At 41.0% G+C, this 236,588-nt stretch overlaps 5 protein-coding genes across 7 annotated transcripts; 3 read left to right on the top strand and 2 right to left on the bottom strand.

Moving 5' to 3' along the window:
- Positions 1–3,041: 3,041 nt before the first annotated feature.
- On the top strand, positions 3,042–45,218 carry ZFYVE16 (zinc finger FYVE-type containing 16). The gene is made up of 18 exons (XM_054987051.1): positions 3,042–3,162; positions 7,519–7,627; positions 8,069–10,293; positions 13,495–13,591; positions 15,981–16,085; positions 16,833–16,954; positions 18,096–18,477; positions 22,457–22,573; positions 23,459–23,614; positions 24,757–24,981; positions 25,130–25,212; positions 27,699–27,803; positions 28,590–28,740; positions 29,229–29,309; positions 30,938–31,100; positions 37,654–37,759; positions 40,604–40,765; positions 43,352–45,218. Exons 2-18 carry the CDS (start codon positions 7,558–7,560, stop codon positions 43,514–43,516), a joined length of 4,515 nt encoding a protein of 1,504 aa, XP_054843026.1. The 5' UTR covers positions 3,042–3,162; positions 7,519–7,557; the 3' UTR covers positions 43,517–45,218.
- A 3,482-nt stretch (positions 45,219–48,700) lies between these two features.
- On the top strand, positions 48,701–65,638 carry FAM151B (family with sequence similarity 151 member B). 2 transcript variants are annotated; one of them, XM_054986910.1, is made up of 6 exons: positions 48,701–48,830; positions 54,725–54,850; positions 57,260–57,422; positions 60,310–60,521; positions 61,519–61,654; positions 63,895–65,638. In XM_054986910.1, exons 1-6 carry the CDS (start codon positions 48,812–48,814, stop codon positions 64,052–64,054), a joined length of 816 nt encoding a protein of 271 aa, XP_054842885.1. In that variant the 5' UTR covers positions 48,701–48,811; the 3' UTR covers positions 64,055–65,638. The 2 variants fall into 2 exon arrangements, with proteins under 2 accessions (XP_054842885.1, XP_054842886.1); XM_054986911.1 differs by having other exon boundaries at positions 64,831–65,638.
- A 7,698-nt stretch (positions 65,639–73,336) lies between these two features.
- On the bottom strand, positions 73,337–84,574 carry ANKRD34B (ankyrin repeat domain 34B). The gene is made up of 2 exons (XM_054987297.1): positions 84,467–84,574; positions 73,337–74,978 (listed from the first exon to the last, which is right to left on the bottom strand). Exon 2 carries the CDS (start codon positions 74,929–74,931, stop codon positions 73,420–73,422), a length of 1,512 nt encoding a protein of 503 aa, XP_054843272.1. The 5' UTR covers positions 74,932–74,978; positions 84,467–84,574; the 3' UTR covers positions 73,337–73,419.
- Positions 84,575–105,673: 21,099 nt separating this feature from the next.
- Positions 105,674–127,525, bottom strand: DHFR (dihydrofolate reductase). 2 transcript variants are annotated; one of them, XM_054986923.1, is made up of 6 exons: positions 127,364–127,521; positions 126,220–126,269; positions 125,088–125,193; positions 121,700–121,826; positions 106,312–106,427; positions 105,674–106,086 (listed from the first exon to the last, which is right to left on the bottom strand). In XM_054986923.1, exons 1-6 carry the CDS (start codon positions 127,447–127,449, stop codon positions 105,996–105,998), a joined length of 576 nt encoding a protein of 191 aa, XP_054842898.1. In that variant the 5' UTR covers positions 127,450–127,521; the 3' UTR covers positions 105,674–105,995. The 2 variants fall into 2 exon arrangements, 1 of the variants encoding a protein (XP_054842898.1); XR_008597531.1 differs by having other exon boundaries at positions 105,973–106,086; positions 106,312–106,423; positions 127,364–127,525.
- Positions 127,526–127,665: 140 nt separating this feature from the next.
- Positions 127,666–215,515, top strand: MSH3 (mutS homolog 3). Its single transcript, XM_054986657.1, has 24 exons — positions 127,666–127,914; positions 132,727–132,820; positions 134,330–134,523; positions 135,539–135,745; positions 136,354–136,470; positions 138,105–138,222; positions 139,171–139,313; positions 142,062–142,228; positions 153,817–153,929; positions 156,626–156,740; positions 164,025–164,109; positions 166,438–166,547; positions 175,084–175,216; positions 190,927–191,114; positions 192,808–192,976; positions 194,114–194,178; positions 198,468–198,584; positions 199,123–199,230; positions 199,499–199,613; positions 201,862–202,019; positions 211,784–211,970; positions 213,254–213,383; positions 213,631–213,805; positions 214,028–215,515. The coding sequence occupies exons 1-24, from the start codon at positions 127,720–127,722 to the stop codon at positions 214,119–214,121; spliced, it is 3,297 nt and encodes a 1,098-aa protein (XP_054842632.1). The 5' UTR covers positions 127,666–127,719; the 3' UTR covers positions 214,122–215,515.
- Positions 215,516–236,588: the final 21,073 nt, after the last annotated feature.

Below are 236,588 nucleotides of genomic sequence, written 5' to 3' on the forward strand. Positions count from 1 at the left end.
TTAGAGTTCTATAGCAATTTGCACATTTCTTGCATCCACTACAAACAGGAATCTGTGATTACCCAGTTGCCATATTATTTCTTAATCCTGAATGGCTATCACTGCTTGTGTGTACAGAAAAAAGTATTATGTAAATTAGTTCAAACAAACATTTGGCACAGTAGTTTCCTAAAGCATGCTCCGTATTTGGCTAGTGCCATACTGCAGGGACTCAAGATAGCTGAGGATGTAGCAGTCTTGCAGAACCTGTGTAATGATGGGACTTTCCCAGTTCAGCAGTGGTATACATGTGGTATTCAGGAAGAGCAGCAGGCTAAGAAAAGATGGGAGATAAAAGCACCTAGTGGCAGGGAGTCGGATACTGGGTGGGATAAGCCAAGTTCCTGCAGAGACATTAAAAACCAGTGACTCTAGTTGCTGCCATAGTGGCTGATGCTATTACAGTAACTAGAACTAAGCAGCTGTTGAACTGTCCACACCCATGCATTTTCTGTAGTGGCCCCTCTTTATGAAGTGATCTACCTGATGAATACAATAAAAACAGGAATTCCCCACCACATTCTTAGCATGATCTTTGATGTGAGAATACCAATCACCTGCAACGTAGTTGTGTGGAAACACCCTGAGAGAAGCTGTTAGACTTGACCAGTTGTAGAATATTGCAAAAAATACAAAGTCCCCCAAAAAAATTAAGTTGAGAAACCTGCAGCTGTAGCCAGTCTAATCCTATTCAAGATTAGAACTGTTGCAATGCAAACAAAGGCGAGTACCATTACCTAAGACAAACCACTCAATTGTTTATTTTCAAATTATCTCCCCACGTGCACACACAGAGTTTTGCCTGGCAATTTTTCTTCTATAGCTGCCATATTTGTGTTGTCCTTAATGTTGCTCAAATATGAAAGATCCCTCTCATTCTCATCCTTATATTTTTGAAGAAATCAGGTGCCCTACAGTTACTGGAAAAAAACCTATTATTGTCACAACTCAATTTGTTAAAAAGGAAAAGTTGATCCACTAAGAAATCACTCATAATTCCTTCTCCCTAAAACAGACATGGGGGGGGGAGTGGTGTGGAAGTGTGCAACTGACAATTAGCACATGATCATAGGCACTCTTCCTTTCTACTACTCCGTATGTCCATAAGTGATCCTAGAACTAAAAACCGGTCTCGGCCTCTGCGATTATCTCAAACCAAGCTGTGATTTATCTGTAGGTAGGACTTGTCATAAATTAAACTACAGATGTCATGCTCTATGTCAAATGATAATGTTAACTTACATGTTAGCAATAAAAAATTGAGCACTGACCTTCAAGTATTACAATTATTGCCTCCATTGCAAAAGACCGTAGGATGAAAACAGATGGTTTCCTCTTTGTGTGCTGATTTCTACCAAAGGTTATTAAAAGCAAGCAAATATGTTCACAGCCTTTGAAAAATATTAAGCCTAATCACTAGCTACTGTAAAAGAAAATAAGCTTCTCAATGTTTTTTTTAGTTTCACGTACATGCTGTTGCTGAAAATTACACCCTTTTCATGAATTTAGCCTAAATAAAATGAAATATTTTGATCTGTTTAGTTATTAACATGTTCTTTCAATGGAACTTCCTTCCTACGAATGTTGCTTGGTATTGGTTTGGCACTTGGCAGCACTGATTGTACACTGAGTACAGCTGGTACTTTGGCAAATGGTTGGATGTGCATTGGCACAGAGAAAATTCAGAGATGGCCTGGTTGTTGGTTTAAGGAACTGTTTCTGTAGCAAAGCCTTGCATAGGTGCAAATTGTAATCTCAGTTCACCCTGTGTTGATAATATTCAGAAGCCCCTGTACTTTCCCACTTTCACTAGTACAAAGCTATGTGTAGCCCAATACAACTAATTGCACTTACTGAGAAATTGAAAAGCTTATGCTGATAACAAGAGTACAAGTGTGAATTCTGTAATTATGCCAGTATCTGTCAGAGTGTTTCCTATATTTTTTTAAAAAAATCTTTTTTCCTTTTTGTATCTTAGTTTTTCCTTTCCCTCCTTTTAAATCTGTATGTTTTTAAATTCTTTAATAAAAATAAAATAGATACTAGTGATTTAAACGAAGCTTACTCCCAAGTTCATGTATATTGCAGCTTTAGTTGGCTTTCTACCCAGGCGAGCAATTCCTTAAATAAAACAAAGACCCCTCTGCCCCAATTAAAATCGCACAAATCAAGAGGTGTGATTATGTTTTGACTTCAATACTTATCTTAATGCTAAGGAAAATATAATTTACTGAAAGTCATGCGCCTCTTACAATAACTGGGGGCGTTCAAGAAGTTCCCGAGGCTTCAATCCCTTTTCCTCTTCCCTTCTCCCCGTCCCTCCCACTCCACTTTTGCACAGGGGCGGCTGTCCAATGAAGAGCGATTCCGCACATGTGGGATAATGCACCTCCAATCCTCTTTATAGATCATTTGGAACGGAGTTTTTCAAGCGCTGAACAAAAAATCCACCTCAAACGATTGATAAAGTGCATTGAAAGTGCACTATCCAACATGTGCGGAATCAGCCCAAAAAGCAGCAAATTTCCTCCTGCGTAAAAGCATGAACCCACTTTCCTCAAAGATGAGGTGGAAGCAAAATGCATTGCCTCTTTTCTATTCTATATATGTAAAACAATGCACTGTGCAACACAGTTCTCTCCCTCTGAGGCAAAGCCATTCGAAGCTAGGTGGTGGACGACACTGCAGCCAATTCATAGCTGACTTATGGCGACCCCCGCTGGGGCTTTCAAGACAAGAGACTAACAGCGGTTGTTTGCCGTAGCCTGGATCGGCATAACAACCCTGGTCTACCTTGGAAGTCTCCCATCCAATTATTAACCACGGCTGACCTAGCTTAGCTTCCAAAAAACTAACGAGAGCTCTGCTTCCCTTGGCTTCACGTATCAGAGCGGAGGAAGAAAACAGCCTAGCACTGCGCAGGCGCACAGGAGACAGTGACGGAGATTGGTAGTCGGAGTTTCCTCCGGGTCTGAGGGCAGGCGGAGAGAGGAGTGCTTTTGCGCATGCGTAGGAGGCGGAGGTGCAGGAGAATCTCCTCTGAGAAGTGGGGGGGAAAGTCCTGTGGCGGACTCCGCGTTCCAAGGTGGGGTTGGCTGTGCGATTGGGAGCGGCGCCCATGAGGTGAGTGGAGGTGGTCGGGCCTGCGGGATCTGGGTAGGGCTTGCCTGCTGGTCGGCAGCGGGGGGCGTGGCCGCTCTGATTGCGGGCCTTCGTAGAGGGTCCGGCGCCCTCCCTGCCCCAGTATTGGGGGTGCGGGAACGAGGGTAGCCTTGAGTTGTCTCCATTTTGCTTCTCGGGCTGCTTCTGATATCCTGACAAAGGCGAGAAAGGAGAGGCGCTTCCTTGACCTCCTCGATCGGTAGCTGTCTGGTTCTTTGTTCGTGCCGCTGCCCCCCGCTCAGGCTCCAGGCGCCAATGAAGGGTGGTCACGGTCAACTTGGAAGTACCCGGGAGTTGTCTGTCCGTGTATCCCCGAGTTGCATTTCTCCTTCTGTCGCTTTGTTCTGCCCCAGAGGTTGGGCTCCAGTTACCTGTTCATACGGACTCTTTTTGCCGGCGTCCGATGGGATTGAAGGTCTAAACATTTCCCTCTCGCGCTGTTTCCCGTAGCCTCGTCTGAATAATCCAGCACAAATTCTTTAGAAGTTTTGCCTGTACTTCTTTATAGTAGAGTGGAGCGCTGAGCCATTAGCTTGGTAGGAAAACAATTAGAAATAAAAGAGAGATGGTGTTGTCTAAAATATAACGTTCTTCATAACATGCTGGTGTACTCGGCTTCCTCTTACACATTGGAAGAGCGGAAAAGAGCAAGAGTCCAGTAGCACCTACAAGACTAACAAAATTTGTGGTAGGATATGAGCTTTTGTGAGCCACAGCTCACTTCTTCAGATTGAAGAGAAATAATTATATGAGAACTGGAGTGGATTTATCATGCCAAACGTTAAGTATATTCTTTCCTGCACCTCGTTTGAAACTAAGAACATATTGCTAGTATCATAACACTGAATAGCAGTCCTGATGTCTTCTTTATAGTGTTTAAATCAGACATGTTTTGACTGTGACAGCTCTTGTGCTAGGGCTAGAAAAGGGGACTCCTGGGAATTGGAAATGTTCTTCTGTCCTCAAAGCCAGCACAGTGTCAAAACCAGGACATTATGTCTATCCAACTTATAAATCAACACAACACCTTGTTTATGAATTGACCTGCCCATATAGGTCTGTATCACAAAAAGTACTCATGGATGGTGGGAAAATTAATCTAATCACTGTCCTGCTTGGTCACTTAAAAATAATTTACTTACCAACTAACCAGCCAACCAACCTATTTAGAATCTTGTGTTGCATCCTGGGTGGTGGATAGCCATGTTGATCTGAAGTAGAATAGCAGGATTTTAGTTTAGTGGCACCTTCTGAAGAAGAGAGCTATGACTCTTGAAAGCTTATATCCCGAGAATCTTATTGGTCTCTAAGGTGCCACTGGCCTTAAATCTGGCAGTGTGTTTTTAGTTGGCTGGCCATGTCTGAAAAGTATCCTTGATCAGTTTCTTAAAGTTGACATTCATGTTATTACATAGTGATTTGACAAAAGTTGAGATTGTCAGTACACATTGAGCTTCGTGTTTCCAGTCAACTAAACAATCAAGGCTGCTGTTCTATGTGCACTTACCTGTGAATAGATGTCATTGAACTCTGAAGAAAGGAGCTCTGATTCTTGAAACTTTATATCCTGAAAATCTCGTTGGTCTCTAAGGTGCCACTGGACTCTAATCCTGCTGTCATTAAATTCAGTTGTACTTGCTTCTGAGTAAATATGCACAGGTTTAGGCTGTAAGTATATTGCAACCCTTTGTACCACATTGTCATTAAACAGGAGCTAAATATATCTCTGGCTAAAATTATGAATAATCTTAGCATTAACTGTGGATGCTGTCAGGGTGGTTTTATGTTGAAGGCAAAGATGGCTGTAACACTTTAAGCAATGTTAAGTCCCCTGATTTGTAAGTCCCTTGATTATGTTTACTTAAACATATTTTTCTTCTCTGGGGTCAAACTTGGAAAAACTGGCTCTGCAAGTTTTCAGCAGAAACTGCAAATTTCAGCAGAAGCTGTGGATGACATTTGATGGAGTAGTGCCTACAATAGCATTGAGAAATGTTGCAGTCCATTATTACCAAAGCATTTCCCCCTTTTGTTTTGTTAATAAGACAAAGATTTGTACAGAAACAGATGAGTGTGCATGTAGTGTGTTAATTTTTTTTTAAGTAGGTAACTTGCTTGGAGGGAGAAGAGCAGCAAGGCCAATGACCTGAACCAATATTTGATTCTCTAGAAAGTACACCTTTCATTCAGATTGTGAAGCTGGGAAGAAACCTGCTCACACCACAGCTGAGGGACTTGCTGCAGGTTCTCTTTTTATAATACCTGTCTTTACCCCAAAGTTAATCCTACCTTCAAAAATGACATTCATTTAGTGCAGAGACAATTAATCTATGAGCTTTAAAACTGCTTGAAAGGCTGTTTAAAGGGACAATAATTGCTGATAATCTTAAATCTCAGGATTCTTCTTTTCTCTGTTGTCTTCCCAATTAAGTGAGAAATGTTTTTCTCTTACCAGAGAAACAATTGTCTCTTGAAGGTGCAGCAGACCTTCTTTTGTGATTGAACTGTAGCCAGGTTCTTTTAGCAACCCAATGAACAATAGACTTAATATAAGGCTATCCCAAGAAAGAAACTCTAACTTAGAATTTATTGTCCGAATTTATCATTGTGGTATCTACCTAGCTTTGGCAGGCTTGGCAGTCTGCTTAGTTCCAACTAGGGTTGCTAGGTCCCCAACCTCCTGAGTGGGAGGTTGGAGGCTCAGCACCTACCTTTAGTAGTCCCTCTCCTGTGTGCGCAGTGTGCGCACTCCTGGTCTGTGTGATGATGTCACTTCTGGGAAGTGATGTCATTGCGCAGGGTACGTGCTACCCTGGGAATGCTCCCACTCTCCACAGGGGGGCCCGATTCAGCCCAATTCAAGGAGCTGATCTATTATGAATGAGCTTGAATTCCTCTTAAAGGAGCAGGTTCACAACTTGAAAGTGCTGTTAGATTTGTATTTGCAGTTACTGGGTTCACATTAGCATGTTATCATCTTCAGCTAGCTTAGCTACGTTACCAGTTGTGGCCTTCCTTGTAAAGCATGGTCTAGTTTCAGTTGTCTATGCTCTGATCTTTATTACTGCAGACCTTATTACTGCAAGTGCTCTATGTGAACTGCTTTTGAAGACTGACTAGAAGCATCAAATAATCCAAAAAGCTGCAGTGAGACTGGTAGCTGGCATGATTTGTATGTGATACAAATTTTGAAAGACCTTCACTGGCTCTTAAAAATTCAAAGTGCTGGTTCTTACCTGAAATGGCCTTGGATCAGAGTATTTAAAGGACTGACTATTCCCATGCAAACCTGTCTCCCACAGAGGCCCTGCTCTGCATCCCCCCCACTCTCGGGAATATGGTGGGTGGTTTCCAAAGACGCAAGGCCTTATTATTGAGCTTTAGGTGCTAGGTGGAGGTTAATTTTTCAGGTTTTTGTTAAGTTTGTTGCTAAGGTTCCTGATTATTTTTATTCCTAATAGTTAATTTTACTTCTCTGTACCTTTAAAAAAATTGTTAGTAGCTATTGATTGATTGCTATAACATCTTTGCTGAGTTTGATAAATTTGTGTTCTGAGATTATTTAAATAGTAAATGATGCTGTTGTGTCAGTGTGTGTGGGTGATGTGCCGTCAAGTCGCCTCCAAGCTATGGTGATCCTGTAAATGAAAACGTCCTGTCATTCACAGACTGGCTCAGATCCTGCAAACTGGAGGACGTCGCTTCTTTTATTGAGCCAAGCCATCTCGTTTTAGGTCTTCCTCTTTTCCTACTGCCTTCTCCTTTTCCTAGCATTATTGACTTTTCCAGGGAATCTTGCCTTCACATAATGTGACCAAAGTACGATAGCCTCAGTTTTGTCATTTAAGCTTCTAGGGAGAATTTCAGGCTTGATTTGATCGAGTACCCACTTATTTCTCTTTTTGGCTGTCCATGGTATCTGCCACGGACAGCACCACATTTCAAATGAATTAATTTTCTTCCTGACAGCTTGCTTCACTGTCTACTGTTCACAGTATATTTGTATTATTGTTTTAGCTATTAAGTTGCCTCAGAATCCTGAATGCAGGCAATGTGGTTAAAATGTTTTATTTTCTTCTTATTGTAAAAAAAATTGCATTGAGTCTTCACTATTCATAATGGCAAGTAGGTGTTGATTGTACAACTTTCATCAGTGGTTGCATTTCAATTAGACTGTGAGTATTTGTCTTTCGACGATTTATGTATAATTCTTTTTTTTAAAAAAGTAGTGTGACACCTGTTCAATGAAAATATTGATCCATGTAATTAATTTTGAATTTTTTTCTTTATACTCAAATAAATGTTTGTGTTTTACAGGCACAAGAGGAGAAGTTTCTCACCAGACCAAGCCTTAAAATGGACAGTTACTTTAAAGCAGCAGTTTCTGACTTAGACAAACTACTTGATGAATTTGAGCAGAATACAGGTTAGTTTATTCTTAGTGTCTCCATTTTGGGTGGTTGGATAGAATCTTTAAAGGGTTTACGTAAATGAATCTTTCCAAGATTGGGGGACTTACCTGAACCACATGCTCTGTGGCATGTGGGGACTGTGGGAAGAAGAGGGAAATCAGCAAAAAAATGATGCCTGTTCTTCCAGGAACAAAGAAATCCCTACTCTAAGGGTTGCTCTGCTGGGGGAGGGGAGGCAGCGTATACCTCCTTCGTCTACAGCTTTTTCTCCTTACTTCTGCAGTACCTCTTGCCATTTTGTCCAGGAGTGTCCCCTGAACCTCATCAGTCTTTTTGGAAGCTGTGTTGGGAAGGGAAGGCAGAGATGATTTGATTCTGTGAACTTATGTTTGCCAAAGTTATGCTTCAGTCTAGTGAAGTTCTAGCTCTTTTAACCTTGGTCTCTTTTTTTTTAGATGAACCTGAAGACAACAGAGTTGTAAATCCATGTGATTCTAAGCAGTGTTTACTTCCTTCAGAGTTAAATTCTCAGCAGCAGAGGTTCTTGGAACCAAATGTGGAAGAATATAGTTGTACTGCTACTACATCAGATGAACTCTCATTAGCTGTTCAGACTACAAATCTTGCAAGTTTTGAACAACTGAATTTTGAACAAAATGAAAAAAATGTTACTGGGCTAGATCTTCTGTCTATGGTGGATGGTGGTTCTTCAGAAAAAAGCCAGTCTTCTTGCCTGGGGCTATGCAGTATACCAGTCTGTGACCTTATCAGTGATACAGGTAGCTTGAGCCATGTAAAAAGTAATTCAGAATGCATTCAAAGGTTGCAGCCAGGTGACTTTCAAAATAGTAGGAATTCTCTTATAGGTTTTGATTTAGCATTAGTGCCAGCCACTGCTTGTAATTTGTCAGTTGATTCTAGTGCTTATTCCTATACACAGCAGCAGACTGATTCAGATCCAGTGGTGTGCAGTAAAGACTATAATGCAACAAAAAACCTGAATCAACTGGTACAAAAGACAGACAGTAAGGCTGAGGAAAATGTTGTGGACTCTGTTACTCTAGAAAGGACAGAAACTTCAAATGACAATGAAGTGTTTGATCAGTTAGAACCAATTACAACACTTGATAGGACATCAGCTTTAATGACACAACCTGTTTCAAATGCACACAGTTCCAAAGATGACACACTGTGTGAAAAGTTGCCTTGTGAACTGTTGGTGGACAAAAATACATACTGTGCAAAAAGTCAAATGATACTTAGGGCAAGTGGCAAACAAGCCATTTTGGATGATGATAAAATTGAATCAGTAGCCTCTAACCTGCCAAAGATCTGTGATTTGAATAAAAACAGCTTAGTGTTATCTGATGCCTCACTTCCAACTGAGCATATATTAGTTTTAGATAAAACACCTAGTACTGAGGAAAAACTGTGTAGTCCAGGACAAGATACTCATCAAGTTTTAAATATTGTTTCAACACCAGAAGTCTCTGAAGATTTACAGACTTCACTTTCTTGTCTTCCACTTGCTGTATCTATATGTGGGTCACTTGTTACAAGTGAAGACAGCAATGGACAGATGGCTCAGGATGACACAGCAGATGTCATTAGTGACATAACTATGCACATAGAAAAACATAAGACTGGTCTTCCCAAATGGGAATTGTATGAAAGAAGAGATGCTTCTAAACAGGAAGAAAATCTAAACACAGCCAACCAGTTGGGTCCAGAAAAACCTTTTATAGAGAAGGAAAAGCTGGAAAACACTGGCAGTAAATTTGATCTTCCCCATCAAGAAGATTTTGCTGCTACTTTTAGTTGCTCTTTAGATGCAATTATGGAAACAAGCAGCAGTGTCCTCCCTGCTGACGCTGATGAAAGAGCTTCAGTTGATTTAGGCATAGAGGAAGACATTACTGGAAGTGACATGCTAGTTAGTGATGCTGAACTTGATGCCTTCTTGTCTGAGCATTGTCTTCAGTCTAGTAATTTAAAGCTGCTGAAAGATGATACTGCTGATGAAGTACTGGATGTGGTTCAAAACAACTTAATAGAAGCTAACAAACCTTACAGTAAGAGTGATTGTTTACAAACAGAAACAGAATTTAAGAAGGTGGAAGCTGCTGCTTCTGCTAATTGTACAGTATCTAATCCTGAATCTAAAATGGGAATTCTAGCTGAAAAAAGCGCATTGCAGGTTCACAAACAGATGTCAGATCATGTAAATGAAACTGGGATGGGAGTTTCAGATCTTTTAAACAACCAACAGACTGTGCACAGTGGAGGTGCAAGGCCAAAACAGTTGTTAAACCTTCCACCAAAAGCCAAAAGCTGTTCTGAGCTTAGTAGTCCGAATGTGCTTGGGAGTGAACCCCAGGTAATAAATGCCGCAGTTCCAAATACCTCTCTCTCAGATGCAGGAATTTGTACTGATTCAAGTTTCAGTTGTGTTAACACACAGAACTGCTTGGAAGGCCAAGGGGAGAATGTTTCCTTAGACTCTGCTCAAGGCCAAGGGGAGAATGTTTCCTTAGACTCTGCTCAGGTAGTGGAACAACCTATAGTTCTGGGACAGAAGCAGCCCTCCTGGGTTCCTGATTCAGAAGCACCAAACTGCATGAATTGCCAAGTCAAGTTCACGTTTACACGGAGACGGCATCATTGTCGTGCATGTGGGAAGGTAAGTCATCGAATATGGTTTATCTATGCTGATTTGCCGATGTAGAATTTAAGGAGAAAAGGATTGTTCTTGAACTTAACCTTTCCTTTAAGTAACACCTCTTTACCGTCCAGATTACAGTTTGGCTTTAGTCTGTGTGTAAACAAGCCAAAATATGAGTTGCCAATAGACTTAAGGATTGAAAATATAGTGGAAGGGACAAAAGACATATTTAATGGATGCAGACTTAAATATGGAAATTGCAAAGAAGAGGGAGGAAGGGCTCAGAAATGGAGTTTAAAAACCTAGATACCAGCAAACCATTGGTATTTAAAATCATACATGTAGACTGGATGATGCTGGACAATAAAAATCAAGTGCTTTGATTCTTTCCTCCCTGTCTTGCTTCTGGGGATGTCAAGTCTGGTGGTTTTTGTCTTTGACATAGACTGATATTTTCCTTTCTTACTTAACTTGTTCCTGGGAGAGCCTTAGCATAAAGATGACAGTTCCTTGTTTTTCCAAAAGCAAGCTGGTTGACCAGCATTTCTTACTGTGAAAGGTGTCTTCCCAGAAATCTCTTCCTTCCTTCCTTCCTTCCTTCCTTCCTTCCTTCCTTCCTTCCTTCCTTCCTTCTTTCCTTCCTTTCTTTGAACTTGGAAATCCTGTCTCAGATGTATGAATGATTGTGTGACACTTGGTATTTGGTTACATTGCACATGTTCAAGGCATCTCTGCTTGAAAAACTGTGTTGAGCCCATTGAGCCATGCAACCTGATGTAGATTTTCTCCAATGATTTAGTGGGTTTAGGCTAGAATAACTCAGCATAGGATTGCTTTTTTTTTAAAGTAGCTTTTATTAATGCATCTATAACATAACAAGAATGATAACAACAATAACCATAACAATAACAATTAAAGTGAAGTAGAACATCCATTATCAACTGTTAACTGTTTTCATAAGTAGCTATAAACTGAGGTAAAATAAAGTATTTATACAGAGTAATTTCAATGGATTATATAGGTAAAGACTGTTTCAAGAGCATTAAATGTCTAAATTAACAATTGTTTGATAAGGAAGCTTTGTTAATAACAATTCATTATTTGACAGATAATCTAAAAATGCTTTCCACGTGGTGTAGAAATTTGTTGTACTAAGTGGCTTTTCACTATGAAGCAATCTATCAGTTATTTTTTCCATAATTAGTTGCTCCCAGATTTTGTTATACCATGTGTTCAAACTGAGGGATTTATGAGATTTCCAACTGAGAGCTATGGAGGTTTTTGCCACTACCAGTAACAATGAGATTAACTGTTGCCTAATGGTTGGAATTTCTCTCTTTCCAAATATCTAAGCATAGGATTGCTTTGTAAGTGTTGGAATTTCCTGAACTTTCTAGTCTTGATCTAGTTTAGTCTAGTTTGATCTAGTTTAGTCTAACTTCCCAGTAAAGAAGGTGATAAGCAAGTGATACTCTGTTTTTGTTTTAAAATTCTACCTTTACCCCAAGGCAGGGTTGTGGAGAACCACCCTGGCCCCCTGGACAAAGATTCCATCGGTATCTCTCCCCATATGATCCTGATTCAGACCAAATACTGTAACAGAACAAATCCCCTGGCTTCTTGATGCCATGAATAGAATAACAACTGTTCATTAGGTAAAAAATAGTAAAGGAAAGGGGACAGGTTTATTAAATAATAGATTTTACTTAATGTATGATTTACACCGTACTGATTGCAACAGGATACGGTGCAAAAAATAGACAAGCAGAATCATAAAGGCTCCCCAGCCATGGGACTCAGCCAGAATAGTGAAGTGCACTACAAATTAAATATACGTGAGACATAAATTACCTGGGAAATAAGCCACATTAAATGGAGACATCAGTCTCTCTTTAAAAATACTCAACTAAAAATACTTAATCTCTACTCACCCAAATACAAGGAAAAATACCCGAATACTAGGGAGAAAATATTTCTACTCACCAAAAATAGCACAAAAAACAAGCTCACAGCAATGTAAAGATGCTTAATGGGAAAGGTCATAGATGCAGAGGAGTTAGCCGTGTTAGTCTGTGGTAGCAAAATCAAAAAGAGTCCCGTAGCACCTTTAAGACTAACCAATTTTATTGTAGCATAAGCTTTCGAGAATCAAGTTCTCTTCGTCAGATGCCTGATACAGATACTGGCCAAATACAGAAGAGCAGGAGAGAGAAGAGAGGCGGCAATTAGGGGGGGAGGGGGAGGGAGCAATCAAAACATTCCTTTGCTAGTATATGTAAACATCTCCTTTTGGTGTGTGTATCAGTTGGCTTCAAAGGAGTTTGCCCTGTTAGTTTGTAGCAGCCAAACAGCTAGACCATCCAATTCCAATGTAGTATGGGAAAGGAAAATCGAATCCTTCATGGAGAGGAGGCACCTTAGTCAGGTCCCCCAGATTGTCCCTGTGATTGTCCCAGCAGTGGCTATTCCCTTTCCCCCAACCACAAGAGGCTTTAATTTTTTTAAAATTAGTGTTAGAATATCATCATATAAATATAAAGTAAGTCTCTAGCCCATTCTGTTGCAGAGATACAAGGATAAAGCCAGATCTCAACCACAGAAAAGACTAGAGACTTGTTTCTTTAAAAATGGAAGCTGGAAATCCAGAGAATCTGATTCACATAGGCCCCTGGAATTTTGTCATCTTCTCTTTCTATGGCCTTGCCCCAAGAGCATCAGGGTGCCATGCATGGCATTATCTCACTTTATCCTCAGAACATCTATGATATTAGGCTGAGAAACAGAATGACCTCAAGCCAATTAGTGAACTTCAAGGCTGAATAGGAATTTGAACACCAGTCAGTCTATCTGTGGTAACATGGTAGTTCGTAATAGACCAGATGAGAATATAGCATGTGCTCAGTTTACTATATCTTCTTTCTAAACCTTGCAAAATAATCATTAACATAATTAAGAGAAACTCAGTTAAGCATAAACATGTTGAAAACCAATGTAAGGTTTGCTGGTTTTTCTCAAGATCACTGTAGGTGTCAGTATTATGTCATGGGATTAACAGTGTCATAAACTATGTTGTATATTTTACATAGTCAGGTACTAAGCGATTAAGCTGTTCAATGTCACTTCAATTCCTCCAACAACTACTTTGGAATTCTCTGACTAGCACCAAACAATGTTACCATTTTTCTGGAATGATAAATTAATTTAGTTGTTCTAATCTAGGTTTTTTGTGGTCCTTGCTGCAATCGAAAATGCAAGCTCCAGTATATGGATAAAGAAGCAAGAGTCTGTATAAGCTGCTATGAGTCTATTAACAAAGGTAAAAACCATTTTCAGGTGAGAAGAAATTGAAAAAGTAACTAAAAAATTTCAGGATGTATTTGATTATTAATCGTGGTCCAAAACATTAATATACTTTGTAGTAGCTCTCAAAACTCTCAGATTGTTTAGGCTAACTTAAAGTTGCATCCTTACGTTGAATGTGGAGTTTTTTGCCTCTGTGTGTTTTAGGTTGCATATAACTATCCATCTAATTTAGCAAGTTTGCCTCTGGCAGTAGCCAATCAAACGCCCCAGAGAATTTTCATGAGTAGCATCAGATGATGATATTCAGTCCCTGTCTCTTTTTCCTTTTTCTTATAATCACAGACGTGTCTGGTCTCTGCCACTGCTGTTGTTTCTCAACCCCTCCTCTTGTCTAACCCCATAGTTGTGTAGAAAATGATCAAGGCTTGCGGCTTCTTTCTCTTGCCTGACACTAGCACCTTGATCTTGCATTTGTGTGGAAGCTGCACTTACTTATTGATTTCATTTATACCCTCTCTTTTTCTCGAGTGGGGACCTTAAGCAGCGTACATTATTCTCCTCTCCTCCATTGTATCCTCACCGCAACAATCCTGTGAGGTAGATTAGGCTGAATGTGTGTGACTGGCCCAAGGTCACCCAACAAGCTTCCATGGCAGAGTTGAAATTAGAACCTGGATCTCAACACTAGTGTGTAGCCACACAATTAATATACAATAAAATCAAGTTGTATGGACCATATGACCACTTCTTGAGCATTGGGCAGAACATGTACCTGTATCAGGCAGGTCAGATTGCAATCAAATACTTTTATGTGGTGAGTAATGTTTACATAGGACTATTATTTTGAAAAATGGAAGTGTAGATTGGACTAATACCTACAAATAGAACTATCTTTGAATTAAAAATCTTGTTAATAATGACCACCCGCAGCCTGTGGCGATATGTTCAATGAATGCTGTATGAGAAATTTGACATTCCTCCTAACTTCACAAGGCTGAATGTGAGACTACTCTCGTGTGCCCAGTCTAGGCACAAGAAAGAGGAAAGTTTCTGCCTAGTTCTAAGCTTGCAGAAACAAACGCACTTCTTCCTTCAACTGCCCTGCCATGGGAACAAAATCTCCCGAAAACCAAGAGAGGAGCATGCACGTATGCAACAAGTACAAGCCCTCACTCTCCTAGACAGCCATTAAGCTAAAAACTGTTTGACTGCTCTGTATGTGTATGGTTGTTGTCATCTTGTTACCTGCAAGAAAGCTCTTCCACCTATTTTGTAGTGATAAATGGCTCAGGTGCAGGACTGAGAATTGGCCAAGAACTTTTCTGAACAGCAGCGGTGGGTGCCTGAAATTAGGGTTATGCAATATGGATCTGGGATTCAGGGAAAAAGGCAGATTTTTGCTGATCCAGCTAAATCCAGCTTTCCTAAATCCAGCCAAAGGATCTGGGATCTGATTAGGGGACCCAGGTCCAGACCCCCAGATAAATCCAGATAAATCTGGGAAATATGGCTTCAGTCTTTGGCTGCCTCCTTCCTGGGCTTCTCCAGCTTTTTTTCCAAAAGGGGAGCGGGGTGGGTGGGTGAGGGGGGAGGGAGTGGCTAATGCTTGCAGCACCTCTCCTTGTCTGCCTGGCTTCTGTGAGTGACACTGGTTCAGTTGGGCTGAGTTGCTACAGGGTCCCTTACTTCAGTTTTGTTTGGGTGGAATTCTCTGTTCTGACATGCTTCTCTGGTTTGATGTTGGTTCCTGGAAAAAAAGTGCCTGAAAAAGAGTGTTACATAGTTCCAGTAACAATCCTGTTCCAGACCTCTTTCAGACCAATGAGAACACTCAGAAAAAGCATTTCTGTTAGGGACTGGGTGAATGCTGCAACTTTTTGTCACAGATCTCCACTTGTTTTCTTTATCATAGCATTCCTAAGGGAAGCATCCTCTGGGGTGTGCTTTACATCAAAGTACAAAAGAGTCAGTTTTTAAAATAACTTCTTAAGAAAAGGAAATAGAGCATGTTACTAGACTCAGGTCTCCGGAAGTCAGGTCCTGAAACATAATCACTGATATTTTTCCTGACTTTATCTCCACCAACACTGGGTAATAATCTTTTATGCATTGACTAAAGCCTGAAAGTAATGCAATGGAAATGTGTGTAAAATGAAATGAAGCCCTTGTACATCCAAATCAGGCTTCTTGGTAGATGTTTTATTTTTTTAGTCAAAGTGTGGTCCACAGAATTTATAATCCAACAATTGCCTTTTCTCATATGAATTTCCCTTTATTCAAGTTTGGCACATTGTGTGACCAACTTGGGTTAAAATGAAACTGAGTACAGTCCTAAATTCCTTTTAACAACTGTTGGGAATAAGAATACTGCCTGAGACACAACCACCGTCTTTTTTTTTTAGCACAGGCATTTGAAAGGATGATGAGTCCAACTGCACCTAACTCTAACTCTGGTATATCTGAAAATTGTTCGACTGTTCAGCCTCCGCAAGAATCTCAGGCATCTGGTATACTTCATTCTTCTTCTGTATCATTAACCATTTTTGTATTTAAACAGCCAAATGGCAATGATAGAGGAAGAGGTTAACAGAATCAAACTGAGCTATGTTTTCTTTCCAAGGGTTTTAGAATCTTCTCCACACAAATGAAGTTGTGATGCAACAGGTTCTTTACAAAATATGGAGGGTATTTATTTGTTATGAGAGATTTGGATTATTAGTCAAGGTAGTGCCTTGATACTGCAGAAGCTACCTATAATACAATGTAGCCAACCAGCATTGACACTCAGTAAATTGGGAACTTCCATTGGCATAAAAACAGCTTGGTATCAAGTTCAAGTGTGGAAAAGCCACTTGCTAAATTCTTACACACTGTCAAGCAAAATGTCTTCAGACTTTGCTTTGAGAGTTCGGCTGGAAAAGGAAAAAGGAGTCTTCTCTAGATTTGTCTTGGGACTACTGATTGCTGTTTAAGTCCCTCTATATAAATACATGTTTAGTATATACTGTTTGGTTTTACTTTGTTGCCTAAATCCCAGATTTGGTGATATATTTGTACAGAAATATATCAAAATATCAAATTGCTGCCTTCTAAAGATCTGTGAACTATCAAATAGATGTGAAAATACATTATTTACAAACAAACCTGTTTGATTTTCTGATCTCTGAGACATTTTAAGCCATTCTTTGTGCTAGAAGAATTAATGAATACTCATTGGCAGTTGTGACTTTTGTTTCTATCTTATCCTACTCTAGGTGTGTGCCCTAAGGAACAGAGAAGAGTTTGGTTTGCAGATGGCATTTTGCCCAATGGGGAAGTTGCTGACACAACGAAACTGTCATCTGGAGTCAGGAGATGCCCACAGGATCTCCATCCAGTAAGTACATATCTAGTAAGCACAGGCACTACCTGGAATGCTTTGAAAATATACACTGGTTGGTACTTCTGCACACAACTTTGTCCTCTTTAATATGTTAATTACATCTCAGCATTTGTCTAAATCCATTACATTGCTGTGATGGATATCCTGACAGAGCTAACTACCACCCCACACAGGATTCTACTACACTGGAGTTCCCAGCAAGAAATTCAAAAGAATAATATAAACTGGGTTTGAGGAGATAGGATCTGGGCCTGAGTCACAGGTCTACTGAAACCTTGAATGATCACTGAGGTAAAAGTGACAGGCAGTTTCTTTTTTTAAAGTGAACAAGAAAAAGCATACAACTTGAGATAAGTATTAATTCTTTAAAACTAACTCTTAAAACCCAACAGTCTCTCAGCCTTAAAGACTTTTCTCTCTAACTTCTTCCTAACTTACAGCCCCAGTACAGTCCCAGCTTACCTAATACAACCCTGTTGAAGTATTCAGAGCACTGCTGTCATTGATCCTTCATCTCTGAGGCTCCTTTCTTAGCTCTGCCTGTCACAATCCCCTATTAAGGGGACTGGAAAACCACACCAAGTTCTTTGGCAGCCATTTTTGTGATATGGACAACTCAAGGTGCTTGCCCAAAGATACTGTCCTTTGTACCAGTTTGAGAGGAGCTAGAGAAGCTATTGCAGATTTGATTTCTTCTTTAAAAATACTGAGATTGAAAGCTAATTGTAATGCTTGGTTTCCTGTCCTACAGGGTGTTCAAATCTGCGTACGTGGTTTCTTCCTTTTCCCATTTTATCTTCACAACAAATACGTGAGAGAAAGCTTAGTGATTCACTGAGGGTCACCTAATTAATTTTGTCGCTAAGTAATGATTTTCAATCAACGAGCAGTATATCCATATACCATACTTGTAGGGTGAAGGAGGGTAAACAAGGTGATTTGAAGACTGCAGCCAATCAAGATGGGAGACAAGTTAAGATTTGTTGAAATTGGAAAAAGATAGCACCCAGAGGATGAATTTTGTAACAATTGTGAAAGCTGCCTGTTTAATTTGAAATCCTTATGCTTTTTGAAATCCTTTTGCAGTTTTAAACTAGAATGAAAGTCAGATCTACTCTATGAATTCTTGTCATAGGTCGAAAGCCCAGCCAATTATGTTGCCTGTACAAGTGAACTAAGACCAAAGGATGAAATGCATGTTATCACAAGAACTGAATCTGCGTGTCATCCCTCTTCTGAAGACATCGCATATTCCACTGAAGGACAAGCTGAGCAGTTGTGTAATTCTGACTCTTTGATTCCTCCTGCTGCAGAATTCCCTTCAAAGGGAATTGTTGTTGAACCTTCAAAGTCTTCAGTTCCTCTTGCAGCTAATGAACCTAATGATGTACCAGTTAATCCTTTAGATTATAGGATGCTTTGTGGTATTGAAAATTGTGTTAGTAAAGAGATCAGCCTTATTCCTGAGGATAATGGATTGCCACCTCTTCTACTCGCAAGTGGGGGGAAAGGACAACGTAAGTTTCCTCTACCAAGGTGATGGGGTTTTAATTTATTTTTTGCAATGCGTATATTTCTAAAAATAGAACGCTCTTTTCTGCTGCGAATGATATGTTATTCTACATTGCAGAATCAATTTAGAAACACTGTGTCATATTAAGAATTTTTTAAAAAGCACATGACATTAAATATTACCACATCTACTACTGGACAGCTTCTAGATTATTATGCTGAGCGAGCCCTTATTTTTGGAAATCTGGTTTAAATTTCTAAGTGCCTGCATTTTACATCCATACCCATCCACATGCACCTAGCATGCTGTGTATGTATGTGCTGTCGAGTCGCCTCCGACCTATGGCGACCCTATGAATGAAAGACCTCCAAAATGGCCTATCAGATCTTACTCAGATCCTGCAAACTGGAGGATGTGGCTTCCTTTATTGAGTCAAGCTATCTCGTTTTAGGTCTTCCTCTTTTCCTACTGCCTTCCACTTTTCCTGGCATTATTGACTTTTCCAGAAAGTCTTGTCTTCTCATGATGTGACCAAAATACGATAGCTTCTAGTGAGAATTCAGGCTTGATTTGATCTAGAACCCACTTATTTCTCTTTTTTGCCTTATATGGTATCCGCGTAACTCTCCTCCAGCACCATATTTCAAATGAATCAATTTTCTTCTTGTCTGCTTTCTTCCTTGCCCAACTTTCACATCCATACAATGGGAAATACCATAGTTTGGATTATCTTGATCTTGGTCCCCAGAAAGACATCCTTATCTTTAAAGATCTTTTCTAGCTCCCTCATGGCTGCTCTTCTACGTCTCAATCTTCTGATTTCTGGTTGCAGTCTCCCTTTCGGTTGATTTGGTTTTGGGCCAAGGAATAGAAAATCTCGAACAATTTCAATTTCTTCATTGTCAACTTTAAGATTGTGTAATTCCTCAGTAGTCATTACTTTTGTCTTCTTGATGTTCAGCTGTAACCTACATCAGTAGTTGTTTCAAGTCTTCATTATTTTCTACCAGTAATATATATCAAATTGTTCATACTCCTTCCATCAGTTTTTACTCCACCTTCTTCTGAATTTAATCCAGCTTTCCTTATGAAGGTCTCTGCATAGAGGTTGAACAGATAGGAAGATACTATGCATCCTTGTCTGACACCTTTGCCGATTGGAAACCATTCTGTTTCCCCATATTCTGTCCTCACAATAGCCTCTTGTCCAGAGTACAGGTTGCGCAGCAAAACAATCAGATGTTGTGGCACCCCCAGTTTCTTGTAACATGCTCCATAGCTTTTCATGATCCACACAGTCAAAAGCTTTGTTGTCATCTATAAAACATAGGCTGATTTTCTTCTGAAATGCTCTGGTACGTTCAATTAGCCATCGTAAATTTGCAGCGTGATCTCTAGTGCCTTTTCCTTTTCTGAATCCAGCTTGAACATCCGGCATTTCTTGTTCCATATATGATAAGGGTCTTTGCTGTAGAATTTTGAGCATCCCTTTGTATTGTTTCCATCTTTCCTTTATTTTTCCTGATCAGATATTGTATTTCCATATTGATCTTTCAGCATCCCAAGTCATGGCTTGAATTTCCCTTTGATTTCCCTTATCTTGTGGAACAGATCTCTTGTTCTTCCTTGTTTGTTCTCTGTTTCTTTGCAATTTACTGTCCTCATTGTTCTACTCCCAGCATGTGACCAGGACACCTTGATTAGTCGTCTTGTGAATTTGATAAATAATCTGAAAGCCATTAGATGTAATACCATGGACAGTAACCCGGGGGTTGTGGACAGTAACTCGGGACTTAGACCTGACTCTAGCCCTGCTAAGTCCAGGCTGGATCCTTCATGTGGTGTGAATACTATACCCTCATATCCTATGGAACCTTCTGTTAACATAGTAAAGAGGAGTGATGTTACTAATTTGGTTGTGCCATCAGCTACTCCTGAACTAAATAAGATAACCGCAGATCTGTCTGTCGCCCTCGAGAGTAATATATCACCAGTTTTATTAGAGGGGCCTGTCCGTTTAGATACTTATCTTCATCAGATGTCTTTTCTTCCCCCACCGTCTACAGCTACAGAGAATAAAGAGCGCACAAATGATATGCCTGCACCAGCTCGTACCTTTTCTAAATTTTGACTATCTGATGTTCCTGGAACCATTTGAGTGACGTTGTAGAACATAGCGAGTTGTACTCTAAGCTGGTGGACAATAATTTTGAACATTACCTAAAGGATTCTGATGGCATCTTTCATCAGGAGACCTGGTGTTTGGAATCCTTTTCACCTGTCCTCCAAGGCTTTCATTCCCTTATAACTCCAGCTATTAAATCTGGCCCATATGGAAGGGTTAGTGGTGGTTTAATCACTTTTATTTCCACAGCTGTAAGGGCAGACTTTCAGCTCCTGCCCTGTTATGATTGTAATTATTTTCAGGTCATCTTAATTTCTAGCATATATTTAGGCCACTTTCTTTGTATCAATGTATATATGCTTTCATGTAAACACTCTATGTCTTGGAAACATACCTGGAATTCTTTACAGAGTGTTTTGGAGAAAGTTGAGGAATTTTATCAAAATACTGACATCCTCCTCACAGGAGATTTTAATGCTAGGGTGGGCCATGATGGTAATAGCTACAGTAGGAACAAATTCACTTAGAGAACCACTTGTTCCTCCCATGGTCCTCTCAGGATGCAATCTTGGATAAGAGTGGTGTCCTACTTTTAAACTTGACACTTGGATTTGGTTTATATAGCCTCCTTCTTGGCTCAGAATTTGACATGCTGTCTTTTCAAATGACTTTTCCCTTGCAACCCTTTTTGTCAGGAATTACCTCCCGGAACATACCTGTAATGCCATCTCTCTCTCTGTAATGATTTTAAATGTGTGTGTTTCTTTAAATGCTTGGTGTGATATAGATGAAGAGTGGGGGTGAAAGAGAGGGGTGAGTGAGGGAGATGATTGGTTGATGACTGAGAGTGTGGGTGGAGTTGAGAAGTGTGACTGGAGTGAAATGTGATTGGACAGTAGTAGTGCTCTAGGGGAAGAGTGAACTGCAGTTTTTGGTTATTGAGCAGAGAGAAAAGAGGCATTCTGGTTTAGACAGGCAAGCTGTGTGGAAGCCTGAGGGGATTCTAATTCTAGTTCAGTTAGTCAACCTGTGTGGAAGCCTAAACTGTGTGTGTCTGTGAGAGTAAACATTCATTCTGTCTAAAGCGGGCAAACTGTGCGTGCCTGAGAGAGAAAGTTTATGTATATCTGTGTGGCTGAGCCTATATAAAGAAACTTTAAGAACCGATAACTATCTTTGAAACCATCAAACTTAAGTAATAGTGTGAAACCGATACACTTCTTGTAAAAATCTAAGTTTGTTTATTTTTTGTTCATCCCAGAGTATGTTATTCCTATATCACATTCCTAGCTTCAGGGCTACATAGTCCCATGAAGGAGCCTGATGCTTGGGCACATTGTCCGGGGGGAAATCTAAATTAACTAGTTTGGAATATAATTCTTGGTGGCAGCATTATCAAACTACACAAAAGAAAGGGGGGTCATAACTCTCTCTCTACTCCCTTGAAATCCTTCCTCAAAACCCAGAAGTTCCATGGTGGATTTCACCTTTGAATCCGGGAGAAACAGGGGAAGAATGTGCTGTTCAGTTTACATTTAATTACAGTCTCCTTTGCTTCTCTGTCTCACCAATGGTAGATTTCAGATTGTAAGTTCCTTGGGTGGGGGTCCTGTCTTCTTGTACCGTGTACATTGATGTTGCTGTATAAATAACAAATTCTCAATGTTTGCTGTCTGTTGGGAAATGTCAGCGAGTACATGGAATCCTTGCTTTTCCCATATCCACCATTAGGAAAGTTCCAGAGCATGCATACATTTGATCAGCTGTGCTGTGTTCAACAGTTAATAGTTTGGTTTAGGCAGAGAAGAAACTGGTAAATTCTACTGCATTAAACATTCTCTGTGTTTATATTTCTTAGAATCCTTAGTGGAAGAACATACTTCTTATAAGCAAATTGCCTTACTACTTGAAGAATCTAATCTACTGACATTTATCTTAAATGCAAATCTTCTTGTGAATGTCAAAATAGTATCTTGTAAGTATTAATATACAAAAAGAAATCTTCTGAATGTTTTGTTCTGTCTGGAAGCTACTGTGAAATCAGAATATAATAAGGTGTAGGTTTAATTTTTTGTATTCCACAAGAAGCTTTTTCCTTTTTTTGCCCTCTGCCTCTAAGCTGCTCTGCGTAACCTTTGCTCTTTTCTATGAGGGAATGCACTTTGGCGGGGAGGTGGTGGACTTGTGTGTAGTTCTGAAATATGCTGGTTATTTTCTTTAGAGATACAGAGATAGGTAAGGTGATACTTTGAATTAAACAAATTGCTGTTGGTGTGGTCACTCCGTTCTAAACTAATTTGTCAGTTATACTACCTTTCAAACTCTTCACTAGACAGAATGAAAAAAGTAAAATCATTGTGTACAGAGAGAATAGCTGTGTAATGGCTTCATCATTGAAGAGCCCTGTAATTTGAAGACATGCATATTTCTGCATCAGTAAGGATACCACCTTCTGGTTTTATATCTTTGTGGCCATTATAGCAACAACCTATATACTCTCTTATTAGGCTTTCTAAGGCTGCAACCTAGTTACAGCAACTAAGTTTTAAATTTAATTTTTAATTTTTTAATCTTCATGATGTTATGTGTATTAGAGTTTTTTATCTTGTATATTTTGTTCTGGTTAATTAATACAGTTTTAATTAAATTTAAAAAAAGAAAGAGCAAGTCCCATTGAACACTGGCATTTAATTTTGGGTATTTATGCTTAGGTTTGCACTGTAAAGCTTGTTAAAGCTTGCTGATATAGTGTCATGATTTCTAAAAATGATGTAAAACAAAATCTAATTGCTTTGTTACCTGTACAGAAGATATCAGCATTCTTAAACTTTTGCTATTGTATGTTTTTTTAATCATTAAGATGGTTCCGAAAGATGCTGGTACTTCTCAACCAATGGGCTGCATGGCTTGGGGCAAGCAGAGATTATTATATTATTACTCTGCTTGCCAGAGGAAAAGGATCTTCCTAAAGAGATCTTCAGATTACTTATCAGCATATATAAGGATGCTATGAAAGGTATGAAACTTCACTGTAACTTTTAAAATTGTATGTCTAAAATTGTATGAAATAGTATTACATTGTCTCAGGTCATGTAAAGATCTTTAGATTATATACATGCATACTTAGAAGCCTGAACTCTTTATTCCATATATCTGTCTGTTCATTTTCTAGGTCCCATGAGCAGATTATTTACTCGTTTTTAATAGTTGTAGAAGTGTATAGTTGATATTGTTCCTATTTCTTAAAAGCAACAGCTGCCTTGTAATTTTTGTAGATAGAGAATATTGACTTAGGAGAGAACTGTGTCGTCCAGTTGAGTTTTTTCTAGTGAGGTAGAATCTTCCATACCAAGCATGCCTGAAACTTAGACATATCCAAGATTGTGTTTCAATACAGGTAGAAATAGGAGAATGGTTAAGAGTCATAGTTCTCTAACTTCTATGCTGAGGAAATTCTTTCTCGTATTGACTTGCTTGTCATGGAGAATGGCAGCGGATTCAGAGCCAGTGGGATTCGCAGTGCACACATGGGGCCTGTGTGTTGTGTGTTTTTCAAAATGTACGTGCTACCTTTCAGTCTCTTAGGCAGGCAGAGTGATCTATAATAATGCCAAAAACAGAGTTATAATAATTAACATACTCAGCACAGTATACAATGTAAAATTCCTAAGGGTATAAAATAAAACCACAACAATCTTTGGATCCAGCCCTGTACATTGGATACAGTCCATAGTATTTATCTATGTTGCACAAAATAAGTTTTGGAAAATCTTAAAAATATTATTACTAAACACAGTTGATTAGGTTACTTAAAAAGGCCAGGTTATTTGGGCTTAGATATTTAGATATTATAATGTATTATTGAAAATGGTGGTTCCTGTAATAGCAAGCAGAGATGGAAGAAAATATTATTTACTCCTTTTCTCTGCTCTTCTGAGAGGCTCACAGTAGCTAATAATAAAAAGGAAAATGATAAATAGCTTGTATAAACTTATACATTCACCCATATCAAAAATGTTACTGATCCATCAACAATTAAACAAAAAATTCCAAGTTCATCAGTGGAATGGAACAGAAGGGTCATTTCCTATTAGAAGCTAGATTTATCTCTCAGTATGTGTTATGATGACTTTTGACTAGATGTTTGTTTTTGACCAGGTAAATTCATAGGAAACATGGAAAATATTACCTTTACTGAAGGCTTTCTTGAAAGCAAGGAGCATGGTGGATTTCTGTTTGTTACACCAACTTTTCAGAAGCTGGATGATCTTGCCTTGCCAAAAAATCCTTTCTTATGTGGCATTCTTATTCACAAGCAGGAAGTACCATGGGCAAAAGTTTTTCCAATTCGCTTGATGCTGAGATTGGGAGCAGAATACAGTGGTGAGTTTTAAGTGAAACAATACTTAATCTCTGTTATTCCACATACTCTTATCTTCTGAAAATGAATTGTGTTTATCTGAGGAGTGATTTCCTATATAGTTAGAAGTTTATGGTATGCATTCTGTTTCTTTCTTTTTCTTTTGGCTAGCATATCCTACTCCTTTAACAAGTATCCGACACAGAAAGCCTCTGTTTGGAGAAATAGGACACACAGTCATGAACTTGCTTGTTGTGAGTAAATTATTTTACTTGTATTTCATTGTTTCACTGTTCTTGAAATTAAGTTGCTGTGTAATTTTGACAAGACCACGAAATGTTGCTCACTAATGCTAAATAATAAAAATCAAATAAAAATTTGTTCAATGTCAGTGGATTTGAGATTAGTGCATTTCCAGTGCAATCCTAAGGAGAGTTACTCCAGTCTAAGCCCATTGACTTCAATGAACTTAGACTGGAGTAACTCTCCTTAAGATTGCACTGTTCATATTGTGGATGAGGAATGTATTCTGCTTTCACTTGGTAAGTGGGTTCTGAAAAGGTAGTGTAAGTTCAGAAGTGGGTACCATGATCTTCAGGAAATAACAATTCCATCAAAAATACTTTAAATATCTAGTTATAACTTTAATATATTTAAATACAGTTCTAAATCATGTCAATCAAGTGAGATGTACAAAGATGATACAAAATAAAGCTGTCTTGACTGGACAGGTGTTCTTCTGGTGTGTTGTCATAAACAATGTTAAATACATTCAGTTATACTTGCTATCTTATGGGGCATCAGAAGCAAAATTTATAACTAAAGATTTATAGAGACGTTGTTCTTTCAATTCGTATATGATCATGCTGCTGAACTGACTGGATTTCTTAATGATTAAAGAAGATAAAAATGTGGATAACATCACAGTTTTTTCCTTAATCTTGGCACAGTATTCTTAGGACGAATTGTCACCTTATTCCTTTGTGAGTGCTGTTGTTGATCAGTACTGATCTTGGCTACAGCATCCTGGATGCTCTGAGGAGAGGGTTTGCATCGTCACTTTGACACATTTTTTCTCTTGTTAACTTCCTTACTAAGGCTTCAAGCCATTTTGGGCTTCTTCTGAATTCTACTTTTTTCCTCCATGCTCACAATTTCTTTTCCCTTTGCAATAGGGCAGTGTGCACTGTGTAGATCTTGTCCAAGTGATACCATGCAGTTTCCAGCATGAGAACTTGGTCAGATTTTATGATATTAGTTTTCCAGTGTGAATATTTTGTGCCAATACTTTTTCCTCCATCTCTTACCAAAGCTCTTTTCTTGGCTGCTGTATTCACCCTACAATTCACATGCTCTCAGTCTTTTCTACCATCTGGGATTCCAGGCATACACTTAAATAATTCCAACACCATTTTAAGTTGAGAATTGGCAGCTGGGTATTCTAACATGAGTTACAGGCCAATGTAATTATGCCCTGTGAAAAATGCTCAGATTATAAATTGCATATGAGAAATGTGTGTGTAAGAAGGCAGGATTCATTTACATTTGGTGATAATGTATTTACAGTTCTATAAGCTTTTCTAAAATATTAACCTTTTATTATACAGTGATATAATTGCATTAGTGAGAATAATACTTTTATAAATTAATGCCAGTTTGGTGTAGTGGTTAACAGTATGGGACTCTAATCTGGAGAACTGGGTTTGATTCCCCACTCCTCCTCTTGAAGCCAGCTGGGTGACTTTGGGTGAGTCACAGCTTCTAGGAGCTCTCTCAGCCCCACCCCCCCTTAGGGTGTTTGTTGTGGGGATAATAATAACATTTACTATTTTATTTGACTTATATCTCACCCTCCCCACGAATGGGCTCAGGGTGGCTCACATCATCATTAAAACACAATAAATTAATAGTCAACTTTAAAAACAGATTTAAAAACTTATATTAAAATACTCTAGCGCCATTATACATAGGCTACTTTGGATACTAATAAAAGCCCTGCATAGGTCATAGCTGTGGGTAAAATGCATAGCCGAGGGCAGTCATAGAAGAGGTAGCAATCTTAGATAGGATAAAGGGGGGACACCCACTGGTCCTCAACCAAAGTCCTGGTGGAACATCTCCGTTTTACAGGCTCTGCGGAACAAACATACTTTGTAAACTGCTCTGAGTGAACATTAAGTTGTCCTGAAAGGTGGTATATAAATCGAATGATGTTGTTATTGTACTAAGGAAATCAAGGTGTCCAAGACATTAAATATTTTTTCCAAATTCTCATCTTAAAAATGCACTCCATAGAATAATCTGAAGATTTAAAATATATCTACTCTTGCTGTTTCATTAGAAGGCAGACAATTCCTTTTTGAACTTGATTTGCTCTAAAAGGTTAACTCAAGTGCTGTGGACACAGTGCATTTTATGAATCTGTTTAGCTAACAGCATAGCCTTGTTCCAATACAAGGTGCCTTCCTGTGGCAAGACATGTCTCTTCCCATGCCCATAAGCTGCTTTCATAAGACAAAGATCCATCTGCTAGTGCAATATAATCCTAGGTTCAAGCCCTAAGTATTTTGTCCACAAAACAAAAGTACAGCTTTTCTAGTCAGCAGATAATAGTTCTTTTCTTAAGGTTGTTGTAAATAGCTTGCTGGCAGAATTTGAGTATTTCTTTGTATAAAATGAACAGTATCTGTTCAGCTCAACATTAAGCATCTAGATTAACCAACTTCATGTTTCATTGCAGGATCTTAGGAATTATCAATATACCTTACATACAATAGATAACTTATTTATTCATATGGAAATGGGTAGAAGCTGCATTAAAATACCTTTGAACAGATACAATGAGGTAAGTGTAATTTCTAATTAGGGCTCATATAGATGTTAGGCTTAATCATGATTAAAATGCCCTGTTTTATCATTGTGCCTGCATCAAAGTTAACCGTGTTTAATACAGAGTAGTTGCAGACATAATCTGGGGGCTGAACATTCATGTCTTGGATTAGAATAATGATTAAAATTAGTACAGACATCAACAAATCGTGCAAGAATGAATGCTAGTGGGGAGGGAGTAGCTTATCTCACGCCCTATCTATTTAAGCTTGGTTAATGGTTATGCTTTAAAGCAGCTTTCAGCTGTTCAGAATATCAGTAGGTAGTATTTTAATGTCTTTGCATTGAACTTCCTGTGATGCTGATTCACTGCTTTTGCACTAACTGGTGGACTGGGTAAGGGAGACAGTAAATCCCTCCCTGAGAGACAGGGGGTGGTCACTCCTTTCTGGAAGTCGACAGTGGTGTGCCCCTTCCTAAAGAAACCTACTCTGGACCCAGGAGAGTTGAATAACTATCACCCCGCCTCATGTATATCATTCTTGAGCAAGATGATTGAACAAGAAGTGGCTGGGCAACTGCAGGGATTCCTTAATGACCTACATTGTACCGAATAGAAATGGCAGTATGGATCTTTTTTGAAAAGGATGTGAGGTATTAAGAAATTGACATAGACATACGACGTTTGGAGGGGTTAAGTGCAGATAAATTAGGCTGCTACTAATAAATTATTTTAAGACTTGATTAATGAAATAAAGGAATGCTTTAATACAGATTTTTAGTGGCATTTCTATAATTGCAGGTGATGAAAGTTATGAATACTTCTAATGAACATGTCATTAGCATTGGAGCAAGTTTTAGTTCTGATGCAGATTCTCACTTAGTTTGCATGCAGAACAGTGATGGAGTCTATCAAACTCAAGCAAACAGTGCAACTGGACAACCTAGAAAAGGTAAGTGTCTCACAGTGTACTGTGTTCATTTGCTTATTTTTTATTTATTAAAATATTTATATCCTGACGTTTCTTGTGATTCAAGGCAGTTTCTAAATCATAATTGAAAGAATGGCAATTTAAAAATCAACAAAATAAAACCACAAATGACTCCCCCCCCCGCCCCACTTTCCTAGCACTGAAGTAATCAAGTTCCTTATTTTATAACAGAAAATGTACAGATAATCAGTAAGCAGGAATTTCCTACACAGTGTTTTAAATGTGCATACAATTATGAATTACATACATACATACATACATACATACATACATACATACATACATACATACATATATGTGGTTCATGTGTGTGTGTGGTTCATATATATGTGTATATATGTATGTATGTATGTATATATGAACCACAGGTTTTGGGAACACTGCATATAGCACAGAATGTTATACTTTAAATGTAGTATGGGTGACTGAAATATTTGGTATCTTCTTAGTTACAGGGGCAAGCTTTGTTGTGTTCAATGGAGCCCTAAAAACATCTTCTGGATTCCTTGCTAAATCCAGTATTGTTGAAGGTACGAATTGTCATTATTCTTAAGCTAAAGTAATAGTTCAAATTCTGACAATTATTGATATACGAACCTTGGGGAGGGGGTGGAATAAGCTTTTACTTAGTTATTTATTTATTACTGTACTTGTAGTCAACCTGTCTAAGATTCAATGATCAGAACTCAGAAGCCATTTGTCAGTAATCAATATATGTGCATAGACGTCAAAAATAGAAAGTGTTCAAGTGCTGTAAACCTACTAAGAATGATAGTGTATACTTCATCATAACCTAAACCACACTAGTATGAATAAAGTATAAAAGTAAATAGGTAATAAATAGATAGACATCAAATAAAATAATCATTCACTCTTATCTTGCAAATGCCATGAGTCTATAAATCCACAAGGTGTCTGTTGCCAACCAAGGTAAGTCTTATTCCTGAAATGTTCCCCACCAGATTAATGGTCCATTATTCTTATCATTGCAGGAATTTGCACGAAGGAGAATGCAAGAAGTTTGTTGAAAAGTCTTTAGGGCAGCCCCACCTGACGAGCTGGCAAGCTACAAAAAGCTCATTTCAAGCATCTTCTTCAACCATTTTTGAAGACCTGCCACTGGTTGTGCCCTTGAAGAAGAGGCTCGAAATGAGCTTTTTGTAGCTAGCCAGCTCATCAGGTGGGGCTGCCCTAAAGACTTTTCAACAAACTTCTTGCATTCTCCTTCGTGCAAATTCCTGCAATGATAAGAATAATGAACCATTAATCCAGTGGGGAACATTCCAGGAGTGAGACTTACCTTGATTGGCAACAGACACCTTGTGGATTTATGGATTTGTGGCATTTGCAAGATAATACTGAATGATTATTATATTTGATGTCTATTTATTTATTATATTTATTACATATTTATACTGTATTCATACTAGTGTCGTTCGGGTTATACACTATCATAGTTTACAGCACTTGAACACTTTACAGCACTTGAACACTATATTTTTAACTTCTATGCACATATAGAGGATTACTGACAAATGGCTTGTGATCATTGAATTTATTACACTTCTTCCTCGGTGGGGTTTTTCCTCTGTTTGTAGCTGAGCTTGTTACTGAGGTTGCCTCTTTTTTGTTATCTGTCTAAGCAGATTACAAAACTAGGAAAACAGTCCAATAAAGAAAACAGTGTAAAATATATATAAAGTATGCAGCATCTGGATTACAAAAAATTAAAAAACATGCAGCACAAACAATATATACAATAAACTACAACCCTAATTCCTTTTATGAAAGTATCCACCTGTACAATTCCATTTACGTAGCCTGTGGAACAATATAAGTAATACATAGAAAAAAGTTAATTCAAAGTATTTTTCTTTTGTTTACCCCCATCACTTTTATTGAAACAATTTATATAATTTTTAATATAAACCTTAGTTTCTTACAGATTTAGCTCTTTTTGAATAATGTTTTATCCTTACCATATTTGTGAAATTGGAGTTATGATAGTAAGAATACTAAATATCATTGAAATTAATCCAAATTATACAGACGGGTTTTGCTTGGTAACGTATACAAAACATATCTTTATGTGCTGGAATTGTTGTATTTAGCAATTATTTAGTATTTTATGTTCAGTAAAATAGTTTTATCTCTACAGATGGACTAATGGTACAAATCACTCCAGAGACAATGGAGGGGTTACGTCAAGCTTTAAGGGAAAAAAGGGACTTTAAAATTACATGTGGCAAAGTAGATTCAGGTGATCTGAGAGAATATGTGGACATTTGTTGGGTGCAAAAAGAAGAAAAAACAAACATGAGGTATGATGGCTATTTGAGTTTAAACACGTTCAGAGAGACTTTTTTGGGCTAAAATGTCTAATTAGTAACTGAGTAAAATTGAATTGACATACTACTTTGTATTTCTATGATAATTTTTACCAACTTCTGTTTTCTTAGTTTAGTGTTGAGTTTGAAATTATATAAATTTAAAGGGACCAAAATTTAACTTTCCATTGTACACAAGTTTAGACACCTTATTTTGCTTTTTATGAACACTATAAATGCTGAGTTAATCTACTGAATAACATCGAAGGTGACGATCTTCAGCCAAGTGAGGATTTTTGCTCTGGAGGAAGAAGTTTTACTCCAGAGGAAAAAAATTAACTCCTCCTGACTAAGACTCCTTGCTTAGTGAAGGGAATCATAGTATTCTACCCATATCGATTAGCAAAACTGCCACACAGGAAAGCTAGACTCTTAAAACAGTAGTAATGTAACCAACCCACTTAATGTATACCTAATTAGAATATGTAGAATAGGGAAAGCTGCTATTGTGGGCTCAGATTTAGTAGCTTAGTGCACTATAGGGATGTGTGTGCATGCATTTTATTTGTGCCTCAGTGTTAGAAAATGTGTCCCATTATGGGAGCTAGATTGGTGTAGTGGTTAAGAGCAACAGGACTATAATCTGGAGAACTGGGTTTGATTCCCCACTCCTCCACTTGAAGCCAGCAGAATGACCTTGGGTCAGTCACAACTCTTCCAGAGCTCTCTCAGCCCTACCTACCTCGCAGGGTGATAGTTGTTGTGGGAATAATAGTAATACTTTGTAAACCGCTCTGAGTGGGTGTTAAGTTGTCCTGAAGGACAGTATATAAATTAAATGTTATTATGTTGTTATGGTCCTTACTCATCCCATAAGACCTGGGTTGTCATGACAGTTTATCATCGGGTCTAAAGGTGCTGCTGCTGACAGTCTCTCTGCCTGAACTTGTGGTGTTGTTGGATTTTGTATTAACGACCCTGAGGTTTTTGGTGCTTAGGTACATCAGCATGCCAAGGTTGCTTTGGCTGGTGCCACTTAGGACTTTGTTACTTCCGTGATGGTCATGGTGTTGTCCCAGAATATCCTAAATATCTTAAAGGCAGGTGTTTTCAAGATGACCCCCTCCCAAAGAGTCCTTGGACACTAGCAATGTAAACAATTATTAACTAGTAGTAAATTTCTCTTTTTGGGGCAAAGTGTAGTACCTGTGCAGCTCCACATTAGATTAATTATCTAAATTGTTTTAGCCTAGCTTCAGACTTGGTTTTGACCAGCTTTGGTTCCCCAAAAGAGGGGCAGGGTGAGTGAGACTTAGTTGATACTTCTGGACGTCTTTGTGACTTTCAGAACTGTCAGTTGTATCCTTCTATTCGTCTTCGGTCTTCAGTGCACTCCCACTGCTGGAAAGATTCACAAGCTCTCAAATGCAAGAGGGCGCTCCCAGCTGGCGACACGCATGCATGTGTTGCCAGGTGGAGCAACCCCTTTTCCCCTCAGTTCCTTTCTTGCCACTGCTGAGAGAGGTTCTTTTCTCTCTCCTTCTCTTACTCTTGTTCTCTCTCCTTATCTCTTGGATCGTTGAATTGTTGGAAGAAGACATGTCTCAGAAAGCACTTTTCAAGAAGTACTCTCATTGTTACACCAAGATGCCACACTCAGACGAGCACAGCCTGTGTCTGCTTTGCCTGGGTGAGGGACACGATGTTGGAGCCTGCTAGCATTGCAAGTGCTTCACATTTAAGGCGAGAAATGACCATGCTGCATACTTAAAGGCTGCACTCTGGGAAATGTCCCTCATGGGTTCTGAAAGGCCGGCTGCAGCATCTTCCGACGAGCAGGAACCGAAGGCACGGTCTGATGAGACACTGTCCAGAAAGGGCACCCTGGATCCACAATGGAACCGACCGCCGGTTCTGAAGACTACTATGTCCAAAGGAATCTCATTACTGACCAAACACTTGAAGCTGAAGTTGGATTCAAGAAAACGCTGTTCCCCAGAACAGTTGGAGCATGCAGCATTGGAACCCTCGGCAAAGAAGGCGAAAATGAAGTCCAAGCTTCCGAAGTGCCCAGCTTCCACCCATTTGCACTGACAACATCACTCTTCTACATCTACCTTCTCCCTCATCATAGAGGAGGAGATCCTTGAGGCAGCACTGACTCCTTCACCACCTCGCACTCCACTACTGCGACGTGAGGAGGAAGACCTTAGCCCAACAGAACCATTCCAGCCCAGTTTCTCGCCAGATCCGGGCTCAGCACCACTTCATGTGCCTCCAGTTCCAACAACTAGTTCCTCAGAACCCACCCAATTGCAAGGATCTGCATGGAGCTCAACACTGCCGAACGCACTACCTGTTGCTCCACCATGGCCAGTCAGCGCACACTATATGCAAACTCTCAGCTGGCAGGACTTTCTATCCTAGTTGCAAGCAGCACCTATCTTGCCCCCCATTTCAGCCTTGTTGGTTCTGAGCCAGCCAGCCCCACCTACATCGGTTCCGATCCCGGCAGCTTCTCTTGCCTCATCACAAGGCCTCCGAGCCCAATCCTCAGTTCCATCTGACTCTGATGACGGTGAGGATTTAGGCTCACGATCCTATGCCGTCTTGGATATATACTTGGATCCATCACCTGAAGAAACAGTGGGGGACACTACTTCCCCCTCCCCTATGGAGGATTCTCGTTTGTTCTCAGAACATATGATCTGAATGGCTCGTGCCCTCAACCTGGACATTGCCTCAGAGACTCCAAAACCTAAAAGTAAAGTCCTCCAGGCTCTGTATAGCAACACCCCTCTGCGCACGGCCAGAGCACACCATGTGCCAAATGCTTACACACGAGACTCCATGTGTGTCAGTGATTTGTATTCCAGATGCAGGGTGGACTTTATGAATATCCCCTGATGAAGTTGGTCCAATGAAACAAGACATATTAGCTGGCCCTTGTTGGGATTGTGGAACTTGTTTCCTGTGACTCTGGTTCCACCTGCAGCAAAAAGAAAAAGAAAAAATAATTAATAGGAATATGTAAGATTGATGACCATCTTACAGGACACTTACCTGTAGAATATTTTTTGTTCCTTTTGGGATCCGTTTTTGCTGTTGCAGCTAGAGAGAAAGAGAGAAATAATCAACTGCAAACTCTCTGTTGGATGCCAATTTCATATTACAGTCTATTGACTTAGTTGGCCGTAATATTGTATTTATTGGATTGTGGATATTTTGTATGTCTTTTAGATATTTATTGTAAATGTATTTATACTGTATTTATATGTACTTAACATGTAGCACTTTGTATTTATTTAATTATAAAAAACAATTTTGAGAATTGTGTTATAGTATCCACTCCAAGCTGTGGGTTTCCACTATTTGTTTTTTTAAAAACAACAGATGTCAGCAGGGAATCACTCTGCAGACTATGGCCTCCTCTATTGTCCTCTATTCCTCCTATGGGAATCACTCTGCAGACTATGGCATCCTCTTTTGTCCTCAGGTGACACTCCTGGCTTTGCTCCACTGCGCTGCCCCAAAAGAAATGGAACAGAATTGAAGATTTCCCTTCAAAGGGACCTCTGTCTTCTTGGAACGTGCCAATGAATCGTTACAGCAGATGAAAAAGAACCAGCAAACTGCTCACTCTCTTGAGATGATCGCTCCTCAACCCTCTGCTGGTAGGGTTGGTTTTACAATACATAGAACCAGGAAGCTGGTTCACTGTGGTTGATCTAAAAGACGCTTACTTTGCCATACACCTAGAGCGCAGGAAATTCCTTAGATTCTCCTTCCAGGGGGAAGTGTTTCAGTACACAGTCCTCCCCTTCAGTTTCTCCTCAGCACCCCATGCTTTTACACAATGTATGGCAGTAGTCATAGCCTACCTCAGGTCTAAAGGGTGCTCCATCTACCCCTATTTAGATGACTGGCTCCTGGTAGCATGATTCAAAGCTCTCCTTCAGGAGCACAGTAACATGACCGTCCAGAATATCTCACGTTTGGGCCTTGTCCTCCCTTCTGAGCCAGAACATCCAATTTATAGGTGTTAGACTGCACTCATAGACAGGAAGAGCCTTCTTACCTTTAGTCACGGCAAGGTCACTACAGTCCCTAGTCTCCAGGTTCAGGAAGAACCAGTTCCAATCAGCATTACTAATACAAAAACTTCTAGGTCTCATGGCTTACACAACTGGTGTTACACCTTTTTCCAGCCTCTGCATGAGGCCCCTACAAAACTGGTTTATCAGACACTTTGACCCACTCAGGGACTCCCAGCAGAGGAAACTTTCCATAACTAGGTCTATCCTCAAATCCTTGTGTTGGTGAACATCTGATGATAACCTCCTCAGGGACACACAATTTGGACTATGCTTCCCATGAGACTATGGTCTCATTTTTCGACCTGGGTGAACCATAGGTCATTCTACATCGCCGTATAGAATTCTTCCCTAAGGAAGTTTCCAGATCTCACTTAACAACTAAAGGTTGTCCTACCAGTTCTGTTCCCAAATCCTACATCAGAATCAGAACACACACTACACAAGTTAGACGTGAAAAGGGCTTTATTATATTACATTGACAGAACCAAGTCCTTCAGAAAATCCAAGGTCCTATTTGTATGTTACTCGGGCCCACATAAGGGCCTCCAGGTAGCTAAGCAATCACTCTCCAGGTGGATTGCTGCAGCCATCAGACAATGCTACTCCTTGGCAAAAGTTGCTTGTCCAGTGACCGTCAGAGCATACTCCACTAGGGCGCAGTCCTCATCGACAGCTTTCCTAAGAGGCATGCCACTACAGGATATCTGTCAAACGGCTACCTGGTCATCTGCGGACACATTCATAAGACATTACTTAGTGGATGTAAATGCAAGAAGAGGTGCAGCAGTGGGAACAGCAGTACTCCACTTTCTCTTAGCCTGATCATCTCACACCCTCCTCCAATGGTGAGTAGCTTGCTATTCTTCCAGTGTGAGACTGCACTGGAGACCGAAGACGAAAACAGTGTTGCACTTACCTGTAACTGTTTTTTGTCTAGGTCTTCATGCAGGCACACATTCCCTCCCTCCTACCCCACTGTGAGAAATTCAGATTCTTGCGGAGGCATAGGGGGAACAGGGAAAAGGGGTTGCTCTGCCTGGCAACACCGCATTTTGGCGGGAACGCTCCATGCGTGTCACTGGCTGGGAGCGCCCCCTAGCATTTGAGAGCTTGTGAATCTTTCCGGCAGCTGGCCTGCGCCTGCACAGTTCCAGTGTATTCCTGCACAAAGACCTAGACGAACAACAGTTACAGGTAAGTGCAACACTGTTATTCGGTTGGCTGGGGTGGGTATTGAGGGCACTGCGCTCAGATGGCTCTGATCTGATTTGCTGTTACAAGAAGGTGGCTCTGGGGAAGGCTGTTCAGACCCCCAATGCACGTCCTTTAGTGTCCTGTAAGATTCTATTCTGTCTCCTGTGGATTTTAATAACTGGGAGAGTTGTCTAGAGATTTGAAATGTGGCATCATCAGTTTGATAATAATTAACAATATCTCTTTGCAGGTGAGTCAAGCGGGTTGGATATTCTGACCTTGGCTGTTTTCACACATCTTTAATAGCACAATACTCATGGAAGGCTGCCAGCTTCCTCGCACGATTTTTGATGGCACTTTCATGGCTGTCTGCCTCCAATTTGTAAATGGATGGCATCAAAAATCATGTGAGGAAGCCGGCAGCCTTCCATGAGTATTGTGCTATTTTAAAGATGTGTGAAAAACGGCTCTTGTATCTGGAGGTGGTACTAGTGGGTGAGGTTAAACAACTGCAACTTAATACATACAAGACTGAGGCTTTGTTGATCTATAACCTGGAAAGGCATTCCTCGTGAATTAACAACTCTGTAGCTTAAGGAATCTATAATTTGATTCATGCTTACAAACAAAGGGCAAATATCCTGTGTGCATGTAGTGCCTTTGTCCAACTTCAGTTAGGCCTCTTGATTTAGCTGCTGTTACCTATGACATGTAATTTTAAGTTAAATTGTAATTTTAACTGTATTTTTGCTAAGTGGCAAGCATAGAACAAAATAATATGAAGTCACTAACTAAAGCATCTCCTTGTCTTGGAAAGACAAGCTGTTGAGTCACAAAATTGTACGTTGAGAGTGTACTGTGTCTTGGAGATTTTCAGCAAAATTCAAAGAAAAGTAGAAGCAGTTGAGGAACTTGCAGGGGCTTGCTTTTTCAGAAGCAGCCCACTCTCCATGTTGCATGGTGAACTACTGTTTCTAAAGCAGGCCAAAAACATTTAGTGATATTGCATCAGCAGTCCAAAAATTCACTGGGCTGACACAATAAAAGGTTAAATGGTATTTTTGGATTCTGGACTTCAGACCTTCAGCCTACTTGATTTCAAAAAATAAAAATGACAAATCAAGGAACCCTATAAAACATAACTGCTTAATCTGTCATATGAACTCATGCTCCAAAACATTTTTTCAGTGTAGGTGAGGAGTTAATACGTTGGTGCCTGATTGTGCAATTAATGCAGTGTTAAACTTACTTCATAGAATTACAAGTCCAATAGATGGAAAGTCAATGGAAGGAGCTCAAAGTGAAAAAATAGTTCAAGAAGGAGATTTTGAAATGGATGGAAAACTAGTAAAGTGTACCGAAGTAAGTAAATGTTGCTATTTTGAAAGAAAACAAATATTCACTTAAGGAATGCTATTGAACATGTTACATCATCTGTTGTGCATGTGGTGTATATGCTCTGTGCCTTCATTCACCATCCCCACTCCCATCAGTGTGTCCTGTGATATTTCTTTTGTATAACCATAAATGTATGAAATGTAAACAGCAACTTCTTTATCTTTAGTCCAACTAAATTCCAGTTTTTCTGTGCAATCCTAAGGGAAGGTGTGGAAAGTGCACAGGGAGAGAACTAAGGCTTGCATGGGCATAAATGGCACTTACGTGGATGTAACCCCTTCTCCGCTGGCACCTGCCCGAGGTGCACTGCCATGGCTGGGCCGCCACTGGCAAGGACTCTTGGCAGCTGGACAGAGGCGGAAGTGCGGTGCAAGGTCCCGCGCCAGCACTGGAGGGGGCGGGGCAGGGGGTGGCCCATAAATTAGTCGGCTTCCTAAGCTGCCTCAGGCCCGGGAACGCCCCCTGCAGCAGTGGCAAGTTACGCCACAAAAAAGGAGGCGTAGCCCATAGGCGCCATTGAACAGGAAAACTTGGGCCCATGTCCCCACGCCCAGACCCACTGCCCGTGGCCCGAATGGGGCATAGGATGGCAACTACCATGGGGACCAATCTGCAGCACTTCCAAGGTGGGCGAGCCCCCTCCCCATGCCCAATCAGCTGTCTATGTACTTTACATAATCTCTGGCTGTGCCACTCATGAACTCAGTGAGCGGCAGCTGGAGGCTCTGCCCAGAAGCCTCCTGCTGCGGGGACTTTGTGCACGAGGCAGGAGAGTGGGTACTCATGGTGACGGGTCATGAGTACACTGGGGGACTTAGTGGAAAATTGGGAGCACTTTGCACTCCACGAATTCCATTCAGGTCCAGCCCAGGGAGCAGTTTCGCAAGGCAGACCCCGTCTTAACCTCGCCCCTGCAAGGGCAGGACTGGAGATAGATTTTGTAGCTATGACTGCTGCGTGAACTGTCTTAACTCCCTTCCCAGTCAAGGGACATTAGCAAGACACATGTCCAGAGAACCTCTTGACCTTTCCAGTTTAATAAAATGTGTTGAAATACAACTAACTGTCTGTCTGTTTGCTTGTTTCCATGACATTGACAGTACCCCCCCCCCAACTCTCCATTGGGGTATCTTTTCACACATCCCACACAAATGTTTCCTGGCTCAGGGCTGGGATGGATGGGATGGTCTGTGTGGCCAGAAGAGCAGGTTTCAAGTGGCACCCCAACCAGCTTCCCAGACCTCTTGCCCCCAGTGTAACTTTAGGCAGTGGAGTGGGAATTGAAGTGTGGCCCATGAATGTCTGGCAGGGCAGGATGGACCATTCTCCTTTTTGCTGTTTGTGGAGGCAGGGATGGACTTGGGAAATCTGGCGTGGGGAGGGGGTGGACGATGGCCCCTGGAGCACTTTCTCTGCTCCCATAGGCCATCAATCCACTCTGGGGGACGTCACCCCAGAACCGGAGCATGGCTCTCGAGGTCCATCCCGCATTCTCCTTGGATCTTTGTGATGCAGTGATGTGTTCAAATGGTACCACCATAAGTCTGTGGGTGCTTTTCACTCCCATCACCTCCAATGGGCTTTCTGGCCTCTTGCATAGTTTCCAGTGGGCATTCCTGTCACTCATTGAAGTACCCCCCCCCCCCACCTGTCTCTCCAAACCCTGGGGACTGGTCCCAAGTGCTGCAGGCTGCGAATGCAACCCTCGCTGGGTCCTGCTGCCTTTCGGGTCCCACTTTTCAGGGAGGGAGAACCTGTTTCCTGTGGTGACGGGTGGGGGTGGGGGGGAGGCACACAGAACTGCAGCCACCAGCCTGGCCCTCATCGGAAATGGGGGCTGGATGGGCAAGAGGGTGGGTGCCCTATCCGCACTCTCAGTGTTTCCTTTGCCTCCCCCTGGCAGGGATGCCTATTCTCTGACGGGGTGTGTGTGTTGGTGGGCAGTGGGGATCATGGCCTCCCCATTGGCTGCACTGCCACTTGCCCCTCACCTGCCTGTCAGAGGAACGGTGTGGCCATTAGTGGTGTGAGCGGGGTTGTCGGGAATGGCAGGTGGGTACTCTTGGCAGCAGCCACACCTCGCCTTGCCGAGCTCTTGCGCCTACATTTTGTTCTCCACCTTTGCTTCAGAAACCATAAACACTACTTGGCAATGAGACCTAAGCAGGAAAAACATTTATCCAGTGTTATTATTACTAATTGATAGTCAATATTCAGATGTTTTTTTTAACCTAGTAAATAATTATTGGCACATAGTCATAACACCATAGCACAGCCATAAGAGTTTGTGTGGGGGGGATTCAGATTAACAACACTGTAACGAAGGCCTGTATAATTTGCAGGTCAGCTGTACCTATTCATGACACCTTACTTACTCAAATTTGCTTTAAATATTCTGTAGGACCTTTACACAGATTTCATCTTACAATAGATTCTTTTATCCTTTATTTCAATTAAATACCCTTTTCTTGCTTTTTTAAAAGAACAGGTAATGGGATAGTCCGTAGATGGGCATCAGGTATAGGGTGCTCATTGAATGTATGGCTGAGATGTGTGTATCATAAGCTTACATCATAAATATACCTATATAAATAAAGTTGTTTGATCCAGAGTTCTGCTTTTATGTTCTAAGTTTTTTTACTTGGAGGCATTCAATGATGATTTTGCTTATCTGAAGGGCAGTAGTCGGTTAAAGAACACTGATACCTCTCTCGCTCACTGGGCATTGCTTAAGAGATTTTACAATACTGCAGTAATGGTTTAGGAGGCAAGCCTAACACTGCTGACTTTTCTTTAATTACATTTCAGGTATTCTATCTTGTAAAGACCGGTGAACTGAACAGCCATCCTCACCAGTTTGCTAAAGAAATTGCATTGGCTTGCTGTGCTGCTCTTTGCCATCATCTCAAAACACTGAAAAGTAATGGAATGAACAAGATAGGTCTTCGAGTCTCCATGGATACTGACATGGTAACTTCTAAAATGATATGGTTATACTTCAACACTGCTGGTTACAATATAAAGCTGTTTTGGGTTGCTAGTTGCCATTTAGAGGCCAAAGGACCAGCAGATTCAGAGATTCAAGAGGGATCAGCCACCTCCCAGGGGTTAGTTATGCATGTTTAGCTTGAGTAAAGCAAGAGAAGAGACAGCCAGACCATATACCATCAGCGCCTAACTACTATGCTTAAGTCTTGATTTTTTAAAAAATGTAAATTGGTTTTCACTTAGAGCAGCAGACTTGTCTTTGAGAGCAGACTTGTCTTTGAAGTCAAATTCAGTTCTCATATATAAAATGAATTGGCTACATAATCAGGAAAAGATTAAAAACATTACTCTCAGTTTTTTGCAAATTATATATTGTCTGTCCATTATTGTTCTTCAGCATACTAGAGACATCTATGCAACCTAACCATTTACATACTATAACAGTATCTGCCCTTTCCTGTTGTCAGTCGACACAAATGGCTGCATGAGCGATTGGGCGACGGCCTAGCATAGCCCACTAGCTAGAGACACAACAGCTGCTGGGACATAGTGATACTTCTGAACAAGATCTTGATTATTGAGGGGAAGATTCTGGCTCAAGCTGGCCATAAGTCAGAGTGCTAGGAATTTGGTTCTCATTGTAGCTGCTATCTGCTGTGTGGCTGGCTATCTGCCTCCAAAGGGTATTCTGGGGCACTCAGTAGAATAATTGGTAAAACGTCCCTTCTTCAGTGGAGGAAAGTATAGTGATGAAATGGGTTTCATCACCCATTCAGGCAGGGCTCCGCAGATGATCTTTGCAGTTCTTCCACTTCTGGCTAGGGGACAAGCCTCAGTGTATGCCCTGTCTTGCTCCACATCAGATGAACGTCCACAGCACTTAAAAAAACAAAACTGACCAGTCCTTGGCTCAGCAGTTGAAAAAAACTGATGTGATCTCAGTCAATCAGCTACTAAAACTGATGTGCCCTTTAAGTCCACAGCAGCAACAGAGGATTTTTCTAGTGCAGAAATAAACACACACCACTTCGATTTGACTCCCTCAAAGTGTAGAATTAAAGAATCAAAGCAGTATGGGGCCAGAATCGACGAATAAAGAAGATCTGATCCTCATGGGCTGAATATGCAGAAAGCCTAATGTACATGCAGAAGAGGCTGTGGTTAGACTAAGGCAAATTCTGTTAAAAATCAAGAATGTTAGCCTTCAGAACTGATACCAGCTTGGATGCAGTTCTCCAGAAGTATCTGTTGTAGCCAGCATCATGATTCAACTCAGCCTGTGGCTGAAATACTGGAAAGCAGATCACCTGTCCAAACCCCACCTTTCCTCTGTGCCCTTCCAAGGAAAGAAACTTTTGGGGGATGCAGCCCTGGATAAGGCCATATCCTCATCTTCCAAAATAGGAAAATAAGTCAAATTGACCTACACAGAGCTACTCCTGCTTTTTTTTATGGTTCCTACAGACTCCAGAAGCTCCAGATACTCTAAGCGTTCCTGGAACAAAGAGTTCCTCCCCCAAACCAGCAGAGTGTACTCAATTCAGCAGGGGATGAAAGAGACACCATCATAGTGAGTAGAGATTGGAGGTAGTCTACACAAGACAGGCGCGTGCACAATACCATCAGCCAGGGAGTACACAATAATCCCCCCAGCAGACAGATTCCTCGTTTCTCCCAGGTTGTGCGACCAAAACCACGCATTCATGGCATAAGGCATAGAGGCTTTCTCAAAGCTCAGGTGATAAAGCCTATTCCAGAGATGCAGAGATTTTCCAGAACATGTTCTATCTTGTGTGTCATGTCCAAGAGAAACGGAGAGCCATTCTTGACTTAAAACGACTCAAGTGGGTCAGTAAGAACACTTTCACATGATGATCCTGCGCTCCATAAGTACTGGCCTTCCAACCAGCGGACTTCCTGGTGTCAGTGGACCTCCAGGCATACCTACACATGCCCATTCATCCACTCTCTCGGAAGTTCCCTCACTTCAGTTATTGCAAGCGGCATTTCTAATTCTGGGTACTTCCATTTGGTCTTTTGTCTTCTCCAGCCTCACCAGGACAGCAACCTGCAGTGCAGCCCCAAGGAAATCCTCCTACAACTGATAAGCTATCCACCCAGGATGACAGCTTTTTAATATTCACTTTCAGGATACTTTACTTCACAGATGGAGAATAAAACATTGGACTTACTGTGAGAGTTTTCTCTCATCAGTGGAATGGAAGGTATCCCTTTCCTCCCTCAGGGAAGGAGGAATTCTGGGAGGGGAACTACAAAACGAATTTATCTCAAAGCTTCGCAAGCATGAACTGGGGCTCACTTCTTAGCTGAGAGGAGATGCAGTGAAAGGTTATTTGCATAGACCTGCCTGTTTAACACATTTCAGGATCTATTCCATTCCACTGAAGAGAAGAAACCATCACAGTAAGCCCAATGTTTTGTTCCTTTTGCTTTTAAAAAAACGTTAAAACTGAAAATGTAAGTTGCGTAATATGTTAAGAACAGAATACATATATGCAGTGTTCTGGTGCATGTAGTTCTTGATACAGTAAATATTTTTCATTTTAGGTGGAATACCAGGCAGGCTCTGGAGGCCAGCTTCTTCCTCAGCATTATCTAAACGATCTGGACAGTGCTTTGATTCCTGTGATTCATGGCGGAACATCAAATACAACAAATCTGCCACTGGAAATTGAATTACTATTTTTTATTACGGAATCTCTCTTAATATAATTGACATGTATACTATGCTATAGTGGACTGAATTGCTAGCACTGACCAATACCAAAGCAATTGCATTACACTATTACATATTCAGGTTTATCTTTTTAAAAGCCAATGATTTAGTAATACATCTTTAAAAGTATTTTGCTTTCTACAAAATAAGTATGTTCTTCCTTAACCTCAACTTGAAAGTTGAATTTAAAAACATGGTTTTGTAGTGTTCTGAAACTTTACACTTAATACAGACACTGAAGAGTAAAACTAGTATGTGTTCCAATATTGAAGGTATTCCTATACTATCTGAAATAAGTGGTTTTGTGATTGATGCAGATGTCCTGTTGATTAATCTAATTGAGCTATTTTTAACTATTGTATATTCCCCCTCCCCTTGGAATGAACATATTTAAGTGGAACAGAATAATTTCTAGTTCTTGCAGTTGAGATTTAAATATAGAATCTGTTAATTACTAAATAACAGGCATATTTAAAATGTCTGATCATTTGCACAACTCTCTTGCCTATATGAGAAAAACAGAGCATGTTTCTGCCAGGTGTGATAATTTTGTAAAACTTCATATTTGAAATTGTCCTGATTTTTAAAATGTCAGGACATTTGAAGTGTATAATGGTGCTTCAGAGTCTTAAATAGAGTCCATGTAATCACTCCTTGAGTAGCTAACTTTGTTATATATTTATAGTAGATTTGTTGAACATAAGGACACTCTTTGTATTAAATACCTAGTCTTTTTTTTCTTCTGTGCTCTGTTGTACAATTGTTTCTTGGATTTTCCAAGAATAAGGAACAAGCTAGATGACCCTTAAAGTAGTCATCCTGTAGCAGCGAATCAGGTATCAAGCCTGTCTGTCTTCTCTAATTTCGAGAGCTTGGTAGCCCTGTTAATTTATAGGGAGAGCAATGTATTAAGTGTGAATTTTCATGAACAGTTTGCTATAACATACTTGAGGTTCTTTATACTCTACTTATTTTTATACTGGGATATTTGCAGTAAATAAGCATTTATGTATGAGGAAAATAACTGAAATTAGTATCTGAGTAATCTAAGGTTTGATAAATTGCATAATTTGTTACAGATAGAAGCAAATTATGTGTGTGTGATTTCTTTCATTAAAATATTATAATATTGGAACTTGACTGTAATACATTCTAATATCTAGATTCCTTTCTGGTAATCACAGGGCATATTTATCTAAAATACATTACTAAATTAAAACTAAACTCGTATCTAGAAGACTTAACTGGACTTTGGTGTAGGTATTTGAGACTAAAGAGCCAATTTTGTTCAAAAATTATCACTGAGTCAAGACATTCTCTTATGTTAAGAACTATATTTCTGTGGACCAGCTGAAGATTATCATAACATTCTGCAAAAATGCAATATACAGGTGCTGGATACTGGTGAGTAGAGCAGGGAAGCTGCAGCAAAAAATGTTGAGAGTTAACCCATTATAAGCAACTATGACTTGTAAAATATAATATTGTGGAGAAGCAGTTTTAACACATTTAACATAATAGGTTTATGTGCTCTTGAAAACTGATATATAGCAGCACTACACTGTTTTAGTAAATTGATATAAAGATAATAAATGTTTAAATATTAAAATCTTTATAAATGAAGCAGACAAATGCTTAACAATGAGACAGCCTTTAAAAGGTTTTGGCAGATCACGTGAATTAAAAAAATATCTTTCACTTTAGTGTCTGATATCATTTCTATCATCACCCTAGCAGCTGTTTCATGATTTAAAAAACATAAGCATGAAAGATGTGTACGTCTCTCTTAAAGGTGAACACGCTTAGCACCATCACACATTTTGTGATGGTTGCATTCAGATGACATGAGAATGAGTCATTAAGTCCTTGGATTCTCACATTTCTTTGCACTTTCACTTCCTTTTCTCCCTCCCATCTCCATGTTAAGACTCAAGACTTGGAACTAACTGCTATTTTTCATGACATTTAAAGAATAAACTCGGGCTGTTGTATCAGCTTGAGGGCTTCCTGATTTGGTCCCAAATGCCTGAATGCAGCCAAGAGTAGGGAACAACCATGTATATTTAAGTTATTTGTGTGACCAAATTATGGGTGATTGTATTTAACAGTATTACAATCTGGTTACTTTACAACTTGATGACCAAGCTACAGTAAGCAATTTAATTTATGAAAGTACGGTACAGTTATAATCTTTAGATTACTGCACTGTGCTCTGTGTGGGGTTGCCCTTGAAGACTATCCAGAAACTACAGTTGGTACAAATGCTGCATAGGGACCATGTTGCCCCAGAGTCTGCACATGCACCTTCAGAGGAAAAGTTTTAAATCATTAATTTAGTTTGAACAAAAAATCCAATTTAATTAATTAATAAAAAAATAATTTTATCTTGTGTTTAATGCTGGTATAATTTGCATGGATTTAGCTTATAACAGAGCAAGTTTAGTATAGCCTAGGTTTTAATAAGACCAGTATAAATTTTCACAGTATTATTCAATGATGGTTAATATAGAGGCATATACCTTGTACCAAGGATGTACTTTAACATACGGATTTTGATCTCTAATTCTTTCTAAGCCTATTTACTGCCACAAAACTCCCTGCACTGTTTAATACTTTGCATGTCATATTGGCTTTTTTTACAAATAGACATTGTATGGAAACTTGAAAAATTCATCTCCCAACAGTCAGAAATGGTGCATTTCATTACAGCACGTCATTTTTTCTTCATGTGTAGACTAGGCCTTATTCTTTACATTGAAGCAAATGCCAGTTCCCTGCTACCACTTCCTTTACACATCTTCCTGGGCCCCTTTTTGATAACTACCCTTAATGTTTGGTGTTCGTCCTTGAATTCTGTCCCCAGTCAGTTCTCAATTTGTGCATCACGCTTTGTTTTGCTAGTGTGGTGGTATAACCCTCCCTAATTCTTAGCAGTGTCTCACACTGGCTTTGTATTCTTCAGTACTTATACTTAAGGCTCACTTCTCTTCCGATTATACAGTTGCTCATCTCCTGCTATTCCTCTACTAAATTACTTTTCCTTCTTCCAGGCTGGTCCTTAGGATTGCAACAGTCAGCTCTCTAAAACTCTTGTCAGAAGACTTTACCAGGCCCCACATCACTGGCTGTTGTGCAATAATTTGCAACTGGATTTTCCTGGATGAACAAGACAGTTCAATTGCAAACGATTGCAATAGTGCAACGATTGGCTGTATCCATGTATCAACCAATACTGTGCTTTGTCTGTCAGATGTGATTGTCTTGTGCTATTACATATAATATGTAATTATATGTGATTGTCCTTGCTATATTCTTTTTTGTGTAGTGTTTAAACAGAGATCACACAGGGTAGAAGGTTGTTTTCCTGAACAATAGACTATCTCCTGTTCACTCTGACAAACACTGTATGGTCTGAGGCAATTAAACTAGTGCAGCTTTGTTAATAGAAAGGCTCAGTCAGCCTGTCCTAATGTGAATGACCAATATGTGTTGCCTAAGAAGCTTACAAGCCGGAAAACACCAAAGAGTGACCCATCCAATTAAATGTTGTAATAATAACGTTCTGTTATATACTGCCCTTCTGGACAGCTTAATGCCCACTGAGAGTGACTTACAAAATGTGTTGTTATCCTCATGACAATCACCCTGTAAGGTAGGTAGGGCTGAGAGAGCTCAGAGAGAACTGGGATTCACCCAAGGTCACCCAGCTGTTTCAAGCAGAGGAATGGGGAATCAAACCTGGTTCTCCAGATTAGAGTTCTGCCCCTCTTAATCACTACAATACACGGGTGTAAATTGTAGTCAATTTTAAAAGCAGACAAAAAAAGTCACATTCTTGCAATCCCACCCTGCTCTCGAGCTCTCCCACTTAAGATGTGATAGTGGACATTGCTATCAAGTCATAGCTGACTTATGGCAACCCCTGCTGGAGTTTTCAAGGCAAAAGACTAACAGATGATTTGCTATTGCCTGCCTCTGCATGGTGACCCTCATCTTCCTTGGAGGTCTCCCATCCAATTACTAACCAAGACCCTACCCTGCTTAGCATCTGAGATCTGATGAGATCAGGCCTGCCTGGGCTATCCAGGTTAGAACCACCACCTAATGTATGTTAGAAGAAAAGAGCAAATCTGAACCAAAAATTCAACAAAGAAACCACCATGCACTCAGAAATCAATATCTGGGGGGTCTGACTCTGGACTGGTCATCAAGGCTCTAGCAAAGTTCCAGTGGGCCAATTGGCTGTGGGGGCTGCTGTCCCATGTGAAGCAACATTCACCCTCCTGTGCAGCTATAGGCAATACTCACCTCCGCTGGCTCTCTGGGTCAGAACCTGCCAAAGTGACACTTGTCCCTGCCAAGCTAGGCCTAACTGAGGCAACACTTGCTCCTTGTGCCCCTCTTGAACCAGCCCTGTGAGGTGAGACTCTTCTTCGGGACTATCTTTAGTTTCTGCAACATTTTTATATCCTCATTTCCAGAAACTACACCAAGGCTTTATTGCCTTGAAAACCCTAATGGAAGGATGGCCTTGGTTCCCATCCTAGAATCCTGTAGATTTGTTTCCTTAGCAGCTGTGCTTTTCACAGAGATCCTGTGATAAGGCCAGGCCCCAGTCTGAGAAAAGTATACATCCAATTGATAAAATGTACTGACTTGCTTAAGGTGCAATTAATCTGTACGAGAGTAAGCATCAAAGCATCTTTGTTTTCCTGTAAGCTATTAAATGTTCTTTGAGGCCATAACTACTGAATCCCACTAAAAGACTTTTCAGCCCTATTTGAAATAGAGACCATCAGCACAGAAAAGTAGTCAGAGTGCTATTTGCTTATCTGGGTAGGGGGGAAAAACCAAGGATGTTACTTTCAAAACTTCCACCATATCGTTTACACAGAGTAAAACCGGCAGAAGGGCCAAAATGCACCCGTCTGTTGATTGTAATTAAACGAGTCAGTGTGTGACTTTTAAACTAGCCAGAAGCAGGAGACCCTCTGGGTACTTTTCATTTTAAAGGGAGACGTGCCAAATCAGGCACAAGCTCTTCGCAGGCTTGGTAAGAGACTCCACCAGACTCGCCTTTCCTCCTTCAGACGCATTGCCAGTGAGGGGTGTGGCTACGGAGGGTGTAGCTCCTGCCCAAGCAGATCTGCCTTCCCTGTCAACGATCCAAACCCATCGGCGGAAGGATATGTCGTGTTTAAGCAGCTGATTTTGTTCGTTCTCTCACTAACTCCGGCCTTCATCGACTTCGTGGAGCTGTTGGAAGACCTTGACGCCTTCACAGCTCGGCCATGGCTGGGACCGAGCAGGGTAAGAACTGTTCCCTGTCCCTCGTGGAGAGCGTGCCGTGGAGAAAAGGGAGGGGACTGGGGGGAAAGCGGCTCTTCTTCCGCCTCCTCGCCCCGTTCTGATTGGAAGCGGAGACCTCGGAGGGGACAGCTGCGGAGGGATTCTTCTTTGGGACTCGCACCTCCTGACAAAAAGGAGATTTTCTTAAAAGACCGCGGTAATCAAGCAAGCGGCATTTTATTTAGCTGTTGCACGTCCTTGTTGTATGTTAAAAGAGTTCCGTGTTTCTGTGCGCTTAGAAAACTGTACACACGTACACGGGAATAAAAATTGTAAACAGTGGGGCAAACTCCGAAATGAAAAGAGATTTAATTGGGTTTCCTCAGTTTACAGTTTTTTGAAAAACACAACTGCACACTTAACCGTCTATATAAAATGCGTCAGTTGCGGCAGATGGTAAATGATCAGACTTCATGATATTTTTGTGCCTCTCTTTTGCGCTCATGGCAGTATATATGGCTTTCCCCCTTTTTATGCTCAAAACAATCCAGCCGCTGCGGGTGAGTGGCTGGCCAGGCTCACTTGACTGAACTGACTGGTTAAACAGAAGACTTAATTACTTAGCAAATTTTTATCCAGTCCTTTGTCCAAGATGCTCAGGGATGCCTGTTACTTTCAAAACTTCCACCATATCGTTTACGCAGAGTAAAATCGGCAGAAGGGCCAAAATGCACCCTTCTGTTGATTGTAATTAAATGAGTCTGTCAGAAGCAGGAGAACCAATCAAGGGCAAGTGGACTATGACTGGGGTTTCCAATGGCAACAAAAGGCCTGGGCCCTGTCCTCCATGGTATCCTGTCAGCCATGCTGTAAAATAGGTTAAGTTGAAAAAGAGTGATTGGACCAAGGTAACCCAGTAAGCTTCATGCTACAGTGGAGATTTGAATCTGGGTCTACCATAATTTAGTCCAGTAATCTACCTGCTATGTCACACAGGTGCTTAACCATTTGATTTAACTTGAACACACTTCATGGATCTGGTTAAGTTGGTGATGTGCAAGTTCCTACTTGAGATGTTATCTAAAGCAGATACACACACAAAATATAAGAAACTGAGTATATTCAGAAATATAATCTCTCCCGCAACCGTAGGCAGTCAGTGATTGTAGGTAGCCATGTTGGCTTGCAGAAACATTTTTAAAACAAAAGTTATATAATATCTTTTAAGACCTACCAAAATATCGCAGAATAGCGTGCAAATTTTGGCATTCTCCAGAACTCTAATTAGGCTTAGTACAAAAAGGAGAGAGGAAAACAAGTTATTTGAGGGCACTGTGGAAATGCCTCAACGCTGCACCTTGTAGAGTCTTAAAAAGCAATGCAGGATGTGTTGCAGACTTACAGGGTAAATCCTAATAAAAGTCATACCCATCTAACCTCAGAAAGGTGTAATGCTTTTTAAGGCTACAGTATTCGTTGGATTAGGTGGTGCTGGATGCAAAACACTTTTTCAAGTTGAATCAGACTGCCAGGTCAAAGAAAAAGAACGCTTTTCTCCTTTTGTGATTTTAAAAAGAAGCTGTAAAGTGACTCTCCAGCACTCACTAAATGAGATACATCAGTCCTTTGTAAAGCAGATCACAAAAGAAAATTGTGGTGCTTAAACTGAAAGTGTCAGAGATTAATTTATACTGTTCAACTAGGTAAAGAGTCAGTGAAAACCATATTGGGTAATAAAGCCCAATGGATGGAGGCCAATAACTCCCATACACAGAATCCTGTTTGAAAATCTTGCCTCACTCCAAATGAAGCATCACTTTCTTTGACGGCTATATTTAGTATTTCTCAAAACAGGCAAAAATTGAAGGTAGCAACATTGGTTCACATAAAAACAACAAAAAGATGGATAACCCTTCACTTAGAAGGTCTGGATAAAGAGAAATGTCTTTGTGATGCATTTAAAAGATAGCAAGGCCAAAGAGGGAGGGCATTCTAAAGAGGAGGCACCACCACTGAAAAAACAACTCTGATTGCCAGCTGCCTTACATTTGTAGACAGGGCACAAAGAGCAGGGTTTAGGATGAAAGTCTTAAGAGGTGGGCTGGACAGTAAAGAGGAGGTGGACATGGTGAAAAAGCCACAAATCTGCAGCATGTTGACTTAAAATGGAATACAAGATTTATTTATTTAAACCATTTCTATGCTACCTCTTCACCCAATTCAGGGTCCCCAAAGTGGCAGACATTAAAATATTTCAAACGTTAAAAAGTGTTGCAGACTTAATTTTTGATTAGTTTCACAACTAATTAGTTCCTGATTAATGTGTGTGTTTTGTTCCATCAAGTGGTTTCCAACTTATGGCGACCCTATGAGTTAATTACCTCCAAAATATCCTACCACAGACAGACTTGCTCAGATCATGCAAACTGCAGGTCGTAGCTTTCTTTACTGAGTCAAGCCTTCTCACTTTGGGTCTTCCTCTCTTCCTACTGACTTCAATTTTTCCTAGCATTATTGTCTTGTCATGATGAGACCATTATTTTAGCTTCTAGGGATAGTTCAGGCTTGATTTAATCTAGAATCTACTTATTTGACTTTTCAGCCATCCCTGGTGTCTGTAAAACTCTCCTCTAGCACCACATTTCAAATTAATAGATTTTCTTCCTGTCAGTTTTCATTGTCCAACTTTCACGTCCATACATAGTAATGGGGAATACCATAATATTCACATCCTTATCCTTAAGGAACTAGTTCCTTCATGGCTGCCCAAGCTGCAATCTCATTCTGATTTCTTGGTTGCAGTCTTCCTTTTGGTTGATTGAGCCAAGGAATAGAAAATGTTTAACAATTTCATCATTGTCAGCCTTAAAATTGTATAATTCCTTGGTAGTCATCATCATTACCTTTGTCTTCTTGAGGTTCAGCTGTAACCCTCCTTTGGCACTTTAATCTTCATCAGTAATAATTTCAAACTGTTTTCTGCTAGTAATGTGGTGTTATTTGAATATCTCAAATTGTTAATGTTCTTTCCACCAGTTTTCACTCCACTTTCAGGAGGAATAGTGCAGATATACAGTGTTCTGTAGAGTCTCCAGAAGAAAGAGAAACCGATCTTTTACCTCCTGCTTCCTGTCCTTAGCAAAGGGGGTTTGAGCCATCTTGCCATTATTGTTAGCAGAAGTTGCATCCATGCATTTCTGAATATTGTGTTACTTTCAGCTATAGCAAACATTCACAACTGGATTATTTCATTTACACAGAAGATCAATTACTATTGTGCACTCATAGCTCAATTTCCAAAAATGTGCAGATGCAGCCAGAGGGTGACACATACTACTACCACTAATATTACTGCAATATTACTGCATTTTCCCTCATCTGATTCCTGCCATAGCCACTAGGTAGGAGTTTCCTGGCTGAGGAAACTTGCAAGCACAGTATCAGGTTTAAGTTTACTAATGTCCAGTGTGAGATACTCTAATTAATTTGTAGAATTAGAGCACAGATTTAAAATAGTTTGCTCTATATCTTCTATGTAGTATTTAAAACTTTTTTCAGGAAACATTGGTATGAGACTGCTGAGTTAGACATCATTGGAAAATCACTACATTTACCATCTTAGAACTATAGAGGAAAAAAATCAATTGGAGCATTTGATAAAGATGCTTTTAGTTTTGTGAGTTCTTTGTGTCAAAAGGTTAACACATAATGTGCGCACAAGCCACTGAGTTGCCTTTCCAAAGTTTTTTAATCTTGATGGTATTTTCTTTGTTAATGTGGTTTTGCTTTCCAGTGCTTACACTAGGGAATATATACAGAAAATGTTTTCTAACAGTGAGACACTAATTGGATTATGGTGGCTTATTTTATAGTAGTAATGCTAAAAAGCTACAATATGTTTGACAGAGTTGAAAAGGAGATATCAAAGTATAATGAGAGATGGGGTTTGTAAAAGCAAACCAAACAAGATGAATGTTGTACACTTGCACTTCAGTAAACAGAGCTAATTATTCCATTTTTCCCCCTTAAGACCTTGAAGGCTGTTCCATGCTGAAATTAAATTGCCCACATCTGTTTGGTATACTCGCACAGTGATTCGACACTAGTAGCAATCTTCTTATCATGGAAAAGGGCAGAGGTAGCCTTGCTGTAGGGGGCATACCTATGTTGGTATTAAGACTGTTTATTTGTAAAGATTTTTTTCCCTGCTTGAGTGGTATAGTGGATTAACTCCCTGCTTCTAAAGCATCTCAGATTGAAACGTCTTCACAAAAATGTCATGGTGATAGGACTGGGGAAATTGTGCCATGTGGCACAAGAACTATGTAATAAGCACAAAATGTTCAACACAGTAGCCACAATTATGCTAGATGTTCTACTTAAGAGAAAAATCACATTTTCTCATAAATATATATTGCAGTTGGTGCTGGGAAAATGCACTAACCTTACAATAGAAGTGCAATCCCAGCAAAGACATCTTGATCTCATAATAAGAAGCAGAGTACCAAGTGTTTATTTTCAATTACTCCCTAAAATATGTGTGAAAAGGCCTCAAGAAATATACTGCTTCCTGTCATCTCTGGCAAACTTATGATCTGTTATCCCCAACCAAAAAACTTTTCTTCCATTGGTCATAATAAACATACATGCTACCATTTTTAAACAATTAAAACTAGCATGGGATTAAATTAGTAAATTGCATACAGCATAATTTTTACTCCATTTTGATATGATTTTTATTTTATTGCAGTGCTAAATTAGTACTTACACTAAGATTAATCTGTTCCCTGAGTGTTTCTTTAAACAGAGGCTTATAAACTGGAATGAACTCTTTATCAGCATAGCATCTCTTGCTGTGTTGTTTTACTTGGATCAAATTCTCACTTAAATCAATATATGTCCCAGTAAATGTGGTTTTTTTAAAAAAAAAGTATTTTATTTATGCTATTTACAGTTCACCTTTCTTACAGAGACTCCAAGCGGATTACCCAATGTGAGTCAGTACAGTCAATTTCAAAGGCATTTCAATAAACAATGTAATTGAATATATAAATGCAAATTTGTAAAGCTTTAAAACTAGCAGGAATCTGATACAGAGTTGAAGGAATGCTAAACACAGCATAAACAAATCTAATTCAATATTAAACAACATATAAACTGTTCAGTAGGATTATACTTACAGCAACAGACAGTACATAGAAGTAAACTCTATAGTCCCTACCCCTTTACTTAAGCATTTCTTTGAAACCAGTTCCTTATGTTACAGCCCTCCTATCTGAGTAAAAAGCCCCCTTGAATAATTCAGTTTTATTTATGTTCAAAGAGTCAATGATTACTCAGGCCTGGTTCTCATAAACAGCAGATGAGGTGGTAAACCTGTGTCTGGTCTGTATCACTTCAGGTGACAGGTGGGAGCTCTCATGATGCAGCGTTCTTCCATGAAAAAGAATATTCTTTCATACAGATGGCCAACATGTCTGGAGAAAGAATAGATCATAATCGTTCTCCATAACATCTAGCTTTCTATGTGCCATGAATTTTTTGTATGGATCATGCAGTAATGCAGGTGAATATTAGCTCACCTGCTATTTATGAGAACTAGACTAGTCCAACAGTAAAATTCTGTGCAGTTTCAAAACTTACTGAAATAGAGGACTGAAGTAATTCTCTGAGTCTTAATTAGTTATTTACTGACTATATTTGTCTGACTGGGATTTAGGTTTCACTTTTCATTTTCTGTTCTAGACTTTACCATCTTGTAAATAATAGCACTTTTATTCATACAGTACTGCTACAAGAGGTTGTTTTAATATTATTTATGGCACTAGTATACACAACACATATACATGTGGTTTCATAAACAATTCCCAGCTTTCCGTCATGAATATTTATCTACTCTAATGCTTTCAATGTAGGCTCTTGGAATGAAAATATATTGGATTATTTTATGAACACTAAGCAAATTAAAACAAGAGATGGAGCTGAAATCCTGTGGTATCATGCAGCAAACAGTAAATTGCAAATGACAGAGGCAATACAAAGTAAGTATCTATTGGAAAATATATTTGAAAATATATGGATTGTAAAGGCTTAATTTTAATTGAACAGCATAGTATAGAAGTTATTGAAGAAATTCTGCATCTGAAGTACAATAGCATTTTAAATGTGGTTTGTTGGAAGAAAAGAATCTGTTTTGTTTTTGTTTTTGTTATGATCTAATAATAAATATAGTTTTGTTACCAGAAAAAAATAAATTTCTAGCTTGTATGGTTAGAGAGAAAACCCTGAAAATATTATTGTACCAGGTATGCTAAGCAATATTTTCCAAAGGCTGCATGTACCCTTTGTAAGTACATGCAGCATACTGCTGAAATGCATCCAGGTCTGAGGTATTGTGTCACCTGGAGAAGGGGCTGGGAGTGGTTACACTGCTAATTGTGTGCCTGACAGGAACAGTGACCGAACCTTACAGTGTCATCCTAAGCAAGTCTACTCAGAATCTTACTCAAGCTTACTCAGTGAGGTTTACTTCTAGGAAATATTCTTAGCCTTACACTGGGAGGGGGAGGGGAATGCAGACTTTATAGGCCCAATTAATGGCCCAGGAGAATGAGAGAGTTGCTGCAATGATCCAATATATGATGAAATAAAATAAAATGGGGGGAGGCAATACCTTGAGAATGCATATTAGTGTTATAGTAATAGACACAAAAGGTCTGCCCAGAGGCCACTACCCTACAGGCAACAGTTAGGTGCCCAAGGAAGGACTAGAGCTCCTTCAGCATGTATGTACTTGCTGTGGGAGAGGGCCTATCAATTGGTACCTGCAAGGCACACAACTTATTGTCGGGGGGACATGAGGTACTGGTTAGAGTCCAGGAGGTTGCTCAGATCCTCCAACTGAGCACAGGGGCCCTTGGTCTTGTGCATGGATGGGATGCTCATCTCAGCCAACAGCTGGAAGGCAGCAAGGCAGTCTGCACAGGCTTGATCCCCCATAGGGGGAAGTCCCCCCCATAGGGGGAAGTAGTGAGTAATGTGTGGGGACTGACACTGTTCTTTTGCTGTCCATTCCAAGAAGATACTGATGGTCTCAAACAGCACAGGCTATGGTACATCCCATGGGCAGGGGATTGTCCACCTACCAGCAACTGTCAAACTTGAAGCCAGGAAGATTGGTCAAGGGGGTGAACCAGCAGGAGCTGGAAGGCCAACTTAAAGTCACACTTGACCATGAGGGTTGCAGGGCTACCCCAAGCTGACAGCATGTTTGAAGGAGGCATACTGCACCAAGAATGCTTTCAGTGGAAAGGCCTGATTGACTGAGGACCCAATGGGATAGGACAAGTGATGGATTAATTGACACCCGGAGCCTTCTTAGGAACCATGCCCAGAGGAGAGACTCTGAAGTTTGGAAGGGGGGGGGGATTTGAAAGGGCCAGACATCCTGCCAGCGGCCAGTTCCTTCACCAACTTGGCTGCAACCACATGTCCTGGGCAGATTTCAAATTGTTGGCTTCGGTGAGTATGCATGGGACAGTGTATGGAATATGAAAACTGAAAGAAAAACCCTCTGAAAGATAAAGTGCTGCTTGCTGGAGGGCCACCCTGCTAACAGGAGTATGGGCTAACCCTGAAACCCCAGCCCGGGGGAGTTATTTCCTGAAGGCAATGAGGTGGGGTGAGGGAGGTGCCCCCCTCCCTGTTTCTTGATAATAAATCTGGAGGCAGGTTGGCTCCCCTGAAAGGACTGCAGGCTGTTGTGGGTGTGCAGGTAACAGCGGTCTGGGGTGAGCACCAAAGCAGTTGTCGCAGCTGTGGTCAAACTTGTGCCTGGCACTATCCTTGATTGTACTTCCAATGAACCCTGTGCTTGGGTTCTCACCTGCTGCCCTGTTTGCGCGCTCATGCCTGATCAACCCTGTCCCTCATGTGGGGGGCCCATTGAGGAGATTGCACCTGGACTTCTCACTGTGTGAAGCCCATTTGCGAAACTCCTCATCATATTTAATGGCTGCTGGCTCCCTGCCACTGACTGGGCCCGCAGTATGTTCCTGAGGTGGTTGGTGAGGAGCCAGCCCCACTCTGGATAGGCAAAAAGGACCACCCCCATGAACACTGTGTATCCCACCATCCAGTTGAGGAAGGTGCAGTCCACATCACCCTTCCTACCCCCCTGTTTTTTGTCAGCTTTAGCCAAGCACCCACATTTCCCCTTGGCTACCTTGGTCTTCACCAGCATGAAGACATCCACATTACAAAGTACTTGCCCAGGATCTGTTCCTGGACCTTGCAAGTAGGCTTGCCATTCCCCCGCTGGAGGAAGGGGAGCCCCCTGCTCCCACATCCTCCTCCCTGCCTCCATTTACCTGGCCAGTGGTATTCTGTTCTACATAGGGAGGCAAAGTTACTTGACTGGGTTTTTTTCCCTTCTTTTTGTAAATGAACAGGTGCAGCTCATATGATAGAGGCAGATGTCCTTCTTTGTGGAGGAGATGGAAGTGGCGAACCAATCATGGCTCACCCACCTGAAACCCACAGTGATAATACTTTGAAGGAGTGGATTAATGAGGTTAAAACTAGTAACAAGGGTATCAAGCTTGATTTTAAAAGGTAAAAGGAAAACTGTATGTAGATTTCATGTTATTAATAAGTGTATTCTGATTCTGTACCAGGAACTCCATTTCCTGGTGTGTGGAATTCCAGTTCAGATCAGGACCACTTCACAAGCGAAGAAGGGGCTTCTTGCCCGTGTCCTAACCTGAAAAAGTCTAGAAAGCACTGTTGTCTTCACTGGGAACACTCGCATGTACTAAGAGCCACTGTGGTGTAGTGGTTAGTGTTGGACTAAGATCCAGGAGATTCAGGTTTGAATCCCCACTCTGCCATGGAAGCTCACTGAGTGGTCTTAGACCAGTCTCCCACTCTCAGCCTAACCTTGCCTAAATGGATTGTTGGAGGTTTGTAATGTGTGAACTAGCCCAATTATAACATTGAGTCCAATGATAACATTAAGTACTGTCCTAAAGTAATGTCTTAACATTCTTTTAATAATATAATTCATTAACACAACATTTCAAATCATCAGTAATCAATCTATATATCAGTTTTGTGATGTATTTTAGGATACAGTGGGTTACTTCAACAGTGGAATGGAAATTTCCTGCCTCTCCCCTTCTACTATGGGTCATTGATCTTCATGAGATGCTGTTCATTGGGGGAAAGGAAACCCTGAAGGACAACAAAAGGGAGCTGCAGCAGGAAGGGGAATAGGGGGAAATTGCCAGTTCAGTGTGGACCCAAACTATGACCATTAAATATTTCAATTAAGGAAACCTATACACTAGTGGCCAAAATTGTGGAAACCTTTTGGAAAAAGTGTATTTTTGAGGTTTGATGGCTCATAACACCACTTTTTTGGAGTAAAACCATAAAATTATATATCAATGGAAAGAAAATTTAATCAAGAATGTAATGCAATAACTTTTATGAAGGAAATTTTTTTAGAACAGTAGTTATAAAGAAGAAGATTGAAACACATAGAAAAAATGAGTTATACAACAATTTTCACCATGTCAGTTAATACTTAGTTGGGTAAACTTTTGTTTTAATTACGGCCTTACAAAGCCTTCCCATGGAGTGAACCAAGCTTTTTAGTTCTGTAGCTGTTATAATGTGAAACCACGATTGAGTTATTGCTTCTATTAATTGTGGTTTATTGCTGGGTTGCTTCTCACTAACCAGTTTCTTTAGTTGGCTCCATAGATTTTCGATGGGGTTAAGGTCTGGGCTATTCCCAGGCCATTCCAACAGTGGAATTTATCTTGAAACCACTTTTTGCACACAGCAGCAACATGACATGGAGCTGAATCTTGTTGAAATATAAATGCTTCATTATCTTGGAAAAGATCACGTGTGGAAGGCTTCAGTTTGGGCTCAAGTATTTCATTTATGTATTTTTGGGCATTTATATTGCCATTTATCACGCAAATTCTGCCCACACCTTTTGATGTCATACAACCCCATATCATAACACTAACTGGGTGTTTCATGGTAGGTGTAATGCAATCAGGATGCAAATCTTCTCCGATTCTTCTTCTCACGTATTTTATGCCATCACTACCAAACAGGGACATTTTGGTCTCATCACTCCAAATAACACTGTCCCATTGTTCCGCTGTCCAGTTAACATGGGTTTTAGCCCAGTTTAATCTTTTCAACCTTTGTTTGAGAGATAACAATGGTTTTTTTCATGGAATTCTAGCATTAAGACCAAATTCCTCCAGTCTGCGCCGAACAGTCCTTGCACTCAACTTCACATTGAATTGCGCCATTTCGTTCGGTATGATTTTCGTTCTGTATGATTTTCTTCTGTCACCTAGGCTCAGTCTCTCAATTCTTCTATCATCCCTTGCTTGTGTGCACCTTTTCCTGCCTTTACCAGTCTGGTTTTGTAGTGACTGAGTTGCCTTATACCTCTTCAAAAATTTAGAAATGCCACCTTTGGTTAAGTTTCCACCAATTTTTCTTCTAATTTCTTCATAACTGTAGCCTTGTTCACTTAATAGTACTATTTTACATCGCTTTCTGGGTGACCAGTCAGCTCTTTGTGCCATTTCTTTAATTTTATTATGTTTTACAAGCTCACTAAATGAAATAACACAAAACCAACCAACCAACTTGATAGCAATCACATAACACACTGACAAATGACCTCCTCTCAGCTCCAATACATGACATCAATAGCTGAATCCTACTGTGACCTGATTGGCTCATTGCCAAAACAAGATAACACCTGATTGGCTCTCTAAAGAGTCATGCTCATTGGCTACATTCAAATGAAGGAAAGCTACTTTGTATCAACCTAAGCAAGTTGTGCTTCCTTTTCCTGGTTATTTGGCTATAACGTTTGATAGAATACAGATAATTGAACAAACTATGTTGCATTACATTCTTGATTAAATTATCTTTCCATTGATATATAATTGTATGGTATTACTCCAAAAAAAGTGGTGTTATGAGCCATCAAACCTCAAAAATGCACTTTTTCCAAAAGGTTTTCACAATTTTGGCCACTAGTGTATTTTTTAGAGACTTCCTCAGTTTTTCCTGTTAGATTCTTCCAAGCTTTTGCTTGATTTAAAACCACAGTAACTAGGAACCTTGAGTTTAGCTGAATTTCCAGTTGTATTTTACTAGAATATATAATACTGCAAACAGTAGCTTTTAAAACAGGACATAAGCCATAAAGCAACCCACTACATTTAATGATGTTCTGCTTAACATTTATGTTGCACTTCACCATGTGTCTCTTTTCAGTCTTTACATCATCATTGCTCATTTCCTATACTGGTAGTTCATTACTTTGAGGATCTCTGAAAGCTAGTGGGGGTGGTGACTATATGAACCAATCCTACCATGTGGGGAGAAGAAGTGTAAAATATGTTGGACATTTGTACCCATCAGGCTACATTATGAATTTGTTGTTCTGTGTTTGTAGCCTAGCATCTGTGAATCCTTCAATGAAGCTTCTTGGGGATGTAACACTGAGGAAACCTGTTTGGATTAATGCAGACATTCTTCCTGGACCAAATGGAAGTAACTGTGCAGTAAATGCAAAGGGTTTTTTAGACATGGTGACATCATTTTTTCCAAATGTAACCTTATCACTGGGATGGACAACTGGGTGGATTAATCAAAAATGCAATAGAGGTAAGAATGGTCCAATAAACATGTTTAATCCTGTCGGAGATAATAATTCTCTTAATTCTTCAATACATAGTTACTTTGTGGACTGGGAACTGTGAAGTCTAGTGCTGCCTCCTCTACTTGATGTGTAGATCACATGTTCTGCATACAGAAGGTCTCAGTTTCAATTCCTGGTTATTCTAGTGAAACTATATCACTCCAGTCTTGGTCCATCTATACTGGCTCCCAATCTTTTGCTGGGCACAATTTTAGATGCTGACTTTTAAAGACCCGAGGGACTGTCTACTGCCTTATGAACCTGCTCAACTGCTACAATCATCTTAGGAGGCCCTGCTTGAGGTACCCTGCCTTCTGAGATTAGGCAGGTGGTAACCTGAGAGAGGGCCTTCTCAGTAGTGGCACCAAAACTGGAACTCTCTCACCAAGGTGACTCATTTGTCCCCTTCTTCCACCAGTGGGTGAAGATTTTTTTTGTTGATGTTTCCTCAGTGATTCCTGTTTCTTGCTTAATGCATTAATTGTTGTTTTTACATTTTTGTATGTGTATTTTAGCACTGGTTTTAATTGTTTGAATGATATTTTTGTTGATTTTAATGGCTTTTAAAATGTGATTTTATGTATGTATCAATTTGTTGGCTGCCTTGGTGGCCCTTATGAGGGCAGAAAGGCAGGATATAAATTTTGTTAAATAAAAAAAATCCTCCTTTGGCCTGTACATACAGAACAACATGAATTCTTCCCTAAATTTAAAAAATAAAAATCATTTTGGGTTTCCTGAGAAAAGTATTATATAGAATCAGAAACCAACAGGATTTGAGAGACAGTATCTGTTTGTCAGGATGCAAGGCTTGCTGCATTTCATTGCTTAATGATCCTTCTTGGGGCTCCTGAAAAATATTTCTGATGAATTAATATTCTTTGACTATAATTCTTAAGAATGAACAAATGTTGAGGATGCCTGCTGAGTTCTTGAATGCTGTATGGTTTGTTCTTTTTGTAGGGTACAGTTCAGCAATGATGCAAGAGATGACAGATATTTGTAGAGATCTTACTCAGCCAGTAACATTCCCTGTAAGAGCTGCTTTGGTGCGCCAGTCAATATCGGAACTTCAGTGGTTGTTACAACAATCAGACAGGTATACTCACTGTATCAAATAATAAACTTGATGATCCCTTATCAGTAAGGCGACAAAGTGGGTAAACTCCCAGGCAGACAATAGTAGCTTGTAAATTAAGGAAAGAACTTCCCCAGTAGCCTGTTGAAGACTCAGTGTTCACTGTCACAATCTTCAGCAGTCTTTGGGCAATTGATCTAGGTCTCAGGATTAAGTACAGAGGAAGCTTCTCATCTGATCAACAACCTGAGCAGTCTAACAATATTGCACTGGTGAAAGGGGGTGGGATTTCTCATTTTTTATCTTCCATCCCTTACAATTCCTTACTAGTCCCAAACTTTACAGCTATTTATTTGTATTATATACAGTTCATTTGCACAGAGGTTATTTGCTCTGGATTCAATGCTGTTGGGAAGGGTTCCCCACCCCCCACTTCCCTATATTATCATGGTACCTTTGTGTACCTCATGGAGTTTCCCTGGATTTTTTCCATTCTTTCTCAAACCTGCTATGCTCTGAAGTTTTGGGAAGATTGCAGTAAAGTGATCCAATTGCCATTTTTTTCAGCAATTGCTAAATCCCTGGCAGCCTAGGAGAGGAGGAGCCTGCTGCTGGGGGAGTGGGGCAAGGAAACTGCAGACAGACTCACCATGTGGAAACCAGGCTGCCACCATGCTTTATCAGCAGCTGCACTAGCAGTGGGAAAACCACACAAGCCCATCCCCCTGTGGAAACCACTTCCGTGTGCTCTCAGTTATTTAAGAGTTTTAATCTATCTGTCAGTAGTTCAAGTCATACTGGAAATATTTTGGAACTGATTTTTAAATTTTGTCTTATTTATTTTTTCTTTATTTAAAACATTTTTATGCTTCCTTGCCAACCAAACAGCATCCCCAAGGCAGCGAATGTCAAAACATTAAAACATTTAAGACATTAAAGCAGCACTTAAAACAGAGCATATATAAAATAAACAATTTAATAAAAATATATAAACACACATGTAACAACATAACCAGCGAGAAGAGCCAAAAAAAAGTTATTAGGTGTATGCCAGACTAAACAAAAAAGCCTTCATCTACTGGGGGAAGACAGGGAGACAGGCAAATTTTCCTAGGAAGGAAGTTCCAAAGTTTTGGAGCCACAACTCAGAAGGCCCTTCTCAGGTTGCCAGCCATCTTGCCTGGGATGGCAGGTGCACCTGACCAGGGTTTCTGAAGAGGACCTGAGTGAAGAGGTAGGTTCATATGGGAGGATGGTCCTTCAGGTATACTTGGACCCAAGCTATATAAGGCTTTTAATGTCAATGCCAATGTCCTGAACTGAATGCAAAAACAAATTGGGAGCAAGGTAAATGGAATAAGATTGGAGGGATTTGGTCCATATAGCCCACTCTAGTCAACATTTTGGCCACAGCATTCTGTACTTAGCTTCTGGACAGTTTTCAAGGGCAGCACCATCCAGAGCACATTGCAGTAATCTAGATATCACTGGAGCGTGACCACATCAACAAGCTCTTTACCACCCAGGAAAGGCCGCAGCTGACTCACCAGAGAAAGCTGGTGAAAGACACCCCCAGCCACCTGGTTTATTAACAGCAGCCCTGGGTCCAGCAGCACCTCCCAAGCTACAAATGTGCTCCTTTAGAGGGAGTACAATCCTACCCAGAACAGGAGATCTCTCTGTTCCTGTGTCAAACCAACCAATAGAATCTGATGTAATGGCATGTAAAGGCATAACCAATATGCCATTGTAACAAATAGGCTTCTTAGCTTCTGTTTTAAAGGTGAAGTCACACAACTGATAATGTATGTAGGTTAGTTGCATGGAATTCCCCCCACATACCAGCTTTCAATTAGTAGAGCTAGTCTGTCTTGTAAATTCAGTACATCTCAACAGAGGCAAGCGTGTTAGATGATAAACTTAACTATCAGTGCAATCTTTATTCTAATGAGCTTAGACTGGAGTAACTTTTCTTAGGATTGCAATGTGTATCTTCTTTAAAATGATTCTGCCGATTTTGCTGATTTAATTACATTTATTTTCTTGAATAGTTCATTTTAAATAGTTATATGTAAGGTTTTTTTTTAAAAACCCTTTGTTTAGATTTCATAGGCCTCAAACATTTCAAACATGCCATTATAAATATGAAGGCAAAATATGAATTATATCAGTCTGAAATGTTTTTATTTTTAATTGCTTAGTGCAGTTTTGCATATAGATTTTCATAAAATGAAATAAATTGCTTTGGTGACTAATTACAGATATACCTTGACCATTTGGACCGGAAAATGTGATGAATATTCAGTAGAAGATCTACTTTTCATCAGAAACTGCTTTGATAAAACTAGAATTTTTTATGATATCTTAGAACCACAAAAGTCTGAATTCAGAAAGGCCATAGGATTGGAAGTTCCATCGTGAAGAAAACTGATTTTCTATTTAATGGTGATTACCTGTGGCATCATATCATTGCCTATGGAAAAGAGACTCATGCTCAATCCCAATTTTTTTGTCTGTTGCTGCTGTAATTTATCTTGCCGCTGCTGCTCCTTCCTGGTTATGTTTGTACACTTTGCTAGAGATGGTCTTCTATCTTGATCAAAAATCCAGAGTAGTTAGCCGTGTTAGTCTGTTGTTGCAAAATAGCTCTCTGATAAAGAAAGCTGTGGTTCTCGAAAGCTTATGCTACAATAAAGTTGGTTAGTCTTAAAGGTGCTAATGGACTCTTATCTTGATCAAATGTTGCATCTTTGACAGTGACCAACATTGAATATAGAAATAACATGGCACTTAGAAATCTTTTTAGAATCTTAGAAATAGCTTCCAGCTTTTTAAGTCACGTCTTAGAATGAGAGCCTGATTTTTATGTACAAAGTTTGTGAAGAGTAGGAAGTTTTCAGGTTCTTTCGAGTCCTATGATTTTGTACTAATCTATTTTAGCAAATAGCTTTTACTGAGAATGTTGAGTAGTAAAGAGTCCAGTAGTACCTTTAAGACTAACCAACGAAGAGAACTGTGGTTCTCGAAAGCTTATGCTTCAGTAAAGTTGGTTAATCTTAAAGGTCCTACTGAACTCTTTACTGTTTTGCTACTTCAGACTATCATGGCTAACTCCTCTGGACTGAGAATGTTATAAATGTAAATGATCCAGTTCACTCTTACCTTCTTGCCTGACTTTGCCCTCTTCCTTTGTTTAGGAAGAGGGCCGATGGCAAATAGGCTGAAGAAATAGTCTACTTTGGTTTCCAGAAGGTACATAATTTTGTCTTCTCCAATGCATCTGGCACTGCTTTCATAAAAGAATATATACACATCTATATGCCATCTCTGCCATCCTTGGACTGTAAAAAACACTGTGTGATATCTTTTATTTGTCACTTTGTGTCATGATAACAACTTTCTGGGATGAGTACCACTATCTATTCCAAAATACAAAGGAGCCAATGTGGTGAATTTGTTATGATTGTCTGACTAGGACTGGAGAGAGCTGGTTCAAATTTCCATTCTGCCTTGGGCCAGTCTCCCTGTGTCTCTAATTAGCATACCTCACAGGATTGTTATAAGGATTTTTATTTGAGGATAATTAACAGTTTGCAAAGCAAACCAAACAATTTATGTTTTGTATGAATTGAATAAAACATCTTTAAAGAGGAATTGCATAAAATGTCTTTAAAAAGATATGAAACATTCGGAGCAGAAGTACTCAATCATTTTTATACTTTACAAACAATACAGCTGAACAGTATAATTTAAAATTTAGGTCCAACCCCTTTGTTTACATAAAGGTAGCAAATACAAATATCCAGCATTTATTAAAAATATAGTGTTCCTTTACCTAAATGTTAACTTTATTTTCTCACACAGGTATTTGTAATCACAGATGATTTTTGAAAACTGATGTATTTAAACTTTAACAACTTTCCAAAAAACTCTCTCATAGAACTCCCATATAAAACTTTCATTTATTACTTTAATTGTGTTGTGTTTGGAGACTGAAAATTTTTATCCTTGGTGTGTGTTACTTGTTTCATATTACCAATGATTGTGTTCACTAGAGACTACCATAAAGGAACCATCAGGGCTTAAAATGATTTGATGTTACATAATCTCTTTCCTTAGCTATAATATAACTGCTTTTTAATATTACCAGCATATCTTTGAGACAATCTCTCTTATGTGTTAAAAGTTAGTTACTCCTGTAAACAGACTAATTACATGAATATAATAACTTTTAATCTTTCAGACAAAATTACGGAAGTTACTTACGGGAACTGGATCTAGAGTGTTCATATTTTATGGTAATTTTTGAAAAGTGACAAACACATTAAACTACTCCTTTGAAGCAGGGTTTCCTGCCTACTTACAGAAAAGGAATAAAAAAAGTATACTAAATGTTTGCAGAATATAGCTTCTTGAAAGCTCTGTGCTTCTGGGAGTGATTGCCTCAAATACCCACAAAGTAGATGGGCCAAGACTGGTGAACTGCCAACCTGTGCTAAGGGAACTGGCAGGCCAAGGAAAGAGGAATAAATCACACGTATGCAGAAATCAACTCACTGATTTTTAGTGATAACTCACTAAAAACGTCAGCACAGTGTGCGACTGCCATAAAAAAAGCTAATGCTATACTAGGGGTTATTAGGAAAGGGATTGAAAACAAATCAGCCGGTATCATAATGCCTCTGTATAAATCGATGGTGAGGCCTCATTTGGAGTACTGTGTACAGTTCTGGTCGCCACACCTTAAAAAAGATATCATAGCACTGGAAAAAGTACAGAGAAGGGCAACTAAAATGATTAAAGGGTTGGAACACTTTCCCTATGAGGAAAGATTGAGGCGCTTGGGGCTCTTTAGCCTGGAGAAAAGACGACTGAGGGGAGACATGATAGAGGTTTACAAGATAATGCACGGGTTAGAGAAGGTCGAGAAAGATGTGTTTTTCTCCCTTTCTCACAATACAAGAACTCGTGGGCACTCTATGAAATTATTGAGCAGTCTGGTTAGAACAGATAGAAGAAAATACTACTTTACACAAAGGGTGATAAACACATGGAATTCGTTGCCACAGGAGGTGGTGGCAGCTACAAGCATTGCCAGCTTCAAGAGGGGACTGGACAAATATATGGAGCAGAGGTCCATCAGTGGCTATTAGCCACAGGAGATAGATGGTATTCTCTTTGTGGGGAGGTGGTGCTCTGTTGTCTTGGTGCTGGAAGGAAGGCAGTGGGAGGGCTTCTGGTGTCCTGGCCTCACTGACAGTCCTTTAGATGGCACTGGATTTCTAGCCACTGTGTGTGACAGAATGTTGGACTGGATGGGCCACTGGCCTGATCCAACATGGCTTTGCTTATGTTCTTATGTTCTTATTCTTATCCTTCTGTTTAAGATAGTATTGTCCTATTTTTATTTTTTAAATTTTCTGATATTCAAGAACTATCATGCCCCCTCACCCAATAATCTTTTCCTAACCTGAAAAACCAAACCTGAGGCTTTGAGATGTCCACAATTACAAAGTGATGGCATGCAGATTAAGTTTTTCTTTCTAAGGTACTGAATTGCTTTCCTTCCTTAAGCATCCTTCAAAATTCTTTGATTCTCCCTCTTAACAATTGAAGAGCAAGATTAAAGTCCAGTAACACCTTAAAGACCAACTAGATTTCCAGAGTATGAGCTTTGAAAGTCAAAGCTCCCTTCTTCAGGTACATTTAGAAGTGGAACTATATGTTTTTTCCAGTCAGAAGGTGGAAGGTAAGGGTGTAATAATACTGTAATTAACTTGATAGATCTGGGGTATGAAAAGCAGAAAATCAGCATCTGTTACAAGAGAAGAATCCAACGTCCCTGTTAAGCCCAAATTTGCAAATAAACTCAATTTCAGCAATCTCATATTCAGCAATCCCCTGAGCCTGCATGTTGGGAAGGTGGAATATAAAGCTAATAATAAACACAATTTTCCTTTGAAATTTCTCTGCTTGAGAACTGCTGCTCTTAGGTCAGCAATGGAATGTTATGGAAAATTAAAATGTTCTCCCACTGGTTTCTGAATGTTATTTTTCATATAAAATTTATTCTTTTGTGAAGGGACTGACATGTCTGTCCGATATAGAGTGTAGAAGGACATTGCTGACACTTGATGGCATATATATTGTTGAAAGATGAACAAGTAATGAATCTGAGATGGTACAGATGGTATTGTTAGGTTCAGAATTTTTGTTGTTAAAATGAACAGAATTGACATCTTGGTTTATTGTAGGCCCTAGTCCAAGCAATTGTGTCCATGTCAGGAAGTGCATTGCTGTACCATAGTGATTAAGTGGTTGGACTGCAAATCAGCACTCTGCTAGTTCAAATCCCACTACTCCCATGAGCTCAGTTGGTAGTCTTTGGTAAGACAGTCCTCTCAGCCCCAGTTCCCCTCCTGTATTGGGGGGATAACAACACTGACTTTGTTCACCACTTTGAGGGGGGTTCTAATCTGTCTAGAAGAGCAGTATATAAGCGCAGTTGTTGTAAGGAGTTTAAGGTTGGGGGGGGGCTGTCTGTAGATAAGAAAAGGCTTGCCTCCCAATGCCTGTGAGAGTAATGGGACACTTCTAAATATATGTGAAGTAGCTTTGACTTTTAAAAGTTCATGCCCTGAGATGGACTATACAACCTCCTTTGGGTGGCAAAAAGATCAAGAAAGAAACAAGAAAGCCCTGTCATAAGAGACAGCCTCATTCAAATTTGGGACTTGGTTAGAAGAATAAGCCTGTTGATGTTGCCACTATTTTCACAAATTGATGCTTTTTGTGACAAAAATCAGAGAAAAGATAATGATTTTATAACGTACCAAGACATGATAAACCAAGGAAATATAAAATCATGGCAAGAAATTCAAGATGAAGGGGAAAAATACAATGGCTGACATATTTTCAGGCAGTTTCCAGAATACAAGAAACCCTGAAGGAACTCAGAAGACAGTTAAGGAATCTTACCAATGTTGAGAAAATAATCACACAGAAAAAGGAACACATCTTGGGTCTAATATATAAACTTTTACTCCAATATGATACTGAAACACAACAAGTTAAAGTGTGCATGATAAAGTGGATGCAAAATTTCAGAGAAGAAATAACATTTCAACAGTGGGAGAATCTTTGGACAAAGGGTATAAAATTTACAGCAAGTCAAACACTAAGGGAGAACTGATACAAGATGTTCTTCAGACGGTACATTACACTAAAAGACATCAAGAGAATGGACAAGAAATATGTAAAGAAGCAGACGGTTCCTTTTATCACATGTGTTGAACATACCACAAAAGCAAAAATTTCTGGAAAGATACACGCTGAGATGCAAAAGATTTTAAAATTTGATTTCACCATGAAACCACAAACTATGCTGTTGGGAATACTTCTAGAAAACCTAGACAGAAAATTACACAAACTATTTAGATATTTACTGACTACAGCAAGGGTGGTATTTGCAACCAGTTGGAAGGAAGAAGAATGCCCAACTAGGGAAATCTGGAAAGGTAAGATGGCAGAATACGCAGCTATGAAGAGAAATGGGGAATTATTTTACTTACAAAAGATAAAACGCATCAAATGTTTTAGTTTTAGAAATCTAAATAAGATTGTATACTATATTGTTGTAGATTGAATATAAGATTAGGATCTGATAAGATGGAAAATGGTTAAATAATAATGATGAGGTAGAATATTTGAAAACGGAAACTTTGGCATAAAGTTAAGATAAATAGAAATGATCTGTATAGAAGCATTAGACCATATTAAGATATAGCACTAAGAATGTACGCGGAGACCTCGTTTTGACCTTTAGTTGATACAAAATTGAACACCAGGTAGGAAAAAGAATGTATTTAGTTTGTGAAGGTAAACGTGAAAATGCACAGAAGCTGATGAACTCTGATTAAGATATGTTTTGTGTACTCTGTATTTTAATAACTCTTATAGTGCAAAATATTACTGTTCCTTTGACCCCGTTATCCCATTTTTTCTGTACCCCCCTTTGTTCTGAAAAAAAAAGTTCATGCCCTGGAAATCTAGTTGGTCTTTAAGGTGGTACTGGAATCTTGCTCTTCTGTTGCAGACCAACAGGGCTACTCACTTGAAACCTACTTAACATCCATTGAGAAACATCAGTAGACCATTCTGAGTCATCAACAAAAAAACCCTGTCAACAGCTGCAGGTGAGAAAAACGAATTACTCTCTAACCTGTAAATACTGACCTCTCTTTTTTTCTACTGAAGTCAGTCTGTAAATCAAACATGATCAACAGCCTCAATTTCATCCCTTCCCAAGCATAGCAACCACAATTTTGTCCCTCATCTTAAACAACCCAATTAAATTTTGAATCAAACCAGCAAACATGCTAAATTCTTGAACATCCTTCCAAGTAGATCACAGTTGTTGATTTCAATTAATAATCATAGATTAAACTGAGAAACTACCTTAGAGATAAAGAAATGTCATTCATAGGAAGAAATCAAATGAGGCAACAGCCAGCAAATGGAAAGACTTATTTGCCAAATACAGATATAAAGAGATAAGAAGGAAGTGAGAACTGATACATAATGAACTCTTAAAAAAAACATTTCTTACCTTGGTTGAGAAAAAAGATAGCTATTTTAAATTTTAACACAGCAAACCAATTCAAAGGTATTTGTTTTTTATTTTTATAATTTAATATCATAATTTTGTATCTCTGGTAAAAAGTCACTAACCTGTTCCAAGCAAAGAATGCAATTTACCAGGCTGATTAACTAATTATCCTCTCCCTTTTAGGCTGGATTCTCATGCCTCAAAATAATAAAAGGTATGTATAGACAAGCAGGCCAGTGATTTAGGGAAGAGGGATCTAGTTACCATTGTGGGCTTATTTGCAGGACTACTAGGTAGCATCCCCCCCCCACCCATGAAATTAGGCTCCTTGGCAACCAATGGCTTTTGCATAATCCTGTGTTTGAAAAACTTCTGGTCACTTTTCTGAGATAGTAAACGCACTAGCTCTCAATCACCAACATTCCTCTTTTATTTAAAACGAATAATCAAATACAAAATATTTAAATATACACTAAACAAGATGAATCTCAAACCATTACTCTGTATGTTGGTCACGTTTCCAATAAACATTCAACTGATTCATATCTTTTAGATTTTTGTACTGTAAACCTGATGTGTGTAACCTGTTCACGTTATCAATACATTCCCCTGTAATGCAGAACCAAAGCAGCGATAGTAATTACAGTAAGAACAACACCATGTTAATGAATTAGAACTGCTACCATGTAGTTTAAAAGAAGCAGTTCTGGAGACAGAAATGCCATTTTTTTTGTGAATGTAGAATGAAATAACCCTTCTAGATCAAAGAGGCAGTCCAGCATCCTGTTCCCCACATTAGCAACTAGATGTCTCTGGAAGGCTTATATGCAGAGTATGGAGACCAAAACCTTACTCTGTTGTCCCACAGCAACTGGTATTCATACTGAGAGCCAGTATGGGGTAGTGGCTAGAGTGCTGGATTAGGATCTGGGAGACTATGAGCCAAACTACAAGTGACGAATGACACAGGTTGGACACTTGTCAGCTTCCCTCAAGTTCTGATGGGAAATGTAGGCAGCGTGGCGGAATGTTGGACAAGTGACAGTTGAAAAGTCAATTGGACAGCAGTTGGAGAGCCAAGCTGCAAGACTACGATGCCTACATTTCCCATCAAATCTTGAGGGAAGCGGACAAGTGTCCAACCTGTGTCATTTGTCACTTGTAGCTTGGCCCTGAGTTTTGAATCCCTGCTCTGCCATTGGAGACCCTGGCCCTCTCACACCCTCTCAGTTTAACTTACTTCACAGAGTTGTTGGAAGGATAAAATGGAATACAGAACAATTTAAACCACTTTTAAGTCCCTACTGAGAAGAAATGCATAAATAAATAAAATTCAGAGATACTCTGTCTCTGAACATAGAAATTTCATTTCTATGGCCATCATGGCTAATAGGCATAGATCTATCTCTTCCTAATCTCTTATAGCCATATAGATTAGTGACCATATTGTGGCTATGAATTCTACATGGTTAATTATGCCTTGTGTAAAGAAATGCTTTCTTTTATCTATTTTCAGTCTACAGCCCATCCAGGAGTGTAAAGCTAATAAATGTAGTCATTTTGTGATACATTTGCACTTAACAATATTCCCATGTTTTAGATACTACTTTTAAAATAAGAAACATTATAGTATCTAGTATAAAATAGCTAATATAGATGTTATCTTTCCATAAATGAAGCAACTAAAAACATTACAAACAACAATGCTGTGTGCAGAAAATCTTGTTTCCAATGCCAGTAGTAGGCATAATGTCCAGGATATACAGCCAGAAAATCGTATTTTATTTGGTAACTGTTGGAATTAGATCAAAAATGATTTGAGAAATTAGTAAGCATCAAAAAAATTATAGTACCACATAGTGCCAACAATTAGAAAGTACAGATATCTGATTCACTGTTTTGTACTGGAACGGTTCCAGTACAAAAAGTTAATGCTGACATTTACAATACTTAAATGTCATAAAACGCAAGTAAATAACAAGGCTTTTTTCAGGGCAAGTATCTGTATGGTTTGAAAGATACAGAGTAACTATAAAATGATCTGTTCTTGCCAGGAAGATCAGTGTACAGCGCCCATCTGTATTTAGGACCCCCACTGAGAGCAGTGAACAGAGCCAGTGTTGTTATCCCCACAATACAGCTGGGGAGCTGGGGCTTACCCAAGGCCATCTGCTGAGGTCATGGCAGTAATGGGATTTGAACCAGCAGAGTGCTGATTTGCAACACAAACAACCAATATGGTACAGTATATCACTAGGTCTTATGCATTTGAGGTTCTGTCCATGTGGCCATCTGTCTTGATGCTATTAAATTGAGAATGTGTATGTGTTTAATGCAACAAAATCATGCTGCCTTATTTTCATCACTTCCATGGGAAAAGACAGACATGGAAAACTAAACAGAAAAAAATTAACTTTGCAAACATTAGAGAAGTCTGTATAGATAATAAGCCAGTTCTCCCATCTGTTATTAGTTGGACCAAATTCTTTTTCAAAATGTTGGACCAAGTTCTTTTTCAAAATGTTACAGTATTTTTTTTTCAAATTCCACTTTTGAGTTGTAGATTGATTTATCAACATTTTCATCCTGTTCATTCACCTCTCCTTAAGCGTTTGCAACCATTTAAAATGTTAAATTAATTTAAGAACAGTATAATAAACTTTGGCCATAATGCACCACAGAGTGACTAACAAGCCATTAAAATCCATTAGCGTTAACTGCTGTAATGAGAAATAGCCATCATACAGTCCACCCTTCTGCTATACTCCACAGAATTAAGCCTATATAACTCTTCAGAGGTGGTCACATGTTTGACATAATGCACCAATTAGATGGAATAGAGAAGACTGGGCCTAAAAATTGAACACACAACAGTGTTTGAGTGGAGGGGGAAAAATCTAGTTTGTATTCTCTATGCGTTGGGTGAAGACTATGTAGAACTAATCTACAGTTTTATCATTTTTATTATGACATCTATGATAAAGGTAACAATATTTTAGTACGTAATAATACATAATTTAATTACATAATAATATGTAATTTGTGGCATCTTTTCGCCACTGACTCTCATAAATCATAAATGGATATGCTGCACTCCTGCTACCAAGAACTTGGTGCAGCCAACCCTCATGTTGAAAAATATTTATATGTACAAACTGTATTCCACTGCATTAAGTTTTTAAAAGTTGACGAGTTGCTTGATCTGCTCAGTTTGTAATGACTGCCTCCTTGTCAACAGAGTCTTACTTTTGAAGTCCTTGGGATAAGTAGGTGCTGTTGGGATGAGGGGTTTCTGCCCACAAGAAACCATAGTAGACATCTTGTAGCTGTCAGAGATCAGAGGATGAGGATTCACATTTAAAGGGGGGAGAAAACCAGGTCTAACCTGAGCCATATGATCTGACATGAGGGCCCCTGACCCACGTCTCTCTAACAGAGCATGATTTTTCCTGCTGAATAGGTTTGGAGGCATGTTTTCTATCAGTTCCCTGGAACTTGATGACAAAGACGGAGAAGGGGAAAGAAGCTTTTTCTTCCCTAGAAGTGACTTACTGTCTTCTACTGGAGGTCCTAATCTAGTTAATTGGGAATCAGAGCTGTAATGATTTGCCCCTAGATTTCTTCTCTGAACAATGTTCTTCAGCGTGGACACAAAACTCGTTGAGGCGGAATCTGAATTTTGATCTATACGAATTTCACCCTGGGTGCGGTTTACATCACCAAAGAGTGAATGAGAATTTATCTCATCACATGACATTTTTCTGGAGGCAGTTTGCTCAAAGCTTTTCAAGAAGTTAAGGGTATCTTTTATATCAATGCTGTGATGTCTGGTAATAAATCTCTTAGACAGGGCAAGATGATTGATTTTTAGACACAGTTCTTCTTCAGGAGTTATATCCTGCAGGTCTTCTTGTAAAGAGGAGATTCTGTTCTGGTCAAAGAGTGAAGAGGAAGCTTTCACCCAAGGCTCAGAAGACATGTGCTGCATCTGAGGTTTTCTTGAAGGAGAGTGTGGCTTAGGTATATCCTCCTTTCTTCCAGAATGATTAGGCTCCTTGAAGTTGAACAGAGCCTTTTCTACACCTTTCGAGTTTTCCTGTGGAGATGGAGAAGTTTTAACTTCTACATCTGATGGAGAAGTGCAGGAACTTGGAGACAGACATTCTTCATTGTCAGGAGGTGGCACGTTTAAATACTGTCTAGTGGTTTGCCTTCCAGATGGAGATTTATCCTTTGTAATAATAATGACTTCTTTCCCTTTGGCTTTGCAAGCATCTAGAATAACTCTGAGGCTTTCCTTATCCTCTGAATTCACTGCGTAAACAAGAACTGAATTACCAGAATGGTCCTGTAAACTTAAGTCAGCTCCGTTTTTAATCAGCAAAGAGAGAACTTCAGGGCCAGCTTTCTGCAAACAGGCATGCATCAAGGCTGTCTTCCCAGATTTATCCTGAATGTTTGGATCTGCCTTATTTTCCAGAAGATATTTCACCATTTTTACTTTGCTAACACTCTGATAGTCTACGTGCTTTGTTTTACATGCGATCATCAAAGGGGTTTCACCACGGTCATTGCTTTCATTGATGTAGGCCCCACCTTCTAGCAGCAATCTTGTGAGGCGCAGTCTGCTGTGATAGACTGCTTTGATCAAGGAGTTTCCATCCGGGGAAAGCTCAACAGCTTCATCCATCTCCTGTGTCCTTTTGAACTGAGGACTGCAGCTGTTGGAAATGTCACCTAATTTTCAGGAAAATTAAAACAGAAAAAGACACATAAGTATAATATATATTCATATTTGCAAGGGGAAAGATGATAAATATTAGCCTTTATTAACCAGCACTTCTAGACTTTTAAAAGTTAAATTGAAATAACAGTATTTTGTTTCTGCCTGCCCTGTAAGCACTAGATTGCTTTTCATTCTCATTCTGATCTAAAAGTCACTCGGAGTCAGGCCATACATTACATTGAAATGGGTGTCCAATAGTACCTTCTCAGAAAAGTTTTGGGAACTCGGTGATTTGTAGTGGATAAGTTGTTAATCCTTCCCTCACCCACTGCAACTACATGTTCACACACCTTGAATCCTGTATCAGGGGAGCAAATTTCTTGGGGAGGGAACATTGTTGTAGAAAAGAAGCAGGCAGGCAGAATGGTTAACCACTATTTTCTGAAGAAACGGCTGTAGCTGGTTCACCTGTCAAAAGTGGAGTTTGAAGATGGGAACTCTGACTCTCAAAAAAGCTTACACTCTGAAAATCTTGTTGGTCTCTAAAGGTGCTGCTGGACTTAAACACTGCATTTATTTCACCAATACCTCACAGAGTATCTCTTCCTAAAGCTCCTTTCCTGTAGGAGGCGTCATCAAAGATTTGTTGCACACATCTATGTTCAAGCTGGTCCAGAGAATGACAGAAATAGGGCCAAATGGATGTTTTTACACCATAAGTGGATTCTGACAGATGAAGGAATTGCACAGCAGGACGATGTCCCTCTACCTAAGTAACTGAGGAGAGTGTGGACCACTGAAGTTTGACCTATAGGAATATGACCCATGGCTTATAAAATCCTCCTCTTCTATACACTTACCAAAGAGTCATGCTCTCCTTTGCATCTTCCCATCCTTCTTACAGCCTTGTTTGCAAGACCTAAGCAAGGCTGTTAATGATAGAACAGTCTGGAGGTGACTAATCGATAGCATTGCCGTAAGTTGTAAGCTACTTAACAACACATCTCTCTCTCTCTCACACACACACACACACAGATGCACAAACACCTTTACTGGTAACCTTGAACAGAAATACTTGCTGGATTGTTCTTTGGAGCATGATGGCTTAGGTATAACTTCTAGGATGTAGCAATGACTCTGATAGGAACAAACAGAATGGGAGTTGTTAAAACAGCAATGGAAAAAGCCCCTTTGAATTTCCTTGTCATGCCAATGTAAGAAGCAGAGGGGCTGATAAGTCTGGAAGTCTAGATCAACAATCTAAACTATGAGCCAGCAATTTCCACCCATCAAAGCTTGCTGAAATTTTATTCAAAGAGAAACCGGAGTTCAATTATTTGCAAAACACTATTGCCACAATCTAATAGGGATGTTCTGTGTACAAAGTATGCAGAATACTTCCTAGACTGGGAATTGGTGGTTTATCTGCCTGACTGGCATATGGAGTTGCTTTAACATCTGGTACTGTATATACACTGGTTGCTGAATTATTAATTGCAATTGTGAGTGTAGCTCTGGATAGACAAAAAGTGTTGTCAGCTTTGGAGATCTCAAGCCCTCTCCCCTCCAGACAGCTGAAAGTGGACTGTGATAACTATTTGGCAGTGGCTAAACTCACACAGCCTCTACAACACATATCTCTGTATCAGATGCTAGTTCAGCAACACTTGCTTAAATCAACATGCAACTTCATTACAACAAACCTGTTTGTTCAGCTGAATCAATGTTGTAACTTACTGCACACATGCAGATCCATTGACCTTTGTTTAGTTAGGTCTCACCATTTTATCACTAAGCACAGTGTGCTCACTTACATCCTGATTCACCATTATATGTCTTCAGTGCTGGCATAACACAACGTTTTAAGACTGCATTAGTGTAGCAACAGGCTGCGTTTGGATAGCTTTCTGTCTCAGTGTTAAAAGGTGGTAGGGAGAGGCACTGTCAGGGCCAAGCTAGAAGTGACACCTGAATGGCAAGTGAACAGACTCACATGTATTCCTCCCTGTTCACTTGTGCTCCACTTGCACTCCACTCGATCACATAGTGATTTGTTCACTTGCCATTCAAATGTAACTCGTCACTTCTAGCTTGGCCCTCAGACTCCATAGCGTGGCATTATACTAGCAGAAAGCCCAAGCCATTGAAGGTGCATACATGGTTGGTTCTAATTATCTTTCTTTTCCTACACTAGCATAAAGGGATACTGGATTTTTAACCAGGGGTGCTGTTTCAGTTTTAAATCTAAAACACTGGAAGAGAGAGAACAGATATATGTAGCTCTCTGCCTTCTACAGTGTTAAAGAACCAGAATCTGTCCAGATAAGGAACTAGAGGAAGGTAAATATACATTTGAGAGGGGTGTGCTCAAAATTATTCTCTGAATGATAATTTATATGGATGGCCCAGTATTTAACATTGCTAGGAGTTTGAAACAGAAAGAAAACTAATGTAAAAAGGATAGATTCTGAACAAATTTTGGTTGCTTTTTATAAACTAGATCCATACCTGCTTTCCACACGTCACTATTATGTTCTACAAAGTATGCTGGGCTCTGATGCACAATCTTAATTATTTATTTTAAGAATGCACATGTGCTTTTCCACTATGAAAATAATCTCCAAAGCAGTGTAAAACAAACAAAATAATAAAAACAAATAGGAGCAGCAGAAACAGTCACATGGATAACAAACAGAAACACAGTTAACGATGCGAGGGAAATCTCTGTCTATTAAAGGTTATAGCTGGTACACCTGTCTAAAGTGGTGAAACATAGTGCCACAGATGCTATTTAAACCTCCAAAGTAAAAGTTTTATCTAGCAGCCTATCCAAGCTGTTTTAAAAAGTCTTACCTCTATTTTAAACTTTAAGAGAAGCCAATCACAGAATGAGAAAGGGATTAATTCTGACTCCCTAGTTCCAATATTTTCCCTCTCATTCTTCCTAGGGTAGCAACAACCATTCTATTAATTGTACCTATAAATTGATAGAAATAAAAGAGGCTAACAGTGCAATCCCTTATATGCCATGGGTTTAGAAAGATCTAACTCGTATTAGGATTGCACTATACATTTTTTTCTCCAGATTTTTTTTTAAGTTGAAGAAGTAAAAGGAGATTAAATAGTACATAGGAGATTAAATAGTATACAGATCATATCTAAAGTGTTAGGTTTACATAACATTTTTGAAAGAAGCAATTTTGTTACACAGCACAGGTTACACATGTAATCTTACGGTCTCATAATTCTTTGCAGGTTTACTGATCAGTTTTACCTTCCTCAAACTGTACAAGGAACATATTATTCTATTCTTAGGTCAACTGTAAGTACAATTGTGAGCTTCAGGTAAGGGCATATGTGCACCATGCACTTAAACTGATTTGATAATCATTACCTCTCATGAAATCCTAAGAATTGCAAATGATGGGGGGGGGGGAGGAGGAGTTTTCAGCAGAAAGTTCTCAGCATGCATCCTCACCAAACCATAATTCAGAGAGAACTGTGATATTTAAAAGTGTATTTACCTTTATAGTAAAATAGCAAAGAGTCCAGTAGCACCTTAAGACTAACCAACTTTATTGTGGCATAAACTTATAACAACAACAACAACAACGTATTGTCGAAGGCTTTCACGGCCGGAGAACAATGGTTGTTGTGGGTTTTCCGGGCTGTATTGCCGTGGTCTTGGCATTGCAGTTCCTGACGTTTCGCCAGCAGCTGTGGCTGGCATCTTCAGAGGTGTAGCACCAAAAGACAGATCTCTCTCAGTGTCCTACACTGAGATCTCTCAGTGTCCTACAACTGACACTGAGAGATCTCTGTCTTTTGGTGCTACACCTCTGAAGATGCCAGCCACAGCTGCTGGCGAAACGTCAGGAACTGCAATGCCAAGACCACGGCAATACAGCCCGGAAAACCCACAACAACCAACAACAACAACATTCGATTTATATACCGCCCTTCAGGACAACTTAATGCCCACTCAGAGCAGTTTACAAAGTATGTTATTATTATCCCCACAACAAAATACCCTGCGAGGTGGGTGGGTCTGAGAGAGCTCCAGAGAGCTGTGACTGATCCAAGGTCACCCAGCTGGCTTCAAGCGGAGGAGTGGGGAATCAAACCCGGCTCTCCAGATTAGTCCTGTGCTCTTAACCACTATACCAAACTGTTGTTGTTTGTTTTTCTTTTTGTTGTTGTTATATACAACTTAAAACCAGGCCAATCAGGTCCAAGATATAACTTTATTCATGAGTGATGTTGAGTCAATTTGTTGATGTATTGAACACAATCAGTTTGATACATGCTGATGCCAGCATAGTTCATTTTAGATATATTGAAATTTAACATGCAAATTATGATGGTCAGAGATTCATTAACGGCACTTGGAAAATGGCCGGCTAGTATCTTTTAACTATTGCAGTCCTGCTGTGGAAATATAGTCACATTTATTGGAATTCCTCAAGTTCTTTATCCCTTGGACTTTTATAACAAATAAGAACTCCGTCTACTTTATTAGATAGGTGTCCTTTAGCCTCAAGTACATTATGGTCTGAGTCATAACCAGAATTTGCTTTGGTACCTGATTATTATTCCTATAGTTCTCATGGATTCTTCCAAATGTGCTTATAAGATCTGTTGTCATAGATACCACTATATTCCTCTTGGAACTTGGTTGGCAACTGGGACCAGTAATTCTCTAGGGTCTGGCTCATGCAACTTATGTTAAGGGGGTTGTCCCACAGCACTTGGCAAGTAATGTACACAGTCAGTTGACTCCTTTACTCATTTTTCCCACTGGTGTTCTTATTGACACTTCCCTACAAAAGCTGGACCTATATAGAAAGTAAAACAAGTTGCAAAACAACTTTCTTCCCAATCAAAAAGCCCATAAAAATCATACATGTGTGTGCCATTTGATTCTGACCCAGTCTCTTACAGAAGAAACTACAAATTCAACTTCCAAGGCAAAGTAAAGTCAGCTACCATCTCCACCCAAAGAGGTTCTTCTATATTGCAAAGGTTATATGACAAAACAGATTGTCAAATATTGTTCCCAACAATATTCTGAGTTTTATAAAAATGCAGCCTAACCTTAAGCAGCAACAATAACATTTTATTTGAAAATAAAGCAGAAGAAGGGGGAAAATACTTGATTATTTACCATCAGGATGTTGAAGTGTCAGCAGCAAAACTTTTACTTACCCTGGCTAGTAGCCATTGATGGACCTGTCCTCTATCAATCTAATTTCCTCTTATATCCATCTATGTTCGTAACCATCACTACATCACCTATCAGTAAACCCCACAGTTAATTAAACTACTCATTAAGTAACTAAGTATTTCCTTTTGGTCGTCCTGCACCTATTCCCATAACTTCATTGGGTGCACACCCTAGTTCAGTATTATGGGAGAGGGAGAAAAAGTTCGCATTCATTTTCTCTACCCCATTGCATAATTTTAGGAACTTCTACTCACTCTTTTTTTTCTTTTTAGTCTTTCCTCGCAGGAAAGGTGCTCTAGCTTCATCTTGGTTGCCCTCCTTTGTACTTTTTCCTAGTTCTGCAATAGACTTCTGGAGATACGGGGGCCAGAACTGCACACAGTATTCCAAATGTGGTTGCGTCATTAAAATATTGGCTGTTTTATTTTCAATCCCTTTCCTAATAATCCTCAGCAGAGTTTGCTCATTTCACTGTTCACTGAACCAACATTTTCCTCAAGCTATCAACTACAACCCCCCCAGATCTTTCCCTCTCAATTTCAGCCAACTCAAACCCCATCACCATTTATTTAAAATCAGGATTTTTTTGTTCCAATGTGCGTCACATTACATTTACCCTCATTTGCTTCATTCACTCCATTGAATGAACTTCATTTGCCCATTCACCCCATTTAGAGATCCTCCTCTAGCTCTTCAAAATCCACCTGGTTTTCACTATCATGAATAATTTATCATTATCCACACATTTGGCCACTACACTGCTCACCCCACTTTCAAATTATTTATGAACAAGTTAAATAGCACCAGTTTCAACACCGATGTTGAAACCCCAGTGTTCACTTCCCTCCGTTGTGAAAACTGCCAATTTTTTCCTACTGCTTGTTGTTTAATTATTTTTTAATTTACAAGAGGACTCATCCTCTTATCTCATGACTGCTATGTTTACATAGATCCAGAGGAGTTAGCTGTGTTAGTCTGTAGTTGCAAAATAGTGAAGAGTCCAGTAGCACCTTTAAGACTAACCAACTTTATGGTAGCATAAGCTTTCAAGAGCCACAGCTCCCATCATCAGATGCATCTGATGAAAGGAGCTGTGACTCTCAAAAGCTTATGCTGCCATAAAGTTGGTTAGTCTTAAAGGTGCTACTGAAGTCTTTACTATGTTTACATAGGAGCCTTTGGTAAAGTACCTTATCAAACCATAGTTTCTGCTGTGAATCTTCTCCATATTAGAATTCTACCTCAGAATATTGCTGGAACAGTGCAGGCGAGGCACATGTTCTTTCCTAATTTACTATGGAGCAAAACAAGGTCTTCTTGCTACACAAAGCAGAGCACAGCTTCCTACAAGTGTAGGAAGACTGTGGAAGGGAAGCCACAAGAACCCTCCTGAATGACATCAGGATCCCATCTACTCTGGTATCCTGATTCTCACAATGCTCAGGGGATGCCTCTGGGAGGCTGACAAGCTGGGTAGGATGGCAATATTCACCCCTAATATTTCTTCCCAGAATATAGTAATCCACAGTTGGATCCTTCATTTTAGCTATGGATTATTAAAACAAAGAAAAAGGACTTCTAAACTGTAACTTTTCAAATTAAATTTATGCATATTTGACTACCATATGACCTGGAATGTTCTCAAAGTCTATGCAAATAAAATTTTATTATATCACAGTATATTTCTATGGCTTTACAAGGCTTTCTAAAGCAGCCTACAGAATAAAACATAAGAATAATATAAAAATTAGTAATGATGATATTTCATATCATATATCAACACTTTATCAGTGTGGACATATTACTCCCTGCTTCAAAACACACACACAAACACACTTAAAACACAGTATTGTAAAAGCTGCCTGTGGTCAAAGACTGTTGTGTTCTTGTTAGGACCAGATACTCCTTTTCTCTATAATCTTTTCCTCCTCCCAGCTGAAAAGGTTTTCAGAGCTTTTCCTTCTTAGCCAATGTTTTGTGCAGTTGCATAAACCCATATTCACCTTAGTAAGCATTTATAGTCTCCAAGATGAGAAATTAACATAGAAAAATATACTTAAGTAGAAGCAGGCACAGTAATTAACGACATTAAAATTCTACCTTTTCGTATAAAATTTAAGAAAGAGACTGAAGAAAATGATAGTGCCATCCTTACACCCCTGTAAGCCCACTGATTTCAAGTGACAGTGGGGTATAACTAGGATTACACTGAAGGGGAAGTATGTATCATTTTGTGCATCATGGAAAAGAATAGTTTTTCATTGAGCAATTTCTTGAGTGGCTCCAAATTAACACAAGTAAAATTTGCATGTAACTCTTATAAAAATCTCTCTCTTTGCGTGTTATGTGTAGTCACCCCTCTATATTCAAATGTATGAGGATGCCCACAAATACAGAAGCCACAAGTGTATATAATAGCTTTTATGTAGCTCTGCAACAAAGTTGCAGCTGTAGCTCTGCTTTGTTCTGTAACAAAGTTAACAGTGGATATGTGTTTAAAATGAAAGCATCCAAATAACCTGATGGCCGGCAAAATCGCATTCTGATTGTCTCATGTTGCAAAAATCAGTTGTTATGCCAAAAGCAAAAATAAAAGATGAATGCACCAAAAACAAACAAACAAAAAAGATGAAAGTGCTCAAATTGAGAGAGCTACCAAGAGCCTATATAGTACAGTGGTAAGCGTGTTACATTAGAATCTAGGAGTCCCAGGTTCAAATCCCCGCTCTGCCACAGAAGCTTGCTGGGTGAACTTGGGCCAGTCACAGAGTCTTAGCCTAACCTACCTCACAGGGTTGCTACGAAGATAAAATTGAGGAGAGAAGAATGATGCAACACAAAGCATCATATTCTTTAAAGAAAAAAAGTTCAGCTGAGTTGTTCCACTAATGGTTGTTGTGGGTTTTCCGGGCTGTATTGCTGTGGTCTTGGCATTGTAATTCCTGATGTTTCGCCAGCAGCTGTGGCTGGCATCTTCAGTGAGAGATCTCTGTCTTTTGGTGCTACACCTCTGAAGATGCCAGCCACAGCTGCTGGCGAAACGTCAGGAACTACAATGCCAAGACCACGGCAATACAGCCCGGAAAACCCACAACAACCATCGTTCTCCAGCCGTGAAAGCCTTCGACAATACATTGTTCCACTAATCTTCATTCAGTCCTTTTCATACACACTGGCTTTGTACAAACTGCAGTTATATCAAACCCATTTTTAATTTTGGTCTTCTTTTCCAAGCAACAGCCTCATACCATCTTTTATGGAGAAGCTTAAAAAGACAATGTCTGTCTCTGTAAATTCGATAGGATGAGTAGCCTGATCTTGCACAAACGCACACGTTGCTCAAAAGAAAACCCTAGGTTTACTTCATAATAAGCATGCTTATATGTGCAAACTCCTTTATAAAGCACAGACATATCTAAGAGTAAATGTCACTGAAATCAATAAAAGCAGTTGGTTTAAGCTAATAGAAACGGATTATAGCTAACTCCCAAGCCCATGGAACATGCAGCCTAGCCTTATGCATGTTTACTTACCAATAAATGTTTTATCTTGAACTTGCATCATATTGCTACCTTATTAATGGAAATTTTTATTAGTAATTGTGGGTCAATATCGTGGTATGGAACGACAAAAAATAAAATCTGAGCTTAATTGGTATGCAGATCAGCTTTACAAAAGCTCCAACTTTTCTATTTTGCTGACTAGTTGGTTTGAGATTCAGAGGAAAACATTTCCTGGAAATTCATCTTTCCTCCGCTATTTCACCTGACAAAACTCACCCGGGACAACTTTCCTCAGTACTCCAGAACATCAGCTCCCTCTTCCTGCTGCCTTCCCGCAGCAGAAAGAGACAAACTGACACGTTCTGGAACAATCACGCAGTTTGTTCGCAAGGCACCTGGTTAGAGGGGGAGAACATTTACTCCGATTCATTTACTCTGGAGCAAAAAGGGCGCGCTGTAGCTACGCAATAAACGGCTCGGACTATTAAGGCAAGAAGTCCTCCCCAAAGTAATGGTGTTCATTCCCAAAGACAGCAGGAGGCGAGCGGCAGACAGTCCTGGTTCGCCCTCAGCTGCCCGGGAGAAAGCGTGGAAAGGCGGGGCAGCCCGAGAGCCACAGATTTGCAACCCGCCGGCTGGCGGGAAATTTTGCCCGGGGCTGCCTATTGCTAGACTTATGGGGGTGGGGGGGAGAGATGACAGGGATGTCGCTGAAGGAATGACGCCTAACATTCAATGCCTCCCGACAGCAAGAGAAGTTTGCTGCTCTTACCTCCAAGGCGAAGTCCTGCCTCTTCAGCGCGCGGCTGGCTACGCAGGAATTTCGGCTGCTGCTCAAGAAAAAAGAAGCGACCGCCGGGTTGGCAGCGCCCTTGCTCTGCAGCCTGGGTAGTTTTTTCTCCCCGCTTCGTCGCCCCCGAGCTGAGCAGCAGCCTCAAGGCGGGGAGGGGGCGCTGCCTTGGCGCGCTTTCCTTGTCCGCCCGAGGAAAGGCGCAGCCGACGGACTCTCCTGGCCGCAAGGAAGGCTGCCGTGTTCTTCCCCAGCTCGCGCGGCCACGTGCGGTTCAGTCCCGCTGGAAAGCAAGCCCAGCTACCTTCCGCGGGGGCGGCGCGCTCCCAAAGAAACGCGCTTGGGTGGGAGCCGCTGGTTTTTCTCAGGGAAAGGCTCCGTGTCTGAAATAGCCCTGTGACTGATGGCGTTCAGGCAGGTGCGGAGTTCCCTTAGCTTGAGGAAGGGACGTTCCTCCTGGTGTGGTTCTGACTGTCAAAGGCACAGAGCTTGTGCCTGCCAAAATTGGTGGCCGCCCAACTTCTGGCCTAACCCTGGACACTGAAACCCATGACTAGAAGGCGGTATCGCGCCCTCGAAGGCTGCGTGGGGTGGGGTGGGGTTGCACGAAAGGGCTTAGGTCTTGGAGCCACCTCATCGATGTCGGGTGTGTCTTTTTTCAGTCTTGTGAGAGAGACGTTGGGTACCGTACCTCGGTGGTGGGCTTCCGGAAGGCATTGTGAGGTCCCCATTGGGCATAAAAGTGGGGTATAAATGAAGTAAAAATACTTGGTTAACTGGAAAATTGAATGATGGACAGGAAGGATGCTTTGTCTTATGGGTCTGTGGACCAATTTAAAGGTTGATGAAGGAGGGAACATGATGCAGCCCTCACACTTCACAGGCCTGTACAATCCAGGAATCATTTACCAGAAAGTGCCTTCTTGGTGAAATCTCCCTTTATCTGCAATGCTAATCTTTCAGGCAAAGCTGACTCATCTCATCATGTGTGAGATCTCTGCTTCTGCCTTACAGCAAGCAGAGGGAAAAGAAGGTTGAAATGTAACACCAGAATCCATTTTTCAGATATCAGAGAAATGGTTGCAGCTAAGATCCATAAGCTACTCGTTTTTTATAATTATAATAACAGTGTGGTTGCTGTACTGCTCATCTAGACAGATTAGTACCCCACTAGGAGCTGTGAACAAAGTCAGTGTTATATAGTTGGGGAGATGGGGCTAAGAAGAGTGGCTTACCCAAGGCCACCTGCTGAGCACATGGCCTTGTTGTGGGATTTGAACCAACAGAGTGCTGATTTACAGCCCAGCCACTGAACGATGCTACGGCTTTTGTGGGAGGGAGGGTTATGGAAGAGTGTCTGTAGATTTTCACTTGAAAACCTTCCCCAAAGGTGGATTTATGTCCAGTGGCATCCTTAGAGACCAACAAGATTTTCAGGGTATAAGCTTTTGAGCATCAAAACTCTCTTCTTCAGGTATCTCAAATCCTGCCGTTTTACTGCAGACCAACACAGCTACTTACCTGAATATCTTAGCCAAAGTTGACTTCCTGCCTGCTCTGCTTTTTCAATCAGCTCTTCAGTGTTCAGGAGGATCAGTTGCTTTCCATTCTCTCAGCTTCCTATGTTGTTGTTTTCCTCCTCTTTTCAGTTCGTACTGAACAACTTTTGTGCTCTTTGCCGCTCGTATGTACCAGGCTGTGGGATTGCCAGTTTACTACCTGAGCTAAAACAGAAGGTGCTGCAAAATGAGGGGGGGGGGGAATCTGGTAAGAGGTAGGAAAGCCTGAGAAAAATGCAGATCTGCTGGTCATAACACGTAACAGCATACTTAAAAAAATTCTAGTCCTTGCACCTTAATTGTCCCAGGTACTAGATGAGGCAAAAGATACTTAAATTTTACCTATTTCTGTGGAGTTGTAACAAGTAGTCCTGTACAACCTTCTGGCATGGCCAAATATGTCTCTGACTCAGTCTTGCCAAGATAGGATTCTTTCATCATATGGTGATGAAAGTGGTCATGTGAATTGATCCTTTGCAGGTTTCACAAAGGCAATTTGAGATGCTACAAGATTGGGGAGCTACATCTCTTGGTATCCGTACACAATTGCACCCCACTGCACAGCACCTTTTCTCTAGATAAGAGTATAAGAGCGAGCTCGCTCTCTCATAAATGTCATTTATTCCCTGTCCTTCTAATACTGTTTTCTAGTGCTGCCTCTGGGCTTGATACAGAAAGCTGATGACTAATGTTTGGAACAGAAGTTATCTGCCCCCTGCAACAGAGACGCAAGTCCTATGCATCATGTTGATCACTGTGTGATCAGTATATTTTAAATGATTCTTTTCTTTCAATTTAACTCCTCAAGAAAGCTCTTGCTTTTAATGTTAATCCACTTTCAGTACTTTATTTGCCTTCTAATAGCTGCTTCCACGTGCTTTATGGCTAACAATGCAATCTTAGGCAGAGTTACATCCTTCTATGCCCATTGACTTCACTGGACTCAGAAGGGTGTGAATTTGCATAGGATGGTACTGTGTCATACTCCTCTTGTGCCAAATGCTGTTTTACTATAGGTTGCCCTTTGAGTGCAGAAGAATGGCAAAGTTCATTCTGGGCCCTGTTACTAGCAAGAGGATCAAAGCCTACCGAGAAGTTTGACCTTTCGAAGGAAGGAAACCCCAGCAAAGGAAAGCCCTGTCAGGCCCCAGCCAGGAGACTGAGCAGCTGCACATATCTTGCTTTTTCACTCCCTGCCAGGAAGCTTCTTCAGCTAGAAGTTCTGAAGAATGACTGTGTTTATGGAGTTTGTCCCTCTTCTTTCAAGGGAATATTACCCAGTTTGGCTTCCCTTAACTCCGAACATCTTCTAAGATTAATTGCCATTATCTTAATTACTACAGTGCTTTGCTTTCAATCTTTTAAGGGACAAGTATACTTTGTTTTGTTTTAGGGAGACAACTGATAATATCTGATTTGCATATCTGCAACTGGAGACTACCATTGTCCTCCCCAACGCTTCTTCTAAGAGGGCCTTAATAATTTCTAACATAGAGGTTGCCTTTTCACTACTGCCACACGTTGGGTCAACATTTTCACAGAGCTTTCTGCAACAAACCCAGAATTTCGTTCAATCTCATTCTCAGCCAGTTTGGATCCCATCACATATATCTAAGATTAGGATTTTTGTTCCAATATGCATTACTGTATGCTTACCTGCATTGAAGTTCATTCGTCAAATTGTTGCCGGCTCACCCAATTTAGAGAGATCTTCCTGTAACTCTTTGCAATCCACCTTGGTTTTCACCATCCTGAATAATCTATATCATGTATCAAACTTGGCTACTATACTGTTCACCCTCACTTCCAAATAATTTATGAATAAATTAAATAGCAGCGATCCTAATACTGATCCTTGTGGGACCCCACTGCTCAATGCCTTCCATTGTGAGAACAGGCAATTTATTCCTGCTATCTGCTTCCTACCGTTTTGCCTGCCTTTAATCCATAAAAGGTCTCCTTCCTCTTACCCCACGACTGCTACACTTACTCAGCCTTTGATGAGGTACCCTTTCAAAAGCCTTTTGGAAGTCCAAGAATATGCAGAGCAATAGCTGAGACAAGTGAGGAGAGAGATTACAGGAGGGAGGGAGGAAGCTTCATACATTGCCTGATTCTGGTAGCATGTGTGGGCTCAGAGATCTGAAGTGGTGGGGAACTAATCCAGGCAGAATAGCACCTCTGGTTCTAGTGATGGAAGGGACAATGGGTGCGTATAACTGGGCCTAAAATGCTGGCCCAGAGGGGCTTCTTATATTCAAGTTTGAATCTTTTTTTGACAGTAGCAAGGAAACAACTCATTTTCCTCTGAGGGGGATGCTAGTAAGGTAGGAGATGAAATTATCTGCTGATGAATGGCTTGATTAGGTTACTAGGCAGTGTATGGAATGTGTTGCTAACACCAGTTGTTTATCTTGGACTGTGTGTGAGGGGATCCTGGACAAAGGACAAAGCCTTGATTGAGGGTGATAGTTTTCCCATGGGAAGCTGGCTGTCTCAGCAGATGCACTTTAATTGGCCAATCATGTTTTACTGATTTAATACCAGATGGGTTCTCTGTACCTGTGAATGCATAGGGTCCTGGGATCAAAGGGCTCTGAGTTGCATGTTCTGAAAAAACTGCTGAGGAAGAAGGCTTCCTGGAAAACATGTTGGCACAAGTAAGAAATCAGTGGTTTTGCTTCTATCAGTTCATGCTTAGCATAGCTCCTAAATTATCTTTTTGTTTCACTGAAATGTAGTTTTTATCTTAAGAAGTTGCCACACTAGGAAATAACAGACAGAATGCTGCTGCTCTTTCTAGGGACAGTAATACTGTTTTCTCAAGGAGTGTATAAGTTCCATATATAATAAAAGACTTGCAAATGTAAAATGGGGAGGAGATATATAAAGGGAATGAGCTGGCAAAATGGTATTTGTATGACCACGGCAGAATAATCAGCAGTCCCAATTAGTATCTTATGAGCTGTTGCAAATATAGATGATTGTACTGGAGTAAAAGACCTGAGGAGTAAAATGATACAAACTGAATCATATTGTGGGGGCTCACATTTCTCTAGGACTCTTCTATTTATGGAAGACATGCTTTAGACATAGAGACAGGATGTGGATCACACGCATAGGGTTGCCCAACAGGTCTGGAGGAAAAGGTCTTTCCCCTTTAACAGAGTCTTAATGAACAGCTGAAGCTTTCCACACATGGAGGGAAATAACTTCACCTGATAAATGACACCATGTTAAGCCTCAGTTAAAGGCACAGGATATTCTTTTTGCCAGGCAGTTGGCAACCATACATATGCAGAAAGTACTAGGTTTTATTCCTGATATTGCTAGTTAAAGAGGGCTGGGAAATGCCCTCAGTAAAATCCAGTTTCAAAGTGCACTGAAAGTGGATTGAAAGTGCATTATTCAGCATGTGTAAAAGCACCCAGTGACCAATGGTGTGACTGACAGCGAAAGGTAGTATTAAGTCTTCCATACTTCTCGACCTTCTCCAAAATTGGTTAGAGATCTGTCCCACACAGTATAAGGCAGTTTTTTCATAAATACGAGGGCTGATCTTATACATGTTGCTCGAGAAGTAAGTACCATTGAATCCCGTGTGGCTTGTGCTCAAAGGTGTTTGCATAAAATTACAGCCTTTATTTCACAACAAAGTACATACTGCATGATAACTCTTCTCGCTCTGCCTAGCCTATGAGATGTGATGTTTTCCCACAGCAAGGAACATAGGGAGAAAGCCTAAGCAGGTCTGCTCAGACATAAGTCACATTTATTCAATGGAGCTTATTCCCAGGAAAACATCCTCAGGGTTTCAGTCCTAGGCACTGTTTTGCTGTCATGTGATAAGGAAAACTCACCATTTTCTGAACTGTCAAGAATTTTACTAAAGGTTCAGCACAGGGAGCAAGAGAGGCGCATTTAGCCTGTAGAGACCCTGCTAAAATGGACTTTTCTACATGAGAATCTAATGGTTAATCCGCTCCTGACTGTTGAATCATTGTTACCAATAAAATAGAACTTGAAGGCAAATCATGCCATGTTACCATGACTCTGAGGTACCTGAATAAGGCACGGATATAAACACAAAGAAGACCATATTATGAAAACATACAAGGACACTTACGCCATCTCATCTCTGTCTCGCTATCCTTGCTTCTTCCTTTCTTCATATACCACCTACATTGTTAATACCATTTCTTTATTGAACAGCCTGGGAATTGAATGTGCAATGCACCCACTCTTTTGGAAAGGTTGCTGCACTTTTCTGACCTGTTATTTTGCACATTATGTAAGACATGTGGGTGGTGTACACTTCTGGATGGTTTATCAAGGTTGCTGGTGGGGGCAGCATCACTGTAATGGCTAAAGCAGCTGTCCTATACATTCATGTAATCTGCCTGCAGTTGTCTTGCTAATTGAATAATAGGAGGAACTTCAGCGTGGCTGATGTGAAAGGCCTTTCATATGAAATTAAGATCTTTGAATACTATGTTTTCATAAGTTATTCAGGTATGCTCTTTTATAATACTGAATCCTTCCTGAAGGTATCCTGTTTAAACTGTGTAAGATCATACCTGATTTGCTTGTTTGCCCACTCAGGTTAGCAACTTGCAGCCTTTTCCTCTTTTTGTAGCCCTGATAGAAATGAAGCAGCCAGTATTCAGAGGCTGGAAATTTGCACTGGCATATTTACTAGTGATGCTAACATCCCCTTGGGGCAATTCCAGAAAATTTGCTGCACAAACTTAATTCTCAGTCTAATCGAGCCTTAGAATGGTTAAGAGCAGAGGAATGTTTTCCATTACATTGCAATACTCTTAGAGGTTGCTGCTCCTCTAGTGATACACCTTTGAGAAACTTACCGTAAATGCTTAATATAAATGTTTTTTAGGTAAGAAAGCAGGGTGTGCTGGCATTTAGAACATTAACCTACCTATTGCAAACATCACCTTGTGGTAGCAGAATTATTTACAAAGAAAACTCTTGAATGTTTTGAAGAGCATTCTGTGCTTAGACTGCATTTCACAAAGACTCCAGGCCAGCCGCCTAACAGCTACTACCTGGAATATAGCCGGCTGGGAGCGTTTGAGAACTTTTTAACATTTCACAAAGACATATGCTAAATGCAACAATGGTGTGTGTGTGTGTTATGTGCCATCAAGTCACCTCTGACCTATGGCAACCCTATGAATGAAAGACCTCCAAAACATTCTATCATTAACAGACTTGCTCAGATCCTGCAAACTGGAGGACGTGGCTTCTGTTATTAGTCAAGCCATCTCATTTTAGGTCTTCCTCTTTTCCTACTGTCTTCCACTTTTCCTAGCATTATTGACGTTTCCATAGACTCTTGTCTTCTCATGATATGTCATTTTAGCTTGTAGGGAGAATTCAGGCTTGATTGTCTTTTTGGCTGTCCATGGTATCCTTAAAACTCTCTGCCAGCACCATATTTCAAATGAATCAATTTTCTTCCTGTCAGCTTTCTTCACTGTCCAACTTTCACATCCATACATGGCAATGGGAAATACCATAGTTTGGATTATTTTGAGCTTGGATCCCGGAGAGACATCTTTATCTTTAAGGATCTTATCTAGCTCCCTCACAGCTGCATCTCAATTTCTTCATTGCAGTCTCCCTTTTGGTTGATGATTGAGCCAAGGAATAGAAAATCTTGAACAATTTCAATTTCCTCGTTGTCAACTTTAAAATTTTGTAATTCCTCAGTAGTCATTACTTTTGTTTTCTTGATGTTCAGCTGTAATTCTGCTTTGGCGCTTTCTCTTTTAAGCTTCATCAGTAGTCGTTTCAAGTCTTCACTATTTTGTGCTAGTACTGTGTTGTCATATGCATATCTCAAATTGTTAATGTTCCTTCCACCAATTTTCACGCCACCTTCTTCTAGATCTAATCCAGCTTTCCTTATGATATACTCTGCATAGAGGTTGAACAGGTAGGGAGCTAATATGCATCCTTGTCTGACACCCTTGCCAATTGGAAATCATTCTGTTTCCCCATATCAACAATCAGATGTTGTGGCACCTCCGTTTCTTTTAAGACTCTCCATAACTTTTTATGATCCACACAGTCATAAGCTTTGCTGTAATCAATAAAATATTGGCTGATTTTCTTCTGAAATTCCCTGCTATGTTCCATTAGCCATTGTAAATTTGCAGTGTGATCTCTGGTGCCCCTTCCTTTTCTTAATCCAGCTTGAACATCTGGCATTTCTCATTCCATATATGGTAAGAGAATTTGCTGTAGAATTTTTAGCATCATTTTGCTGCAATAGTACATTTGTACTATTGTACATTTTGTACAATAGTTGCTGCACTCTTTGGCATACCCTTTTTTTGGAATTGGAAGGTAGACTGAGCATTTCCAGTCTGTGGGCCATTATTTTGTTTTCCATATTTGTTGACAGATTCTTGTTAGGATTCTGATGGACTCTAAAATGGTATCACTTGACATAAAGAGCAGTATGAAGATTTTAACTTAAAAATTAGTCAGAAATGATTAATTATTGCTAATTAAAAACTACCTTCAAATTGAATGAATGCATGCTTGTCTTGCTTGACTTATGATACACCGTGCTAGAATTTGGGGCTGTGCACATCATGGCACTGTGGTGCCAATGTTATAGCAAAAGAATGCAGCCATAACAAGATATCCTAGTCCATCTTCCAAACAACCGTGTCCTGTATAGTCTTGTTCTTTTGATTGACGATAAACTGTGCATATGTCAATACTTGAATGATTACCATCTGTGTTGAAAGACTTGTGTAATAATCTATGTAAGAGCATATGCTCAATATTTAATGCCAAAGATTTTTTTTCTAATCCAAGTAGCCATGTTATGAACAGTAAGCAAGGAACAATGCTTTCTTTCATCTGAGGGGTTGTGAAATGTTAAAGTAAGGAATGAAATGGCAAATGCGTCATTGTCAATGATTGCAATACACACAATTTTAATGGAGTTGTTTAATACTGAATACTGCTGTTTGAGCAGCAGGAAGTTCAGAGTAGCCACTTAAAGTCAGTTTGTTTCTGGAGGCGGAGAGTGCGTTGGAGATTTATCTGCAACAGTGTACACTGCTAAGTAAGAACAATAGTGGTAGCCATCATACCTTCCAAGTCCTTGGGAATTTTTCTAATCATTTGAGTTTGGAAATAATAATTTCCAAACTCAGGAATAATTTGTAACTGATGCTTGTCAACCTAGTGTACTGTCTAAGCAAACCAATTTTCCCAGCCTTCTACTACCCTGCCGGTGCATGAGTTGACTATAAAAGGTCAAAGAGATGTGCTGCACTGATTACAGGCTAATTAGCACCTTTTGTGAGTGGCTAGGGTGCATCAGATGTACTTTGTAATGCTATATAATTATGCATTATACTGGGTTTGATATCGTATCTGAAATAGAGAAAATAGCAAAATATGGAGAACCTATTATAGTTATGCTGAAGTCTGCTGGAAGAAGGACCACACATAATGCCTATCTCACTTCTATGTAGAAATTAATGTAAGGCATTTGGCACATCATTGAACACTCCACTAAATGGTAGCTGATCTGTTCAAAATCAACCTGACCAGTGCTGAACTGATGGTTAAATCTCGTTATGTTAACAATGGTAAAATAAAACAGTCAAAATGTCAGATTAGGATCAGGGACACTAAGATTTGAATGCCCACTCTGTCGTGAAAACTTGTTGAATGACTTTGAGCTAATCTCACACTATTGGCCTAACCTACCTCATGTGGTTGTTGTAAGGATAAAATGGAGAGGGAAACTATGTAAGCAGCCTTGGGTCTGCACTACAGAGAAAGGCAGAGTGAGTATAAATGAAGTAAATAAATAAATTCCCATGGGCTTTGCTGTTTCTGATTTATAAACTGAAACTCAAGCCCTAATCTCGTTCATTTTCTTAAGCAAAGATTGATGAGTTCAAAAGAAGCAAGAGGAGAGAGCTTGCATTGTTAGACTTTTGTTTTTATTTAATAAATAGTAATAACAACTGGGGTCATGTAAGAACTTGCAGGGCAGTATCTCATTTTCTCCTTCACCACTGTTTTTTTCCCTTCCTTGTTGCCATAGCCTCTCCACCCTTTCCTGCTTGCTTCTTCCCAGTTCCCACCCACCTTTGTCTACCCCTCTGTCTTCACGTTTCCCTTTTCTCCTCCACAGCAGCCTCTTCCCTTTCGTCCAGTTGCATGGTGCTGGCTGAGCCAGGCCCACATGCATGATGGGGAACCTGAAAGGACTTGCTGGGGTTCTTCACTACCCCTGTAGCCCTTTCCTCTATTTCCTCTTTCCCTTCACCAGGCAGCTTCCATGTGCTCACCTTTCTGTACATCCTTCTCTTCTTCAAACCCACTAAAATTACCTTTTATCTGCTCCTATCTTCATCTGTATTTATTAATTTTCTTGTGCATTTCTCTACAATGGTGACCCAAAGTAGCATACATCATTCTCATCTCTGTAGTATCCTCACAACAACTCTAAGAGGTAGGTTAGGCTAAGAATGTGTGACTGGATCAAAGTATCCCAGTAAGCTTCCATAGGAGAATGGTGGGCTGAACCTGGGTCTCCTAGATCCTACTCTGAAACACTAATCACTACACTACACTGGCTTGGGGTGTGGGTGTGTGGCTGCTGTTCAACAGTAGAAAGCAGCTGGGCTTGGATGAGTCATGTAAGTGATGTGGTATCAAAGCACCCAATGATTGCTTCTGGGCCTGGCCCCAATAAATCCTGCTTCAAAGGTCCAAACAGCCCTGGGAAGTGCTCTGTCTTTTACTGACAGAAAGCAAGCCTGGAATACCAGCTGACTTGTCATGGTTGTCTAGCAACAGTCAGTCAGGGCATCTGGTTAAAGCTACAGGTGCTTCTTTTATCATTTTGGGTTTTTTAAAACCCCCAATGTATTTTTTTTTAAGATTTCTGATTTTTCTGCAAACCAATGACACTTTTCAAATGTGTAAGATCTGTCTTTTCTGTTCATGGCTCTAGTCTCCAGATTTAAGTATCTTCAGATCAGGGTCATTTGGCTATTAGTATATAAGTATATATACTATTTATAGTAAACTGAACAGCCATGAAGATGAGTGTCACTATGCTCAACAACAATGGGGTTAAAAGCTTTTGAAGAAATCATGGAACCATCTTACCAACCTCCCATACAGTAAAGAAAAGGAATAAGAACAAACTCTCAGAAATGACACATAAAGCCAACATAAGCCTGTACTGTAGCAGAACTTTTATAAAACAAGCCATCCACAGCAGGCATGCTGCTTTTCTAAAGATAAAAGAGGACAGCAAGTTAACAAGAGGATTGCATGTTGCAAAGAGCAATAACGCTGGTATTCTCAAATCACCTAGAGAGAAAACGTATACAGATTAAAATTTGAGTCTGGCAGGACCCAGGTTGGTATACTACACTGCCATAGAAGTTCACTGGATGACCTTGGACTGCTCACTCTCTCAGCTGAACCCTCACAGGGTTGTTGTGAGGATAAAATGGAGGAGGGGAGAATAATGGGAAGAAAAGTAGGGTATAAATATTTCAGTAATAAATAAATCACAGTCAGACACATGTTCTCTGTGTCTGTCATCATCTTGGATATCTTTCTTCTTTCTCAACATGCAATACAATTCTCCAGTAACTGAGAGATTTATTTGTGCCCTTGGAGACTTAAGCAATTATTTCATGGTACCAGTAAACAGTATATTGGCACACAGCAATTAAACTCTTCATACTTCATAAAGAGAAATTCTTTATGATGGTCACAATTCCAGGCTGTATTTTTATGCAGAATATTTTGGCTGTCATGTTTGATCAGAGCCTATTGCAGAAATCAGCCGTGATTGTAGAACAAAATTAAATCCATAGTCTGATCCAATTCCACATAATAGTCAAAGGAGTTGACAGCAGAGGTGGTGAGGTTATCTTGAACATACCAGATTACATACAGATTACAGATTACAAATATTTGTATCCTATTGATCCAGTCCTGTGCTGGAGGAGAGTTTTGGATACCATGGACAGCCAAAAAGACAAATTAAGTGGGTTCTAGATCAAATCAAGCCTGAATTCTCCCTAGAAGCTAAAATGACAAAACTAAGGCTATTGTACTTTGGTCAAATCATGAGAAGGTTCTATGGAAAAGTCAATAATGCTAGGAAAAGTGGAATGCAATAGGAAAAAAGGAAGACCTAAAACTAGATGGCTGGACTCGATAAAAGAAGCCACGTCCTCCAGTTTGCAGAATCTGAGCAAGTTTGTTAATGGTAGGATGTTTTGGAGGTCTTTCATTCATAGGGTTGCCATAGGTCAGAGGTGACTTGACGGCACATAACACACAAACTACCCACTAAGTAAATAACATCATCAAATGACTGTCAAGACACAAAAAACTAAAGACATAAAACTCCAACAGTTTTATTTATATATGTATATTTATTATATATGCACATAATAGACATTTATTCAATTAAACTCAATTAGACCTTATGCCCATCATCCAACTCCTTAATGTTAGGTTTGATCTAATTGCTGTGTGCTACTTTTTAAAGCACCAGTTGTAGAAATCCAAGCTTTGAGATGGTATTACCAGGTCAGGTTAAAAAAACAATTCTCCTCTGCTGGCTATGTGGTGTGTGAGAAGGAGCTGCCTAAAATCCTGAATGTTTCCCAAGGTATAATGTAGTCCTCTGGTTGTGTGTATGAATGGCTCCCATTGGACCAAACCTTCTACTTCCTGGTTATTTTGATCATTTACACATTTTGAAATTTCATACCGCTAAAAAAGGGTGGCCATAAGCAGTGTGTGCTATTTTGGTTTTCTGTGTCTGGTTTGGAATGTACTCGAGTCCTAATCAAGTCTTTCTTTATTGGGCTTTTCCTGCTTATGTCTAATCCTTGGGGGATCTCTCATGTTAGCATCTTTACTTTTCCCTTTTCTTGTCAGTCTCTCGCCTAAGATTAGAAGCTGCCCGAACATTGGATTTCTCACATTCCATTCTTAGAAGCTACAATAGTAGATTCAGTCTTCAGATGTTTAACATGTAGCAACACCTACCAAAATAGGGTGGTAACGTAGGTTTCCTTTCTGTGGAGTAAAACGATTTCAACATTGTCAGGATTTACGCATTTTATTGATTGGGGTGGTGGTATGGATAAAATCCTTCTACCTGTGTTTAGGTGCTGCTTCACACAAAGTGTCAGTTGTAATTTTAAAGAGCATATTGCTACAAAGCCATAAACCATGGTTTCTTCAGTTTAGCAGAGTGTATCCCAGCTCCTATAAAGTCTCTTATTTACATAAAAATGACAAATCTATATGTTTAATTTCTTAGAACAAAGCTCTATTGAAAAATTATGCTTATTTACTTCACTGTTCTGTGAGTCAGTAGGAAACCTTTAATCTTCAGAGTTTTTGCCTTTTCCCACAAGTAGACCCATTGGTTTCAGTGGGTTAACTTAGCTATAGGTAGTCATGTTACAGAACAGAAGAAATGAAATCATCCCCCCACCCCACCCCAGTCTCGCTGCAGCTAAGCGCAATGAATAGCATGGCATGATGACTGACAATATAATTACTAGTCACTAAGAAAAGTATAATACAGATATAATTTAATCCCCCTCATTCATGGTTCCCTGGGAACAAAGTGTTCTAAACAGCTTAAAAATTAAATATTGTTTAATAGTAGCACTAGCAAGACAGCCGAAACCAGCTGGTCTGCATTACTGTTCCAAAAGTAGAGAAGTGATTCACTTAAAATATGCCAGCCTTCAGTAAAATTTCAGAGTTTAATTATCACTCAGCTTTCACATATTCGCAATGATGGTCTCTTGCTGGGTATCAGTACCCCTGCCCAGCCCACATCTTTCCGAACGTAGGTGTTCTTTACCTACATAACACATTTAATAGGCTATCTTTGCAGTTTATCTTCACTTGTTCCTGCGTGTGATGCTATAACATTACCATGGATGGAGTGGCATGCTATTGGATGGAGGTAGTAGAGCAATAGCAGCAGCAGTGGGCGCAGCCTAGAGAGCTCATTAATATCTTTCCATAATCTACTCCCATTCCTAAAGTAGACACATAGAGCTGGAATGTATCCAAGGGTCATCTAGTCCAACACTCTGCACGATGCTATCTCCCCCCTCACCTCCCTAAGTGACCTCCTTCTCTATGCCTAGAGGAAGGCAAAAGCCCTCCAGAATACCCAGCCAATCTGACCTGGAGGAAAATTCCTTCCAGATCCCAAAGTGGTGATCAACATTACCCTGGGCATGTAAGAAAGGGCCATGAGAACCTAGCACCAGCTCATCCCACTTCAAATTCATTGCCAAGGTGATAAAACAGATGGAGCAAGCAAGGGCATTCAAAAACTATTGACTGTGTCTCATACATACCTACCAGGAGATATAGTGGGGGTGGATCCGATCACTCCTTTTTTGTCATATGAAGGAAGCGGCATGAGAGAAATATTTTACATATGATACATATTTATTACACACACACACACACACGTATATATATATATACATATATAAAAAAAATATATGTGGATATATGTATGTGTGTCATCCCAACTAAACACTATGCCGTGCCATGAGCTATAGCTACTATTTTGGAAGCAACTGCAAGATGCTGGACGATGCTGGTTCCATTCAAGGCATGCAGAACACATGGAGAGTCTAGGTTCACCAGTAGGTTGCTTAAGCACTCTGTATATGCTGCCAGGAACTGAGTGACTAGGCAGTAAAAGAAAGTGGCTGCTTTCAGTTGGCATGAGTAGAAACTGGAGGCAAAGTCTGGCTTTTAACTGTAGTCAGAATTTAGGTGTATTCGTACATAGTAGCATAGTGCACTTCATGGACAGTTATAATGCATTTTTTCTTTTCTTTTTTTATTTTTTAATTAAATGTTATAAATCAACATAACAGTAAACAACTTCAAACGTTATCACATAAACAGTAAATACAAAGGGTAAGGTATAGAAGTAACGATGTTTTACATAGAGAAATTGATAACAGAATACTATTATTTGCAGTCATTACAGTTAGTATACAGAGTCTAGTGAAACAACTTATCTTATACCTAACTATCAAGAATTTTCTGATATAGATGGTTTGGAGGATTTGCTTCTGTTCTGTCAATGTAATCTAAGAAATGCCACCATTTTTCATAGAAGTTGGATTTGTGTACTTTGCTGGTTAAATTATCTGTTATTTTATCTATGATAAGTTGATCCCATACATTTGAGAGCCAGTGTGAGATTGGTGGGGGTGTCTGTTTTTTCTAAAAATAAGCAATTGAAGATTTTGCTATCGATAGTAGGTTATTAATTAACTCTTTCTGTGAGGGAGGTATGTCGCGATTTTGCCAAAGGTTTAAGAAGATTAAAAGAGGGTCCAATGCTATGTTATAATTCGTTATTAGTTTTATCTGTTTTAATATTTCTGTCCAGAATGCATTAATTTTGGGGCATTGCCAGCAAAGGTGAGCAAAGGTGCCTATATTGCCACAATTTTTCGCAAGTTATAATGCATTTTTAAAGATCCGGAACAGTGAACAAGAATCCCAATGAATGATAGTGGAGTTTAATTTTTTTTAAATGTATTATATCCAGATTGTTGAGAAAAAAAACAGGAACATTCTTATGGCTGAGGTATAACTTTCCGAGTTAATAGCTTTATTATTGTTCTTGACTTTCCAAGTAGACATCATATACCCAGTAGTAAATTCAAAATTATTAGTCTCTTACATGAGAAAAACAACACTAAACAGAAGATGGTGCAATGGTGGAGGAGTGAAGAACATGTCTTGGAAAATTTGACAGCCGTGCTTTGATTTGAGCATCTGAAGAAAAAAAAGGTATATCTGATGGCACTGTCAGGAGATTGCTTGGTGTAGCTTCATTCTTCCATTTCTTTTCCTTTTCTTTTTCCCCTGTAAGATGCTTGGTGCTGTGAAGAAACTGATCAGACATGCTGATGATTTTTGGAAATGCTCCACTTTAAAAATCCTTAATGGAGATTATGGTAGCTTCCTAACACTGGTAATTGCACTAGGCAGTGACTAAGAAGTGCAGCACTTGCTGCTAAGCAACTTAAAATTTACTTCTCAGATTTATTTTAAAAAAGGTCAGTAGGAAAAAAATCACTTCGGTTTTAAACATCAACTTTCTCAGGATTGCAGCTTGAGTCACTTAGAGAAATACTAGTTTTTCCATACACTAATATGCTGACATAGCCAAGTCGTCTTGAGTTAAAATCCTTGACTGTGAAGCAAGAGTCTATCAGTTAAGAACCTCTTCTCAAGCCCTGCTTTCTGTACCTCCACCTGAAGAGGCCAAGTGGGTGGTAACCAGAGACGAGGCTTTTTTGGTGGTGGCACCTTGCCTTAGGAATGTCCCCCTTAGGCGTATCAGACCTAGCTCTCTTTTTACTGCCAGATCAAAACACTTCTCTTTATCCAGGTTTTTAGCTAAGGGAGTCTATAGGCTGATTCCGCACACGTTGGATAATGCACTTTCAATGCACTTTATCAATCATTTGAGGTGGATTTTTTGTTCCGCACACAAAAAAATCCATTCCAAATGATCTATAAAGAGGATTGGAAGTGCATTATCCAACGTGTGCAGAATCACTTTAAAAACTCCTAGCCTAAGGATTTTTTTATCAATATCATTTTAGACAGCTGTTTTGTACCCTAGCTGTATTTTTAATGGGTAGTGCAATCTTGAGGCCCACTGTGCCACCAATGCACGCGTGCCCATGTACCTGCGGCACCACTTGCCTGCCCCCTAAGGACTTTCATGGGAGAGCTACACTGGTGGCCAAGCCTAACAATGGACAGTGAGGCTGCTGCTGAGTGCAAGCCTCACTGTTTCCCTGACAACTCCACCAGCAATAAAGGGAGACGCTGGGCAGAGTTCAGCGTGGAGTGGAGCGGGGCGGGGCGGGGCGGGGCCGGGCCGGGCCGGGCCGGGCCGGGCCGGGCCTGCTCAATTGCTTCCACACTGAGCTCTGCCCAGCGTCTCCCTTTATTGCTTCTCTAATGAGGTGCAGGTGTTGCTTCTTCCTCTGATAGCCTTGCCTGTTCTCAGAAAGCCTCGCCCTGTGCTGTGCCTGCAAGCAAGCTCCGTCTTTCCCACACAGCTGACTGCTTTACTCTTCCTTCTCTCAGATGGCCAGGGAAGCTCAGGCTTCTCCCTTACTCTGTGGGAGTCTTCGTTTCCAACAGCCTCCACAGAGGTTCCTGGCTGCTCCTCCTGGGTTTCTTCCGGTGCTACAGCTGTCACAGCTAGCTCTAGAGTAGATCCTGCTGGCTCTTCCAGCTCCCTGTTCACTGAGGAGGACTCTGGGGCAAGAGGTAAGGTGGCTGGTCAAGGCTGATGCAGGTCAGGTTGAGGCTGACTCACGACACCCCTCCTGTATGTGAGATTTATTGACATTTTCCAAATCTGGGCACATGGTAAAGAAGCATTATCCATATGGGAAATTCCAGTTGCAAATGATGGCTGCAGTAGAACAAAAATGCAATATCCAGTGATATGTAGATACTTGTCAGTATATAGAACAGCAGCCCATGGCAAACACGTACAGGGGATTACCAAATCCCTTTGCTACAGTAGTGGCATCCCAAAATAGCTTAGGTAGCAGACTAAGTTGTCCTCTGCTCTCCTGGCACAGGACTTACACCTCAGTTATGCCTGCACCCTGACACTGTGCCCAGGAACGGGTAGAGGACCCAGGAGCAGCGGTGCCGGGCTGCTGTGCTTGAGTAGGAGGGGGTTATGCTGGTGTAAATCTGGGATATTCCGGTATAACTCTTAGTTGGCTCACAGGACGCTTTCAGCCCCCTGCCTCAGGATTGCACTGTTTATTTATATTATTGGATTGGCTTGTTTTATTGATAGCCATCAGTGTGGTTTGTTTTTATTGACTTGTTTCTATTGTTCTTAGTTATAGTTTTGTTGTGAGCTTCCTTAAGCAGCTCGAGAGAGGTGACATACAAATTTTCTAAATAAAACAAATAATAGCGGGTGCTACCACAAAATGGCTATCATAGGCAGCATTTTAGTATTTTTAATTCTCTGAGATGGGGTGGGGAATCTAAATATATACATTTTGAATGATGCAAAAAAATCCAGGTAACTGCAATTTACTGAGCATCATCCAATTTAAATAAATTTTGGTACGTTAGTTGCTATCTGTAAACCTTTGAAGATTTGGAGACACTTAATTTTGGACAATGAATTTTATGTGGCAATGGATTTTTCTGGTGTGTGTGCAGGTATGTGACAGAAGGCATCTTGGATGTGGCAACAGTCAGATAAGAGAGTACCTATGAAACTAGGGAGCTTTGAGTCTCAAAAGGTGCACTGGACCCAAATGTCTTAATGCACTCTGCATAGATCTCCCCTCAAAGTCAAATCGGAGACTCCAGCTGGTGTAGAACACTGCAACGGGCTTACTCTGAGAAGCTAGACAGAGCATGACTAACAGGCCATTGGCTGCCCATCATCTACCATGCTCAATTCAGTGTCATGATGACTACCACTTTCAAAGCCCTTCACCCCTCATATTTGTGCAACTGCCTCTCTCCCACCACTGCAGCTTTGCTCACCCGAACAAGGTCTTCTGCAAATGCCACCCTGCATTTGGGCAAAATCATTAACTGACCATACATGTTCTTTTTCTGTGGTAGCCCCTACCTTATGGAATGGCCTGCCTGAGGAGGTCAGGAAAGTTCCCACTGTTCTGGCTTTCCGATAACTATGCAAGACTGAATTATTCAGGAGGGCTTTCTACACAGATTATAGGGCTGTCATAAGAATTTGCTCAGAGGTATCTTGGTAGGGACAGGAAATATAGACTATGGTACTGTCTGCTGATGTAGATATGCTCCTACTGAGTTTTAATATTGCTAAACATATCATGTGAATTACACTTTGTTTCAGAAAGATTTCTTCTCCATGCTCAGCTCTATGGTTGTTTTCAAATTTTCTGCTACCATATCCTATTTTATCTACTCACTGAATGACCTGTTGATCACTATTTAATTTTGCTCAGTGCATGTCCTAGCTGTTGATTATATTGTATTTCACTTGCACTGTATAATTCGCCATAGTTTCAGTGAGAAAGATGGACTATAAATAAATAAATTAAAAAAGAGAGAGGGGAGGGTTTCCTTGGCTGAGAGGTAAATCCTCCATTCTCTTTCTCCTCCTCCTCTTCCAACTTTTGTCATATTTACTTTCCCTTATTGTAGCAAGGGTTGCTTCTTCCCTTCCCTTTCTGCTACTAGTGAAGCTGTTGTTGTGGCAAAGCGATTTCAAGCAAGAACCCCCATGAATTCTGGAAACAATGCCGAGCAACAAGCTCATTTAAACTGTGGCTACTGCATGGATTTTGTGGAAGGCAGCTGGAGCCTGGCTCTTCCTCCCTGCCAGTCCCACAAGCACTACTGCTACCGCTCCATCTCCCATTACCCTGAGCATATCTTGGCTGGAGCACTGCTGGGGGGGGGGGCAAGGGTAGAAACTTGAGAAAGAAGATGTGACAAATGTGAAAGGCACACTAGAAAAGAACAGAAAGGATGGAGAGTGAATGGCATGAAGGATGGGGGAGGAGCTCTGGCTCAGCAGCAAAGCACTTGCTTGGCATGAGAAGGTCCCAGATTCAATTCCCAGCATCTCCAGCTAAAAGGACCAGGTAGCAGAGTGATACGAAAGACTTCAGCCTGAGACCCTGGAGAGTCACTGTCAGCCTGAGTAGACAATATTGACCTTGAAGGACCAATGGTCCGACTCAGTATAAGGCAGCTTCATGTGTTCAGGCAAGGCAAAGGAATCCTGAGAAGGGCTAAGGGAGGAATGTGGAAGGGATCAGGAAATGGAACAGCAGGGAAGTGAGTAGGCACCAGGAACAGAGGCATGCTTTCCACATCTACTGTTTCAAACAGCTAGCTTTGCAACCTTGATTTCTTTTATGGCACCAATTAATAAATGTGTACCTCCATTGCATTTATTATGGGATAACTTCACATGCTATTTCATTTTCTCCTCATCTTTTGTCCAAGGAGCTCAATGCAGTGTATGTGGGATTCCTCTGATTTGACTCTGAAACAACCTTTTAAAATCTGTAAGGCTAATATTCTAACAATGCCATTCCAAGCAGTTACACAGTACGTGCTTAGCAGTCAAGATTAGAGATGGGCACAATCCAAAAAATTTTAATGATCCAGCGGATTGTGGATCGGCGCTGACGACGATCCCGAAATAACGATCCACGCCGATCATCTCCCGTTCCCGAGCCGTGGATTGTGATCGTGGAGGCCAAAGCAGGGCACGCTGGTATTATGTGGGAAGGTGGATGGTGCCGGCTGGCGGGCACGGGGAGGCAGGGGGTCTGGCCGCTCGCCGGCGGCACCACCCATGTGCTTGCCCGCCAGGCCAAACTGGAGCGCGCTGGTATTCCCAGCGATACATGAATGGTGGGTGCTGGCGGCCGCTGCCGGGCCTGGGGAAGTGGCAACGAGCCGCCTCCCCTCAGGTCCCATTCAGCAACACAGGAGGTCTGTTTGGCCGTCAGAGCTGCCTATCAGGGTTTGCAGGGATGAGATTGGAGTGCCCATGGCTACAGAACACCCCCTTCCCCCTCCCTCCCCTGGGTGTCTTCTCTGCTTTGCTGCTCCGTGGTTGAAAGGAAGCCCTGCTGATCAAGGAAAGCTGGGCTTCCATTCGGGTTTCCAGGGCGACAGAAGGAGGGCAAACAGAGCTCAGGCTTTCCCCTGGCTCCGTTGCCAGGGGAATAGATTTCTGGCGCCTGAGTGTCTGGATCCCCGATCCGAGCCTGAACGCAACGATCCAGGCCTCTCCCGATTGCTGGATCGTTGGCCGTGGACGATCACGATCCGCCAGGTCACGATCACGTGATCACCATTATTGTGGGGTTTTTTTGATCGTAATGCGGATCGTGCCCATCTCTAGTCAAGATTAAAACCAACTGCCTGTGTAATGGGGAAGTAGATAGATACTAAACAGAAGAGGTATGTTGGAGTTAAACAAAACGCTTATAAGTTATAGTCAGGCTCCCCAAGTATGATAAACCATTCAACATTGGAGGAACTTGGAGAAAAGATATTGGATGCCACAACATAATGGCTGCCATGGAGCAGAGCTGAATCTAAACACAAAATTTTGGAAGGTTTCACAATGGATGCTGCTATTTCCAGATTGGTGCTCCCTACAGACATGGAGGAAATACCTCATGGTCTCTTTTGAAACACCTCCTATTCCAGTGGAGAAAAATCAGGACTGGTTCTTGGCTTCAAAGAAGAGATGCTTTGGGGAAGAAACAAGTAGGCACCAGTGAACACATCACTGGGTGCCATGGTGTCCATGGGCTCTATGTTGGAAACCACTGACCTATAACTTACACCTAACGTCTTCTCCATAACTTTGATAGTTTGTTGTAATAACCAATGATCCTTGGACATCTGTTACTTGGACATTTAAGCTGTAGAGAGCAAATCAGTGGGCATATCACAGGAAGTGGACTAAATTCAGCATTCAGAATCTTAATGAAAAAAGAGATCAAGACACAATCTGTCAGTTATAATGGAATGTATTTTTCACTAGAAGTATGGAAAGCTCACATGTTCAAAACTCATCTCAACATAGCCATGTCCAAACAATGTCCCATTGCACTGCACTTACAGTAATGAAGCATCACCACCAAGAGTATTTAACACTAGTCTAGAAGGAGGAAGGGGATGGAAAGTGCTAGAGAATGTCAGTGTGCTTGAGAAAGAACATGTTTTACAGCACATGTTAAGAAGCAAGTCTGCTTTATTTCAGAAGGGCTTATTTTTGTGAAACTGTGACCATGCTATAAAATGCACTGCAGAATCCTATTATGAGTTAAGAAACTTCATACGTTTTCACAGATTTTCTTTTCATACACTTCAAACTTGTACTGAATGCCATTCTCTTCCTGAATACCAGTAGGCACACTTGGGTATCTGGAAAAGAAAGAGAAAATTACATATACTGTAATAAAATCATCATATTCTTTAATAAAGACCATTAGTCCAATTAACTGGAAATAAAGCAATTGTCTTGCACATCATGTTCATCTAAATATTTTCCTTCTGAGATTATATCAGTATATATATGCTAGTTAAATATTTTGTCTTGTCATTAATTGTAAACTGAATAAAAGATAATACTGTAGCAGTGATATTTACCCTGGTAGAAGCTTGAACTGTGTTAAATCAATTTCTGGAAAAAATATATCACTTTCAAAGTACTGGAAGATCCTCGTCAAGAACAGCAGCTGAGGAACTGGCTTTTCCAATGCTGCCTTAAAAAAACAAACAAACATGATAAATGAAGATTCCCCATCCCCCCCGCTTTGTTCATTGGGTATTATAGATGGATAGTTTATTATTTACAGAAGACAAAGTGTAAGAACAGACAAAGTTGCATCTAGTCTGCATTTTGTGTCCAGCACTGGCCACCCTCTGGAAGCTCATAAACAGATAATGAAGACGACCACTATCTCTGCGGTTTCTCCTAAGCCCGCTTGCACATCTGAGATGGAAGTGCATTTAATCCAATGTCAAACCAAGAGAGAATTTGGCCCAAGACGACAAAATGTTTTATGCAGGCTTTATGGCAGAGATAGGTGTCCAAGAAGACAATATATGCAGCCTGTGGGACCTGATATGCTCCATTATGGAAAAGGGCTGCCCAGCAGAGGGACCATCTTCCTTGCCTTCTGTAGCTCCCTCCCAGCACACTAGTGCCATCTTAGGAGACTGGAGGGGGAGCACCAGAGGTCACCAAATGACCCTCCTCTTGGCTTGCTGCCAGCCATGCAGCACCAGCTTCTCTCTCCCCCTGAAGAAGCATGTCCTGCTGGAGCTATGTCAGTTACAATCCCATTACATTATTTCCCCACATGGGTAAGTGTACAAGATCATGTGATGAGAGTTGTTGCTAGAGAGACTAAATTCTATTTAGGAAGATGCAGGAGCACATCAGCCCGCTTTTATATCTCTAAATAAAAACAGCTTTTAAAGTCAATTAATGCTGCTTTTGTATCTTGAACTGGAACAGGTTGTGCCCATCCAGTTTTCCAGTCCTTCCCTCAACCAAAGGAGCCCTGGTAATCTGGCTGATTACCTACAAGTGCTACTGCTGAATGTCAAGCCAGTTCAAAACAAAGCATCCATGGTATCCAGGTCAACCTGGTATATATCACAGAGACCTGGATAAATGAAGAGGGAGGGGTGGCTGGGGAGGGGCCGGGGCTTTCCCCTCACCTGTTGCGAAGGCCTGCCCCACAGTCACTCTGAACATTCTGACTGGGGTGCTCTAATGAAGAGGCCTGCTTGAAGCCCCCCTTCATTGAGACTGCTGCTGGAGCACAGCCTGCAAAGGCGCCAGCAAGTGCTGGCTCTGCACAGGTATCTGCTGCCCAGGCTGCCCCTCCTCCAGCTGTTGTGATTCAGCAGTGTGTGTTTGTGGGGGGAGCAGCAGCCTGAGGAGTCTTTGGGGTAAGCTTGGGGAACAAGTCTTCCAGCTCTCAAACTCGCCCCAGGAACACAGAGGAACTAGAGAGACTCAGCGAAGCCTCTTCTGTGGTTCTTCCAGAGTCCAGCAGCAGGCCTTCCAAAGACAGGCAGGAGGAAAGGCTAGAGGTGGCAAGAGGAAGAGATAGAGGTGCATGCCAGGGTGTTGCCATTTCAAACCCTTCTCTCATAGGCATCTCTTTCTGTCCCCACCCCCCTGCCCTAACATGATGTGACTGGCCCAAGCCCCTCACAGAAGGCAGCTCCTACAGTGCCCGTGCCCTTTGTTGTCTGGGATTACTTCCATAGCTTTGTGGGGCCCAGAAAAGTCAAGGGAAAGCCCTGGTTCACCTCCCGAGTTCCAACCTCACAGGTGTGGCTGTTCATCTAAGAAAGTAGCATTGGTTCTCCAGTCTCCTACCTAAGTAGTAGCCAAACCCAGCAACAGAACCACAGCAGCTGCTCCCTCACCATTGGCTCAATTTGCCAGTTGTCATTTGATATATTGCCTTTGCTATATACAAGTAGGATCTGAGAAGCAAATATTAAGAATTATACCCGTAGATGTAAACTTCAGAAAGGAAGCTGCTCTGAACAGGAATCTTAACAGTCTATATTGATAGCGAGATGAGATGGTAAGTTAGTGCTCAACTTGGCAGATATAAGAACTGATCGTTCTTTTGGAACTTTCATAAGAGTGCTTCATACTGACCCTGAATATAGTGCAGAAAAGTCATCTGGTTTACTTTTTCAAATTGACTTTTAATGGGCTCTATTCCTACATCATTTTTAAATCTCAAGCCTCTTACAAACTCCAGATTTATCTGAGTTTTATTGCGCTGTCTCTGTTCCAACTCCTGCCCCCCATTTGTGTAAAACTGTGTTTCTTAAATATTCTGCAGCAGTTAGAACAAGATGCTTTCATTTAAGTCAGTTGGAGCAGCTGAACTTAAAAGGAACAAGACACTTCAACAGTTTAATGATTTGGGTAACAGCCGAGTACATGGTTCTTGCAAATTCAGCGATGAATGTGACTAATTGCCAAATATGAAACACAAATTTCAAAGTAGTATTATATTCTGCTACAAAAAGGGGCTCCAGATAAATGAGTTTCTATAGCATTTACTTTAGATCAGTGTACATACTACAGAGTTTTCAGAAGTAATTCATTCTGCTCAAATTTCAAGTACAAGAAAATGCTAATTAACCCTCAAAAGCATTTGTTCTTGAATTATTGTTTCCAGTATTTCAGGCAGAAATCCTTCATAAAACCCGCATCTTAAAATAACGAGGAAGAAAAACCCCTACAATTAATTGCACATATTTGGTTTACTGATATAGGTAAACTGCAGAAGTTATACTATCATTTCATTGTTTCTGTGTCCCGTCCCCGTCGTCCGTCCTCCCCACCCGCACGCACACACACGCTCCATGATATCCTGGAAAATCTCTGCCCCCATTGATTCACATTCTGTAGCTCAGTATCTAACATGGCTAATATGTTTCTACAATCCTCACTTTAAGCCTCCTTCATTTCATCAAAAAGGATTCAAATCCCCCCCTTCCCTCTTAGCAAGCACCTCTTAAAAGGTGCTTAAAACACAGAAGACTGGTTTTATGACTTTTGACTCCATCTGTGAGTCATGCTTTAACCTTTTTTCCCTCTTTATAATTCTTTCTAAGAGAACGTCAAATTAATATGCTTGCTCATATGAATAAGAGATGACTGTTCATTTCAGACTACTTCAAAAATAATATCATGTATGCATTTTTTAATTTAAAACTACATATTGTTTTAAAGACCTGATTCTTGAGTATGGTGATTGAAAAGTGCAGTATTTGGAACCAGAGTGCTAATGCTATAACACTATCATTTGTAATGTTGCTGTAGTCCCAGAACCTTCATTATCAGCACTGTTTTACTTCAAGTTGATCCAGAAACACAGCCATTTTGCATAAGGACGCTTAACACTAATGGCACCTGTATTGGAGAACCTCTTCATGTTGTATACTTTGGTTCCATCAAAACCACGAAGCCCTGCATAAACTGATAACAATCAAGTAGTAGTTTCTGTGGGGATTTGGTTTCTTTGGTAGTAGATGTTCAATAGCTTTATGGTCCTGAGTCATGACTTATTTAGAAATAATTTTAAAAATTTTCGAACAGTAGAAAGAAGTCCAGTTTACAGCTAACACTGCATTTCTGATTTGCTCAAAGCAGATCAAACTATTGGTTATGTTTGACTGTCAATGTTCATTTTGAAAAAAGAGAGCCTAACAGGAATCTTGTTCCCTTTAAATATTCTTCTAACCATGTGGAAGCCACTTATTCAAGTACAGATACCACATGGCTGAGAACTGCATCTAAGCCATATGGGTAGGACTGATTGCATGAGTCTTTCCCACCCCCACCCTCATTGGAAGAGCGACAAGATGCATGCATGTGACTAAGAGCCAAGCTACAAGTGATGCCTGACACAGGTTGGACACTTGTCAGCTTCCTTCAAGTTTTGATGGGAAATGTAGGCGTCTTGGTTTTACAGCTTGGCTCTCCATTACAGCTGCAAGACCAGGATGCCTACATTTCCCATCAAAACTTGAGGGAAGCTGACAAGTGTCCAACCTGTGTCAGGCGTCACTTGTAGCTTGGCTCTGAGTCAGTTAGACACAGCTCCCATACACCTATGGAGGATTCAAAGGTCATCACTGTGGCTTCTTTTTTCAGTCAGTTAGTATAGCATTTGGGGAAGGCAATGGCAAAGCTACTCCGTAACAAAAAGTCTGCCAAGAAAATGTTGTGACATGACGTCCCTCCATGGACTCGGTGCTTGCACAGGGGACTACCTGTATCTAATATAGCATTGCTTTGCTTCAGATACAGGAAGAAGCTACATCAAATTCATCCTCTTAGGCTATTATGATTGATATGAGGCCCCTACTGAAAGTAGGAACTCTGTGTTGTCTCTTCCACCACCTTCCTGTTAACACTGAAAAATGGAAACGTGTAATGTGGCATTATTGTGTCCTGATATCCCCAAACTCAGCAAGCAACTGCCTATAAAGTGGAGAAATTCACAATGCAACATACATACATTTTGCCTTACTAAGCATTAATGGGAAAAGAAGGATACTAAGATCAACAAAAAACCAATTTCAGACAAAATGCAAAATTTGAAAATGAATGGGGAGCAACCCCAATTTGTATCAATATGACAGAAGCACAGGCAATGTTGCCAGGAAAGAAACATACTAAAATCTTAAGTTTTCTGTGACATTTTGCTTTCAAGTAAGGAACTGTGGTTCTTGAAAGCTTATGCTACAATAAAGTTGGTTAGTCTTAAAGGTGCTACTGGACTCTTTACTATTTTGCGACTACAGACTAACACAGCTAACTTCTCTGGATCTATTCCACTCCAAGCTCTGTTAGAGCAGCGGTTGCAGTATATAAAAAAGAATGCTGCCCTTGTAAGGGCATTAAAAAGCAGTTAATAATATGCTATAAACTACCCACAATAACTAAGTGTTAATAAATGGTTCTGAATTAATGTAAGATATATAGGAAAAAACAGAAAGCCTTGCTAAATACAGTCAAATATGTTCTTTTGAATACTTCTATTTAATCTTGGACATTAAAGGCAGAATAAAATATTTTCTGAGTGCAGAGCAAAAAGCTTCAATTTTCCATTGTTCAATGACTGATAAGCTAAACATCACACCTCCTCTTGTTCTCTTGCCAAATGAGTAATTCTTTGCACAATGTATTAATCAAAACGTGCTCAGGTAATGCTGTGCCTTAATGCAGGAAGTAGCCTTGACAACCACATTGTTTGTTACTGTTTAGAGAAATCATGGTTCAGGAGATCTAACCACCATCAATACCTTCAAACCAGTGCTTTCTGCTAGTCTTCATATTTTCATAAAACCTATACTAGCGTTTTTTTTTTACAAATGACAAATACCATTTCTCAACAGAAAATTCCTATCTTGGAAGACAATATGAAATAAAAAGCTAAGAATACTCTTTTACATAAATGACATCAGCAAACTGATAATATATTTTTCCAGAACTCCCACACTGGTTGTACTCAGACATAACGACACACCTCTGGTTTGATTATGACAGGCACGGACTGTGTTTGCTACAGTGCTTGCACTTGCCCTTCAATTGTGCTCTGTACACGAAGCAAGGCTTCCTGGTTTCAGAAGTTTGCATCAAACTCCTGTGTACCATGAACAGCTTGTTGCATGTTCACATGCTCACTCCTTTCCTTAAACACGCAGAATGATTGAAGACTTCCTACTTTTAAACACTCTGAATCAGACTCTTAATTTGCCATGATGCATCTGCACCAGCCAGAATCCATACAAATCCCAGTTAATCAGGAAAAGAACTCAGGTGCTTACATGCCAACTTCATAATAAAATATAATTTGATTCAGATTTCCAAGGGGAAAAAAAATCAGAAGATCTTCAATCATATTCCCTGTGGGAACATAGCAAACTGTTGGATTTATGGACGTGACAAATAAACACAGTTTTGTAGAAGTGGTTGAATTTAGTCAATGTTATGTTTTGCCAATATTTCATGTTTCATAAGCAATCTGTAGTTCCATGCACTTTCACACGTTGTATGTGTACACTAGCTTATTATTTCCAAGCATCTGCTGAAGCAGGACCTTGTCTATAAATGCTTAGGCCATAGTAAACCTACCTATCTTCAAGGATAAAGAAAAACAAACTGAGGAGGAAGAGAAAGCCCAGGGCCACTGTACTAAACTTAGGAGGATCCAGCACCTATTGTCTCACATGGTAACTGCATTCTGCGAGCTCTGTATGTAGAATTATTCTTAGGTATTAATGCTGCAAAATTGTGTAGATAGATAGGAAAATAAAACAGATTGAATGTCTAGCACGTTGTACTGCCTCATGTGCCTGTGATACTGCCAGAATGCAAAACTTTGTTTCATAGAAAGGAGGGATTTTGATTTGCAGATACCAGAGAACAATCATGGAGGACAAACAAAACAATGTCTGAAAATACCATGACAGCGTCAACTATTTGGAAAATAATCAAGCAGCACTAGCATACTGTATTTTTTTCCTACATGAAAGGTACTTTTGATTAGGCAATCAGTCCTTATAGGAACACTACTCTGTGTCAGAAACTACATGGATATATAGCAAATTACGTATGTCTAGAATCACTACACCTTACACAGAAATGCTGGGAAGGAAATGAGTCAATTTGTGGAAGAAAATGGTATGCTTTAGTTAGCATGTACTGGGTTATAGTTATGGACGAAATTCTAGACAGTTTTCATTGCTTTGTTCACACTATATATTATGCTATTTTTGTTGATTTTTTCTAACTTTGTAATTCATTTTTATTGCTCTATTGGTTGTTTATAATACTGATCTTATTGCATTATTTTAAATAGTGTAATTCACCTTGAATCTCAGAAAGAAAGGCAGATTATACATGAAGTAAGTAAATAAACAATGGTTTATTGGTTCATTGTAGGGCTATGCCATAAAGTTAAAGATGAAAGTAGGAACACAGTTTCAGGAGCTTCCCTTGCACAAGGCACAATGAAATGAGCTAGAGTTGGGGAAAAACATGGCCATACTTATATCTTCACTTTCTATGCACAGGTAGGAAAGATGGCTCCTGACCTGGAGTCCTTTTACAAGGCAGTACGGTATGATGCAGAAGCAACTACTTCCATTCTGCGTCTGCCAATTGCCACTCTCCTTCTGTAGAATGAACGAGCAGAACTGCAATCTGTTACTGCAACGAGTAAGAGAGGAAGGCCAAAGAATTGACCACTGCAGCATCACTCCTAAATGATGTCACTCAGCCCTGGAGAGGGTAGTAATAAGCCCTGGCCACAGGTCAAGAGAAAGGAACCCTGTATCAGCCACATTTTTAAAATCCTGTACTACTTCCAAGGAAACATACATGGACATTTTGAGAAATCCAAAAACAGAGCTTGTACAAGGAGGGAGGAATTATGTTCTTAGCTTTCTTCTTCTTACTACAGCACCACCTCACACTATTCTAATCCCAAGGGCCTTCTGACCTTCAAGAATACTTTTGGGGGCATGCAGGGGTTTGGATGGGGGGGGGGGGGAAGTGGTCAGCAAAGATCCCCTCCAAAAACTCCATTTCACTTGTGGAATCCTGGATCTAACCCAGCACCGTCCCCACTGCAATCTGGGTCTCTGCAGAGGCAGGATTTTCCAGTTTTTATACGCTTACCATAAGCAATATAAAATATTTTAATCCAGGTTTAAGAAGCTAGTTGTTTTAAAGGGATAACAGTATGAAATATATGTCTTGGGATATAAACTGGAACAGCAAGACTTTTATTGGGAGACTTCTAGGCCATACATTATCTAACACAGGTCTTTTAAATACTACAGACCCACATTATTAACGCACTAACACAGTAACATTAAAGCAAATCCCTACTCCTAATGGATTACATAAAATAAAATGATTCATTTCAATTGCCAACAGGTATTCAGTATCCATAATTTGCTACCTACACACATTCATAGTATAATGGAAATTTTTCAGCAATCCTCATCACTCAGCATAACCCACCCTTGATATCTGTATTAAAATATTATTTGAAGTTTGTATTGAGGTGCTTATCTAGAATCATAATGCCAACTAGTTTATTTTACCTTAATGAACAGAAGGTTCTTGGAAAGTCTTTACCATTAAATACATAAAGCTACAGGCAGCATTTATATATGTATATACAATGATCAATAGAGCAACAGGTTCTAAAACCTTTTTATAGCACAACAGCATATGGTATAAAGCTAGAAATTTATTATAACAGTTTCAAAAGTTTTACTCTAAACTGTATAGTAAGGGCAAAGAACCATCAGAAGATGTATTGTCGAAGGCTTTCACGGCTGGAGAACGATGGTTGTTGTGGGTTTTCCGGGCTGTATTGCCGTGGTCTTGGCATTGTAGTTCCTGATGTTTCGCCAGCAGCTGTGGCTGGCATCTTCAGAGGGGTAGCACCAAAAGACAGAGATCTCTCACACTGAGAGATCTCTGTCTTTTGGTGCTACCCCTCTGAAGATGCCAGCCACAGCTGCTGGCGAAACATCAGGAACTACAATGCCAAGACCACGGCAATACAGCCCGGAAAACCCACAACAACCAACCATCAGAAGACTTTGAAACATTTTTCTCTTACCTTGATCTGCCATATTTAGACATAGCTCAGCAAAAGCTACTTGCTGAACCTTTGCATATGAATAAAATTAAGGCTGCGATAATGAATATGAACACTGGTAAATTTCCAGGACCAGACAGGTTCCCTATTGAATGATATAAAACCTTTTCAGACTTTTGAATTCCAAAAGTATATCAATTGCACAATTTGATTTTGAAACCTGGTGTTTAGCCAGCATCACTGCAGAATACTAATATTACTGTCATTCCAAAGCCAGGCAAATACCACAATCAATGTGCAAATTTTTAACCTATTACTTTGACGAATGTGGATGCTAAGATATTAACTGCCACTCTTGCTAACAGACTTCAAAATGTTATTAGAATATGCAGACCAGATAGAATTTATACCAAGTAGGCAAGAGTCTGATAATCTTAGGTTGATTCCACATGGTCTGTTTAGGCATTTCTGATCCTGTTCTGCTTCTCCTCAAGTCCAGATTTCTGCACAGGAAAAGGACTCTTGAGATACGGAATCAAATTTTCCCTGCCTTTTTTCCCAAATCCACCTTTAAGTTGTCCTTGATGGGTCTTGTTATGTATGTAGAAATCTTTAGTCCTTAGCTGACTCTCTCTCTTCCCTTGGGTGCTGATTGGCTGGCCACTGGATGGAAACCACCCCCTTCCTCCTTTTGAAAAAACAACATGGGAAAGGTTGTAATGTTGCAACATCATGTCTGTAATGGCTGCGTTGTGAATTGTGAACTGTTTGCTTCATACGGCCCAGTTACCTGTTTCTGATCCCAAAGGTGGCCCTTGGAGAAGCCTCATCACAAACCCCAGCAAGTGATCCAGCTTGTGGGGGTGGGGGAGGGGGGGAAAGAGGTGTAAGGCTGTAATGTCCATTCTTGCTACATTTAACCACAAGTTCCACACATCCCGAACCACAGTCCATGCTAGTAATCAGTTTACAGGGATTACATATATTACCTTTCTTTAAAGGAACATTTTGGATTGTGGAGACGGAAAACTGATCACTCTCTCCTCAGCAGAACACAGTCACATCACGCAGAGAGGCCAATGAAAACGCTGGTTCTAACGGCAGCAAACTTTTGAAAGGTTTCCTCAGGCAGACAGGCAACATTTTACTCTGGCAGAGGAACCACTTTCTGCCGCGCTTTTGAGCAAGCAACATCAGAGAGTGGCTCAGAAGGCTGCCGTTGGAAGAAGAGTTTCCAGGAGCAAGCAGGAGACTCTCAGTCTCCTGGAAATATGGTGGAAGGAGAAGGTGCAGGAGGTGCTGGCTGTCTCTCATCGAAATATTGATATTTTTAAAGAATTGCAAAGCAGATGGTGGCAAGGGGCCTCAACTGGATATCTATGGAGTGCCCACAGAAAACCAAGGCCATGTCCCAGGAATATAAGAGGGCTGAGATGCACAAAGGCCACTCAGGGAACTCTCCCACATCCTGCCCCTTTAAGGGGCAGGGAGTCCCTGACAAGTGTGTGGGGGGGAGGGGGAGGGCTTCAGTGCTTGTGGGAGTGCTTGCCAAGGGGAGGGACAAGGCTTCAGTGCTTGTGGATGGGTGTCTCTCCCAATGGGCCTCTGTGTAGGGATTCACTGCTTGTAGAGAGGGTTTTTTTGCCAAGCAAAGGAGGGTTTTAGTCTTGGATGTTTATTACCTCTTGATTGGTTGCCTCCTACATGTTAGGAATTCCCACTCCGACACCACCACTGGTAAAGTTTTGTCATTAAAGAGCGTTATATTAACAGCAAAGTGTGGCCATACATTGAGTAGTGTACAAAAGAACAGAAAACTCAGTGCCCTTGAACTTAATGGTTTATTTGTTAACAGTAGCTGTAGGGCAAGTAATTTGGATTTGGCCTGATTCTTAAGTTTCTTGCAGGCCTGGCAGTTCTGCAGGCTCCTAGCACTCCATCTTACTGCAAGGCCCACTGGGGTAGCCTGTTAAATCACAACACCGCTTCCCCCTAAGTAGACTATTCAACCGTATTTATCCACAGTCAAATGTTCAAGTCCCATCTGTTCCCCGCAACTTTATGGGATGTTCAAAGACAAATCTAGACAGCACGTCACAAACTTTCTTTTTTTCCTCTAAGCATATGGTTCCTCAATTCTCTAAGCATATGGTTGAGGCTGGACCATGTATGAGCCTTCTGGCTGGCCACCTAGGGGAGGAGGAAGGTAACCCCTTCCTGGTTTTTCTCTTTTCCATCTGCTGGACCATTGCTGTTCCTATCATCCATAGAAACGTTTTAGAAATGTTTTAATGGGGCTGGGTAATATGGACTGCTGCTTAGTGCTGATTTTTACTGAATTGTATTTTTTTAATGATTTTTAAATGGAAAATTTTGATGTAGATTTAAATTTTGTTGTCATCCTCTCTGAGCCCGCTTGCAGAGAGAGCGGACTATAAATTAAATAAATAATAATAATAAGTGCTGTTTATCATGTGGAACATAATCTGTGGAGTTACAGGGTAGGAGCATGGCTCTGGGGGCTGGTAGTCCTGCAGCACTGCGTGTCCCTTTCTCTCTCACACATTGTGCAGTTCTACACAGACTGTGATTATACTGGTTACGTTTTCCTCTGAGACAGTCAGACGAGACGAGAGACAGCACCACCTCACCTTCAAACACCTGAACGAGCACTCAACTATGTTCTATGCCCTACTCAGTGCATAGTCAAATTTTTTCTCCTGTAGGTTTCTTGGGCGACCATATGGCTTCATCAGTCATTTCTGCATTGGGTAGGCAGCATCTGAAACAATGAGTGCAGGGAAGCTGACACCCTCTAAAGTCAACGTGGGATTTCCAGGAACAAACACCCCAGCATCCATCACAGTGCAAAAAGTGGAGTTTGCGAAAACAACAACATCGTGATTTCTGCCACTCCAGCCCACCTCAGCCTCTATGAACCGTTCGGTACAGTCAACAGTCCCCTGAAGAAGTGTAGAGCAGGTTTTTTCCTGTTATTTTACTGGTCACCTCTCCCGTTTGGTCTCTGAATCAAAAATGTGGGTTCTGTCCACTGTCACTATGCAATGAGGAAATCCCAGCCACTGGAATCCATCCATTATCTTGAAGGATGCCACCACTTCCTCAAAAGATTGCCAGGTTATTTTGAAGTTCTGCAGCCACCGTTATTGATCCCAGATCAGAAGCACGAAGGTGTTCCCCCAGTTGCTGTTTTGCAGGCAGACCCAGTAGCAATAGAGGGCAGGCACCGCAGTAAGATCCTGCATTGTCTTGCTCATTGTGACTTCCTCTTTCAACTCAAAAAGGGAGGTTTGATGCCCAAAAGTGCCTTGCTAGCTCAGGAGGCCCACTTTCTAGCCACCACCTTCCTCAGATAGGTAGAGCAGGCATCAGTTGATTGCCTGACAGAGCAGAATTAGCTGGATCAAGGCCAGCACGACAGCTTTGGAAACTATTCTTTCTCCCACTAAACTGTCAAGGAGACAATTCCACACACACTAGAGTGATTACAAAGAACCGCAATGGCTACCAGAAGTCTGCAAACTGGTAGGTGCAGGAAAAAGCTCTTTACAGGTTTCCCTCACATTTGCCTCCAGTCCGCAGCCAATCAGTTACCTAGAATTGTTAAAAACATCTGGCTGGCACAGGATTCCAATCAGTGAATGTGGGGACAAAAGGAGGAGGGGATGAGCATGCCCACTGTGTTCCAGCACTGAAATGTTGCCATGTCACGAAGCTTGCTCTAGATTAAAAAAAAAAAGGTGGGGGAGGGAATATCAGCTGGAACGCCCACAAAAGGAGTTCCAGGCACATCCAAACTCGTCTGGAAAAGAAAAATCAGACACCAAATCAACTCTGTGTTGCATCGTGTCGAACGCGGGAATCATGAGCTGATTCAGCACCACTGGCGCCAGTACTCGGAAGCACTGATTTAAGTGTGCCATGCAGAACAGGCCTTAGATTGGTCACATTAAATAGAACGAGATTAAATAGAAAGACATCTGATCAAGTTACTATTCTTTCACTTGATGCTGAAAAAGCATTTGACAAAATATATTGGAAATTTGGATTCATGAATTTTTGAAATGGATTAGAATTTTGTATTCATTCCCTGGATCTAGGGTATAGACCAATGGTATATTTTCTGTACCATTCCCTCTTGAAAGAGGTACTAGGCAAGGTTGTCTTCTTTCTCTTCTCATTTTTTATTTATGTTTGATCTGTCTTATTATTCAATTAATTGGACAAAATCAGAATTGATGCCATTGGGAGAAATATATCACAGAGTGTAAATACAGAGGGACATTTCGATGGTGCCCAGATGCGACTACTTATTTTGTAATACTGATCCCAAGGAATATTAAGGACATGATTTCATTGAATTTTAATATACTGATCTTGGATATATACTTGGAATTAGATAGATGGGCAACCTGAAACCTGTAATTATGGGATAAAGTAAATACACTCAAAATAAATATAATACTTTGAATTATATATGTTATGCGTGTACTCCCTTTTTATATATCTTGTAGATATATTCATAACATTAGTTTGTTTCAGAAATTTATGTGGAGTTCAATACTACCCCGAGATTTCTTTAAAGAGGATGCAACTTTAATGAAGGAGGGTTTGGTCTTCCAGACCTTCGTGCTTATCAGACATATTTGTTAGCATGTACAAATTATTCCCTCAATTGGAATATCCATCTTGGCCTCTTTTGGAGGCCTCTTTTTTGGAACTAGTTTTTAAGTGGACTGCATTAGTGTCTTATGTTAAAATGGATGTTGTTCCTCCAACAACTTCTGCAGCTAGAGAAGTATGGTGCATAATATCATGACAATATCAATGGGACCTGTTCTCACATGCTAAACTATCATTATGGTCAAATCCAGATTTAAAAATTGGGAAGAAATCTTTCTCATGGAAGGATTGGACAGATAAGGGAATTTTGACTTTAGAGTGATTGATAGGTAATGGTGATGATTAGTTCTTTTTCCAACTGAGGTCTAAATATGATTTACCAGCTTCTACCAAATGGCAATATTTATAATTGCAACATTTGTTGGTGTCCAAATATGGTCTGGCAGCTTTGAGTGCTTCAGAAGCTCCCTCACTTTTGGAGATTCTTATTGAATCACTACAAAATGTAAAATCCCAATATTTGTATATAAATATTTGAGGTTGGTTAATAAATATGATACACAGAATCTTATTGATGAATGGAATAATGATCTGGAACAGCCAATTTTGCCAAAGCAATGGGATAAGGCTTTAAATCATATACCTGTTACCACTATGGATCTTAAGTTGCAACTTATTCAGCAAAAAATTATGTTTAGGGTATACTGGACACCCCAGCACCTTTTTACTAAAGGCTTAAGCACAGTGTCTAACTGTTGGCGGTGTAATTCACAAAATGCATCTCTTAAACATATGCTTTGGACATGTTTAGTCATTTAGCCCTTTTGGGAAGAAATTATTAGTCATATTAATTTTGTGTTAGAAAACTCATTTATTTTTGAGGATGTTAATGTACTGTTAAACTACTTGCCTGTCTCTTGGAATCTAACCGATGGTCAACGGAAATGGACCCTCTGTGTCCTTACAATTGCTAAAAGACTTATACGTCAACACTGAAAAGACAAAAGCCCACTTCCTGTAAAGCACTGAAGACCTTATAAACTTACCAACATTTGAACGCATCGCATACGGAAAGCAATTGGGTATGGAACTTTTTTTTTTGATATTTGGAAATCTTTTACAGACACCTAGGTATATATTTGCCATTAATGTTTTTATAGCCAGCACTGTTTTCTTTTTCTTCTGTATGTTTTTTTTTATTTTTTTCCTGTTTTACATTAATAAAATATTTTTTTAAAAGTGTTAAGTGAAAAACAAAAGCCACCACTGTTTTCAGTATTACAACATTAAAGGGTACTATTCTCTTTAAAGTGATAGAAAATGGAGCTCAGCACTTAAATTGGTTAGGGATGGCACAAACCATTAGTGCACATTTTGGAAAAACTATAAAAACATATTTGTGAAAGCAAGCATTTTTTTGTCTGATCAGATAGCTGTTCTTCTATATAAAGCACCCTGCCATCTATCTCAATATAAGAACATTCAAATTTGAAAGTACACCAAGCTAAAAATATTGAAAAGTTTTTCTTTTGTTGTTCTTCAACACAGTATCAGAAAAGGTGATTTAACAGAAATCTGGAGATGACCATGGGTTAAAAAGACCTGTATTCCACTGTGTTGCAGTTCATCAAGCACTGTGCACATTTTGATAAGTCTTACCATTAGAGTCCTACTCAAGGGCTATGAAAACAACCCAGAAATATACTAATTCTATAATATCAAACATTTATTATTGGAAGCTACTCCTACCGATTGTAATGAAAGCTATTTCTAAGTAAATGTGCTTAAGACCTGAAAACTAATCATTTTTGCTAGGAACATGGAAACCCAACATTTATAAATTCAGTATTTGTACGAAGATCCTTTTCAAAATTCCTAGATTAATAAAACGACATTATAAAGCCATGTTCTGATTAATGAAAGTTGTTTCTCTTTTCTGTTAACTGCACCACCTCATGACTAATGCAGTGGAAAAGAAATTAGAGCACAAAAACTTTTGCAACATTATTTGTACCCTTTGTAGCATAAAGTAATTCTGACTTTGTTCAATATGCTGACATTTGCATACATGCCATGAAAAATAAAACCACAAAAAAATTCTCTTCTGCTTTGCGACAATTTTCATATCCTCTTATATACTGTCCGTTCTCAAGCCATTATAAAATAACCAGCATTCCATCATTTTATTTTAAAGAATCAATATTGTGTCTGAACCATACCTTGTAAACCGAACTTCCTCCAATTATCCACACCATGTCTATCTGTGTTGCCAACTCTGGTGATTCCAGAAGATCTAGTGCCTCATCTAGAGTTCTGGCCAGAAAATGAGCTCCTTTGGGTGTTTCCCTAGAAAACACAAACATTACGTCTCAATTCCAAGTTCATTTGAACATAACATTCTCATTCTTCATGGAACAGACACAGTTTACCTTTTTGATGATATTACAATTTGAGAAGCCAGGCAAGTAGGCTTCAGTGTATATGTTCATGCAAGCATCTCTCTCACAGTGACAGCCACTCACATGAACCACATTTGCCTAGTACATGCATGCCATTTCTCAGTACAGCTTTTTTCAAGTTTTCAAAACACAGGAAATTGCAATTAAATGCATGTTTTTAGAAAAATAACTTCTCTCTACCATGTTCCTCTTCCAAGGATCTTACTTGGGTTGCTTTGCTTGAAACCATTCCAAAACCAGATTTGGGCCAAAACACTAGAGCCTATAATGGAACAGCAAGTAAACCAGATACAGGAGGTACCCAGGATCACTGGGTATATGATCAACAGTAAAGTAGGATTCTGGGTATGTGAGGTGAATGAGTATGAAATCTCTGTTTTTCCTAAGAGGGACACTTTCTTTGAACTGGTTAACACGATGCACACACTATAAAAATGCATTAGACAATCTTAATTGTTTGTGGCTATTACACAAGGGTTTTTCCTGCTGTCATCCTTTTTAAAATTAATAGTGCTCTTCAACTGAGCAATATATTGCTTGAAAGACAGCCCCTCTCCTGCTGCAACAAAAATGTCTTATGTTAAAGCTCTGGTGTACATTCTCTTTTTTGATAGAAAAAATAAAAACCCATCACGATTATATGGCATCACATTAAGACCAGCAATCTGAGGCAGGATTAATATTATGTTTGAAAGATCAAAAATAAATGTTATCCTGAAAGTCAATGGCGTTTTAATTAACAAGTTAAATTTGATTTATTCATCCCAATGAAGTCAAGGGAATTGAAATTGAAAAGCTATAGTAAAAGCTGTGTGTAATGTTTTGCATTTAAATAGTTTAGATTTTATTTCTGCTTGCTAAAGTGGTTTTTTTTAAAGTTGTTGCTGTTAATTTAAATGTAGGCCTCTGGAGAAAGAGAGGACTGGATGGGTGAGTGGAATATAAGCTGACTGGATAGTAACTATACTTCGGGGGCACAATGAACTGCAGTTTTAGTCAGAGAGCTGAGAGAAAAGTGTTCATTCTGATCAAAACAGGCAAGCTGTATGCAGCCTGAGAGCATCTGTGTGTTTCTGAGAGAAAATATTTATTCTGGGCAAAGCAGGCAAACTGTACGGAAATGTGAAAGGGGTTTTATTCTAGTTCAGTCAGGCAATCTGTGTGAAGCCTGAAATGTTTGTGTGTTTCTACGAGAAAGTATTTACACTGCCAAGTTCAATGAAACTGTTTCTCTGAAAGAGTCTGTGTGTTTCTCAGAAAGACAAATTATTCTAAGTCAAGCAAACAGTGTGTGCTCTTGAGAGAGAAGTCTGTGTCTATCTGAGCAAGCGATTGATCTAACTAGTTCAGGCAAGCTGTGTGGAAAGGCCTGAGTGAATCTATGTCTGTGTAAAGTTTATTCTCTTAGAGAAGATTTGTGTGGAAAATTGATTCTCTGTGACTGGGCTTGTGAACACACTATCACACACAATAAAACGGTCTTTGAAACCACCAAGCTTAAAAACTTTTCTGAAACCAATACACTTATAAAAACTCTGCAAACATCATGTTTATGTATCTATAAATAAATTCTACTTTTAAGAAAAAAGATCCTTTTTTTAACCTCACAACCACCTTCACATGCCGACAGATGTCAAACTGCCATCTATAACAAGCAGAGGGGTGGACTAGATGACCCTGGAGATACCTTCCAACTCTATGATTATTACTATTGGACAATGCTTTCCACTGCAAAAGATAGATTTGGGGCATATGAGATTTATGATTCTTAGCTAACAATTTTTTAAAATTGTGTTTTTCTGAAGAAGCCACAGAGCATGCAACAGCAGAACTTGGGAATATCTTTCTGTCATGTGGCAAGTGACACTGGCTGGCCATTGGTTTCAACTTCCTATTAAAGGAACAGAACAGAAAATGTCGCAACTAATAAAGTGTAGCCAGCCACTTAGGAACAAACCTCATGTAATCTGTGTAACTTTTAAGTAAGTGACCTGACTAGGTGTGGATGAGAGCTGAACAGATGAGGGAATTAATGAAAGTTTGAGTGTGGGCTCAAGATCCAGGCCAGATGAAGACCTGGAACAAGTAAAAGAGACCACCAGTTGGAAGGATGACCTCTAGCCTACTGACTGGAAAGGGAAAGAGAGGCAGTCACAGAGGCTGTGTTGTTTGCATATACAGCTCTAAAGAAATAGAGGATCTACCCCACTATATCCTCGCCTGTTCACTGTCAAATTTCTGGCAGCAATTTTAGATAGCTTAAAGCAATACTCAGAGATTGAGAAAATTTCAATATTGCTATCTGATACAGATGCAGAAGTGTCTTATAACATCTATTTGCAGTTGTGGCAAGAAAGATAAGAGCATCGGTGGCAACTAGCAGGGAATCTGGACAGATATTTCTGTATCTTAGGATCCTAGGGTATTATTTGCTGTAGTTGTATTCATATTTTGTAGTTGTATTCATATTTTGTAGTCCTTGGAGTTTATGGAGTTGATATCAACTGTATATTTTATTTGTTAATTGTAAATTTTCTATGACCAATGGCTAATTGCAATTAGCTTACCACACTTCCAATGGTTAAAGTCACAAAGTTACAGAAAATCTGTGAGTCACGACCACCCCTCCAAGCCATGAGACCTGAATTGATGGGTGAGAACCAATAGATGGTAAGACACTCCAACAGGAAGGCAAAGGTGGTGATAAAAGAAGAATGGATTATAAAACTTAAAGTCTTCTGAGGTGGGGCAGAGATCTCCCTTGAAGCTCTCTCTTGATCAATCAATATCAAAAGACTTGGCCAGCGTGTGGCGTATACTTGCAGCTACGGCATATTCTATAATCAGTAAAGCTGCAGCCTTGTTTTTGAAGCACACTGGAGTTCTGTCTCTTTCCTGATACATGAGCTCGAAATGAATCCCACAGTAAATTGGTAGGGTGAGGGGTACAGCTTAGTCTCCTCTCCCCTGCCTCCACTGAATTTATTTCTAACACCACCAGTAACAACTTCTAAGCTCAATGCCCCTGTTCCAGGATAGAAGGTACCACAGAGGGGAAAAAAAAGACTCTGCATTCTGACATCATTCAGTCTCTAACTAAAACAGATGGTTACACCCCTCTCCAAGATTACCAGAATATAGTACTTACTTCAGTTGTTTGCTGAGCACTATATTAATTCTGTCTTTTAAAGGGCGGTTTTTTTCAGGAATGGAGAACCAAGTCCTCTTACCCATTATCACTACGTTTTGTTTTCCTGCATAATTCAGAAAAGATATTCAATGTAATTATATAGTGACATCTAGTGGTCGTACTTCCTTATCCCTTGTTTAAGTAACAGGGTCACAATCCTCAAAACATTTTGAAGTAATACCATTCAAAGCAACGGAGCAATGTTATAACAAGTGGTCATAAGAAGACAAGGGATACACAGTACAGCATCTCAGACTGCTATGATCATGCAAGAGTTGGGGCAGGTAAAGAACTGATGTGGGACCCAGGAAGTTCGTGGATCAAATACTGCCTCATTAGGTGACACGCACCATGCTCTAAACCTCAGCACTTCCCTCCCTCTCAAGCAATATGGGGATAATAACAATGACCTACTTTGCAGAATTGATGAAGGAATTTTACATAATGTATGCAAAGTACTGTCACTCTAAATCATTATTTAAGTATGAGGGACTGTTTAGGGTATGTGGAGAACAGTGTTTTGTTTGAAGTCATATCCCACATTTCCAATGTACTCGATGAATACTCTTGCCAACCTAGGCTGCAATTTACCTATTTTATGTTAGATAATAATCTCTGTTCCACTGCTACCATTTACTCTTGATGATAAAGCATACTTTATTATACTCCAGTATCTTGGTATTTATTAGGCTCAGGATAGACAAACCAAGGCCATAGGATAACGTAAGTAAAAATATAAAAATGTTCATTTATACAATATCCTTAAAATTACTTTAACTATGGCAGGTGGCAATCCCTGTGCTAGTTCACTTCCCTAATTAAATTCCATTTAGCTAATGTACTTCATCAACAGCTTGTAGCTTTCTGGCACAATCCTTAGCCTGGCTATCTTCATTAGTTCAAAATCACCAGTTTAGTCATATATGCTTAGAAATCATGAGACTTGAAAAGTTTTGGGTACCTTTTCACCTTAATTTTATTGATAAACGGGAATGAATTTTGATCTTATCTACTGATACACTTTGCTCATACTAAGTTAACACCCTGGGGGAAAAGGAAAGTGAACAAAAGAAAAATTAACCAACATTACCTTTCTGTGTAGAAGTTTTGGTCATTTTCTGAAAGTATCCAAACTCATTCCTGTTAAAAAAAGAAATATTTTAATGTCATCCTCATTGGCACTGACACTGCTCTGTCCCTTGCTCTGTTTCCTCCTCCCCAGCTTTGGGACAGAGGCTGCTTTGTCAAACTCTGTTGCTGCAGCTCACACAGGTGTAGTTGACTCCCTTTTGCTGTTTCCATAATAAGTGATTTGAAATCCATAAAGTGTCCAGAGCATCTTATAAAATCATCTCCCCAAGCCTTCCATGTCTCTTTTATGGACAGCAATAATAAATGATGTCTTGTTCTTCCCCAGTTTTAAAAGACTGAGATTCTAAACACATTCTTAAAAGGCCTCCAAAACAGTTATAAAACACAGCTGACTTATAAGGCAGTTTTTAAACTGCTGCTAACTGAACCTTTTCCTCTGTCTAATGAAATTGTTTGTATTTACTTAACATTGTGGCACTTTACAGAATACAAGAAATAAGGTCCCTGGCTTGAGATGATTACAATCTAAAAGTTGACGAAAAAACAACAAAAGGAAATGGGGATAAACAGGGTAAGAATAAGTGCTCCTTCTGTCTACATACATGGAGTTTTGATTGGGAAGGGAGCATGCAGAAGTTTCTGGGAAAGGTGGTTCTTGAGAAGAGATCTGAAGGGGAGGTGGGATCATTAAAACACTCTGGGAGGTAATTCCACATCCAAAATCCATATTGGTGCTTCTGATTCTTAATTTTAGTCAAGGGCACTCTTGCTAAGACAGAGGCAGGTGTTTGTGGGTAGATTTCTCCTATTGAGAGACCCGTTTGAAGGAGGGATATTAACCAAATTCATTGTGTAAAAAATGCTTTCTTCTAAAGAAACTCTTCAGGTGACGGTTTACTGGTTAATATCCCTCCTTCAAACGGGTCTCTCAATAGGAGAAATCTACCCCATTCTCGATCTAGGCATACCAGGGACTACAGCTCCCAGTCTACTATGCTCCCGAGAGCAACCATCAGCCTACAGGTCGCAGACAATATAAGGTTAGTATTACAGTCTCCCTCCTGCTACCCATCCGAAACGATCTCTGCGTGTGTGTGTGTATATATATAAATATATATATATATATATATAAAAGTTCTTACTTGAGCGGGGGCCAAGGAAGCTGCCCGTTCTTCCCAATGCCCATATTCTGGGACACAGCCGCGATGGAAGAGAAGGAGCGCGCCATGACCTCTCCCTGAAACTGCAAGACTGCAGTCTAGGCGCCTGCACTTTGTACTTAACCAGCCCGCCAACCGACAGACCGCGCCTCCTCACACAGGCGCCAAACATCTCCCCCGCGCTCTTAGAGGCGGAACCCGAACGCCGCCTCACATCGCGCGCTTTCACTGTCGTAAAGGGGCCGGGCTGGGGTAGGCGCCAGCCGTAAAGCTGAGCTGTTCGCTTTAGTTGTGCCGCTGCTGGCCTCGCGTGTGCGTTGTCTGCGTCCTCGCTCGCTATGCCCCGGGCGCGGAGGAAACAGCAGCCCAGTGGCAGTTCCCGGGGACAGCTGGTGTTGAGTAAATTCTTCCTGCCTTCTCAGCCGGCCGGCTCTGCCTTGGCCCCTTCTGCTGACCCCCTCGTCTCCGCTGAGGAGAGACGCGAGGGCGGCAGCGCGGCTCCAGCGGCGGCGGCTTCTGCTCGTCTGTACACGGTGCGCGCCTGCCGGGGGATGGATGGGGCTGAGGGCGAGCTGGCTAATAACTCGGGCCTGTGGCGGGTGCACGGTAGCGGGTTTCCACGCGCAGGAGGGTGAGGAGGCAGCACGGACCTCAAGTTTGAAATGGTCTGCCCTCTGTTTAAAAAAATGCTCCTGCAAATAGGAAATCAATACAAAAGGGGGGAGGATATTGCTGTGCTGCTTTTCTTTTCGCATGGAGTTTTTTGTTTAAATGTGGAGGAGCTAGAGTCCACAACCTGCGATCCTAAGCTGGTGTAGTCCGTTCTGTTATCTCAGGATCGGCCACTCTACTCTGCGTGGATAAACCAGGTCTCACTTTGACTTGGCCTGCTATTTACAGCCGTGACATGCCCTGGCCCTGTTTCAGGGAATAGATTTATTTACTTACTTCATGAATAGTCTACCTTTCTCACTGAGACTTAAGGTGGGTTACATAGTGTGAGATTAGTACAATCAGTATCAAGGATATTTCCATAAGCAATGACATAGGGTGAATAAATACAAGTTTACAAAGACATAGCATCAGCAAGGATCCAATACAGAGTTGAAGAAATGCTGAAACAGAACATAATTCTAGGACTGACATTAGACAGCATGAGACATAGAAGTATATATTTAAAGCAACATAACATGTAAGGCAAGATGGTGGTGAAGTCTAAGGTCCCTGGATCTTTAGCAAAGCATCTGAGGCCCCGTCCCTACAATACAGCCCTCCTATCTGAGTAAAAAGACTTTTTGAATAATTCGGTTTTGCATTGTTTGCAGAAAGCCAGGAGAGTGGAGGCTGTCCTGATCTCAGACAGGCTGTTCCACAGGGTAGGGGCCACCACAGAGAAAGCCCGTGCTCAGGCTGCTGTTTATTTTGCCCATGTGCAGGGTAGCACCTGCAGGAGACCCTGTTCAGATGAGCGAAGCTGCCATGGAGGAACATAGGGAGGAAGGCAGTCCTGTAGGTATGCCAGACCAAGGCTGTGAAGAGCTTTGTATGTAATAACCAATACCTTGAATTGAGCACGGTAACTTTTAGGTAGCCAATGCAGTGACTGTAGGGTGGGAATGATGTTCATGTTCATGCTCTTGCTCGCTCCTGATAATAGTTGAACTGCAGCATTTTGCACCAGTTGGAGCTTCCTAGTTAACTTAGATGGGAGACCTATGTATAGTGCATTATAATAGTCAGGTTTTGATGTTACCATAGCATGGATCCAGGTGGCCAGGTCAGCCATGTTAAGGTAAGAAGCCATCTTCCAGGCTAGAGTGAGGTTGTAGAAAGCATTTTTTGTGGCTGCCTTAACTTGTTTTTCTAGTAGTAGCACTGGATCCAAGATAACCCCTAGGCTCTTAACCAACTCTGCAAGGCTCAAACAGACTCCATCGAAAGCGGGGAGTACAATTCCCTTCAAGATCTCTGCCTTCCCAACAAGCATCACTTCAGTCTTGTCTGGGTTCAATTTCAATATTCTTTTTAAGCCATTTCCCCATGGCTGTCAGGCAGCGATCTAAGATTTCTACTGCATTTTGCAGGGACCTGGATAGAGATACAGAGTTGGGTGTCATCTGCTTATTAATGACATTCCACTCCATAGCTGTGAATGAGTTCTAAAGGTTTTATGTAGAGGGTGAATAACATGGGAGATAAGATTGCGCCCTGCAGAACCCTGCAAGATAGTTCTCATTCTGGAGATAATTAATCTCCAGCAGCAACCCTTTGAGTCTTTTTCATGAGAAACAATGTAAACCAGTCCAGGGCACATCCTTTGATGCCCACTTCTTCCTAAATGCTTCAACAGGATGGCATGGTCTGCTGTGTCAAAGGCTGCAGATAGATCCAGGAGGAGCAATAAGGAGACATCTGGAAATCATCTACTAATGCTACTAGTGCCGTTTCTGTCCCAAATCCATACTGGAAAGGGTCTGGATTCACAAAGAGTGCTAGTTATCTAAGAAGGTCAGCTACTGCTCTCTCAATCACTTTGTCCAGAAAGGGCAGATTAGAGACTGGGTGATAATTGGCCACATCAGTTTTGTCTAGGGGTGGTTTTTTAATTAGCAGACAGATAACTACTTGTTTGAGCAGCCAGGGGTGGTGGTGGTAGTGGTGTGAACTTTAAATGGATTGCATTTTTTAAAGGACTAAACAGTATACATACATAAAAATGATCATGGAAAGCTAGAAGTTAGAAAAAGTTAGGTTAGAAAAAATAACAGTCTAATACATAACAACAAATATTTTAATAAAACAAGGTGACAAAATAGACAACAATGCATTAAAACTGTGTTTATTCTATTATAATAATACGAAAACTGAATTACATAACAATATAAACAGGCAAACTAATAAAATGAGGCAATCCTTTTTGTGGTGGTAATGTTTGTTTCAGAAAGTTGTCCAAAGCAGATTGTTATCAGTTGAGAAGTATACATGCGCGTGTGCTCGCCTGGAAATTCTCCCATGTATGTAACATCTATCAAATCATTCCAGACAGAAGCTCTGTTTAACAAGATGTTTTTTTAATGAACATACTGTTTAAAAATATTTTCTTGTATACATACAGCTTACCTTCAGTCACACAGTGACCATTGTGCTGTGATGACAACTGATGCTGAAGCAATCTTGGTAGGGTTGCTGTGAATACAAATTACAAAAACTGCAAGCATAAGCATACTTTTCCTTTGAAATCAACAGGATTTAGTTCAAGATCAAGGAGACAGATTGCCCATTTAAAAGTGCTACAGAAGTTCTAATTCTCAACAGTAAATATGGGGGAAGTATACCCCCGCTGAAGCTTTCAGCATTACTGTCCTGTTAGCTGTAATAGCTGTGCTTTCCTCTTTTACGTACAGATAAATCCACTTAGAAACATGAGTTCCGTGTTGAAGGGTTAGGGCGATCTTGCATTCAAGTGAACCAGGGTAATACAACTTTATTTGTATCTTGTGGTGAGAGATGAGAGTATTAAAATCATTCCTAGTCTGAACCTGGGTAGAAATATCTTGCAGAAGTGCAGTTGTTTTGATTTCTTGCCGAAGGTTTTCTCTAAAATATTTGGGTATCTAGCAAATTTTCTAGAGTTTTGTAAGACAAAACTTCTAACTGAAACAATATAAAAATGCAGTTTATTAGGTAACTTACATAGTTTTCAGCATACATTTATTGGGATATATAATCCACTTCAGAATAGAATGTGTACTTGGCATTGGTGACTAGGTAGGTATTGGTGACTTGCTGTTACTAGGTAGCAAGCATTTACAGTGCAATCCTAAGAAGAGTTACTCTAGTCTAAGCCCATTGAAATCAATGGGCTTAGACTGAAATAACTCTTTTTAGGATTGTTTCTTTGATTTCACAAAGAGCTTGGCCAAAGTTTACATTTTTCTGCAGGTCCTCACAATCAAAAGTGTTGGGAATTCTTCACTGATAGCTTAATCCCAGGCATGTGTAGGCCCAATTTTAATTGGGACTGAGGGTGAAATGGGCCTCCCCATTTTTATTTTATGTGACCTGAAATATCCAGAGGGCTGTTTATCCTGGGATTTCACATACTGTTATGGGTATTTAGGTTCCCTCTGCCATGGAGCCTCTGTTAACCATGGTTCTTAATATCCTGATGGGTAAGGACTATTGTCAAGAAGTATATACTAACGTCAAAGTTCAACTGATACAAATTCAATGGTTTATTGAGGCACTATGCATAAACTGATGCAAAGCATAAAAATAATAGATGAAAAATGGTAAAAGTCAAGGAAATAAGGAAACAAAAAGATATCTGAGGACAATCCAGGATACAAAATGGAAAATAATTGAGCAAGTACTGTATAAGTCTATACCAGAGTTTTAATGCCAGCCCTTAGTAAAGACAGAGTAGGTAGTGAAGAGATAAACAATGAAACTTTACGCATTGTAAAGATTATCATGAGAAAGAACAAAAGTTAATGCATAAATGCTAAAGCCGCTGTAAATTATGAATAATTACCTTCCTACATACTCTAGCTCTTCCTAGTTAAAGTTAAATTCCTAAAAAAAAATCTTACAAAACAAAGTGGGTTTGTAGCTATTTATCAGAGGCTCAATGACCAGGAAACTGGAATGATTGGAATTGCAGGACTCTCACAGGCTCGTAGAACTCAAAGGCTCCTGCAGAAAGAGTGGGCTGAGTCCCGGAATGTTACCCATGCCTTTCATGGTCAGGATTCACTTTGAGGTTCCAAAAAAACAAAACAATAAGACCAAAAAAGTTCAGAATAGTATGTTTCTTGATCTTCAGCCAGTAGCCACTGCTACCATAAGTACAGAGCTTGTACAGAAAGAAATACCTGTAAAAACATGCCAGCTAGACGTAGGAGGTAAACAGACTGCTGTTCTCATGGTATTGCCAATTTGGTGTAGTGGTTAAGAGAGTGGAGAACCAGGTTTGATTCCCCACTCCTCCACTTGAAGCCAGCTGGGTGACCTTGGGCTAGTCACAGCACTCCGGAGCTCTCTCAGAATAGAGAGAGGATAATAATGTGAGGATAATAATGACATACTTTGTAAACCGCTCTGAGTGGCTGTTAAGTTGTCCTGAAGGGTGATATATAAATTGAATGTTGTTGTTGTTGGGAAGCTGTGGAATTACCACTAGTTATATATATTAATTGCTCTGTAAGTAAATCTCAAAGTAAAGAATTTTTTTCACATTGAAGGTTGAACTATTTCACATAGTTCATGGGACATTTGTCCTGTTTTCTTTTTGTATATAATTTCAAACTATAAACAAACCAAACCTTTGAATTACTGTTCTATAGGATCTTGAACCTGGTGGGAAAAGGCAAAGAGCTGCAAAAAACAAAGACCAACAGTCAAAGATTTTGCAGGGTAGAAAAAAGAAAGAGAGAACTGGTGAGTTTTGAATAAGGTGGTTATAACTAAAACAATTCCTAATATATGAAAACTGAAAATTAAACTTGCCTGTTTTAGAAACATTTTTTTTAATTCAGAGAATGAGATCTGAGGACAGATATTCTGTGTCTGTTACAAAGCTACTGGAGTTTCTCTTTTCTACTTCAGTCTTTCATCCACTAAGAAATTAATTTAGAAAAATCAGAGGAGAACTCTGGAACTCTTAACCACTGCTGCCACTGGGAATCTAGGAGTAGTGATAGATTAATGAATGCTTAAGGATGTGCACATCTCCTTTCAGGGAGGAAGAGGGTAATCAATGGCAGGTAGTGTCACTGCTCCCAGCTCTCCAGTAAAACTTACCTGGACATATAGAAGAACTATGTAGTTGCTTAGGGTACTAGGATTTAAAAGGTAGGTAAAGGTGCAAGCACCCTGTGCAAGCACCGAGTCATTACTGACCCATGGGGGGGATGTCATATCACAATGTTTTCTTGGCAGACTTTTATGGAGTGGTTTGCCATTGCCTTCCCCAGTCATCTACACTTTACCCCCAGGAAACCGGGTACTCATTTTACCGACCTTGGAAGGATGGAAGGCTGAGCCAACCTTTAGATGGTTACCTGAACCCGGATTCCGCCAGGATCGAACTCAGGTCGTGAGCAGAGCTTGGGCTCCAGTACTGCAGCTTACCACTCTGCGCCGCAGGGCTCCTAGGATTTAAGGGGTGCCAAATCAGATGGAACTGAATTTCTCTGTTTAAAAATATCTCTAGAATTCTCATTTTTCCTAATATTAAATAGTACGCGTACTCAAAAGCCATAATTAGCTTAAGGGATCAAAAACACTTGGACTGGCCTTGATCTCCAGATTCCAATGAGAGGGTTCTATCAAAAGTCCCCTTTCAATGAGTGGAAGAGCACTTCAGTTCTGCTCTTGTAGGGTTAGAGTGAATGAACTTGAGTTCATTCACAAATGTGGTTTTGCCCCAGGATGGGGGCGGGGGGACACAGGGAAAGTTTAATTCTAGGAACAGAGTACTATTCACAGGTTTTTTTAAAAAATTCAATTAGTGCTGACCATCTATTTGGCAAGGTTAATCTTCATGTGAAACTATACTTACTGGCTGCCAGATATGAGAATCTCTGGATTCAAGCTTAAATGTTTTTTTCTCTAATTATATTTTTATACAATTATGAATACTGTATATAAAGCATTATGGAATACTTAATTTGCATTGAAGGCTGTTACTCAGAAGCAAAACTAATTGATTTATACAATTAAATATAAAGTTTACTGATTTTTTAGATTCCTACTTATAAAAGTTTTTAGGGCTTGTTCAGATGATGCTTCTCCACTGTCAACTCTGCATACAGTATCATGATTGTGTTATGTTGATGTGTGAAGTAAGAAAATTAGCTGATGGAGCAGTGCTTGTAGCACTTGGCATTAACTGTGGAAGTTTGAATTACAAGCAGGGTTTTTGTTTGTTTGTTTTTGCTAATAAAGGAGAGCAAAAGAAATCTACTAGCCCTCGGATATGTTCAGGAACATTTGATAAACTGCAAGAATTCTCTAGCCACTTAGAACAGCAAAGTCATAGGGTTCATTCAGAGATTTTTCACGGAAGCCAATTTGTGAATTTGAAAGAAGACCAGCATCCAGTGGCTGGAAACACTTTGTATTCTCAGAACATCGAAAAGGTAAGCAATTATATCCCAGTACCTCTTGTCAAAATGATTATAGCAATTTTTTTCAAATGTAAACATATACTAAGGCAAGCAGTATAGTGTTCTTAAATCTGGGAATGGTCTTTTCAGTGTGATAACGGTTTGGGGAGAGAATTTGGCATATTTGCCCCATCTTCTTGCTTCAGCAGTTCCCTCAGTTAATTAAAACTGCTTTTAAATGCCTCTTGATAAATGTGTTTGGATGGGCTGAATGAGAAAGAATGGCTAAGAGTACTTACAACTGCTTGTGAATTTATTGGAATTATGGTACTCAAAACATTTATTGAATCTGTAGTTAATTTCACTTGAAAAGAAAAGACAGTGGGTTGGATCCTGTGATCTGCAAGTCCAAGGACTGGAGAATCTTCACATCTTGCCTTCCTCCCCAGAAACATTTCCAGTCCTAGAAAAATTCATCCCAGGGTTGATGGACTTGTGTGTACCAGTATGTAACGATATCCTGTTTAGTTTGTTTGTTAAAGCTTGACAATTGGAACATTTCCCCTGAAAACTGATTTTCATTAGTTAAAAGATTTTATAGATTCAAAATTACTGTATCCTGTATCTGTTGAGTGATTGTCTTCCTTTCCCATTTCCTCTGTTTCTGCTCTCATGTGCCTCCCAGTGCTGCCTTGCCAGGCCTGGGCTCTTAGGAGGCATGCCCCAATCATTCCTCTGCCAGTACCTCAGCTATGACTTGAGGGCACTCTTCTCCACCACCTTAGTTACGTGCAGTTGCCTTTCGGTGCTTATGTTTTACATGATGTATTGGGGGCTGTGTTCTATGATTTGTTGCAGGGTTCCTATTTTAAACCCAGCTTGACTTTCTATCATTGGTTTATAATACTACACTTAAAATATTGTGCTGGCATTAGATCTAAATTAATTTCTTGGGTTTTGCCTGGAAAATATAATATGTGAATCAAAATAAACCATATTATTTTGTACTAATTGTATTATTGCATTCCTGTATGATTTCTCTTGTCAGGAGGAAACATGCCTTGGATTTAGCCGGTTTTCTTCATCAGTTATAAGTTGTGAAAACAATACTTCTGATATGGTTCTCAATAAAAGAACCAAAAGTATATATACACCACTTGAGCTCCAGTTCCTAGAAGTGAAAAATCAGTATAAAGATGTTATTTTATGTGTTGAATGTGGTTATAAGTACAGATTCTTTGGTGAAGATGCAGAGGTAAAACTTTTTTTATCGGTAGCATTTCTTCCTATTTATAAGTTACTGCTATTAACATTACACATGATACCTTTAAAGTACATTCATATGATACAATGTGAATACTTATTAACAGTAATAAGTACCTTCTCTTTCTGCCCTGATCTGATTGAGGGAGGAAAAAGTTTGAGGGAAGGGGTCATGTCCTCATCAACTACTGATTTCAGGGCCCTAGCTGAAGTGCATTGCTTACATAATCATGATTGCTATATAATCATACCTTTGCAAGGAGGAATACAGAATGCTTCTGTATAAGGTTGTATGCAAAACTTTATGTAATTGTAAGACTTATCTTTGTAAAACTTAACCAACTTACACTAGATATTGGCAAGGAAAGTTTTTTTTAAACTGTCATGTGAAATGAGTTGAATTTCCTAGCAGAAAAACAATCATAGTTCGTAATGGTAGTATTTTTCTTCAGCTTTATTTTTGGGGGAAATTCTTTAGGATTACTCTTATTCTTTTCACGAGTAGCTGCTTATCTAATGAGTACCATGTGCTCACTTAAGAGTCTCAAGGCTCTTTTAGGTCTTTCAGAATGAATAGCTGATTGTTGTCGTGCTTTGTAGGTTGCTGCTAAGGAACTGAACATCTTTTGTCATCAAGATCACAACTTTATGACTGCCAGCATACCAACTCACAGACTGTTTGTTCATGTTCGGCGACTTGTAGCAAAGGGATATAAGGTTTTAACTTAATCCGATTCCTAATTCAGCATTTTATTTTATTTAAAGAAATTATGTAACTATAAAGTGTAAGCTGAAAGAAATGTAATTTCTAAACCAAAATGTTTGTGCCTTGCTCTTTATACCAGTTTTAAAATTAAGTCTGAACTGAAGCTACACATCTAATTGCATGTTTGTTTTGGAGCGTGTCAAAAAGTGCCTCCTATTCTCAGCAATTCTGTATGATTTGCTTTGCAAAATTTCTGTGACTGAAGGCTGTTTTGTAACCTTGTGTTCACCTGGCTCAGCAACTTTCCAGTACCACTACTATTACCACTGCTATTTAATCTCACTGTAGTATACCATCTGATTTTGTTTATGGGCATTGGTGATGTTATCCTAGTAGATGGAACACCATGATGTCATCAGTAATCTCATGGGTTGCTTCAGCCAGTTAGATCAGATGGCAGTAAAGCCAAGGATACTCTTAACTGGATAGCCCAGGCTAGACTGAGTCAGATCTCAGAAGCTAAGCAGGGTTTTCCTTGGTTAGTAATTGGTGGGAGACCTCCAGAGAAAACCAGGGTTGCTATGCAGAGGCAGGCAGTGGCACATCATCTCTGTTAGGCTCTTGCCTTGAAAACCCTAGCATGGGTTGCCATAAATCAACTACAATCCACCAAGGCCAAGGATACTGAAAGCAAAAATGTGTACTACTGAGAAGCTGCAGCAGCTATAGGATCAAAAGGGTGCACAAATGACATCAGAGTCGTGCAAATGTTAAATGATGTGAATCTTTTTCTCAAATTATTTTGATGGTATTGAGTAAGCTTACTTTGGACTGGATAGCTAAATTAGTGAATATTTGGTGCAACCCTTAACAAATCAGTTGACTACAGCATAATGAAGGATGGTAATTAGGAATGTGCACTAAAAAGAACGGCATTTTTTCAGATTTGGCTATCTACAGGGGAACAAATATGAGTATTCCAGGTGTTTTGAGTTTTCTCATACTGGTTTGGTATTTGGATCTGATTCCCCCCGCCCCCACACACAAATTCTGAAAATATTTGGCTCTATTATTCCCTATGGGATTCCTATGGGGGAGTCTTTCTGGTGGCTGTTTTAAAAGCAAATGACACCATTTGCCTTGCCACTCTCGCTGATTAAAACTTTGAATTAACCAAGCCTTACAGGGCAAAGGCTCTGGAAGGGAAGACATTTCGGCTTGTCAGAGGCAGCGGAGGGCTGTGAGAGAATCTGTCCCCTCCAGAGCAATCTGTTTGCTTTGTCATTTAAAACTCTGCTTCCCAGCTAACATTGTGTCTCCCGACATGTGAAGAACACGTGTCAGAAGTCTTGTGTAGAGAGGCTGAGAGTGGAGATTCAAACCTGGGTTTCTCAGATCCTAGTCTGACAGTCTGACCACTACATCACACTGACTTTTGGTATATAAAAATTCTTCGTATATGAGAATTGTACACTGCCTCTGGAATATGGAGCAAAGAAGTTGTGATTGAACTGATTTAATAAGCATGGTTTTAATCCTTGAGATTTCTTAATGTTGTGTTTTTAACATTCAATTTGTTGCTTATTTTAATTTTAAAAATATTATTGTTTGTTCCGGTGCTTTACATTATTCGTTTCTCTTACAGGTAGGAGTTGTAAAACAAATGGAAACAGCTGCCTTGAAGGCTGTTGGAGAAAAAAAAAGCTCTCTCTTTACCCGGAAACTAACTGCATTGTATACAAAGTCTACAGTTATAGGAGAAGATATCCTTATCATACATATATTAATATTTTCATATCAGTTCTTTTGATCAGAAGATACTATTACAAAGTAACTTCTGTTCAGACCATAGCCATCTTTCATTAATTATGAAATTTATTTCCCCATGGCTCTTTTACATGAGTTACAAAACCCACTTATCTTTAATTGTAATTTTTCTTCAGATAATTTTATTCCCTGTTAGCATCTTGCATCTTCTTCATGCCTCTGTAATTCCTCAAGCTAGAATAATCATTCTTCCCTTGCCTGTTTTCAAGTGGTATCACATGTGAGCACTCATTATACACAATCTATAATGTAGGTTATATTTTGTTTACGTAGTTCTGGTTCTCTCTCTATAAAAAGGCTTTAATTAAGTCAGAGAAAGGCAGTAAGATATTTAGGAGGATGAAGTGTTTTCCCAGTGAGAGAAAACTAAAGCGTTTGTTTGTTTGTTCGTTTGTTCATTTGTTCATTCATTTGTTTATAGAGTTCATCTATTGCCTCTCCAGAGATTTGCTTGAGGCAGCTTACAAGTAAAAACAGCACTGTAAAAACGTAACAACACCTGGGTTTTTTAGCTTAGAAGAAAGATGGCTAAAAGGATATATAATAGACATGTATAAAAATTGTGGGTTTTTTTTTTAGTTTTTCATAACACTGGAATTCAACATAACCTTAATTGACAGTTGGTCCTAGGACTGAATAGAAAAAATAATTTTTTCATCTAATATGCTGTCCGTTTTTGTGGTTTGCTGGGTTCTCCATAATCATTTCATGTAGTCATAACTAGGATGATATCAGATCATCCTACAGCGTGTGCTGTAATGTCACTTTCCCTACAGAACCGAGGAGGACAGCATATTGAATACTATGTAAATGAGCCATTCAGTATATTACTTCAGTTCGTTATAAGAGCTACACATCAAGTAGTTTTTCTTAATATTGATCAAATGTGAATCCTTTGCTGAAGCTTGATTATCTTTCTGATGCTGAGGAACTACCATCTGATGCCTGTGATAATTATCTACTCTGTATCTCAGAAAGCAAAGAAAGTTTCAGAGAGAAGAGACAAAACAGTATTATAGGTATAGTGGTAAGTAGTCTTATGGAATTTCTATGGGCTTAATACTTATCTGCAGTGTAATTTGGTTTTAGAATTGTTTGTGGCAACTCGTGAGTTTCATAAAAACAGTGAAAATCCCAGTGTTACTTACATTTAGAATATAATTTTTTGTCTATTTATATAAATAAACTTAAAAAATAAGTAACGTTGACTGCTTATATATGATACAAGCCCAGCAAATTAGTCACTTGCTTGATTCCTCACATATAGCAGCAATGTGGCCCCACCTAGAATGAATCTGTCATGGGGGAGGCAGTTTGAAGGTCCTTGAAGCCTGCCTAAACAGTGGTTTGGAAACTCTAGTTTGCTGAGAGCCCCCTCTCCCGTGACCTAATGATGCTAATTGACAGTAGATTTCAGGACTGACGAAGTCTCTACACAAAGTATGATTAATTTATTAAATTCACTAGTACTAGGTGGGGTGATGGCCAGTAGCAGACTTAAAGAGGATTATACGGGCTCATTCAGGACATATTTATCCATGTCTATTAGTTAACTAAATGGAATATTTGGATATCCACTTACGAAAATCCCAAGGCATCTGATTGGCTTTTGCTGGATTAGGTGGACTGCAGTTTCATCTAGCAAGATGACTCTTAAATTAGTTCCTTGATAAATGCATTGTATTTTCATTAATATCAAAGCAGGTGTTCAGTGACTGGATTATGGCCACAGGTTACAGTTCTTTGTGCAGTCTCAGGGTGCTTAACTTCTATTGACTTTAATGGAAATTAAAGTGGCTTGTGTGCAGGATTGTCACCTTTATGGTTCAGCAGGACCTTGACGGTCACATAATATGTTGTTCTTAAAAGTTTTAGAAGACAGCCAATAGTCAGCACAATGTATGCAGATTTTCCCCACATTCTCTTTCCCCTACAAGTTCTGTTGATTGCTGAAAAGGTGATGCCTGAAGTTGTGGGAACTTCATGGATAAAGAGAAGTTGTGGTTAGGGGTGTGCAGGAGGGGGTTGATTTGGGTTTCCCGCTTCGGGTTTACCTGAAGTAGGAAAAAAATTAGGAAATACCTTAATTCCGAAGCGGCAAGCCGCTTTGAAATTAAGGCACTTTATTTGCTTCGGTATGCTCCGTAAATATTCGGAGCATACTGAAGCAAGGGGGGCAACTCCCCCACCCCCTCTGGGGAAACCCTTCCACACACACCCCCGGGGAAACCTTCCACCCCCATCCACCTACCTGGCGGGAGGGTCAGCTGTGCCGCGGGCTGCTGTCATGGTGGCAGCGGCACGAGGCTGCAATGGCCTGGAGCCTCCAGGCCATCGCAGCCTCGTGCCGCTGCCGCCTGAGCCTCCGGGACATTGGGGAATGCCGGAGCTGCCTCCTCTGGCCGCAGCGGCCATTTGAGGGGCAGGAGGGGCTTTCTCTGCCTCCTCCGGCCCTTCCTGCCCCTCAAATGGCCGCTGCGGTGCCGGCACGCCACAGCCATTTAAACTCAGCCCCAAAGCTTTCCGAAAGCTTCAGAAAGCTTTGATTATGGATTTCTGATTCTGGCCCTGATTCGGATATCCAGAATATTCCTGAATCTACTTCGCTTTGGGTATTTTTACCTAAAGTGAATACCAAAGTGTACTCCCCTAGTTGTGGTGCAGGGGTTGTAGTGAAGAAAGATGTCATGGGCCAGTCTGGGCTCAGCAAAAGTGAGGATTCCTCAGGAGAAGAGGAGCCTCGTGTATCCAGCCCTGGCTCCTCAGGAGAAGAGGAGATTTGTGTAACCAGCCCTGACTCAGCTGATGCCGGTGATCAGGAAGAACAGCTGCTGGCTAATCAGAGTCCACAGCCAGCAGCTGAGGCAGAGCCACTAGCCCCCTCTAGCTCCTACACCACAGGTGAAGCCCAGCCAGGGGCTTCCGCCCCCCCCCCCCCCAAGAATGCTGCAGACAAAGGTAGAGAGTGGAGCTGCATGAGAGATGGCACAGTGCTCGCCTCCTAGGATGATGCCAGCTGCTTGTGGATAGTGACGATGAGTAGCATTGGGGTAGAGTCAAAGCAGCTGGCTGCAAACTACGCCTGGCTATAAAAGCCAGTCTAGGCATGGAACTGTTAGGCATGGAAGCAACAAGTTGAATTTTGGCTACAGCTGCGACCACTCCCTTGAACCTTGCCTTGCTCCTGTAGCCTTTGGACCTGACTTTACTGGTACTGACCTGTGGACCCCCTGACTTGGCTTTTGGACTTTGGACTCATGCTCTGACCTTGGACCAAACTTTGATTACTTTGATTACTCTGCTTAGGCTAGCCCAGCCCATGACAGAAGGGATTCACTCCTTTAATCATCCTGCCTTTTTGTATATGAAGTTCTAGCATTGTTTTTCTGAGGGTCAAAGGGGGCTTGGTGGGAGAAGTCAAACATGGGGAAAATCTCCATGGCTAACCTTATTACAAAATATGGATAACCTTATTTTGTAATGTGATTGTATAAGCATATCTTACATACGTTTTCTGTTATTGATTACTTATGGGTTTCATAGAAAAACATAATTTTATAACATTAGGTGATATTTTTCTTTGATGTCTAATTAAAGCTGTCTTAAAACTTTTCCATTTTATTATTTAATAACTCTCCTACAGAAGTAGAAACAACTCCCTTTGAATAATGTAGACATCTGCTGCAATAACCCTCTATTTGCCACATTTGTAAATATATGTATTAATAATTTTACTTCTATATTATGTGTGAATGTGTGTGTATATATATTTCAGGCTGTCCAGCCTAGTACAGGAGAAGTTATCTTTGACAGTTTTCAGGATTCTGTAGCTCGTTTAGAGTTGGAAAGTCGGATTTTGCGCCTGCAGCCTGTTGAGGTTCTTCTTCCTGCAGATGTGTCGAATCAGACTGAAAATCTTATCAACACTATGAGTTCTGTAAGGTAAGTTTCTGTGTGGTGCCTAGACTTGATATTTTTATTTGTTGGACCACTACAAGCCAACAGGAGAACAATATAAAAAAGATCCAAAAGATATAGGTTATTCATATTAGGATGGGATGGAAAATTATAGTCAAGATATACATGTTCTACTGAGACTTCTAAGTCTAAAGGAAAGATTTAAACTTTAGCACTGATAAATTATTCGCATAAAGTTTAAGTTACAGATGGATCTTACAGTATTGATACTAACAGGTGTCTGTTTTGTAGGCAAATGAAACCTATAAATTCAATTTAACTGTGGTACATAGTTGATTGTGTTGTTACAGCTAAAAAAGCATACTAAGCCTGCCAAATGAGATTGAGTCAGCTGACTGTACCTGGTGACACTGTGACACCTCTATTTTTGCCATAAAGAAAATGATACATTTACCAGTGTTGCTACACTCTTTAAGGCTGAAAGCCATCTATGGAATTTCTCAAATGATGAACTGCAGCTATAAAGACCATTAGTTTGATTTGTAGTGTTTTCTTTAATTGGTGTTCTGGACCTGGTCAAATCCAAACCCAATTTTGGAGCTAGACCAGAGCTTCTCTTTTGTTTGTCAGAAACACGTTTGCTAGTATGTGAATGTTAAAAAAACTTCCCATTGTCTGGTATTTTTCCATTAGGATGCAGATTCCTTTCTTAAGTCTTTACTAATTAAAATATCACTCACTCTCCCTAGATGTGTGTGAAACATCCATAACCAGTGTTCATCAAATTGATGTCCCTGGTGTTTCATAGATGTTTAATCTGAATTACCTTCCTTTGATTTACTCCTTGTTATTGACATGTCTTATTTCTTTCATTGACTAATAGGATATACTTGCTAGCCATTAATAGCAGTAAAATTTCAGTTCCTCTATTAATTCACAAGAGAGTCACTCTTAAACTAAGAAGGAGAAGCTGGTTGGAAGTGGGTGGGAGGAATTAGAATTCACTGGAGCCCTTTTTGTAGTCTGGAGAGCATAGCTGAACTTCTTGCTTCATCTCTTATTGGAAGTAATGTATGGCTGGAGGCCGTCTTGGAAATGACCTAAGACAAAGATACCCGCAATGCACTCAGACTTTAGAATTCATCTTGGATTGATATCCTTTACTTGTCAATGTAACAATGTTTCTGTCGAGCTGCACAGAGTGCCCCTCAGAGTGTGAGTGCACAAGTAAACAGACTACTCGCTTTTAAAACATATTTACATGGCTGATTAGAACACAAAGACGAACAACAGCCAACAAATGTCAGCAGTCATACAGACATAAAACAACAAAGCTAACTTACATTATCTAAGACTTTCCACAGTCTCCAAATGATTCCAACTTACATTTGACAACATTACCTCAGTGTAACATGATATGCAGCTGCAGGTCTTCCAGCATAGATTCAGACCTTCAGGGTCCCTGACACTTCCTACCTCTAGGGCAGTACTGCAATTCTAGTTTGCTCCAATCCAAACAAGCCTTCCAAAGACTATTTCAGCATCTTACGTCACCCCTCAAAGTGTTCCTCCTCCCAGCGCTAACCATCACTCTCATACAGAGCTAACAGCTTTAACCTTGGGTTGATAAGGCCAGAGTATTTTGATTAATGGCATTCACAAGCAAAACCATGTCCTTTATTTTATGCATTAACTCCTTAAAGGAAAAACACAATATTGGCTCACTTCACAGTTTCCATTTTTTTACCTTTGCCATTTTTAGAAGTCTTCTCATTTCTGCCTCTTTAAATGCTACGTGACCTGATTTTTCTTTTATAATATCTTTGCACTTTGCACACTCCCAGTGGCTGTTCTGTCACAGGGATCAGGAGTTCTTGCTGGCTCAATATGGTTGGAAGCTGCTCTCGTGCCATATCCCAGTTTAATCTAGACTACTGATGCAATGCTGCTAGCTGTGGCATTGTTTTGGTGGGCAATGTCTTATCTAATGCCCATTGCTTTGAATATGAACTGTGAAAAATCAGAAGTATAATTCAACTGTTGTTCATTAAGAAATCATTTTGCTTCCATGCTGTATGGACATTGCTTATATTTTTTTAATTATATAAGGCTTTCTTTATCGATGAAATGCTCCAATTAGCTTTAGATTCATACAGCTTCAGATTCATTTTTTTTGTGAGTGGGTAACCGTAGTTTCTTGTCCATCTTACCAACTTTATCTCTTCCTTCTTCCAAGGAACTCTGGGTAGCATATGTTAGTTGCCCCTGCTCCATTTTATGTTCAGAATAACCCTGTGAAGTACGATAGGGTGAAAGATAGAGTCCTAAGCAATCTAAACTTAATTTTCCTTTTACTTATTTTGTGACCCATTGATGCAGCTTTTTCAAGAAAGAGAACGCTTATTTTATAACTCTTTTTCTTACGTGCCTAGTGTTGCTCATACCAAAACATTGTGTTAAATCGGGTTTATTGAAGCTTGTAGACAGTAAATGATGAATTTTGCATTTGAATTGGTGAAATATTTTTAAACAGACACTTACAAATATTGTGTGTTAAAGAGCAAGCAGTTTTATCTGCCATGGACCTCATTTTAATAGGCACTAGAGTTTATTTTAAAAGACAGAATATGACCTTTGCTGAGTTCAGGCCCTTGACAGATGGTAGGTAGACTTTTTTTCACTTTCTAGTAATTGTTCTAAAAGAGTATTAATAGATCAGCTTTCAAGGCTAAACTGATGAAGGAAGCTTTGACTCAAAAGCTTACACCCTTTAAAATCTTACTGGTCTTCAAGGTGCTACTGAATTTGAATCTTGCTGTTTCAAGGCTAAATGTATGTAATTATTTTGGAGCAATCAAAGCAAAATTGCTTTTCAAAAAATTATAAAACTGACTAATAATGAAATTATTTGCTATGTAAACATTCACTTCACCTGGATGGTTCAGGCTAGCCAGATCTCATCAGATCTTGGAAGCTAAGCAGGGTCTGCCCTGGCTAGTACTTGGATGAGAGCACCAGAGAAGTCCAGGCAGAGTCAGGCAATGGCAGACCGCCTCTGTTTGTCTCTTGCCTTGAAAACCCTTTGTGGTTGCCATAGGTCAGCTGTGACTTGACGGCACTTTCCACTCAAAAATGAAATTGTATAGAAACACTTCACCACTAGAGGGTCCTGTAGCACTTTGGATTGGTTAGTGCATCCCATAGAGTGGCTGTTTTTTCTCCTATATTTTGTGATTGTGATTCAGACAGAAATAGCCATGTGTAAGTATTATTGGTTTCAATGCTAAAAAATTATGCATGTTTAACTGTTCCATTTTTAAAGGTACATCTGTTGTGAGTATTGATTAAGTGGTGTCACTAACTACTTTGATTTCAGAATTTCTGAAAATGTCAAATCGTTGAAAGTGTGCTTCATGGGTCACTACATCCAGTCTTACAAAATGTTTAATGTTTGCTTCTCTAATTTATAATCCCATGGTTACTGGCCTTGTGGCCTTCAACATTTCTTACAGCAATATGATTACAAAGCCCATTAAAAGAATGAATAACTTCACAGAATAGTTATTCAGGAAAAGGTTTATTATTAGCACTTGATTATCCAGAAGACTCTGCCAGCATCACCCAGAATGACTTGCACGTCTTTCTCCCACCTGTCTTGGCCAGTTTGCACCTGAGTGAGTCAGATGGCACCTGTTTGAGTGACTTGGGCAACCCAATGAGATCGCTTAATGGCCGTGGGCAAGTAACTACAGCTGTTCTTGCATGAGGCACACAGCTCCTGCTTGAGTCTCTTGGCTTGTGTGCCCCTGAAGGAATCGGGCAGCAGTGCCCACCTGAGCAATTCAGTTGGTATGCAGACTAGTGACATGGACATTACCCATTGCTGTGCCTTGCCCTGAGCCCACTTGTGGGAAGGGCAGGTTAGAAATGTAACAACAACAACAACAACAGCAACAACAATAATAATACCCGCTCAAGTCTGTTGAGCAGCATGCCAGTTAACCAAGCATTGCAGTTAACCAGGTGCTAGTTAACAAAGTTTTTGCTGTATCTGATTTGAAACACACCACAGGTGGATCTGTTTGCTGTTACGCAAAAAGTTCCTCTTACTGTACAAGAGTAGTTCAACATTCTAAATTAGGTTTAATATTTTTTAAGGAGTTCAGTGCAGTATAATTGAATGTTGAAAGGAATAACAAACACAGAGTCTCAACACAACACCAGGCCTCATTTGAACTACTCAGATCAGTACCTCTCCATTATACTAGCATTAAAAGTAGCCTTCCTGGTAGTCATCAGATCAGCAAGATGAGTCTTGGAATTTCCTGCTCTTTCCAAAAGAACTCTGTGATCCTCTGGACAGATCTCTCTTTCATACCAAAGGTAAATCATCTTTTCTTAAGCACCAGGAAATCTACCTACCATCCTTCTTCCCCTAGTCAGTATACTCCAAGGAGAAGTAAGGCACAAACCGGACATAAGGAGGGCACCAATGCTTTACATAAAGCACATTGAGTTCCTCAGAACAACAAACTCACTGTGTGTCTTCTTCAACTCACCGTCCATGGGGACTAAGGTTTCCAAGTCAACCATTGCAAGATGTATCAAAGCCTGTATCATCTTAGCTTACAAGATCCAGTTCCCAGGGACATCACAGTGCTCTTCTGCAGAGCTGCAGCCACCTTGCAGCCTTGTCTACCAGTGCTCCCATTGCATAAATCTGAAGAGCTGCAACCTGGACATCAGTTGCTACCTTTGTCAGACATTACAAACTGAACACAAACTGGTCTGCAGAAGTTAGCCTTGGCGGGAGAGTTCTCCAACAAGTAGTCCTCTGTAATTCCTCCTGCAGTCTGTACACTACCCATCCAGGATGATACATCTTTTCAATATGCCATTTCAGATTACTTTCTTTCACTTACAGAGAACAAAACATTGGACTTACTGTGAGGGTTTCTTCTCAGTAATGCAATAGAAGGTAACTCTTCCTGCAGGGAAGGAGAAATTCTAGGAAAGGAATTACAAAACCTTTCAAGGGACAATTTTTTTCCTCACAAACATCATGGAATTTGTCTCATCTTGAAGTGTGGCTAGATGAACTGGGGCTCACCCCCTAGCCGAAAGTGGAAACACTGCAAATATCATTTGCATAGCCCTGCCAGTGGAGTGAGTAGTGGGCATAACCCCATTTCAAGATACCTTCCGTTCCATTTATGAGAAGAAACTCTTATGGTAAATCCATTGTTTCATTTTCAGTAATGAAGTAGTCTTTGTGTTCCCCATTGGCCTCTTGTGGTGCATTGCAGAATTTGCCTGTAGTTAGGGCTGTCTTAATTCAGAGGCTGGTTCACCCCAAGAAGAAGCACATCATTTTGTGATAAAGACAGTGTTTATTAAAGATTAATAAGGTGTTATATGTAAGGTGATGGTTATATACATTACATAAATAATACTTGAGACAAAGGAAGCTTACAACATCAGTTCAGCTTGGTGGAGAACCCAGGCAGCAGCAGACAGACTAGGGTGTGCCTGCACAGATCTGCATCTAGCAGAAGAGTTTGAAGAAACTGATGAATTGTGCAGATTTTATAGGCTAAGCAAACTCTACTTTTTAACAGCATAGCAAGCTTAAAAGCCTAACTGAGGAAAATAATTCATGCAGGCAGTTTCTATGGAGGTGTGGTTAGATGAACTGGGGCTAGGGTGTGAGCCCCAGTGTGGCTGGATAAACTTTCAGCTTGGGGGTGAGAGCCCCAGTTCATGTAGCCACACTTCAAAATGCAGAAGGTTCTGTGTTTACAGTGCACAGCTCTTCTTATCTCAGGCACTGCCCTCACTGCCCTCAGTACCAAAAATAGCAGTTCGCTCTAACCAGCAAAAAAACCCTTGCAAACCCTATGTGAATAAGATCAAACAAAGGACAAACATGGCTGACTGTGAACAAGTTCCTAAGTGTTCTCAAAACAGCAATGTTCATCTGGCCTGTCACTCTTCAGGGGAGTGGATAGCATCACTATATCCCCTATTTGAGAGAAACTTACTGTGTGAGGACTTGGACAAGATACTTGTAGAAGTTAAGCCACCCATCCTTTAGATGGGAGCTTTTCCTGAAAAATAAAGACATCCAATGGTGAGTTTAACATACTATTCTTTTTTATAAACTGCTGTTTAAGGGAAGGCATAGCTTCAAAGGTGGCTGTGATCAAGTATTAAAGGAATCAAAACATATCAATAGACACTAAAACTCAAATAGCAAAAACACTGAAAACTACTGATATCACATTAAAAGATATAGCAACGAAGGACGGTCTCATAAGCAAAATTGAGATAGAACAAAATTTTCAAAGCTCAATTCCATGGTTCTTATATCTGCAATTACAAGCTGTCACCCAACAAATAAACATAAGAAAGGTTATGAATGCAACTCGGACAAGATTTGAGCAATTCATGGATGCTAAAAAATATTTTAAAAAAGGGCATGATTTCAAAAATATATGGCCTGCTATTGTCCTCTAACATCCCTAACAATTTTAGTTATCAAACTAAATGGCATAAAGATCTTAAAGTACTGACATTAGACAACTGGGAAAAAGTATGGGCATCAAAATTAAATAAATCCTCAACTATATTAACTAAAATACAAAGCTATAAAATTATACACAGGTGGTACCTAACACCCAAAAAAATCTCCTTAATTTATTCTTCAGCATCGCCCTCTTGTTGGAAGAAATGCAATAATGAGGGTAATTTTGCTCACTGTTGGTGGGAATGTCCCTTGATATCTCGATTTTGGTCAGAAATACTAAATATTATTAAGGAAATAACAGGGTACAGTGTCCCTATGTCGCCAAAAGTAATCTTCTTGGGATTGTGGGATCAGACATCAGTCCCAAATATTAGAAGAGACCTTATCAACTCTCTCCTGGTGGCAGCTAGGAGTGCAATAGCAACCAAATGGAAAGACCAATCTCCACCTACTACAGAACTTTGGTTTACAAAAATCTGGAACCATTTGATAATGGAAAAAATAACTGACAATCTACATCAGACGGAATATCAATCTTCGGGATCAAACTTCTGGGAAAAATGGATCCCATTTTACGAATTCATAGAAGCAAGAGATCTGCAACCTCCCTCTTCACACCACTCATTGCTGATGTATTAAAGTTGAAGCACTGTGTTAATATTTGTAAATGCAATGTATTATATTAGTTTGTTGTTTGATTATTATTACAGTTCTAAAATTGAATAAAAATGTTTTTTTAAAAAAGTATTAAAGGAATCTTTTCATCGTCCTCTCTTCTGTGCAGTCACATGGGAACTGCGCATGCACAGGCCAGCTCCTAGAGGTGCGCAGTGCTTTTCACACACTTTTACCCTAGGTGCAGCTATAAACGGCAGGGTGAGCAGCTTCCTCTCTCAGTTCTTCTTTTGCCGCTGCTCAAAAAGGATGTGTCTTCTCTCCGCTCCTTGGTTCCAACCACTACAAATGCAAATTCTGGCCTTTGCTTCTATGCTGTCGAAGGCCCTATTCAAGAAGTGTTTGCATTGTGGGATGAAGGTGGCCTAATTGGATGGACATAACAAATGCCTCCTTTGTCTGAGCGAGGACCACGACAGCTTGCAGTGTGCAGTCTGTAAATAGTTTATGCCCGAAGCACGCTTGAAAGGGTGTTGCGACTTCGAGCAACTCTTTGGGAATCAGCCCTAAAGGGCTGTACTGCCGCTGATCTTAAAGCCGCAGTTAATGGACTGTAGCATCCAGAATGGACCTCCTCAGTTCCTCCAGCATGTTCAGGGCCTATCACTACTCAGAAAGACCAGTTGGTTCCAGCTGTGCCTTTATCAGTTCCATCTCTGTGCTCATCAGAGCAACTTACAAAAAAGGCTAAGCTCAAATCAAAGCATGCTGATAAAATACTGATTTCTAAGTTGCAAAGGAGGAAAAATCCCTCTTCTTCAGCTCCGGATGCTTTGATTGCATCAAGTCTGCCTAGGGTTCTGAGAACTCCATCTCCAACCCCAAGAAGGTGTTCTTGAGTTCCATCCATCATAGAAGTCATAGAACCATCTACAGCCATTTCCCCATTACTGCCATAACTGATACAGCCTGGAGACAGACTGAAGGGTTCCTCAGTTCCATCTGAGAATGACAATAGCTTGGAACTGGCTCCTCACCATAAACTGCATCGGATCCATTGTTTTCCATATGGCTTCCCGTACCATTACTGTACTTATGGGTTTGAAGGTTCACTGAGCATGTACCCATGCCGTCATTACTTCTTCCATGATGAAGACCCTTATGTTTCAGTTTGCTTGGAACCAAGAAGCAAAACTAAACCTTCATCAGTTCTGGCCATGGTTACAGAAGACAATGCTATTGCAGACCCACAATAGGCTCTGGGAGTGCCACAGCTCAACAACCTGCCCCAGGGCAATCCAGCACCACAGCTCAAAGAGGCGAACCATTCCAAGGCCATCCAGCACCATGCCTTGGTGAGGCTAGCTACCCTGGGGCTGGCCACTGCTGGGGCTGGCCTGGGGCTGCCCAGTGCTTCAGTGAAGCCTGGGAAGCATGAACCACAACAGAACAACTCTGGGAAAAGGTAAGGAAGAACGGAGGTGTTTTGGAGAGAGAGGGGTTAGGGTGTTTGGGAAGGAGGGGAAAGAGTAGGAAAGTGCAAGGGCATTTGGGATGCAGGGGATTAAGGGTAATGATTTTTTGCCAGGGAAGAGGTAAATGGTAAGGGTCTTTGCCAGGGAAGGGGGTAAAGGGGAAAGTTCTTTGGGATGTAACAAGTAGTAACGAAGGGTGCCTGGGGAGTGGGGATAAGCAACAGGGAAGTGTGACTTAGTGGGTACTGTAACAGGGAGGGGTGGCTGGGACAACTGGAGACAAATCCTCAACTTTGTGGTTTGCTGTGGTGGTTGTAGATTTTTTGTTTATATTTTTTGTTTATATTTTCACTCCCACCATTACTATCCAACATATGAATAGAGGAAATAAGTTTGAAACACCCCTGTTTATGTTACTGTTTTCAGTTAGGAAGAGCTGCTGGAGTAAAAATGTTAAACTTGGAATACATGGAAACATCACTTTATTACACGTACACAAGCACGCACATATAAACTTTTAAACATACAGAATCATTGATAAATATGATTATTTGCTTTTTATTCACAGCCTTTTCAAGACCAACATGCTTAAAAAGTATTTTCATAAATCTGTCAGGAAAGCTTAAAAAATTGAAAAATTAACGAGAACATTTTCCTCACCCTTAATGAATTCTTAAATCCGCACAAGCTTTTCAAAGGAAGCATTAATTAAAAAGTAGTGAGCAGCCAGCTGTCCAATGCCTGCTGTTAAGGAAACTGAAATTAATGTAGGATAATTCTTTTTCAGTGTCAGGTCATACACAATCAGTCTGGTTTACATGATATGTTCTCAATTGACTACAGACTTGAGAGTTGCTTAAGTGGCTGAAATGTCAGTGAAATGTTTTAAAACATGACTCTAGTTGATAGCGCATGCCAGTGTACAATATGTGGCATGACTGCATCTCTCAGTATGGAGTGAAGCTAGATATTTCTGATTTGCAGGCTAATGTTGTGTGTTCTACTTTTGACATTTAAAACCCTAAATGGCTTGGGTTCAAAGTATCTTCTCCACCTATATCATAGTCAAGTGAGAGAAGCTAATTTATCTGAGATTTGATTTGTGATAATTTGTGGGAAGGTTTTTGCAGCTGCTGCCATTTATTGGGACTTCTCCAGATTAGCATTATTGCTATAGGCCTTCCATAGGTAAAAAAGGTGTCCAGGGTGGCCCCAGCCCGCCCCAGACTCTGCGCCAACACCCGCCCAGATTCCCCCGCCCCACCCCAAGTTGAGCCCAGCTGCACCCCGGCACTGGCCCTGCTTACCAGCCATTCCACCTCCAGGGGAGAAGCCTCACTGGGCTGGGGGCCAGTGGGGAAATCTGTGGAGCAGCTGAGCTGTGCGCCAGTGCGGGGGAAGACTGCGGGGCCCGCCAACCAGCCAGAAGCTGCAGCGGAATGGAAGGCTAAGTCAACCTTGAGCTAGCTACCTGAACCCGGGTTCCGCCAGGCCTTCCATAGCAGGTTAAAAACCTTTTAATGAAGTTGATTACAGTATGTTGATATTATAGTTTTGTTTGGTGTTATGTTTGAAATGACATTTAGTAATCTTAAATATGTTTTTTAATCTAATTGTGTTATAGTTTTTGATTGTTGCCTTTACTATCTCTTTGAGGCAAAATGGTAGGATACAAATTAACTAGCATTAAATTTAAAAATTGCAATATTGTTCAAATTAAACTTGGGTGTTAGGGTGTCTTTATGAGTAAATGTAATTTTGGATTCATATTGTAGGTAAACATTTTGCATAATAATTACACAGTTACAAATTCAGAATTAGCTAAAATCACGGAGTGTCTTGCATAGTGGTGGAGGAGAATGGTGCCACTGATGTCTTTCCATTCCCTTATTTGTATTAGGGGACTGTTAAAATGTGTGCAATTTATTTGAAGTCATTTTACAGTTACGTTTATTTTTTACTGCGTTTAGAGTAATCTGTCATTGTCAGATTCTCACCTCTAGAAAGCTAGCTAAATAGTATAGAAGTATTACCAGTCCGTTTGTGTTCTACAATTGAAAAATATGAATAAAACTGACCTCAAGACAAGCGAGGACTGTTTGGTACTCAGTGATAGAATGTGTGATGTACAGTTCCTTGAAGAAGAGAGAATCTTAGAGGGGAGAGGGAAAGAGATCCAAATATTTGCAGCATCTCTATGTGCAACTTTGGACATGGCATAATCCGTAATCCACCGTCACCCATGGTCAGCTACAGTGCTACAAAAACCTTAAGCTGTCTTTTCTTGACTTATCTCTGAGCACACTATCCTAGCTAGAACAATTTTTTAAAAAAAACCTACAGCTAACAATTACTGAGTAATTCTGTTTCAGATGCCTGTCTTCCCTCTCCCCATCAGAATCTTCTATATATTCTTTCTGTGCACTAAGTAAAATTTGCTTTCTTCTCATTTTCTGGAGAAGGAGAGAAGGATAAAAGAGTTTTTCTTGATACGGCAAAACACCTTTTTGACAGAGTACACACATATAGCTTTTTACTGTTATAAGGTCAGTTCTAGAACAGAAGGTGTGACTTTTAAGCAGACTGCAGTCCTGCCTCTTTTACTACAAATTGAACAAGAGATTTTCATGACGGTGTTAGAATGAACTTTGTAATGTGTAAGCTTTAGAGGTCAGGCTATCAATCTCATCACTTGAACAAGAGTACGGTTGAATGTCACTCTTTCTGGATAATTAATGTTTGTTGGGCTTGCTGGAGTAAAAACAGTGAAAAAATTAGCTTGACACTAAAATAAGAATACAGGAATGGATACTGTTGAGTTATAAAGTATTGCCATCAGTCTCTGCACAGAGGAAAGTACACACTTCTAAAAGCCAGCTCCAATTGCATGAAACAGGTCTATTGATTTGTTTGAAATGACATATTCTTATTTATGAATTTTATTTAGTTCTTTCCATGGGAACAGAATCAGGTTGAAAATTTATCTTTTTCTCTAGTTTACATGATGACAGAATTCGAATAGAAAAAATGGAAAACAGACATTTTGAATACAGCAGTGCTTTCCAGCTGATTACAGATTTTTACGGCTGCCAAGGACATGATAGCACAGGTACCTAATTCCGAAATGTATTGAGATTTGTCTGATCAGCTTTTATGTGCATTAAAGATGATTATTTTGCAGAATTCACATTACCATTTCCTGCTTTGTATAATTTAAATTAGAGTAAAATATTCTGTGATGATGCTTATTTAAGATATAGAGTTGTGAGATAAGAACATAAAAATAGCTCGCTGGGTCTGACCAGTGGCCCATCTAGTCCACCATCCTGCTTCATACAGTTGGCCATCCAGTTGCCTCAGATGGCAAACGGCATAGAGGCTGAGGCCCTCCCCTGCTGCTGCTTCCTAGCACTGGTATTCAGAGGTTTGCAGCCTCTGGATATGGAGGCATCCTTCAGGAACGATAGTTAGTAACCATTGATGGTTCTTTCCTCCATGTATCTGTCTAACATCCTTTAAAACTATGCTCAGGGCCATCATTTCTTCCCCTGGCAAATGAATCCCATAGTTTAATTATTCTTTGAGTAAATAGGTATTTTCTTTTGTTTGTTATTAATCTGTTCCTGAACAATTTCATTGGGAGCCCCCAAGGTCTAGAATTATAGGAGAGGAAGACGATGCTCCCTCTATTCACTTTCTCTGCTCCATGCATTGTAAGCCATATCATGTCTCTCCTTAGCCATCTTTTCCTATAATTGTCCAGCCTTTCCAACCCCCACCCTTATCATCTTGGTAGTTATTCCTTTGTATCTTCTTGATTTCTACAATGTCTTTTTTGAGATATAGTGACTAGAACTGCACACTGTATTCCAAATGAGGCCGCACCATAGCTTTATACAAGGACATTTCAATACTGGCCATTTTATTATCAGACCCTTTCATAATAATTCCTAACATGTTGGGCTTTTTTCACTGCTGCTGCACGCTGGTAGACATTTTCATTGAGCTTTCCACAACAACCCCAAAATCTTTCAATCTCAGCCTCGGCTAGTTCAAACCCCACGAGTATATATTTTAAATTAGTTTTGTTCCAGTATGCATTACCTTACACTTAACCATGTTGAACTTCATTTGCCACGTGGTTGCTCGCTCACCTAATTTAGAGAGATCCTGCTTCCTTGCTTTTCACTATCCTGAATAATTTGCTAATATCTGCAAACTTGGCAACTACACTGCTTAACTCCAATTCTAAATATCCTTATTTTTATGCACAACAGTATGTGAGATGCAGGAAGAGGCTATTTTGTTCTTAGATATTGCATGGCTACCAGTGGAAGTGTATTTTCAATTAGGAATGATTTGGTGCATGTCAGACGTCAAAGGATACTTCAAGGATAATTTGCACTTATTTGTGTTTATGTGATAAATTTTTGCAGCAAGCAATAAGGTTGTACATAGAGATTTATTCTGCCTCTTTTTAGTATGATCTTAACAATTTTAGTATGATTTTTAATTTTAGTATGATTTTAACAATTGTACATTTTGGAAATTTAATGTGTTCCCTATTTCTCTGGGAATGCTGTAACTATATATCGATGATTCAGTGATCATTGACCGTAAACAAAAATCAATCACTAGCTTATTGAATAAAGCGTTAGTCTTGTTTTAAGGATTCAAACTACATTGAATAATTGAATAATTGACTATTTATTAATGGTGATGGGGGAGAAGCAGTGCTGTTTCCTAACTAGTATTTTGGACCTTTGAAGACCACCAGTCTATCAAGAAACAAAAGCTAGATGGGAGCAGGTAGTTTACCTCAAGAAAGAACATGAGAGGGTATTCTCCGTGCTTAAACTGGAATATATCAGGTTGGAATAATAGGTTTCCTTCTGTAATGTGCTTCCCTGCCCCAAAAGCTATTTCAGAAGGTTGACAGGTAGATTGCACTTGGGGAGTGGAATCAATGGAAATGTGAGATCTTGCATTTTCCATTTGATCCAAGAGACTCTCTGACAGTTGTTTCTAGTGAAAATGTGATTTTCTCCAGCTAGCTGGGGCCATTGTTGTTTGGAGAATTGTGATGAAAACTATTATATTCACTTGTTGAATAGTATCTGCAACATAATTGGTGATGAGGGATACAAGATTCTGCCCTTTGTTTGCACCTCTTTGACAAGTTTTTTAAAAAACAATTATAGAACTTTAAAAAGGAAAAAAAAAGTTATTATCATTGTATCTCTTAAAGGAATGCCCTTCTAATTGTTGCACATTTTCTTTGAAGTATGTGTACTCTCCACTTTTCCTTCACTGGAAGGAAAAGTGGCTACCATCTCTTCTCTATAATGTTAGGGCCGGATATTGCCTTATTTGATCTGGCCTAGTGCAAATATACAACCAAAGTGATTTTTTAGTTTTTTAGAAAAGACTTATAGACCAATAGATACACAAAATTTTACAGAAATCCTTGCCTAGTCATGCATTTGGCCCAAGTAAAAATACCATGAACAAATTTATATTGGCTGTGTAAATTATAGAAATCATATGACTAGTGACTTCTACCTGTTCTTTAAATTAACTACAAATAAATCACTGTAGGAGAAAACTATTATTTCAGCATCCAAATGAGTTATCCAGAAGAAATATTTGCAATAGAGGTGATTAGAATACCAGTTTGACAAGGAAGCATATATCGTGACATACAGTGTAGAAAGATAATAGTATCTTGTAAAAGCTGGGTTTTATATCCTGCTGCAATAAAAACTTCTGAAATGCAACTGAGCAAATTAATATTCTCTTTTCCAGGTTCCCAAACACTGTCTGTCGTCTTAAACTTGGATAAGCCAGTGTTATGCTCCTTAGCTGCTGTGATCACTTATCTTAAAGAATTTAATTTAGAAAAAATACTCCATAACCCTAAGTAAGTAACTCTGTCTGTATGTATGTCATTTCTGCTTTTCTCACTGAGACTCAAGGCGGATCCAATACAGAGTTGAAGAATTGCTACAATGGAACATAATCGATTCTAGGACTGACATTAGACAATGTGAAGCACAGGTAGTATATAGGAGTACATATTTAAAGCAACAATATGTAAAGTAACATAATGGTGAAATGTATGGTTCCTAACTCATTGGCAGAACATCTGGGACCCCTTTCCCACAATAGTGCCCTCTTAGCTGAGAAAAAGGCCTTTTTTAATAATTCAGTTTTGCATTGTTTGCGGAAAGCCAGGAGTGTGGGGGCTTCAAAAAGCTGCTATCCTGGTAAAATAATACTTGTTTGCTTTTTATTAATTACTGTAATGCCATTACTAAATAGAATAGTAAACTGGGGGGGGCACCCATAGAAAAGCTAGAATTCTCTATATGTTTGGGGCACTCCTAAGTTGGAACAAGAATATTGTGATATTTTGCATGCAATTAACTTTGAGTATTTTATTTCTGCTGGTAGCATGGGATTTTAAAATATTTATTACTGTGGGTTTAAATGCAGGCCTCTGAGGAAAGGAGGGGAGCTGGATCAGTCAATGGCGACTGCTCTGGTTGGATGGTAGGTTTACTGGAGGGGATGGAGTGAACTGCAGTTTTTAGTTTGTGCTGAGGAGAAAGTTTTCAGTCACCCTTTGTATATCTCAGAGAGAGATTATTCTGATTAAATCAGGCAAACTGTGTGGAGTCGTCACTCTTTTGGTTCAAATCTTACTACTACCCTGAGCTCAGTATGTGGCCTTGGCTAAGCTGCTCCTCTTAGGCCCAGCTTGCCCGCTGTACTGTGGGATAATAATAACACTGACTTTGTTCACTCCTCGAGAAAAGCAATAGATAAACACAGTTATTAAGTCTGAAAGAGTTTTATTCTGGCTGTGTCAGGCAAACTGTGGGGAAGCCTAAGAGCCTAATTCTGGTTAAGTCAGGCAAACTGTTTGTGTGCCTGGGCAGTCTGTCTGAGTGAGAGATTATCTAGTTCAGGCAAGCTATGTGAAAGGTCTGAGTGAATCTATGTCTGTGTGGATGAGACAACAGTTTAGTTTGTTAGTCAAGATCTGTGTGGAAAATTAGACTGTGTGACTTAATCTGTAAATAGTTCAATTTGTTTTGGTAGATCAGATTAGAAAGAACAATTTTGATAAAAAGAAACAAGGTTGCTACATACAGTACCAAAATCAGTAGAGCTTACTATATTTGAGCTCCACACGCAGTTCACAATGAAGGATGTTAATGATTTAACAACTTAACTAGCTGCTTTCATATTGCACATGCCATTACACAGAATTTTTCTACATTACGTTGTTTGGTTGTGGGTTTTCCGGGCTGTATTGCCGTGGTCTTGGCATTGTAGTTCCTGACGTTTCGCCAGCAGCTGTGGCTGGCATCTTCAGAGGTGTAGCACCAAAAGACAGAGATCTGAGAGATCTCTGTCTTTTGGTGCTACACCTCTGAAGATGCCAGCCACAGCTGCTGGCGAAACGTCAGGAACTACAATGCCAAGACCACGGCAATACAGCCCGGAAAACCCACAACAACCATCGTTCTCCGGCCGTGAAAGCCTTCGACATTACGTTGTTTCTTTCCAAAGATCTGAAAGGAGGAGGGGAAGTGTAAAATTGCTCTGATTTTCCTGGGAAGTTTATTAAAATCAGTGTAATATACTGCTAACTTACGTCATTATAGTAAGGACATTGTAGTAATAGATGGCCAATTACTTGTCCTTACTTTTTTGTAAGGACAAATCCAGTGGGAAATAGGAATGCGGAGATATCTGTCTTCCAAGAAGGCTGAGGGCAAGGCCTTAAAACAGGCCAGACTAAAAATTTTCTGATACTTGGGAATCACTAAGACGTTGAGGTAATCTGCCAAGAAATTTTTAGTATGATACATTGGGATAGAGCACTACTTAAACCAGGTCCTATCAGATTGAAGGGCGAAGTCCTGGATCTGTTGCTTAATTATTTGTTTGGCTTTTTGAAAGCTCAGATTATACAGTGCTAGAGGGGAGAAACCATACTCTTTAATTTTTAATTTTTCCTTCAATAATTCTCTGCCAGCTTGAACAATAATTATCTATGAGAACAGAGGAAGTCAGTCTCAAAGGGTTACAATTTAGTTTTAACCAGTAAGTAATCATTTGGATCCATGTATGTGCCTCAAGTGGAGCCTTGCCTCTAGTCTAAGAAGAGCATTTGGAATACACCGAGGAACTCCAAATATTGATCACAAATACTTAAGATTGTGCTGCTTCCAAAAGATAGAAATCTTTAATTGAGCAGCCACCTTCCTGTTAAGAAGTCCTTAATTACTGCAAGAATACAAGAAGCTCCAAAGGTGAAGCAATACATTAATTGAGCAGCCACCTTCCTGTTAAGAAGTCCTTAATTACTGCAAGAATACAAGAAGCTCCAAAGGTGAAGCAATACATTAATTGAGCAGCCACCTTCCTATTAAAAAGTCCTTAATTACTACAAGAATACAAGAAAACCCTTTAGTAAAAAATAATCTTAAGATGGCTGAGGTCATTCTGTGGGCATTCTTAATAGCATACACTGCTTGAGTTTTCCACAGCATGCTAGACTGCAAGACTATAAGTATTTAAAGGTTTTTATCTATTCAATGCCATTGCCCTCAATCGGCGATCTGTATATTTCATGTCTTTTGGTGAAAATGAGAATTTCAGTTTTTTGATCATTTATCACAAGCTGCTCCTCTTGTCCATATATAGCAAAAGCCCAAAATGCTTTCGTAAGACCAACTTGTGTTACTGTGTTATCTGCGTATAACAGTGGGAATCGCTGTGCTTGCTCATTTTGGAGGAAGGAAACCTGGATTTCTTAAAAACTGCACCATAGAATTGAAAAAGTAAAGGTGCTAAAATACATCCCTGTTTTACTCTCACAAGTGGGACCTTATCAGATAAATGGCCCTGTGGGTTGCATCTTACCTTTTTTTCCATGAAAAGCCTTGTCTATGGTGGCGCTTTCAAACTTTGTCCATAATCTGTGGGGTTCGGGAATTACCACCTTCTCCGCTCCTGATCCCAGCTGGGTGAAGGCTGGGGGTGGGCATTGCCACGAACTTTGTTTGTGATCCCAGCTGGGTGAAGGCGCGGGGTGGGGGTGGGCATTGCCACCTGCTCTGCTTCTGATTCCAGCTGGGTAAAGGGGGGCGGGCATTGTCTCCTGCTCTGCTCCTGATCCTGGGTGGGTGAAGAGAGGGCGGGCATTGCTGCCTGCTCCACACCTGATCCCGGCTGGGTGAAGGCAGGGGTGGCGGGCATTGCCACCTGCTTTGCTCGTGATCCCAGGTGGGTGATGGGGTGGCTGGCATTGCCACCTGCTTTGCTCCTGATCACAGCTGTGTGAAAGTGGGGTTCGGGCATTGCCATGTGCTCCACTCCTCCTGATCCCGGTTGAGTGAAGGCTGGGGGCAGGCATTGCCACCTGCTCCGCTTCTGATTCCAGCTGGGTGAAGGCGGGGAGGCATCCATTGCCTCCTGCTATGCTCCTGATCCTGGGTGGGTGAAGAGAGGGCGGGCATTGCTGCCTGCTCTGCGCCTGATCCCAGCCAGGTGAAGGGGGGTGGGCATTGCCTCCTGCTCCGCTCGTGATCCTGGCTGGGTGATGGGGGGACTGGCATTGCCACCTGCTCTGCTCCTGATCACATCTGGGTGAAGGTGGGGTTCAGGTGGAGTTCGGGAATTACCACCTGTTCCGCTCCTGATCCCAGCTGGGTGAAGGCTGGGGGTGGGCATTGCCACATGCTTTGCTTCTGATCCCAGCTGGGTGAAGGCGCAGGGGGTGGGCATTGCCACCTGCTCTGCTCCTGATTCCAGCCTGGGCTTCCTGCTGCAGCACGCTCTCTGGAGGAACAGGCCGCCTTGTCTGGGATTCCCTCCACGGCAGCACCTTATCTCCATAAGGCACGCTAGAGTAGAAAGTGAGTTGTCAGGAATACGGTTAGCCTTTTATATAGTAGGATACATTAACAAAAAGGAAAGATATCTAAAAAACAAACTAGTACCAAAAGGGGGGAAAAGTGAAAGCAGCTGAATGTCATGTGAAGAAAAGGGAGAGGATGGGTTTCGAAATTGGTTATATTATATCTTTGTGTGATTTCCATTGGCCACTTAGTCTGTAATTAACAAGTAGGGGGCCCATGAGGATTTGAGAAGGGGATCTCAACCCCCACACACACACACACACACTGGTACTCCTCCCTATATTGTTCTTGACTTCCTTCCTTTGCTATCACCCCCCTCCCCCCTGCCCAAACACACGCCAGTACGTGGAAATTTACAGTGGGATCTAAACCTGTTTGTAACCAGTTTGTCATAAATCAAGTCAACAGAATTGACAGTGGGCAGGCTGTTTCAGGAATGTCATGTAAGCTAGTTTGTTCAAAGACTATGGAGAACATGGGTGCTGAAATACAAAAATAAGGTGTTTTGAAAATAAAATGTAAATTCTGTCAAAGTAAGCCTAAATTTAGTCCAAAAAAGCACCCCCAATGATAAGTAAGTAATATGTGATATAGAGTAGGTGAAGTATGATTGTCCGTGAGAGGCTTTTCATAAGACAAATACATTGTGTGAGATCTTAGGGGACCGTTTGGCACATTAAAATGCCACATAACATTCGCTACTGGCTTTTATATGTGGTGTGGTAACTTGAGCCACAATTCATATTGTCATGTATGCCAGCATACCTGCCATGATTGTATTCTGCACTGTGTACTGGTCAATGCTGTTTGCCAGAGTTGTATGCTATATTCTGTGTGAATCACCTGAGAGTGTCTTAACTGCTAATACTAATTGCAGGAAGGCCAGTGGGCCTCTCCGTTATCTATTGAAAATATGTACTTTCACTTTTCCAGCGAGTATCCTTGGAGGAGAGCTGCTAGCAGCGCACATTGTATCTTTCCCCAGAGACTGGGATATTTTGCTTTGTGCTTCATGTAGTCTAAACTAATCTGTTCCCATGCAACCTCTTTGGGGGTTTCATGCCAAAATGTCAACAGACCCTAAAGGGCAGGAAGTTTCTCTATAATTAGTATGCCTTTGTTTGAATTGTCACTTCTGCCAATTGCCACCTTCGGGTGAACACCTGCACTGTATGGATCTCAATAAAGCTACTTCAACTGGAACACCTGTGTGTTAACTGCGGAGGGATTGAGGGACCTAACTGCCAGGGTCTGACACATATTTAAATATGCAACGCTATAAATTTGTAAGAGAGATATTAGTAGAAAAGAACCAGAATGTGTAGAGGATTCAAATACTTGCAGTGCATGGAAAGCAGTTGGTACATGCAGAGGCTTGCTGTTCGAAAAGCAGGTTTTAAATTGTGTTTTGTAAGCCGACTTGAGCCAGGAATTACTTCTCAAAGTTAGCTTAACAAAGAATCTAAATATCTGTCAATCCACATTCTCAGTATTTAACAAAGGAAGCTTTGACTCTCTAGATCTTATACCCTGGAAATCCTATTGGTATTTAAGGTGCTAGGGGGCTCAAATCTTGCTTGTCTACTGCAGACCAACATGGCTACCCACCTGAAACACAAAGTTTTTGTTTTTTCAGAAATAAAAATAAGCATGCTGCTCAATTTCTTCATGGATTAATTAATGGGGATTTGGGATAGACACCATCTGTTTATGATGTGGGTATAATTTAGAGAAAGGGTTGAGTCCTGAATGGGGGAATGTTTCAGGTTTGTTTGGGTCTTAACACATGGCAAAAAGAAAAGCTGTCGCATAGATCCCTTCCCCTTACAAAGGTTAAACTTCTTCCTTCAAATCACTCCTCAGTTTGTGAGTTTATCTCTTCCTTCCCAACGTCTTAAAACCTGATGCTGGCATTTGAGAGCCTCCTTCACTTCCCCCATGTATCTCCTCCTCCTGCTGTGGTGTATCTCCCACTCACCTACTCAAAAGTTTATTCCTTGGCTAGGAAGCTGTTCCTCCCACCTAAGGCCTAAGGCTGACCTCTAGAAGCTTAGTTACCTGCTGACTTCCCACAAGATGGCTCAACTGCATTCCCACTGTTCATGTTCTGGCTAGATGGCATCTAACAGGTCAAGCTGGCCAACGAACTACATGACAGAAAATGATGGAGGAGTTTCCCCACCTAGACTCACTCAGGCCATCACTTGATCAGCCATGGAGTGCTCTGGTGAATGATGCGAGGCCACCCAGCTTCATCAGATGCACTGCAAGCTGAAAATAATATTTCATTTATATACTGCCCTTCAGGACAACATTCAGCGGTTTACTAAGTATGCCATTATTATCCCCACAACAACAATCACCCTGTGAGGTGGGTGGGACAGAGAGAGCTCTGGAAGAGCTGTGACTGACCCAAGGTCACTCATTTGGCTTCAAGTGGAGGAGTGGGGAATCAAACCTAGTTCTCCAGATTAGAGTCCTGCCGCTTTTAGCCACTGCACCAACCAAAAACATGAGCAAACATGACTGCAAACATGAGCAGGCCTGAGCCCTGCTGTGATTTCAGCTTTTTTTTTTTACTACAAAAGTGCTTCTGCTGGTTCTTCTATACTGTTCCAATATTATTCTTTATCAGCAGGTAAAGAGAGAGGGACTGGGGCCAACTTTCTTTTTATAGGGATTTAGAGCATCTGAGGAAACCTTGCCTTCAGTATGTGTGCGCCAAGTGGTCAGCAAGCCTTTGATCCTTGCTGGTGAGATCCAGCAGCTTACTCTCACTACTCCCCTTCTCAATGCTGGTGCAGTAAGGCACCTCACTGAATACAGGACACCTTACTTCTATAGTTTTGTGGCAAATGTAAACATGAACTCTCTTTATGTAGGAGAAAATCGTTAATCTGTCTTAAGTTTGTAGTAATTTTTTCCTATGTGTTAAGAGCCAGGGTGATGTAGTAGTTAAGAGTGCCGGATATGGGAGGCCCAGGTTTGAATCACCTCTGTGCCGTGGGAGCTTACTAGGTGACTTTGGACTGGCCACATACTCTCAACCTACACTATCTTACAGAGGATAGTGCTGTGAGGATCAAATGGAGGAGAGGAGAAGGATGTAGTTGCAATGTAGGTAAAGGCAGGGTATGAAGTAAGTAAATAAAGTTATTGTCCTGCATATGCTTAATGTGCTGTTTCTAGAAGCATGCAATCACTATCATTAATGTTGCAGCATAAAAGCTAATTTATATCTTTGAGCGTTGGTTTTATTTTTCTTTCAGTAATTTTAAGAAGTTATCAAGTGAAGCTGAATACATGGCACTTAATGGAACTACACTAAAAAATCTAGAAATCCTACAGAACCAAGTAAGAGAATATAGAGAATCATGTGCAATTAGTTGCTGGATTGGTATAAATTCCTTCAAGGGACTAGGAAAAGAACGCAGGATGCTTTTTAACGATAGCTAGGAGATTGGACAGTATTATTTCTATGCAGGATCAGTATCTTTAACAATCCAGGCTTAATAGTTTTCCAGCTGTTTATCTGGAATTATGCTGGTCTGATAATTGTGCTATAACTTCCTGTAGCCCTTTTAAAACAGTGAATATTGCATCAGCTGCTTTTGTATCTGTTAACAAACAACTTAGGAACAGTATTTAGAAATAGTATTCACTTCAATATTAAATTCATCGTACATGTGTGGCATTTGGCATTTGCAGGAAAAAATAGCGGACTGGAAGGAAACTTAACTTTTTCCTCTGCTGAAGTTCTCCTCCCACTACCATGTACATGACTCCTTTTATGCAGATTTTTCCCCAGCCAAGCTCTTATCCTGGAAATAACCCTAGATGGGGAATTGTTTGCAAGGGAGACTTTGTGATGAGAGTTTAGCACCCCTTGCTCTTGCGTGCCAGTTCCCTCTGCACATTTCCTCTGCTACTCTTGTTACCTGAGCAAAAGCAGGTTTTTCAGCATGCTCATGGGAAGATAACATGTATTCCCACTTAAAAAGACTTCCAATGGTCTGTGTGTTTATTTAAAGGATTTATAATCTACATTTCTATTAGATCATTTCTAAGTTCAGAATGATGCCAACTAGGGGTGTGTGATTTGGGAAAAATACTCGAATCGACCCGATTTGTAAAGATTCGGGATTTCCAAATTGGGCCCAGTATGCTGGTCCTGATTTGGAAATGCCTGAATCAAAGCTTCCCAAAGTGATTCAGGTCCCTTCAGGAAGCTTCGGTGCACTTTCAAACCCCACAGCTGGCTCCAGTTGATCGGCAGAGGGGATTCCCCCCCTGCCGGCCAGCTGAAATTTAAAGAGCCAAGTGGCACAAAAGGGCTCTTTAAACTTGAGCTGTCTGGCAGGGGAAATCCCCCCCCCCCGCAGATCAGCTGAAGTGTGCTAAGCCCCACCCCAGCTTATTTCACCCGATGGGAGGGGGAGAAGGGAACCCCCTTGTTCCCTTCCCATCAAGTGAAATAAGCGGTGGGGCAGGAAGTTTTAATGTGTTCCGAATCTTCACGGAGCATACTGAAGCGGTGCAATAAGCAGGGCAACCGCTTCTAGTGGGAGGAGATGGTGATCACTTGAAGCTACTTTATACTGTATCAGACTGTTCTATCAATGTCAGTATTGTCTACTCAGACTGGCAGTGGTTCTCTAGGGTCTCAATTTGAAGTCTTCTACATCACCCACCACCTTCTGCTTGAGATGCCAGGACTGAACTTGGGCGCTTCTGCATGCAAAACAGAAGCTGTTCCACTGAGTCACAGCCCCTCCCCAGAATAACAGAATTAAGTCAAAAAGATGTTCCAGGCTAGAAAAAGATAACCATACAAGTTATATGAAACTGCACATCAAGAAAACATCTGGTGCTTAAAGCTGGACTGTGGAGACTATTTTACAGTCAGGGTACCACCTCAAAAAGGTCCTATCTTGAGTCTTACTTCTGAAGGGCGGATAAGTCAAGGAGAGTGTGGGGGTAATGGCCATGTAGATGCTGTATTGCCAATGTATGTTCACGGCAGGAATGAGGGCTACAACAGAAAATCATTGCTGTGCAGAAACAGCCTTAATAAAGATGTAAAAGGATTATTGAAGGTAATGAAATTGACCATAAGCTAAATCAAGTATTTGTCTTCACTGCAGAAGAGCAGAAAGATCCATATCTGGAGCACTGTTTGGGGTCTAGCTAGCTAGCTAGCTAGCTAGCTATATGCCTCCTTTCCAACCAAACAAGGTCCCCAGAATGATGTCCGATGTGTAAACCAGTTAAGTGTTAGAACGAACAGGAACAATAAAAAATAACTAGTCATTGCTGTCAGGTCAGGTGACTTTTGCCTGAGACCTCTTTAAAGGTTTGGATTGTTTTAGGATATATAACTATCATAAACTTAACAGAGGATTATTTTAAAAGGGGATCTGGATATCTGTGAAAATTATATTTTCTGTAAAAAAATAAATAAAAATGCATCTCAGCTACACCTGTATCTTACAGAACAATTGTAAGCAGAGTTACTCTTCTAAGACCAATGAGCTTAGAAAGGTGTAACCCTGTTTAGTATTGTACTGTTAATATGCCTGAACAATAAATGCACATCACCAGTTAATTGTTAATTAATTGTTTAAATATATCAACTTTTGAGCATGCTTTTATGTATTCAAACACAAACTGTTACTACTTTAGACTGACAGGAAAACAAAAGGCAGCCTGTTTTGGGTCTTGGATCATACAAAAACTTCATTTGGACGACGGAAACTGAAGAAATGGGTGACACAGCCTCTCTTGAAATCCAGGTATTTATTATTAAATGATTATAAAATAGTTGTACTGAATCCAATTCAGCTGTATTTTTCTGTTCAGTGAGAATTTGAATGCTGCATTTAAGCTGAGTTGAATAATGCCGCCTCAGGGGAGGAATTCTTGGCTTCAGCTTTGCCTTTTTAGCTCTTATCAAAAAGAGGTAACTCCTAGAAGCCTTTAGATATTTAAAATATGTTAAAATATTAAGGCATAACGCAAAAAATGCATGTTCCTGTTTTCTCCACATCTTTTAAACACTGGTATTGCCTTTCCAATTTGTTATTTATATTTTACTGCTAATGTAGTTGAGTTACTCAAAGTGTCAAAGTTCTAGGGAACTGTGTAACATATTCCTAGTTCCATGCCCAGTCATAGGAACTATCTTCATGATAATTACACAGAGTCAAAGTGTGCATTTCTGTACTTCTTAGAACAATTTGATATAGATGGAACTAGTGGGTAAAATGCCTTGCAAAAATGGTGAGATAACTACAGATAACGGGAAAGCATTCTATTATCTGAAAGCTTGTTTATTTTGTTTTCTGAGTAGATTTCAGAGTTCTGTTTACGTAAAATACTAGCCAGTCAGCAGTTTGTATGTAAATGAAAGCTGGAAAAACTGTGACGCTGGTTGATGTGTCTTTTGGAATGAATGTCTTTTATCTGTTTTTTTCTTAATCAGTGTGTATTCAGCAGCTTCCTCTTCTGGCATACCATGATAAATGACTGTGTGGTCCCGGCTATGTGTGCTGTAATTGTAGTCCATAGACACTGATGATGATTGCAGCTTTTCATTACCCAGCCGTTCTGTTAGATGTCTCATCTCTCCCTAAGAGATGGAATGTGGAAGGCTAAAGCATGTTTTAGATGGAATTGTAATTTGCCGAGAATTAGAGTAAACTAAATAAAAACTAAGACTTTTGAGCAAAATAAGGATAGAAGCACTTCATCTTAAGAGAAGAGTTATACATTCTGACAAGTTCCATATTAAGGGATTCAGAGGCTGTAGACTAATGATTAATAGATTTTGTGTGTGGATAATTTTCATTATTATACGATTAGCTGGACCACAGCCGCAATCATAGTGCGTTCATTTGTATTCAGAACTCAGTTTGGTTGACAACCTTTTTAAGTAGGGTTCCTATTACAGTTTAATTGTGAATGCAGCTTCGTATGGATGAAATTCTGTCCTGTCTGTTTTACTAGGCACTTTAAGAATTTCCTGCATATTTGAAGATATCCCATGACAGGGATGCCAGTTGTGTAGAAAAATGAAATACTATTAGTAGTCCCAGGTGAGGAAGAAGAATTAAGATATAGTCTCTTAGCACCGTTCAGTACCATCAACCATTGTATCCTTCTGGAATGGCTGTTTGTATTGAGATTGAACAGCATTGAACTAAAGTGGTTCTGCTCTTACTTGGCTAGCGGAGGCTTCTTTGACTGGCTTAGCTTAGGACATGAGACCACCTTGAATAATATGGAGAATTTTGGGAGCCTGAGCTGTGTCTGCTGAAACTCTGATTGGAACCTGAAATGTATGCCTTCCCTTAGATAGACAGGTGGGAGATTTCTGGAGTATTGCTGGTGAAGAGTTTTGGCTGAATATAACAGAACATGTTGTAGATGACATTTAAAGGTCTGTGAAGTGTCAGATAGCAGTGAACAGAACTTACTTTTTACATCTCGCACAATTTAGGGTAAAGTGACAACAGGCTATCTGATTTCCATCTTAATACAGATTTGGCGTTTAGCTGTGATATTTTTGTGCTTTGCTGATAAAAATCTTTCAGATCCATTCCAATTTGAATGCCATTTATTTTTTATTTATTCATTCATTTATTCATGTATTTATTTATTGCCTGCCTATCCTTGCAAGGATATTGTGCAGTATAGGTCTCTGTCTGATCATAATTGCATGAATTGTTTTAGTTTGAACTCACTGACTGATGAAGTTTAAACCTGTAGTTTGTAGATCGTTGCCCTTCCTAGTTGGTGGTGTATTGTAAGGCGTCAGGCAATGTTCCCCAGTGTTAAAGATGCTTGCCATGATGGGCTTCTAGGGAGTTTTACTTCTTATCTGTGGTTCCACCTGAAAAAGAAAGAAAAAGAAATTAGACTTTGTCGCCTATTGTAAAGGCTTACCTGACAGCAACAGTATTTTTACACAAAGCACCCATCTTTTGCGCACCTGTAAGAAATACTGAAAGAGACTTCTTTTGAATTTTGAATATACCTTGGATTGTTACTGAATGTACAACTCCAGCCAAATAATCAGGATGTATGACTCTTATATTGAACTGATGTAATTGTACTCATTTGTAACTATTTAATGGTATAGGAATTTTTGTACCAGTTTTAAAGTATTTATTAGTATGTGTGCTTGATAAGTGTGACAACTTAGTCATTTGGCACTTTAAAAAGTTAAAAATTCATACTAATATATTACCAAAATCAGATTGATTTTCTATTTTGATCCCCGTGGTTGTGGGTTTCCACCCTTAGTTTCTGCTTTCATACCAGGGGAGTCTCTTCCATTTTCACAACTGTGATTAAATGCTGAGGGCGTACAAGCTGAAACTTGTATGCCCACATTTGAAGGGGTCCAGCTGATCCTTGCTGACTCACCTAAGAGCCCAGGAGTTATACTGGACCCAGCATTTCTACTGGAGAAGCAAGTTAATGCAGCTGGAAAAAAATCTTTCTTCTATCTTCATTTAACTCCAAGGATGGCTTTCAACCTTGATGTAGCCTATCTGGCCATGTGGATCCATGCCCTGTCTCTAGGCTGAACTATTATAATGCACTCTATAGGAGTCTGCCATTAAAGTCAATGCAGAAATTCCATTTGGTACAGAATACCATAGCTCGGTTACTGTCTGGAGTATGCATATCACATCCATTCTGCCATCATATCTTAGTTACCTGTCAGTTACTGAACTCAGTTCAAGGTACTGGTTCCTCCACTGTAGGCGATGTTGGAGTTTTCCACTTTTGTGCATAAAGTGCATAAAGTACTCTTGCTGCTGTAATAAAGTATAAAAACAAAGTTCCAAAGCATTTTTCCAACTGGCAGTCCATTATTCCCAACAGCAAAGTCTCTGGTTTCAACTGAATTTTAATCTTCAAAATCTTCTGAATCGATGATTGTATCTGCAACCAAAACCCCTTTGCTTTCTTACATTTCCACATATGAAAAATGTCCTTTCTTGTTTAGCACATTTCCAACATACATTTGAAGCACCCTTATACATTCTAGCCAATTTTTCAGGAATCGTATACCAACAATACATCACCTTGTAAAAATTTTCTTTGATACTAGAGCTTAATGTAAATTTCAACCCCCTTGTCCACATATTTTCCCATGGCTCCATTAATATGTCATATCCACATTTTTTTGCCCATTTAATCATACATTCTTTTACTTGCTCTTCTTCCATCTCAGACTTCAACAAAAGTTTATACATTTTAGAAATAACATGTTCATCATTTGTACAGAGGGCAATTTCAAATTCAGTTTTAGATTGCTCAAAGTCATAATGACTTGTTTAATTGAAATCTTTCCGAGATTTGCATGTAGGGAAACCACTGGCAAGCGTGCCTTTCTACTGCTAAGTCTTCTCTTGATTTAATTTTAACTTGGCCTTGAGAAAATTCCAGCAAGTCATGATAAGTTAACCATTTAGGTGGACTCACCATTTCCCTTTTAAAATGAGCTTCTTGCGATGACAACCAGAGAGGTATTTTCAAACACAACCTAGGTTTGTATTTATTCCATATTTTCAAAATAGCACACCTTACAAAATGATTGTTAAACTCTGCATTGGCCTTAACTTTGTCATACCATAAATACCCATGTCACCCAAATTTTAAGTCATACCCTTCAAAGTCCAATAGTCTTCTGTTTTTTAACAGTTAAAGGATGGCTTTTTTTAAATGGTGCAGAATTGAAGTATAATGGAATAATCCAGGAAGGCACTTCTGTAAGGGAGTGAGGATTGTAGTTTATTGCAAAGTTTATTTATTATTATCATCTTGCTTTTACTGTACTGTCTTATAGTTCTCTAATCCACCCTCAGCATTCGTTATGGTATTTCATGCCTTAGACGGTTTACATTGTTTCCTAATTTCTGTAATCTAGTTCTGTTCCATTGTTACTGGATGTCTTGTGTCAGGCTTAGGCGTGCCCCACCCCTCACGTGTCTCTGCTGTGGTGGTTCTCGCTCTCCGCCTGCCTGACTTCTGCTTCTTGGCCTTTGGGTCTACTCCACCACTGTTGGCCCACTAGCCCCTCTTAGCTGCAGGGATACTGTCTCCTGAAGGTCTCAGAAGCAGGGTGATTGGGCCCTGGGTACTTCCCAGGGGCCCCTCTACAATCCTGAGTAGACGGACCTCCACTCCAGGAACAAACCTCCTGCTCCTACACTCTCCTCTCCACTCTGCTTTCAACCTCCTTCCTCCCTCCCCAGGAGAGCCAGCCCTGCTTGCTTGCACGCATGCATTCACTCTCACAAGTCACAAATGAAAATAAAGAAGCAGAATGAATTCAAAGCACCTTACATTCTTTTGGAGCCCAGCTCCAGCTTGCACTCACTCATTCATTTTCTTTCCCCCCCACTCACAAGTCACAAATGAAAATAAAGCAAGCAGCAGAGCAGAATGAATCCTAAGCAGCTCACGTTCCTTTGGAGCCCAGCCCCACTCGGCTTGTACTCATTCACTCATTTTCTTTCTCTCTCTCCCTCTCTCCCACAAGTTGAGCCTGCTGCTAAAAACGAGGACAGCCAGGAGAAAAAGGAATCACGTGGGCAGGGCCAAAACCCACATGACCTCTTTTCAGAGCTACCGGAACATCGTTCCGGTGCATTCCGCCTCCAAATGAGCCCTGTTTGTAGATACGTATAAACGTAGTAAAAATTTAAGCATTCATCTGTTCTCAAATGCTTCACTGTTTCCTTTTTCATGGCAAATGTTGCTGAAATTGCAGTCTATTTGTGTAAAACAAAAGTACTTGATTGCCATTTAACAGATGTACAAAGATCTGCATGGTACTAATAGTCATTCTAGATGCATTCATGAATGTTTTCAGTACTTATTATTCAGCTGAATATGTTTTGCTATGTTGCACCATTATATCGCAAAAAGAAAAAGAGATCATACCCCAAAATACTAGAAGCACTTGTTGGTAGCAGTGTTGAAACCAGTCAACAGTATTGCAAATCATTCAGGATTCTGAACATTTTATATAGAAAATTGAATTAATTGGAAGCACATCACATTATTTCTCTCTGTGACAGATCACTGAACATCCTGTGTGTTAATCCTAGATTGGATGTTTGTGTTTATTGCTACTTTCTGTTAAAGGCTCTGGTAGCAACAGTTGGAGGCTCAATTTGTCTCCCTTCTCCCTACTCTTATTCAAAGCCAGGTATTTAGTGACTTATGTAGCAGTGTTGTAATTTTTACCCTTCTCTAGTGGTCTAGAGTGGAGCAGCCTTCACTAATACTAAGTAGCTCCTCCCTGGAGGCAGTCAGGGTCCTTAGCCTTTTTTGGTGACTCCAGATTGGGGTGGGGGGCTTCTCCTTCCATCACCCAGTTTCAGCCTTGACTCACTCACAGGCAGGCTGCTGCCAACTGTGTGTGTTAAAGAGCATGGTAACTTTTTTCCTCCACAGAGTTTTCTTATTCTTACTCCTGTTTCTGTCAGGGAGGGCTTTGGTGTTCTGCTGCTCAAGGTTGGTGTATTCTTGCCTACCCCCTCTGGGTTGTGCCTACCCCCTCTGGGTTTGCCTCCAGGGGGTGGGGGCATGGAAATCCCATGCATAGGCCAGGAGTTCCCCAGGGTTTTTTTCCTGGCCAGAGCACAGTGAAGCCTCAGGAGTTCCAGCGCCTGCCTGCAGTACATCTGGAGTCAATTATCTCTCAACCTGTTTAGGGTGAGGCCTGGAAAGACAGCCTTACTGGATTAGCTTGTCCACCAGGCATAAGCCCAAGCTTCACCAAGCCCTAGTTTCAAGATTCCACTCAACCCTCTAACTTTTAGCATCAAGCTCCAGCCTACATCCTAAACTTTACCAACTTAGGGCTAAGGGCCATACTTCAGGAAAAAAAAACAATTGGCCTTGAGTGCAGAGCAAAAGAGATTCCTTCCCTTTCCTATGTGGGAAGACAGTCTTCCTTCTGCAAGCCAAAGACACAGAGGGACACCCTGGTGCCTTCTCTCTGGTGAAAATGAAAATTCTAATCTCTTATGGTGGATTAAATGTGAAATGCAGAAGGAGTGCTAAGATTTTATTTCTGAAGCCATGGCTACTCTTTCAGGGGCAAGCCATTTAGTCTGTGCAGTCTTAAAAGCACAGAAAACAAATATCTAAAAGTAGAAGCCACTTATGTTCCCTAATGGAAATTTCTCTTCTCAGTGGTTCTTATGTGGGATCTTACCTCCCTTTTTTGGGAGTCTTGGAGGAAGGCAGTCTCTAAGGGGACAGCTGATTTCAAGTTTAATTAGATTGATCCTGTCCATATGTCTTTCTCCATTTGTTCTTGTTTTTACCAAGTTTGGTTTCTGTGTGTGTTGTAGTTTTTTGGAAGTTGAATTGCTTCCAGACCAGTCTGGGTAACTGAGGGATAAACCCCTCCTTCCTGAAGTTACCAAAAAAAGGCTAGCAATCCTATTTCCATTAGTGAAGAATGCCCCGCCCTAGGACCAACAAGAAGGGAAATTCACTGTCAGATTAAAGGAATTTCTTCAGATATGGTAAATGGGCTAATAGTAAATAAGAGCTTTGAGTTATCCATCTTCATTGTTGCAAACAGTCAGGGGCCTTACACTTAATAGAACTGGAAGTCTGGATAAATCTTAAACCCATATTTTCAGTCCCTTGCATTAAAGTTGAATCTGCAGTACCCAAAAATTTAATAGTACCTATAACTGTATGATTTTTTTATGTTTTTGTTATGTTGTAACAAAAATAATTCTTCAAGACTGTTTTAATAAGTTTTAACGTATCTATAATTTTAATTGATAGAATGAAACAGAATTAGTAGGCTTTATATAAGCTATTTGTTCAACCAGCCCAGTTTTACAAGTATGTTCAACTGTGAAAATCATCTATATGACACAGCAGGTGAAAAAGGGATTTGGAAGTCTTTTAGATCAGTTAATAACTTTGAAGCACAATTAGTATTAAACGATTATTTAGGATCTATTATAAATACAGAACTAGACTAAAATAATAAATGTTACACTTCTGAATTATTTCCTATATTCAGCTTTCCCCTTATACTATAATTATGGCTATTTATTTATTTATTTACAACATTTTAAGGCACGTTTACACCCAACTTAAGGTCTCCAAAGCAGCAAAAAATGAAAACATTAAAACAAGTTTTAAAACACATATAAATATATAAGAACAATTAAAACATAACACATGTATGGGAGGAAGAGTGAATGAGAATTAGTGATGTAACACTAGACAAAAGAAAAAGGTCTTCACCCACTGGCAGAAGAGAATGATAGAAGGAGAAACAGAAGCAAAAATGTTTAAAACTACTTTTTATATTGGCACACCTATTCTATATATAATCTAAAGATAATCTCCTTTAGATTAATATTTTATAATTCTTCTATCAGTGTTTCAAATACATGTTCTGTAATAGTGAGGTAAAAAATAGGTCACAATATTGGATGATATTCTTCTGACTCCCCTTTTTAATATTAAGGATTACAGCAACCAAAGTGTATGAATGCTTTTTTGTGTGTTAGATTACTGGAGCTACAGCAGCATAGCCATATGTGAAAATGATTAAAGTGGAGATTAACCTTTCAGGAGAGGATGTTACATCTGTGCTGTATGCCATTGTATGTTACTGGTTCAAATTGATACATTATTTGCATAAATGAAATTCTCAAAGCAAAATATGGTGTAATATATAAATTTGTAGAAGTAATATATTTATAGATATTTTATGTTTTCCTCTAAATGACCAAACAAAGGCCAGCCTGAATTTAGAAAAAATGACAGAAGATAATAGATTATTTCCTTTGAGTTGTATTTGGTTATACTTAAAGGACTTGAATAAAATGTTTCCCCCGATTAGGTGGAAGGAGGGGAGAAAAATGTTGCAAGTTGCTTGGCGTCCCTATTGTCTTTAAGCAAGGACAAGTTTAGCCCTCAGAGCCTTCGAGCAGTTGTAGATTATGATGGGAAGAATGATAGGATGTAAAATAGTAAAGACATCCAGGTAGGATTATATCTGAGAAGATATCTAGAGCAATGTGTGAATCAGAATTCTATTCACCTTGATTACTAGTAACAACAACTCTTCTATTTGGAAATTTGACAATTATTTTCTGGGAGTACGTTGAATAGATTTTAAGGACATCTTTTGTTTTTGCATGGCTAAATACAGAGTTACTCTTTTATGTAACTTTCCCAATAAACGATGGAAAGAATTCCATGATTTCTAATTATGTTATACAGACCACTAGTGCTGTTTTAAAAGATAACATTTTTTTCCCTCAGTGAAATTGATTCTCGACTTGATGGGGTGTCTGAGGTTCTCATGTCAGAATCGAGTGTCCTTGGTCAAATTAAGACTCTCCTATATAAGATGCCAGATGTTGAGAGAGGACTCTGTAGTATTTATCACAAAAAGGTAATTAAGTTAAAACCCATTGAAATGATACACTATTATGTTTAATTTTCATAGAAAATATTTCTTAAGATTTATTTAGAATTAATGCATACCTTGAAAGACAGGATATAATTGACAGTCTCTTCACTTTTAGCAACATGAGGTATAATGGCAGTCTTGAAGAAAATCTTATGGCTAAACAGATGAATTAGTGGCCTTTGAGCAAAATGCCTTGTAACCTTATAGACTGAGCTGCATTTTCAATGTACGTTAATGATGATATTTGTAAGTATGGAGCAGTTCAGAGATTATTAATTTATTCATATACTTTTAACTTTTACTTTTAATTAATTAGAAAGTTGAGGTAAAATACAAGTCAACAAGTAAACTGTAACTACACACATGTTTGACGGAGGTGTCAAAAATTGTGGTTTGGCTACTGTGCTCCACTCACTGGATCCAAACGTGCAGCACTTGAGTGGAAAGAAATTTTCTGCTTGCTCAAAGAGTTTTAGATGATTTCCCCTTCCCACTGCAATGCCTCATGCTGTATTCCACACTATAGGTGAGGATCCTCTGACCTTGAGTAGTTGTGATCCAAAGGGTCCAATATCTTGACCATAGCATTCCCTACCTTTTTGCTTTTGTAATATTAATGTGTCTGGCAAACAGTTATAAAGAGGTGATTCATTTATGACCGTTCCAAACTCCCTGAGGGCTAATAAAGTATTGTGGAACAAAACTGAGACACCCCCTTCCTCCAGACTCTTCTTTCATGAGGTTATACAGTTCAGTGGTTTTAACAGGCCAATTTCTTATCTCCTCATTATTTTTTCTTTAAACTAACAGAAACTGGTCTCAACATTCTGGGCTTCCAGAGCAAGTTCAGTACTCAGCAGGCTATCTTAACCAATTGACTAATTGACTGGCAGCGCAATCCTATGCAGAGTTACTCCAGTTAAGCCTATTGAAAACAATGGTCTTAGAGTGGAATAACTTAATAGGATTGCACTGTAAGTCACATTTTCTGCTTACCAGGGAAGTCCCTCTGGGTAGGTAGAAAACCCTTCCATGCCTGTGGGTCACCCAGTTGTGCTGTCAACTTCTCCTGTTAGCACAATTGAATTTGAATTATTTCTGCTTATTGTAAGGGAAACTGACATACAATGTTCTTTATTGGTTGTGTTACAGAAAGTTTTATGTGAAACAAAAAGGATTGTAAACATTATTTCCTTCAAAAACTTCAGATCAAGAGGTCTGGGTCAAAAACCTCTTCCCCGAATATGGATGTTTTGCATTAATTGGTAGATATTTGAAAGGTAGAAGTATTCTTTGTGCAAAGAACTTTGGACCATTTTAAACCATAGCATATTTGAGGTATCAGTGAACAGCATCAGTCATAAATTAGTACAAATAATGTATTCAGATGTGCCCTTAAGCATTGAGGATGGATATCTAAAGGAGCAGAGTTATCAACTTAACATAATTAGGAAAAACCAAAGCTGCAGAAGTGGTAAGTGTGTGTCTAAAACTATACTTACAGCAACTGTACTGTGCAGTTACCTCAGTCTAAACCCATTGAAATCAATGAGCTTAGACAGGAGTAACTTTGTTTAGGATAGCACTGCTAGTGAGGCCTTTTTAAGGCATAGTTTAATTCTTACATATTCTAATTCAATTGGCTCATAGTTTTTGGGCTGTTATGCAAGCAGATTTATTTTAATTTTTTTCTAAGTACAACTTTGAAATCAAGATTTTAAGAGAATTTGTGTTAGTTTAACCCTTGATTTCATACAATTTTGATAGCCCAACCATGCAAAATTAGGCACATTTATCCACTTTGAAAGCAATGAATTTAGCATATAAAATTCTATATGGCGAGTATGTCTAGCAAACATACCATATAGAATTCTAGTTTTAGTACTCTGGTATTACTTTTTTGGTTACATATTATAAAAATTTTGTTATCTGAATCTTTGAAAAGCACACAATTTTGGGGATAGTTTATATATCAAAAAGAGGACATTAAAATAGACATAAATAATTGTATTGTAAAATGTATATTTATTTGGCAAAGAAATTAGTGAAGGAATCTTATTTTTCAGAATGAAGATTTCAGTGACCAGTTTGGAAAATAAATATCGAATAATTATCTATAGTTCTTGAGCATTTATTTCACCTGCTTCTTGATTGCTTGTAAACAATACACTATTTAATATGTATTTTGTGTCAGTAGATTGAATAATTATAGTTCATTGTCTGTCTTCTTGTGCAGTCCCACATGGGACTGCACATGTGCAGGCCTGCCAATCAGCAAAGTTCATTAAAGTTATTTCACACTAGGGTGTGCTCCTCTCCTCAGTGTGCATGTGCGGCATTTCCTGCCGAGTACACCATCGGGAGGCAGCACCCCCTTACGCTCAGTTCCTTCTTTGCCACCAGCCAGGAAGGTTCTTGTGACCGCTCTGCTTCTAAAACGAGAACAAAGAGAAAAAAGATAAGTGAAAGTATGACAGAGAAAGCTCTTTTCAAACATTGCACCACGTGTGCAACAATAATGACAAAAACGGATGGACACTCCATATGTCTGGGGAGGGGCACAACATGCAAATTTGCGAGCATTGTCATAAATTTACGCCTAAAGCTAGGGCCAAAAGAACGATAAAGCTGAAAGCACTCCTCTGGGAGAGAGCCATGAAAGCCTCTGATATTCCAAAGGTTGTGTTCCCCTCAGTGGGAAGCGGAGACCATGAAAGTGTGCCAACTCATACTTCAACTTTGAAGACCATATCCCCCATTTGGATCCGACATCTTTTGAATCAGTTGGTTAAAGCGGTTCTGATGACTTCAGATCTGGCTCAGAGCCGACAAGAACATTGACCACTCAAGACTCAGAGCCTCACTGAAGCCCCTTGGATCTGAAGACTTCCTTCACCATCGAGATCAGAAGCAGCCTCAGTTCCGACTGTGAAGTCTAAGAAGAGATGCGCTGAAACGACTTCTACGACCATCGGACCCAAAGATCTTGGATCCGACTGTCTCGGATCTGATTGTCTTGGACCTGAAGAGCATGGAACCAAGGTCCACAAGTCACACTAGGGCAGCACCGGAGGGTGTTAGTCAGGAGGTTACTGACTTCTTAGAACCCCCAGGAGAAAAGGCAAAAAGTAAGACAAAACATAGAGAGAAACAAAAGAGCAAGTGGAGAACATTATGTTGGAACGACTCGGAACTCCTTCATTCCACTTCAGGTCTCCCTCCTATCACTCCTCGGCTGAGGAACGGGAAATTGAAGAGGTGATCCCGATAGACCTGCTGTGGACATGGTTGCTTTGACAAGCAACCATGCTGCTCTCATAAATACCGGGAATGGCCTCAGCACGCCCAACAAGCAAGATATGGGCTTGAGATGGAGAACCCTATGGCAGTCAATCCATAACATCCAACCATGGAGGCTTGGACCAACCAGGGGGATCTGGGATTCAATACGAGGTACTTCGCTCATCTCTATCATACCAGCCTTCTGAACTCAACAGAGAAAGGAGCCCCAGTCCTGCATCCAACCTCTCTCTGGATGAAGTGGTGATGGGAACTGGTCAAGTCTCCCTTACAGATGACTACTGTCTATAAGCGGAACAAATGGTCAAGATGGCATGGTCCCTTGACATTAAAATTTCAATGGTGGATCCAAAGCCACAAGACAATGTCTTGCAATGTCTGTATTCAGGGAGTACAGCCAATATCGCCTTCCCTATAATTGAAGGCTTCATGGAGGGAGGACGTCTGTTCGTTTCTCTTCAGTTATCCCCTTCCTTCGTCTTTGGTGACAAGAAATGCAGGCAAGACCAAGGCAGGGATCACACTCGGCACCTACTGATTAAGAAAGTAAAAAACTGGACAATCTTGGCAGAAAGCTGTACTTTTCATCAGCCTTCAACATAAAAATTGCAAACTGCACTGTGATCATGGGGGCCTATCAGGTGTTCCGCATGTCCACCTTTGTGGATAAACTACCAGAAGACCAAAAGGTATTAGCCAAAGTGATTTTGGAAGAAGCCCTAAAGCTGTCTAAACAGCAAATTAATGCAGGGCAGAATACAGTGGACACATCTGCCCAGGTCCCTTGTGTCATCCATAGTACTCAAGAGGCAGGCCTGGCTATGAAGCACCGCACTGCCACTTGAGACAAGGGCCAAGGTAAAAGACCTACCGTTGGAAGGGCAAATGTTATTCTCTCTCAAAACAGATGACTGCCTTTCACAGAAGAAGAAAGATAGGCAGATGGCCCACTCATATAGGGTACTTCCCCTGAAGCAACAACCCACCCAGCGCTATTCCTGTCGCCCTCAACAACCTTACAAAGGCAAGCAGTACCGGTATCAACCATATCCTCAGTACACTTAGTACAGACATCCTCAAACTTAGCAAGGGCAATATCAGCGCAGAAGATCAAATAACAGATCTCACTAAGCACAGCCTCTCACTGAGTAAAGAGCCTCAGAGCCAACAGAAGCAGTTCTGACTAGACATAGAACAGCCAGTTGTTCATCTTCGTTCTTCTGTGCCTCCACACATGGGGACTGCGCAGGCGCAGGCCAGCCGCCGGAGAATTTTCTAGAGCTTCCATGGCTCCGAAGGGGCCGTTTGTCGCGCGCCTCAGCGACCGTTTTCCCGCCCAAACGGTCACGTGATCCTCCAGCGACCAACGGCCCCTTCCCTCAGTTCTCTTCTTGCCGCCGCTTGGAGAGAACGTGAGCTTCGTTGCTCTGTGCTTTTGTGCTTCGTGCTTATTCTGACTGATTGCTTGGCTTTTGACTTCGGACTTCGTGACCTCGACTATTCTTCGGATCTCGTTTTGGACTTTGTTGTGGACTCGGTAATTTGACTCGGACTGTTTTGACCTTCCTTTCGCGTGCCCCTGAAGATGGCCTCTAAGGCTCTCTTCAAGCATTGCCTGCAATGCCACACAAAAATGGCCAAGACCGATGGCCATGAACTGTGCCTGTTCTGTTTGGGAGAGACCCATAATGTGACGGCCTGTAAGATTTGCCAGGGCTTCACCAGCAAGGCCCGGCAGGAGCGCAAGGCCCGACTAAACTCCTCCCTGTGGCAGAAGGTCATGTCCGGAGGCGCTCCCTTGCCCTCTTCCAAGGCCGGCCCAAGCCCCTCTGCCGAACGGCATTCGAGAGCTGGCTCAGTGGCCTCCGCGAGGTCGGGGTCGAAACCGCGTCCCCCGAGTACCTCGGCGTCGAGAGCGGCCTCTCCAGCGCAGGGACCGGTGCGGCCGCCCCGTAGCGCGTCATCTACCAGGTCGGATCCGAGACCAGCTTCGGAACCGAGGATCCTGGTACCGAGTCCCCGGTCGGAACCGACGACCGGATCGGTTCCGATGAAGCCTAAGAGGTCGAAGCCGAGGTCCCCTTCGAAGGCGAGGAGCGCGTCGGTTCCGAGGTCTTCTTCGGAACCAGCGAAGAAGAAGAAGAAGACCAAGCATCATCGGTCGCCGCGTCCCGCTCCTCAGGAGGAGGTCATCGTGCTTCCTCACACGCCTTCCCCTCATCTGGGCTCCCCGGAGCCGGAAGACATCTCCGTGCCGGTGCCGGATCCGATGGCCTTCGAGACGGTGCCCGCAGAGTTCTCGTCGGGGCCGGAGCCGAGCCCGCACCGTCGGAGCCGACCGTCGCTTGCCCTTCGTTCGCCGAGGCTGGAACCGAGCCCGTCTCCTCGTCGGAGCCGTCCATCGCCTGCCCGTCCGTCTCCACCTCCGGTCGGTCGTGAGCGGCATGGTTCCGGGGACAGTGTCCGATCGGTCCGGTCCGCTGCGTCCCGGCATCGACAGGCTTCCTACCTCCCCTCGCCATACCGTTGCCAATGGGAGGGGGCACCTGCGGCTTTCTCCGTGTCGGAACCGAGGCCTTCGACATCGAGGTCGGCGTGGGCTCCCCCTCCGCTCCAGGTTCCGGAATCCCAGCTTGGTTCCGATGAGGAGGATGTGGAGAGCTTTGGCGGCTACCAGTCGGAGTCCTGGTCCGAACCATCGCCAGCTGAGGAGCTAGTGCCATCTGCGGACTCGCCATTCGAGGACCTCCGTATCTACGCCGACCAGATGGCAAGGATGGCCAAGGCTCTCGAGATGGACATCTCTTCAGCAGCCCCGAAGACCAAGGACAAGCTCCTCAAACGTATTTACGGGGATAATCCGGCGTACGTTGGCTTCCCCATGCTTGAGGGTATTGAGGAAATCGTGGAGAAGGTATGGCAGGTGCCCTGTGATCAGCCTCCAACATCCAAGAGGATTGAGCAGCTCTACAAAATCAAGCAGGGTACCTGGCCGGCACTGGTGAAACACCCTCCACCTTCCTCCTTGGTCACGGAGGAATTCAACCCCCGACGGTCGGGTCACTCCTCGGTGCCTGCCGATAAAGAGGGCAAGAAGCTGGATGCCATGGGCAGGCGCCAGTACATCGTCGCTTCGCTGGGTCTGAGGATTGCCAACTACCAGACCATCATGGCAGGGTACCAGCTGTACCTCTGGGAGAAGTTGGCATCCTATACCCGGGACCTTCCACCGGAGCAGAAGGCTGTGGTGTCCCTGCTGCAAACAGAGGCTGTCCGGCTGTCTAAGCAGCAGATGAATGCCGGGAGCCACGCTGCTGACACTGCTGCTCGGGGGATGGCTTCGGCGGTGGTCCTCAGGCGCCACTCCTGGTTGCGGTCTACGGCCCTGTCCCAGGAGGTGCGTTCCAGGGTGGAGAGCATGCCCTTTGAAGGGGACTCGCTGTTCTCCAAATCGACCGACGAGACCCTGAAAAAGAAAAAAGAGGACAGGCAGACGGCGCGGTCCTTGGGTCTGGCTCCAGCGGACAAACCCTCCTCCAGACCACGGTACGCTCCCCGGTCCGGCCCTTACCACTACCAGGGCAGATACCAACATCAGCGGCCGGGCTACCAACCGTATCCTGCCTACCAGCAGCGGCCATACCCTCCCGCACAACAGCAGAGGAGGCGTCGGCCCTTCAAGCTTCGCCCGTCACAACAACCGGCCCAGCAGAAAGATCAGCAGGGCGCCGGGAGGCAGTACTGACGGGTCACGCCAGCCGTATCCCCGAACTTTTCGGACAGACTTAGTCCACTCCTCTCTGAGTGGGAGTCAATAACATCTGACTCATGGGTCTTAACTATTGTTGAACTGGGGTACGGGCTGGAGTTTGTTGAGCTGCCCAGATGCAGTTCACCCCTGACAGCTGTCAATAACACTATGGCCGAGCTGGATGCGGAAATCGTGTCGCTCTTGGCCAAGGGTGCTGTGGAAGAATTGCCCTATGAGGACTCTGTAAAGGGTTTCTTCTCTAGGTTCTTCCTGGTCCCTAAGAAGGATGGGGGCTTACGTCCCATTTTAGATCTGAGGGGCCTTAATGCCTTCCTCAAGGTGACCAAGTTCAAGATGGTTACGTTGGCGGCTGTGATCGCCTTGCTGAAACAGGGAGATTGGTTTGCGGTTCTTGACTTAAAAGACGCATACTTTCACGTGGGCATAAGGAAGGAGCACAGGAAGTACCTGAGCTTTGTTTACCGGCAAAGGGTTTTCCGGTATAAGGTGCTCCCCTTTGGCCTGTCCACTGCCCCACGAGTGTTCACTAAATGTGTGGCCCCTGTGGTTTCCTTCCTGCGGGAAGAAGGCTGTACCATCTTTCCGTACCTCGATGACTGGCTCATCGTGGCTGAATCGGAGTCTGGGCTGGTGCAGGACATTGGCTTGGTACTTAGCACTTGCCAACGCCTGGGGCTCCTGGTGAACTTGGAGAAATCCAAGCTGGTGCCCAACTGCAAGGTGTCCTACATTGGTGCACTGTTAGACTCTGTGGAGGGTAAGGCCCTGCTCCCCTTGGAGAGGGCTCGGTCCCTAAGGGGTCTAGTGTCCATGTTTAAAAGGAACCGATTCCAGTCTGTGCGCTCTATCCAGTGCTTACTGGGGCATATGGCAGCGGCCACCTCTGTGGTGCCTTTCGCTAGGCTGCGTATGCGCCCTCTCCAGAACTGGTTTGTGCGGAGGTACGATGCTCTGCTGCACCCTCCGTCCCTCAAATTCTCTATCCCGAGGGTCATCCTCTCCTCCTTGGACTGGTGGCTGTCTGATGACAACTTGTTTAGAGGGACCCCCTTTGGGTATCAGCACCATGACGTCACGGTTACCACTGATGCCTCTCTGCTGGGATGGGGGGCTTACTGTGGTGATGTGTCTGTGCAAGATGTCTGGTCTGACAGGGAAAAGACCCTCCATATCAATGTGCTTGAACTAAGGGCCATTCGTTTTGCACTTGTGTCTCTTACAGCACTGCTGCGAAATCGTCAGGTCTTGGTGCAGACGGACAACACGACTGCCATGTACTACGTGAATCAGCAGGGGGGCACAGTGTCCATGGCCCTGTGCCGGGAAGCCACACTCACTTGGCAGTGGGCTATCAAGAACAGCGTGTCGCTCCGTGCTATACACGTAGCTGGGTCAGACAATGCCCGGGCAGATGCCCTCAGCAGGGTCCCTTTGCTGGACCACGAGTGGGAACTGAACGTAGAGTGCGTTGGGCCGATCTTCCAGATGTGGGGTCATCCAGTGATAGACGTGTTCGCCACTGCGGCGACCACCAAGGCCCACACGTTCTGTTCCAGGGCAGGGAGCGACCCCCTCTCTATTGGGGATGCCTTCCAGTTTATGTGGACGCAGGGCTTGCACTACATGTTTCCTCCGTTCCCCTTGATTCCCAGGGTCCTGTGCAAGATAGAGGAGGACGGGACGGACTGCATCCTGGTGGCCCCCTTCTGGCCACGGCAGGTTTGGTTCCCGAAGCTCCTGCGGATGTCCCAACGGACATATGTGAGTCTGCCCCCTCGGCAAGACCTTCTCCTAAACGGGAGCCTAGTCCACCACGATCCCAGGAAGCTGCACCTAACGGCTTGGCGGATCGTTCCTCCCCGATAGGCTTTACTGACGAGGTACAGCGGGTCCTCCTGAATGCCCGTCGGCCATCCACTAGGCGCGCTTATGCGGCCAAGTGGCGCAGGTTTGAGCTCTGGGCACTTGCCAGAGGAGTGGTGCCTGACACCAGTCCCTTGGGGGTTGTGTTCGAGTATTTGTGCCACTTGCGTGGCCTGGGCTTGAAGGTGTCCTCCCTCAAGGTACACTTGGCGGCGATATCAGCTGCTCACGCCCGAGTTGAGGGTGCTACGGTGTTTTCTCACCCACATTCCCGCCAGTTCCTTAAGGGCATGTACAATCTTTACCCACCTGTGTCGGCGCCAGTGCCTCAGTGGTCGCTGTCCTTGGTGCTCTCACGTCTCATGTTGCCTCCATTTGAACCTATGGCTACATGCCCCTTGGATATGCTATCCTACAAGGTAGCATTCTTGGTGGCCGTCACATCGGCCAGAAGGGTCAGTGAGCTGTCTGCACTGCGGTCTGACCCTCCCTTTCTTGTGTTTCATTCCAACAAGGTGGTCCTGCGTCCCTGCCTTGGGTTCCTGCCCAAGGTGGTGTCCGCCTTCCACCTCTCGCAGGATATCTCACTGCCTGCATTCTTTCCTCAACCCTCCTCTAAGGGGGAAAAGGCCCTTCATTCCCTAGACTTGAAGAGGGCCCTAGCCTATTACCTGGATAGGACGAAGGAATTCCGCTCCTGTCCTCACCTGTTTGTATGTTTTGGGGCCAAGGACAAGGGTAACAGGGCTTCCTCACAGACCCTGTCTAGGTGGATTGTGACGGCCATTAGCAAGGCCTATTCCCTGGCAGGGGTGGCTTGCCCGCTTCATGTCAGAGCCCACTCCACGCGGTCCCAAGCATCCTCTTCGGCACTCCTCAGGGGGGTGCCCCTGGTTAACATTTGTAAAGCGGCCACATGGTCCTCTGCAGACACCTTTGTCAGGCATTACGCCGTTGATGTCAATGCGGAGCAGGATGTATCTGTGGCCAAGGCTGTCTTACACTCCCTTTTTTCCTGAGGGGGTTTAGGAATGACTTTCTTGGCGTACCTGCTGGGTACCCTTGAGTGAAAGTGTGTATATATGTACCTGGGGGTGTTTATATATGTAAATATTGAGTATTTATGTGTCCTTACACAGTATTTTTACATAGGTGTATATATGCATATCTATTTATTGTTGTTCTTGTTTGCTTAATAAAATTGCGTTGGACTTCACCCCCGCCTTCCTTATTGTGTGAAGCTTGGTACACTCCCATGTGTGGAGGCACAGAAGAACGAAGATGAAAACAGGGTTAACATACCTGTAACTTATGTTCATCGAGTTCTTCTGTGCTGACACACAACCCTCCCTCCTACCCCGCTGTGAACTCCAATGCACGATAATGTGTTGGCTGTAACGGAAATTGGTGTTTTTAAGGTGTTATGGCTGAAGTGTGTTGGTCAAGCGGCGGCAAGGGAGAACTGAGGGAAGGGGCCGTTGGTCGCTGGAGGATCACGTGACCGTTTGGGCGGGAAAACGGTCGCTGAGGCGCGCGACAAACGGCCCCTTCGGAGCCATGGAAGCTCTAGAAAATTCTCCGGCGGCTGGCCTGCGCCTGCGCAGTCCCATGTGTGGAGGCACAGAAGAACTCGATGAACATAAGTTACAGGTATGTTAACCCTGTTTATTTGGGAACAGGCTAGCAACACCCTGGCTCCAGCAAGTGATGCACCTCTCCAGGGGCTCACTGTTTCACTTTGAATCGGAACCAGACCTCAATGACAAAGGGGTGTGTGGTATCACAACCTACCCAGACTGAAGCTGACAGCCTGGCAGATAATAGGACAAGGGAACTCTCAGACAGAGTAGCAGAAGTCATTCTTAACTCTAGAAGGAAAAAATACCAGGAAGTCTTGTGGCTTTAAGTGGAACAGATTTTGCACTTTGGACTATACAAAAGGGGTTAGATCCCAATGACTCTCCATTATCACAGGTGTTGGAATTTTTACTAACCCTCAAAGATGAAGGGCTGTCTAATTCTTCAATTAAGATCTATTTAGCAGCCATATCGGCCTTTCACTCCAGAATCGATGGGAAAACAGTTTTTTCACATCACATTTCTAAATCTTTCCTCAGAGGATTAGGGAATCTATTCCCACCCATCAATGAAATTGTACCACAGTGTTCCTTGGAATTGGTACTAGCTAGACTTATGTTGCCTCCTTTTGAGCCAATGGCTAGTTGTACCTTGAAATACTTACTCTTCCAATAGAGCACACCCACCTCCAGGGTAAGAAGCTTGTTAAGTCTCTCATGTGGAACTGCACAAGAAGATGGACAATGAAAACAGAGTTGCACTTACAGTAACTGTTGTTCATTGTCGCCTTCTGTGCAGGCACACATATCCTCCCTCCTCCCCCGATGTGCCTGTTGAATACTTACTGTGGGAAGGCTACTCGGGAGAACTGAAGGTAAAGGTGTGCTGCCTCCTGGTCTCATGCTTGGTGGGAAACACTGCGCATGCGCACTGAGGAGAGGTGCCCCCTAGCAGACGATAGCTTTAAAGAACCTTGCTGATTGGCAGGCCTGCACATGTGTGCCTGCACAGAAGATGTCAATGAACAACAGTTACAGTAAGTGCAACTCTTTTCTCTCTGTGCATAGCATTTATGACAGCTTGAACTAGATTCACTAGTAACATATTAAATAAAAACATCATTGTACATCATAAAACTTGTTTATTTTGCATATTTTAAGGTTGTCTGTGTTGACATTGCTGTGTGAGTTGTAAGGCAACACCATCTGTACAAATCATGTAGTAAATCCTTCTTTGTACTACAGTTGACCCTTGCATACCCTTAACACAGTAGAGGCAAACTTACTGCATTATAGTGTACAGTTAGAGTAGTTGATATGAGCGAGAATTCAAAGAGACAATCTTCTTCTGCATCTGTACCAACATTTCTGAGCCGTTCATTCTACTGCAGCTGTTCCTTCTACTGTTCCTTCTACTGCCTATGAAATACTGCTTTCAAAAGCCCAAGGACCCCCTGGAACAGCTTCAAGTGCAGTGCTAAGTGCTGCATTCACATGAAGAAATTGTGGAAATCCTAGAACAGTCACATAAGCATTTGGGTCGAGTATTCCCTTCAGGATTCTGGCTTGTTATATACATTTATATTACAATGAATGCCCAAAATTTGGTAATTGTCAACAGTATGAATGTTGACCGTCCAAGATGAATTTTGTGACCTCACAGAAATATTGACAGGTATGTGCAACCAGTCATCTAAATGTGATTGTCGGGATTCTCTGGTAGATGCAAGATAAGTAGGGAGAAAATTTTTAACATTTACCAGATTTGCTTTTGGACATTTGCGGTGAAAAGAAATGTGTGACATATCATGAACATTTCTTTTATACTGAGGCAGAGATAACATCTTTTTACAGGTACTTTCTCACTCTCAGGGCCAAGAGCATTTTAGCATTGGATGTCCAAAAGCAATCTTTTCCATGACTGGTAGGAATGGCTAACGCTAAATCTGTTTTGACTCGTTCTAACATCTGCAGCCAAAAGCTGCATCAGCTATTTTACAGTGCCTTACAAATGTAGATGCCAGTCCCATGTAGATATCGTACAGATTTCCTTTACCGATGAGTTGACATTGAATGCTGCTGTCATGGAGTGGGCTGCAATTCTCTGTGGTACAGGATGTCTTTGTGTCTGTTATGCAGTAATGATGTGCTGTCAGAGCCATCTGCTCAGCGTTGACTTGGATATCTTCTTACCCAACATCAGAAGAATGAAAGTAACAAAGAAATGACCAAATTGCCTGGTATACTCAGTTCTTCTATGCCCTATAAAGATCCTACGAAAATTCAGATTTTTTCTCCGGGATGACTGGGTTTAAGGTAGAAGGATGGAAGGAATATTTTCTGAAAGTAGTGGAAGTGGAAATTTACTTTAGATATAAAGTGAGATCATTTCTCAGTATGATCTTGTCTTTATAGAATACACAGATACCTTTTCTAGCAGATATGGCTCTTATTCTGCTGAAGTTGCCACTGTCATGAATAATACCATGAATGCCAGGAATTTCAGGGAAACATTTCTGGTTCAAACTAAGGTTCAGAGACAGCTAATAAGACTATGAGCAAAATCTGGGTCCAGTAACACCTTAAAGACCAACTAGGTTTCCAAGGTATGAGCTTTGACTCTTGACCCAGATCTTGCTCTTAAAGTTCAGACCAACATAGCTACCCATGATGGAAACCTATGGATTACCAAAGGTTAGACACCTCCACACACACACACAGCACATATCTCTGGACAGGATAATACAATTTGTGTGTTCAAAAATTGGGGATAACATGGCCACCAGTCTGAATACGCTCACAGCTACTAATATGAACTGTCCTGTAGGAAGCAAATAACATGTTGAGTCAAAGTTGTGAAGAGGTCTAATGGCCTCCTCTTATACCAGCAAGTATCAGCTTTCTAGGAAGTATCATACCCACTGTGAGATGAGGGTTTCCTGGAGGATAGAGTGATATAGGTTACCTGATCTGAATAATCTAGATCTAAGAAACTTTGCTGCTCATTTTCTGGGTTGAGGCTAGTTGGAGGCTAGCCAGTTATTGTCTTCCCCCGACACCATTGGAATGAGCCTGTCATCAGTTGCCATGCTGGAACTTGTTCGTTCTGATGTTACTGATGTTAGAACCCTGCTATGGTACCTTGTACTGAAGTTGGTCCGTGCCTGGTATCCTGTTGTGGTTTTGATTGATTTTGACCAGGTTGATTTTAAAAAGTTGGTTTGAAATCAGGTTAAGGTGCCTGGAAAGCAAAAGATATAAAATCACTGATTTCTTCTGCATTAATTGCCCCTTCTGGTCACCAGAGCCCCAGAGATGAGATGTGCCACATATAGATCCCTGAGAGGAATTGTCTCATATCTTTGGTTTCAATCAACATGTCATCCAGGTTGTCCCTGAATAATTTTACTCTTGAAAAAGAAAGGAGGCTAGGATGTGATTCTCTGCCTGCCAAGTTTTCAACAACGTTGTGTCTACTGCTGAAGACACGGCTCTTGAGGAGAACCTCAAGGCATATAGACTGGCATCTGCCATAAATGAGGCAGCCTTAAAAAGTATGGATGTTCCTTCCATCCTCTGCCAAGGGGGAGAGTACAGCAGGGAAAGCCATTGGTGTTGAGCCTTGTCTCTCCCACAGGTCCTGCTCAGGGTAGGGAGAGTCCAGGGCCATCCCATCCCCAGGCCACCTTTTTAAGAGGCTAGCTGGGGAATGGAAGGGCCCAACCTCTCCTGCAGCTTGGAAGGAGGGGTGGGCAACTAGAGCAAAAGGGACCAGGGTAAAGTGGAATCCCCCTTCTCTCAGACATCTGAAGCCTATCTGCTGCTTGGCCTGAAAGGAAGCTGGGGAGGGAGCCAGCCTTGAGCGCTGACCTGCAGACAGGGGAACTTGACCGTTGGGATTTTTTCCCTATTCAGTTTGCACTTCTGCATTTCCTCCTCAGCCTTGTTTGGCTCTTCTTACAGTTTTAGGATTATGATAGCTTTGGCCAGTATGCTTTGATAGTCATCATGATTAAAAAGGCATTTGGACTGTTTGTCACAACCACTTTTTTCTCAGAAATGTCCCCCCCTTCTCTGTCCAAAGAGGGCTTTCAGATACAGGATTGAACAGTGACTGCGCTGTCTGGGTCACTGTCCCTTGTGGCAGAATTGAGGCACTATGATTTGTGCAGCCTTATTAGTCTGGTGTCTGCGTCTGCTTCTTGACTGATCAGCCAGTGTTGCTACTATTATTTCCTGCCTGAATTGTGGAGGAGAAGGGAAGAGTGGGGAAGAGTTAGATAGTCTCATGTGGCCCTTCTGCAGTTTTGAACAAATTGTTGTTTTGTAAAAAGATGAATTCTTCAGCTGTCACTCACCTCAGCCATCCAGCCACTTCTGTAGAAACTTGGGAGATGTACTGTGTGGTCTGCAAATATACTTTATTCCCTGTGGGAGACACACCAGATTGAACTAAGGCAGCCACCATGTTTAATCTCCGCTGCAGGACACTCTCTCATTGCAGGGGAAATTCCCGCCACAGTTCTGTGCCAATGCTTGGCCTCTGTGTCTTGCTTCTCTCTTGCCTGACCCACATTTCCTACAAGGGAATTCTGAACAAATTGCACCGGCTTTGATGAGAAGGAGTCTCAATCATTGTTTGTGCTGAGAAGCAGTAAAGGATCTATCCCGAACAGTCTCTTTGGTGCTACACCTATTTATTGCCTCAGCAGGTGCAAGCCGTGAGTTGCAGAGTTATTTTTTTAAAAGATGGCTAGAAGTTATTGTAAAAAAAAAAAGAATCTGGAATAAGGAAGGGAGAGAAGAGTGGGACTGGATGATATTATAGAGGGGGAAGTTATTTTATTAGATTTCCTTAGCAAGCCTGTACTCCTTTCTTAGGCAAAAAAGGAATGTGGAATAAGGAGACAAGTAATTCGAATTGAAACCTGCCTCCTTGACTGACTGTTGGGCAACACCCATGCTAATATGTCCTTCCCCTCAGACTGGAAATGTGTGCCCTAATTACAGTTATTACTGTTAGTATTCTAGGGAAGCAGGGAACTTGTATCTCTGTATTATAGTCAGCCTTATGTAATCTAAATAACGTTTTAAAAATTTTTAAGAGACCATGAAACAATATTCAGTTTAAAACCAATGACAAAAGCACTACCTGAAGGTACAATTGCTTTCCCTTTCAGTGTTCTGTCCAAGAGTTCTATCTGGTAGTTGGCACGCTGTCTCAGTTGGAAGCTGCTATCACAGCACTTATTCCAGCAATACGTTCTCAGGTGCGAGCATCTTTGTTGCAGAAGATACTCTTGGAAATTCCAGAATTGCTCTGCGTAATGAAAAATTATTTAAATGTACTTAATGAAGCAGCAGCAAAGTAAGTAAACGGAACATATGGTTAACTAACTTAGTATTATATAAGAATGAGTGAATTGTCAGTTTTTAGAGTTTCTTACAGTCAGAATTTCAGTTTGGAAAAACTTTGAAAACTTCCAACCTGCAAAAGACTCTCTTATTTATAAGACAGGTTATGTTTGGAGGATCTTATCCAGAGCCAAATGGGGAAAGGGGAGGGAAAGAGGTTATCTAAAATTCCACTGGGTGAACTACCTCCCCAGCCCCCCGTCTGAACAGAGCAAAGTCCTTTTCAAAGATTGCTCTGCTCATACAAGAACCAGGGGGAACAATGACCCCCTTCTTCTGGTAGTGCATAGCACGTTGTTCAAGAGCATAGCAGAGGCTTTTGGGGATGCATGATGAGTCTGTTATGGACAGGCAGGGAAGATTCACATCTGCAAATTCCTTCCACTTGTAGATAGTAGGATCTGTTTTAAGTACTCATGGAATAAATTGTTCATATGTCAGTGGAATAAATTGACATACTCTTGTAATGTCCTATTCAACATGTGGAAGTACAGGCTTTCCACTAATAAGTAGCATCAGTCTACAATGTTGGCAGAATTTTTAGATATGTTTTGACAGCTTTGTCTTCTTAAAATAGAAATCCTATAAATGTAAATTCCGCTAAGCCCTGACTTGAACAGTGTAGCCTAATGGTGCTTCCGGAAGCTGCTCAGAGTTGTACTTTTGTGAAACTTTCAAGTGAAAGAAATTCCATGATTGAAAAAGGATGCACTGTGAATGCTGTACTTACTTGAATTTGATACACATGGAGAGCTACATGATCACAATGATCCCTTTAGAGCTGTTCTTGAGATAAATCCCTGCCACTTTGGCATTGTAAAATCCTGTTTGTGACATACTTCACAAGGTCGCTATGTCTTTCTAAATCCAGTTCATTCTCAAATGCAATTCAACCAACAGGATAGCAGGTTTGAGTCAAAACTTCTGAATACCAATGCTGTGGTCAACTGCGGAACAGGAACTTTGGCTTTGTGCCTTCCTTTAGGCCATCTGGTGTCATCTTGTGTTCATTCTGTTCTGGTGTTCATTCAGATGTGGGTCGAACTCCTTGATTTTGCAAATCATATGGCTGTCTAACAACCTCCAGAAACCCTTCTGTCTTCTTCCCATATGGAAGGTCATTTCCGTAAGAGCAACGGATGAATCTATTCAAGCATTTTCAAAAAAGTCAGGATCGTTCCCCTTATAACTTACGACCTCCTTTTTTGTAAGGTTTCAAGGCTACCATAGTTCTTATAAACAACCTTCCCACAGTGTTAAGAGAGTGGTGTGCTGTCTGTGTGTAAAAGTTGTTGGATTTTTTATCCTTAAAAGACTTTGTTACTAAGAACAGTAAATATTCAATGTAAAAGCAGACCTATCTAAAATGATCTATTAAGCCATATATTTCAGAAAGTGATATATCTATATATGTAAAAAAGCTTGGTAAACAGGACAGACTTGTGCCTTAAACATAGGTGCATCTGAGTCAAGAGGAAAATACCACTAAAGAAGAGACGTTTTGTTCACCCATCAAACTTTAGATGGCAGAGGCATCCAAAGATGTTAACTGATATTTGTTGGTGCATATTGCAGCTATGGGATCATGAAAAACTGTGATTCAATAAGGTCCTACAATAACTTCATTTTTTGTTCTCCATAATTAGAATTGGAGACAAAACTCAGCTTTTCAAAGATCTTAAAAAATTCCCTATAATAAAGAAGCGGAAGGATGAAATTGAAGCAGTACACCATCAGATCCAGTTACACCTTCAAGATATACGAAAAAAGCTAAATGGTCTTTCTGTGGATTATGTAACAGTATCTGGGCAAGAGGTAAATCTGGGCCTTACATTTTTTCCTTTTTGTGTACCAGAGTTCCATGTTTTTGTCAACCATTTGTAAACAAAAAACTTGTAGATTTAGTTTCCTACCTTGATCCATTATCACTTGATCTTTGCTTCCCTTGAAAAAATGTTTTATCAGCCAAAGGTAATCCCTTTATAGAGGAATGTATTTAATATTTTGGGTTAGAGTGCTAGTAATAAGAAAAAGAAACTGAAAATGCTGCATTAGTTACATGTGGGCAGTGGGCGCACTGGCAAGAAGTTTGGAAAACAGATGTAGAGCAAGAGCTGAGGTGCTTTAAAAGTCTGGATGCAGCATATGGCAGTTCAGTTGCCTGGGTGCTGTCTGTCTGAGTAAAAATAACCACATTTCTGAGAACCAAATGTACCATTAATTATGTTGCTTCATTGAACACATGAAGCTGAGTTTTATAAGGTCTGTCAAGTCCGTCACTGACTGCTCTGACTGGCAGCAGCTCTCCCGCGGTCTCAGGTTCTTCCCATCACCTATTACATAATTCTTTTAGCTGGGGACTCTATCAGTTATACTTTTGTGTATACAAAGCAGATGCTCTTCCAGTGAGCCATGACTCTTTCCTATCTGATATGGTGTAAACCACTCTGGGGATATGCTGAACTGAATGGTTAGGATATAGATGTTAATATAGATGTTAAGTTGTTAATTAAGATGTTAATATAGATGTATAGATGTTAAGTTAATAAATTGTGGGTTGGATCCAGACTGTTTCTGCAGGCACAAGAATGTCCGCCTGTGGAGCCTGATTTTTTCACCTGTCATGGCAGTCCAAAATGCCCCTTGAAATCAGGCTCCTGGGGGAGAGGGGCCCCATAAACGGGGTATGGGGTACTGCTGCAAGTGGAGAGGGGTTAGATTCCATGGGTAGAAGTCCTTTCACCTGTGGCAATGTTAGTTTGGATTCAAGCCATGACTGTGTGGCATAAGCTTTCATGGGCCAGATCTGTCTGACAAAATGGTCTCTGGTCCATGAAAATTTCTGCCACAGTAAATCTATTAGTCTTTAAGATTCCACTCATGGTTGTTTTGCTGCAATAGATGGCTTGTTGCTGTTTATTTTAGTTTCTGGAATGTTGCTGCTTATTTTAGTTTCAGGTTGAAGTCAAGAACTCGCTGATATCTTCCATACCACCTGATTGGATTAAAGTTAGTAGGTATGTAAAATAATATATATATTTCCTATTTGTGAATAACATTTATTTTATTACTCTCAAATGGAATGAATTTCCAGGAAAAACCTTCAACGTTCTTCACTCTTAATGGTGGAGAAAATTCGAAAATGTTTGAAAATAATTGTTTAAAATAGATGATTGATAAATGTTTCTATAACTTTACCAGCTCTAAATATATTTCAAAGTTATTAAAGCATAATAATATATCTTAAGGTACAACAATATTGGCAGTAGATGTATACAATCAATTTGATTAATACATTATACCAAGTTATTGCATAATGTAATAGAAACATAAAGATTGGATGAATGAACATTTTCCATTTTTTAAAATATTGCATGCTCAATTCCTTATGATATCCCTTATGTATAAGGAAATTCTGTTGACATCACTGAGACATGCCTTCATAGCCTTAAAATCTCATGTGTTTTGTATTTGCTAGAATAATCATAGTTACTGAACAAATGAGAAAATATACATTTGGAATGGGATATTTTTACACAGTGAGAATATGCAGTAAAAGTGCTGTTTTGAATAAGTTTTTCTAAAGGTTTTTATTTATCTTCAAAGTTTTATTTCAGAAATTTAAAATCTAAGAGTATGTGTTCAAATCAAAAGCTCTGCAAACTTAGAATGTCCCAATCGAATAAGCATCGAGCAAAACAGATGTTGATCCATCTGCTGTCTGTATAGAGCAGGCTTTGGTTTAATGCTTTGTGTGTACTGTCTTCAGTTGCATACTGAAGCATCAGTTTATCATATGCAGCCAAGGAATTAGGTCATTATGTACTGGGTAATAGCAGGTGTGGGGTAGGCAATTAATAACTTCAAATGGACTTTCCCCCCACATCAGTAGAATGTGTGTAAGGCACAGATAAATTTCTCAAATATCCATGTGTCCAGTCTCAATCTTGGTGTGGACTGAAGGCACTCATACTAGGATTCAAGAATTTCTCAGCAAATTGTCACAAGAAATAGAAATCACTATATGCTGTTTATGCCAATTATTTTCCAGAAAAGAACATTTCAGAAAAAGAGGCATTTAGTTTGTATTTCTTGTTTTTTTGAGGAGACAGTAATGCACCCCACAAAATTCCATTGCTATGGAATCTCCTAAGTAAAGTTCTCGGGGTTGTCAACCCTTTAATGTATCAAAAGCATGGGCAGTAAAAGTAATTGAGAGAACGGTTCTTTTCTCTAGCAAAATAATAATCTGCAAAGTGTTCCTGTTGTAAAAATAAAAAGCTTAAGCACCATAAAAGCAGTGGTCTTCTGGAGAAAAGAGCATTTTTAAGTTGTGGATGATTCAAGTGAATTCTACTGAATCTTTACTCTTTGAATCTGTCAAACAAGGGCAGATTCAACTGCCTATGCGTTCTATATAGATTTAAGTTACGATGCTGTTTACTTCTCCTTTTACACAAACATACAGTTTTCTGAGAGATTTTAATTGAAGGAAATCTACTTTTATTTTGTTGATACTTCAGAATCTGAGAGAGAAGGAACACACTGTGTGATCTAGTTTCCCCACGATACAGGATGTCTTATTTATTTAAAATATTTCAACAGCTATGTGTCTAGACTTTACTTGAAAACCTTAGAAGAGTTTACAGCATCCTGAAGCATTTTATTTCATTGCTAAATTGTTCTTCAATTTCAAAACTTTCTTCCTAGTATTTAAATGAATGCCCCCTTCCCTAATTAGTGAATGCCCCCCTTCCCTAATCCCCTAATAGTCCTTTTTATTTGCAGGTCAAGATTATGGTCCTGTCATGTTCCTGCTATTAGCAGTGACAGGTGTATTGTAAACAACATCTGTTTATTAACAGGGAGGTAAAGGGATTTAATCGACTGGTTTCAGAACAAGGGAGTTCATACAATTTATACTTCCAGCTGACAAACACTTCTAAGCAGGAACTCTGTCCCATGTGACGAAACCAAATAATACAAATACTAGAAGGAAATCACTGTTCCACTGTAATCCTACTATATAAAAGGCTAACTGTATTCCTGATTACTCACTTCCTACCCTGGTGCGCCTGCAGAGGGTGCTGCTGTGGAGAGGAATCCCAGACGAGGCAGCCCGTTCCTCCAGAGAACGTGCTGCGGCGGGAAGTCCAGGCTGGGATCAGGAACAGAGCAGGAGGCACTGCCTGCCCCCCACTTTCACCCAGCTGGGATCAGGAGCAGAGAAAGTGGTAGTTCCTGCCCCCGAACAGCACCCAGCTGGGATCAGGAGCAGAGCAGATGGCAATGCCCTCACCCCACCTTTACCTAGCAAGTGGCAATGCCTGCCCCCCCAACTTCATCCAGCTGAGATCAGGAGTGGAGCCAGGTGGCAATGTCTGCCTTCACCTGGCCGGGATCAGGCACGGAGCAGGAGGCAATGCCCACCCTCCCTTCACCCATCCAGGATCAAGAGCAGAGCAGGTGACAATGCCTGCTCCCCTTCACCCTGCTATAATCAAACATGGAGCAGGTTGCAATGCCTGTACTCCGCCCCCCTTCACCAGGCCGGGATTAAATATTAATCTGAATCACTAAGTACAGGAAAAAGATAAGTATATAGTTTCTTTGTTGTAAATTAACCCCTTCTTAAGTTGCATTATCTTTAATTTTTTTAAAAAGTCACTGGAGTTTAGTTACATATATTTGAATGTAACATTTAGTTACATTCAGTTTACAGTTCAATTTTACTATTGCTAGATGCCATGCTAGACATGCTTACTGGGTGAATGGGCAGGCCACATTTTAACACCCAGACATCCACTTTGTGGAATGGTCTACCTGAAGAAGTTATGAAAGTTCACACTCTTCTGGCTTTCTGCAAACTATGCAAAAAGACTTTTAACCTCAGATAGAGCTGTAAGGAAGCTGTCTCGTAGACATGCATCAGTAAAGGGATAGGGAGTGACTATAGACTTAACTACAATTGCTGTAAGTATGATCCTACAGGGTAGATCCGATTTTGTTTAATATGTAAGTCTTACAATTACTAATGCTCTGTTTCAGCACTTCTTTAGATTTCTGCTGATTTTAAATCTTTGCAAATTTGCATTTATATACCTTATTAAATTGTTTCTTGAAATACCTTTGAAATTGTCTGTACTGACCCACACTGTGTAATCCACCTTGAGTCTCAGTGGAAAAGGCTGACTATAAATAATGTAAATAAATATATGTGAGTAAATTCCATGGAGCTTACTCCCAAGTAGGTATACATAGAACATTTGCAGCTGGCAATAATGTCTAGGATATCACTGATAAGGCCAGACTAGCTTGCTCAACAAGAGCCTCACCAAATCTTCTGCTGCCTCAGCAGTCTAGACTACACCACATTTTATTTCAGTAATTACATCTTTTAATCTTGTCACCCTGAGAATAGTCTATGAAAATGTAATTCTTTGTATCTTCAGTTAAATTGTTGTCATTGATCTCTAAGATAGACCTTGTATCAGTAAATAATGTATTTTATAATCTACAGTGAAAAAACTAGTTAATTTTTACTTGATTGTTTTAACTCCATGCTAACATGATTAATTAAAGAGAAACTTCCCTCCTCCATTATCAATTATTTATGGACTCCCAAAGAGCCTTATTAATGATCCTGACTATTGGTTTTTTTAATTGGCTGTGGTATTCATATAAAAACCCACCTTTTCCTCCATTTCAGTTGGTACTCTTTTTGGAACATTTCTCACAAGCTTTCCCAAAATAATTTTCCATGACTTTTAATTACATAACACATTTTAATATGCAAAAATATTTAACCTGTAAAGAAAATTAGGTGAAAGAAAATGAATGAATGAATGAATGGGAAGGCCACATTTTAACATCAGTTGGTTTTAACACATCTGAAACATCTTGTCATGTTATAATGTTAAGCAAAACTCACACTCCCCATTGTGCTGCACAGTAACATAGTAATTCATTCACAATAAATAATAGAATCAGAGTTCACTAAAATGAAAAAGAGACTTTATTCTATTGTCAAGGTGCACAGTGGACTCTGCCTCCTGTAAAAGTACACTCTGTATTTTTTGAGCCATGGAGCATATGTTAAGTTGGCTTGAAAGTAAATGATTAGTGAGTTGAAATGAGCAACAATTGCATGATCAACAACAATCTAGTTCAAATTATATGGAATATGTTCTTCCTACATAAAAGTAATGTGTGAATTGGTCCTAAGAAAGCAGTGGTTTGATTTCCTACATGGCACCATAAGAAATTGCTTAGTAACCTTTATTTCCTATTTGGTTTTCTTTTCTAGCACAAAAGCTGTTAGCCGTTTCCACACTCCTTTTATTGTAGAAAATTACAGACATCTGAATCAGCTACGTGAACAGCTAGTCCTTGACTGCAATGCTGAATGGTTACACTTTTTAGAGTGAGTTTACAAGTTTGGTTTTGTTATTAAAGAAGATCATAAAATGTGTTTCAAAATTTAAATAGAAAATTATTAATAAGCATTAGATAATGTGCTGCTAGCTTTGCTTAAAGGATTGCTTGAAAGATGCTACATTTCACATATGGAGAGCTAGTATTTTAGAACTGCCGGGAGCTATTTGAATGCTTATATAATACTTTTTGCAATTCTAATAAAATGTAAAGGCTACCCTTAGCTAATCTGTTGCCCACCTGAATAGATTACTAATATGCCTCAGCTTGTATCCATCCCACTAATCGGAATTCTATGCTAATCCCATGCTATTTTGATAAATCAAGGGAGGTTTGTTTTCCCAGTCAATATAGTATTTCTGTATGGACTAACTAAGTTTGTTTTGCTTTAATGGTTACTTATAGCCTTTATATAGAACTTTTTTGTAGGAATCTTGGGGGGGAAAGAGAATCAGTGGCAAAATATGGTAATAGTTTATAGATAAATATCTTATGCAACCATTTTCTTTTTCTCCTTTAATGTGTAGTCATTTTAATGAACATTATCACTCTGCCTCTAAAGCTGTGGGTCACCTAGCAACTGTGGATTGTGTCTTTTCCTTGGCTGAGGTTGCTAAACAAGGGGACTATTGCAGGTAACGACTCCCTAAACAATGGTAAAATATTAGTTATCATTGTAGATTTAATATAACACCAAAATATATACTGTCAAATATCTGTGTACTATGTTTAAAAATATTAAAAGAATTCTCCAGAATATTATCTGTAAGATTATGATGGTGGAGTTGATTTCCTGATAGAATGTGTTCCCTGGCTTGCTTTAATTTGGGGGAGATTGAACACTGAAGCCAGACTCCTCCTCATCTCCATCTAACAGTGTATTGTAATACACATTTTTTTCAGACCAGTCATAAAAGATGACAGATCAGAGATAATGATAAAAAATGGGAAACATCCTGTGATTGACTTGTTGTTAGGAGAGCAAGAGCAGTATGTTCCAAATCATACCTACTTACCGGTACGTATGGGATAAATAGACCAGGAAATAATAAACCCATCATAAAGTTGCTTTTTTGCAGAAAAACCATATATTTGTTTTCTTAGTTTCCAGATGGCAGTAATTGCCCCCAGTTCCTGGGATCAAGGTTATAGTGTGGATAGGTTGCTACTCCTGAAAGGCATGTTCTGTGATCATCTATGGCATACAGCTATTATCTGTATTTATGAATTTGATGCCACCAAGCAATACAATCCATACATTTTATCAGCACCATACGTAAAGCTCTATAAAATAACAAATTCACAAAATAAATTCAGACAACAAGTGTGCCACATTCAGAACGCAGGAAATAAACTAGATACAGAGCTGATAATTGAGGGTACTCAGCTAAGCTATAGATTACAGGTCAGTTCTTACACATCTGTTTGTCATGGTTAGTTAATTATGCATTTAGAGATGAAGAACATATATGCTGCCTATTCTCATGGATATGAATGTATGTATGTACAAAAACTACAGTTCTAAAAAAATTTGGAGATGAAACTAGCAGAACAGGGTAGTAAACTGACTTTTCTGCCTCCTGATGGCCATGAAAGTATAGAGGCAGATTTTTTTAAAAAGTTGATATGTAACCTGCCCTGCGTTTAGAAATCACCCTTAACTGTGATTGAGTAAAAATCTGCAAACTCAACTTCTTGCCATAGTTGCACACATACCTTGCTACCCTCCCTTCTTGCATAGAACATTACCTTGTGATGTAAAATATAAGTGCATTAGATGCTCTTCTAAGCACAGTGCTTTAGGATTTTCAGGAGGAACATGAAAACAACCAAGTAACAATACATTTTGGGATTTAAATAATTTATTTTGTTATGGTTTAAACAATTTATGGAGAAATTGCTATTGTGCAATTTGTATTTTCAATTGGTTTTATTGTGGGGTGGTATTGTGATTTGGGATAGGGCATGCACACAACCCTGATTAAGTAGAAAATGAGATGACTTTTTATAAATAAGTGAAATGTTAACAATAATCCATATGAGAGATATCATAAGCCATTGATTAGGAGTAGTATCCCGGTCCAGATCATCCTTATATGATCATAGTTCTCCTGTGGTCCAGTGTGGGGCAGTCACAACCAATGGGAAGAAGCTCCTTTCTGGAAGCAGTCACAGTCATTAACTTGTTTTACAGCTGCTAGCAGGAGAGATGTCTCCCTCAGTCTCCCAGTTTCAGTCCTGTCTGGTTTACAGACAAATGTCTGTTAACTGTGCTCATTAAAAGAGCTCAGTGGCTCCTGTTCTCCACAGCCTTTTTTCTTTTTCTAGCTCCCCACTCTTACCTTATTTGAGTGTTTTGCGGGGTATCTTTTTTTCCCAGAGCCAGAGTTGGGTCAACCTTTCGAGGTGACCCCTCTCCAAGGTTATTTCTCCAGGAGGGGAGGGAGGCTACAGGGACTCCATGCTTCAGCCAGGAGATTCCCCTGTTGCTCCAGTGGAGAAGCTTTGGAGGTTGTAGAAGAGATGCTCAAACATCCTGGTCCTGAAAGACCAGACAAAGTGGCACTTGTTCTACCTTCTCTATTTGTTAGCTGTAGATCAAGATGGGTAGCCATGTTAGTCTGTCCGTAGCAGTAGAAAAGAGCAAAAGTCCACTAGCACCTATAAGACTTAGAAAATTTGTGATAGTTTCTTGGATCACAGTATCTGAAGAAGTGAGTTGTCTCATGAAAGCTCATATACTACCACAAATTTTGTTAGTCTTTTAGGTGCTACTGGACTCTTGCTCTTTTCTATTACTATTGATGGGATGGATTGTGTTCAGGGTCTCACCAATTCCTGATGCATCACCCCACATTCCTAAGAAGTGGAGGTGGGAGCTTCCCTCTTGCCACTGCTATTGCAACTGAGTAGCCAGTGACCGTAGATTGGTAGGATAGAGAGAGGGGGGCCTATTCCCCCTTTTTGAGGGCGGGCAAGGCTGGAAAAAAATGACAGGAAGGCAGCGTATGCTGGGATTTTAGTGTGCAGCGGGGTTTGGAGGAAGGTGAGCCTTCTTCCTTCCAGTCTAGCCCTTCCTCTTCTTCCAAAGGACAGGAATCAACCCAAACTGCCTCCAGAAAGGAGCTTATTCCCATTGTTGTGACTGCCCCAAGTATGACCACCAAGTAAGGAACTTCACTGTAAGTGAACAAACGTACCATTCTGTGATTACTAAATAAACTATTTCTGAAAAAGTGCTGTAATTGTACTGCTTCTTTTTCTAGAAAGACAGTCAAAGGACAATGATCATTACTGGGCCTAATATGGGTGGAAAGAGCTCCTATATAAAACAAGTTGCATTAATAACAATAATGGCACAGATTGGTTCTTATGTACCAGCTGAGGAAGCATGTATTGGTATTGTGGATGGTGTATTCACCAGGTAAGATGTCAAACTAAAAGTTGTATTGGGTAAATGATAGATTTGAAATTTTGCTTTCACTTTTTCAGTCATTTGTGTATTTGCATGTACTTGTTGGTTGCCCTAGTGTGTAGACTCACACTTTATACATAATCAAAAGACTTAAGAGTACTTAAGGGTGCTGCAGTCAGCTGAGCCCCCTCCCCAACATCTTGTTTGCAGGAATCACTGGAAGCTCAGGGAAAGCAATGTAGGAGAGTTGAAGTGGAAGAGAGAAAATAATGCCCCTTCTTAAGAAAGCTTTAGAATGTGGTTGGATATAGACCAGTGAAAGAAAATTTATGGCCATAGTTATTTCTGGAGGAGTTTGGAAATATGAAGAATAGTATCTGCTAGTTCAAAGGTGTGCAGATTTCTTCCATGTTTGGATGGAATATTTTGTGGCTAGGGAACTTTAATTTTCATGGTTCATTGCTGCTGTAGCCACATGCCTCTGTGACATCTCTCTTGTCAATCCTAGTTGCATTTTGGCTAAAAAATATGAATCACAGCCTCCTCTTCTGATCCTCAGGAAGAATTGACAAAAAATGTTTATACTGAACTTTCATCCTCCAAGGTACCCAGTGTGGCTTATATGAATACAATATAAACCACACAACAAACAAAATAACAAACTATGTCCTAGATTCAGTGGCTGTCTAATCCAGAACCACAGGCCTACAAGACATGGGCCATCGTCCAGATGCTCTTTGACTTTTGCACTTCAGCTCATGACAAAGGCTCAAGATTTAGACCTGGAACAGGAAGGAAAAGCAGCCACTCAGCAGAGACGTTAAACAGCTGGCAAATATGGTCCTCTCAAACTTCCCCACTCAGGGAAATGCTGTTTCTTCTGTGTGCTGACTAGACTAACTTGAAGTAGTTCTGGATTAGGATTCTTGTATGATGTAGTTTAACTTGAGGCATAAAAATTTAGATAGTCCTCAAACATTTCTAGTGTCCATTTGATCATTTCTGTTACTCTGTTATATTATGACCTTTAAAGATGACATTACTTGTGTTGCTCTTAATTTGCAAACTGTGTAAAGACTTGAACTTCTTTCAGTATGGTTCTCTTTTCATCAATATTTAGGGGAGAATTGATTATCTTTACTACAGAAATATAACTAATTTTTTATAGCTTCAGAGAGGAATTCTGACAACAACTCCTTTGAAACAGTTTTATTTCAGGTTTATGGTCTAGACCTTTAAAAATAGTATCACTCTTATTGTAGTGGTATTCACAAAATGTCATCATTACCCATAAACTGTGCATGACTACATGAATAGTGCCCAGTAGAGTAATGCAAGCATGATTGAACTCTCTTCTGAGACATTAAAATAGGTTTACAGGGTGATGCTATTCATATCACTATACTGCAGGTCTAGTTCCCAGTGTTTGCACAAATGAGATTCAAAAGGGTATTGAAGGTGTGTGATATAAGGCATTGTGATATAAGGTGTGTGATATAAGTTTCATTCCACTTACAAGAAGCTGCAATGTATGTTCTTCCAGAGGAAAAGCTGTCTTCTGTAAGTAGAAGGTTCTACTGCTATAGGAACAGAACCTTTCTATCTATCTAGATCAGAGGTCCCCAAAATAGTTCACATGGGTGCCATGGTGCTCACCAGTACCTTACTTGGCACAACCTGGTGTTTTCAGAAAGGGTGTGTGTGTTGGGGGTGGGATTCTTGTCCATAATGGCTTCTAATTGGCCGCTAGAGATCCAGTTGACTGTTCAAATTAAAATAATGTTGCTTTGGTGGCATGTGCCACATGTGTTGGTTATATTTTTTCTCACTTTTCCATTTTATTTTTTTAAAATTAACTCTTTTCCCCTGCACATGAACTTCTTTGGGGTGTTTGATTGACTCAGTCTCCTACAGCAACCATTTTGTGCCTAGCACCCTGTGTTAGAATTCTGAGGTATCCACAGGCTCTAAAAGATTGGGGCCCCTGATCTAGATATACAATATACCAATTAGATAGGTAAAGGTAGTCCCCTGTGCAGGCACCGAGTCATTACTGACCCATGGGAAGATGTCACATCACGACGTTTTCTTGGCAGACTTTTTACAGGGTGGTTTGCCATTGCCTTCCCCAGTCATCTACACTTTACCCCCAGGTAACTGGGTACTCATTTTACCAACCTTGGAAGGATGGAAGGCTGAGTCAAACTTTTTTTTTTTTTAATAAATTTTTTATTTTTCATAGCTACAAAACACTACACAAAACTATCACAAGGAAAGGGGAGAGGGAAGGGACAAAGGGGGGGTGGAAAAAGAAAAGGGGGGGAATGAACTACAAACACTAAACACTACACTTCAATGTTTCCCTTCATACTGTCAATACAAAAATAGCTCCATAAAATAATGATGGAGTGGTTAATCATACAGAGAATAAACATTTCAAATTCTGGTTAAACTTTCCTCCCCCTTCTAGGTCCCGGACGCAATTCTCTCTGTGCAACTGCTGTTGCGATGCTCTCCTCCTCCCCCCCCCCTCCGGCTCCTCCTTTTCTTCGTTCTTGGTGCAGCAGAGTTCTGGGTTTTTATTCTCAAAATCCTTTAGTTGATCTTCTGATAATATCTTATAGGCCTGATCTTTATATCTGAACCATATTCCTTCCGGGAATAACCATTTGTACTTTATTCCATGGTCCCTCAGAAGTGCTACAAACTTTTTATATTTAAAACGCCGTTTCCGGACTAGAAATGGAACGTCCTTCAAAATCTTGACTTTCAAACCCATAAAGTCCAAATCCGCATTGTATGAGTTATATAGGATGGTGTCCCGAATCTTTTTAGATGAAAAGTCAATAATGATCTCACGAGGCAACTGTCGCTTTGTTGCATATTTTGAAGAAGCCCGACGGACCTCCAAAATGGCGCTTTTAACCTCTTCTTTAGTCGTCCTCGCGGGTGTCGCCAGTAATTCCGAGACCAAATCCCACAGATCCTCATTTTCCTCCTCTTTCACGTTTTGGAGACGCAAAATTGTCTGCGTTCGTTCCACCTGTAGCCCGATCAGCTGGTTCTCCACCAACTTCAGGTCCTTTTTTGTAGCCTTCACAAGTGACGCACTTTCCAGAGCAGACTTTTCTGCCCCCCCCGCTACTGCCTTAATGGTTTTCACCTCGCTTTCAATTAAGCCCACCCTTTGATCAGTTTCGTTCAGCTTGTCAACAAAGGGTTTTATAGCTTCCACCACCGCCCTGCGTACCAACTCTTCGAGCGACTCCCCCTTCTGCAAGGTAGCCGAGATTGACTTACCGAGAGCGGGACTTTGCCTCTTTGCTGCCATTTGGGGGGGGGGGCGCCAACAAAATTCTGGAACTCAACGAAGGGGAAGAGCGAGTCTTCTTCAGATCAACCTCTCCTTCACAAACGCTTGTAGAACAGAAGGGATTCGCTTGTTTACAGGCTTCCGCCTGTTTCTTTTACTTGCCGTTTCTCGTTGCCCGGCGGCACTCGAGGCGCCGCGCACATCTGCCGGCCTCCATAGGGACAAACGGGCAATTCCCCCCCCCGCATTGATTTCGGGGAGTTCTTCCCGCCGCGTCCCGGACCCTGGCTCCCTCCCTGGGAGTCCTGGGGGCTAATCCTTGCGGGTCAGCCGCCCGGTCAGGGTGCCCGGTCGTTTCCTCCCAGACCAGCCGAGAGGAGCGTCCGGCATGGCTGAGAAAACGAAACCGAATCCAGGCTGAGTCAAACTTGAGCCGGCTACCTGAACCCAGCTTCCGCCAGGATCGAACTCTGGTCATGAGCAGAGCTAGGGCTGCAGTACTGCTGCTTACCACTCTGCGCCACAGGGCTCTTAGATATACCAATTACAGTATTAATAATTTAATAATAGTAGTACTTCATCTAATCAGTCGTCATAATTGAGCCACAACTTTAATTTTAAAAAATAATGAATTATATCATCTTTTAGTGAAATGTATCTGATGTTCCCTCATCCTTAAAATTTGTATGATGTTCTCTTGTCCTTAAACAACAGAAGTGGAACCAGAGGCATTTGTAAAATTCCAAAAATAACTAACTAATCTATTTTAGAGGGGGAAAGTTAGATGAAATCAAGGGTTGAAAATTTATGGGGTAATTCAGCATATTCAATTCCTCTCTGCTGGGGCTGAAAACAGACCTTCCTCTTTTCAGCGCTTACTACGCAATTAGAGAAAGAGTGGGGTTCTAGAAAGTGGGTACCACTGATTGGGTAGCATGAGCTGGAAAGAGGAGGGTCTGTTTTCAGTCCCAGCAGAGAGGAATCGATTGTGAAGAGTTGAGAGATGGCGTCCTAAGGGAAAGCAGTTTTAACACTGGCAGGAGAACTGGGGAAAGTTGGTAAGGAGGTGTGAGAAGTGGCTGCAAACTCCCATTCGGGTCAAAGAAAGGGGATAGATCTTCTAAGGAGAGGAGATTTTCCCTATCCAGTCAAACAGGGAGGTAGCTCTGGAGAGTGAAGAAATCCCTGGTCAGGTGTGGTTGGAAACTGCCTGTGGAGACCAATCAGATCCCTTGGAGTAGACTGTCACTCAAAGCTCTCTGATTCTTTTAGGGATTAACCCTTAACAGTCCTGCAGCTGGGTGCGTACAGCCCTTCCAGGCTTTTTAAAATGTGCAATCCATCACAGCCTAAATTATCTAACTATAATGCATAAACTTCATTGCACCAAACCAGGAAAAAACTTATTTGGTGCAAGTGTCTTAGCTGCAGTGTGAGTTGATAATACTTTACATTCCTTACTTGAATGATAATACTTGAGCATTCCAGTACATCCATGGAATGCTCAATGGATATGGAAATATCAGTTGCTAATGAGTTAGAAACTGTTCCAAATTTGTGCTTAACAAAATAGCAGTCTTGCAGAGAAGTACAAGAAGAAAACGATAACATCTAATTGTCTATGTGCATAACTTCCAATAATGAAAACCACTGTTTTAGTTCTGACAGGGGTAACTAGCTACTAGGAGTGTGCACCTGGAAAATATTTGATTTTCCCACTTCAGGTTTACCGGAAGCGGGAATGAGATTCGGAATAACCCAAAACCCGAAGTGGCAAGCTGCTTCGGGTTCAGGTTATTGGAATCGCTTCAGTATGCTTCTTAATTATTCAGAGCATACTGAAGTGAGACCCCCACCTCCCCTCTGAGCCCCCCTTCCCCCAACCCCACTTACCTTTCTCAAAGGCCAGAGCAGGCGCCTCCACTGCTGCAGCTGTCAGCAGGGTGGCGGAGAAGGCTGCAGCCAGCACCTCTGCTGCCCATGCTGCCGCTTCGGCCTCTGCAGTGGCCAGCAGGGCGGCGGGGAAGGCCGCAGCCAGCACCTCCGCTGCCTGCGCCGTTGCTTCCACTGCCACCAGGATGTCCCAGATAAGTGGGGTGGTGGTGAGAGGAAGCCCTTTCAAAAGGCCCCGAAGTGACCCAAATCTCTTTGGGAAGCTTTGATTTGGTATTTCCAAATCGGGGCCATCATACTGGCCCCGATTCAGAAATACTGAATCTTTACAAATTGGGCCCAGTTCAGGTTTTTTTCCCAAATTGGGAACCCGAAGCGCTCACCTCTACTAGCTGCTTGTTAAAGCCTAACCACTTAAAAGATTTCGGAAACTGTGGGCACCTTTCACATTTTGACACGGGGTGGTAGGCACAACCACAAAATAACTAATAGTAGGAGGAGCCAACCTCAAAATGGCTGTCATAGGAGGCAGAGCCAACCATAGAATGTCAGGACATGAGATTAAGCATAACCTTGAGAGTAACTCTTCATCATTTTAGGTAGAAGCTTTGTTTAACAACAGTATGCCTTTTAAATAAACATACTATTTTAAAGTATTTTGCATACACATGTAGTTTTCCTTCAGTCATTAAGTGAATGTGCTATCGTGGCAGTGGCTCCCAAAGCAACATTTTAAAAAATCAACAGCTCACAAAAGCTGATCCATATCCCAGTCTCCCAGCACTTTTTGCAGCTCAAGTACTTGCCTTTGAATCCAGTGCTGTATCACATGCAGGTTGGCCTTTATTTTTGACAATATGCAAATCATGATATGAATAAAGTGACCAATGGCTTGATATATGTGCCAGATCCTCAATTTCTTATTTTAAAAATCTTATCAGCAGTCCTTTGATGTTGTTTATATATTATAGTCCAGTAAATATGTGTACAATATATTTGGAAACATCTGTTTTTATCTAATGGATGTTATATGTCATTTGTCAGTTTATCAGAGTTGGACAAGACCTAGTAGATTAATAGTTTGTCATACCTAAAAGAAAATTTTGTTTTTACAGCTTCTCCTGATACTGGATAAAACAGAAATGCCAATTCTGTTAGTAGTACTTGTAGACAGGAAGTTCTGCAAAAATATCCCAGACCTGTTTCAGTGAATGTAGATAAACTTAGCAAACCATTAGGGTGCAGCCCATATTGATGTAATTGAACTGGATTGCTGCCTAGATGTTCATATGGTTCCCAGAGTCCAGAAAACAGTGATGTGACAGACAAAAATGAATATTAAATTGTATTCTTCATTATTAAAAGTTATTCAAAACTGTTTGAATTAAGCCTAGATGAAATAAATTGCAGGAAAAAAGAGATCACATTTATTTCCCTGCAAGAAATAACAACAACAACAACAACAACATTCGATTTATATACTGCCCTTCAGGACAACTTAATGCCCACTTAGAGCGGTTTACAAAGCATGTTATCATTATCCCCACAACAAAACACCCTGTGAGGTGGGTGGGGCTGAGAGAGCTCCAGAGAGCCGTGACTAGCCCAAGGTCATCCAGCTGGCTTCAAGTGGAGGAGTGGGGAATCAAACCCGGCTCTCCAGATTAGAGTCCCATGTTCTTAACTACTCCACCAAACTGGCTCTCGAAAATTATATTATTCACATTTTATTCAAAATTATTCACATTTTTTTAGTATTTGTGAACATGAGAAAGATAGAGGCATGTGACCTAAAACCAACTCAAAGCACCCCGAATAAATAAACCATTCTCACAATGGAAGTAAGTAAGCAGTGTGTTTCTACAAGGATTGGTATTAAGACAAGTGTTATTTAGTTCGTTCATTAATTGTTCTGGAATTGGCTCTGAGCATTGTAGTGACTAAGCTTGCAGATGATACCAGTTATTTAGGAAATCTGATGAAAGCCAAAGCAGTTTGTGATGTATTCATGGGAGGATCTCTTTAAAATAGGTGAGTGGGACATAATATGGAGTATTGGACTAGGATCTGGGAGACCCAGGATCAGATTCCTATTCCACCATGGAAGCTTGCTGGGTAATCTTGGGACAGTCACAGTAACTTACCTCACAGGGTTGTGGTGAAGATAAATGGAGGAGAGGAAAATGATGTAAGTCACTTTGGGGAGAAAAGGATATAAATGAAATGAATAAATAGTCCAATATAATGCACACTGGAACAAAAAAATCCTGACTTGAAATATGTATTGATGAGGTCTGAACTGCCAGAGACTTAGAGGGAAAGAGATCTTGAGGTAGTAGTGGATAGTTTGATGAAAGTTTCAGCTGAGTTTACGGCAGTGGTGAAAAAGGAAAACTCCATTCTGGAAATTACTAGGAATGACATTGAAAATAAAATAATATTATAATGCCTTAGTATGGGTCTAGGGCGCAGACTTTTTTTTAATACTGTGTACAGTTCTGGTCAATGTGTTTCAAAAAAGGATATTAAAAACCTGAGAAACATGCAGAAGAGGGCAATCCAAATAATCAAGGGGCCAGAGCACCCTTCTTGTTAAGAAAGTTAAAGAGTTTGGGACTTTTCAGTTTAGAAAAAAATTGCTAAGAGAGGGGCATTACGGAGGTTTATGAAATTACTAATGAGGTAAGAAAAATGGATAGGGAGATCTTTTTTTTCCTCCCACAGTATTAGGATTCAGGGGTATTCAGTGAAGTTGTCAGACAATAGATTCCAAGTAGACAAGTGTTTCTTTATTCAACAACTAATGAAATTGGGGAATTCAGTGTCAGTGAAGAGAGTGTTGGCCTCTCGCAGATTCATGGAGGACAATTTCATCTGTGGCTATTGGCCATGATGACTAAAGGGAACTTGGACGTCCAAAGACGACAAAACCCCATGAATACCAATGCTAAAAGGCAACATGTAATCTGGAACAAACCTAGAGAAAGACCTAGTGACATTTCAAACAGTCCTTTTTTGTTAACTACCTTGCAAATTTGGGACAAATCTAGGACTCTTTTAGCCTCAGGTACCTCCCCAGGAATGATATTTCTGGTACAAAAGTGGTTTCCTCCAGGCCAGACCCAGGAATATAGCAAGATATGGAAGTCTGCCAAGGCGTGCAGATTTTATGACATTTTTCATAAGTGCAAATTGAAAACAAAATCTCAGATTGAACTGGAATATAAAATAAAAATTCCCTGGTACCAGTATCATCAATTAAACAATTTCATACATAAAACAGAAATCAGGACCTTGATAGATAGACCTTTGACACCATTTGAAAATCTTATGAAAACTGACTTGCACTATGTAAAAGGCCAGATACCCTTATTATACAAACTCCTGAATAAAAAATTATGGGCAACTATAACAATCTCTCAAAAAGCATGACAAAAAGTCTCAAGTCAGTATAAAAGACGAACAATGGAAACAAATCTGGTCATCCAGATTATTCACTTTCAGATCTGTAAACATTAAACTTCAGATCTTTAAGATCTATACAAGATGGTACCTAACTCCATTAAAGCTTTTTTTACTGTAGAATTAATAAAGATCCCAGATGTTGGAAACTGTGTAGGCACACTTGCAGATTTTTACACTGCTGGTGGACATGCCCAAAAATTCAAATGTATTGAGATTCGGTTATTAACATCATTGAAAAAAATACAGGCCGTATATTGTCATAAACCAGAAGCTATACTACTGAACTTATGATGTGAAACCAAGGTACCTATCTATAGGATAGATCTCATCTCAGTAAGCAGCCTATAGCTCAAAAATGGAAAAGTGACTGTATACTCACCATCAGACAATGGATATCAATGGTCTGGGATCTTTTAATTTCTGATAAAACAATATCCCAAATAGTTTCTTCTGAGAATCCTAATTACTATAGAAAGATGGCTTACTTTCTTAAACTATATCATGGAGCATCCTATCGAAGCTTTTGCTGTACCTAAGAAATACATAGACATTTGTCTTTATTGATCGTTAACACCTGTAAAAATGTTCTTTACTTGATTCATTAATCTAGTTTAAAATGTTTGGAATCCTGTTACCATTATGTTGTTGTTATTGTTATGTTGTAATACAAAACATTCAGAAATAAAAAGTTATTAAAATGTTTGTTGATGAACAGAAGTTCTGTGTATGGAAGAGAATCTTTGGAACCAATCTAACCATGGTCTGGGAATTGGGTGCAGGACGTAGATTTTCCTTCCCCCCACTCTAATTTGACTTCGTGCATCAGATTTCATGATACCTAGTTTAAGTTGACTGTACTTCTCTTCAGAACCCTATTCTGCATCCTTAACAGCCCATTCATTCAGTTCCTGTGTTTTGATTTTGTATCTATATATTGTTCAGTAGCCCAATTAAAATTATGGCTTATAAAGAATCCTAGAGAACTATTTAGGAAAAATTCAAATAATTTTATATTACATTTTCCCCCGAAACAATGTTGGAATTTTGTTTTGTTTACTTTAGCTTGGGTCTAATAAATTAAACAGCCCTATTTTTATTGCAGAATGGGTGCCATAGATAATATATTCAAAGGTCGCAGTACATTTATGGAAGAACTAACAGATACAGCTGAAATAATTAGAAAAGCAACTTCACGTTCACTCGTAATTTTGGATGAACTTGGAAGAGGAACCAGCACGCATGATGGAATTGCTATAGCTTATGCTACACTAGAACATTTTATTAAATATGTAAGTAGAACAGACTTTGATGTATAAATGAGTGGTCTCTAAAAGATACACACAGAACACTTTTAACATTGCTAGATAGTGGCAGAAATGGACATTTATTTAGAGGTGTTTTTTTTTAGCTAACCTAATTCCAGAGGATGTGAACAATATCCTTTTAAAATGGTCAAATAACCAAATTAACTCAGTAAAACACATAGAAAACAATGCCTATTTAACTTGTTTTTAATGGCTTATTATTTTATATTGTTATATTAATTTAACTAAGCCACCTTAAGTAAGACTGAAATACCTTAAATAAATGAATAAAAATATAATAAATGAATAATAAATAACTTTAGCACTCTTGTACCTGATTTTACAGACTTCTGAAAGATGCTCAGGCATGGATGCTAGCTATTCCCTAGGTGAAAGGAATTTCAAGAATGTTGCTGTGTTTATGTGATTAGTTAGTATAGTTAAAATGCAGTATAGTTACTGCAGCTAAGTTCTCGTGCTCTGTCTGTGCTGGTTCCCACTCAGCTTCAGTGTGTATTTTGTTTACTCTGTGGAACAGAGGAACAGGCCTTGGATTAGTGGATCCTTTCCCAGCCACCAGTGTGTGTAGATCTAAAATATAATCTGTAAATGCTTAAGCAAGTAGGCAAAACCTAAGCTGTTGCATATTGGTTCAAGAGTTTAGAGCTTATGCTACATACCTTATAGTCCACAGTACCTTCAATATGAGCTGAAGTTCATAAATTCCTTATTTATGCAATCCAGCCACCCTTCTGCTATAACAAATGGATTGTATAATTGGAAACTACATACACATTTACAAGTCATATTCAAGATTCTACAGGAGGTGCACAACGGAAGATGGCTGTTTGGGGTGGCCTTTGTTTTAAACTTCCAGCCGCTCAAGCAAGCCCCAGATTTTCATGCTAGCTTTTTGAAGTGTGGGGGCTGCTGCCAAAACAGGAACTTTTAAATTATCATAGCATGAAACCCAGTCAGAGACTACAGAAACTAAATTGGGTTAGAAGAGAAAAATAGTCACAAATCTCACACCTATGCGCATAATTGTATATAGTTAAAAAAAAAAGAATTTAAAAATAGCTGTGTGTTGTCAGTATACTGGTGAGATTTAATAATGCATCTCACAGAGTAACCTGGTATATAGGGAAGGGGGAATAAGGCCCAGTTCAAGCCACTTGACTGACAAATCACTACCCTCCAGAAATGTCCTGTTAGGAATACATGCCATTGTGTATATTTTCAAATCATGAGATATTTTATTTTTCTAGGTGGGTTCACTGACACTATTTGTCACCCATTATCCCCCAGTGTGTGAATTAGAAAGGGTCTATCCGATTCAGACTGGGAACTATCACATGGCGTTTCTGGTAAATGAAGAGGATAGTGAAGAAGAAAAGGGTATGATCTCAAATTTACCTGTGGATAGGTTTGTTCTAGTAGTGCCTAAATGCTATTTAGTATCTGGATGATGGTCTCAACGAATTTCTTCTGTCTTTGTGATTATATGTGAAGTCACCCCAAACTTTGGTTCCTGGGGACTTTTGAGGGATGAAAAGTTTAACGTGTTTTGTAGTTGGAGAACAAAATGCAAAATGTAGTAAATTCTGCATGTTTTATTAAAACAAAAGTGTTTTTCCCCCCCTAGCAACTCTGCATGAAGAAACTTCTGAATCTGTCACTTTCCTTTACCAAATAACAAAAGAAGTTGCTGCAAGAAGTTATGGACTAAATGTTGCTAAACTAGCAAATGTTCCTGATGAAATTCTAAAAAAGGCAGCTCACAAATCGAAAGAACTAGAGAGATTAATGACTATGAAAAGGTTAGAGAATAGCTTTATTTGCATCTTTGTTGGTAATAAAACTTTCAAATAAAGCAGAAGAACTTACAGTTAGTACTACAGTTACAACTTTTTTCTTTTTATTAAATAAATAATCTTCTGACTGTTATTGTATATGAGCTCTCTGTACTGCTAAGATATTTTAAATGCTAATTAATTGACTCTAAGTGACTTTCTAATGCTGATCTTTGTGTTACGTTTTAGGAAAAGGCTGGTGACATTTGCTAGACTGTGGAATGCTAATGATGCTAAAGAGCTGCAAAAATGGAAAAGTGTGTGTGAAACAGAAATTGATTAAACCAACTGCAAAAATAATAATGCCTGCTGAAATGGCATAGGATATTTAAAATTTACTATAAAAATTATTTATTACAGTGATGTTTGAGATGTCTTGACAGAAACTAGTAGGTGAATTTTAAGTGGCTAATGGCTGGTTCTCATGGTTGCTTTTAAATCATGCAAATCATTTCCAGGGAAGCAGTTATGTGGAACAGCAAACCATGTGAACTAGCATTTCTTTTCACTGCAGAACGTACTTTCAAACTGGATTCAAATGGTATTTCTGTGACACACTTGTGCAAATGCAAGGGCTGTCATGTGGAAAAAATCTATAGAGTGAATGATCTTTTCATTCAAATGTAATAGAAGCTTTGTGCTTTCTTATTTATGGTTTTTGAAAATCTTTTCCTAATGTATGTTGAGTATATTCACTGAAATAGAATTATGTTCTCCCATATTTATATCCCAAAGACCGGCTAATTTTATCAACTTTATTTCCACTATCTCCACACAGTAATTTACTTGAAGTAAAACGTTTTTTATATTTGATGACATTAGCTGTGTCATTATTTGCTGAAATCATGAAAATCATGTTTGTCCATTGCAGAGAAAAAGATTTTTGAATTAAAATGATGGGTTGAATCCCACAAAGGAGCTTACAGAATATGTTGGTGGAGCTGATCTTTCATCACTTTCCATAGTAACCTGCTGCTTATGCCAAAAAAATTCTCTGAGGATAGGGGACTGTCATGAACAAAAGCAGTACAAGTACTAAGAGCTGATACAAGGCTGGGAAATTGAGTTGCCTCTGCCACCGTCAGTGATTTCTCCCGCATCACTGCAGCTCCTGAACTATCCTGGCCTTCCATAGGATTTTTAGGATAATCAGCAATGGGCAGGCAGGAAAAGATGTGTTCCGCTAACTCCTTCCACAGGCTTTTCTGCAAGGTCCATATCAACAACTTTTTAAAAAGTTGCACTTTGGTTATTAAAATAATTTACAAAGGCAGAACAGTAATTGTTTCTATTTTAAATAAAACCAATAAAATAAAGAATAGAAAAGTATTTATTTGTGATTTAATGGATGTGGATTACCAATTTACCATTTTTTTAATAACATGGCTGTTTCTATCTTTCCCCCTAGAAGATACTGTGGGCAGATCAGTGATCCTTCTCACAAAATTCTTGTAGGATATAGAATTCCTTCCTTATACTCTTGCCTGTAAAATATCAGTAAGATAAACTAACTTTTATCAGTTTGTATTCATGAAAATGACTTTGCAAGTGTAAGGATAACATCTGCATGTCAAGTTTGCCAAAAGTAGTGAGAATTGGAGTCGTTTACAAGATGTAAATTGATTATCAAACGGACTGCATATGGGTTATTAAAAACACCTGTTAAATAAAGTAAAATTGGACAATGGATTCTTCGATGCGTATATTATTAAAATTCCTGATGATTTTTTTTATAAGAGTACACTAGTATATCTCTTAATTTGTAACTCCCAAAGTGTAGCAGAATTAATACATAAAATCCAAAGAGCTGCGGGTGGATTTTCTGTGTCAAGAAACTTTCAGTACCATTTGGAGTTCGTGAGGCACACCACTCTATGGGTGTGCACCAAAAAAAAAAAATCCGGGATTCCTGAAATCCGGGAAAGATTCTGATCTTTTAAAAACAAATCAATATTCCCTGTGGGGAAAAGTATCTGGGGACTATCACGCAAACTCCACCAAATTTGCAGGGAACCTACTCCCAACTGTCCTCTGAAGATCATTTAAGTTTCAGGAAGATTGGCCCCCAGAGTCCAATTCTGTGGGCCCCTGAAGAAGGTACTGTCAGCCACTCTCAATTGTGGAGATCGCTGCATCTCAGGAAAAATACCAGTTCCCATCCATTTTTTTCCTGGAGAAGGTGAAATCAAGCAAAGGGGGTCAATGCATTATGTGTGAGTGGCCAATGGGGCTGTTGTATGGCTTCTTCCGTCTGAAGCTCATCCTCAGTATAGAGTCACGTTTCTAGGGGTAGACATCCTCTTGGTTGCTCCTCACTGGCCCAGGAGGGAGTGGTTTCAGTATCTGCTCTGGTCTTGTATTCCTCCTTGGACATTTCCAATCCACACAGATCTTCTATCCCAGGACTTAGTGATCCATCCCAATCCAGGCCTTCTGAATTGATCGGGAGATAGAGAGGAGGCTCCTGTGGGAAGTAGGCTATGAGATTTCTGTTATATCTATCCTGATGATCAAATTTATGGTAGTACCTGTAGGTCTGTAGAAAGCTATCGGTTCTTTTAATGTGAGGCTTAGGGGCCTCCTTAATTTCTTTTAGGATGGCCTTAACAAAGAGTTGAGCTCTACCTCCCTCAATTGACAGGTATTTACTCACCACTACCAGATAGAGAAGTTGGCATCTTCAGATGCTACCTTCTGTACAAGGGTCCTACAACAAGTATTGGCTAATAAACAGTGTGGTGTTCTTCCCCTTGGGTTGGATGGCTTTTCTATATCCCGAAGTCTGGAATGCAGCTCCCGAGGAACCACCAGAAATTCATTTTCACTTACTGTGAATTTCTCTTCTCAGTGGCTTCAGGATGCTGCAGTCTTCCCTCCCTTATTAGTGTTTTTTGATGATACGGGAACAACAGAATCGTTCAAATGAGACACTTAAAGTTGGCTTCTTCAGTGGGAGTGCATGTGCACTCACTGCAGGCATAGCCAGCTTGTCTTGGAATGAGTGTTTATTTCCTATCTGTATATCCATAGATAAAACCCAAGTGGATGTCCAATAATGGGGCAGTTGTGTCATTGTTTGTATGAGTTATTCTGTTAGTGGCTTGATTGGGTCCTTGTGGGAAGCAGAGAAGAAGCTCCTCCTCCTGTGGTCAGAGAAAAGCTCACAGCCCTGTCTGGGTCCAGGAGGAGGTGCTTCTCTCAGCAATCTGAACTGCGGCACTCTTAAACCATGGAGAAGGAAAATTCACGCTAAGTGAAAATACATTTTCCATTATGCTACAGTTATATATTGGGGGGGGGGGGACGCATAAGCTTCAATGTTTGTGCTCTAGAAAGTCCAGCTATAGTGTTTTACTGCAAATAACTTAAATGTTTGGGTGTCATTTAGAGTTTAAAGAGAAAAATGCACGTACAAAAACTTTAACAAGAGTTAAAGTACTGAATACATTCATGAAATCTTCAGACATTATATAATCAGTTACATTTTAAGTGTTTTTTTAAGATTACATATGAATTTGTTATAACCATCAGCAATAACAAATTTAAGAAACCAAATTGTGGATTTCTTTAAATTGCTGAAATCTAGCCCTCCTGATAAATTGCATAATACGATTTGTGGAATCTACTATGAGTATTTCCTGTTGTGAATATGTAGCTATTACTTGGGCTTAGTAATTACCATTAATTGCTTCTTGGGTTTTGCCACGTTACTTTAAAATTAGAATAGGGAGAAAAACCTACCTTAGTGGGAATTAAAATCAAATATGCAATTGAAGTTTCTAGTTCAAGTAGAAAATTAATTCTGCCCAACTATAATAGAATAATAAAATATGCCTGCATGTTGCCAGTAGGCTGTCATTCAGTCTGCACACCTTTATGTGGAGGTAAGTTTCTTTCTTGTCATGTTACATCATCTTATCATGGGTAGAAATTACAAACAAAAATAGAACTATCCATTTCTGAAGACCGCCCTGAATACTTTTTCATACTGTAACATCACACGGTACTCAGTTTCCCATAAGACATCCTTACCTGAGCTTTATAATGGTTAGATGGCTAGTAGAGTTGCAAAGTTTCAAATAAATTTGAAAGGAATACAGTGGAGACGCACATAGTACTGAACTGTACTACAGAGTCATATTTTTTAAGATATGAATCGCAGATTCTCAGACATGGCTGATTCTCAAAAATGTAATTGGAAAGCACATATCTGGCTCAGAAGTTTCCTAAGATTACATTGATCTTACTGGAGGTGACAGAAAATTATTCCTACGATTACTTGCCAGGCATTTACACTATATAATTATAGTTCATTAATCCAGCATGGTGTAGAGATTAGAGTGTCAGACAGGAAGACCCAGGTTCAAATCATCACTGTGCCATGGAAGCTCATGAACAGTGAAATCCTAAGAGTTACTCTAGTCTAAACCCAATGAATAACTCAGGATTTCACTATAAGTGACTTTGGGCCAGTCACGTACACACAGCCTAACTTGCCTCACAGTGTTGTGAGGATAAAATGGAAAAGGGGAGTATTATGTAAGCTGCTTTGAGTCCCCATTAGGAAGAAAACGGGGGTGTAAATATACACTATGCATGACCTACAACATTTTGCAACCTTAGAACTATCACAGAAAATTTTATTCTTAACATGATGCAAAACGAGCTCTGATGGGCACTGTAAAATTATCCTTGCTCCAATTATCCATTATGCTGCAGAGATCACAAATGTTTTCAGAATATGCTTCAAGAAAATACTCTGCAGCAGAGCATTTTTGCAGATGTTTTTACTCTATCTTTTACCAGTACAAGGTGTAGTAAGCCAGACAAAGCAAGTGCTTACTGATGCAACATCCTCGACTCGCATTTAAGGCTGAATCACAGGTTGTTAGCTAAAAGGCTACAGTTATGGAAGGAGGCAACAGGATTGGCCCGGTCTTGAGTGCCTTGGGATTCCATTGTCTCACGCTCTTCAATTTTTGTATGAGACTGCTGAATGAAATGTTGGGGTTGGATGTCTCAATATGCAGATGACGCTCAGCTCTACATCTCTAATGCATTCGTCCTGAACCAGCTCTGAACCAGTATTTTGAGGCTGTGGAGAAGTAGCTAAGGAAGAACAAGATGAATCTGAATCCAGAGAAGGCAGAGGTAATGCTGATCAGGAAGGCTGCTGCTTGGGGAGATTTGGATACACTGTTGGTAGATACAAAGCAAGTTAAGAGTTCCAGGTGGGGGGTGGTACTCATGGACACAGCCTTGTTTGTGGGGTGGTCCGTGTGGGGTGTTTGTGGGGTGGTCAAGAGTGCCTTATACCATCTGCATCTGGTTTGCCAGTTCCACCGTCTCATTTCAGCTGAGCTGGCCATGCTAATCCATGCTTGATTATAAACTCACAGTTGGACTTGCATAATATGCTTTATGTTGGGCTGCCCATGAAACTGCCCAGAAACTGCAGCAATTGTTTTAAAGAACTGGCCATCAAGAACATACTTGGACCATTTGAAAACCGTTTCAATTGAGTCCTTTAACTCAACCAGACTCCTCGGTTGCAGCAGTACAGGTGTATCTTAGTGTAGCTATTCTTACACTGAATCGGTCCACTGGTCCATCAAAGCCAGTATTGTCTGCTTAGATTGGCATCAGCTCTCCAGAGTCTCATGTGGTAGTCTTTCACATCACCCACCACCTGACCCTTTTAGCTGGAGAAGCTGGGGATTTAACCTGTGACCTTCTGCATGTCAAGCAGAAGCTGTATTACCCGGCCATACCCTACCACAAATTTTGTTAGTCTTAAAGGTGCTACTGGACTCCTGCTCTTTTCTACTCTCCCTAAGTCAGACTTCAAGCCCACTGATCCTCTTGGTGGTCTGGCCCTTTTTCTCTTCAGAAAAATCATTGATCTCTTCATTTGATTTTCACCCTATCTCGCATATCATTCTGACATTCCTATTGCTCTGCATATTCAAAACATGGTAACGGGGGTTTGGTATATGACTCAAAGAAGGGCAGGACCTGCAGGGGATTATACTTTGCATGGCTGGCTCTAGGAGGTGAGGGGTGAGTGCAGAGCAACAGAAGACACGGAGCACACAGCGAAGTTAAAAAGGCCACAACTTTGTTGATTACAGCTTATGGAGCATTGGTGCTGCATAAGGCTTGGATACCTGCATTGACTGACTTTCCTGCCAGGTGATGACCCCACATCCCCTTGGCCTGCCTGCTGAGGGGGAGACCATGGGGTGACAGTAAATGGAATTCCATGAGTGTGTAAGTCTCTGCGTGGTCCTCCTGCCACTTTGGAGTGAGCATGCCCCAACAGTCTCCCAGGTGGCTTGTCCCTGCCATGCCTCACCCCAAGATCCCTTAAAGGGATCCCTGTCTGGCCCCACTGGGGAAACAGTGCCCACAGGCCGTGTTTTCCCCCAAAGGGTCTATGCCTAATGCCAAAACCCCCAAAATGGACAAAGATCTCAAAGCTGTAACAAACTCCATAGACTACCCCAGATCTGTGCCACCCAGCAACCTTGTCCCTGCTTGACAGGTATATCCCCTTGGGGTCTCATAGCTCCTACTGTCTCCACAGGGCACAACCATGGTTTTCTGAGCCATATTGATCCTGTACACTGCCAGGCAAGCTTTTCTGCCCTACCCTGCCCAAAAGCTGCTTGCCAGGAAAGTGTTCAAGAATGAAATTGTGCCCCTATCAAGAGGGAAAACCCAGTGATAGGGAGTCCAGGTCAGCCATGATTAACCACACCAAGTCCTGGTTCAGATGTTCCAAGCTGAACCCCTTAATGGTGATGGTTCCACACCAGAACACCTCTCCATCCCCATGCCGCTGTGTGGAGACCAGACCAGCTCTTGCCATTGTGCTCGTAGATCAGGACCAATTTTGTACCAACCTGAAACTACAAAGAGGAAAATCCAGGAAAGCCTCAGCCTTGAAGAAGGGGAGAACCATATTTACTCACCTGTCTCAGGCCTGGACGTAGAAAGACTGGAGGACAGAACCCATGGTGATGATTGCCATCCCCATTCCTGGCCAGCAGCCCCCAGAGATAGGTCCTGGCAACATAGACCTGGGGGGACCCCATTAAAAGTCTCCAGCCAATCCCCTGCCCATTCAGTGAACTTAAGGCTGACTCCCCATTTGGCTTGTGACCTTTACCCTATGCCCAGAGGAAGGCAAAAAACCCTCCAAGTTCTCACAGCCAATCTGGCCTGGAGGAAAATTTGTTCCTGACCCCAAAGTGCCACCTGACCCTAACTTGGTTCACCCTCTTTTGCCCATCTGCTGGTAAGGAAAACCTGCACTGGCCAGGCCGACATGAGGATGGAAATGAATTGAAACCTGGGGGTGGGGGTCAACTTCATGAGTGAGGGAAGGATCCATGTGAAGAGGGGCAATGGAGCAGGCCAGGGTGGCTGGAACTGGGTCCTGTAGGGCTCCCATGACAAACCTCAGGCTAGAGCCTTCCCCGAACCCCTAGTGGGCAGTCTAGGATTGCTACAGACCCAGAAAGCCCTGAAGCTCTATACTGCAACATCACTGCCCCAAGCATGCTTCTGGGGAATGCCAGGAACTGAACTTGGTACCCTCTGTACCCCAAGCAGATGCCCCTCCCCCCCAATCAACTCACCTGACCCAAGCGATTCCTGCCAGGGGTGGTGGTGATAGGCTGGGATGAGAGTACTCGGCAGGCCTGGTTCACAAAACGGGGTAGAATGCCTCAACAGCTGCCACACTGAATCAATCCCATTGGTCGCCCTGAGGTAAGTTCTGTCTTCTCAGATGGGCAACTGCTCCCTGGGATCATAGTTTGAATTCATCCATGTCAGCCACTGCCAGATCCTGTAACTCCCCAGTGCTGCTAGCAGTCTGTTGCTGCCTCCTCATCTGCCTGAGGCAGCCACCACCTGTTCTTCCCCCACCTGTTGCTTCACCCATGCAACAGCCAGGGCCAGGGCCCGCTCGCTCACGGCCAGGGCTGGCAGCCTCTTGTGCAAGACCAGCACCCATTTTCTCACTCTTGCAAGGCTGGGATCAGCGCCAAATCCAAGGACCTCCTGCTCAGCCACATGAAAGCCTCTAATGTTGCTCCCCAACTCTTCCTTGGGAAGCCAGTCAGAAGCAACAGTGTGTGGGGCCCAAGTGGCTCTGAACACCCACAAACTGGACTGAAACCTGCCTGTTCAGAGTCTGTAGGCAGGGCTTGCCCCCAACTGCCTGGTCCGCCCCACTGATTAGCCAGCCGGGCAGTCCATGGTCATTCGCCCATACACAACCCTGAGGTGGCTTCCCAGAGCCACCTAGCCATAGAAGCTTGGTGACCACTTCTGCTCCGCACCCCACACCCTGCAGCTCTGCAAACTGTTTCCCCAGGTTAGTCAGGGGCTGGGCTTTTCTCATGCCAGCAACTAGCATTGGAAGCAAACACATAATTTATTTGATCCCTCAGAATTCCATGTAATGATATCAGTAGTTCAGTGTGGCATGGGAAGTGGCTTCTATGATCGTCGTCGTCCTTCTGTGCAGCCCCACATTGGGACTGCGCAGGCGCAGGCCAGCCGCGGAGAAGATTCTTTTAGCTTCTAGAAATGTGACGGGGACGTTCGGGCCCACCGCGCATGCGCGCCGGTGTTCCCGCCAATTTTGAAGTACAAGTACCCGAACGTCCCCGGCATTCCCTCAGTTCCTTTTTCGCCGCCGTTCGAAAAGGTTCTTCAGCTGTCGCTTGTGTCTTCGGACTTTCTTCTAGCTGTGAGTTGCCGTTTCCTTCTGACTGGGAAACGCCTCCACTATGTCCCATTCCGCTTTATTTAAAAAATGCCAACAGTGTGGCACTAAAATGACCCACTCTGATGGTCATGACCTCTGCCTCATCTGTTTGGGCGAGGGGCACGTCGTGGAGCGCTGTAAGTTTTGCATGGCCTTCACTCCGAAAGCGCGGAACGACCGCAAGGCCAGGCTCCGGGCCTTTCTTTGGGACGCCAACCTTCTACCGCCCAAAGCCTCTGGGTCGTCCGGGAGCAAGCCCAGCTCTGTCGCCCCCTCGCCGGCTCCTCATCACTCGTCGGAACCGCTCGTCTCGGCTCCGACGGAGGCGTCCGCTCCGGACGGTTCGATCGCCTCCGGTTCCGTGAGTGCTCCGTCCAGTCGAAAGGCGAAGAAACGTGCTTCTTCGAAGCCTTCTTCGAAGCCTGTGGCCACCGAGGCTTCTTCGGAGCCCCCGCCGAAGAAGGCAAAGGCCAAGTCAAAGACCAAGCGCCGTGCTCTGTCGCCGGCCCCGGCCTCGTTGGCTGGTTCCTCTCCTGGACCGGCCCCTCCTCCTGAGGACGTCCGGAGTCTCCTCCATACCCCGTCGCCTCCTCACACACCTCCTCCGGTGATTCCCGACGACTGCGAGTCGATCCGTGGATTTTCGGACGCGTTCCAGGAGTTTGAGCGCTCTCTGCCGTGTGCTCCGGTTCCGACGGAGGTCTCCGTTCCATCGCAGCCAGTCTTCTCGGTTCCAGCGCCGTTTCACCGGTCCGTTCCGTTGCCTGCTGCTCTGCCTCCTTGGCAGCCTGTCCCGGGCCTAGGGAACGTGGCCTCCTGGCAGGATTTTGTGGCTTGGATTCAGCAGTCCGCTCCCTTTCTGCCTGGTCCTTCGGTGCCCCTGGCCACGGTTCCGGCGCCCTCAACTCTGCCTCCAGCTCCGCCTGCCACTCAGCCGCGTCGCCATCTTTCGGCACCCCAGCCTTCTACCTCGGTTCCGGCTGACCGCCCGTCGGTTCCGACGCAGACCCCAGCAGCTTTCTCCGACTCCGAGGATGATGAGGGCTTGGCGTCTCCGTCTGAGTACTCATCGGACGCGGCCTCTGACCCTTCCCCTGATGATGCTGTGGGGGAGCTCCGCTCATCGTCCCCTAATGACGATTACAGGGTGTTTGCAGAGCAGATGGTCCGAATGGCCGCAGCACTGGAGCTCGACGTCGCCTCCACGACCTCCAAACCCAAGAGTAAGCTGTTGGAGCCGTTGTATTCGGGCTCTCCTGCCTCGGTGGCGTTTCCTCCTGTCGAGGATCTCGTCGACAATGCCCTGGCACTCTGGCAGACCCCTGCTTCTGTACCGCCTACGGCCAAGAAGGTTGAGAAATATTATCGCCTCAAACAGGAAGATTGCCCTTACCTCTTTGCCCATCCGAAGCCCTCTTCCATCGTGGCCGAGGAGGGTCAGGCTCGGTTCCGACGGGGCTCCTCTTCGGCTCCATCGGATCGGGAGGGGAGAAAGCTGGATGGAATTGGTCGGAAGGTGTATTCTTCGGCTTCCCTGGGGTTCCGGATCGCCCATTTCCAAGTAATAATGGGCTCTTACAATCTTTTCTTGTGGAAGCGTCTGTCGTCCTATCTCTCTGACCTCCCCGACGATCGCCGTCACTTGGTCAAGGCTCTCCAGGCTGAGGCTTTCCGTTTGTCGAAGCAACAGATGACGGCTGGCAAGGACGCTGCCGACTCCGCGGCGCGTGCGATGGCATCCTCAGTGCTCTTGCGTCGGCACGCCTGGCTTCGATCTACTGCCCTGCCCCCCGAGAAGAAGGCCAAGGTCGAGGATTTTCCGTTTGAAGGTCCTCAGCTCTTCTCAGAGAAAACGGATGAGTCCCTTTCTCTTATGAAGAAGAACCAGCAGACGGCCAAGTCGCTCGGGGTTGCGCCTTCGGTTCCGCAGACGGGTCCGAGATATCGGTACGGCAGGTTCCGGTCCTATCAGTCCCCCTACCAGCAGTTCCACCAGCGCCAAGGACGGTTCCCCTCCGGTCAATCCTATGGCCACCGTTCCTACTCTGGCCAGCAGCGCCACTCTTCGAGACGCTCCGGCCGGTCCAAGGGACGACAGCAGCCTCCTTCGCCCAAGCCCTCGACTTCAGCGCAGAAGCCCACGGTCTTCTGACTAGACCAGGACGCTTCCCAGTTGGTCTCCAAGGACGCTGTTAATGTCCTGTTCTTGGACAGGCTACGGCCTTTCTTGCCCCGTTGGCGACTCATTACTACGGATACCTGGGTCCTCTCTGTTGTGGCCCGTGGTTATAAGTTGTCGTTTACCACTGCACCCCCTCTTTCGCACCCACCCCGTTGTGCTTCTTGTTGTAATGTTGTGTTACAAAATAATGTTTTGGAGTTGGTTGCCAAAGGTGCTGTCCGGGTGGTCGATGTCTCTACTTCCCCTTGGGGGTTTTACTCAAGATACTTTCTTGTGGATAAGAAAGATGGGGGGTCTCGTCCCATTTTGGACCTTCGGGCCCTTAATACCTACTTGAAGGTGGAGAAGTTTAGGATGCTTACCCTGTCGCGGGTGTTGGAACTCTTAGAGTCAGGCGTCTGGATGGCCATTTTGGATCTCAAAGACGCCTACTTCCACATTTCCATCTTTGAGGGCCACAGGAAATATCTCCGTTTTACCTGTGGAGGCGCTGTCTATGAGTACACGGCCTTGCCCTTTGGCCTGGCCTCGGCGCCCAGGGTGTTCACTAAATGTATGGCCACCGTGGTGGCACATCTACGGTCTAGTGGCTGTTTTGTTTATCCCTATTTGGATGATTGGCTCCTGGTGGGTCCCTCCTCTGACTCCCTCCGGGCCTCTATCGCCCTCACCTTGTCCGTCCTGGACGGTCTGGGGCTAGTGGTCAATTTGGGGAAGTCGGTCCTGTCCCCTGGTACGAGCATTAGATTCATTGGGGTCCACTTTGACTCTCTGCTGGGCCGGGCTTATCTACCCCCGGACCGCTTGAGCAGGCTGTCCTCCCTGGCCCGCCACTTCGTGCATAACCGGTTCCAAACTGCCCTCCTGATTCAAACGTTGTTAGGCCTTATGGCCTCCTCCACAGGGGTGGTGTGTTTTGCACGCCTGCGCATGAGGCCTCTACAAAATTGGTTTGTTCGGGTTTTCAACCCCCTCACTATGAGTCAACACCGTGGGTTTTCCGTCCCGAGGGTGATACAGCGGACATTGGTGTGGTGGACTGACCCTGAGAATTTGTCCAAGGGTTGTCCTTTTGGTCCCTTCCTGCCGGAGGTCACCGTCTTTATGGACGCTTCCAATCTAGGCTGGGGAGGGCGTTGTGGACACCTGTCTGCTCAAGGTGTTTGGTCCTCCCTTGAAATGAGCATGCACATTAACCTGTTAGAGCTTAGAGCGATCCGTTACTCCCTTGCTTCTTTTGCAGATGTCATTCGGAACAAGCGGGTGCAGGTCCTGTCGGACAATACCACGGCCTATTACTATCTCAACAAGCAGGGAGGAACGGTCTCGCTCAAGCTCTGCAAGGAGGCGACTACACTCTGGACTTGGGCCATTGCCAACAACGTCCTGCCCAGGGCCATTCATATTGCGGGGGAGAACAACACAGCAGCAGACACGCTGAGCAGGGTGTTTTTGCCCCAGCACGAGTGGTCCCTCAACACGGTTTATCTCCACAAGGTTTTCCGCACATGGGGCACGCCTTTGGTCGACCTCTTTGCCACAGCCCACAACAGACAAGCCCCGCTGTTTTGCTCCCGGGCCGGGATTGGCCATCGTTCACTGGGGGATGCCTTCCAGATACCCTGGTCTCCCGGGCTCTTTTATGCCTTCCCGCCCTTCCCGCTCCTTCACAAGGTCCTCTCCAGGATCAGGGCCTTCCGAACCCATTGTATCCTGATTGCCCCTCGGTGGCCTCGCCAGGATTGGTTCCCCCTTTTACTTTCCCTGTCACAGGGGCGGTGTCTCCCGCTGCCACACGCCCCAGACCTGCTACTCAGGGACGGAGTGTGGCATCACGATGTGGCAGTGCTAAATCTGACTGCCTGGCTCCTCTGCGCCCCAGACTAGGCCTCTCTACTAGGGTGCTTAATGTGATTCTGAATGCCAGGAAGCCGTCTACCAGGTTGTCCTACCAGAGGAAGTGGTCACGTTTCTCTAGGTGGTTAGCCCCCAAAGGGGTTTCCCCTTTCACTTGCCCGCTGCCTGTCATTCTGGAGTACCTCCTGGACCTGTGCTCCCAGGGCCTGGCGTTCTCCAGTGTTAAGGTGCACATGGCTGCTATCTCTGCCTTCCATGAGCAGATTGATGGGAGGACTGTGTTTGCACATTGGCTGTCCAAACAGTTCCTGAAGGGCCTACTAAAGTCCTTTCCTCCTAGGGCCCATCCTATTCCTCAGTGGAGCCTGACCCTGGTGCTCTCCCGTCTGATGCTCTCCCCTTTTGAGCCCCTGTCTACCTGTCCCTTGCCTCTGCTCACACAGAAGGTGGCCTTTTTGGTTGCAGTCACTTCCTCCAGGCGGGTTGGGGAGTTGTCTGCTCTGAGGTGTGACCCCCCCCTTCCTGCAATTTTTCCCCGGTACGGTCATGCTCCACACTAGTATGCAGTTCCTGCCCAAGGTGGTTTCAAAATTTCACCTGCGTCAAAAGGTGGTCCTTCCTTCCTTTTTTCCTACACCCTCTTCCCCAGAGGAACGTACTCTACACACATTGGATGTGAAACGTGCTTTATTGTTTTATTTACATCGCACCAAGTGTTTCAGGAAGTCTCCTGCCTTGTTTTTATGTTACTCTGGCCCTCGCATGGGCTCGCCAGCTTCTGCCCAGTCCATTTCTCGCTGGATTGTGTCTGCAATTAAACTTTGTTATCAGCAAGCTGGAGTTCGGTGCCCGTTGTCGATTACTGCTCATTCTACTCGAGCACAAGCTGCCTCTGCTGCCTTCCTGCGAGGAGTGCCACTCCAAGACGTCTGCCAAGCTGCAACGTGGTCTACCGCTGACACTTTCATTAAACATTATTCCATAGACGTGAATGCACGCCGTGAATCCGCTGTTGGCACGGCTGTTCTGCACTCTCTGTTCACATAGACACTCACGCCCGCCCCCATTGGTGAGATGCTAGCTATTCTCCCAATGTGGGGCTGCACAGAAGGACGACGACGATAAACAGGGTTTCTCACCTGTAACTGTTGATCGTCGAGTCTCTTCTGTGCAGACACACATTCCCTCCCACCTGCCCCGCTGTGAGTGCTTGGTTTCTCCATTGTTTCTCAGGCGGCTCAGGTGAACTGAGGGAATGCCGGGGACGTTCGGGTACTTGTACTTCAAAATTGGCGGGAACACCGGCGCGCATGCGCGGTGGGCCCGAACGTCCCCGTCACATTTCTAGAAGCTAAAAGAATCTTCTCCGCGGCTGGCCTGCGCCTGCGCAGTCCCAATGTGTGTCTGCACAGAAGAGACTCGACGATCAACAGTTACAGGTGAGAAACCCTGTTTTTGCAATGGTTAACATGAATCACTCTTCCAAAATGAGGAGAAAGGTAACTTGCCCCTCTGTTGTGTGATTGCATATGTTTTGGCCTCCCGTTTTGGCCTCCCATGATGTTTGTTTCCTTATAAAAACAAAAATACTTAGGACTTGTTCCAGGCAGAATTTTAAAAAAATTACATCCAATTGATTTCAATGTGTTCAGCATCAAAAATAAGTTGGACTTAAGAGTGCTCAGCTATGCCTAGATTGTGCTATTTATTTTTAATTTATGTTTATACCAATATAATTTAGTAGAAACAAATTATGTTTATATGGTTTATATGGTTGATCAAGCAGCACTTACTTATTAATCTCTTACTTTTTGTAGAATTCTATGCATATTAATTTGTAATTAAAATTCTTAGAGAACTTAAATGTTCGCTTTAATTCAGGATGTTTGTGTGTCTGTTATGTGCTGTTAAGGTGTTTATCAAAACCTGCAAAAATTTCCAGATACTTATTAAGGGTGTACAAAACAAAACAAACAAGCTGGAAATAGATCTGGAAATTGCTGTTTTGTTAAAGCATCTTCTGGAATGGTGAACCAAATGTAGGAAACCAAATTACAACAACACCCTTCCACCAAAAAGTTTGTGTATTTTGTTTTGGTTCATAGTTTGCGGCGGCAGCAGACAGACAGACATTGGGCTTGCACAACAGCATCTTATTTTCCTTAATAGCATTCAGCAATTGGATCCCATTGGATCCCTTACATTCATCTTTATCATTTCTGTACAGACATACGTTGGGACTGTGTACACACAGGCCAGCCACGTAGAAGATTTCCACAGCTTTTTAGAAAACAAGGAGCGCTCCTCCTCATTTTTGGTGCCCAAAACATCACATGACCAGGAGGAGGGGAAGCAGGAATGTGCAGACTTCAGTTATAGGCTGCATTTCTAAAGACACTTCACTGGAAGTAAGCACTATTAAATAACATGGGACTCCTCAGTAGACCTGTTTAGGGGTGCATTTTGGTTTGGTTTGTGGTGCTACCAGGGCACTGGTCTGTCTCTACCACCTCCATCAGGGCACTTGGACAGGTTGGTTGCTGTGAGGAAACGTGCGGCCGGTGTGTGTGTGTGTGTGCGCAAGTGGTCTGTTCAATCAGGCAAACTTGATAAAAGCCCTGGGAGACTTCAGGGCTTTTATCATGGCTGCAATTTTAAAGACACTTGCCTGAGAATAAGCACTATTGAATAACCTGCTTAGGATTGCTTTCCCCCTCTCCATCCAGCATCTGCTAAAACCTACTCTGCCCTTCCAAAAACAATCCTGCCTGCCCGCAGCAAATGGAGAACTTGTGGAAAAAACAGGTCTGATTATTCAGTGGCTGTGGGGCAGGGGCTCAGACAATCATACTACCTGCCTGCACTTGGGTGATGGAGATTGGCGGCAATTAATGCAAGAACACCCCATTTTGCCATGAAACACTTGAGTATCTAAAGGAAGGATTTGCCCTTCATTGTGGGAACAAAACTGCAAAGCACCAACAGGCAACAGTAGGATGCAAAGGTAATTTATTGGCACCATAGAAAAAGAAAAAAGTGAACATAAAGTAGGATTGTTCCTGATGCTGCCACCCCTCCAGCCCTTTGCCAGCCAGTTTCCCACCACAGCGTGTGCTCGCCAACACTCACCTTCTTCAGGGTTTGTTGTTGTATGTGTGTGTGTAACGGAACAGAAAAAACTCAGTGGGATGGTTTAAAAGGAGGATTGTTATGTGCAATGTTGGGCCATTAAGTGCAAAAACAGGTGCCCCAAAGAGCCGGAAGCCCTCATCATAAAGAATGGGGCCAAAACTCACGATAATGAAAAAAACTAAACAGACTAAATCTGTGCTGGCAACGGCACATCTGGGGGAAAAAACGTAATGGTACATAGTTTGTTCAGAAACCCTGAATTCAAAACTGAAATTGAATTTTTTTCAGCGCACACCCCTAGTATTTATATCACCTTGGCTTATGTAACATATTCTGATATTTCAAAGAAGTACAAAGGCTGTTCTTCTGCCTGTATACCAAAAAAGATTTTTCTCCTCTACATAATGGAAAATTAGAAAGCTGCTATTGTCCAAGTCTGTTGAAAAGTTTTTGCATGTAGAAGAGTTAGTATTTATAGAATTGTTCACGGTGAAGAATTTACTTTGTCATTAAGTTGGAAGATTAACTGTTTAGGCAGGTTTACATTTCAGTCCTAAATATTTTTTTCTTGAATAATCAGACATTGGTGTCAATAACACTTGAAAGTAATTCCAATTAATGGAAGTAAAATTAGAATTCAGATGATGGAAAACTATTCCATCAAACTATTATCTATTATTTGGTGGGTCAAGTATTCCAAGGGAGTCAAGAATGGCCTTCTATACCTACTATTTTATTGAATCATGGGGTAACTTAGTATGAATACATAAGTGAGGTCTTTCATTCTCCAGAATTTCAGCTGTAAAGGTTACAGACGTCTCTCATTTATAAGAAAACACATCCTGCCTTGCTATCCCAATCTGGGAGCTTCTGTCACATGTACTAGTTTTACCTACTGCTTATGTGCTCAAGAGCCTCTAACTACAAGTATTTCTGAAAAAAACACAAGATTCGAGAGGAAAACATATGCACACAACAGTAATCAAAGTGATATGTTCCTAAGAGCCTGAAATATCACTGACTCCATTAAGTTGTTGTGGAGAGGATAGACCCCATGTGAGCTGCTAGGGGTTAGCTTCTGGAAGCCACTGGAGATTTATAGAAAGCATTGGTTTTTACTGTTATCACTTCAGTAAGTGTATACTTTAATCACATGCTTTTGCAATATTTGATCCTCTAGCTGACCACTCATTTTTTGATTGGCCAAATGCTAATTCTAAAGCAGACACATTATATACCCTGCAGTTAGGACCTTTAGGTGAGAGACATTCATGGTGGACTCTTAAAAGGTGGAAGGTATGTTTATAGTGGACAACTAATTTTAAAAAATGAATAACAACCCATTTTGTTTGATATATTTAATATAATTAACAAGAATTTGACAAATAAAAGTAATATTTGGAAAAGGTCATTAATCCTTAGTATTTTCTGGAACCTTGTTCCTGGTAGTTTGAAGACATTGGAAGAGGGAGAGAATAAGTCAGTAAAACTACAAGTGACAGAGAGTAATTTTCCTACAAATACAGTTAGAGATCTTCCCACTGAAGAGAATTGTGCTAATACATTTCTGTACACAAAACTTCCTACAATCATTGTATTGTTTCAGTGGTTTGGGGGGCTTCTATATAAGCAACACTACCATTTTCGATGGTTGTTGTGGATTTTCCAGGCTGTACTACCATTTTCCTTTACCAGACTGATTACTCTCTAATTGAAAGACTGCGTTTATGGTTTCTTCTGCAACTTGCTTTTTAACTAGAAATTGTTACTGGGGACACAGTTTGATTTGTTATAGCGGGTGAGATTATGTTATTATGTGGGTAGTGTTTGGGTTTTTTCCCTGTTCCATTTTTTTAGCGTCATTGTATCCATGTTGTAGTATACATAAAGAAAACAATGAGGTTTTTTCATGTTATTGATACAATCACATTCACAAGTAGTTTGTATATGGGCACTAATCATTCATCATAGTGCATGCACATTTGAGGTGATTTATACCAAGCACTGTTATTCCAGTGTGTGCTTCCATCAAGCACTCATTTTTGCAATGCAAGATTCTGTGCTACTGTAACATCTACTTTCTGGGATGTCTCTGGCTGCTCTACCTGCTGCCTGCCTTCATAGGTTACAGGGATCTCCCCATTCCTCCTCTATCTTTCTACCTGCCTTTGCTGTACAATGACAATTTTAATTGTAAAAATACAGGGATGCTTCCCCCCCCCCTCTCTTCCTGAAATTTGGAAGAAAAGATCCCTTGGGGAAAGATATGGTTCCTGAGACTGTAATCACAATTGGTTTGGAGGGAGTTAAAAGACAGAAATGTATGTTTTGTCTAACTGCAAATAAAATGGGGGAAACACTTTTGTCTGGAGCCCATGAATGAGAGGAGGAGCTACTGCAAATTTCAGCCTAAATGACAGAAAACCAAAAAGTTACAGCTGAACAATTGTTTAATATTGTAACCAGTAGAAATTTTAAGTTGTACTAAAAATGAATATTTGTAGTAAAAAAATTATTTTAGAAGGTACTAATATGAGAACTATTTTGTGCATTACTCAAATAATTTAGAATATGTTATGTCAAATCAGGCAAGTCACTACCAATAATGATGGTATGCTAAACTGTTCACTGCATAGCTGCATTTCCTAATATGTTTCCAGTATTAATGAAACTGTGTATCATTTGTCATTTTAATATATACTTCAATTAACATACTGTAAATCTGTTAAAAAGAATTAATTTATATTAAAATAGAGATTGTTCAATTTCAACAACTGTCATTTTGTAACACGCAACTCCAGAAAGGATATGCAACTAAATGTTTAGCTCCGTAGAGACACTACTTTGAATAGGACTAGTTCTTAACCATTCAGCTAACATGACACTCATCATAAAGCAGGCCAATTTAATCTTAGCCTAGAAAAAAACTAGCAGATTATGATCTATTCACCAGATTTATAGAATGCTTAGATATAAATAGCAGTCTCGGGCTACATGATATTATGTAATTTTAAAACTCACTGAGCACTACATTGCTGCATTTTCCTGGGGTATGTCTGTTTACCAGATTTCAACTTTCTTATAGGATTTCTAGATCAGTGGTCACAAATGGACACATCTGTAACTCCCATCAACCAGAAGAGTCATGCCTTGACCTGGATATTCCAGGCAAGCCCAATTTTGTCAGATCTCGGAAACTAAGCAGGGTCAGCCTTGGTTAATAACTGGATAGAAGACTTTTAAGGAAAATCAGGGCCACGCAGGCAGGCAATGGCAAATCACCTCTATTAATCTCTTGCTTTGAGCCCCACTCCCCAGCAGGGTCTCCATAAGATAACTATGACTTGAGGGCACTCTGTCAGGCAGGCCGGCCAGCCTGCCTGCGTAACTGAATGCATATCTACTGGGTGGGTGGGGGGTGGGTGGGCTTTCTTTCTGTAGTGTAGCTTCCTTCACTGTACTCGGCTATGCTTTGCTAAGAGACCTTATCAGTTCAGCTGGCAGCATGTGGGAACCAGCCGTGGGAAATTCAGGTTTGCATCTTTTGCAGGACTTTCTCTGACTCCAACTGACTTGTTTGGACTGGAGGGAGGGGGACTGGGGTATAATCTCTTGGGGGAAACTTTGCTTCAGCATTCTAGGCAATCTCTGTGTATCAGTGCACTTCTAGGGAGTTTTATCTGAATAAAGACCTTTAACTCATACAACCGTGTTGGATGAAGTGGAGAGTCTGAGAAAATCCCCTAGTCAGGCCTGACACACTCTCCACCACCAGAAGAGCCATGGCACTACTGTATGCCACTCCACCAAACACAGTACAAAAATACTTAAAGGGACAAGGATAAGATGTGATATGGGATTTCCATGCTGGGCACTGTGTGAGTGTGTATATACACACAATGTGTGTTATGTGTACACTGTGTTTCTTGTATATTGTCGAAGGCTTTCACGGCCAGAGAACGGTGGTTGTTGTGGGTTTTCCAGGCTGTATAGCCGTGGTCTTGGCATTGTAGTTCCAGACATTTCGCCAGCAGCTGTGGCTGTCATCTACAGAGATGTAGCACCAAAAGACAGAGATCTCTCAGTGTGACACTGAGAGCCAAGCTACAAGTGACACCTTACACAGGCGGGACACTTGTCAGCTTCCCTCAAGTTTTGATGGGAAATGTAGGCATCCTGGTTTTACAGCTTGGCTCTCCATTACAGCTGCAAGACCAGGATGCCTACATTTCCCATCAAAACTTGAGGGAAGCTGACAAGTGTCCAACCTGTGTCAGGCGTCATTTGTAGCATGGCTCTGAGAGATCTCTGTCTTTTGGTGCTACACCTCTGAAGATGCCAGCCACAGCTGCTGGCGAAACGTCAGGAACTACAATGCCAAGATCACGGCTATATAGCCCAGAAAATCCACAACAACCATTGTGTTTCTTGTGTTCAGCCAGTTATGCTTATCCATTCCCAGACTCCTGGGGACATAACAGGGGTACCAGTATGGGCTGAGTATAATCACCTTTTAGCTATTAAATGAACCATCTGAGCACATGTAATTCTTGAATACGTCCCCATAACTTTTGTAACATAGTTAAATTGATGCAACTCTTCCTCCTTCAACCCTGTTCAAAGTATGCAATTTCCATGAAAGCTTTTGTGAAATAACCTCTAAAATTCCATAGGATCTTGATGTAAAAAAAAATGGTTGAAAACATGCTGTGATGATGGATTTGCTAAATATAAAATATATTTTAATTCTGGAAGATGCTGGAACATTGCTCCAATGTTGTGACATGCATCAGACAGAGGTGTGGAAGATTTAACGCTCTTCTACCTTTATTCAAGCATTTTGCAGTCATTGCAAAGAGTATATATTAATTTTCCAGAAAACCAAAGTCAATTATATTAACTTTGTCCTATGAATTTAAATGGCTAAGCTATGTACAGTATGTAGATGCACTATATAGGTATACATCAAGGCTGCTTGTTAGAACTGTTATGGACAATATCCTTTCTGATGCCCAAGGTCTCTCTCTACTATATCTTGAATGGAACCTACAATAATAAGCACAAAGGGTTTCCTCGGTTGTTGTGATTGTTGCCAAGGAAGGTGTTTTTTCCCATTCATAAGAAGTCTAAGTTGTGCTATATAAAATAAAAGCATTTCATGAATCTTCTGCTTTGAATAGTCAGCAAGCTGTTGCTAGATTCATAAAGAAAGCTTTTAAAGCAGTACTTGTCAATGCAACCTTTGCCATATTATGAAATGCATGACTCTTATTTGTAACAGAGGAAGGAGTATTGTTTCTGTACACTGTAACTTTATAAAAGAAAGGTAAGCAAAATCTATAATCTTTGTTGAAGTTACAGTCTGAAAACAGACATTCTCATTGCAATTGCAGTTGTAGACAATTTAATCTGCAAATTTTTCAACTCCTCTCTCTTTTTGTGCAATATAGAAAATAGATTTTGAATACTGTAAATATCCACACCTAAGAGTATGAGGATGACCTACAACCAAGTAACTCCGGAATGGCCATGCTAACATACACAGGTTGTGAATCACAGCTTTACTACAGCCTTTTGATTCTGTGTTTTTGTCTGGTGCTAATACTGATCTCTCTTGTCTCTATACCCCAAATGTATGTGAATAATACTTCCTTGCACCCCAGTGAGATCAAGTAACAATGTTTGCCAAGTGCTTTGAAATCTGCTCCTCAAAGGAGTTCTAGAAAGGCAAACAAGTTTTGTAAGGATAATACTGTATAAATAAAAAAAGAAAAAACCGTTTCAGGCATTTTTTTGGTCACATTAGAGAATGTGACCAAAATTAGAGAACACATAATGGCACATTAGAGAGAGAGAGAGAGAGAGAGAAACCAAATATATATGCATCCTCCAGTTCTTTACAAAAACATTTGTGTACTAATCTTTCTGTTTGGAGAAGCCTAAGTAATGGATTTCCAAATTATGGATCTTAACTGATGTTAGGTTTGGGGAAGTCTCAGATTTTCACCTGTGTATGTTGTATAATGTCTTTGCAGCTAAACTAGATTTAAACTAATTTAGTTGAGATATATATGTGTGTGTATGTGAAATGTGAAATAATGCAGTGTATGTGAAACATAGTTGAAATGTTTAATGTTTGCCACCTTGAGGAACCTGTCAATATATTCTCAGTCACACTTCATCTCTTGTATACTTTTCTTGATTATAGTAGTTGTAGTCTGTAGTAGCAGTAGAACAAAATTTGAGTCCAGTAGCACCTTAAAGACCAACAAAACTTGCACGCAGACATGGAATAAGGGGTGGTGCTACTGCTGATACCTTCAAATCAGCCAAGTTTATTTATTTACATCAATCAAGGGGGATCTGCAGAACCATGGGGCAAACCCCTTTCGAGAATAATCGCAGTGGGGGCAATTGGCGGGCTGCAGGAGAGCCAGTCCTTCTCTTTTCCTGCATCTGTGATTTTACCAGCAAGGCTACCTACCCTGGCTCCGAGACTTAAGCTGCCAGATACGTATGGTTTGGGTTCCTGTTTGCTTCATGATAGTCGTGGGAGGTGCACCACTTCCCGTCCCCCTAGGTATTGGGCCTATGGGTTGATGACAATACTTCCCTCATGGGTGTGCTTTAACTCAAAAAAGCTTATATCCTGGAGTGTTTGTTGGTCTTTAAGGATGGACTCTAATTTTGTTTTATACTTTCTGTAAAGGACAGCCTTTCCCTCTGTTTTGTAGACAGATGGGCTCCAATTTATTTTTGTGGTACAGTTGAAGCATAACTTTATGGCTTTACTGTTT

Source organism: Eublepharis macularius, chromosome 8 (assembly GCF_028583425.1).
Source record: "Eublepharis macularius isolate TG4126 chromosome 8, MPM_Emac_v1.0, whole genome shotgun sequence".
Taxonomy (NCBI): Eukaryota; Metazoa; Chordata; class Lepidosauria; order Squamata; family Eublepharidae; genus Eublepharis; species Eublepharis macularius.

Bases quoted from the DNA above. Each gene is read 5' to 3' on its own strand.
- ZFYVE16 (XM_054987051.1), top strand. From the start codon at position 7,558: ATGGACAGTTACTTTAAAGCAGCAGTTTCTGACTTAGACAAACTACTT. The intron at 16,955-18,095 runs GTAAGTACATAT...TTCTTGTCATAG, and splicing joins GCCCACAGGATCTCCATCCA to GTCGAAAGCCCAGCCAATTA. The intron at 27,804-28,589 runs GTAAGTGTAATT...CTATAATTGCAG, and splicing joins CTTTGAACAGATACAATGAG to GTGATGAAAGTTATGAATAC.
- FAM151B (XM_054986910.1), top strand. The intron at 54,851-57,259 runs GTAAGTATCTAT...GTAAATGAACAG, and splicing joins AATGACAGAGGCAATACAAA to GTGCAGCTCATATGATAGAG. The intron at 57,423-60,309 runs GTAAAAGGAAAA...CTGTGTTTGTAG, and splicing joins ATCAAGCTTGATTTTAAAAG to CCTAGCATCTGTGAATCCTT.
- ANKRD34B (XM_054987297.1), bottom strand. From the start codon at position 74,931: ATGGATGAAGCTGTTGAGCTTTCCCCGGATGGAAACTCCTTGATCAAA.
- DHFR (XM_054986923.1), bottom strand. From the start codon at position 127,449: ATGGCGCGCTCCTTCTCTTCCATCGCGGCTGTGTCCCAGAATATGGGC. The intron at 121,827-125,087 runs GTAAGTACTATA...TGTGTTTTCTAG, and splicing joins GTGCTCAGCAAACAACTGAA to GGAAACACCCAAAGGAGCTC. The intron at 106,428-121,699 runs GTATGGTTCAGA...TGTTTTTTTAAG, and splicing joins GAGGAAGTTCGGTTTACAAG to GCAGCATTGGAAAAGCCAGT.
- MSH3 (XM_054986657.1), top strand. From the start codon at position 127,720: ATGCCCCGGGCGCGGAGGAAACAGCAGCCCAGTGGCAGTTCCCGGGGA. The intron at 139,314-142,061 runs GTAAGTAGTCTT...TATATATTTCAG, and splicing joins ACAGTATTATAGGTATAGTG to GCTGTCCAGCCTAGTACAGG. The intron at 202,020-211,783 runs GTAAGATGTCAA...TTTTTATTGCAG, and splicing joins GTGGATGGTGTATTCACCAG to AATGGGTGCCATAGATAATA.